At 37.4% G+C, this 288,358-nt stretch overlaps 1 protein-coding gene across 5 annotated transcripts; it reads right to left on the reverse strand.

Annotated features, from left to right (window-relative positions):
• Positions 1-59,172: 59,172 nt before the first annotated feature.
• Positions 59,173-185,542, reverse strand: col11a1.L (collagen type XI alpha 1 chain L homeolog). Of its 5 annotated transcripts, XM_041590578.1 has the most exons (68): positions 185,097-185,541; positions 168,322-168,489; positions 161,092-161,305; positions 156,486-156,648; positions 148,998-149,126; positions 145,045-145,161; positions 144,246-144,395; positions 143,949-144,035; positions 139,792-140,076; positions 138,466-138,528; positions 136,572-136,613; positions 136,206-136,268; positions 135,065-135,139; positions 133,660-133,743; positions 133,132-133,188; positions 128,441-128,494; positions 127,886-127,939; positions 126,562-126,615; positions 126,292-126,345; positions 125,382-125,435; positions 124,399-124,443; positions 124,131-124,184; positions 120,762-120,806; positions 119,504-119,557; positions 117,094-117,138; positions 116,405-116,458; positions 114,552-114,596; positions 114,162-114,215; positions 113,444-113,488; positions 110,610-110,663; positions 109,736-109,843; positions 109,596-109,649; positions 107,617-107,670; positions 106,558-106,602; positions 106,377-106,430; positions 106,023-106,067; positions 102,852-102,905; positions 102,532-102,585; positions 98,528-98,581; positions 98,203-98,310; positions 97,186-97,275; positions 95,578-95,631; positions 85,279-85,386; positions 84,474-84,581; positions 83,450-83,503; positions 82,529-82,582; positions 81,751-81,858; positions 78,860-78,913; positions 77,826-77,879; positions 77,682-77,735; positions 70,513-70,566; positions 69,798-69,905; positions 69,664-69,717; positions 69,016-69,069; positions 68,243-68,296; positions 66,662-66,715; positions 66,444-66,551; positions 65,985-66,038; positions 65,326-65,379; positions 64,562-64,669; positions 64,068-64,121; positions 63,565-63,600; positions 62,889-62,942; positions 62,290-62,536; positions 61,770-61,882; positions 61,093-61,161; positions 60,711-60,944; positions 59,173-59,412 (listed from the first exon to the last, which is right to left on the reverse strand). In XM_041590578.1, exons 1-68 carry the CDS (start codon positions 185,209-185,211, stop codon positions 59,266-59,268), a joined length of 5,601 nt encoding a protein of 1,866 aa, XP_041446512.1. In that variant the 5' UTR covers positions 185,212-185,541; the 3' UTR covers positions 59,173-59,265. The 5 variants fall into 5 exon arrangements, with proteins under 5 accessions (XP_041446512.1, XP_041446508.1, XP_041446509.1 ...); XM_041590574.1 differs by lacking the exon at positions 145,045-145,161; XM_041590575.1 differs by lacking the exon at positions 144,246-144,395 and having other exon boundaries at positions 185,097-185,539.
• Positions 185,543-288,358: the final 102,816 nt, after the last annotated feature.

Here is a 288,358-nt window from a genome sequence, read left to right on the forward strand (position 1 = left end):
TTAGTGACAGTTTAGATAGCAGGGTGATACAGTGGGTTTTTGCATTGTGACTCTACGGTCTGTACCTTGACTAGAGAACATAACGCATTAGGTAGGGACCATAATTATATGTTAAAGTGTTCTGTGATATCCTGCCACTATAGAAACTTTAAAGGGCATGTTAAGGCAAAAAATAAAATCCCATTTTTACTTTCTTTGATGAAAAAGAAACCCATTGCCAATATACTTTAATTAAAAAATGTGTATTGTTTTTTATAAGAAACCTGACTGTATGCAGTGAAATTCTCCCTTCATTTACTTCTGTGGATAGGAATTGTCAGATGGTCCCTAACTGCTGAGCAGGGAAACAATCATACTTATGAACAGCAGGGGGAGCCCTCGTCTTACTTCCCAGCCATGCAAAACTCAAGCAGCTTTGTTTATGACGATCCCTAAGCAGCCCAGACCACACTGAGCATGTGCACAGTCTTGGTCTTGCAAAGATGTTTAACAAAGTTACAAGATGGTGACCCCCTGTAGCCAACTTTGAAAGGATAAATTATTTGTTTGATTAGGCTTGTGGTGCAGTAAGTTCATGTTTATATTTAGTATACAAAATACAGCATTTCTAGCATTATTCTATTTTAGACTTATTCCATGCCCTTTAATGATAATAATAATAATTAGATAGACTCAAAATATATTGCATACAAACTTATACATACTGTATGAAGCAGTAGAGATTTCCCCATAATGGTTGGTTGCATAAGCAACCAACCGGTTTGCACCCATAATAACAAGGAACTATGAATGGCAATGACAGAAGGTTAAAAATAAAATGTATTTATGCCTAGAAACAATGCAAAGTGATGAGCAGATTAATGATAAAAAGGTGTTTTCTTTTACTTTTGATTGAAATAAAAATTCTTATGCAACCTTGCAAATGTATGCCCAAATTCTCTGATTTATTTAACATGGCAGTGTTTATTCTGTGATTAACGTTTGAGCTACTGCATATAGAAGGTGAACTCCCAATTAAAACAGTATAAGATATAAGGGATCATTTACAAATAAAAATACAGTTGCATTCCCTGCAAACATACCCCACTCATTAAAGGAACAGTAACACCAAAATATGAAAGTGTTTTAAAGTAATAAGAATATAATGCAGTGTTGTCCAGCACTGGTTAAACTGCTGTGATTGCTTCAGAAACACTAGTATTGTTTATATAATTAAGCTGCTGTGTAGCAATGGGGGCAGCCATTCAAAGGAGAAAAGGCTCAGGTTACACAGCAGATAGCAGATAAGAACATTTCTGTTATCCTATTATCCTGTGCCATATAGCCTTTTTTCAATTTCCGCCATTGTTACACAGCAGCTTGTTTATATGAACTATAGTAGTGTTTCTGAAGCAAACACAGTTTTACCAGTGCAGGGCAACATTACATGATATTTTCACTTTAAAACACTTTCATTTTTTGGTGTTACTGCGTCCAAAGACAATCCTTGCACTTCCATATAATTATGTTTAGTGCCAGAATGCCTCCGAAGGTGGCAATAGCACCAGGGTTCCCACATTGGCCTGAATTAATAGACACAGTACACTAATGCAGGGAGGTGTCATTGTGATGATGAGTGCTGGGAATGACAACATCCCAACAACAAAGAACTGAGGCCAATTCAAACTAAAGTGTAAACATAGTTGTGTACTTTTTAATGCATTGGCAGCTTTTGTGTTAGATGCATATCCTCCTCTTGGTAGCAATTAAGCTGCAACTATGGAAAAAAACACTTTGTGGGTTAAAGACATAGTGATCGTGTCTGTGTAGCAATGGATAAAAGATCCCTTTCATGTACAATGGTATGGATATACTGTGGTAAATTTGAAAAAGGTATTGTCAGAATACTTCCAAGTGCTTACATTTGAATCTCTGGGTCTTTGGGATTATATGAATTTACATGCCTGCAGTGACTGTATGTTATACAGTATATGGCATGCCAACTTTATGCCATACTGTTTTCACAGTTTTGGTTTATTAATAAATCTAGAGGAGGCACAGAAGTGAGGTAGCATTGTGGTTAGCATTGCTGTTTCACAAACTGGGGTGCTAGTTTCTACCTGCATACTACCTACTCATTGACACTCCTCCTTGATCACACCCACTCAAGATTATGAAACAAAGTTTCATTTCAGCAAAAAAAATGTTGCTTAGTATACTTTGTGGCAGCTGCTGTTAGCACTGTCACATTGCTGTCAACACATATATGGCACCCCTACAGCAGCATCGAGTAGTGGGTTGGAGCAAAACAGGGATGTTCTTAAACCTGTAACTACAGGAAGGGTTATATAAAGGAACCACGGTCCTGAAACTTGGTATGGATGGGAACCCCAGTTTAGCAATCCAGCACATTTACTTGGGTAAGTATTCCCGTTGAAAAACTTTTTAGAAGCAAATTCACTTGGCAGTCTCATAGCAGTGATAGGTGACATGTCTATATTTATGTTAGGAACCAATTGGAAAGCTTTATTCTGGAAGGAAACTTTTCTTTTGCCTACAAAATTGTCAAATCCTAAATAGGCAGTTTATAATTACAGACAACTCCACTACCAGAGTAGTTGCACTTGCCTTGCTTGGAAGGGCAAGCAGAGGTCAAATGTGGGGGTGTATTGCACCTCTGTTTAATTTTAATTGTCATCAGGGCTCTTTCATTGTGTTCCAAATGCTAAGATCCAAGAATGCATGTGAAGTACAAAATAAGCAGTATGCAGTTTTTTTAAAAAAGCAGCAGTGAAACACAACTGCAATAAAACCTAAATCTGAATGCAAATTGGTAGAATATACGGAAATTAATGTAGAGACCCTGACAGTTAGTTGTAGTAGCTGTAGTTTCCCCTATAGCTTGTGATCCTTAGTAAGCCCTGGGCAATTATTTCCCTTTCCAGGGTAAAACTGATGTCATAGCAATTCAGGATTTGCTCATTAGGTGGCAGTGTTTGAGAATATAAAAGAGAGAGCTACATGTGCTCAGTGCACTTTTTTTGGATCCCACCTGGAGGGGAGGTGGGTACAGGATTGGGTGTGGACATGGTGCCAGACTTATTAGGATTTATTTAGTTTACAGTGAATTTATGGTTATAGTATAAAGATAGGCTCAAGTTAGCTGAGCAGCTCTTTGCTCCAATAAAGAGGTTAGTGGGGTTAGGACCTTGTGGTGATCAAGCTGTTAGTGTAGGGACATGAGTGGGTGAGCTCAGGACAAAGCAGGATGACAAGGAGCAAGACTCCACTGTGAGGATAGCCTATATTGGGGATAGAATCATCAGAAGGTAGCATGTTACCTCAAGGGAGGATTGTGTTCTCAAGTGTGAAGTTAAACCCAAGCGCTTTCTCATGATCTAGAAGCTGTTCTCTGTTATGCTTAATATGCCATTTATGTGAATTACTACTGATATCACCAGAAGATAAACTGCCTGAGAGTTAAAAAAAAAAAAAAAAGTTTGAAGTTTGCTTGTTTGCAAGATATATCTGTGGTCCTGGTCATTCTGCCAAATCAGATGACAAATATTCAACATATAGGGGGTAATGTTATAAAATTTGCAGAGAACAAATTTGCAAATAAAAGTTGCATGTCGCAATGTAAAATTCTTCATTAGACTTTTAATGCATTGCAAATTTTAATTGTGTATTGTGAACTTTTAAGACACGCTTGAAAGTGGCGTAAAGTTTTGAAGCAAACGTAACTATTTTTTCATTAACACATTTTATTACATACACTGCGCAAAATAACTATCCCACTGTCGTGAAAGGCAACATTGTTCACTTTGGGACCATTTATTCCCATTGCAAACGAATTGCGAACGGATTTTGTTTTAGCGACCAATATTAAATTCCCCCTTTATCTTTTTCCCAACCATCTGACTGGTACCCACCAGAGTGTTTTATTTATTTGGTCCTGTAGAGCCTTGAATGGCATTTGACCTTGATTATCTTTCTGTTTGAACAGGTACTTTTGTGAATTTTTTAATTTAATAACTTTAATCAGAGATGGTCTACCATCAGCCCCTGAGATGGTGTTGAACTTCATCTACCAAACCCCTAGAAATGTTGGGAGTTACTAAATCCTCAAAGCAACACTTGAAACAATGAGCCCTATGAAATCCCTCTGTAATCGTTCATTTCCATGTCTATGCATGAATCTAGGCCCTTGCTGAACAAAACAAAACAAATCACCTGATGTTTCTTCTGTATATTCACATATAATATAGCTGACCTTTGAGGCTAGCATATTGTTTGTTAGCGGTTTGCATAGAGCAATTAAAATAAACTCACATGGGTAATATACACGGAACAGCTCAGAGGATTAAAGACTTTTATTGTTTACAGAAAGTGAGATTTAAAACCAGAGAGGAAGTATCTGTTCATCAGCTAAATATATTCATATTAGAATAAGGCAGCATGCAGCAGAAGTAATGCTTTTGTGAGCAAGTGATCACTTTTATGCATCAAATGTAAATGTTATAAATGTGAATACATAGCTATAGGGAAAGTAAATTGTTGGTGTGCCTGGAAAATGTCCTCTATATATTCATACTGCATGACACTGATAGTATTAGCCTGGCTGCAGCTGGGGCCAAATGAATCAGCTTGAGGGATGGAGATTAAAGATATTCTAAATATTTACAATTAGTGCCTATACAGTAGACCTCATTCCCGTAGAAGCTTTTTAAAGAGAAGGATTCAGTAATTGTAGAGTCACATTCATACACTGTGATAGAAAAGATGAGATACATGTACTGATGCAAGCTTGTCATCCTAATACAGATGCAATAAACTTTATTTTGGAATCACATGGTGCTCACATAACTCCATTCATTTCAAGGTGTGATAGTTATCTTTTTTAAATGGAGCAGCATGTGAGCCAAATATTGATATACAATATGGTATCCAATTTCTCATATCTTGCCACCATCAAACTATGCTTCTTGTCTTATGGCCAACCCACTCTACCCCACAGTGAAGATGAATTGCTATCTACAATGCCCTTTCCTCTCTTCAGAGGGTAGAGATTAATGCAACATTTTTATTGGTTTCACAATCTGTGAATTATGTGCATGAAAAACAAATTGACCAACCTAAATAAAATAGGAGGTGGGACGAAGGCAATGGCACCAAACACCACTATACGGAAGTTCAAGATCTGGCTTTGGAAACAAGTACATTTATTTAAAGGAGAAGTTTAACTAAAGATGTAGGCTAGAAATGTTGTATATTCTCTTGTTTTTTTTTTTTTCCTTTTCTTTATTTCTGTACAGTTAAGTTATGTGCTTGATGACTAATACCTGTAAGATCGGTTTGAACATGAGATATAAGGTCACAGAGAAAAGGGAAATGGGATTCGTTCTCATCTCATCTATAGTAACTAGATCGCACTGTGACTTTCTGTTATCTATTTTAGACAGTAGGCTGGGGTTCGGATTTGTATGAAACTTGAGGGTGCTAGCTTTGTACCCAACTTGCTGTTTATTGTATGAGGATGTCAATTGGAAATGTTATTCTATATTTCTTGAATGATTATTTTACTGTGAACCATCTTGTATCTTTTCAATAAAATATAAGTTACAAAAAAAAGAAATGTTGTATATTATGTTTTTGGCTTCTATACCAGCTCAAGGTAACCACAGACCTATAGCAGCTTATAATACACAAAAGCCGTGAATATCTTGTAAATTATATCCTTATAAATGGTGAGTAGTGATGTCATCAGTTATAAACGGTGAGTAGTGATGTAATTTCTGTCACATGACTCACTAAAATTTGTGTATTATAATTAATAAAGTACCCCCAGTTGTAAAATATGAGGATATTATAAGTTACCTTGGAGTTCCATGACCTGTATAAAAACACTCGGCCTTCGGCCTCGTGTTTTTATATGGTCATGAAACTCCTCGGTAACTGATAATATCCATATATTTTACAAGAGGGGGTACTTTATTCACTATATATTACAGTCCAACCTCATTTTCTGCTTGATAATGTGTGACAACCCCTGAGCTTAGCTTCTCATCAGCTGCTCAGAACCCACTGAGCAGGTGAGTGTCGCAGACACTTTCCAAGATGGTGACCCCCTGTGACAAGTTTGATGTCCTTGATCAGTGCTGCTATTGAGAAGCTGCAACTTTAAGCTGGTGCAATAAGTTCATACTTCCCAACTGTCCCGGTTTTCGCAGGATATTGACAACTCAACCCACAGTTCCAGGTTTGTTACTGAAATGTCCCGACTTTTTCTTGATCTCCTGCACTGAACAGCCAGAAAAAGATACAACATGTCTAACTTAATAGGCTTTTGGCAGAGAGTCCAGAATAGATAATTAGATACTTATGTAATAATTTAAGATAAGCAGGTCTCTTGGGTAAACTGTGATTAGCAGCTTAAAGGGCAATACACCTTCATTAGCAAAACTGTAATAACACATAAAAACCACAGAAATGTGTTCAAACTTTCAACACCTGTCAAATTTTGTAAAATGGACATGGTAATTAGAGGGCATGGCTACTAAAAAATGGGCATGGTCAAATATTTTTCTTTTTATCCTTTTTTCTATTTCCAAAATGTTGGGAGGTGTGTTAAAGTGCAGCATTTTTATTAAATGTAATTAAAAATGTATGCGCACCAATTGCTCCAAGAGTTGCATAACTGCAACTGTCATTTTCCTTGTACGTGACACCTTCTGTGACTATGAGAAATTGCTTGTTTAGGCCTGCATGTTTTAGTCAACCTTTTTCTCTAGATCTATCAATATACAGGTATAGGATCCATTACCCGGAAACCAATTATCCAGAAACTACAAATTATGGTAAGGTTGTCTCCCATAGGCTCATTTTATCCAAATAATCCAAATTTTTAAAAATGATTTCCTTTTTCTCTATAATAATAAAACAGTACCTTGTACTTGATCCCAACTAAGATTTAATTAATCCTTATTGGAAGCAAAACCAGACTAGTGGGTTTATTTAATGTTTATATGCTTTGATAGTAGACATCAGGTATGAAGATCCAAATTCCATTATCTGGAAAACCCCAGGTGCCAGGCATTCTGTATAACAGGTCCCATACCTGTACTTGTGCTCCCCTTTTGCAATTATACTTGAAGGTTTAAAGATGGCAAACATGGTTCACTAGCACTTTTGCTTTAGCTGACTTCGATCCACTATCCAATCTCCCATGATCTTTTCCTTTGCCGAATTGTGTCTTTGTGTTGGCTCTGAAAGCCATTTGGCGATTTCTCCAGATTTTGTTGCTGTATATGACTTCATAGACACTGCAGTCTTGTACTGGAATGATCATTGGTTGAGACCTTCTAAAAAATCCCCCAAGGGCTTTGTTTTGTCCAGATTAACATGTTTTTGGGTTAAAACTTTGTCAGAATTCAGAATGTACTTCGCCGCATTCACGTCCATAGCTGCCAACATTTGGAAATACAGATATGTGGCCTGTTACCCAGAATTCTTGGGACCTTAGGTTTTCTGGATAATGGATCTTTCTGTAATTTGGATTGTCATACCTTAATTCTACTAGAAAATCATGTAAGCATTAGTGATGGGCGAATACATTCGGCAGGCACAAATTTGCGGCGTATTCCCACGTTTCGGCACCGGCGAATAAATTCGCGAAACTGTTAGAAAATGGACTCCGGCATCGAAAAATGGACGCTGGCGCCAAATTTGACAATTTTTTTGCCGTTTCACGAATTTCGTGGGACAAATTCGCCCATCACTAGTAAGCATTACATAAACCCAATAGCCTGGTTTTGTGTCCAATAAGGATTAATTAAATCTTAGTTTGGATCAAGTACAAGGTACTGTTTTATTATTACAGAGTAAAATGAAATAACTTTTATAAATTCGGATTATTTTGGATAAAATGTATTTTGGAGACAGCCTTTCTGTAATTTTGATAACAGGTTTCCGGATAACGGATCCCATGCCTGTAATATCAAGGGCCAAATTGAAATTGGACTTGCACATCACGTTTACCATTTTCTTAAAAACTGCCTAATAAACTGTACAAAAAAAGTCGCATGGGTATGGTTATCTAAACTGTATTGCTTTTTAACCATTTCTATTTAAAAAGAGCTTAAAGACTGATCATAGCTGTCATTTCAATTGCATTTCAGTTATAGGAACATGGGATTACGTCTTTGAAATCAAAATTGATATTATTCCCAGAAAAATGGAAAATACTCTGTTTATCTATCTGTATGGTGCTGCACAATTTGTTTGATGTTCTATGAAGTTTGTGACCTTATTAAGAAAATCAGGTACATTTGAAGAGGAAAGTACTGCCTGAATAGTCACATTCACTTTATTGTAATAAAAGAGTCAGTATAAGACTGGATACTGCATAAGTCTCATGTGGACAATTTCTATATTAAAATGTTAACGCATTGAAATTGTTGTGCGCATACAGGTTTAATGAATCACATGGGAAAATTTATATGGAAAAAACAGGGAAGGATTAGCAAATCATACATAAATGTATGGTTGAGGTTTGTATGCCTTTCCAAGCAATTACAAACCAAGGGCAAACTGTAGCTCTGGCCTTACTTCTTAAATACCCAGGATAATTCTTGCAAAACTTTGGAACATGAGGTAATGCATCACTTCAGCCCACCTGTTACCACCAAAGTATAACGTGAAAAGAAACCTAGTACATCAAGACATAAAGAAAATGAATTATTTCAGATTTAACATAAAAATACTTTGGAAAATCCTTCACAGACACAAACAGCATGTTGATTCCTGGCTGGTACCCCTGGGTTAATGCAAACTGTAGAACAAATTATTATTATTATTATTATTAATAATAATAACATAAAACACCACCATATTCCACCACGTTGCATATTGGACACATAAAACACACACACTTGCCCACACCACAAATATAAATATATATACAGGTATAGGATCCCTTATCCGGAAACCCAATATCCAAAAAGCTCTGAATTACGGAATGGCTGTCTCCCATAGACTCCATTTTATCCAAATAATCCAAAATTTTAAAAATGATTTCCTTTTTCTCTGTAATAATAAAACAGTATCTTGTACTTGATCCCAACTAAGATATAATTATTCCTTATTGGAAGCAAAACCAGCCTATTGTTTAAATGAATTCCTAGTAGACTTAAGGCATGAAGACCCAAATTACGGAAAGATCCATTATCCGGAAAACTCCAGGTCCCGAGCATTCTGGATAACAGGTCCCATACCTGTATATATATATATATATATATATATATATGGTCTGATTTAGAGTGAACTGCAGAGCATACCACTGGTAGTTGCTTGGTGGCATAGAGGCTGGGATAAATCACAGGCCCCCAACACCTTATTAAGAAAAGTTCCTTCTGTTTATGATCCCTCAGTTACCTGTCATAAACCTTTGCATCCACTAGGATTATTAAGATTAAGGTGCCTGAAAACTGAGTTCCCAAAAATATACACTTTCTACCATTCCTCAACCAGAAAATAGGCTCTGGGCTTGGAAGAAGAGAGTGGGACCCATAATGCTATACTAGCTGAAAAACGTAAAAAAAAAAAAAAAAAAAATTAATAAATTCTAATAATAACCTGGAAAATGATGGTCATAACCCAAAAAGATAAAAACACAAATGTTTTACTCACAAATTAAGCACTCAAAAGACTGATAAGTCATCCAGAAGTTTGTGACGTTCTCCTCTATAACAAATTTTTTCTCTAAAAATTTGTGGTTTTTTATTTCAATTAAACTAGAAATTCATGATTTATAAAGTGTAAAAACCATGAAAAACTCTCATACAAAGCATTGCCACGTAAAAGCTATCAAGGGCCTATACAAGTCAGTGGGAGCTGTGCTTTTCCTATTTGTCCATTTTTAATAAATTGAGACTTTTCAGATTTTTTTCTTGCTCATAATTGCTTGAAAAACTTGAAGAGGTTGCCAAGATTTTTGTATCTCTCTTCGGATCCTTAAGCATTTCTTTTTCATCTTTGCTTTTTACATTCAGTTCTTATATTCCATGGCATTCATTGAAATTCGTTTATTTGTAGTATCAAAAACCTCTAAAACCACTAAAATGAGAATTTTGACAAATGGGCCTTGAAATGGTAAAATTCATTTGTTTCCAGTAGTGTTTCCATAGTCTTTGTACTTTGCAGTTTACCCCCAATGCAATGTGTGTAACTTATATTTTGTATCCAGAGGCACAACTCTTTGCTCTCCTCGAATAAAACACAAATTATTATTATTATTATAATTATTATTATCTTCAACTAGGAAGCATACAGGAGGAGTGGGAGGTTAGCGAGACATGTCTCCTTACACACCCCTAGGGGCACATTTACTATGGGTAGAAAATCGAGGGTTAATTAACCCTCGATATTCAACCATTGAAGTTAAATCCTTCGACTTCGAATATCGAAGTCGAAGGATTTACCGCAATTCATTCGATCGAACGATTCAAAGGATTTTAATCCATCGATCGAACGATTTTCCTTCAATCACAAACTGCTAGGAAAGCCTATGGGGTCCTTCCCCGTAGGCTAACATTGGTGCTCGGTAGGTTTTAGGTGGCGAAGTAGGTGGTCGAAGTTTTTTTTAACGAGACAGTACTATTGAATGGTCGATTTGAAGTCGAAGTAGCCAATTCGATGGTCGAAGTAGCCAAAAAAATACTTTGAAATTCGAAGTATTTTTCCTTCTAATCCTTCACTCGAACTAAGTAAATGTGCCCTCAAGTGTGTGAAGAATTCACATAGTTCCTAATATTTAATAATATTATATAACATATATGGGCAGATTCAATTTGATGAGAAAAAGTTCAAGATGAAAACGCTATTGAAATATATATTGGAAAAAACTGTAACTGAATTAGGAAAACATTTTTTTCTTCTCAAATTGAAACTCTTTCACATCATTTCCTTACACATTTTCTCACTGAATTAAATGTGGCCCATAATTTGATATCATAATATTACGTTCATAGCACTAGCAAAATGCAACAAATTATTAGATAACCAGTGCAACTTACCCCTTAATTTGTCCTATTTTTCAACCCTGCCTCTACTTTTTATAATTATCTTGCTTAAAGGAAGATATGATGCTTTAATTACCAGTAGTTCCTTTCAGTAAACACTAGGGCATTATTAGAAGAAAGGAGGGTCCATCTAAATATATGAAGTGAGAGCTGTAAAGTTGTGGAATTCTCTACCTGAATCAGTCGTACATTCAAATTGGTTCAAGAAAAGGTTGGTCCAATTTTCCCCCTATGAGGCAATATAAAGATACATAAGATTTTTTTTCCCTTCCTCCAGATCAACTAGCAGTTAGGCAGGTTATATAGACATAAAGGGGCCTATTTATTAAGGCTTGAACTTTTCTGGTCATGGATTGCCACCAAAAATATTTTTTGCATATCCTAATCAGCCTTCTGGTAAACATTTTAATGATGTTATAGCTATTTCTAAACGTAATTGTTATTGAAAGCAGTATCTCTCAGTTTATATTCTCTGCATTCCTGGTTTTTAATTAAAATTTTTAATTCATGTATATTGGAAAGTTGCTTAGAATGATATCTTCCTTCATAATACAAAAAACAGTTTTTGGGTTAAGATCTTCATTTTGACACGCTTCCATTTGAAGAAGAAGCAGCTAGAACTGTAAGAGAATATAAATCTGTTTTAGTAAAATAATACTGTAAAAACTCAAAAGTACACAGTGTTATAAATACAAAAAGTATTTTCATTGCTGCCATCATATTTTTCACTTCCTTCTTTATAAGTGAAAAACAGGGCAATAGGCTAGAGAGCCAATGGCTCTTTTAGCAAGTGAGCAAAATTCAGTCAAAATTCAGAATTGCTTAGGGGCAGATTTATCAAGGGTTGAAGTGAATTCGAGGGAATTTTCAAAGTAAAAAAATTCAAAGTAATTTTTTGGATACTTCGACCATCGAATAGGATACTACAATTTTCGATTTCAAATTTGATTCAAAGTAAAATAGTTTGAATATTCGACCATTCGATAATCAAATTACTATCTCTTTAAAAAAAACTTCGACTTAAATACTTTGCCAAATTAAACCTGCCAAAGTGCTATGTTAGCCTATGGGGACCTTCTAGAGCATTTTTCTAAGTTTTTGGAAGTTGAAGAAAAATTGTTAGATCGATGGATGAAATACTTTGAATCATTCGATTCGAAGGATTTCATTGTTCGATCGAACGATTTTACTTTGATTGCAAATGGCCAAATTCGATGTAAAAAAACTACGCCTTCGATATTCGAAGTCGAAGTATTCCAATTCGATGGTCGAATTTCGAAGCTTTTTCTACTTCGAAATTCGACCCTTGATAAATCTGCCCCTTAATGTGGTGGTTCACCTTTAATTTAACTTAATGGACAATTCGAAGCAACTTTTCATTTATTGTTCATTATTTATTTTTTATAGTTGTTGAATTATTTTCCTTCATCTTCTGACTCTTTCCAGCATTCAAATGGGGGTCACTGACCCCATCTAAAAATAGGCAAACTGGAGCTAAATAACTCAAAAAACACAAATAATAGAAAATATATACTAATTGCTAATTGTCTCAGAATATCACACTCTATATCATGCTAAAAGTTAACTCAAAGATAAATTACCACTTTAATACACATTTCCTTGCTTTCTTACCTAGTCTTAGCTGGTCAGTGACCCTAGCAATAATAGTAGTTGGGCTATCAGACTTGATCTGCATACTGTAGAATAACTAGTTAAGAAAAAAAAGTTCACAGCAGAAAACGTATACTGGATAGATGTTACAGTCTTGTTCTGAAGGAAAGTAACAAAAAACAGTGTTACAGCATTTTTAGGAGATAAATAACCAGTGTCATTTGTGAGAACATGGGTGTTCAGTAGCAGAACTGTAAGGTTCAATTAACTGTATACTGTATACTCGAAAGAGTGATTGGGAGAGCTGTTTATCCGAGATTTGACATATGAGCAGAACACTATGGTTGCAAATGTGACAGCTCAGCCTAATTGTAAGACCGGCTCCATATTTTCTGGGGGATGAGCAAACAAAGAATTTAGCAGCTGATCTTGACAGAGTTGCTGAATAGGTGTTTCACTTTCAATTTATAGCTGCAACAGCAGTTGCCCGGCCCCCTCATCAGTAATCACCCATTAGTATTTTCTGCAATATGTACAGTATATTTGGATTTATATGTTACTTTTTTTGCATGCTTGTGTTTCCCGAGACCAATCACTGTATGCAGTTTAGATAGTTATGAATACAGAATTATTACTCGGAAAAGAGTTTATATAGTTTGATTCCTGAATTGATTCTATCTCTGGTTTTCTTCAGTGTCACCCAATTAAATGTTCATTTTTACTGCTGATGTAAAAAAAAAATGCCATATCCATTCAGTTTATGGACTCTCTATGCAAGATGTAATATTATGGCATCCAAGGGATTACTGTATCCTCATGCTTTCCTTTGCACTGAATATCTCTGCATAATGCTCCTTTGTAAATCCTTATAGAAAACGTCATTGCTGGTGCACAAATCTCCTATCAGTGATGCAGTTCAGCAATCCTAGAGTGACCTACGATGAACTACCACCAAAGCCAAACAGGATAATAAGACAAGTTAAAAATGGAGAGTGTCATATATAGCTTTGACAGAAAAATATTTACAATGCAAAAAAATATAATTTGTGCAAATTATTTGCCATTGCGCATAGTTATAATATGTTTTGCAAAAATCTAGACTCTGACCACAAATGAAAAATGGGAGTTTCATAATTTGCTTTGTGTATGTAATAATAAAACATCACAAAAATGATTCAGTCTGAAAAATGCACAAATGTGCTGATACAATTTACATTGCAAACCACAAAATTTTATCTTTTTTTAATAACTCCATTTACATATTCTGTTTCATACTGCCCTTAATCATACTTATCACCTAAATATTTAAAATCATTTAAGATGTTAAAGACTCATAGGGGTTAAAAACCGCTCCCTTGTAAATGACATCATAAAGAAGGCTTGTTAAATAGACTGTAAAGTTGCTGTAGTCTATCGGCATTACAATTTATCACTGACCCCAGATTATGCTGAATCTACCTGATGCCAGATGGTTACATTTACTATATAAATTGACAGCCCAAGTTTGCTACATTTGTAGTATATTGGTGTCTATGGTCTCCGCACCGGTCGATGTGACACGAACATAATGATCATTGGGAATGAAAAAGAGCAAGGCTGCGGTAAAAAAGAAAAAATATAATTTCTAACCACACTGATTTCAGTAAATACAGCTAATACTGTGAGCAGCCACAAGCCTGGCTCTCCATATAATCCAGGATCATTGGTACCAGCCAACACCATAACTAAATAACGTAGAATGAGGCCAAGGTAAGTGGAAGATGAATTGCTGCACACCCTATCTTATAGGTATGCTATAAAAGCCCACTCCCTCCTCTGAGTTGCCATCAGTGAAGGGCCTCCTCCTTACTTACCATTGCCAGGGGTCAGGGCAGCTGCACGCAATGTAAATAAGGTAGTGATCTGCCTTGTAGATCTCAGCAACGATGAATGAGAGAAAATTTTTGAAGCATAAAAGCTTTTTTTTTTTTATATAGAAGATCACACATTAAGGGGCACATTTACTATGGGTCGAATATCGAGGGTTAATTAACCCTCGATATTCGACCAACAAAGTTAAATCCTTTGACTTCAAATATCGAATTTGAAGGATTTACCGCATTTCGGATCAAACGATTAAATCCATCGATCGAACGATTTTCCTTCGATCAGAAATTACTTAGAAAGCCTATGGGGACCTTCCCCATAGGCTAACATTGGTGCTCGGTAGGTTTTAGGTGGTGAAGTAGGTGGTCGAAGTTTTTTTTAAAGAGACAGTACTTAGACTATTGAATGGTTGAATATTCAAACGATTTTTAGTTCGAAACGTTTGATTCAAAGTCGTAGTCAAGGGTCGAAGTAGCCAATTCGATGGTCGAAGTAGCCAATTCGATGGTCGAAGTAGCCAAAAAAAACCTTCGAAGTATTTTTCATTCTATTCCTTCACTCGAGCTAAGTAAATGTGTCCCTAAAAGTTGCTTACATAATAGTGTGTGTAGTGAGAGGGGGGGTATGTGTTACATACAGTAAATCGTCCTTTGTTTCCAGGCACACTCCACACTCGGTTCTAAAACTATTATGAATTCATTCTTACTGACTGTAAATTAAATTAACTTTTGTTGTGATGGGCGAATCTGTGGCGTTTAACCGAAAATTTTGCAAAACGCATTGAAGTCAATGGGCGTCAAAATGATTTTGACGCGTGACAATTTGGACGCAAGCGTCAATTCTTATACGCATGACTATTTTGTCCCATTGACGCAATTTTGACGCAAGCGTCAATTTTTATATGCATGACTATTTTGTCCAAATTTGTTAAAGTCAATGGGCATCCGAATGATGTTGACATGCGACAATTTTATGCGTGCGACAATTCTCACATGCAAAAAATTTTCCCATCAGAGAATTTTCAGCGCAGTTTTGTATTTTATGCGCTGGCGGCGAAATGTGGAAATTCTCCGTGAATCCATGCCTGGCGAATTTATTCCCCCATCACTAGTCACAAACACATAATACATATCCAAGAAGAACCTCAATCCTCTATAGACTATATACAATAAACATCTAAACAATTCCATGGAACAGCAGAAATGCTATAAAGAAAGGAGAAGTAAAAGAAAAAAGCCAATCCACCCCACAGATATACAGTAGGCCATGACTCCATCTACCCAACTCAGATCCTATTACTGATAATTTATAAAGTATAATGTTTACCTTCACCTGTCCCATCAACTTCAACAAAAAGTTATAGTCTTCTACATTTACGTCTCATATCAAGACAAATTTGTTCCAGTACCTACATTTTAATCATTATTTATATAGCACTTACATATTCTGCAGTGCTCTACAGGGATTAGAGAGTTTACAGAGATGCTGTAACTCACATCAATGAAGCTTGCAGTCTAAGGTCCTCTTTATATTAACACTATAGTCAAGTTCATCGTGAGCTAATTAACCTACCTGTATTTTTTATTGGAGTTTTGGAGGAAACCACAGTGCCTGGAAGAAACTCTGCAAAGGAAGGATATGCAAACTCCTTGCTGATAGTATGTCAGCTGGAATAGAACCTCCGACCATTGCACCACAGTGCTGCCTCCATGAAGGTCACCATTATGTCTTTCCATAATGTGTTGTGGTACAGTTGACATTATCTTAATTTTCAGCATGATTTGTTGTGCTGCAATACTTTTCTGTTCATTGTCTTTTGTTTATTCGTGCCCACATATTTTTTTTACAAGTATATTGCAAGTGTAGGAGTATGTAGGAGAATTTCTAGGTATGGTGCTAGCTACTAGGACATGTAATCTGAAACAACAACATTCATACCTAACAGCTTTTGGTAGATTCTTAAAATGAGACAAATTGTAAGCCCCAGGGATTTAACAAGTATATAGGGTCTCCCAGGGATATAAGAGAGAACGAGATACACTTTTTTTTTTTAGTTTTCTATCCCTCCTACCTTTGTTTATTGTTTTTCTCTGTTGCTCACTCTGTCTCCCTGTACCACATCTCAAAGACTCAACTCTGTTCATTTCTCTTTAGTTCCTTTGTTCAAGCTTTCATGTCCCACTTTCTATCAACCTCTCCCCCTCCCCGTTGATCCTTACTTCTCCTGGAATCAGCATTATAGTCAGCATTTTAAGTTGAGACATTGATTTTTCACGGAACAATAGCATGGAGATTAGAAGACAGGAGATTGCTGCAAACTGTTGTGACTGCATATTACTTCAGTCTCTGCTCTTTGTACTGTGTTGTCTGTTTTTTCTTGAAAGAGCAATGTCTGTTTTCCACACCATGAAAGGAAAGCTGGGGTAGGCATGGAACTGGGGACAAAGACAGCAGGAGGCTCGGAACACAATGCAAATGACCAAATTAAACCCTGGGAGAGGATACTGCTCTGATATTATTTCTATTGTTCAGAAGCCAGTTTCTAAAAGAATGTGCATTGCTGTGCCCAGATAATAAGACTGAACATATTCACATTTCATGTGCAGATTGTGTTACTGCTTGCACATGCTGCCAGATTATAATATTAATGGATTGCCAATGTCCGTTAGACCTCTTCATTTGTGTAATTTGAGTCATTTGTGTTCTAAATCAAATTTTTTTTTGAATATTTTTGCCAAAAGATTAATATTTGGGCCACGATTAAAAAAATTCCTTCCATCAACAAGAAAAGAATATTATTTATAAGATGCACATTGACAAGATTCAACACTTAGACATATCTGCACCCAATGATCCTCAAGCCTCTTGGTCCATGATCCTCAAGTCTCTAAATAGGTTGCATGGTACACCAAAGAAAGTTAGTTTTTCAAGTATGGAAGGGGATGATCTGTCAGAAGGCTCTTTTGCTGGCTCCTCTCCTGTTTCTTCACAGGTGAATAGAACTGAAAAGGCTCAGAATTTTTTTTAGAAGTGGAAGACACCTTAGGAACAGAAAACAGAAAATGGACACACAGGAAGACAAACAGAACTTTATGGAAAACAAGGAAAAATATGGAAGAACAGGAAACACCAAGGAACCAGGACGGTTATGCACTGAGAAAGAAGACGCCAAGAAAGTACTGAACCTTTTGTCTAAAGGTTTGTCTCCACTACACATAAAAGTCTTAATTAATTAATTAATTTTGATATGTTTGAAACAATACTTGATGTTAAGCAATTTGTTAGAAAGATTGTACTTAAAAAATATTTCGCACATAGGGATAAGAATGATAATAACCTACAGATTACTGAGAGCAATTTATCCCAAAATATAGATGTTTCTAGATTTAAGAATCGCAGTGAATTCTATCCCACTCAATTGACAGATTTATATCAGGCCAAAGTAGATGAAGCCCTCTGGCAACTATCTTTGGAAGTTGATACAACACAAGGGTCCTCTAACTTGACAGGATTAGAATGGAAAGCACTAAAAGAAATACAGGAAGATAACTCCATAGTGATTAAGAATGCTGATAAGGGAGGACTAGTAGTAGTATTTAAAGACTTAAAGATGTATAAAGAGGAAGCACTCAGGCAATTAAATGATAAATAAGCATACTCACTATTAGAGAAAGATCCTATTAATTTGTTTTCCAGAGAACTAGTGACATTGGTTGACCTAGCATACACAAAAGGCTTGATATCTGATCTAATACAAGGTTTTCTTTTACCCAAATTTCCAGTGATACCAACTTTTTACAACTTGCCGAAAATACATAAAGCACAAATACCACCAATTGGCACACTGTTTATTTAGGGAGTAAGCTCATTAAATGAGCAGCTATCAGAATGGGTCGAGGAAAATTTACAACCACTAGTATTAAGACTTTATAGTTACTTGAGGGACACTACAGATGTACTAGTAAAACTAAAGAACTTCAATTGGCAGGAGGCTTATAGCTGGGCCACACTAGATGTGAACTCGCTTTATTCCTCAATTCCACACAACAAAGGTTTGGAAGCAATAAAATACAATTTAGATGAATATTGCTAATATACAGATGAACTTAAGGAGTTTCTTCTCTTGGCGATTAGATTTCTTTTGGAACATAATTACTGTCTATCTGACACACGGTACTATCTGCAGCGATGTGGGAAAGCAATGGGGGCAAAGTTCGCTCCTTCCTTCGCCAACCTTTACATGGTTGGTGGGAGGAAACCCCCATCACTGCAGATAAGAAAAAACATCTGAAATTATACGTCTGCTACATAGATGCCCTGCTGTGTATTTGGACAGGGAATGAAAAGGGATTTAGGGAACTTGTACAAAGGATTAACACCAACACCTTAAATTTATGATTTACGGATAATTTTTCACAGAAGGGAATTGAATTCCTGGATGTGAAACTCTCTGGAAAGCCCTGCAGTGGCAATACCCTACTACATGCCCATTCATGTCACCCGAGAAGTCAAATAGCGGGGATCCCAATCGGTCAGTACCTCCGCTTAAGAAGGAACTGCTCGACTTTGAATGCATTCAAAACTTTGTCGGATGACATGAATGACCGGTTCAAAGAGAGAGGCTATGGAAAGAACATTATCAAGAAAGCTTAGCACAAGGCAGCAAATGTAGATAGAGATACGCTGCTGGTTCCAAAACAAAAACAGTGATCAAAATATGAGAAAATATTTCTTACACGATATAGCAAACAGTATAGAAAGATTGTTAAAGTTGTAAAAAAATTTTTGTCTATTTTGTATGCAGACGGAGATTTCCTGGATGCATTAAGTCCGGGAGTGAGTGGGGTAGCGTGAAGAGCACATACCCTTGCTGACTTATTGTCCCCGAGTCTATACAAGGAGAAAAAGAAACATAGTGAGTTTTTGAAATATATATAGGATGTTATAGATGTGGCAGCAATCACTGCATAACGTGCAAATATCTAAAGATATCAAAAGACTTTAGTTCTTCAGTAAAACAATATATCAATTGCTGCAGTAAAGGAGTAATTTATCTAATTACATGCACCAAATGCAAGAAACAATATGTGGGCTGTACCACAAGATCACTCAAGGAGCGAACTAGGGAACACATTAACCAAACTAGTCAAACTAAATATAATAGAAAAACCAATGTCACTAGGCATTTCAGTGAATGCAATAACAGTGATCTAAAAATTTTCTCTATACAAGGGATTGAACAAATTAAGACTGGTATCCAAAGAGGTAATATCTTGACTAAACTGCACAGAAGAGAAGTATACTGGATTTTTTATTTGCAAACCAGGCTGCCATTAGGCTTACATTTTACCTTTGCTGTTACGTGCTATGTAAAATTTATTTACTATGTTTTCAGATTTTAGTAACTATACCTTGATACTATATATGTACCCTGCAATATGTATTAGATATTATACAAATATTAAGTGTTTCTATATGAATGAGCAAATGGCCCAGGCTCTAATTGATGTGATATACAACATATGTGTGAGACTGTGATTGGTTTTAAAAATGGGAGGGTCTATTAAAGATGGTATTTAAGTATTAGAAATTATATGACACATTACAGATTGCCTATGACTAAGTGCTAGGTAAGCATGAAATGCGTTAGGCCATGTGGGGACATTTTTTGATACTTTTTAACATGTATTAATAAACTTTATATATATATTTTTTTTTACTACAAATATGCATGCTCTTGGGATTTTTTTCAGGAATTTTGAGGCTATACCTCTGTTTGGTCACTAGAGAACCCTAGCATGCGACCAGAGATTTACTGGTCCCTATCTCCCAGCAATTTCAATATTCATGGATCTGATTGGACTACAAGTATGAAATGCTGTTAAGCCACTAATAAACACATATATACACCTTTTGTCAATATGAGCAAAATAAATAGGATATGTGTTGAAAATGTAGTCTAGCTATTATTTTAATTATAAAAATATTTTTTCTTTATTCTTGTTATTATATAGCTTTAAAAGATTTCACATTAATAGGAAAAGTACTTGAGATAACTACCTTGTCACAAATAAAAAGTCCTCTGTCTATAATCAAAATCTATAAGGATTTCCTCTCTGGATGAAGGAAGTAACAGAAAATGGAAACAGCTCTAGTTGAAGTAATGAGTGATACAAAGAGACAAAGGAGAGTGCTTAGTAATAAACTTCTCGGATCTTTATTTCCAGCATTTGGCATAGTAAATGCATACAGCTCCCAGAAACTTGGGACCCTGACCCTTCGATTATTATTCTTATCTGTTCTGCTTAACCTGCTGTCACCCGTGTTTGTTTTAATTGATACATACTGCTGGCTTTGTCTGCCTTGGATTATATTTGAATATTACTCTCATGTCAGTATACATTCGTTCAGCCAGTTCTGCTTATCTCTGATGGTCATTTATAAAGGTGGTGAAATTACATAAGATCCGGTAGTTTGACCTATTGGCTGGACAATTTAAATTGCATTCAGGTTAGCTTGCAATTGACAAAGTGAATGAGAAGACTGTAATTGCCAATACAGTATTTCAGGGCAAGCATTATTTAAGGGGTCCCTAAAAGCCTTCGTGAGAAAAAGCTTAACTGATCCAAATAAAGGGCAGTGTTTTATACTGTAATTTAAATAAACTGAATTGATTCTGTTGTTCTTACATTAAACACTGCCCCCCAGAAGGACACCAAAGTGCTTCTTTGTTCATATCTTTGATTGTGCAAATGAAATATATAGCGATGATATACAATTGAATCCACATAAGATTATCTCTACAGTGGCTCCTATACTTTTGCCATAAACATTATAATGCATTTTTCTGGGAAAGCAAATTTGGCTCATATATCGGAGGGTTTGGGGGCATAATGCTCTTGAACATACTGCCTGTTACAACCCTGTGGGCCATTTACAATTTTCAACACAGTTGAAGAAGTGTAATACTCTTTGCACATTAGTACACCATATCTGCTTTTTCTACTGGCCCTTAATGGACCTCACTGGTGTCCACTGGATAACAGTGAATCATGTCCTATTGTATTACAAAATCAATTTCAGGTGCCATGTCAGATCTGCATATTTAATATGTGTGAAATTTTTAAAGACAGACGCAGTAAAATATATTTGAGGTTTTACAAAGGCTTTATTATATTCAAAGTGGTTTGCAAATAATATAAAATGTGTCTGAGTCACATTGTTTCTTGTGTTTTCAGGGTCAGACAGCATATAGAGTAGTTTAGAACATAAATCAACTTGTAGAGGTGAAATAAGGATACTTTCAAATGTAAATAGTTTGTGCAATATTACAGCAAGCAGGTGACACCCATCCATGAGGTTGGCCTGTAGAGGAATTCCCCTTCATGAGCCTATATAAGGGGGTGGAGGAGCAGAGGACTTCCTCTTTGGTCTAGGAGCATCAAGCAGACAGGATTGAAGACCGTCATGTCCAGACCAGGTAAAAGGCTGTTTCCTTCAGGACTAGTGGCTAGTAGTGGGGTGTGAGCTTCCTTTAAGAGTGAGAGATAGAGAAGCTAGTCAGCAGGGACAGCCTGTTGTCCCAAGGAGGAGTGAGTATTTTGGGGTAGAGCCTCAGGTGAGTGTATGCCAGTAAAGGAATTGAGAGCTCAGGTGTAGGTTAGAGGGAACCTACAGGGGCTGTAGAGAGACTGCCTGGGAAGAAGCTTGAGCACTGTATTTGACACCACAGAGAAAGAGGGGGAAACTTTGATTAGGAAAGCTGGCCCCTGAACAACTAATGGCTCTCTGTCAGTGCACTTCCACATGACAGGGCTCCTGGAGGTTTTGTGTGAGGAACACTGTGATTGTGAAAGAATTGTAGAGAACCTTTGGGAGAAGTGTTCATTGTTTAACTGTCATCCTTGATTTGGCAATCAGTGCCCTGGCCTATAATCTGCCTCTACAAGAAGCTGATTTCAATAAAAGTCTGCCCTGATTCATCACACCACTGAATAGCATGTCTCCTTCTTGCAACAAAAAACATGTATCTGTTTATGAATGTAATAGATGTCTATCAGCCACCCCAGGCCTCAATGGTGTCCACTGTCCTATTGTATTACAGATGCAATTCCAAGTGCCATATCAGACGTGTATATTTAACATGTGCGAACTTTAAAACACAGTAAAATATATTTGAGGTTTTAAAGAGGCTGCAGGTAATGCTCTGTTATATTCTAATGTGGTTTGCATATAATGTAAAATGAGTCATACTGTTTTCAGGGTCATACAGCATATAGAGTAGGGTGATCAGTACAAGCCAGTGAATTGTGATACGTTCTCCTCTATTTCTGCACATAAAGGAACTATTCATAAAACATTTGTCACAATAAAGAAACCCATGGGGGATTAGAACTTTATCACCAAACTGCACTAAGCAAAAATGAACTTGTACTAGTTGTATGCAAATGACCTGATATGGAAGTCATTGTGTTTTCTGACTGCTGAAAGATGGAGCTTCTCATTATGAAGACTGTGGCTTGTGCTGTGCTCTCAGCCATCTAGTGCTTTTCTTTTGTTCCTTTCAGAAATAAAATGAGTTTACATCAGTTGCAGAAATAGGTCAAGTGTCCGTGTAGGATCATCAATGATATATTGCTGGTATTTTGCAAGGGGACAAAGTTGAAATATCGTTGCTTTGGTGGCAATTTTCTGCACCTGTCATTTGACACAATAGTGTAGCATTGATTGTCTATGAATGAATACAAACGGACTAAAATAACATAAAAGGTGTTACAGAGAGTCATGAAAGCGATAGGAAAAAGAAAGAGTCGTGCTTACACAATTATATATTATTTCTGATAACTACTTTACATTCCGCATTTCATGAAAATTGTAGCCAGATGAGTCAGTTGGATGTCTTTATGTGAAGGGGTTAATGCAACACTCACACAAGGCCTTTTTCTAAACTTCTAAATATAGTAGTTCATAGCAGGAATGGGACCTGTTATCCAGAATGTTCAGGACCTGGGGTTTTCCAGATAACAGATCTTCCTGTAATTTGGATCTTCATACCTTAAAGGGCATGTAAGGCAAAAAAATAAAATCCATTTTTACTTTCTTTAATGAAAAATAAATCTATCTCCAATATACTTTAATTAAAAAATGTGTACAGTTTTTATAAGAAACCTGACTGTATGCAGTGAAATTCTCCCTTCATTTACTGTAGTGGAGAGGAATTGTCAGGTGTTCCCTAACTGCTGAGCAGGGAAACAATCATACTTATGAACAGCAGGGGGAGCCCCCGACTTACTTCCCAGCCATGCAGAACTCAACCAGCTTTGTTTATGACGATCCCTAAGCAGCCCAGACCACACTGAGCATGTGCACAGTCTTGGTCTTGCAACGATGTTTGATTAGGCTTGTGGTGCAGTAAGTTCATGTTTATATTTAGTATACAAAATACAGCATTTCTAGCCATATTCTATTTTAGACTTTACATGGCCTTTAAGTCTACTAGAAAATCATATACATATTAAATAACCCCAATAGGCAGGTTTTGCTTCCAATAAGGATGAATTATATCTTAGTTTGGATCAAGTACAAGATACTTTGTTATTATTACAGAGAAAAAAGGGGAATCATTTTTAAAAATGTGGATTGTTTGGATAAAATGGAGTCTGTGGGAGACAGGCTTATCGTAATTCGGGGCTTTCTGGATAACGGGTTTCCGGATAACAGATCCCATACCTGTATTCTAAATGAAAAAAAAAATCCAGTAAAGAGAGTTCTGTAGAAGTTTCCAGTCTTACAGTATAGATATTATGTTTGCTGCATTGGATAGAAACAGCTTTTCTGTCATAGTGGGATATTTATTTTTTTACTGTGCATTCTCTCATGAGGCAGATGCTTGTGGAATAATAAAACCATTTTTGTTAGCAACACTGAAGGCTCCATGACAAACAGTATTTCAGATTTACAGACAAATGAAATCTTTAGTTGCTATTAATATTTTATAAGATATAACCGAGAGCTGGCTTTATTGAGAGCAGTGTGATACCATATTGCAAAAAAACCTGCTTTATTTAAGGATGCTCCTGGGTACTGGCTACACTATTGTTGATCCCTAAAGAAATGAGCAGGAGCTTTTCCTGCATTTTGTTTACTTTAATGAAATGTAATCAGATTTAATGATAAATATATGGACTATCAGCACAAACAGATAATATATACTGATATACAAATATTAGCACAAATTTCATTTTTTATTTTACAAGGTGTACAAACAGGTTTTCTGGAACTTTAGTCATAGAGAGTTTTCTAAAAAAATAAATAAATAAAAAAAATGTAACTAAACCCTTATGGGGCCCAGTGCAAAATTTGCATCACCTTCCTCCTTACCAATAATGCTATTTGTGGCACCCATCACTAACATTTACATACAAAGTAGCACTGCAGCTTCATGTTGTTGACCTATCTGGTGGGCCCCTGTAGTTCCACCACTGTTGCTCACCATGTTTGTCACTGTTTGCACTCACCAACCATGGCATTTGGTTGCAACCATCCTTGAAAATCTGGTTTCAAGTCCTATCAAATGTTGGATCACATATAATAATGGAAGTCTTCAGAGATCAAATTGAAGATGCCCTGGAGGAGCACACATGAGTTTGGGGCCATTTCCATAAGGCTCAATTAATTCACAAAAGTGCAATGCGCTAGGTGCAAAAATGCATGCAGGTTAACCACAATGCAACAGTGAAACATTGTTGCTTTTACGGCAATCATTCTATCCCAGAGTTTAATGTAACATAGTGCACTGCAATCTGCATGCAATCTACCACTGAGGAAGAAAATGATCATTCAGTTTGGTAAATCATGCACACATCGCAGCATCAGTTTTTCTATTGCAAATTTGTGCATGAATGCTTCCTCTTCCATGTTGCATCAATAACAGTTTTGGTGTGTGATTGACCAAGTGGAAGTCAGGCTTCCATGCATGAATGCTTAAAATGTGTCAAAGCACGATGAACCAGCATTTCAGAGCTTTTACACAACATGGCACGCTATTATGCACTTTCCTTTTCCATTCGTAGATTGAACCCTAGTAGCTGGGTAAATCTGAAGTTCAGCAAGATGGATGGGACTTCTACCCACTATTATTCACCAGTAGCAAACAGTCTCAGGAGTATTTTTTTTATTAAAAACCTGTTAAAATATGAAACATGGTTGACAAAGAATTTCTCTTTAGCTTTTGCTTGATTGGATATGCTTTATTGTGTCTCAAACAGCAATAAAATGCAATTAGGAGTAGAACACATTCATTACTACTTCCAATTAGGGTTCAGATTCTGTGTTAATATCTCATAGAAGCCTTCATATAAGGCACTCTTTCTAACACATTAGTAAAGCAACTCTCATTATCTCTTCCGTATCAGATATTTATGTGTACCCTAGTAACATTAATTAATATTAAACCCCTCTTACAGGATCATTATAACTAAGAGATGTATGTATAGGCAAGCCTATCATTAATGCCAAGGAAAACTTTCTAATTTCCCTTAGAAAAACAATGGGGGTAAGTGGCCTCATTACCATTTTATTAAACAATAGCTCTTTCCCTAAGTACATGATTTCAAGTAGATAAAAACAAGGATTTGTAACCATTTATTTTCAGCTTGATGAATCAGGTAATTGTAAACTTTTTTTGTATTAATATCTCATAAAGTATGTTCTCAGAGGCGATACCTCCAAGAAATAACTCAAGCACTGTTACCTTGATGAAACAAGAAATAAAAGTGACAACATTTTATGTTGTAGTATATCTAATTTTAGTAAAGAACACTCAAACCAGAGTAGACTGGGTCAAGTAGCGGCAGAATAAATGACCCTACCCCACTGTGGCCAAAACAGATGCAATGATACACACCTATTTCATACAGAGCATTAATAATGATAATAATAATAATAATAATGTGTTAAAAAAGTCCCAACTGCTTTTTCAGATGTATATATTATATATTAATATATATAATTTATATATTAAACTACCACTAAACCTCCCATGAAAAAAAATAATAATTGAACAGCTAAAATACCTGCTGTAGTTCAAAGGTTAATAGTTATGCTGCACCATCCACCAAATTACTTAGGATTCCTTCTCCTTCTGTAACCCACTCTGTCCCCTCCCTTGGGAATTTACTTTGTTTGTTGGCTATTGGGCATTCTCAGTTCTTCTAAGCTCCAGCAGCCAATGAAGAGATGGCATTGTTTGCTCCCATACAAACTACAAACGCTAGCAACCAGATTGCTGAAATTGCAAACTGAAATGCTGCTGAATAAAAAGCTACGCGACTGATACATAAAAACAACAGTTAATTAAAAATGAAAATCCATTGCAAATTGTCTCAGATTATCACTCTCTACACAGTACTAAAAGTTAATTTAAAGGTGAACAACCCCTTTAATATGAAGCTCTGGGAATACATTTATTGGAGTAAATGCAACTGCATGGTACACTGTTCAGTTTTCTATACCAAACTTTACGAAATATTACTTAAAGTCTAGTAAACATTAAATGCAATGTAAAATTGCTCTGTGTGCTTTTATAAATACTTTTGCCATTTACATTATTTTTATTTTTTTCCATTTCAGGACTATTGAAATTTTTATTCTGTCAATGTTATGAAATTTGTAACAACAGTCCCACCTGCTGGTCAGTTTCTGTAACTGTACAATTAAAGACCTTCAAAAGGAACACACAGAAGTATCTATAGTAATAAGCCAAATTAACTGGACTTGCTACAATTTTTTTTTCTCTTGAAGACATTTACATAATCATCCAACTATCTTTATAAAATATAAATACAGCAAGTCCAGTAGATTTAACTTATTACTATACAATGACCTGGATAAAGGAGAACCTTCACAAACAAAACAGAGAAGTATTCTGATGTTGCTCTGCTCAGGAGAGAGATCAGACACCTCAGTTGCCCTTTTCCATCTCCTTCCTGAGTAGAACAACATCAGAACACTTTTCTGTTTTCCTTCTAAAGGTATATGTCTCTGACTGTGGTACTCAATGTCTTTGAGTTTTTTTTTATGACAGATAAACCTGACCCACCAAAGTTATATCAAAAATTGCCATGCTTCTAAATGCGGGACCACTAGTATACTAACCTTTTCCATCCTAACTCTTAAGGGTTTTTTTTATGAAACTACATTTTTTTCCTTTTTGAGGTATTTTGGGCAAAAACTCAATTTTTTAGAGGAAAAAAACTATTTTTTATGATTTATTATACCACAGAGCTGCAAAAAATCTGAATCCGAAAATCCACCATCTCAAACCTGTCGAGGTCATGTAGAAGTCATTTTACAATGTGAAGGTATTGTGATCTAAGTTGGGTTTCGTCCGATAAGCTGAAAAAATTCAGGGTTTTTTCCCGACCTGACTTTGCTGTGTAATTTTATTGATAAATAAGATAAAATCATGGATGGGACTTTGGTCGAGCTTGGTTTAATAAAAATACGAGATAAATTTGATTTTTAGTAAATAACTCCTTAATCTGCCCATTAGAACTACGCATAAATAATTGTACTGAACAAGATATTGCAATAAAGGGGTCTATGTTTATTTTTTTATAAATGGAAAACTGGAAACAAGGTTACATTCATACATTTTCATCCCTCTTCCTGACATTTCCACAACAGAACATAACATGTGAATTGGCACTAGATCGTTTAGATCCCGGGTACAGGTATAGGATCCATATCCGGAAACCCATTATCCAGAAAGCTCAGAATTACAGGAAGGCCATCTCCTATAGACTCCATAATAATTCAATAATTCAAACTTTTAAAAACAACCCCATGTACTTGATCCAAACTAAGATAGAAATTAATCCTTATCACAAGCAAAACCAGCCTATTGGATTTATTTAATATTTACATGATTTTTAAGTAGACTTAAGATATGAAGATCCAAATTACAGAAATATCCCTTATGTGGAAAACCCCCAGGTCCGAAGCATTCTGAATAACAGGTCCCAGACATGTACATTACCCTACTGTTCTGGCTCTAGGTTATTCTGTTATCACTTTTTCTAGTAGATCCAGTGGTTTCAAATACTATTGCAGTCTCTGTCTGGCTTAGAGTGGAAGCAACATTTTTTCATCCTAAATACCCCTTATATTGTAATGAAAAAACTGTAAAAAAGTTGACGTTTTATAAATTAGCAGATATCAAACAACTGGTGATATTTTCCAACTTTATAAATAGTGTTTTTCCAGCTGACTATGCATATAAAATTAAATTGATTGCAAGGATTTATTGAAGTACTTCACTAATGCCTTAATCCAGGCACTTCATTGCCAATTGTATTCTTTCTTTAATTTACAGCTATCCGCATTTTGAACTTAAACCTTCATTTCTGTCAAACTTTTTCGCTCATAAAATGTATTATACAGAAGATGTTAATTTGCTGACTAAATGTGTTTGTTGCCTTGACTTCCTATGTGTGTTCTAGTGCTTGAATGCAACCCTAAGTACAGCAATTGTTTACTAAATATTGTCACAATGAAAAGAGACCTTTTCCCAGAAAAGTTACTACCCAATATATCTCTTCATAAATGTACCTATACTACCCTGTAATTGAATTCAACATAGAAAAATAGCAAAACTAAATATTAAAACACCATCAGTGTTCACTAAATAACAGCAATAACAGATGTAATTGTCCTACAAGGCAAAACCATTCAACTTCTCTCTTCCTTTAATAAAAATAGAAGGTCTGGTTTTAATGCAGCAGCATATTACAGGTATGTCTCTTGTTGATGGGAATGACAACTTGATTCATTTAGGTTAAGGATTGTCTGGATTTTAAAAGTAAGTACTTATCTATGCATTTTGGATTTAGTTATTTATTGTAATGGTATAGCAAGGTTACGCTATACAAGTAGAACTCATGGTATGGTTAAATGAGAACTAAAACCTAACTAAAGAAGTAGGGTAGAAATGTTGTACATTATAGTTTGGGCTTTCATACCAGCCCACGGCAACCACAGCCCTTTAGCAGTAAAGATCTGTGTCTCCAAAAATGCCCCTGTAGCTCCTCATCTTCTTTTCTGTTGATTCGCTGCACATGCTCTGTGTTGCTATCAGTTACTGAGCTTAGGGACTAATGCATAATATACTGAATATATAATATAAAAGTCATAGTAAGTAAAGATCTGTGCCTCCAAAGATGCCCCAGTAGTAGGGTTGCCACCTTTCCAGTTTGGGGAAAATGGGCAGGGGGCGGATGATATTGGGTAACATTCGGAAGGATGGAACTGAAGCTTGAGACTGGGATGTGGGGCCCCCCTGAGGTGGCAGATCTGGTGGTCCCCAAAGACCAAAGTCTGACGCTGGTAAAGGTATCCCTTTATAATGGCAGGGAAGAAGAAATAACTATTGCATAGCACATTTTTGTTGGTGTAGTGTTAGATAAATAAATAAAGGTCAGCATATACATAACAGTAACCCTTTCATCACTAACAAAGACAATCCCACTGTACAAATATTGCTGAAAGTATACAAAGCAACAGAGCCATTACTGGCTTCTGGCACCAGATTTAGATGTCAAAAGAAAGGGGAACAGCTAACAAAGAAAACAAAATTGAGCTGTCAGGTTCTTTTGTTTTACAGGAAAAAAAAAATCTGATAGATATTGATATATCCTTTGTATCAAGCCAAGCAGAAAGAAAACCATGCTTAACCTCTTCCCTGCTAAAGAGACACATGCCAAGAAGTGACCAACCCATTCCTGGCTCTAAGGAGCAGATCTAAAACTTTTTAATTAATTGCTTTTTGTGACAAAACCACAGAACTGTGACCTTTCTCCTTGGCAAACAGCATAGAAGAGGAATGATTCCAATGATTCTAGTTTTATGTTAAAGTGAGCAAATGGGACTAGAAGACAGAAAGTAGTGTGGTCAAGTGAAAAGACCATTCTTAGAGGGATATAATAAAGGAAGTAGGGGATGCCAGCTAACAGAGAAGGCAAATTCTTCTGAAAAGTAGAAGAATCAAGTAAAACACAGCAAGTAAAGCTAGAGCTACCTTATGTACAAGTATGTGAATCTCTGTATCTTTCATGTATGGACAAGCTACAGAACATACCTGCAAGTCTCTATAACAGGTAGCAGCAAAATGTATTTCAGGATTTTTATTGTCTAAATAACCATGTTGAGATCCCTTTTCCCAATAATCTCAAAGCCCCAATTGTCTCCAGCTCAGAACTGAACCTAGGATCCCAACGCTGCAAAGCAGCATAACTAACCATTGGGCTGCCAGGATGCCCTAACACTATTTAAGGGTCACTTGCAATATTACATTTTATAGTTTGATATTGGAAGGGACCCTGATTAGTTATCCGGCAACTCCAAAAAATTTTCATGTGGGGGTGCTTCTGTCTTATCCTGCTGGTCCCAAGCAGGCAAAGTCTACAAATAAACATAAAAGATAGGGCGCTCTCCCATCATGTAAAATTGTATCAGCACCTTTAATCAAAGAAATATATATTGCACTTACAATTCAGTTGAAATGGGCAGGGGGAGGAAATCAGTTATGACAGAAGTAATTCCCATTGGATAGATGTAACATCAGTCAAGTGGGAATCAAAGTAAATGACATCATGAAAGAAAACATCAGAGGTTTGTCTTACTTTACCCATAGGATGCAAAAACTGGAGAGAGGACCAACATATGTTGTAAAAGGCATCTAAGAGCCTACTCTATACAGCATTCCAACACCCTTAAGAAAGTCGGGACACGATGAAACGCGCTGGGAAGATTTCACAGATTTATTGGTGAACAATCAATTTCTGCTAAATTGTAAGTGCAATATATCTTTCTCTGATTTAAGGTGCTGATACAATTTTACACAATGGAAGCGTGCCCCTTCTTTTATGTTTATCACTGAAACTTGTGCTTTTATATGGTCATAGAACTCCTCATTAACTTATAATATCCACATATTTTACAATAGGGGGTTCTTTACTCACTATATAATAAACAATAATACTAGTGCTTCAAGTGCATCACAACAGCGCAATTTTGCTTACAGTGTATTGTGTGTTGTGTTTAAACAACAGGATCAATATTGTGGATTGCCGCACGTCCTTGCCTCTCCTATGTTCCCTGCTTGGTGGTGCAGAACCCTCTATACGGTCAGCACATGTCAATCACATGTATTGGATGTAGGAAAAGAGTCGCACAACACCAGTATTTTCGCAGGTGGGGAACTTGCCCCTTTTATAGCCACCTCATGTGCATCAACGTTTCGGGGGGGGGGGTTTCACCCTCCCTGAAAGGGGCAAGCTGCCCACCTGCGAAAATACTGGTGTTGTGCGACTCTTTTCCTACATCCAATACTTGTGTTTAAACAATACATCCCAAAATGTAATGCCTTACTACTGTATTAACAAAACACAGCTTCCAGCAGACAACCAAATTGTACATACATTTTTAAGTGCATTGCACATACAAAGTTTACTCAATTTCTAATAAATAAAACTGATTATCAGCGTGAAAATAATCATTAGCAAACATATTTGCAAAAATTGACCACTACTCAACTAACAAGATTTTTAAGTGCATTGTACCTATAATGTAAACAATTCATACTGCAAAGTGCCTTATTATTAATAATACGGGACACCTTACATGTTATTTATTTAAGAGAGGGGACAGGGGGTGGTCTCAAGTTGAAGGCTCAACCTGTCTTGTATTATACATCTATGATTGCTGACTAACTATACTTGTAATAAGGGGGAATATGTTAATTTAATTGTACACGCGTTTCATATCATAAGATACGTAGTCTTACGATACGCAACAGGATTGATGTTTTAATCAGTTGAAATAAAGTTATTTTTTATTCTACAAGTGGAGTCCGGAGTACTTGCAGAGATTTCTTCAATTTGCACAGACACCTCCTGTTACGGGTTTGGGGCGATGCACCCGGGCCACTAGGTTTATTTGGTGAGTGCATTTTGCCTTCGCTGCAGCTTTGCCTAAGAGTTGGATATTATACAAGCGTGGGACCTGGGGTTTTTTACGCCCAGTTCAAAAAGCTTACGGGGTGAGCACTTATATATGAGGGGCTTTATTGCTACATCGAATTGACACATACAATGTTATAGTTACAATTTTGATTTAGTAGCAACCTGTATTTATAATTCATAATTTCAGATTGAGCTGCATTCAATTCCTGGTGCTACTGTATAAAAGGTTATGCTGTCCATTTTTAATATTAATAATTATCCTTACCATTAGATGTGCAGATATTCTAAATATGTTTTATTCTGGACAGGGCAAAATTTGAGCAGGTAAAAGCACAGTTAAATTGAGCATCATAGAAAGGGAGTAAGACTCCAATGATCGTTCATACCTACTGGGAAATAGTATTCATTTTTAAATCCAATAGGCCTCCTTTTGTGCTAAAATTCTTCTGATATCTCCACCGATATCTCCACCTCTTTTTGATATCTTTACCTTTTCCAGTACCAGCCATTTTAACTGACTCAAATTGTGTCCCAGAGTGTGGAAGTGTCTAGAAACTGACTTGTCAGGGTTTAAAATTTCCTATATTACTTCTGTGCTCATTTATGTGATCTGTAACCTCTAGTAGTCTGCCCAATATATATGCAAGTCCACAGGGGCATTTTAGCATATATACACAACATGTTTGGAATCACAGGTGGTGTAGTCCTTTAGTTTAATCAATGTTCCCTTAGAAGGGTGACAGACCATGTTGACTCTTATGATAGAAGCACAACAGATACAATTGAAACATGCAAAGGTGCCTCTCTTGGGTTTGCCTAAAAACATATTGTTAGGCTGTCGGAAGGGCATAGGATGTTTCTAAAGAGCGTTCCCGGGTGTAGAAAAACAGGGAAGGGTTGTATTAAAAAGGAAGCCACAGTACGTATCTTGTTGTAGAGTTGGCCAATATTGCTTTTAGATCTGTTCAATGGAGCCATCTGAAAAGGGAATGCTGTGCATGGGAGGATGTGAGAGGATCCTCTGGATTAATGGTGATGTGTGTAACTTATTTCTATTGACAATGTTGGGCCTCCCATGCCCCAGTGTGTATACTGCTATCTACATGAGATGCTGCTTAATAAATTGTGCCTTGGTTCATTACATACCTTGGTGAGATGACTAATTCCTGCAACAAGGTCCTACCCAATTCCCTTTCCTGTGATGGGAGTCTACCAGTTATGGCAAGGGTCCCCAAGCTTTTACACGTGAGCCACATTGAAATGTTAACAATTTAGAGAGCAATTGCTCTAGGGTTCTCACAGTGGGTTGCATCAATAAGTGAACCAGACTTAAGCCCAGTGATTTGAAGGCAACTGTTTTGAACTGTGGAGATAAAAAATGCACCCAATTTACATGAAAAAAATCAAGTGGAATGGCATCTTTTTTAATGCATAGTGCACAATTATGGTGGACACAACACAGGGTGAGGTCACAATTATACTGTAATCATGGAATATACACTGTATTATGGGTAAAAACAGGGAGATTTGGATAGGAGTCTATTTACTCAAAGTAAACAAGAAATAAAACTTGAGTTACTGTAAATTTTAACTAGTTTTTATATTTATTGTAATTATTCTGAGATACTAGGTCCAAAAATATAATTTTACAATACATAACAGCTAAAACATTATCATCACTGGATTCAACAAGCTACAAAATAGTATTAACAGTTAAAGGCTCCTGTGTTTATCATCTAAACTAAAAACCTAATATTCATTTTATTACTTTTCAATTTACTTTGTTGTCATTTGAGATACACTTAAGGGGACAGATTCACTAAATGGCGAATTGTCCCCAGCAACCGCTTCACACACATATCACACCACTTGGCCAGGCGCAAATTCGCTACCACCACGCTAACTCACTAATATGCGAAGTTACGCCCTGGGCACTGGCGACTTTTTACATTCGTTTTATTATAAATGTTGGTGCAAATGCTTGAAGTTACCACTTTTTATTAAAAAATGTCCAGGGAACCTAAATAAAGACAAGAGAATTTATATAATGCCCTACACATGAGCCCACTGCAAAATGAATGTTCCATATGTTAGGAAATGTCTTGAGAAAACCGGCTACCCCAAAAAAAGTTAGAGTTAGGACTTTTGCAGGCAATCCTGCTTCAAAAAAGGAAAAGCCACCAGTGTTTTTGGAACTTTAATGCATTTTCGGCTCACAGGATATGATGTAAGTGACCGAAGATTAAGGAAGATCTAGCTTCTTTTTAGCACTTCGCTTAGTCTGAGGTGGCGAAGTCAAATCTGGCGAAAGAGGTAACGATCAGTAAAATCCGCACTTCACTGAATTTTGAGTAACGATCTTTCGCCAGAGCGAAAAGCCATCTGGTGATAGAGTGCGAACGAACATTAGTGACGGTCTCTTTCGCTAGCGAATTGGCGCCTGCTGGTGAATTGTCTCTATCGTTAACCACTTCGACCTTTAGTGAATATACCCCAAGGAGAGAAGATCATGGAATTTCTTGGGAAAAATAAAAGCGAAAGTGTCTAGTAAAATTAATTTATACAATACTTCATTGACTATTTGTGAGACCAGAGTTGTTCTTTACTAAGGTAAATTACACAAGATTACACAGTGGTTTTAGTAATAACACGGCAATATAAAGATAGAGGCACCAACATGTTTGGCATCATAGGATAGATTGTGGTGGCTTTCACATTTTCATAAACAGGTGTCTAAAGCCCTTAGTTTAAAATGTGTGTTGGTATAGTATGAAATGACTAGTTCCAATAATGTGTATTGATAATCCTGTTTGGACCCTACCTAAATTAGCTCTAGATAAGCTCCCACAATCCTATTGCTTTTTTTTTTTACTTAGGTAAAGACATTTTCCTGGGTGATCAACCAACGGTATATCAGTATGAAGGTAGCCATAAATAACACAGAATACAATGTGTGACAGCTGCAGTGTAAGGGATGAGGTAGCCCATAACTCTCTGGCAGTGTCATACAGGCCATAGAATTCAGAGCTCACTAGCAAAATGATTTATTATTGCCCTACAGAAATGATGTGCAGATGGACCTGCCCATATTTTGATGCTTTCTTGAAAGCAGCAGGAAAAATGATTATAGTGATTAATCATCATTAGAAGAGAACAAATTCAGGGAACGGGCAGTCATTCTATTATACACAGCGCTGTGTGCATCAGTATTATACGTAGTGCATTTGCCCTATAATGTAATCAGGACATGCTCCATAGCACAGGTCATCTAAAATGTGTTACCAAAAAAACCCAAAACATACTGTACATGGGATGAACAAAACACAAAATTCCAGGAAAAACAAGCCTTTCAGAGAAAATCACCCTATATATATGTCTTTTAAAGGGCATGTAAATGCAAAAAAAAATAAATCCTATTTTTACTCTCTTTAATGAAAGAGAAACCTATCTCCAATATACTTCAATTAAAAAATGTGTACCGTTTTTATAAGAAACCTGACTGTATGCAGTGAAATTCTCCCTTTATTTACTGCTGTGGATAGGAATTGTCAGATGGTCCCTAACTGCTGAGCAGAGAAGCAATCATACTTATGAACAGCAGGGGGAGCCCCCGCCTTACTTCCCAGCCATGCAGAACTCAAGCAACTTTGTTTATGAAGATCCCTAAGCAGCCCAGACCACACTGAGCATGTGCACAGTCTTGGTCTTGCAAAGATGTTTAATAAAGTTACAAGATGGTGACCCCCTGTAGCCAACTTTGAAAGCATAAATCATTTGTTTGATTAGGCTTGTGGTGCAGTAAGTTCATGTTTATATTTAGTATACAAAATACAGCATTTCTAGCCTTATTCTATTTTAGACTTTACATGCCCTTTAAATGACATTAGCACATAAATACAGCTAATTGGTTATTCCCTATAGAAACAAATGTTACAAAACAAGCAAATATCACAAAAGCAACAGGAAAAAAAGAAAGGGACATATATAAAATATAAACAAAAGGAAATGAAACTTCATTTATAATCTGGTAAAACAGCAGCAAATCCAATGATAATGTGCAACAACATTCAAACTGATGAAAAAATAAACAATGAATTGACCTCTTTTGGTTATTGGTGGTTTTGCTTTTAATTTTGTATGTTCAGTTTATGCACTGATTTACTGTACAGCACTGCGGAATATGTTGGTGCTTTATAAATACATGCTAATAAGAATAATAAGAATAGCAAGAACAACTTCCATATGTAAATGTTATATAAATGTCATTATTAGTCATTATTGTTCCTTGCAAAGGAGTCTATATGCATATCTCATATAGACTTGCAAACTCTTCTGCGTCATCCAACAGAGCATATTTAATAGTTTTCCCAAAATTCCCCATTTAACACTATTCAGCAAACAATATGGATGCTACAGTTGATATGGTGAGAACTAAAAAAAACACTATTAAACAATAATGGGGCACACAAGGTTAGATGAAAAACATACAACTTTCAATTACTTGGTGCTGCTTTAAAGTTATTGTTCAACTTTGAATTAACTTTTTATATGATGTAGAGATGATATTCTGAGACAATTGGCAATCGGTTTTAATTTTTTATTATTTGTGAATTTCAGTTATTTAGCTTTTTATTCAGAAGCACTCCAGTTTACAATTTCAGCAATATGGTTGCTAGCGTCAAATGTACCCTAGCAACCATGCATTGATTTGAATAGAAGGAGGAGTAGTAAAAAGTAGCAATGACAATACATTTGTAGCCTGACAGAGAATTTTTTTTAGATGGGGTCAGTGAACCCTATTTGCAAACTGGAAAGAAATTCAAAAGAAAAAGGCAAAAAATTCATAAACCACCAAAAGGAAAAATAAAAGCCAAATGAAAAGTTGCTTATAATTAGCCACTCTATAACATACTAAACGTTAACATAACTTACCTTTAAAGTAGAAGTAAAGCTAAACCAAATATGGGGGGGCACATTTTTAGGACACCCATCCCCCTGGGTTAGCCAAAATTTGAATTATTTTGCCCTCGACCAGTGCAACGCTCCTATTTAAGAAATGGTCGTTGATTTTTTCTGGCTCCACCATCCCTTTTTCCAGATATTGCATGCCTGAGCTGTGTGCATGCACAATACAATAATTCTAGCAAGTCCTATTGGAATTCAGAAACACTCACCTCGAGTCCACACAAGGAATACCATATAAAGAGGTGGTACACTCCCCAGCATGTACCCTGGGTCACTGCATTTTTTCATAGAAGAGAGGCATCAGCCTGGGGCAGACCTATAGTATTTTTGCTTAACAAACTGACACCTCCAATGATTGAAACTTACCTTGTTCTTTGAACAAATAAGCATCAAACAAGCAATAAAATAGTTATTAATATTCCCTAAATAAAGCACCAAACCATTTTATCAAGTTAGTAGAATGTAAGAGATGTGTTTTCAATTCCCAGAACAGCACTGGGCATTTCCCTTCCATCTGCATCACTGCATCACTTATACTGATTAGAAAAGCAAATCAAAGTCAATGAAATCTGCACGGCACTAACTTTGCAAATGAGATGCAAAACACATTGAAGAGAACAATTATACTCACACTATTTAAAGATAATTATGCTTAATATATTCTAATTATATCTCACCAAACCAACACCCCAAAAGAAAGGAGCCCAAATACTGTATTCTTCCTCAGTTTTTTTCACCTTAAATTAACTTGCATGTAGAATCTGAGATAAGAAAAAAGTGAGCACAGAAGTCCAAAACTACATGGCATGTTATAAAAGAGGCTTTAAAAGTGATGTTTCAATAGAAAAAAATACTCTCTTCTACCTTCAATATACTGTATACTCCGTTTAAATAGGACAATACCTTGTTGTCCCTTCCTGCTCCTGTTTGGCATTGCTTGCTACAGCCAAGTTTATTATCCCCAAATACCTCTCTGTCAAGATTTACCTTACTTATTCCCATTAAGGCTATAAACAGCCTATATGAATCCCAGATGCACAACCTTACATACAACATAGTCACCCATATTGGCAATTTTGTCAACATGCCTAAATACATTTTATTGATTGATTTCATCATCAGTCATAAATGGACTGATTAAATAAAAATGGGCCCAATACAGAGCCCAGAGGAATTTTACTAAGGCTACTATTCCAAGTAAAGAATAAATCAACGGTTAACTCAATCCTTTAACCAGATTTCTATCCATGTATGAACAGCATTCCCAAGACAAAGAGACCTTAATCTATACGGCACTGTATCAAAACTTTAGCAAAATTCATGTAGACCACATCTACTGCAACACCATTGTCCAAGGTTATACTTACCACAATATAAAAAGCAATAACTTTGGTATAACATGGTCTGTTGTTTACAACACGATGGTGATCACTACTTATAATAGCATGTTATCCCTTAACAAACATTCAGAAGAATGGATATCAAAGACATGGCTGAGTAATGCATTTTTAAACACTGGAATTATATCAACATGTCTCCAATCCATTGGTACCATATAAGATAAAAGGAAGTCTGAGAAAAGCCAGAGTCTTCTAGAGTATTTCTGAGTTGTAGTATTTTTTTTTATGTGCCTAAGAAAGGCAAGTAGCTTGAACGATAACTTTCTCTAAGATATGATTTGCTGACTCATTTAATATGGAATGCAAGCTGTTTATTTTTATCAAACAAAAATGCATTTATTTTCCTTTTGTTCTGGCAGTGATTTCCTTTAGAGCAGCATGTTAGAAAAGTGAGAACAAATAGCATATTAGATATCAGCACCAAGTTTAGTTTGTCTAACACTCTGTAAGAGAAAAAGAAGGCTTAAGGGTAAGGCCAGATGTGGCGTTTTTGCGTTGCGTTTTTAAAAAAGAACAGCCAGGCGTAAATACGCTACTGAAACCACACGCGACCGTCAACATGCGTTTTTCATGCATTTTTTTCATGTACGATTATTTTCCCAACATGCACTTCTCATTGTTCTCATTGAATTTGGAATTTGGTTTCAAACATGCAGATCCCATAGAGTCTATTGATCTGGTAGTTTCTTGACGTATTGGCGTTTCTGCTAAAAAACGCCAATACTGGCATCCTGTGGCGGATTTCAGCTTGCAAGCGCCCTGTGTGAATTGCCATAGTGCGTTTTCCATTAGTTTCAGTGGTAGTGCAGTTTATGCGTATTTACGCCTGGCTGTTCATTTTTAAAAACGCAACGTAAAAACGCCACGTCTGGCCTTGCCCTAACTATGTAACCTTCAGTTCTTTATCATGCAAACAAGATATAGTACTTTAAATAATGATATTCTAAACCAAAATAAAATATAAAGTATAAAGTAATATACAATACATGCCAAAACTCTCAAAATATAAAAAAGAGAAGATGTTACCCAGTGTGCAAAAAAAATTTTTTTCCACCAGCTAAACATGGATGTTCGTTGCAAATCTATACATGCAAAATGTTTTGCTCATCACTCCTTCTAACACATGTGTTATGCTCAGAGTTCCCTATATACAGCCTTGGGCCTTTATATGGTCACAGAACTCATCATTGACTTATATCTTTATAATTTACAGTAAGGGGTACATTATCACCTACAGTATAATACAAGAGTGGTACTCAGAGTTTCCAGTATAACACAGCCTGCAGCCTTGTGCCTTTATATGGGCACAGAACCCCTCAGTGAAATCTAATATCCTTATCATTTACAGCAGGGGGAACATCCTGCCTTATAATATATGCAGAGTTTCCTGTATAATTTTGACTGAAGCCTTGTACCTTTATATGGCCACAAAACCCACAAATGACTTCTTTCATCCTAGGTAAAACAGTTTTCTCATTGCAAAAAACATGTGGAAGGGAGCATTTTGACATTTTCTATGGGTGACAATAATTCTGCCATTTATTATGATCATTTGTCCACTGGAAGACACTGTTTCTGTAGAGTCTATGGATAAGATGTTCCTGACTGATTTAATTAGGAGGAAATAATGCAAGAATGTTATATGACCAGTTAAACAGAACAACTACTAAGCATTTACAACAAATCTCACTCTCTGCCACCATTCAGTTTGGGTCTCTGACCTAGAGATTTCAGTCACCTTGGGGGATTAGCCCCATGGTTTGAAGCCTCTGCTCTAGTCATGGAAATAGAAGTTAGGGTACGTGGGTACATTGAAGCAGCTGTTATGTGATTAGTACATCCTTTTGCCTTGTGTAGCTTTATTGCAGAGTATAATAAATTGAATACCTCAATACACAATTGTGCAAGGATACTTAGATGTTTCTGCTTTCTTATTTTCTTATTTTAGCAAAGCAGAAAAATTTAATTTTTGATCAAAGCCTCAAGTATTGCTTTCACTGCTTGGCTCTTGGGGGCATCTTTCTTAAAACATGGAGTTAGAATATACCGTACATCATCACTACACTAAGGGCAGTTTTGTCAAGGGTCGAATTTTGAGTTCATGGGAGTTATTTAAAACTCCCATGAACTCGAAATTTGACCAATTGCAATTTTATTAAAAAAAACCAACAAATTTTTGGAACTCGAATTGGAAATTTTTGAAACTCGAATTGAATTTGAATTGAATTCGATTAGAGTTTTTTCTCCGAAAAAAACTTGAATGTCAGGAAGGCTGCAAACAACTCCAAATTGATCCCAGGACGTCCTCCATAGGTTAAAACAGCTATTCGGCAGGTTTAAGGTGGCGAATAGTAAATTTCGAATTCTTAGGGACAGTGTATGATACATTTTGAAAATCAAATTCAAATTTAAAAAAAAAAACTCAGATCTAATTGAAAACAATTCCCTGGTCAAATTTGACAGTTTTGGCCATAAAAAAAGCTTGAAAATTTAAATTTTCAGTTCGACCCTTGGTAAATCTGTCCCTGAGTAAAATGTGCATATATCAAGCTGTATAATGAATATAAGGCTGTGTGTAAAAAGCTGTGAAACAATGGTCTAAATCTGAATAGCATCTAGATTTTTTTCTCTTAACGTTTTCCCATTTAATTTACTTTGAGTTAAATTACACAAATTTTTACTAAAAGTCCTTGTGACATTAAAAGGAGCAAGGCAAAATATACTGCTTATAATACATTAATTTACTTATGGTCGAATATCGAGGGTTAATTAACCCTCGATATTCGACTGTCGAAGTCGAAGGATTTACCGCAATTCGTTCGATCGAACGATTAAATCCTTTGAATCGTTCGATGCGAAGGATTTTAATCCATTGATCAAACGATTTTTGATTGACCCAAAAAAGATTGCAAAGCCTATGGGGACCTTCCCCATAGGCTAACATTGACTTCGGTAAGTTTTAGGTGGCGAACTAGGGGGTTGAAGTTTTTTTTTTAAAGAGACAGTACTTCGACTATCGAATGGTCAAATAGTCGATTTTTAGTTCGAATCGTTCGATTCGAAGTCGTAGTTGAAGGTCGAAGTAGCCCATTCGAATGTTGAAGTAGCCCATTCGATGGTCAAAGTAGCCAAAAAAAACATTCGAATTTCGAAGTTTTTTTTATTCTATTCCTTCACTCGAGCTAAGTAAATGGGCCCCTATGAGTCTATGGACGTTTTGTTGCCGTTGTTTTTTTGGAGGTAAATGTTTGCCAATGTCTAATTTTGCTGTAAATCCATACCTAGTGAAAAATGATGCTCATCACTATCTACCACTTGCATCTGAGACATTGATATATGGGTGTGTGTACGAGTGTATTTTGCACCTTCAGCTGAAAACAGAAAGCAACCTTGGCCTGTGATTTGGGTATTTGGGGTGAAAACACGTAGTGCACACACTTGAATTCCACCCAACAACTTTAAAAAAACTTACTTCCTAGCTGTTTCATAAAACTTTGCACAGTTCATTAGACTTTGTTTACTACAATAATGGTTTTCAAAAATGCTGATAAGAAACTAAAAAAATACTATGAATGCAAATGATTGCTCATTGTTCTTGATTCTTCATGTTAATACGCCTCATTTAGAAGTGGCCAAATAAAGAATTGGGTTATTGTCTGATTCCACAGATATTTGGTCATATACTTATAAGAAGGACATTAGTTAGACTCCATTTTATCCAAATAATCCAAATTTTTAAAAATGATTTCCTTTTTCTCTGTAGTAATAAAACAGTAGCTTGTACTTGATCCCAACTAAGATATAATTAATCCTTATTAGAAGCAAAACAAGCCTATTGGGTTTATTCAATGTTTAAATGACTTTCTAGTAGACTTAAGGCATGAAGACCCAAATTACAGAAAGATCGATTATCCGGAAAACCCCAGGTCCCAAGCATTCTGGATAACGAATTTGCGGGATTAAATTCGCAAAACGCCCGTGATAATTCGCCCGGAAAAAAAAATGGACACCGGCGTAAAAAACGGGCGCTGGCATCAAAAAACGGGCGCCGGCATCAAAAAAGGGGCGCAGGCGTCAAAAACGAGACACCAGCGCTGTTTCACAAATTTTTCGCGTGAAATTTGCGAATTTTTCAGCAAAGTGAAACGCCACAAATTCGCCCATCACTAGATACAGTATGTCAAAAAGTTTATCTGATCTGATACCAGATCTTTAAACATTGTAGTGCAGGCATATTTAGGTTCATGCAGGGTTTCAGCTTCACTAGAGTTGATTAAGATTACTTTTATTAGAAACATATTTCATGTACCAGTTAGGAACTGTGGATTCTAGTGGTTTACATAATGATCTGGCACTTTTTTTATCTTCAACTGTTTTTGCTCTCTATTTTTCATTTTCTTTCACCTTTATTCACAAGATATACCAACCATACATTGCTATAAATGTATAATGATTTGTGTGCATACTCCCTGTTCCCATGTTTATCTTGAAACATTTTTCTTTAAGAAAACTTATGTCATGCTATTTGTAGTTACTATTTGTAGTGGACTTAAATAAGTTTAATTGTTTTATGTAGATCAAGTAATCCATTAACTTGCTAAAGTAAATAAAAATGTATGCCAATTACATAAAGGAAAGCCCTGGAACTATAAGCATAGGGTCTGCATGACAAGGGAAGAAAATCACCACCAGTCAGATTACACTGGTTTATGTGTAGAGATGGGCAAAGATGTAGCTGTGATTGGGTGAGAAGCAATACGTTAAGGTAGAGGAAAGCTGGGCTGGGGTTGAGAAAGAGAGGGATGTGATGTCAAGGGAAGAAGCAGGTAGAAACCTCCCACCCTTCCCCTTTTTTTTGCATATTTTGAGAAACAAATGTCAGGAGTTTTTCTTCTTAATGTTTTCATATTATTTATTGATAACTGAATGTGGATATTTTCCTCAATGTGCTTTTATATTGTGGATTTTGTACCGTTCTACAGTATAAACATGAGATTCAGTATTGTATTCAATCATGTTAAATGAATGTCAAATGCTTGATACAGGGAATGTTTCTGATTGCCATTGGTGTCAGGAAGGATTTTGAGCAATAACTGGCACTGGCTTCAGGCTGGGTCTTCCTCTGGACCAAAACAGTGGATATATGATAATGTATTTTAAGTTTTATTTGTCACAGCAGTGGTAGAACCTTTCCAGTATTGCAAAGGAAATTATAGAAGAGGGAGAAAGGGGGTCCTCTTCTGTGACTGCACTGTGGGTTGATTGATACAGACGCTACTACTGCTTGTGCTAAGTGACAGCCTACTTGTATTTCCTATCAACGACACACTGCAGATTCTGGACCGGTAGCAGGAATGCTGAACTTGTCTCATGGTGGGAGATGCAGCTCCTGCTCATAGCAGAGTTTTGGGCCATCCTCTCAGTAGGTAGAGGCAGCCTAATACTCAGTGGTGGATATAATGACATAGTGCTGATCTCAAGTCTTCAGTGAGGAACAGCAGAACATAGTAGCAATCTCTTATGGAATTCTGGCTTTAGAATATTTCCTTGGGTTAGGTTGACAAGGTCTTATATGTTTATTTAAAATGTGAATAAATGCTGGGGCATTTTATCCCATTAAGGCTTGTAACAATATGTTTCAGTGGGATGGCTGAGGGTGAAGGGTCAATTGAGGAGTCCCCTTGTCATGTAAATAAAATGAGTAGAAGAGATGACCTCTTAGATGGACCATACCATACCATGAAAGGTTCTAGTTAAGATTGGTTTCTGATATATATCAACAAAATAAAAACAGACCTAAACATACACCTGCTCACTGTACTATAATTGTTATTTTTTTTCTTTATTACCAAAAAAATCATCCCTTTCCAGTTACAAGAAGCAGCTACTGAACACATGTGAAACATGTCACATTTACTTTTAATGTGTATAGCATTTAGAGGCCACCGTTTAAAATGTCAAACATTGGAGAGTCTTCACAGACTTAAAACCCCTGGATATTATTGGTAGAAATAAATTGTGAAAAGTACCCATTTAATCCAAGCAAGGTGCATACAATTAGTAACGGCCAATTTGTAGCCCGCATTAAAGAGGTGTCCACATTTTCTTTACATTGACATATTTACCCACAACAATATGGGACTTAGCCTCTAAATGCGAGGCTAAATAGAGGCTAAGTCCCATATTGGTATGGGTAAATACAGAAAAAAATTGTGTTTTCTGTAACTGCATCATGCAATTTATAAGCTGGGATTGCTGGTGTATAGTGTAAGTACATGATAACATAATGCAATGTCAGCACAACTTGGAAGTATGTCACCATTACAGAACACAGGATCATTTCCTTTTTAGGCTTTGTAAAAGAAATACCAAATTGCATTCCCAAGAGCTGAGCTCCATTCATGCCTCCATAAAGAATCATATTTACTTCAGAAGAATAAACTGTATTTTGCTTTCTGACCATGACCTCCATATTGCTGCAGCACTGTATGTATAGTATGAAGCATTATGTTATCGAGGGGCAGTAATGGACCTGGCATTGCTTAAAGTAGTAGCTAGAACTTCAAGGTGCAAATTAACTGGAAAATGTTATCATTTGAAATAATATTCGTTTATATTTTTTCTGCTGCCAGCGAGTAGCAGCTTGAGTCTGGTATATATATGCAGCTAGAGATTAACAATAATTCTTATTTGGATTCATTTCCTTCAAAGTATATAAGATGGCATCTCACCAGGCAGAGCTGTCATATCTCAAAAGGGAGCATTTTCTTCTGCTTTATTGAATCATGAAGGCCTTATGCACTGCATTTAATCACTGATTTGGAACATTCCAATGCATTTCAATTGACCATATGCAGTAAAGTTGCTTGGCTATGAGAGGCTCTTAAAAATATTAGTAAAAAGAAAATATAAAATATATTAGGGGTTATGCACTAAGTTTGCCCAGTTGCAGCAACCCATAGCAACCAATCAGCAGTTAGCCTTTACTGGTCTCTTATTGATTGCTCTGGGTTACTAGAAACAAAATAGTGCCTTTTATTACATATGGGGGATTGAGCTCAGTTACTATAGAAAGCACAAACGCCTGGTCACATTTCTGTTATTGACCATGAAATGTTCAGGGCAACCTTTGCACATTGTACCCATACAAGGCATTTGTTTTGCACTAATTAAACTGAACGCAATGTAGGTCCATGGACCACCTGTGGCATGCCAAGAAAGAGTGCAACCTATGTATCATTTACAAACAGTAATATCTTTTGCACCCAACTTGTAAAATGTTGGGTGCATAAGGTCCAGTTATGTAAGAATTCTTCCAAGTACAGTATAATGGAAGTATTGCTGATCTGGCATAATTTACTACAAACATATACATAAAATGCACATTCCCTGGCTCCACATTTCATTAGTAAATTCTATTGAAATGTGTACTTCTTTGCAAAGGATAACAGAGTTATAATTGAAAAACAAACAACATTTGCAAGATAAAGCCTCAGAATGGTTTTACAAAAAATGATAAAAATATAGGTAAACACCACAGTCTTTGGAAAAAAGAACAAATAACAGAATATAGCGCAATATAGAAAAAACTATCCCCAGTGAAACGCATCAGGCCTGACACCACTTATGGTCACAGCAGTTAGTGAATGCATATTTGGAAAACACACAAGAGAGTGTTCCGAGCAGAATTCAGCTCTTTGTATCCACAATCTGCACCATAACACTGGAAAAAGTGATTGTTTGATATGTTCTCAGTTGTGTGACTAATGTAAGTGCAATAAGTTTTAAAGCCTTTAAAATAAAGGCAAATTACACTATGGGCGCTGTCCCTGCTTTTTATTGTCTTTATAGAAAGAGATTAAAGATTCAACGTTTTATTGTTATATGTACAGAGTACTGCGTACACAGTACAGGTATGGGACCTGTAATCCAGAATGCTTGGGAACTGGGGCTTTCCGGATAAAGGATATTTCCGTAATTTGGATCTTCATACCTAAAGTCTACCAGACAATGATGTAAACATTAAATAAGCCCAATAGGCGGTTCTGTTTAAAATAAGGATTAATTCTATCTTAGTTTGGATCAAGTACAATGTACTGTTATATGTATTATTACAGTGAATTTTAAAATTTTAAAAATTTGGATTAGATGGATAGAATGGTGTCTATGGGAGACGCCCTTTCTGTAATTCTGAGCTTTCTGGATAACAGGTTTTTGGATAATGGATCCCAAACCTGTACCTGTACAATGAAATTCTTACTTGACAGACAAGACAACACGATAATATAATAAATTTACAATAAAGTTCTGCTTACTCTTGCTATATACAATAAAGTAACAAAAATAGTTCTTCTAAATACAGCAAAGATACAATAAGTACCCTGGAATTGATACTGAAATACTGTTTTGAAAACAGGAATCTTGTAAATTGCTAATCCCACCAGAGAGGGGAGAAGCCACATAATGAGTTTTAGGCGGGCATTTAGTAAAACTCAACTCTTTCTTACTCTAAGTAAAAAGAAATTGTCCCAAACCAGAATTCCCTTATTTTACCAATAATTCTGCTCGAAAAAGTCAGTGCTAAAAACCATTGTGCCTAAATTGTGTGTGAATTCGAATTGTGCAACTTTTTTGAACTGACACACTGAAAACTCGGCTTTATCAAATTGTAGTTGCAACAACTCGAATTTATCAAATTATCAAACTAAAACCAGCGCAGATCACAGTGTCAAGAAACATCTCAAGGGACATCAGCCATTGGCAACTACATGACCTTGACAGGTTTTTGCTAGAGTATTTTCGGATTCGGATTTTTAGCAGCTTTGCGGTATAATAAATCTCTGAAAATTTGTGTTTCTGTTCCTTTAAGAATTTGAGTTTTTCCCTTTAAAAACTTGACCAAAACAAAATTGAGGTTTAATAAATAGGCCCTTAATTGCTTGAAGAAAGAACCTTGGTTTAAAGGGGACCTATCACCCCAAAAAATATTCTAAATCCTATTTTATCATGTTAGCTAAGCAAAATTAATTTATTAATAATTAGTATTTGAATATTGTTTTATTCCATCTGGGAACTCATAATTATAGTAAGCAGGCAGTGGACACTTGTGGACACTGGTATTAAAGGGAAGCTGACACCAAAAAAACTTATTTTAAAAAAATGATTATTCATTTGAAGTTACCTATATGCCATGCTGACTGTTTTCTCCTTAAAGCTTTTTTTCACTAGTGAAAGTAATTGCCTGCCCCTAAGTCATAGAGGAGGGGCAGGCAATATTTTATTGACAGCTGAGATTTTTAAATGAGTTTACAACAACTATGAATGCTTTAATAAAAAAAAAAGAATTTGGATTTCATGTTTAATTTGAAAATGACTTTTATTATACAGCTTTTTATGTCTGGGTGACAGTTCCACATTTTACCTTATGAAGAAAGCACTATACGCACCTTGTTTAATTAAATTTTGTTTTTGGAAAACAAAGCACTTTAAGAAAAAAATTGTGCATAGACTTTTTATGGTTCAAGACACACATAGAATTGTGTTGCAACACCCTGGGGACTGTATAGAGCTAGATTCTGTTATTTGTTCGTTTTTCCATAGCCTGTGGCGCTCATCCATATTTTTATCTTGACTTTCTTTGCAAAGGAGATGACTTCCTCTTCGTTTGTAAAATCTTTTGTTGCCTTCCCTTTTTGCCTGGATACTTTATGTCTTCCAAATTTGGTACCTGGGTTATTTACACAATCTTTTCAGTTCTTGTCTGTAGCAACAATAGGTCCTTTATATAAGAAAGAAATCCATCTTTTTTTTTTAACTTTTGATGAATTCTCAGAAGTCACACATTTAATGAACTGTTTATATGGATAGTATTGTTCTGCATATGCTATTATACTAACTTGTTTCATTTTAAACCAATGCTTCCAATTCTTAATTGGGTGCCTTGGGTTATTAGGCTTTCTCCTAAACTGTCCACACATTACATTTTATTCAGGCCTTTTCTTTTAAACAGCTTTTAGACTAATATCAGGTGTAGAACCAGTGTAAGGAGTAATGAGGATGTGAAAAATTAGTGTGACTGTGTAAAAAGGGCTGTGTTAAGAGATATGGGGTAATATTTTTTTTTATTTGCTAATGTTACTCCCATTAGTGCTATAGTTTTCTGTAAATACAAGAAAAGTAGAAATTGAAACATACAGTCTGCCATGAATGAGCTATTATGAATGGTAAGCAGAAGAATATGAAAACACTATTATGTATTATTATACCATATTCTTTAATAGACATTTATTTAAACAATTCTGGCATTTTCCACAAAAAAAGCTCTTGATCAATTATTTTTCTTGATTTAGGTTATATAGTGTGTGGGGGTCATTTATAAAGCCTGTGCAGCGCATATTTATTTGCAAATGTTGTGTTTTTCCTGAATGTTGAAATATTGCACTGTGCCCTTTCAGTTTTTGCAAATTCACAATACGAAAAAATATTCACGAATGGCTCGCAAATGAGATGGGTGTTTTCGACTGTGCAAGGTCGTTGTGCGCAAAAATAGTATTGACAGTAATTTAAATATTTTCTCCACCACCAAAGTTCTGGCGTAACTCAAATGCAGAGTGTGTGCATAAATATTAACAATTTGCGATAATAGATAAGTTTTTTTTTTAAAAAAAAAAATTGAATTTGATTTTCAAGATTTATCATACGCTGGCCCTTTAAGAACTGGATTATTCGCCACCTAAAACCTGCTGAATTACTATTTAAGTCAATGGGAGAGGTCCAAGGATAATTTTTGAGTTGTTTGCAGCCTTCCTGACATTCAAGTTTTTTTAAGAGAGTTTTCGGGTCGATTCCATTCATCCGAGTTCAAAAAATTTGATTTTTTTAATAAATTTCGATTGGTTGATGCATGTGTGTGATACCAAAGCATTAGGAGATGCGACTTTTTATCGATTAGCTGTCAGGGCGATCTGCAACAGTGTATAAGGTGATTAGGAGACTAACAGGTAATGTAATAAAAGGCACACATTTTGCCCACGTCTTGTAACCCATACCAATATATTAGATTAGAAATAAATTCTACTTGCTGATTGGTTGCTACTAGTGATGGGCGAATTTATTCGCCAGGCGCAAATTCACAGCGAATTTGCGCAATTCACCGCCAGTGAATAAATTCGCGAAACGCCCGCGAAAATTCACAGCAAAATTTCGCCAGCATCAAAAAAAAAATTCCGAAAAAACGGTCGCCGTTTCGCGAATTTTTCGCCGTTTCGCGAATTTCGCACAAATTTGCCCATCACTAGTTGCTACCAAGTAACTAGTAACACATTTGTCACATTTTACTACCCAGTTAGTCTACCAGAAGTCAGTTTCCTTTATGCCAACATGCTTCCACCTACATACTGTAAATTTGTTACGGGACTGTATCAGCTTAGGTATCTTTAAATTTCATAATGTTACCATTGTACTTAAAGTTTTGAGCACATCATTATTTGCATTGTGCCATGTCAGGACTTCCACTCTGGTTCCACTTATGCTGTCTTTGTTGCTGTGCTCGCACAGAAAAGTGATGCTGATTGTACTTACTCCCTTCCCTGTAACTCCTCAATAACCCTGAAGGGTTTCAATGGTTTCCATTTTACTACCAACCCAGCTAAAGCAAAGACATGTCATGGATGAGTGGTGAAATGTTTTCAAACTGACTCAGAAAAGTCCAGTCACCTTATTGAACCAGTGATCCCCAACTAGTGACTTGTGAGCAACATATTGCTCTATGATCTCTTGGATGTTGCTCCCTGTGGCCTCAAAGCAGGCAGCCAGTAATTTTTTGATATATGGCTTGAAGGCAAATTTTGATTGCATAACAATCAGTTGTACTGCCAAATAGAGCCTCCTGTAGGCTGCCAGTCCACATTGGAGCTACTAATAGCCAATCACAGCCCTTATTTGGAACCCCCCAACTTTTTACATGCTTATGTAATGTGGCTCATGGGTAAAAAAAAAGTTGGGGACCCCTGACATTCTACAACTATCAACAATAAGAATAAAGGTTTTCTTGTGGGTACAGCAAATTGTCAATGGATTTTCACAGTAAAGGATCATTAGACCCTCATGGAACAGCATTCAAGGTATTCTGAAAAAAGTATGGTATACAAAAATAAATGTATTGTGGGCAGAGTATAAATGGCAAATCATCTTCTATTAGAAGCATTTACATAGTTACATAGTTAAATTGGGTTGAAAAAAGACAAAGTCCATCAAGTTGAACCCCTCCAAATGAAAACCCAGCATCCACACACACACCCTTCCCTACTTTTAATTAAATTCTATATACCCATACCTATACTAACTATAGAGCTTAGTATCACAATAGCCTTTGATATTCTGTCTGTCCAAAAAATAATCCAAGTCATTCCTAAAGGCATTAACTGAATCAGCCATCACAACATCACCCGGCAGTGCATTCCACAACCTCACTGTCCTGACTGTGAAGAACCCCCTACGTTGCTTCAAATGAAAGTTCTTTTCTTCTAGTCTAAAGGGGTGGCCTCTGGTACGGTGATCCACTTTATGGGTAAAAAGGTCCCCTGCTATTTGTCTATAATGTCCTCTAATGTACTTGTAAAGTGTAATCATGTCCCCTCGCAAGCGCCTTTTTTCCAGAGAAAACAACCCCAACCTTGACAATCTACCCTCATAATTTAAGTCTTCCGTCCCTCTAACCAATTTAGTTGCACGTCTCTGCACTCTCTCCAGCTCATTTATATCCCTCTTAAGGACTGGAGTCCAAAACTGAACTGCATACTCCAGATGAGGCCTTACCAGGGACCTATAAAGAGGCATAATTATGTTTTCATTCTTTGAGTTAATGCCCTATTTTATGCAAGACAGAACTTTATTTGCTTTAGTAGCCACAGAATGACTTTGCCCAGAATTAGACAATGTGTTATCTACAAAGACATGTAGTGTAGCCCGCTCGCACAACCCTGGCCTTCAGCAATTCGACGCCTGGTGCACGGTGTCGGAGGGGTCTGAACAAAAAAAGCGGAAGACACGAAGGGGGCAGAGGAGATCAGTGGCACTACCCGACGAACAAGCGCAGGGGCACGCGATATCATCGCAGATAATTATGCTGCATGATTCCCCTGCAGGGACAGAACCTATTTTCGCCTGTAGGGTAAGATTCAACCCTCCCGTTTGTAATCTTGTTTTTGTTACACTGTTGCATGATGCTTCAATTTACTGATATGACAAATACTTGGATATATTGTTGCGCTTAACAGGTTGTCTCTGATTCCGATATATCATTGCTTATATTATATTTTGTTTTGCAAATCTCTGGATTAACAGGACTGGAACAGTGCTGGACTTTATACATCTTTCAGGGAATTCCCTTTGTATCAATTTTTGCCTTTTATTAGGTATCTGGTTTTGTGAATACAAACCAGCATTTTTCTACCAATTTTTCTATGGAATTTTTTAAAACATTTTTTATAAAGATTTTTGCACTACTGGTATTACTATTTATATTGTGGACTTTTTATTATCTCAAATGTGATTTTACACGTGGAATTTCAAGGGTTAATTTTTGTGTTGCCAATTATGTATGTAAATGTGGGGATTGACCAATCAAATTGATTTGAGGGGTGTTAAATTGCTTGCACTTGCACATTTTTTCTATGCTTGACAAAGGGGTCTGTCCCCGAAACGTTGCACGTTTGCAGAATAAACACGCAAGGGTATAACCCTGCTGTTACTAGCCTTTGTGTGCCAGTGTCTTCTTGGACAATTTATCTACAAAGACCCCTAGATCCTTCTCATTTAAGAAAACTCCCAACACACTGCCATTTAGTGTATAACTTGCATTTATATTATTTTTGCCAAAGTGCATAACCTTGCATTTATCAACATTGAACCTCATTTTCCAGTTTGCTGCCCAGTTTTCCAATGTAGACAAATCACTCTGCAAAGTGGCAGCATCCTGCATGGAACCTATAGTTCTGCACAATTTAGTATCATCTGCAAAAATAGAAACAGTACTTTCAATGCCCACCTCCAAGTCATTAATAAATAAGTTGAAAAGCAAGGTACCTAGTACAGAGTCCTGCGGTACTCCACTAACAACACTGGTCCAATTAGAAAATGTTCCATTTACCACCACTCTTTGTAGTCTATCTTTTAGCCAGTTCTCTATCCAGGTACAAATATTATGTTCCAGGCCAACATTCCTTAATTTAACCAGTAACCTTTTGTGTGGCACTGTATCAAATGCTTTAGCATAGTCTAAGTAAATCACATCCACTGCCATCCCAGAATCGAGGTCTCTACTTACCTTCTCATAAAAAGAAATTAAGTTAGTCTGGCAAGATCTATTACGCATAAAACCATGCTGGCACAAGCTCATAGTATTATGATTTGCTATGAAGTCCAGCATCTTATCCTTTATTAGCCCTTTGAAAAGCTTTCCTACCACTGACGTCAGACTAACTGGCCTATAGTTTTGAGGCTGAGAACGGGATCTTTTTTGAATAGAGGCACCACATTAGCAATTCGCCAGTCTCTCGGCACTATGCCAGATCTCAACGAATCCTTAAAAATGAAGTAAAGAGGTTTGGCAATCACAGAGCTAAGCTCGCTAATTACCCTGGGATGAATACCATCTGGCCCTGGACCTTTGTTAATCTTAATATGTTCTAGTCTCTTTTGAATTTCTTCATGTGTGAACCATGCATCATTAGTTGTATTACTAGAATTGGTACTATTAAGAAGAAAACCTTCTTTTTGTTACCTTTTGCCCAGTCAAATTCTACACCCTCACCAGTGCCAGCTTTGGTTATTTCTTTAGCACATGGCTTTAATTCAGGCTTTACATACAAACACACTCCTCCACCCTTTTTAATCCCTCTGTCCCTCCTAAAAAGGGTGTAACCATTTAAATTCACAATCCAGTCACATGTTTCATCTTACCAGGTCTTAGTGATACCAATTATATCATAATTTTTAGAGCATGCAATTAATTCTAGTTCTCCCATTTTACCTGACAAACTCCATGCATTTGCCAGCATACAGCCTCGGTTACTACTTTTACTTTTGAAATTTGCATTACTTAGTGGAGAATTATATGTTGAGTTAGTATTATTCTGTTTTCCTTGTAACAGAGGGACCTCCTTAGCTGGTAAACTGTATGCCCCCTCACTCCTCCCCCACGACCCATTACTAACCCCACTGTCCCGTCTACCCTAGTTTCCCCATAATTCTTTATCTCACTCACCCCCCCTTGCCTAGTTTAAACACTCCTCCAACCTCTTAGTCATTCTTTCCCCTAGCACCGCGGACCCCCTTCCATTGAGGTGCAAACTGTCAAGACTGTATAGGTTGTACCCCAAGGAAAAATCAGCCCAGTGCTCTAGGAACCCAAACCCTTCCTTCCTACACCAAGACTTGAGCCACGCATTTAGCTCCCTAAACTCCCGCTGTTTTCCTAAACTTGCATGTGGCACGGGCAAAATTTCAGAAAAGATGACATTGGAAGACCTTTCCTTGATCTTAGAGCCTAGATCCCTGAAATCACTCTTTAAGGTCTTCCATCTACCATTTATTTTGTCATTAGTACCGATATGCACTAAGACAGCTGGGTCATGCCCAGCCCCACCCAATAATTTGTCTATCTGATCAACCACATGCCGAACCCTGGCACCAGGTAGACAGCAAACTGTTCGCTTGTAATGATCTGGACGACAAATTACCCTATCCATTTTCCTAATAATTGAGTCCCCTACTACCACAATCTGCTTAGGCCTGACTCTACTCTCCTCCCCACCACTACTAGAGAAACTGGTCTCCCGGCTGTTAGAGAGATCAGCCCCATCTAGAATTGCCAATCCAGAGTTCATACTCCCATCATCTTCACACAATCTGGCAAATTTGTTGCGATGTATAAGCTCCGGACCAGCCTCCATTTTCCTTTTGCCCACCTTAGATTTTCTAACTGTCACCCAGCTAGCTGCCTCAACATCCTGCTGCTGTTCTGTTCCCCCCAAACTATCTGACCCCGCTAGGTCCTGCTCAGTGAGCAAAAGACTCCTTTCAAGATTGTCAATCGACCGCAGTGTTGCAATTTGTTGCTCTAGTGCTCTAACTTGAGCCTCCAAAGTGGCAATTTGAAGAAAAATAATTTGTCCTTCAGAGTAGTGGACACTGTCATAAGCAGAAAGCATCTTTTATGCAAACCAAGGTCTTTAAAAAAAGTCTTTATCAAAAAAGAATCATCTGTCTATTACTTTATAGGGATGACTGATGCTTCCTGGTGTGATGATGACAACCCGCAGTTATTGAATAGAGTGTATACATTATTATTATAATGATAGTTTCTTGGAAAGTGATGTTTATGTAGCATCTAAACATGATTTCAATAAAAAAAATGACCATAACCAGAGATGATTGAAGTTGTGCAGAACAAATTAGGCAGACGGTTAGGTGCAAATATGATTTACCAAGAAGCAACTCATTACCAGTTCTTCCTGCTAGCTGTGACATTAGCAGTCCGTTTTCAGTGGTATTACTTTCTGGTCTGGAGTGCAAAGGATTACATACTTTCCCTGTAATTCATTTTAAAATGAAAAATGTACAGGCAAGCAAATCGCTTATTATAATGTTCTGCATTAAATTGAAGATTTATCAATCTCATTTATGTAATTCCACCATGACTGTTGATGCACAAGATCATGCATGAGAGTTGTTGAAAAGCATTTGCCACAGTGCATTAGTGGAACATTTCTATATTTGCACTGCCTGGACATGCTCTTCGTATGGAAGAAAGGGGGTTACATTTATAATAGGTCCAGCAGTTAGCCCTTCAACAATATATTATGCTCCAAGTTTCTAAAAGCAAACAAGTGTTGGATTCCTTTACAAGATATTAATCAGTCCTGAGAATCTCTGAATATATTTTAGTGGTGTGACCATGTTAGGGAGAGAATTAGTTAGAAAATGTATGTCACATTGGTCTGGATAACCGTAAATTACAAATTGAGAGTAGCAATGATGGCCGGTTCATTGGTGGGGATTCAGAAACAGGTTTGATGCCTTAAAGGGATACTGTCATGGGAAAACATGTTTTTTCCAAAAACGTATCAGTTAATAGTGCTGCTCCAGCAGACTTCTGCACTGAAATCCATGTCTCAAAAGAGCAAACAGAATTTTTTAAATTCTTTATTTTAATTTGAGCGAGATACAGGAAACCCAAAAGCAGAATACATCTGAAACATGAGGTGTTATCAAGTTATGCACTGCTTATTAAAAACACATAATTGTTCAATCATAGCATTTGCATTCTGAAGTTTCCTTATCCTGTATAAAGTGTTGGACAGTAAAATGATTTTGGGCAGATAGCATCAATAGCTTCTATATTCTAATAATGGGCAAATTCATGTTTAAATATGCTTATAATTTGTGATTTGCCAAGGGTCTCATTGGTGAAACTGTTTTAGTTTTGCATTTTTAGGTTATCATAGATAAGTATTCTGGGGATTTGGTATACCGTATCCAGTGGAACCACATTTGAGTTAGTTTCTCTTGTTGGTTTGGTTTGCTGATGTCTATCTTGTGTTGTTCGAATTGGTATATCTCATTTACTTTAAGTGCCCAGTCTCTTAGTGTAGGGATGATGATTGACTTTCAAAATAATGGTATCAGCGTCTTTGCCACTAGACATGGGGCTAGACATATTGTCAGTTTCCCAGCTGCCCCACAAGTCCCAGCTGTCATGTGAATTGTGCAAGCAATTTAGGATGGAACTACATTCTGGCAGGCTGTTATTTCTCCTACTTAATATAAGTGAATCAGTCTCAGTGGGACTTGGCTTTTACTATTAAGTGCTGCTCTTATATCTACCAGGGAGCTGTTATCTTGTGTTAGGGAGCTTCTATCTGGTTCCATTGTTCTTTTGTTTGGCTGCTGGGGGGGGGGGAAAGAGAGGGGGTGATATCATTCCAACTTGCAGTGCAGCAGTAAAGAGTGACTGAAGTTTATCAAAGCACAAGTCACATGACTGGGGGCAGCTTGGAAACTGACAATATATCTAGCCCCTTGTCAGAATTCAAAATTAAATATAACAATATCTGTTTGCTCTTTAGAAAAATGGATTCAGTGCAGAATTCTGCTGGAGCAGCACTATTAACAGATCCATTTTGAAAAAAACATGTTTTCCCATGACAGTATTCCTTTAAGTGCATGTATTCTTTTGAACATTATCCAAAGTCATTGTTTCATGGCCAGAAAGGAGTTTACTTGTCCCTTTGTGAAGTTGAATAAGCAGCTAGCCTTCTGCAGGTTTTGTTCATCTTTCTCTGGATAAATGCAGGGTTTTGGAACAGATAGGCTTGTTTCTTTCCATGCAGCTATGTTTCTTAGGAATGATTTGTCAGCTTCTATTTGGCACAAGAATACAACCACAAAGCTCTCACTGTTTAAAAATATTGCCTACTTCAAAATAGTTTCCATTGGAAATGCTACAATGCTGTTGGCAGCGCACTTTCAGTTTAGACATAAAACAAGTGGAATTCGAAGAAATAAAAATAACTTTGAACGTAAACAAGACTTGAATTTATTGATAACATTCTCATATCTTCTTTGTGGTGACGGTAACAAACTTTGGGGGGGGGGGAATGGAAAAGAAAACAAAAAAATCTATTGAAAAAGAAAAAGGAACGAGCTTTCAACAAAATAAAAATTAACTTTCCTTTTCCAGTAATTAAATGTCATGGGAAAAATGAGCTTGTGGGATATGAGACCAATTAATTTAACAGTTTATTTATGAAAGAGTAACACACAATTTTCAAGTCTTACATATATTATGAAAAATAATTACAAAAGAATTTTGTTTTTATTTTTAACATGAAAAAAAGTTATCTTTACTTTCAGCTTAAACCAAAATAGGGAGGAAAGACCAGAACAACTCTTGATGGATAATTAAAAAAATACTTGGGTGACAAATTAACCAAGGAATAGCAGCCCCTCTTAGGTTTCAATGCAACCCGGGTAGAATCACATGACCGAGATAAACTAAATTGTTACAAAGTGATTAAATTTGCATATACAGCCTAACTATATAAATACCAAATTTAATCTCTTTATTATAAGAAGGGCTGAGTCCTGCCCAATAATTCTTTGTGGTCTTTGGGCATTTAAGATTTTAATAAAGATGTAAATACTTACAAACAGCACCTAAGAACATTCCAAGAAATAACTGCTCTCACCTAGTTTAAAATATTCTCAAACACGGAACACAAACATAAAATTATGCTTTGAGTCCAGGTTTTTATAATAAGTGACTGAAGATGCATGAACCTCGATGACACAGAAATTTAAACTATTTGACCACTGACTTCACATAGAACCGACAAATATCTTATACAGAAATATTACTCTTAATACATTTTCCCCTGACCACAAATAATAATTAAAAAAGTTATTTTAGGTATATACATGCATGTCATGACATTCTGGAATGAGGTATTAGCACCATCAAATATTGCACCTAAAAGGTTTTTGATCTGCAAGATGCAGCATGAAAAATCCTGCAATTTAGATCATCTTGTTTGTTTTTTTTTTTTTGTTTTCCAGTTTGGCCACCTGAGGCTTTTATATATAATGACTGTAAAATATATATATTTATTTTGTTCTAGCAACAGCAAATAAGAGAGGTCTTCCACATCAATATATACAAAGGGATTTTTATTTTGTGTCTGAAAGAAGGGTTGGAGGTCCACTGGAATTATACATTATTTTGCACAGTAAACACGCTGTTTCTTTTCTACACAGTGGGGAACCTGTTATGCTTCATGGGTCTTTTAGAGGAAGGCTCAACCCAGAGTCACATGCAAGTTTTGGGAAAGGACATGCACGCCTTAAACTAGGTATGCAGAATAATTAAATGTATACAGCATTTGTTAAACCTATTCACGAGAGTTAATAGCACCTATGATGGACGAAGCTTGTTGTTTTTGGTATTTTCCAGCACCAAAAAAAAAATTTCCGTGGAAGGAGGACAATGCTATCCATACAGTACCATGTCTAAGTCCTTCATATTTTGGCATATACTTTCTGTTTAAGTCATGTGATTCTGCCCCAAATCTGGGCCGCAGGCAATTTCTAGGTAATTCGCACGCGCAGAAATTGCTCTTTAGTTATTTGTCTTTTCTTCCCCTGTGCACCATCCGAATTCAAAACTTGCATGTGGCGAACACGTCTCTGATGACATCCCAAGCCTGATGCTTTTTTTTTTTTTTTTAAGAAAACATTTTTTTACATATTTTAATTTTTTTTATTAAGCTGCTTGTCCACATTCCAGTCTCAACCTAAGAAGCAGACCGGTCCGACCTCAAATCCAAATTTCTGGTGCTGCTCCCCAAAGTCACTGATCATTACATCTGCAATGGGCAGCTGATCTATCTTCAGGGTGTTAATTTCCAGGACTGTTCGTGCATATCCTTTCTTCAGCTGTCAAAGATAAAACATGATCACTCTAATGTCAGGTATAAATATTTACCCTAAGAAATGGTTCTGTATATGACAATTCAAAAAATTATAAAAACACCTGTAATCATTTATGTTTTTCCCATTCTGTGGCTCTGCTTTTAGATACATTGAGCCTAATTCAATTCACTAAGAAACAGAAAAAACACCATTGTAATCTAAATTCAAACTTGAGTCAAGGATACCCAAGCATATTGCCACCTTATAACAACTATTTTATATTTTAATACAAGTTTTAACAGAGGCCCTGGCAAAGTGTTGGATACAATTCAAACAAAACTGGGATAAAACCAAATGTTATGTAATATTACAATGAATCTAATAGGTTTTCCTAAAAAATACAACACTTTGAGCAACAAATTAGGGATTCACATTACTTAACCCTGATGATATTTTGGTTTTATTTCAATAAGTTGGCTACATTAGTAAATTGAATTAACCCATAGCGACTGACCACTGATGCCATAGCCTGTATTTTTCTATGTATTCATTTTTTTGTGCATTTCATTTTATTTGGCTATTTGTGAGAATGTTATTTCTACATTAATACTACAAGAGTTGCAAATCAAAACTCTATTTTCAGTGCATTCCATGTCTCCATTAGATTAAGCTCTCCCCTTGGGTGAACACACGTATTCTTTTCTGTTGATGACATTACCTTTTCCTGTCTTTCTACCCTGCCTGGCTGGTTCATTTTCCATCTTTCACTCCATTACTCCTTCACATTATGTCAATAGAATATCTTGCTTGTACAAGAATGTTCCTTAGAATGGATATTATCATTGCTTTTGTGGATTCAGAGAATGTATTGATTGGTAAATACATTTGATCTTGGAAAGGCTTCCATAAGTCAAAACCATGGCAGTATCAATACAGAGATATCTAATTGCTTTATGTTTGCAGTAATATTTATTACTGATTCAGAACAAATTAAAACAAAAGTACATCAAAATCACAGCAAAAACAAAATAGTTTAGAAAACTCAAAGCCTAAATCCGTGTTTGTTTGGAAATAATGGTTCAGTTTAGGGATATCAATAAGGAAATAATATTTGTTTTAAGTGCAGTTTTTGAGAATAATAATAATAAACTGCTTTTTGTTACTACTCATTAGAACAAATTAACTTTAGGTAGCTTCACGTAGATCACCCTATAACTCTTTTTATGACTCTTCCTATTTATACAGGGAACTTCCTTCCATCTATTTTTTTCATTTTACATAACTGGTAGGTTACAAATATACTACCTATATACTGTACTTACCGCACAGCCATCATGCAAAGGTCTGATGTATGGGTTGTTATCATAGGAAATGTCCTCATCATTGGATCCAAGGAACCTTAGGGCTTTGTTGTAGTGCTTGGCCACATTGTCATGCCAAGCAACAGAGTGTTGACAAGTATAGGTGAAGTTTTGCCGGGCAGATTGACTGAGGAGTCTCAGGAAGGTCATTTGTACTTGGTTAATGGTGTTACCCTGAGTGTCCACATAAGACAGCTAAGGGAAAGGAGCAAAAAGGCAAATTTTAGTATCACTATTGCAAAATTCACCTTTTTCTGATTAATATTAATATAAGTGCATGACTAAAACACAAATATCTGATTAAGAAGGTAATATGCAGCCATGTCATTCTGATGTAACCTACCAGCTTTCCTCTCTTGAACTCACTGAACCATGAGCCAGGTTTTTCTTTAGGCCAGGATGATATCCTCACCTGTTACCACAATACAGAATTAAGGACTCATTTAAGAACATAAAGCACAAAATTGACTTCATTAAAATGCTATTCACAAAGCTCCTTCCATCTTTTCGCCCTCTATACATGTACCTGGCTGAAAAAAGGCAATTTAGCCCCGGAATTAATACCTTCCTAAAGGATATGCTACTTCCAAGGCCCTCTGCGTGTGCTGTATCTACACATATGCCATGCGCTAATGACTTACAGAATAATCATGCATTGGCTCACAATTTCTGGCAATGATTCAAATTTGGCTCACTGGAAATGGAACAATTTATGGCACACATTTAAATTTGTATTCACCTTGGAAAGTGCAAGATGCAATGCAAGAGTTCTGTACAAACACTCCTTCCCTTCCCCATTTGTTGTCACTATTTTGCCCTACAGATTAGCAGCAGCAGCACCATTATGCAGGGGTTGCTTTGAGATGACTAAATCCTTTTAAACACAGAGGCAGACTGGAGCAATACTTCTGCCAAACTATACAAACTATATAACAGTTAATTTACCTGCTTTTCTCTAAATATTGCCACTGATAAAACAAGTCATTTTTACTTTACACAGCCAAATGTGGCTCTACTCACTCCTTCTGATTTCTTGTCTGGATATATACAAGTCTCTCCTCCAGCTGTGAAATTGCAGTAAACTTTCAATGAATCACTGGAGCAGCCCTGGTTTGGATCAATCCAGTATTCACCTGAACAATAAAAAAAATGCATTCTTAAAAAACAAGTCCCACTATTTTGCATCATTATGTAGCACCCACACTCAACCTGAACTTCAAAACTATTCAGTGTAAATATAATTATTAAGCAGAACATTGGTGGGCATAGTAGGTCTATACATTGTGTCATTCATAGCCTGTTTTATTTTGTAGATTTAATAAACTTAACAACTCTCACATGGTTGTAAAGTGAAGTGAAGACATCCTACTGAAAAAGTGATTTAAATTCAAATATTAATTTATTATTTCAAAATTTGACCTAAACAATGGATTCAACTTTCATCATCACAGAGGTATGATATTAACATTCTTAATACTGGATTCATTTTACATGTTTTAATTCAAAGCCAACAATAATGAATTTTCAGTAAATGACCTACCATCGGTGAATTTTGGGTGACTAAGCTGCAGGTCTTTGCATGTCCTTGCTGGGTTGTCACGCTCTCCTGTGGGAAATTTCATGTTCTGAACTTGTTCTTTTAGTTTATCCACGGAATTAAATAGCTGGTTCTTTTCATCTTCGTACATGGTGTAGTCTCCAGCATCTGCCATCATATCATCTGAAGATCTTCGGGTCTTCCTTGGTGACTGGATAGGCAATGGTTGGATCACTTCCCCAGGAGGGCCCTAACATAAGATATACCATAAAGATTAAGCAAAAATGTATTATAAAACATTTTGGTACTAATACAACTCTAATATTATTATTAATAATAATAATTAAAAGTATTATTATTATATTAATAATTTCATAGAGCTGATATAACATAGCAGAGCAGAGCTTGATTATAGTCCATATCAGTCCCAGCCCAAGTGACTATATACTATCTTTATACCATGTTAGTTACACAAATTCCCAGAACTATATTGCCCCTCATACCAATATACATATTCTGTAGGGATGAGTCAATTTATCACAAATAGATACCAACATCTTCAATAATTACTGTCCTATACACATACTTGAAGAAATACTTACAGGTGGACCAGGAGGTCCAGGAAGACCACCATCTCCCTTCTGACCAGATGGACCCTGCAATGAAGAGAAACAAAGGTTGAGGGTATACTGCATTTAATTTAAACCGACATTTGTGGTGAGACAATGGAGAGCATGCTCATTAGAAAGTAACAATGATCAGTGTTAAAAAAGATACATATTCATTCTTAAGAAAATAAATTAAAGGGATTGCTAAATTCAGGGATATTGGTATAGTATACAGATTTTACATTATGCACAGTTTTGTAGGCTCAATGTCTGTCACCCCATATAGATGACTGTTTTTTAGGTGGAGTAAATAATACATCAGTTTGCTTCTGCATATACCACACCAATGCATTCCTAAGTAATGGTATCACATAGTTTGACACATGAAGCCACCTCTGCATCTAGAATTGATATAAAACTAACTATAGGAAAACCATACAGTTAGGGAGTACTGCCTAAAAAGAAATAATGAAGAATACGGTTGGAACTAATGAAAAAAATGGTCAGCAATAGCAAATGTAAGGTTAGTAAATAAATCACAGATAGAGACTTCTAATGAACTGCATGAATGGCCAGATATGGAATGTTACAAAGTAAATGGGGAGTAGATGGAAGAGAATCTACAGGGTTAGTAACATTAAGGGCAAGTCAAATGGTACAAGCTACTTACATTTGATCCCTTTGAACCCTTAGGACCTTGAGGACCCTAAAACCAAATCACAGTGGATGTTAACAAAATGCTTCACAAATTGGTTTATGCATGCATTGTCTGCCAGCAACTGTATGGGCATACCAACCCTGCCATGAAGTACACTGATGTTGGAAAGCAATATATTGTTAAATTATATAAAAAGGTGGAGAAAAACATTTTGTATTACTGCGGTGACACAGTGGCCCACAATAACTAAGCTATAATATGCCACAAATGTTTGTATTAATGTGTTCCTCAAATGTAGGAAATATACTGGAAAGTTCCTTTCTTCACATCTTTATCATGGTTCTCAAAAATGTCATATGTGTTTTCAAAAAAATTTCAGATAGAGAGTAAAAAAAAAAATCAGATAAAAAATAATATTTCTCTATTTCTGTGCCTGGGTTGGCCAAATTTGATTATGTTTACGTGTGAATTGCTCATTGCCTGGAATTCCAAATATAGTTTTTTACAATACTTACAGGTAAACCGGGGGATCCAGGTGGACCTGTGGGACCAGCCGGGCCTGTTATACCCTAAAAATGTAAAAGATACATGTTACGATAAATAGTTATTGTTTAAAATATTTACAAACTGGATTATTTAGATCAGTTGCATCAGCAGATACAGTAGATTCAAAGAAACTGGACAATTCCCTTTGGATTGGATTGTTGTAAACAATAGGCATATTAGGTCTGATTCAGTTTGCTAGAAAAATGTCACAGTAGTGTGTAGGGCAGGGATGTCTGATTAAAAGCTTATGGGCCAGATGTAACTCTTGAAAAGATTATGAACCCCATAATCTCTTTTGGTAACATCATGGTTTTATAGTAATATGCCTCTCTAAAATGTCATTTAGTTAATCAGCACACTATATGAAAACAGTTTGACATTACTACTGTAGGGAATTCTAGACCTGATTGGATATTCCATTTCTTATGAAACTAGCTAATTATTAGGATAGTGATGTACTTACGCCATCTCCTTTGGCTCCGTGAGAACCTTGTAAACCGGGAAGTCCTCTGTCACCCTTCTCACCCTGCTCTCCTGGTGGCCCAATCAGACCAATCAGACCTGGATGTCCCTAGGATTTGTTGTGGTAGAAAGATTAATTAATATTAAAGAATTCCAGTTCTAGGCATGATGTCATGTATGCAGTAGGTTCAACTTTAACTGAATACTGGAAATAGTGAATAGATCAACTGAACTATTTCCTGGAATCCACCCTGTTACTGTATATACTCCTTTTGGTAACCCTTCCTGTACCCTTCTTTGAAAGCTTCCTACTATTTCCTGGAGGAAATTGTCATTACTACATCTTTCAGCAATGCTCTGTTCGTTAGATGTGACTCATCATAACAAAATGAATAACCATATAACGTGTATGTCATCTTCTTATATCATCAAGTTCACATGAAAATCACTGAAATGCTTCTCCTACTGCTGTAAAAACTCTGATCTTGTAAAAACAAGATTCCTTATTGTTCCCCTGTAGGTACTGATACTGTTGCATATGTATTTGATACATAATTCCACATCTTAACCAATAAAGTTGCCCTGTGCAGTCTTTACTTTTTGCCCTTTAGTGTTATATTCTACCTCTGACTGATAGGCAGCAGGATTCCTCTTCTAGAACTATTCCCTGTGATTACAGGAAAACTGCTGTATAACACCTCCGTAAAACCACATCCTAATGATCCCTGGCTTTTGATGAACAAGTCTCTACAATGGTAGCCTTACCTTCTCACCCTTTGTACCGGGATCTCCTTTTAGACCTGGTAAACCGGGAGGACCCTAAATAAAAGAAAGACATTAATTGTTACTACAATTAGGGGGTTATTTATCAAAGTCCGAATTTATCTCAATATTTTCTGCTACAAACTCCGAACAAATGCTTAATTATTATTACAATTTCCCGAAAATTTGCTTTGTTGGAATAAAATCCAAATTTTCACAATTCAATTGATTTTTGTCCCGAAAAATTTGGGGTGTTGCATATCCAGCGCACATCAAAAAATCATTGGGACTTCTCCCATTGATTTATGTGCAACCTTGACAGGTCTGAGATGCCGAATTTTCTGATTCAGACTTTTCCATCCTATGGGTTTAATAAATTCCAAAAAATGTGTGATTTTTTAAAAGTCTTGATTTTTGCATTTGGAGTTTATTAAATAACCCCCTTAGACTCATCCAAATGCATTACCTGACAGTTAACATATAGCCTATTGTCTGTTTGAAAACTATAGCTTGGTTAATTGTACCACATGAATTTATTCATTAAGCTTACATTTTAAGTACAAACTTGACTTAGCATGATGTATATATGACCAGACCATTCAGGAAAACCAAAAAATCTCTTGATAGACAAGAAATACTGTAATACTGTCCATCTCACTTACCATTGGGCCTGGAGGTCCATCCTGCCCAGGGGCACCTGGAAGGCCTTGTTCTCCCTAATGTCAGAAATCAAATTTAGATGCAATCAAAAAAAAATGTAATTCAACAGTTATGGCATTTAAATGTATGGTTTATCGCTATCATTCTATCATTTTATATTCCATGTTTTTCTTATCTGAGATTGTGGTGCTGAACTAATAATTAAAAAGCCACGTGAAAGACCAGCTGTCTAACACACATTATCCTTTTTAGTTTAGTATGCTTTTTTGGTGAGGTCCTCATGTATCAGTTATCTGTTGTTTTTGTATGTAATCTATATGTTCAATGTATACCACTATTTATTCTACAGAGCAGTGGAATGTGTTGCACATAAATACCTAATAATAATAATAATATTGTAAGTACATGCAATCAGACTTAAAGTAAAAAAAAAAATGTTTTTTCTGGCTAAATATTCTTACCACAGGCCCAGGAATTCCTCTAAGTCCTTCAGGCCCTGGTTTCCCAGCAGGTCCCTGTGGTCCAACAGGACCAGTTTTGCCAGGTGCTCCTTCTGCTCCAGCCTCACCCTGGAATATGATAACAAAGGTTAGGCTTTCCATTTATCATTTTTATCCATTTAATTAGTGAATGAATGTAAGTGGTAGTAGGGTCAGCATCAAACATAACTGTTTCTCACCTTTGCACCTTTCTCTCCTTGTCTTCCTTCTGAACCAGAAGCACCAGGAGGTCCCTGTAAAAGAGAAGGCATTAGCCAGGATATCACTTACACACTTTATAACTGAAATGAATAAGAATAGCTAAAAAAAAAAATAGATTGATTTTACAAATGTTATGGACAAAGTCATACAAGATGCTTTGATGCCTATGTGGACATTGTGCTTCCCATGGGGAAAAAAACTTGATAATACCTTGGCATTGCATTGTAAATTATGTTACTCAATTCAGTAATCACACAAAAATACCTGCCAATCCAGTTATGTGAATTAAGTGGCATACCTTTAGCCATCTATATTTAGGGCAAAACTTTTTTGTAATATACTTTTAAGTTTTCTTATCTCCTCTCCATTTTAAACAATTATTAGTGGTTTAGGTAATAGCCGTTTATTAGCCTTTTTTCAAATGATGTTATCCCTTTAATAAAAGGCAAACATTGCACTTGAGTTAACCTTTTCAAGTATACACACATTTAGTAAATAAATATTAGTGTTATGTGATAAAAGTGTGCTACAGGTATAATCACTTATAACAACCAATCTGCAGGTATGTTATTGGTTGCTATGGTTTGCTTCACATGTGCAAGCTTCGAGACATTTATTGAGTATGGGGGATACATTTATATTGATATTTAAATTGGAGCTGAAAGGATAATCCCACATAGATAAAACACAGTTATACTGCCATTACCGAGATGCATTGTTCCAGCCATTGTTAATGCACATTCTGCTGTGCAAATGACGAGTGGACGTTGGCCTGATGCATCAATAAGCAATGGCTCTATCTTTGTCTATGTGGCAGCAATATACTATGTACAAGAGCAAGTTCAATGTGTTTAGCACAACAGTAATTCAATTCTTCATTTCAGAACAGACAGGTTTGTAAGTACAAATGGACATGCAATAAAAAGAGGCGCTTAATTACTCATGAACACCCATTGCTACTGCAATTAGAGAGGCAAGTAGTACATATATCAGAGTGTTTTCTCAATATATTCAATAAATCTGTAGTACATTATTTCATCTCAAATGTTTAAGAAATTTCTAACGTAGTAGGTTTACAAACCACATATGCATAACTGAACACCTAAAAAGTCTATATGCAGCCATGCATTCATAGTGATATTTAAATTGTCACCTATACAGGCAAAATGACAAATCTATACACAGTTATCTAAATATACATATGTACATGGTCTGTTGACTGCAGAACCCTCAAACTTGCCACCTTTCAGTGATGTGCCTGATTATTTCCTGTCTTTGTTCCCTAGTTCTTGCACAATACAAAGGTAAATCAATATCCTATTATACCATGCAATAATTATTCATCTCTACGCACTCCCACAGCAGCAGCTGCCTAAATCTTGCTCAAGTTGAGAGCTCTGTTTATTTTTTATTGACCCTTCCAATTCTTATTTCTATCACAGTTTATTTATGTAGATGTACAGAACTTTTGTCTTAACTCACTTTTCGAACACATAAAGGTGAAATCACAACATATTGTAAAAGAGATCCAGCACACACACACAAAAGACTGTACTCACTCTCTTTCCTGGAGGTCCTGGTGGTCCAGCTTCTCCTGAGGGACCAGGTGGACCCTACAACGACAAAAAAAATGATTAACTCCTATTTTTCTAACTGCACGTTTTTATAAATGGGTTAGAAAGGTGCTTTATACATGTTTCCCATATATAACTAGGGGGAATTTTGTTTTATACTGCAAATAAATACAATGTCAATCTAACAATAGCAGTTTTAACAAGTATTAGTTAATTAGCAATGTTAGCAAATTCCACTTTACTAAAAGGTGGCTAGATAGTTGGAATAACTAGTAGCAAATAGTTATGCATTATGTAGATAATGTTAGTGTCCTTCCCAGGATCTGCTGACCCGAGGCTCCATTCCGCTAAATATGCAGTGCTTATAAAAAAAGGGGTACAAGTGCTGGATGCTATTGGCTGTTGAAAGCTTAATGTTGATCCACAGAGCACTTTCACCTATGGTATTGTTGATGCAAGCTATGCAAGTACCTGGAAATACATTATTAATCTAGTACAAGATGTAGAGCGCAGAGCATTCAGGGCAAGGGAGCTTTGTACTTAACACACTCCGTAAGGAGGGGGCAATTCATATATTAGTCAAATGCTAGGGTGCCAATCAGCAACAAAAGTATATAAATTAAATAAAACATGCCCCTTACACATGCTATCAAATATTTAAAATAAATAATGTGACCTTCCTCAGGAAAAAACAAAAAAGACAACCAAAATTGCAAGTAAAATAAGAATAAAATGGTTTTGAAAAGTTTAATACTTACAGGCTGTCCTGATTCTCCATCTTCTCCTTTATCACCAGAAACACCATCTTGTCCCTTTTAAGAAAAAAAAGAAAAAGTACTTTTAACACATCTCTATATGCATAATTAAAGGACACTTCCATGTTATCTGTGAATGTTTTACAAGGTGCCTTTATGCTGGAACTGTATGATGTAAATAAATTAGCTTTTGCTAATCTAAGTCAAGAGCCTCAGCAAAATGAATGATCTATAAATACCTATGATTTATTTATGTACTTGGCTGTGTTTCTTGTAAACACTATGCATCATCTATGTTCTTTCTGCATTTATCCAGTTTGGATTCATTGCGTCTGAAATGCTTGAAAATTTGTCTTCCGTGGAGTAAAACAAAGAGGGAGATTTCTGTCTATCTGCCCACTCAGAAATGTCATAATTGCATAGGTGTGTGGAATATACACACATATGCTTAGCCCATGGCTTATGTCTCAATGGCAGAAGTGACATTGTAGGTTCAGAGGGGAGTGGAAGAATGTTAGCCCAATTCAAAGGCAATATAAGCATTTTATATTTAAATTTGTGAGATCATTGTTAAAAATGGATAAACCTAGCAAAAAAACCCTAAAAAAACACCCTTACAATGAGAAACGAAAGACAAAATATAGTACTTACACTTGGACCAGGTTCTCCAGGTGGACCAGGATCTCCTGGGAATCCAACGGGACCCTAAAAGTGAAATACCAGGTTAAAGGTTTCGAGAATGATAAGTAAAATATAAAACAAATTATTCTAAGTCTCGCACTTACAGGATTTCCTTTAGGACCATCATCTCCTGGAGGTCCCTTGGGACCAGCAGGCCCTGCAGAGCCTGGGGGTCCAGCCTCGCCTTTCTCTCCCCTTTCGCCTTTAGGACCCTGAGAAATATTAACCCACTGTTAGATGAGGCACTGTGTTAGGACAAAAAAATCTAAGGGGCAGTATTTTCCAGAGTAGGCTAAAACCGGACATTGTACATGGTGCCAAAATAATGGGCCTAGAAACCTGGCAAAGGTATGTATACAAGGAACATGTTATAATATTAGTAAATCCATCATGATGGCTGCAACTCATATATGTAGATTTGGTGTGCCTGCTGTCTTGGTGTTACTAATACAAATGGTATGAATAGGTAATCATTTTTCAATTAATTTCTCTTTATCTAAATTGTACTTATTTGCCCTTAACGGTTGGCTCCATTCAAACCAATATGTGAAATTTTACTAAGACTGGAAAGCGGTCAAAATCTATGTAAAGTGAAGTTTGGTTATAAAATGCTAATAACATTTTAATAAGCTCTGACACTAAAAAAAGTCATTCAAAGAATCTCCCTGAGTGATAATTATTCTTTCAGAGCTCCGTGGCACCAGTAAGTGTTTAATACATACTGCTTGGATATCTGTTCTTTTGAAATAGAAAATCCCTCCAACTGAACTAATTTTAAGAGAAAGCTACCATGTATTCTGATTTCATGCTGAAACTTACACCTATGCCAGCTTCTCCTGGGGGACCTGGGTTTCCAGCTTCTCCTGATTCACCCTATGAAGAAATTGTTAACAAAATTAGGTAATTAAGTAATTAACAAATGTTCATTATGTCAGTTGGTTTACAAAGACCAGTATTCCTGCAGTGGAAGCTTGTATGTTCCATGGAATGTCCACACAACTGAAACAACAAATCTCCTTGCTTTGGACATAAATGAGGACAATCCATAGCACTTTATATCAGAGAGTCGACACTCAACTAGAAATCTAATTTCAACAACAGATGGAGAACTACATGCTGGACATCTCCAGGGGCAGGAGTAGATTTTTATATTCTTTTATATAAGCTGAACATTCAGTCCCATTATGGAGTAGCATCTGGACATTTTTAGAGTCTCTTCTGCAGAAAATTGCGCTCACTTCTTTTATCTAATAATGATATACAGAATGGCAGTTTAGAAAGCACAAAGAAACATTCGCAGCATACAATGTTCATTACTAAACTTAATTTATTTTGACCATTTCTCCTGAAACATTTATATTCTCTTCTGGAAATTCTTCTTCTTAAAAAAACCTTCCTTTGGACTCTTAGTTCCTGGCTATTCCCTCATATGTGTACCATTTAAAATAACTGGATACGCAGATCTGTAATCCAGCCTTCAGTTGTTGTGCCACAAGGTAACTATAATGGGTACAAGGTCTGAGAGATGGGAGATTATATCACATCTTTATGTCTTTTAACCTTAGGCTACCGTAATAACTGAGCATAAATGATTTCTGCTTTACAAATGGCATTTGAGACACAGCAAAATATATTTTCAGTCAACAATTTTGTCTTTCAACAGTAGCATCCAACTTAAAGGGGTGGTTTGCCTTTAAGTTATCTTTTAGTATGTTATAGAATGGCTAATATTAAGCAACTTTTCAATTGGTCTTCGTTATTTATTTTTATAATGTTTGAATTATTTGACTTTTTCTTCTGACTCTTTTCAGCTCTCAAATGGGGCATCACTGACCTCATCTAAAAACAAACACTCTGTGAGCTACAAGTTTACTCTTATTGCTACTTTTTATTACTGATCTTTCTATTCAGACCTCTCCTATACTTATTCCAGTCTCTTATTCAAAACAATGCATGATTACTTGGGTAATTTGGACCCTAGCAACCAGATTGCTGAGATTGCAAACTGGAGAGCTGCTGAATAAAATACTAAATAACTCAAAACCACAAATAATAATAAAATTAAAACCACTTGCAAATTGGCTCAGAATATCACTCTCAATGCTTTAAAGGTGAAAAACCCTTTTAAGGCCAATGGACCACAAGACCTGAATTTCTAAGCATAGCCCTCAACCTGCCCAAGAGTTACATATATGTTTTGTAGGCTTTGATTGTTTTTGGACAGGTATGGGTAATAGCTCTGCATCATACAAATAAGGACAATGTTTATGTCTTCTCCAATGAATCCTTACATAAGGTAAGCCTCCACTATATACCAAAACAGAAATAAACTCCTGCATCCTCCTACAAAGTATAGGCCAACACTTAGACGCCAGATAAGCATTTAACTATAATTTGTCTAAAAGGGTTGAGAACAGATGAACATGTCTTGTGCAGTTATAAATAACATATAACTAGTATGTACTTCTTAGATCATATATAACATATTTAATGTTAACATCCCCTGCTATGCTGAGGCAGATGGTTTAGGTTCAGGCTTCCCCTTGTGTGTTTAGAGCTTTATAAATAAAAACTCACCAATGTTCTAATCATTCCTATGGGATTTTTAGAAGAGTATTTATCAAGGGGTGAAATTTAGAACTCACCATTTGATAATATGGTTCTAAAAATCCCATAGGAGTGAATAGAGCATGGGTGAATTTTTATTCATTAAACTCTAAACTCACGTTTTTATACATCTGCCCCATTGAGTATATGAAAGCCCCTTGACTTGATTATTGAGAATGCAAAATACCCTTGGACATGTTGACTGGTGGCTCTGACTCCTAGAATGTAAAGACTCTGGACTCCTACTGTTTTAAAGTCCTTTGGGTCTTGACCTTAAACGTCATAACCCTATTGCTCCCACCCAGGCCAATGTATGTCATGAAGCTCAATGACACATACACTTATAAGTGGAAAAAAACATGTAATTTAAAAGAACTAAGTGCTTGTTGCTGCTCTCTAAAAAAAACGGGCTCCCAATGAAGCGGTCAATGAAAAATAGATATAATACACTTTCCAGGTCCATTAGAATAGTAGGCACTGTGAAAAATGTAATACAAGAATTGACAATTTCTTGTAACACTACCAAAATCTTTTGACATAGGAACAGATGGGGCATTTAAAGTGTAGATGTTGCTCTGGACTGATAATGAATTCATTTAGAATCAGACAAAAGGTTTCAGCACCTGCTTTAAATTTACCATCCTGTGAAAAATTAACGTGTAGCACAGAGCTTCAAATAATTTGGGGACTGTTTTGAATAAATATTCTTATAAAATGTATTAAAAAGTGATAATTTGGGGAGTAAACATTTGTATCTGTTCTACAGGGAGACTTAGATTTAAAATCCTAAAGCACACATTAAGCCTCTCAGTATTATTTTTCTAGCTCAGTGAACTGATAAATGCATCCAGACATAAGTAAATTAATATTAAAATGTTACTAATTCTCTGCATTAAGTATGTCTGGTGACTTGAAGTTAGTTGGTTCTCAGCCTACCCAACAAGAAACGATATCCTTGATCTCCAAAAGCCAACAGTAGCCTCGGGTTAGCAATAGCATCACCACACTGTATTAAAGAGGCAAATTAGGGTCCGGCCATCTTATTCCCAGCTAAAACATAATTGAAAGCCCTGTTTTGGGTAAAGAAGCTCAACACAAATACATGTGCATTATTTTTTTTTGTGTCAAGCCAAAATCTTTTTATCTAAACTGAATTTAACACATAATAGCCTGGTAGCCAAAGTAACTAACTCAAGGCTAATATGTGTAGCTGTGTTGTAACTTGTAGCTTATGTTGTAGCTATGGTTTGAAAATCAAGGTAAGTATAGGTTGCTGCATGGTACAGGTATCTCCATATTTGAGCCCAATGCACGAGTATCAGGAGTTTAGCAACAGAGACCAGGACAAGGAGCTGTTGGGGCCTCTACAGCTTCAATGCGACCCAAGTCTGTCTTCCTAATGATAGACATGAGAATAGCACCCAAGCATCAAAAAACAGTGTTTTCCTGCTTTGGTGCTATTCTTGTGTCTACCACTGGCTGGGGCTAAGGAGCAATCATTCAGCAAAGCTATTAAGTGGCTGCTATTTGGATATCTGCCAATTGTTCTCTTGATAGCCTGCTAATGGGCTGCTAATAGGCTGGGGAGGGGAGTGATATCCCTCCAACTTGTAGCAGTGTAGCAGTAAAGAGTGACTGAAGTTTATCAGACAGTTGGGGGCAACTGGGAAATGGATATAATATCTAGCCCCATGTCAAATTTTAATATAAAAAATGTTTGCTCTTTTAAAAGCCATATTTAAAGTGCATAAATCTGCTGGATGCATTTGACAATAACATGTTTTCCCGTTAAGGGAATGGCCCTGAGAAGTGGTGTAAATACAGAGGGACAGATCCCGCAGCTGTGGTGGTCCCCCTTGGACCCTGTCACCACGCATATATGCAAATTTCCATTGTTGGGTCTGACACAAATGAGATTAAAAAAATTACAAAATCTCCTGCTCATCCCCAGTGCTTGAGAACCAATTCAGATGCAGTTTGGCAGCATACCATCCCTAAAATCCTGCTGCCCTAGGTCTGGGTTTTTGTGGCCTTTCTAGAAATCTTGGCCTGCTCATAAGACCATGAAAGGTTTGAAGGGCAAACAACTTTTTTTTTGTTGCCAGTACTATGGAACCACAAATGTACAACCCTGGGTTGTTACAGCACTGCCATATAACTATACTTTAATACCCCTGCTCCGTCTGTAGTGTGTGGAGGTATTTATGACATTATGTAACACAAAGCAGGTATTAGAAGAAGCTATACTATAGAAGTCATTTATGCAGCAAGGTAAACAAATGAAAAAGAGATATAGAACGATAAGTAGGTTTAAGATGTTACTATAAAAGGTTACATTAAATGGTTACATTATACCAGACAGTGTCACGTACAGACTGATCCAAAGAGATATAAAAGAAGAAATCAACTATGGGAAATAACATTGTATGGTTTGGCTTGCTGCAGTGAGATACGGAGAAATGTAACAAAATAAAAATGATGCAGAGACCCAATATAGTAAAATACACAAAGAGGCATGAATAATCAAATAAAGCTTATACTTAGAGGTCAGGATTATAGAGTTTACGCTCATAAAAAGAGAGATTAAAGAATGCAGCCTCATAAAAAAAAGTATTAAAGGCCGCATTCTCATAAAAACCAAAGAGAGTGCCCCACTGCCATAAAAAGAGCACTTCTCCCTAACAGCAAATAACTGTTGGATGTGAACAAGTCCATTATTATTATTATCAGCTGTTACAATGTCAATGCACCTTGGTTTTCAAAAACACAAATCCAGTCTCAAGATCAATACACACAGGGCTGAGAGGCTTTGCATGTCCAGTATAAACAGTATATCTTGATGCTGTTCATTATTACACCTATAAACAGGGCCACACTTCTTTAGTCTATCCTTTAGTCTCTCTGTAAAAGGCACCTGTTAATGCTTTAAACACGCACCCACATTGTAGCGGATTTTAATTTATTCTTTTTTACTTGCAGGTTTTATTATATTCTGAGATATAAATGTTCTTCTTCCAACTAACATTTTCACTGTAGCAAGCAACTCGTCTATGCTGGTTTCCTGCTGGCATTCCCATTCATGCCCTGTTAGACAAGGTAAAGTATATTGGTGACTCACAGCATGAGTGAGATGTTGGCGGCTGGCACACAATGTTAGGTTGAGGAACTCACAAATTAATAACTAAATATCAAACCAGTTGTAAAAAAAAATAATGGCAGTGGTTTGTTTTAAACAGAGCTATTAAACCACCACTACAGATTAGTGAGTTTTTATAATAATGGTACTTTTGCCCCGAGTATCACAAATTCATAAGAAATTAAGAGTGAATGACTTAAATTGAACTCTATAGGAAATGGAAATGCTTTATTTTGGATATATCCAGGTATGGGTTCTGATCTAGAAAGAAAGCTCTGAATTATGGGAAGGCCAACTCCCAAAGAGGCCATTTAATCAAATAAGTCAAATCTTTAAAAATGATTTCCCGTTTCTCTGTAATCATAAAACAGTACCTTGTACTTGATCCCAACGAATATATAATATTTTCCTTATTGGAGGCAAACAATCCTATTCGGTTTAATTCATGTTTACATGGTTTTTAATAAACTTAGGGGTAGATTTATTAAGGTTTGAATGGTAATTCAATTAAAATTTTCGAGTTGTATTTTTGGAGAAAAAACTTGATTCAAGTTCCGTCAAATTCTATTCGCATTTGATTCGAGTTTTCAGGTCGGTAATATTCGTTTGGATTTTAGACACTCTCGTTTTTTCTGAAATAAGATACTATTTGGGTTTTGAGATCATTCGCATTCATTCAAGGTAAAAAAAAATCTTTGATAAATAAGTATGGAGATCCAAATTATGGAAAGATCTCATATATATATATTTAAGATTTACACAAGATTTGTTGTCCATGATAAAGGTCCTAATATGGACCGTAACATTGGACACAAGTAGTATGTGAAATAAAAAGTTTTCGCGAATTTGATCGCAGCGAATTCTAAGCAAATTCGCCCATCACTAGTTGTTTTCTACTTTCCTCTTCCTTTTTGCATAATGCAAGGCCATTCAATATAAGAATAAAGGTTAAGCAAGTCAAGAATCAAATGGAATGGCAGTGCTTAGCATTTAAAGAAAAGATGCTAATTTCTCAATAACCTAGTTTGTGTTGGCAACTGAAATAAAAGGAAATGACATATGCTTCAGACCTCAAATTCCTTAGATATAAAAGACATAACGATTTCATCTCATGTTTGAATCTGCAGAACAAAATCTATAAAACAATTTCTATTTTGAGATGATAAGTCCAGAGTGTTGCTGTATGATAAGGCTGCACATCCTAAGAACACAGTTTTGTCCTGGAATGATTGAAGGCAGCTATTAATATATAATATGTCTGCATGCAAACACTTTAGACAGAATCTCTTTAATGCATGGAAACTCTGGAGAGATGGATAAAAGCACTGTAGACAGAATGTTCCCATAATGCAAGGGAAAAAAAGCAAAAAAGATTTATCTATTAATGCAGATGAATATTAATCCCATTAAATTAATAAAAGTTATTCAGTGCCATACTTCTGAGGTCTGTATTTTAGTTTTGATATTACTCTGAAACACTTTACACTTTAGCCCAGTGCTTACATTTCATTTAATTCTCAGACAGAGATGAGTGAATGAATGGCAAGTGAATTCCCATAAGGGAAAAACATATCATTCAGATCAATTCACATCTAAACAAGGAGGAAATCCCAATAAGGAGTAAACTAAGGATCAGTCAGCACACCATCTGACCCAATTCAAGATTTTGCTGTGTGATTTAAACTTGTTAAAACTTTTATTATTTTATTTTACTAAGACACAATAACCACAAAAACACTAATATAACTGTTAAAATTGTCACTTCTTAGGGACAGTGGAACTGGCTGATTATGAATAACCAGCTCCATAAACACATATACTCCACCTTTAATTAATTAGAAAATACAACCTCTAAGTAATTAAAAAACTATAAAAAATAAAAAGTGAAGGTCTACTAAAAAGTTTCTTAGAATTAGCCATTCTATAGCATGCTAAAAGCTAACCTAACGGTTAACCACCCCTTTAAAGCTATTAACACTGCAGCTTCAATGCACATTGCCATACATTAGTTAGTAATTGTTCTATGTAGTGTTTTTTCATAAACTTTAGTATCATTTAGATGGGTTACCTTAAGATATTACATATTATCAGTGACAGTATTTCTTTATTCTGCAAAATGCAGGAGTACATGGGACCCCCTCTGTGAGTGTCAAGTATGGTATGGCTTGTACCTTCCTCTGAAACTTTAATTTATTTTATGTTAACTGACTAATTGCGTGCAATGTAGAATCAAAAACCGACTTACCTTTTCACCAACTGGACCAACAGATCCAATGGATCCAGGAGGACCTTGAGGACCCTAAGCAAAAACAATACAAACAAAAGTTACATTATCAACAATCTCACTGGAATTAGAAGATAAAAATCTTAAAATCTTCAGTACACTTACATCAGCACCGTTAGGACCTTGAGGACCTCTAGGACCAGGGGGACCAGGTGGACCCTATAAAAAAGCAGATCATTAAAAAATAGTAAACACAAACTCAATTATATAGTAAATGCTTACATAAGATAATATGAAAAGGTTTAGATTTTTTTCTCTCATTTCCTTAAGCAATGCATAACAATATTTGAAATATGTGAGATATTTATGAAACAAAACACATGTAACGTAAGATTTTTATTATTCAAATTTGTTTTGAGTTTCAAGTATGTTTCAGCATTTCATAACCAGCTACTGTATATAGTTAAGTTATGTAGTAACATATTTGGGAAAAAGGGGTCTGTCATATAATATAGGGCCACAAACGTTCGTTGTGAACGTTCCCATACGTTCAACCTACGACCGGCCCAACGTACTTCCGTCAGAGGTCATGGATATTGTCGTGTACTTCCATCAGAGTTTTCATGGATATCGTCAGATCATCAATACACGCGGATCGGCAGCCGATAGAAATTTTCTAACCTGCCCGATCGACCGAACGACCGATGGGTATGGCACGACAAATGTCGGTGCACTCCACATACGGTCCGAAAGTCGTACGAGAGTCGTACGAATCCTCGATTCGTATGATCTTATGTTTGCGTCTATGGCCAGCTTTATACATAGGTTTACAAAACAGTGTCTATGTCATAAAACATAATGATTCATAACAATAGTCCAGTACAAGGAAAACAGGAAAGAGATTTCTATTTCTATAGATAATATTACCTATTAAAGTTGATTATGTACTCAAAAGCAAAAAGTTAAAGGTTTAACATCAAACATGAAGAGGCAGCTAATAAAAGGGGTGAGTTTATAATCTGATCTCTATAGTTCTTATTGTCCATAAGGGATATTTTACTGAAGGACAGCAGAATCATGAATAGTTCCTCTAGGATTAAAATGTATTTATTTATTACATAAATCCTATTTTTATGTTTGTGTACTAAATCGTATCCTATGAAGCAGATTAGAACATGGTATCCATGCAACTTGCTTACCATAGGACCAACATCTCCATTTTCACCCTTTTCGCCTGGGGGTCCAGGAAGACCCTGTAAAAAAAAGTCAAATAAATATTTTTAATGATGTATAACAGGTACCATACATTTTATATAATCGGTGTCTTTTTTTACTAAAACAAGGTTACAAGGACTTAAGGACCTATTATGTTTTAATGAATACACTGAGACTGGAAAAAGAAAAGGGACAGAGAGAAAGAAAGGGACAGAAAGAAAATACGAAACACAAAAAGAGAAATAGAATTTCCTGGGTTGATAGTGTTGATATACACAAGTTCTAGGGTTATGTCAATACATGGCTTAAGGTATTTTAATAATGAGTAATGTTAACAGTGGGGGGGTGTTTTTTGCTGTGTTGAGGAAATCCTTCAATGCATAGGACTTGGTGAGTAATCATTGAAGACGTTTCTCTACTCACCCGAGCAGTGAAACATCTTCAATGATTACTCAGCAAGTCCAGGTGTTTTTAGATTTACCTATACTAGATATACCATGACCTGGATGAATGAAAATCTTCATAGTCATATTTTAACTGATGCGTTTTGAAAAAAACATGTTTTCCCATGACAGTATCTCTTTAAGGGTGGCAAGTTTGTTACATGTGTCCAGATATGTATATTTTTTTCCACCCACCCATATACACTGACTAGATGGAAGGTAAATATTTCAACATTCCAAGACATATCAAAACCAGCAGATCACTAGGCAGAAAACCTCCTATACTGTATGCCATAAAATTACATACATGTATACATTATATCATACACCAAAATACTGGGGGTTGTTTACTAAAATCTGAATTTATCTCATAGTATCAATAAAAATAGCTGGACCAAACGCCCATACCTGATTTTAGCTTATTTAATAATATAAAAAACTTGATTGCTTATGACAAATGGTCTTTGCTTTCAGTTAATATTAAAATGCCCTTGATGAGACAATAATGAGAAAATAAATTCAGATTAGGTCGTAAAATTATACCATTCTTATTGTATAAACTTTATGTTACTTTTTTTCATGCTGAGATACAAATAGCAAGAGAGGGTATGTATGGAGATAAACACTTGTATCCTGTGACATTGGCTCCTATTGCTAATTTACACTATGGCTAAATACTTATCAATGCCTGGTTATTGTTCTGGTAAGAGATGTGAATGTCACATTGGCCTAAGGATGCTGGCGGCTATAAACAGATGATGTAAACTGTACACAGCACTTCTACAGAGAGGGATGTTAATAATTTATACCCTGCTGGGCTAGACTGATGGTATGAGAAGCTGCAACTGGCAATATGGAAAGGCACATAATTCATTCCCTTACTGCAGCTACTGGCACATTAATATGTACATAAATGTGTATCTGCATTATATGCAAAGCAATGTCTGTTCATCTGTATTGTGCATAAGTCTGTATCTAAGTCTGTGTGTTATGCCCAAAGAAGGAAGTGTATAGGTATTTTACACAAAGCATGGGGTCTTTGTATTATAAACAGACCAGGGATTGCTTTTATATAACACACAGAGCACTGAGTGTATTTTTTTATGCAGAGTTATATCTATATTAAACAAATATCAGTGGTTATATCTCATATATGTATATATATATTAAGCAGTGAGCACATCTGTATTATACATAAAGCAGTGGGAACACATGCAATATAGCAACTTTGTATGGAAGAAACACACCTGTACACCGGCAATTGCTTTTTCAGTCCATTTATTGCAAAAAAAAAAACAGCACAAGCTTTTGGGGAGTGCCCCCTTCCTCAGGTGCCCCCTAAGGGCTCCCCGAAAGCTTGTGCTGTTTTTTGCTGCAATAAATGAACTGAAAAGGCACTTGCCGGTGTACAGGTGTGCTTCTTCCATACAAAGTCGCTGAATAGGATTCTGCTTGGAGCAGCCAAGGAAGTGAATGCAACCTGGTGATTCAAGTTAGGGATATGCAGAAGAAATTAATTGTTTCTGGATTGAGATTAGCTTCAAACACATGCATTATACTCAGAGTAGGTGTCATATACAAAGTTGTTTCTAAATTCCTGCTGGCAGAAAAACATTTTTCTCCGGACCCTGTAATGTAGACTTGCCTGTGACAAGTGACTGAGAGACAAGATATTCTCTATGTATTCTGTCTCTGGTAACATCAATATCTTTCTGTACTGAGCAGAGAGTCACATGAATTAACCCTGCCAGCTGGCACCATGCTGATTACTAAGCTGATGACCCATTCATCAAGTCTGCCAGCCACACTGACTGAGGTTTGGCCAGAATGAAACCTGCAGATATGGGCTCTGCCATCTCTTATATGCTCATTTCATCTGCTAAGGTCACAGGGCGCCTCCTGTATTTCTGCGACGTCTTTATCTTAGGCCAGAAATGATGGAGGAATTAATCAAATATAAAATATGAACTGATAATATCCACATTCTGTGTTGTCGGCAGGGACTGCATTTATTCTCCATCATTTTATTCAACTTACTTCCCTTATCATTTATTCAAAATAATGACGTTACTACTAAATTAGGGATAAACAGCACAGTAAAAAAAAACAGTTTTATGCAAGAGATACTTAATGGGACATGTTTCAAGTAATAAAACGGGAACTGTGCTTCCATATAGAGAAATGGACATATAGGTAAACCGAATCAACAAAATAAAATACACAGCTATCACATTCATTCTTTATAAAATGGAACAAGAACTGAATAAATGTGAGGTTATATAAACCTAATAGGTCGGAATGTTGTCAATGAGTAGAATAGAGGTGAACAGAGGTGTAGAGTAGATTCTATACAATACATCAGCTATACTTTCTTCTAGTATCTCTTACTCTTTGTACAACACGCAGTATGAGATCAGTAAGGTATAGCTTACTTGAAGACCAATTGGGCCAGGAGGACCTGGGAATCCACGAGAACCTTCATCTCCCTTCTGTCCAAACATTCCCTGTTGGCCTCTAGGACCTGGCTCTCCATCAGAACCCTAGATGGAAAAATGTGGAAATTGATCACTTCAGTATATATTTCCTATGGCAGACCTGCAGTAGATATAAACATGGGTATGGCTTCAGATATGGGCAGGCAGATTGGCTGATTTTAAATATATTGCCCAATTGCTATGTATATATTGGTAGGGGGGTCAGATTCTACAGACCATCCTGCAATCCTGTTGGATCAAATATGATTTGTCCAGTCTGAAAGTTATCTACTGATTCTCTGTGTCATTGAACATTGTGTTTCAAAGTGTTAAAAATTGCTTTCTATAATGTTTTACAGTAATTAATGAAACCTAAAATAAGAGGTTTATCAAATATATTTAATTGTGCCTCCTTCAAGTTACATGATTATAGCTATCTGTTAAGGCATGGTGAATTTAAATCACCAATAACTGTTTAACAGGCTTGGCAGATAAAGGAAAAGGTATCACATGATTTTGCTTCTTTTCTTATCTCCTCTGCCAGCAAGTTATTTCACTGAAATGAAATACTTTATATTTGATGTTATTTCAACCTGAAACCCTTTAAAACATCTAATGTCACAAAATCTGACACAGAAGCTATTAACCCCTCATCTTAGCTTACAGGGTATGTCTGTGGGAATACAGGATCAGATAGTGACCCTACTCTCCACATTATTGATGTAACAGGACTTACCGCTGGACCTGGTGCTCCAACAGGACCTTGTAGACCTCCTGGTCCAGGAGGACCCTGTGATAAAGAGGAAATATACAAACTTTTATCACAGAGAAAAAACACAGTATACAACTGCAGGCTCAAGTGAATAATGAATTTCTGAAGGTAACCTATCACCCAAAAGGCTAAAAAAAATCTATTTTATTCACTTCAAAGCAATTCCCTGAAGTATCTATTGACACAATACAATGGCTCCTTCTGTTCACATTGCCTTTTAAACACTGTGTATTTTCATCTGGATCATAACTCCTTCAGCATTTAAACACTCTGTAGGCCAAGGCTCGACTTCCGCTTTCCATTTGCACATTATTAATTCCAACTAGAAAAAGTAGTGGTTGAAAATGAACAGTTAGATGCACTACATCCCAGTTTTATCCCACCCCCATTTGCTTTGGGTTGACCTTTGCTTTTATTTCATTCCTTCTCTGGCTTGCAAGGAATCTAAATGCTGCTTGTTTTTTATGGGTGATGCCATTTAGTGCCTATGTTATTCAACTCAAGGGTATCTGAATTGGTTCTGTCTTATAAAGTTTTACCAGATATGGGTGACATAGTGCAATACTTTTTACTGAACCAACACACAGTTTAAGAGTAATAAACTGCTTCGATCTTTGCATTTGTCATGATGAAGAACCCAGTGAGCTATTTTTTGGCTCAGTAACGATATTTATTTATACTGCCTATTATTCTATAAATTTCCATAGCTTGGGAAAAAGGACATAAGTCCATCAGGCTTAACTGTTTCTGGTGGCCATTAAAACCTTAAAAGAGTAAATACCTACATAAGTAAAGTAACATTTTATGTGCAAAATGGGTAAAAGTGGGGTATTGTTATTGATGTCAGCATTTTGAAGAAAACTGTAATGAAAAAGACATGCTCACCTGTTCTCCTTTGTCGCCCTTTCCTCCTTTCTGTCCTGGTTCTCCAATTTCTCCCTTTAAAAAAAAGAAGTGTCTTGATTTTAGAAGCTTTCCCAGAAATCTCTGTGAATGTCATATTTGCAAAGGAGTAAGAATTGCTTGCATTGATTGTTCTTTACACCCTGACAGCTTAATCCTGGCATTGATTAGCATGGTGCTTCTAGGGATTTGCAGCAAACTATCTCAGAGGCTTAAATAGACTCTCAGTGAGTATATGGCATGTGGGATTAGAAAGTACAAAGAAGGTTTACTATTGACCTGCTGCAGTATGGTATTTCTACTTCCTTTTTATGTCCAAGCATGCCATTTAGACACACTGCCCAGTGGGTTCTTTATTTAGAAAAGTTGATATATCTGAGTTAATATGTTACTACTGGGGGGATACAAATTCTACACTGTTGGCACAAACTGGGGAATTTAATAAAAGCCACAATTTTTCATCAGCTCCACTAAACCATTCTATTTATAAAATAGGTGGTAAGCAAATGGAACCTGCTGATTGGTGGCCATGAGTTAATATTATGTTTATATTTGCAGAACTCTGGTTGCTAACCAACAACAATGTTCATCTTTCAAAAGTCAGAGGTTTTAATGTAATAGAAAACCTACTAATAGAAAAAGTTTCTGCATTTATACTCATCTGTGCTATCTTCCCTTCAATGTTTGTGTAGCAAAGGTGTGCACTTTTCCATATCTTGTATAATAATTAAGCTGAGCATTCAATTTTCATACTACAGCAATCACCCAATAAAGGCAGGAGACAAATACTTCTACTTTTCCTGTGTGTACCTCCTGTTTTGCTAACATATTCTAAAATAAACTATGCTTACTACATCATACTAACTGATATTCATATAAATCATGCTTCCTGATATAATGAGACTGTTTTCTTCTATCATACTGTATCTTCTCATTACCTATACATACCAGATTAAAGTATATTGCCTGTCAAATAGATATATGAATGTTGCAGGACTGTACTCACCTTGTCACCATCTTCTCCAGGTTGCCCTTGGGGACCTGCAGGTCCAGGAAGTCCAACTGGGCCTTGTATTCCATCTCGTCCTGCTGGTCCTTGAGGTCCTTTCTCTCCCTGCATTGGCATAATATAATGTCTTTAAATTTATATCAAGTATATTGCATTGGCAGCATATTTTTTTTCTCAAAATATGGGGATTTCTTTTTTGCAGTAAACCAGTGGCATCATATTTTCCACATGTGTGTCTATTTCAGAGAGGCCTTTAAATAAACTGACCTGCAAATTAATAATCTGTGATTTTATTTGAGGAAACCAAACATGCATTTTTTAGAAAAATGTGGAATCTCGCAGTAGCCTGTCTTCACAAACGTGAGCTGGAAATATTCATAAATGTTTTGAATTCTGCGAGCCAAAATTTTGCCAAATCATGGCTATAATGTTGGTTTAAATGTATTTACTTTCACAAGGTTGCTTCATCTGTATGCGAATAGTGGAGACATGTACTGTAATGCAGCCTGGGAGCAGAGGTTTGGCTCAACAGGGGGGAGGATGATAGTATCAGTGTCGGTAGGCTATGATGAAATAACCAGGGAGTGAACAATTAATTTTTTCATTAAAAAAATTAATGGGCTGTCTGATTGAATGAGGGCCATGTGACTTGGTGGAACTGGTGCAATCACAGACTACGGTATATGCAGAATCCGCAGGGTCATTTGTTTCATTTAAGATATTTTAGGACAAAGGGTTCACAATAAGGTTTAGCCAGCCACCATCACAAAACACTAAAATAAATGATTAATGCATCACTCACTGGAGCCCCCTTCTCCCCTGCTGGTCCTGGTGGGCCTTGAGGTCCTGGTCTTCCTGGCAGACCAATTGGTCCAGCAGTGCCTGCAGCTCCTCTCTCACCTGGAGATCCCTATGATATGATAAAGCACAGACCCATCAGTAATAATATAAATGTATCGATACAGTACTGGAATGCTGAAAATCATGAGACATAACACATTATATTAGACTTTTATTTATTATAACCATTATTAATGCCATTAGTACCTAATGAGATTATTTAGGGCAAACTTCAACTTTTCTTTCATTAGGTAACGTATGCACATTTCACAGTTGCATGGAATGAAAACATTTTTTTTTTATATATTCTTTATTTAAGAAACAAGCATTATCATATACAGAAAAAGGAAAGAACAAAAATATTCACATAGCAAGTACATTGAATCCAATAATTTCTCATACAAAGTGTGTCAAAGAAATAGCGCACAATGAAATGAAGCAAAAGCATCAGATCAATTATAGAAACACATTATCTCAGTTACTAATCTAGGCGTCAACTAGATAGAATCAGTCTTGGTCTGTGAAACTGGAAGTATGACTTGCCTATGTAGTACTAATATTCACCTGGTAATTAATACAATAGTACCGAGATAGAAATAGCAATAACTAACCTCAATAGGATTCAGTTATACTCCAAGCCAGTGAAAAAATAATAATAAAAAAAAACAAAAAAAAAGGGAAAGGGGAAGAAGTCAAAGACAAGAGAAAAGAAGAGAAAAGTGAGGAAACAGTAGAAGAGGTGCTCAGCCAATTCCTAACCAAAACACATGTCTGTCATAATACCAAAAATGTATCTATGCAAGTACCAGCGAGGTTATAGTGGTAGTAGCCCCAGTCCGGGCGGGATTACATCGGAGGCATAGTCGCCATAAATGTTACCCAAGTGGACCATGTCCGCACATAACTATCCTGTCGACCTTGTGCAAAGCATAGGAGTTCCTCCATGCGCATGATTGAGCCCATTTCTGTATACCATTCTGCAATCGAAGGTGTGATTACCGATCGCCAATGACGAGGTATCACCGTTCTGGCCGCACTCAAACAATATCCTGTAAGAGATTTCTTATGTAGAGTCACAGGACCAGGCAGCATTGACAGAAGTCCAATAGCAGGGTCAAATGGGAGATCAACACCCTCCACCTTTTTAATAACCTGAAACACCATTTTCCAGAAAGGAACAAGTAAGTGGCATTGCCACCAGATGTGCAAAGGGGTGCCAACCGTCTCAGCACATCTCCAACAAAGCTCTGACACTGACGGGAAAATTTTATGTAAAACATTTGGGCATTTATACCATCTAGAGAGGATTTTGTAATTAGTTTCTTGCGTTCTGCAAGCAACTGAGAATTTATGTGTTAAAAGGAAACTTGTGTTCCATTGATCTCGAGTAAACTCTACCTGTAATTCACGTTCCCATTTTTTAGTAAATTTAGGTAGGTCTAGTCTGCCAACAGACTCTATAAGCTTGTAAAGCGTGGAGATAAGGTGTTTCAGTGGAACTTTTGCTAAACACAGTTCCTCAAATGGTGTAGGAGGTGTAGATCTCACTTTCTTATTTTGGGGGGAACACAGCCAGTGTTGAAGTTGGTTATATTTAAACTTAGCCAAAAGGATTCCGAGTTCCCTGAGCAAAGCTTAGAAAGCGGCAGTAAAGTATTTTTCTCCATTACATGGATACATGCAAAATGCTCAGTGCGCCCCCTCTCCAGAAAGCCTGCAGAGGCCATTCCTGGGGGAAAACCGGGGTTCCCCACAATTGGGGTAAGGGGACCTTCCCGGGAGATCAAATTTGGGTTCAAGCGCAGATAATGGTCAGCACAGGATAGTATATCTCTACAAATTTTTGGCAAAGCGGAGGAAGGAGGTCTAAGAATCGGGTATAACCACCAAAGTGCTTGCAGAGGTCTATCCACCAAAGATTGTTCAATTAGGATCCATTTCTTATTTTTAGAATTATGAAACCATTCTAAGATTCTACTTAATAAAGAGGCTTGTAGATAATCTTTCAAGTTAGGCAATCCTAAACCCCCCTGTGCTTTGGGCTTGGACAAAATAAGTTTGCTAATTCTAGGCTGTGAGCCGTTCCAAATAAAAGTACAGAAAGCAGATTGTAAAACATCAAAGAAACGTCGTGGGGGCGCTATCGGAATTGTTTGGAACTGATACAAAATTCGTGGGAGAACATTCATTTTTATCAAGCTAATGCGACCAAACCAAGATAGCGTGAGAGGTTGCCACCGCTTAAGATCCGATTGTATTTGCCCCAACAGAACCATATGATTCAGCATAGAGAGTTTAGAAAGATCTGACGGAATCTGAATCCCCAGATATTTGATGGATTCAGTTTTCCATTTAAAAGGGTAGTTAGACTGCAAGGATAACTGTGTTTGATGCGAGAGCGATACATTCAAGGCCTCAGACTTATCCAAATTTATCTTATAATTGCTAAAAAGACCAAATTCTCTAAATTCCTGCATTAAGGATGGAAGGGAAATATGTGGTCGGGTAACAAATGCTAAAAGGTCATCAGCATACAATGCCAGTTTATGATTAACCCCTTTGATGAGTACCCCTGAAATATTTGGATTTTCCCTAATCGCTATAGCTAAATGTTCCATAACCAAGGCATACAACAGGGGGGAAAGGGGGCACCCTTGTCGAGTCCCATTGTTTATCATTATAGGGTCCGAAAGTTGTCCATTGATTTTTAATCTCGCTTGTGGGTTAGTGTATAAAGCCATAATACGTTGTAAAGCATTTTGACCCAAGCCAATTTGAATCAGAGATTCCCGTAAGAAGGCCCAGCTGACCCTGTCAAACGCTTTTTCAGCATCCGTTGACAGGGCCAGCATAGGGATCCTATGACATGTGGCATGATCTATTAACGTAATAGCCTTCAGGGTATTATCCTTAGCCTCCCTAAAAGGGACAAAACCCACTTGATCCAGATCTATTAAATAAGGTAGATGTATTTTGAGTCTGTCGGCAAGAATTTTAGCGTAAATTTTAAGATCCACATTCAAAAGGGAAATCGGCCTGTAGCTAGTGCACGTTAATGGATCTTTACCTGGTTTTTGAATTAGGGAAATGTGAGCCTCAAGCATAGGGGAGGGTTTGCAGGGATTCGAGTCTAAGTTATTAAAAGCATGCAGCATTACATTCTCAACATCCGGTTGCAGAGATTTATAAAAGATGGCCGTATAGCCATCAGGCCCAGGAGCCTTACCCACCGGTATACCTTTTATAGAACTCCGTAGTTCGTCTATAGAAATAGGGAGTTCGAGGAGATCAATCTCCTCTTGAGAAAGTTTCGGTAAAGCAGTCTTTGCGATATAGCTTTGTAACCGGGGTAAGAACTTATCCTTAGCTTTGTCAGTGGGGCTATCAATATTGTAGAGTGTTGAGTAGTAATGTTGCATAACTTTCAGGATATCATGGTTTTTGTACACTATGGTGTCCTTATTTGTTTTAATAGCGGGAATAAAGGAAGAACCTTGGGTCAATCTAACAGCTCTAGCAAGTAGTTTCCCAGGTTTATTACTATGCTCATAATATCGACTTTTGCATTTTAACAACGCTGCTACCGATCTCCTATTAAGTTCCCCTTTTAATAATTCCCTCGTCACTGTAAGCTCAGACCAAGTATCCCCATCTCTGGTGTTTTTATGCCTCTGTTCAAGCGTGGCTATTTTCTGGAGTAAACCAGAGATACGCATAGAGTGAGCTTTCTTTAACCTAGCCCCATGCTTAATAAAAATACCCCGAAGGACAGCCTTTAACGCCTCCCATTTTATTACTGGATGTGAATCATCTAAATCATGCACTTCCTGAAAGCCTTTTATTTCCCGTTTAACTTCAGACAAACAGTCAGTATCTTTTAAAAGGGAGTCATTAAGTTTCCAGTTCCAATTTTTACGTTCAAGGCCAGGTAGGGTGATTTCTAAAAATATTGGGGCATGATCGGATAACAGCTGAAGCCCAATTTTACAGTCCCCTACCCATTGCAAGGCATAATGAGAAAGAAAAAGGTAATCGATACGGCTATAAGATTGGTGGACCTGAGAGAAATAAGTATAATCCCTATCCAATGGGTGAAAAATCCTCCAGACATCCATTAACTGATGATTATGAAAGAAATTCTTAATACGTTTTAAAACCTTATAAGACAAATGAGAATGACCCGAGGAAGAGTCGAGTTTGGGGTCTAAGGCCAAGTTCAAATCGCCACCAAAGACAGTTATACCTTCGGAAAAGCTTTCAAGCCGGGTCAGGACCAAATCCAAAAATTTATATTGATCTTGATTAGGAGCGTAACAATTAACTAAGGTGATTTTATGTCCCGAAAGTTGAATTTTAAGAAAAATATACCTTCCTAACGGGTCAATTAAGGAATCTATCAAGGAGTATGTCAAATTTTTATGGAATGTTATAGCAACTCCTTTACTTTTGGAGTCAGGATTATCACTACAATACCAGTCATGGTAGTACCTATTTTTAAAGGATGGTCTGTGACCCAGCTTGAAATGCGTCTCCTGAAAAAAGACAATCATGGCATTTTGTTTATGTAGACCTGTGAGAATTTGGGACCTCTTCATTGGCAGATTGAAACCACGGACATTGTAGGAGCATATTCTAGTGACCGCCATCATAGTGACTCCTGGACGGAATGCACAAAAAAGGAATGGCTGAGCAGCAGGAGAGAAAGAAGAAAAGTTAACATTAAGAGAAATGTCATTACAACTAAATATGAAAAACTCGAAATAACTCGAAACATAATGTCAGGTTTAACATTGTCGAACTCAATATCATGAGACGGGCATTCCTGCCGAATCATCTGATACCTATGGGGGGGCATAGGTTGGGTCTTAACCTTGCAATTGAACCTACTAAACAAGATCTCTCAAAACTCACATACTACTAACGAGCCAAAGCATAATTGACTAACTAAAATAAAAAAAACAGCAAAAGAAAATTTACACAACATAGCACCCAGGTGTTACCACCAACTGCGAGCCAAATCTGTATCACTCCATCAAGACACCAGAGAGATGTCAGGTATTTAGGGACCGTTTCTTGGTGGGGGTATTTTGTCCACTTCTCGGGGTCTGATTCCTGGAACGCATCTGGTTGCTATTTGTGCCACTTCTTTGTGGGTTCCCTTGAGGTGCCAGCCAATCCCAGGTCTCCCAATTCGGAACATCAATAGGTGGTAAGTCGAGAGCATGCAGGAAGGCTGGGATATCTCTGTAGAGTCTGATCGACACTGGTTTTCCATTTTTAATGACTGATAAGGCAAATGGGTAACCCCACTTGTATCGAATAGAGTGCTCTTTAAGTAAGTCCAAAATGGGCTTCAAAGCTCGTCGTTGACGCAGAGTGTTCCTGGAAATATCCTGAAAAAGCCTGAGTTTAGAACCAGCAAAGTCAATGTCCCCAATGTCTCTCGCCTTCAACATAATAGTTTCTTTGATCTTGAAAAAATGTACCCTGCAAATCACATCTCGTGGAATGTCCGAGGATGGGTCCCTGGGCCGCAGCTCTCTGTGTATCCGATCAATTATCAGAGGCTTCTCTGGGGGTTCCCCCAAGAGAGTATTAAATAGCTTTTTTACTGTGGTTATAAGATCTTGTGGAGCAACAGATTCAGATAAACCTTTAATTCGAATATTGTTTCTTCTGGAGCGGTTCTCCTGATCATCCAAAAGACTTTGTAAGTGCAAAAAGCGTGAGTCATGCTGAGCTAAAGTCTTTTCAATATGCGCAATATTCGTCGCATGCACAGTAACAGATTTCTCCAATTGAGTGTATTTCTCACCCATTTGTTGTAGTTCTGCATGCACCACATTAATTTCCGATTTCAAAGCAGTCTCAGTATTAGAAATAAGCGTTTCAATATCCCGTCTGGAAGGGAGAGACAGAATGTGCGCACGTAGCTCAACATCCCCCGAGGCGTTGAGGCCTAAACAGTCCGACTGCGCAGGTGGGTCAGAAGCCCCATCATGAGCAGATATAATGGGAGAAGTAGATCGCCGTATGAGATGGGGATCAAGGACATCAGCCACAGTAAAAAGCTCCTTACCGGATCGGGTGAGGCGGGGATCCGCTGGATGTGGTGGCGCAGGCGACAATTGCCAGTCAGCGCCGCATTCCCAATTGGGCGAGGCCGCATGCGGCGTCATAGCGACTGGAGTCGGGGAAGGAGGACCGGATAGTTGCCCGGAGATAGTTGGGGAGGTACATGGCTCAGCTTCTCCCGCAGTCCCCTGTGAAAGGCTGTGTGGGGAGCGGTCCGACGGGGAGGGCTTCCAAGATGGCGGATGTTCGCGCCCATCTTCTTGCACATCCGAGCAGGAGGCCGAGCGTCGCTGAAAAAACTTCGCTAAATGCGATTTTTGGGGCAGCTCCTGCTCCTCTGTACCTTTCCGACCCCTCTTAGACTTCCCCATGGGTGAATGGAACGAGAAGAAAGCTGCTGTAACGGCTGTAAAGTGGCTCTGTGTACGGAGCTCAGTAAAGCACGTCCTCACTCGGTCATGTCCAGACCACGCCCCCCGAATGAAAACATTTTTAATGAGTTAGCCCATGCCCATATCCACCCAGGCATACCCAGTTACTCTCCAGTCTGCCCCAAACCCCATTAGTGTTTAAGTATGTTGGTGAATTCAGGGCAGTTGAAAAGAATGCTTCCTACTAACTTCTATTAAAGTGTTTCCATGTTCACTTCTAAATTTCTCCTAACATACATATAATGTAAACTGGAAGCTTTTATACTGACTCTTTTATACAACCTAAGGTGTAAGGTATATGTCATTAATGCGGAACTCACAACGTACCAGTGGATATAAGTTAAAATTTGTTGCATCGCTGACATCCTTTTTCTTTGCTCTCATGATACAGGGCTGTAGCAACCCTTCATTAATTGATGATCTTTGAGATTCAGACTGCTGAAGTCAGGACTGAACAAAGATAAGGAACTGTGTGGCGCACAGGAAATACCAATTACAGTAAAGTATTCTCCTATGTGACTAGTTTGAAAATGCCCTGAAGCTTGATACACGTTACAACACTTCTTTTAAATGGAAGATTTCAGTTTTTTATATCACTGACCTTCCTTTTAGATATCTCATTATAGGACAAAAAAGCTAGAACAGACTTTGTAGCTGGGCTGCTTCTAACACTACTAGATAATGAGATTTTTTTTCATGTATGAATATGGATATTAGTTTAAAGGTCTATTCTGGACAACTATATATATGAGCAAGTCCTGCAGTGGACTGTGCTTGGGCGCAATATAGCAATATCGACAGAGAATAGTGGGAGCAACGATCATTGATTCAATGTATCAATCATGGAACCATGAATGTATGTAGAAATATGTTTGGTAAAGACAAATACAAGAGTCCTCTGCACTCAACCCATTATCAATATATTTAAGACAGAGACATTTTGTGCATACTGCTACTGAAAAATGCCTTACCCTTTAAACAAAACAGGGATTGTTTGTCCATATATTACAATATATTTAAGTTGGCCAACTACGTCAAAGTCATCCCATCTGTGGCCAGTCCTACGCTCAATTTTCATCTGATTCATTAAGAATTCTATAATAATAATATTATTAATAATAAATAAGCGTAAAAACCAGAGCGGATTTGATCGGAGTTTGTAGCTAGGGATGGGCGAATTTCCTCGCTTTTGTTTCACCATGGAAATTATTAAAATGATAGACTTGTATGGCATTGTGCGGAAAAAAAAATTACGCGCATGGCGAAAGATTTTACTGCGTGGCAAAAAATGTTGACGCCCATAGACTTAAATGGGCGTCGCGACATTTCGCCAGCGGCAAATTTTTGGAAAAGCAAGTGTGTCAAATTCGCCCATGCCTATTTATATAGAAAATATTGAGATAAATTCGGACTTATTTACATTACACTTACATAGAAATCAAAACCAGAGACTAGATTTCAACAATAAGACCAGAGGAGCTGGTCATGAACACAGCAATTCTTGCATTAGAATAAAGTGGATGAATGTATTTTCCTTGGCAATTGCCATGCGTTATTATTATATATTTAGAAAGCTTACAGCTGCCATGCTGTAGCGTTACAGTCAACAGACAAATGCACGTAGAGCTTACAATCTCCATATGTAATTTAAAAATAACACAGGCTGTACTAGTCTTCACAGGCATGGTCACTGCAAAACAGCAGGGAGCCCATGTGCAAACAGCAGGAGACTAGATATCTGGAAATAGACTCAGCAGCTTCCAGTTACACACTGGTGATTGATGTAAGAAAGAGAGACACATTGAATTTCATATCCTACTGGCACCTGCAGTTTGCAAATTTTCCCCATACAACAAAACTATTGAGGCTTACCCTATAATCTGGAACACATTCAATATGTATTGCCCTGGCATTTTTATGTGTGTGTGAGTTTAGCTATCTAGATGTGCTGTTCATTTTAAACAGTATTTTTCAGTGAGCACACCAAAAAGTTGTATCCATCTATGTAGAGTAGCACATGGGGAAGATTGTGGTCATAGGCATTTACTCTCATGAATCTCATGCAAATATGAAAGTCCAGAGGATGCAAAGTGCACAAAAGTCCTGTGTTTAAAAGAGAACCTAAACCTCAAATAAATACAGCTAGCAGTTCTGTACTTTATATACTAACTTTACTGTACCAGCTGTGAAGTTCAACAGCAGGTAGTAATAATAATAAAGGCCTACAAGGTGTCCACAGCAGTTTACTAGCTTGGACCTTGTTAGGTGATGCTTTGAGTGTCAATAACACTGCACATGCTCAGTATGATCTGACTGATGTTGAAGTGTTAAACTAAGAAGTTACTGGAAGTCATCAAAGCTTTAGTCAGTAAAGAATGTTCAATATAAAAGCTGATTATTACATTCTGATGCAGAATACTCTGATGTCTGAGTGTCATGTAATGTGAGTCTGAATTAATTACTAATCTAATCATATAAGGCTGATTAGTAATTAATTCTGATTGTTACTACAGAGCACCAGTACAATTAGCATCAGGATTTAATAACTTAATTTTTTTTTATGTATTGCATTAACCGTAGCTTTTTACAGGTGCCCAGGGGGGAACTGAGCATGTGCATGTCACTGACACTCTTAACAAAATCCAAGATGGTGAGCTCAGTGCACAATTGAAGGCCTGGATCATTACTGTTATAGAAATGCTAAACCATTAGGCTTTAGGAGTAACTTCAGTATATAAAATACAGCGTTTCTAGCCAAAGTAATTTTTAGGGTTTAGTTCTCCTATAAGCTTAGGCAAAAAGGTGTGGATCTAATTGGGATATCGTCAGACATACAGATCTTCACTGCAAAAAAGGTTCCCATGGGCTAGTAAAGAAGAACAAAACATAATCTGTAGAATCTCTAGCCTACGTCTAAATTAAGTTGTAGAACTCCTTTAATGTCTGCTCAGAGCAAATGTTACAAACTGGACTAACTTGCACCCATTAATATTGCTCTCAGAACCCCCCCATTGATTCTCAATCCATATTTTTTATATATATATATTATATATATATATATATATTTTGCATCCCTTAGCACTCCAGCGATTCCATGGGCAGAAGTGCAGTTATATACATATGTTTTTAGGTTTAATTTGGGATTCAGCCACCAAAAGCCAGGATTTTTTGCAAGATGCAAACTTGAATATGCAAATTAAGGTTTTCAAAAATATTTTTATTTTCATCTGTGACTTGCTACCTACTGCTGCTGTAACATAACAGTACCTTTTCCAGAGAGCAGCAACAAAAGTACAGGATGTTTGGTAATATTATGCACATCACATAACTCCATTTTATATTATTTATGGAGTTTTTGTATGATTGACAGCAGGAAGTAAAGACAAAACTGATAACAATGCTATTACATACAATGAAAATGTCTTATTTACTAGAGATTAGATTATTGACTACCTATTTTTAATTAACAGAAGGAAGCACAGGATCACTTCCATTTTTATGTAATACCTGAGTGTGAAGGTCATTAATATGGTTTTAAAGCACATGGGTGAGTATGCTGATCAGATTACCAACTACAGACTGGTTTTGCCTTTATTGGGGTTCATCAGTGCAGGGTTCTCTGATATTTTTGATATATCCCACTTGTATTCATTTTCAGCATTGATACAAAGCATTTCATTTTTCCCTATCCCTATGATAATCCAGATCACAGTGTTTATACAGTATGTGTAGTACAGACAACAATGGCTACTTACAAGTGGACCAGGTGGGCCTTGGGGTCCTTCTCCTCCCTTCAAACCTGCAGCACCCTAAAATGGAACAGAAAAAATCGCCACATTGAGATCCATTCAAAGCATTCACAAAAAAAAAAAATGTAGTCAAAAAGTAATATATCATATAACCTGCTACATAAAAGCTTGATTTAGTTCCTTAAAAAGCCAGAAATGTACAAACTAGGGGCTTAGCATAACATTGTGGTCATTTAACTAGGAGGGGGGCGAAAATAGTTAAAGCTAGGGGAGGGGCTGGGGATTGTATAATTTGAAAGAACCAATCAGTGCCAGGGGCAAGAGAAGAGAACTGAGTAGCAGCCTATAGGCAGTAGTTGTAAGAGCAGTAGTGTTCCCTTACCACTTTTTATTTCATATTATTATTTGTGGTTGTTTTGTTGGAATATTTGTGGTTGTAATGTTTGCCTGGTTGGTGTCATATTAATTGTTTTGGGCTGACAGCTAGGATATCATTTTGATTGGTCCTAAGAAACATTATAAAATTACCTTTCTTTGCTTGCCCAGCTTACCATTTTATTGTGGCTGCCAACATAGTAGATGGCCTACAGTGGTATAGGGCTATTTCAGCACATATGCCAGGGAAAGTTATGATGAAGTTTAACTTATGTTATTGATATTGTTTTCGCATTATTTATTTTTCTATCATTATTTATATATCTTATTATTTATTCGTTTTTGCATGTATTTTGCTAGTCTTACTAAATATATGACATTTCCATTCCCAATGCTGCATATCATTAGCAAATATTAATGCTAAGGAACACTGTTAGCCTAAACATAGCTTAAGTTGCAGGTTCCACAAGGGGCAGCGTTAATGGCCACTACTGATTCGCTACAAGTAAATTGTAAAAGTCAGACTTTCCCTACTCTGATCTTCACAAACATGATTGGACTTCCATGCTCCTTGCTGCTTGTGTATAACACCAATATGTTGATGCAATATGCTTCGATAAACTGTATGCAATTGCACACAAAGGGCAAAGTATAAGGTACAATGAAGCAACAAAGCCCCAAACACCTGCTTTGAGGAGGTAGTAGTCTTATCTTTGTCTGTTGCACCTACACACAACTGACTTGCACCTAGTGAATCGCATGCTAATGCCCCTATATGTGAATCAGTTCATTGGAAATGCTACCATTTGACCCATGTTGAAAGAAAAAACTGTGACACAAACTTGCGTGCATTTACTAATATAGGCGCAAATTGTGATCAAGCTGTTGTATTGGAAATCTGGTTTAAATGACTGTTTTATGGGTAACAAAACAGGCTGATTTGTGGCATTTCTGTGTCTAGCACTTAACACTTGTGTTTGTAAATAAGCCCACAGAATTTTTTTATGCAAAAGAAAAAAGCAGTTACTGGCTCTAAGCACTATTTTCACATTAACATATTGTACAAACACAAGCCAGTTTGTACCCCAAATCTTCACCCACTTACTAACTATAGCAACATTGTAAGTCTAGAAAAGCAATTTTCAATCTGTTAAACTGCAGTAATGATTGTAACCTGGTGCATGGTGTTTGATGAACCATATACTAATTTATTTTGTAGAATATAAAATATCGCCATACCGAAGCTCCAGGTAGACCTCTTTCGCCAGGGAAACCACGCAGACCTGGAGGACCAGTTTTTCCAGACACACCGGAAGGACCGGGATCTCCCTGTTTATAAGAAAAAAAGATTCATTAAAACTACTCGGATCTTGAAAGAAAGAAATTATTGCAGCTTCCCTACACTTTTAATATCAATATTTAGAGTAGTAACAGGGACTAGAGGTATTGTTCGTAGCAGCTACCACCTGGCTGAAAATAATCCTACTTGACCTCAAAAAAGCTTCTCTTTGGCTCAGTTACTTCTGATTCTATGAATATGATTATATGAATATGTGCATATGATATGAACTTTTTTTTACTTTGTATCAAATTACTTTAAACATTTCAATTTTCAAAATTCATATTTTAGCGTTGCAAGTTAGGTTGAAAATACACATATAAACATGGCCACACAAAAAATTATGAGTTTGTAATTTAACTCATAACTCATTTAATTTTTTACTGACATGATTTAAATTAGACTGGACCATTAATTGATATCCAGCAGGATATCCACCCACAGTGCCCTAAGATGTGTCCTTGTTATGGATATTGCCATTAAGGGCAATGACACACGGGGTGATTAGTTGACACATTTTAACAAACCTGATTGCGAGGGAAACTTTGGCGATCAGGGGGTTTTAAAACTTGCAGAGACTAATCACCCTGTGTGTCATTGCCCTGGGCACTTGGCAACATCTCTGTCTTTTTATGGAATTACAACACAAGAGAAGGACAATGGAGCCATTAGGGAAGCTTTTGGACAGATAACTAGAGATACAATGGCTGCATAGGCAAGGATAAACAGACAGAGCCTTTCAGGAAATAAAGTACAAGGGAAATTTTCTCTATTGCCATTAGACAAATAAATAGACAAAATAAAATGGCTTGAGCTCCCTCTCATAAAACAAAAATGTTATTGAGTAACATAAATTTTAGCCATCACTGTACAATCTATTTAATATAAACAGTGGCATTTCTCAAATATACACGCACCTTTGCACCCTCCTTCCCAGCTGATCCAGGTAAACCTTGCTCTCCAGGGGGTCCTGGTGGGCCAGGGTGTCCTCTCTCACCAATGGGACCAGTTTCTCCAGTGGGACCCTATGCAGAAAGCAAGGTTTAAAAATGAACAGGCAATTATAGATAACAGTCTTGAAAAATGTATGCAAATGGCAATTTGTCTGGAGGGGTAAAGATGTTTAAATAAGAAAATAGTAGAATAGATATGCTTTGTATGATGCAGAGATTGAGGCAGATGACTGAAGGCAAATGTGTTTAGAGGCAAACAAGTATAGGTGAACAAGTAGTAGACACTTACCTGAGGACCTACTACACCTCCAGGACCAGGAGGCCCAGTTTTTCCTTGGAAACCCTAAAAAAGTTAATATAAAATTAGTTTCCTAGTATGGATATATAGAACTAAATATTAATACATGTATAAAGCCTGAAGTGTTACAACTTGGTGGGCACTACAAAACTAGCAGTGACATTCCTCTCTAACTAACAAGACAATAATGCTGTTAGCAAACCTTTGTCTACATTTTAGATTTACTATTATCTTATACAATGGATGCCCAAACCTTTAGCTATTGGCGAACTACAAACCTGAGTATCCTTTAATATTGAATAAAAAATGACAATTGTAGTTCAGCAAATACTGAAGGGCTGCTGGTACAGCATTCAAGTTTAAATAGTTTGCTGTCTTAAAGTCCCCCTACCAGCAAAAAGGTTGACATTTAGGACATGCCTAATCTCCTCTACTTACCGTGTCTTTTACACAATTAAAGCACGCTCTAGCAAGCCGAAGCAGGTGTAGCTTGTGCCAAGCTGCATTAACTCTTTCAGCATGGAGCAAAGATGCAGCTCAGGATGAAAGCTAAAAAAGCATTTATTCTGCCTGGAAACAAGGGGTTATGATGGCAAGAGTGCAAACCATAACAAATGACATTAAGCTTTTTGTGAATAGGGAAAAGCTACTACAAAAGTGTTAGAAAGAAATTATACAAGTAAGTTAATAGCATACTGAGAGAATGAATGGCTTTTACTTCTTGCTAAGGGAGCTTGCCAGCTTTACACACAAGATACAGAATTTTAAGCAGAAATAGAAAATACATGGGTACAACTAACACATCACCTAGACCTATCAGATAATGCCTTCTGATCTGAAGTGAGATAATATCACTTAATGCTATATTATTTCATGTGCCTGCTTTACCATGGTATTAAGTGATATTATCTTGTGAGATAACATCAGCATTTGATAGATCTGGGCATGACTGTGCATTTACTGCTGTCATTCTGACCACTCTACTCACTGCAATTAATCTAACAACAGAGGAGAAAATGCCTGGTTAGCCTCACAGACAGACGGCTTGCAACAGAGAGCAAGAATCTGTATATTTTACTATAAAGTCACCTCTTCGTTGAGCATTTAAGTAGCCCAATTACTAGGATTGCATGCCTTCAGAGTATTATCACCTGAAAACCAATAGGAAAACATTCTATGGTGGAAATGCTTATTCCCTTCAATGGATGATGACACTGAGAAACAACAATTTTTTATATATTTATTTTTAAAACAAATAGACCCTTAATATATCAGGGCTTACTGAAGGCAGTTATAATGTATGTAAACAGCTCAAAATCTAGTTGCAGTTCCTTAGATGTTCATAGGCAGGGTAAGATTGGGCAGGCTGGAGAAAAAAACCTGGTGGGCCCCAACCCTCATGGGCTCCGCCAACCCAGACCCACTCCCCTCCTGACTCCCTGGCGCTCTTCCTTATCTCCCTCTGATTGCAGCCGGAATGAAAAAGAACATGGTATGCACAGAAGGGAGGGGGGCAGGAGCTTGTAGCTCTGATGCGTGGAAGACCCCAGAACTGAGGCGGGGGGCTCCAGAGGTAAGAGAGGCCCCTGAGGTGGCAGCCCTGGTGGGTCCTGGGCTCTCCAGTCTGAAGCTGTTGATAGGCCTAAATTTGTGAAAGTGTCAGGGCCTGCTGGGCAAACCATTTGTAATTAAGGGTTCCCTGCTGCACTAAAATCCTCCCGAGGAAACATCGGGGGACTTCGGAAAACTGAAGCAATTCGAGTGCCATCCCGCCGGCGGTTCTGGGACAAAAGTATCCCCACACTGAGCTAATCTAAAACTTGATTAGATATTGTTGTTATTATTATAACTAAATCAGTACTGGTAAAGCCAGGCTGCTCATTTGTTGCTATGGGTAATTAGACCAGAGCAAAAAGTTGCTCCTCCATGTGAGGCAAGAAGCAAAATAAGTAAAATTAAGCAGGGCAGGTGAATGCTTGAACCTATCTAAAATATATAATTCATTTTAAATAATAGTCTAAGAGTCTAAAGCTAAGATATTAAAAATATGTTTTGCTATTTAGTTCATCTATCTGTGGTTGAGTATGAAACTGGCTAACTCTTCTTAGATCAGCATTTTGAATGGCATATAAGACATTAAAGTGCAGAAAAGGGTAGAAGGGCTCATAAATACAACAATACAAAGTAATTGCATAGGTTGGTAAGAGCAGATCAATTAGCCTGTAATGATGCCGGAATAGATGTTTACTTTAAAGCAGCACAGGCAACATTGCCAATGTACATGAAGCTAAAGGTCAGAGCAAGGTTTTTGAAGCTACTGATCTTCAACACTGTTCAACTACAATTCTCAGCACACTTGTGTGCTGGCAGATGTAGTCAAAGCACAGGTTGAAGATCCATAGGTTAGTGGCATTCATATAAAACAGCAAACTTTTAACACTGGACTTCCCTATGGCAGGCGAAGAAACTGATTTAATAAAAAAATAAATAGAAAGTCTTAATTGCTGAGGTACGAAGGGGCATTTTATCAAAAGGTAAAACAGCGCATGTCCCAGGTTTCCCGAGATTGCCACTCTCTGTTCACTTATAAGGAATTTTTGGGGCATATTTATATAAGGGTGAAAGTTCAAGTTGATAAATATGCTGCTTAGTCAAAAGAACAGCTGGTGATTCTGTTTCACCTTCTGATAAATATACCCTTAAGGTACAGCACTTTGGAGAAGACTGTTTAACAAAGGAACAGATTCAGTTTGATGGAGATTTTAGGGTATATTTACATGCAAACATTCTCCTAACAAATGCGTCTGGCATAATTAGGCCATTGTGCGCAAAATATATTAAATCAATGATTGCAAAAATGTGTTCAAATGGCTCGTCGACCCGGCAAGGTCCCTTAACAACAGTAGTAAATTCACGGATCCGCACACACACCGTTCTCGGCAGTCGGGGATGTGGCCCGCGGGGCTTTGCACATATAGGTGTGTGTTACACTTGAGATTGTATCCTGATGAAGGGAGGTTAAAACCCCCCCAAATGTTGATTTTGTTGGTGGTATAATAATAAAAAGAGGGGCCACGTCCCTGACTGCAGAGAACAGTGTGTGTGCGGATCCGTGAATTTACTACTTTTGATAAGCATACCATATAGTCTCCACTTTCTACGAGATTAAGGGTGAGATAAATCTGCAACAAACTGAATCTGGCCCAATTTTATAGAGAATATCATTTCTTGAAGAACCTTTAAAAAGTAACATAAAATCTATTTGAAACATTATACAATCATCATGCTAAAGGAACTGTCCCTGAATAAGAATAAAAGTAGATGGCAGTACCATAGAATATTTTTCTCTTTATTCAGATAGACAATGAACAGATTAAGCTGGGCAAAGGTGCGCCATTGCCATGACCCATATCAACCAATCAGAAATTGATTTGCTATTCAACCTGCAGTAGATTGATCAAAGCTAAATGCTAACTGGTTACTATGGGAAAATGCATTTGGGCAGATTTACCCAGTCTTAAGATGAGTTCCTAATGTCCTCAAAGTATTCTGTGGATTCATTTATTTCATTATATGGATATCTCCTAAACTTTATTCACTGAAAGCATTATGTTGATATGGAGAGGGAACAACAATCCAACACACAGATACTGAGTTTATCGTTGATAATAAATTGTTGACAGAATACTTTACTGTAATTCTCAGTTGCAGCCAATGAGATCTGAACACACATATGAAAAGGTCAGAGTGAACATATCTGCTTGGCTGTTAGCATTCGACATATATAACCGGATAGCAGCCACGTGACTCCAGTTCCTCTGAGCTAGAATTGTCGCTGCTTGCCACAAACAATCTGACCAGGTACAAAAACACCACTGCCGTAATATTTGGAGGGTCTTCTCCTACCTGGGCAGGACTGTGGGTAGAAAGCAGCTCACAGAGGTAAGAACAGAAGTGAGGTGGCCGCCAAAAAGCAAATTGATCTGTCCACTTACTGTTTCTCCTCGCTGTCCGGGGTGGCCGGGCAATCCATCCTTTCCAGGAGGTCCCTGAAATAAAAAAGATGTAATTGAAACTCAAAAATCTATTATTATATATAAAATGTTACTGTAAATATAAATTCATATACAATGTGGTCGTTTGCAAATAAGATTCATATCCAGCATATCTCTGATGTATTTTTGCCTTAATGTAAAAAAGTTTGAATGCTTTGGAGCAAAGTTTAAATGGTTTACATTTATCAACATAGTTTATCTAGGCATAAAAAGGACCTTAAATGTTTCATAAAGGAATCTTAAAGAAAGAATGAACTTACAGGGGGGCCCTTCGGTCCTGGGAACCCAACTGGGCCCTGTGGTCCTTGAGGTCCCTGAAACACAAAGGAAATGAATCAATGGAAGAAATGCAGACAAGGAATCCTAAAAGGTACAACCAAAAAGCAACTGTATCAAACCTACAATAACTAAAGACATCTAAGACATTTGCAAATCGTTTTGGTCCAAGTTTGGTCCATATTGTTGTCAGTTTGTGACAGTCTGCAGTACCACTATTTAAACACTATAACTAGTCTTGTCCAACAGCCTTTTTTATAGTGTCCCCTAAAGCTGCTGTATTCTAAAGTGGGCAGGTGTTATTCTATCATATTGACAACTGTCTGGCATTTTAAATAGTGCTGCATATTAAAAAAACAAGTCTGTTAAACTGTGGACTGTAGAGGAACCGAGGTGATATAAATTTGGGATCTAGTATCTCAAATGCTTGGGACCTGCCCAATAAAAATGAAGAACTGATTGCTTCAGAAGGAATGTATGAAAAATGGTATTCGTGTGTTTCAGAGCTTTCTGGTAACAGGCATCCAAATAATAGATACTATGCCTGTACCTACAATGGATGTCTGCTGCCAACAAAAATATTGCTTAAAGGGGTGGTTCACCTTTGAGTTAACTTTTAGTATGATGTAGAGAATGATATTCTGAGACAATTTGCAATTGGTTTTCATTTTTTTTATTTAAAGTTTTTGAGTTATTTAGCTTTTTATTCAGCAACTCTCCAGTTTGAATTATACACAATCTGGTAGCTAGGGACCAAATTACCCTAGCAGCCATGCATTGATTTGAATAAGAGACTGTAATATGAATAGGAGAGGCTGAATAGAAAGATGAGAAAAGAAAATTAGCAATAACAATAAATTTGTAGCCTTACAGAGCATTTGCTTTTTAGATGGGGTCAGCCCATTTGAAAGCTGGAAAGTATCAGACGAAAAAGGCAAATAATTAATAAAACTATAAAAAATGAATAATGCAAACCAATGGAAAGGTTGCTTATAATTGGCCTTGCTATTTCATATTTAAAGTTTACTTAAAGGTGAACCACCCTTTTAAGATTAGTGATGGGCGAATTTATTTATCCAGGCGCGAATTTGTGCTTTTCACCACCAGCGCATAAATTTACAAATTTTAAATTTTTTGGACAATTTAACGGACGCCCATTGACTTTCATGTGCGTTAATTGTTGCCGGCATCAAAAATCACATTTCGCAAATTTTTCACAGGAAATTTGCGGATTTCGAGGCAAATCGAAACGGGAAAAATTCGCCCAACATAAAAGCAAACCAAAGATTTTAACCAGGTATCATATTGTATATCCTATTGCAACAGCATTTTTCTGTGTAATAGTCATACAAACGTATTACAACCCATTTTATTCAAAATAATAACGGAAATATTGTTTCAGAGCATGAGTTTATTTGACAGAATTGTCATGCCATAACATAATTAACATAAGGTATTAAATCTTGTAAATAAAAAAATTATATTAGAAGACCTAAAACACTAGCAGACACAACTGCTGTCTAACAGGCCAAAGGGCATCTTTGGATACTAGAGTACAAGGCATACGTTTGATTTCTGAGTCTGAAGGCTATAAGGACTAACAGTTTATTGAGTAAGTGATAATAGGAAAACCACTCAAGGAACAGAGGAATCTAAGGAAGTAATCGTGTCTCATCACAAGGGTAAGATAAATGCCTGCAATGTCTTTTGACATTTTCTTGTTTTAGAGAATCCCTTCTAAGGCTGTATATCTTTTAAATATATGCATGTGTGTATTTGCTTTACACTCCACAGGTGCTTTAAGATGATAACATGATAATATCTCCAACCGCTGTGCAGATTAACACTGGAATCCTGCAGGGAGTCATCGCTTCATAATGCATCACATTGAGCTATGCAGATAATTATAATAGTCTGCATTCTAATGGAGGCATTCTATTATAAAAGCTCAGATAATAGCTTCCATGACATAGGGAAGGTAAAGCTTTGAAAAACAATATATATACAAATGGGCAAAGCATGCAATCTTGATCTCGTTATATTTAATATACATAGTCTGGAGGAATTAAGGAAGAGTGGACATCCAATGTGATCTGCAGCAGAGATATTAGAAGCTTAAGATAAAAGGATTAAATGAAAATGCTAAAAAAAAAAAAATAATGTAACTAAGTTCTGAGAAACTGGTAACATAATGGCAAGTATAAAATGCGGTCTAAACTGTTCTTAAAAACCATCCATGATTTCTGTTTTAGCAAATGAGTTGGCCAGTCTACTAAAGCGATATGAAGGTCAGTACATAAACGGCGAGATGCCACTTAAATAGCAAAGTCAGCAAATGGACATTATTTCCAGTCCCCTGATTTCCTTGAATTTGAATCCATGCCATTCATCTCAATAGCAAGCTGCAGCATGCTCTCCCCATAGAACAGGATTTCTTGCATGAGCTGTTGTTTTAAATTGGATACACCTAACTGTAGCTAAAATGTCAAAACTGGAATACTGAAAGGGGCAGAACAAACACAAATTTTACTTTTACAAAAATAGTGAAAAAAAAAATCAAAATAAAGTAGGTAATAGCATTATATTAGAAGGACCCTTTTTCACAATCCTCTTTGGAGCAGAGATGTTCCACTATGGGAGAAAATTAATTAAACTATGACTGGCTCATTTAGGGAAATGCATCACCACTGTCCAGGAAAAAAAACTTCAAGGTCTTTTTTAAAAATCAACTAGACCATATGAATGGAGGCCATGGTCACTGGAGGGGGCTCTTTAGCTTTCCCTTTCTGTCAGAGAACCATTGTGGATCAATATTGTGTCCCAAGATTTGTTCTTCAACCATAGGTTGAAAACCATGGGTGGGGGGGTCACGAGAAAGACCTGTCAATGTAACTTCCATGAACCATTCTTTACTCAACAGACGAAAACATTATTATGGAGCAAAAGAAAACTTTTTGATAAAAAAACAGAAAAAAAACCTGCTATCAGTTCTACAGATATTACTGTGGTAACTGGATTTGCAGATAAACTTGTTAATAATAAAATTAGTCTCGGTGTACTGCATTTTGAGAGATTGTCACCTCACTGTTTTCTAAATTCCAACCAAAGAGTAAATACAGGACTTTTAATGTTTCTCATGACACAGCAAGACTTACTCTTTCACCAGGTGGGCCAGGTGGACCATCATTGCCTGCTGTGCCCTAAAATAAAAATGAAAAAAACTGTTAAAAGCATTGACAAAAAACAAAAACAAAATAACATAATATTTATCTTCTACAATATTCAAGTTAAATATGTAGTCCTATGCCAGTCCCTTTGCTAACACTGCAAAAGTCTTATAAATGCAGATATTACAGATGGCAGCTTGGGATTGATGGATATGCCACACAGTTAATAGCTTGAAGTACCATGAAATATGTATTATTCCACCGTACCTTATCATTATATCTCTATACTATGTGTGCTTTCTATTTTGAGTTGTAAGAACTAGCAATTTTGAAGATAATTACCTTAAGACCTGGTTTTCCTGTAGGACCTCTTGGACCTCTAGCACCACGTGGACCCTAGTAGAACAAGAAAAATAAGCATTCTATGAAACACAACTCTTCACAATATAATAACATGATAACAGGTTGCTGTTTGTAAAGGCCTATAACAGGAGAGATGAAGATGAATAAAGAAGAAACTCACCGTTGGACCTCGTTGTCCCCTTGGACCTGGTTTGCCAGCTACACCCTATAGAAGAGCAATAGTGCAGTAGGTAAAACATTTTGTGATTTTGGATTAAGTCAGAAACACAATAAAAGCCAATAAATACTGAACTGTACATCTAAACGTATTTACTTTATTTTAAAGTAAATATGGGTAATATGGGTAATGTTTATAAGCTACAGTATATGAAGAGGTATTATGGTTTAAATGACCACCTAACTCAATCATCAGATAAATATCAAATAACTTAAATGTGCCAAATATTGATGATGCTTAATTGGTGCTATTTCAACTTTATAAAAATGAATTAAGAGGTCTAACTAACATATGACAATGAATATCAATTGGCATTGGAACATCCTGCTTGGAGTTGAACCAGGGACCTGGTGTTTCTGTGCTGTCTGCATTGTCGCTGCTCTGTGCGCGCAGATAGCTGAGATCCTGGTTCTCTCCTATTGCTATCCTTGTAATTACAAGTAGGCATGACTTGTATCACCTGTTTCCAATTTGGCCCCCGATGATCAATGTAAGGGATTAGGCTGCCTATATAACCCCTGCTCTGCACTGACTCATTGCCCAACTTAGATCTATTCTGAGATAGTTCCATGTTGCGCTTGTGAACTGATTTACTGTTCCTGACCATTACCTGTCCTTGACCTGTGCTGATTTGCTGCCTGAACCGACCTTGCCAGATTACTGACTATGGCTGACCTGGCATCATACGAGTAGCAGAGGGCTCCTCTTGACTCAAAAGGCGGTTGTTATAGGCAGAAGTGTTATCCGAGCCGAGACCTTGGGGTTTGTTTTAAATTGATTGATAAAAAACTGATATATAGAAGGAGCACCACACATAGATGAAGCACCCCCATTGAAAACATTGAAATACAAAGACTGAGCATATCATCCTTGAACCAGTGGATGGAACTGTAACTATGTCATATTTTTCTTTTAAACACCCTGTGCTTGATTTGCTTTTCTATTCTGCTTCAATAATTATTAAAGGGATATATAGAAGAACGGTTCTTGAATTTATCATACCCGAGCTCCTTTTTCGCCGTTGGCTCCTGCAAATCCAAGGAAACCTGTAGAACCCTGACAAGATATAAATATATTTGGTATGAATATGCAAATTTATACAGTAGAGAGAATGGTACTGATAAAATGACCTCCATGCACCTAGAATACATGATTGTATCTGCAGAATTAATTTCTTACCAGAAACATGCGCGTCCGGAAAGCATAGAATAGATCAGAATAATTCATCAAACCAGCTGGAAGTCAATGCAGTTAATTAGCCTTTTATCTCAATCCTAACACCCAGGGAGACTTATTAGGGTTTTTTTGTTGCTTTCTGACACTTTGGGTGGCATTTTGTGTTTGTAAAAATAAGTAATATGCAGCAATGGCAAAATAGGTATACATATATATCTAAAGCTGGCCATAGACGCAAAGATCTGATCGTACAAATCAAGGATTCGTAAGATTTTCGGACTGTGTGTGGAGAGTCCCGACATTTTTCGTCTGGTAGAGATCAGTCGTTTGGTCGATCGGACAGGTTAAAAGATTTTTGTCGGCTGCGGGTAATATCTTTGCGTAAATTGCTGATCCTATGATTTTCAGAGGGAGAACGTCACTAGCTTTGTTGGACATAACTTCATATGATTGCTGTCAGGGGCAGAACATCGGCTGATCTGTTCTTTTATACTTTATTTGATCTGAATGGTTAGTGGCAGGTCGGGAGATGGGGTAGTCCGATCGTAAGTTGATTCGTACGATCAGATCTTTGCGTCTATGGCCAGCTTAAGATGCATGAAGTTTACACACGCCATTTAGGCCTGCCAATGATATACTTTTTGGAGAATCTGTTCTATGCAGTACTGAAGTCTAGGGCAGTTTGTACAGGATTTTCTCTTCTTGTGTGCAATGGTTTTCACTGGCTGCTCCATTTTACTCCCACACTGCAAAAACATCCAGGCAGGTTAATTGGCTTTTGATGAAAGTGACCCTAGTGTGTATGTATGCATGGCAGGGAACTGCATGCTAAAGTAGGGCAGGGACAGATATGAATAATGAACACTCTCTCTGTAAAGCAGAGAGTAATATGTATCCATTACATAAATAAACAGGAAAAATTAGAAGGGGAATTATTGAATTTCACATACACACAGTTTCGAAAGTACTTTCCTAATGAAACGGCAGAAATAGTTTTGGGCGGAAAGAATAAAAAAAATGTGTCACTTTTCGATAAGATAATTCTAAAAGAGCCTCACTGGAGCTATAGAAGTCTATCCAAGGCCTCTGTAGTACCAGATGTACATATCTGTTTGTCCGATAGCAACAGAAACACTTTGATCTCATAGAGTGGCAGAAAATCTCTTCAAACAAGTAGAGAACAAGACAGTGGAAACAAATCGATCTGACAGTCAGAGTAAAAATGAGGCAGATTTGCAGAGGGTCAGGTGGTTTTTCTAACTCACCGAGGACCTGACTGGTTAATTTATTGCTCTCAGTCAATAAGTATAGCTGAGATACATGACATTTCTCCACCTTGAGCATTTAGAACTATTAATCAAATGGACAAGGAGGAATTTCATAAGCTCTTTAATTCAGGAAAATGCTTCTGTGTTGTTTTTTTTTTTTACCTTATTTACAATTGACTAGACCTTGGCTGCTGTATGGTTATGTGTCTCCTGTCAGAATAGGGAGATGGGCTCACATTCACACACAGGAATGAGTAGAGACTGTGGGATTTTACTTTTGTGAGTTCTAAATTCACATTTTAATAAACCTGCCCCATACTTTACTCATGTTCACACTCACACGCACAATGTAATTTGTAGGTGGAAAGAGACCCATCATGTATCATAGATAAAGTAACCATCATCATAATTTTTAGGTCTAAAATAATTAATGCTCATATTTATTTGTTGTACCTTCTAGTACAACAAATAAACAGGAGTAACATAAGCTTTATGCAACTACAATTGATGTGAATGTTAAAAATGTCTGCCTTTTACCTTGGGACCCTGTCGACCTGGGTATCCTGGCAATCCTGGGACTCCAAGTTTACCCTGAAATACAGCAACAAACAAATTGTATAAGATCAGCATGCCATGGATTTAAATCGCATGGATTTGGAATGTTGGGTAGAACTAACCTTTTCACCAGCAAGACCAAGAGGACCAGATTCTCCTGATGGACCAGCTCTTCCTTTTGGACCTTCTGGGCCATCTTCCCCTCTAGGACCTAAAGGCCCAACTTCTCCCTGAAAGAAGAGTTCAGTTTCACATACAGAAAGCAGAGGAGATTTCCCTATTCAGACCTAAAGGCTCAACTTCTCCCTGAAAGAAGAGTTAAGTTTCACATACCGTAAATACTCGAGTATAAGCCGAGTTTTTCAGCCCCCAAAATATGCTGAAAAACGCTACCTCGGCTTATACTCGGGTCAAGCGCAAAAACGGTCGCCGGTGTCTAAGAATAGTTGCAGGTGTCTAAGAATAGTCGCCGGCATCCAAGAATAGTCACAGGCGTCCAAGAATAGTCGCAGGCGTCCAAGAATAGTCTCCAAGAATATACGCTGGCGTCAAAAAATGGTCGCCGGCATCTAAAAACCGAGACGCCGGCACCTCCAATGGGAGCAGAAACCCTCAATTTTTTGATTGAAACTTACCAGAAGCTGCTACATTTCTCACCTTCGGCTTATACTCGAGTCAATAAGCTTTCCCAGTTTTTGGAGGTAAAATTAGGTACCTCGGCTTATACTCGGGACGGCTTATACTCGAGTATATACGGTACAGAAAAAAAAAAATTCCCTACTCAGGAAGAAAACATACAACTGAGCTGGTATGAACTGATTTTATATCCATCTCTGATACAATGGCCTAAGCAATAGGAAGTCAATGCTCCAAAATAGGCTAGAAAACTGAAAGTGAATGCAATACTATTACAGGGTTTACTACAAATGAGTGAATGCCATAAAAGCAAGACGGTTTTCTACTGTCTATTTTTTTCTTGAAACCCATTGTACTCACTCTGTCTCCTTTAAGACCCATGTCACCCTTAAATCCTGGAAATCCATCTTCACCCTTAAAGAGAATGAAAACAAATTAGTCATCAGTATAGGCCTATAAACATTTGAACATGATCATATTGAGATTCTGTTTTCCTGTTTCCACAATTTTACCTGTTACTGTCTGCAGCAGTAACTGGTTTACACTTTACACTAGTGATGTGCATTTGCAACAACCATTTATATTTGTCTTCACTACAATAATCAAAACATTATTTCTTAGCATACATGCATTTGTAATTATGGCTGCAGGCTGCCATTTTGCTTGCCACAAGTAAGATAATCTGTACAAATGCCAAAAGTAGAAACATCGGTTAACATGATAGTGTTGGCCTATTGACATGATATCAGTATGACAGCTCCCACTGATATGTAAAAAAACGAATATATAGAGCGGGATTTTATGCACACAGTAAGGGGTGTTGGCTCTTAAACATTATACAAATGTTATTTATAATTAATGGATGATAAACACTGCTTATAAACATGTACATAGGGTATGTAGGCTCACAACATGTCTATTTTTTTATTTTAAAAAATGAACTATAAACATTAAAAAACACTAGCTTCTTCTAAGAAGAGAACCATGGCTTTTAAATGATAAAGAGTCAATATGCATGTGTGTGTTTTACCTATGTCCAGTAAATACTGCTTGTGTTTGACACTGTGGCATTTTTTTTAATAAAAAGAAAATCTATAATTGTAAATATAATTGGATTTTTACTACTGAGTTTCATATGTACCAAAGTGTGGTATTTTGTGTTAGGGAGTTGCTATATAGTTACATTCCCATTATTCTGTTGATGGGCTGCAGGGGGTGAAAGGGAGGCGGGGATATCACTCCAACTTGCAGCACAGCAGTAAAGAGTGACTGGAGTTTATCAGAGCACAAATCATATGACTGGGGGCACCTGGGAAACTGACAATATGTCTAGTCCAATGTCAGATTTCAAAATTAAATATAAAAAAATCTGTTTCCTATTTTGAAAAACAGATTTCAGCGCAGAAGTCTTCTGGAGCAGCACTATTAACTGATTTATTTAAAATAAAACATGTTTTCCTGTGACAAAATCCTTTTAACCAAATGAACCTTCCCAGTAAAATGGGAATCTACCAAAAGAGGCGATGTAACTCTTAACAATTAGAATTTAAAGTCACTTGTAAATGTAATTTCAATATATAGCAGTAACTCTCTTTCAATCCTCTCCCTGATTAGTGATGGGCGAATTTATTTGGCAGGCGCGAATTCCCACGATTCGCCGTTGGCGAATAAATGCGTGAAACTGCCACGAAAATTGCGGTTTTTTGGACGCCGGCGCAATTTCGGCAAAAACGAGACGCTGTTTCACCAATTTTTCGCCGTTTCGCGAATTTCGTCGGAAATTCGCTAATTTTTCAACGAAACGCCCCAAATTCGCCCATCACTATCCCTGATTACTGATACCACTGAAACATTGTTAATCCTTTATTGGCTGCTTCAGTCAAGACCCATTCCCACAATGCCTTGCATGTTCAGTGAGAAAACCTGAAGAAGAAGGAGACTAACCGAGAAATGTTCAAGGCATTGTGGGAATAGGAGTTGTGGAAATAGGAATCTTGGCAAGAGGACAGCTGAGTTCTGATAAACAATTACGATTATTATTTAATTTACAAATAAATTCAGAATAATAAATATTTTTGATTAGTGGCATGAAAAATATATATATTTTATTTTATGTAAAATAAACAGAGTTTCCCTATTTGAGTTTAAATAAACTTAAACAACACAAACTCCTCCTTATCTGTAAGAGTGAGAAACAGGCAGCAGGTGGAGGAAGGGAAGGATTTGTTTATACTAGGGATGTGCCAAACCTGGATTTAATATGGGATACCAATGAACCCTAATACTTTTTGCACAAATCGCATACACCCAAATTGTAAGTGTTAACCAAAGCAAATTCAAACACTCAAAATCATCCGAACTATACCACGAACAATGTAGGTTTCTATAAAAATATATTACTTTAAACAGCTCATATGTAAAACCCTGCTTCACCTAAATAAACCACTTTTATAAAAATATACTTTTTCAGTAGTATGAGCCGGTAAGTAATCCTAAACAGAAAATTTCCATTTTAAGTATCAAGGGCCGCCCCCTGGAATCAAGCGATTCACAGTGCACACAAACAAACAGATGCAGGGGGTGGGATGGGATGATATAAAGGCATAAACTGAACATGGCCCTTTAAGTAGAGAACTTTGGTCTTTAAGATCTTATAGGTTCTTTTCCCATTCACTATCATGATCTGTGTGGTAAAGAACTATCCAATGCTTGGTGTAGCTTTAAACTGCAATGCAGTGAAGAGAGGCTGATTTACACGATATGTATGGATAATCTAGCTATGGCATTATAAAACACATTCATGTTACAATTTCCAGGAAACTATAACTTCTGGTTTCTGAACAAGATGGAAAGTGGACCAAGAAGATATTAAATTTAATGCCCCTGGAAGTTAATTCCGCCTATCCAGCTTTTCAAATACATAAACCTGGATAGCCGGATCGACATCTATTTATTACATGTCATCATTGACATACTGACCCACTCCTGGTTGGGCCATGCAATTTATTGCTTCTTACCATTTTACATACCTGCCTTTAAAAAATAGAAGCAGATTATTATTTCACTGATCACATTGAATTAACTAACTTAAGGTTGCTAACATAAGAAAAATATATGGTTAATTATCTCTTTTGGACTGTATTGATAAAACCGAACATTCTAATTCATTTCCATAGTACTTGTGGTTTATATACCTTTTCTCCTTTGCCTCCTTTCAATCCTCGGACACCATCTGCTCCCTAATTTAAAAAAAAAAAACAAGCAAAAAAAAAAAAAAAATAAGGTAAGATGTTTGGGATCAATATAGACATAGTCCTTTGTAAACAGCAAAGTTTAACACCAGCTCTTAAGCAAGTGTCAATACTGGATACTTAACAAGTGTCAATACTGGGCTCTCTATAGATGAGATGAAAGAAATACTTGTCAAACTGAACAAGCTAAGAGATGAGTTTTCTTTTGTGATTCTGTCAGTGTTTAGTTTATTTTTGACTATATAATAACAGTATCAGCCCCGTTTGTACAACATTGCTATAAAAGAATTCTGTGTGGGTATATCTCTTATTTAACAAACACTATAAAGCCACACACACAAACAGACATCCTACCCAAACTGTACAATAATCTGCTTTGCCCCAAAAGCTAACAATTGGATTTATAGGCCTCTAGTGCAGCTACACCACAGTTAATTAGACAAAACAAACAAACAAAAAAACACTGGGGTGGTTCAGTTTGATGAGTGTCTTAAATAAATACTTATGGTGGAAGTCCACCAATCAAAACAAGGGGCCAATCTGTCAGATTTGTGCATTCTGTCCAACACAGTCAGTCAGTCAGGTACAATGGAAGCTGGACCCTGCGAAGCCAGCATTAGAAACTGAGTTGTTGTTAACCAGTAAAATTCAAGAAACTTACCTTAACACCTCTAGGTCCAGGGTAACCAATTGGGCCTTGGGGACCAGCAGGACCCTACAAAATATATATATATAATTTTTACAGTTGCTACTGGGAAATTGTAATTCAGAGAACATCTCTGATTTATAGTATTTTAAAGAGAATAATATAAAAAATATCAACCCCTGCAAACATAACAAAGACTAAAATTATTTAAGGTTATATATAGGAAATAAAATCAGATGTAACTACAACAAAAAAATATATAAATAATGTATGGACTAACTGTGAACCTATATCAGTTCTAAGGCACAGTGAGGCATAGAATCTCTGCAATATGGTGTATTAGGCTGTTATTTCAGAATTAACCCAGATCCCTTCCTTTATGAAATGGATAGAATTTATCCTTACCGCTGCTCCCTTCTCTCCTGTGGGGCCTTCTTTACCAGGATGTCCCTGAAAGAAAAGAGAAGCAAAAAGATTATTGAAAGTGCCATGTGGTATAGCCTTTCCTTTCAGTAATAATAATCCCTGACCTCCAAACCTTCAACAATCCTTGAGTTAAATACAACTAAATATACAGAACACATGAGGTTTTTATTAGGGGCTCTGAAAAGGTTTGCAAGGAAATATGGTGAGAATACTGCATTGGTCTTACGCTTATAGAAATGTACATACAGTGGGAATGAACTTTAATTACAAAATGATGATGATGGAAGTCATTTTTATGAAAGTCTTTATAAAAAAGCAGCGTTGCTTTGGCCTTTATTCTGTTGCATGTAAAGGGCAAATGGAAGTAGTTTGCTACTGAAATGGTTTCATTATGCACAGTGCTGAATATAATACATATTTAATCACAGTAGTACTGTTGTTCAGCATTAGACTTTCAAGACATACATTATAAGGCAGTTTTACAGCAATTACTCAATATTTGCGGGGAATTGGAAAAGTGGGCATTTATGGTAATTTTGGTAGTTATCTAATTATTCCTTCTATCTTTATAAATACATTTACTTTCCACCCCTTTGATTTGGTGAATTGTATTCATGGTCATAAACATATTCAAAGTAATTAGACAAGTGATATCACATCCAATCTAGTTCCCCAAACAATGTGAGTGCTGCAATGCAAACCAATTGCTAGGTTTTAAAGGACAAGGAAAGTTAAACTAAAGAAGTAGGCCAGAAATGTTGCACATTATGTTTTGGGCTTCTGTACCAGCCCAAGGCAATCACAGCCCTTTAGCAGTAAAGATCTGTGTCTCCTAAGATGCCCCAGTAGCTCCTCATCTTCTTTTCTGCTGATTCACTGAACATGCTCTGTGCTGCTGTCACTTACTGAGCTTAGAGACCCACTCACAATTTACAGTACACATAGAATATGAATGTCACAATATAAGGGTGATTAGTAAGTAATATGGATAATCACTCCATGGCAGCACAGAAACCAGTGCAACTAGCATCAGAATTTAATAATCAGCCCTGTAGCATCAGTTTATTTTAAAGGCCAACCTCATTTTCTGCTTGATAATTTGTGACGACCCCTAAGCTTAGCTTCTCAACAGCTGCTCAGAGCCCACTGAGCATGTGAGTGTCACAGACACTTTCCAAGATAGTGACTCCCTATGACAAGTGTGAAGTCTTGGATCATTGCTGCTATTAAGAAGCTGAAACTTTAGTCTGATGCAATAAGTTCAGTATATATAACATGCCAGTTTTAGCCATATTAATTGTTATGGTTTAGTTCTCTTTTAAGCTTTGATGATCATAGAGTACATACAAAGAACTGGGACGTTAAACATCATTTCTAGAAAGCCCCTTTTGATGAAAGTAGGGGTATAAAACACAAGGGACATACCAAAGAGTAGTAACATAATTTTATTTAAGGGCAGCACATTTAATTAGGGGCAAAAAGTATGCGTGAAGTTCCTGTATTGAGCCATAAAATAAAACAAACATGAATGATGTTTTGGTGAATTACTTAAAGGAACTGCCAATAATTCACTTAGTAGCAGTCACATAGGACTGACATAATTTCAAACTAGGATTTTCTGCTTTTGAGATTATGTTACCTGCTAAACCACAAAAGCAATTAGAGCAAATTAAAATACCTCAAACCAGGATATTGTATATGTATCACAGCTTCTGCATCACACGTGGGTACAAGGTATCTTGCCTGGGCCTCTAGTCCCAGACAATTCTGTGCTATATATAAAACAATGGTCTGTCCTTGTTCTCTAAATATATCTGAAAGGTTCCACTTACAGGTGGTCCGTCAGCTCCAGGTAATCCAGGCAAACCAGGCTTTCCGTGTGGACCCTGTGCACATAAAGACACATTTTAATAAATACTGTACATATATGAGATATAAATTATAAAAGATAACCTGGAACAACTATATTGTCACTTACAATTTTGCCACACTATGGGGTAATTTCATTAACATGCATAAGTTAATGCGTAAACTCATAACAGCAATTAGCTTCGATCAGTTTAGTGCAGTCTGACTAATGAAAAAAACCTGATTGGTATTTATTAGCACTGGTGTTCAGTTGTTCATTTACCCATATGTCTTTGCATCTATTCTCTATAACAGATTGGTCCAACCGAAAACCCACGGGCCATATTTATGGCCCAAGACCAAGAACCTTTAAAGAGGCTCCTCTCTTTATAATATCTGGTCCCCACAATAAAAATGCTAAATTCCACACTCCAGGGTTACATTTATACTTTGAGGCAAAGATTCTAAATCAGCAGTTTTCATTTTTTGTTAAAGCTACAAATCCCTGCAGCATCTGACAGCTGCTGGAGGATTCTGGGACTTGTAGTTCAGCAACAAACAGGAAGCCACAAGCTGAAGATCAAATCTTAATCTAAAAAGACATAAGCAATGCACAAAAAGGCATTATAACTGCAGTTTTTAGATCATAGTAAGAAAAAAACAGAGACATTACCTTCTCACCAGGTGGACCGATGGAGCCTTGTGGACCGGGGAGACCCTGGAAAGAAAGAAAATATTATATCCCAATCTCATTCATCACAGAATGTTAAGAACAGACTTGCAGTGTACGGTATAGCCGCACTCTCTCACATTCCTGAAGCCACACACTGCAGCCAGGAGCTGGACTTACAATCCCTTATTATTCTTTACACTAACATTTCAGAGCAGTTTGGGAAAGGGCTCAGGCACCTTGTAGAAAGCCAGCTTTATCTGATGGTGCTTCACTAGGGGACTGGCTGTGGTGTTTTGCAGAAATCAAGAAAAGAGCACTAATACATTAACTAATAATTCCTTTAAATCAATGAAAATGTAAAATCATCTAGCATTGTTAATAACTTAGGCCTAATGAAAAGAAAAGCCTGGCAAACTGTCTATATGAATTTGCATATTTAGGGGCACATTTACTAAGCTCGAGTGAAGGATTCGAATGAAAAAAACTTCGAATTTCGAAGTATTTTTTTGGGTACTTGGACCATCGAATAGGCTACTAAGACCTTCGACTTCGAAGTAAAAATCGTTCGACTATACGACCATTTGATAGTCGAAGTACTGTTTCTTTAAAAAAAACTTTGACTACATACTTCGGTAGTTTAAACCTACCGAGATACAATGTTAGCCTATGGGGACCTTCCCCATCACTTTTCTGGGGAAATTTGAGGGTGTTGAGGTGTTGACTTTGTTGGCCCTTACCACTTCCCTTGTTAGAGAGGCAGTTTTCTACTACTCATATAATTATACACTGCTATACTCTTCAGCTCTGCTTACAAATAAAGTGGCCCTCGTTGAATGTCACCAATTTAATTTAATCACCCCTTTATCTAATGGTGTAACCATAGTGGGAGGAGGTCCGACGGCAGGGTCCAGATCAAAATGGGGCCATTTATAGTCACACAAAAACATTTTTTGCTGAGGGGGGCTTGTGGTAATAAAGTCTGTCATTTGAGTATGACATTTAATTAAACATTAATTTACTAAATCAATATGGGTCATATTAATTAATATCTGCTTCTGGGTGCGCCTTAATGAGCTCTTATAAAAGCATTGCCAACAAAATGATAGCATCCAATGGATTAATAAACACAAATGACATAATAAAATAAATGTAGCAACCATGTAGTAGTCATACAAACAAAGGCTGCAGAGGAAAATGGATCCTCTTTGAAACACTGTGACTTAAGACTACTAAAACGATTTCAAAAATATTATGTCATCAATATGGATTGATGCTACCTTATTTCGGGCAGTAGTTGGGGTATTACATATTCTACTCTGAATTTTAAATCATATATCCAAGATCAGCATCATCAAGGGCAAATAAGGTCTTGAGCTGTATTAAAAGGGGCATAGAGTCAAGGGAGGAGGGGGTCATTCTTCCACTGTATAGAGCACTTGTAAGGCCCCATCTAGAATATGCCGTACAGTTTTGGTCTCCATCACTCAAACAGGACATTATTGTATTAGAGAGGGTACAGAGAAGGGCAACTAAGCTGGTAAAAGGTATGGAAAATCTTAGCTATGAGGAAAGACTGGCCAAATTGGGGATGTTCACACTGGAGAAGAGGCGCTTAAGGGGAGATATGATGACTATGCATAAATATATAAGGGGATCATATAACAATCTCTCTAATGCTTTATTTACCAGTAGGTCTTTCCAGCTGACACGAGGTCACCCATTCCGATTAGAAGAAAAGAGGTTTTGCCTAAATATTCGGGGTTTTTTACAGTGGGAGCTGTGAAGATGTGGAATTCTCTCCCTGAATCAGTTGTACAGGCTAATACATTAGATAGCTTTAAGAAGGGGTTGGATGGCTTTTTAGCAAGTAAGGGAATACAGGGTTATGGGAAATAGCTCATAGTCCAAGTTGATCCAGGGACTGGTCCGATTGCCATTTTGGAGTCAGGAAGGAATTTTTCCCCCATCTAAGGCAAATTGGAGAGGCTTCAGATGGGTTTTTTGCCTTCCTCTGGATCAACTGGCAGATAGGTAGTTAATAAAAAAAAAAAAAAAAAAAAAAAGGTTGAACTCGATGGACATGTGTCTTTTTTCAACTTTACTTACTATGTTACTATGTTACTATGTATGTATTAAGACATTACAGTTCACACAATTGGAAATAAATGTTGACGTGACATTGAACAGGAGAATTAGTGCTTTTATATTTACAGTCTTTTTAGTCTCACTGACCAAAAGGAAACCACCATGTCATCCAATTACCACCAACAACAACAACAGACTGAAGTCATTTCTCAAAAGTACAAAAGGGCAGCCACTTTAGTACAGGAAACCGTGATTTCCCATTAGATTGGCCTGCATATGTCAAGAAAAACAGTGACCTTAAAGAACAAATGCACAGGATACTTACTTGAGGGCCTGGAATTCCTTGTTGACCTGCAGGGCCAGGTTCTCCTTGAGGACCCTAAAACATATACATAGACAGACAGATTTGTACATTGTTTATATAGAAAATAATTGCATCTAATTGACCTGGAACATATAACATATAATAACATATTGTTAAATGATAAACTTAAGTCACACTTTTGATTTCAAGATCTATTCAGTATAAATGCTGACTGGGTGTATGATATTGACATTGAGAGAAAGTGAAAAGTGATTCTGCAACACTAGACAGGTTATTTTTCTACCTTGAATAAACTCACAACTCGAATATATGCTTATTAAAGAAAAAACTCAAATGTAAAAACATGAATCAGTGCAATCGCGGGAAAAACTTGAATACAGGTATAGGACCTGTTATACAGATTGCATGGGACCTGGGGTTTTCCAGATAATTAGTCTTTCCGTAATTTGGGTTTTCATGCCTTGAGTCTACTAGAGAATCATGTAAACATTAAATAAACTCAATAAGCTGGTTCTACTTCCAATAAGGATTAATTATATTTTAGTTTGGATCAAGTACATGCTACTTTTTTATTATTACAGAGAAAAAGGAAATAATTTAGAAAAAAATTGATTATTTGTATAAAATGGATTCTATGGGAAACGGCCTTTCCATAATTTGGAGCCTCCTGGATAACAGGTTTCCGGATAACGGGTTGCATTCCTGTACTGGAATTGATTAAGGTATCAGTGAAAAAATCTCGAATAGCTCAAATTGATTGAGTTTTCGAGTGCAAACCACTGAAAAAACCCCGGACATCATGACAGCTAAAAACATCTTCAAATGGTTCAAGGCACCTCTGCCATTGACTTCTACATGACCTCGACAGGTTTTAGCTTGAGTATTTTCAGATTCAAGCTTTCTCGAAAAACATTTCAGTTCAAACTTTTTTTTTTATCCTGAAAAATTCAAGTTTTAACTGAAACTACCCTCAAAAACTTGAATTTTTCGGGAAAAACAGAACTCAACTTTTGATAAATAACCCCCTAGATGTGCAATTCATAAGTAATGTGAAATGAGGAGCGAGAATCCACAAATGTACTGTATGAATCTAAACTAAAACTTAATTATATGATATTTGGCAAGACTGCATACAATAAGATAAAAGTACTGTACAAACAGTGCAACATGAGAGAGAGAGCATGAGCTTTATAATGGAATATTTAATTTGAGATTTAATTTATCATGAAACCATGTTAAAAAGGATCTGTAAACTAACCAAGTTTCCTTTGGGGCCTGGAGGTCCATCCACACCAGCAACGCCCTGAACAATGAAAAAGAACAAAATGTGCATTAGTTCATATATGCTTGATATATAGAATATTTGAATATAAGGCCATAATAAAAAGGAGCAGAGGCTGTGTGTCTCAGTGCCTAATAAAAATACTAATAAAGCACTTATGCAATGTAGTGAAATTAAATAATGTTAATTATGAATCAATTCCACAATAACAAAGGGAAAAACGCTACAACTGAAACATAAGTCAGTGTCTTCTACCAATACTGCAGGCCTTTTTGCATATATAGAAATAACAAGTGGATCTATTGATAATTTAACGAGATATAAACGGTGTCGGTATTATTTTATTAAAGTGAATTTACCATGTGCCATTTCTATAGACACATTCTCCTTTCATGACAACGTATTTTCATTTTATTATACACTTTGGCTGAATATGAATCAGCTTCTTAAGAGGTGGCTGCAAGTGTAGCCCAGAATCCTCTGGTTGAAGTTAAATATGTATGAACTTATTACACTGACTGGAACTACTTATGCTTCCCAGTGCTTAAAATGCTTTATTATGATCAGAGTGTAATTTAGGATGTCAGAGAATCCCAGACACAAATCAGTGCACTAAAACCCTCTCCTTCTTCATTATGTTCTATACTAGCAAGAGGCATGCAGGGTCCATACAATTGTTTATATTTTTGGAGATCTGTGTGACTTAATAATATTTTGAACCAATCATTAAACAGAAATCATACCTTCTGTTTTTACTTTGTGCATATGTAACTGAATACATAATTGTGTTCTACCCCCTACTCTCCTAAATTTGATGAAGGTGCTATGTATTCATCTGACAGATTTAGTCTTGCCATCAGTCGCCTGGTTAAAGCCTCCTTTACATCTACCATAGCACACTACTGGAAGTAAGAAGAGAATAAAAAATATTGATGATGTTTCAAAGTATTGATGATGTGCCAAAACCTAAAAAAAATATTTCTGAATTTGAGGACATGATCTCTAGGGTTAAAAAGTTTTCATAATGCTGCTGCCGCTCTGGAGATCGCCCTTTTTTGTTTTACACTATTTACCTTCCAGTGTTTCCTTTTAGGTGGCTCAGTCATGATTCCAGTACCTCAAAGACTGTGGAGTTTACCAGAAAGTGGGAAGGGTTTTACGGAATGTTTCCAGAGCCTGGGCATACTACTGGCATGGCCAGAGGAGATGGAGGTAGGCCTCAAATTCCCCGATCCTATATTAAGCAATGTTGTATAATACTTTTCAAAATCATAGGGCTGGCCTGAGAGGGAATTTATTATGAGAAAAAAGGAGACCACCTGGTATCCCACGCAGCCTCTCTTTGAGCAGCATGCAGAGTTGTCTTTTAACAGCTACTACAGGTTCACAGGTTAAAAAGACCAGATTTTGTTCACCCCTTTACTGGTGCATTGCAAACCGCTGACTCATACTGGAACGAGCCAATCAGAACAGTAATCTGTACGCGACAGCATCTCTGTGTTGGTGGCAGCTTCCAAAAAGTTACATTGAGGAGCTCACAAATAATCGAAACATGTAACCAACAGTACAAAAATGCACAAAGACTGTTTGTGAAACAGATTGTCCATCCACTACAGCTGAACTAATTTTGTATAAAATCAACTTAAAGGTTTCCTAACTTTTAGCAGAGACAATATCTGGTTTTATTGTTTCTTAGTTATAATTTGAATTCTGTATGGGGTTAAACACAGTGTTGGTAATTACATTTGTATTTTTATGATACTATTGATAAGAAACAGTGACATTGTTGTTGTGCAAATGAAGGAATCTGTGCTTGAGAAAGGTTATTATGGATTTCTTCCCTCCTCCCTTCAGTTTCCTTCTGTGAGAAAGTTTTCCTACCCCTTGAGAAAGGCTACTTTCAATTAATTTAGGGCTGCATTAGTTTGTGGCATTATTTGCTCTGGGTCTGGGTTCTAAAGAAACCCTACTTTCAGGTCCAGACATTAAAATTTGGACTGGCAGAGTCATCTTCCTATTTATCAAAGTTAAAATCCCAGAGCCTCATCCTCAGAGACAAGGACATAGAAAGGATGGACAAGTGTCAGATCTCTGGTCAGAAAAATAAAGCTTATACAGAAAAACCTAGTTTTTTAAGGTTAGGATTTCAGTGATGCCATCAGCATTAATGGCCATAAAATGAGTTTGCCTATAACTGTGTTTTTACCTTTATCTCAGGGTACCCAAGTCACTGAAATCATTTTGGTGACCAAAACATGATTTTAGAATTTGTAATGAACCCCATTGTATTCTTTTTTTGTTGCTATAAAAATTATTAAGATAGATCATAGAAAACCCAAATCTACACAGCATGGAGACCCATTTTTGGGTCTCCATCCCATGGGTTAAGAGTCTCTGCCCTGTATGCTTCTTGTACATCCTTCTGAAAAAGACTGGCTGATAGAAGACTGAATAGATGTGCATAGCTGACAATATCTGGTGGGCTGAATCACCAAGGTGGACCCAATCCCATGATAACAAGGCATCTCAAAAGCCAAATATATATATAAAATATTGGTTGAAGGGATGCACCACATCCATATGTTTTTTATTTAGCCAAATACCAAATACAATATACAAATGCCTATAAAATCTAAATACCTATAAATAAAATATAAAATCTAAATATCTATAAAAAAAGGCTGAACACTGGACCAAATCACAACCAAAACTGCATAGTCTTTGAGTAAAATTGCATCATGTGGACAAAAAATAGGAATGCACCAAATCCACTATTTTGGATTCAAACGAACCCCGAATCCTTCGAAAAAGATTCAGACGAACACTGAACCAAATCCTAATTTGCATATGCAAATTAGGGGTGGCAAGGGGAAAGCATTTTTTACTTCCTTGTTTTGTGACAAAAAGTCAAGCGCTTTCCGTCCCCACCTCTAATTTGCATATGCAAATTGGGATTCAGATTTGGTTCGGCCGGGCAGAATCATGGCCGAATCCCAAACCAAATCCTGGATTTGGTGCATCTCTAAAAAAAAATATAGCTTTCAGCTGTCCAGTCATAAGTATTAGGGTTGAATTTTGGTTTGGCTGAATCCTGCATCAAGAAGGGTAAATGACTGTAGTGCCTGTGGATTCTGCAGAATCCATGCAGCTGCCCTAGTAGGGTATTGGGATTTAGACAAGAAATATGTTCTGTTGCATGAATTAAATTAAAGATCTTAGTTCAGATTACTAAAGTTTATCATCAGATATTTTGACCAGTGTGCATGGAAAGATTTCAGTTCCTTGTGAGAAAATATTTACATAACATTATCTTCAAATAAATTAAAAAAGAAATACTATACTCACAGGCTGTCCAGTAGGTCCTGGTGATCCTCTTGGTCCTAATAATCCTCTTTCACCCTAGAAAAAAATTAATGATTACAGAATGTTTAAAATCTGAAGTAGTTTCTGTACCTAAACTCGTTGCTGCAGATTAACAGTCACCCTGGTACTGAGTGACAGCACTACGGTGTTGGGAAATGTTCTCTCTGATCAAATGTTATGAAATATAAATAGTAGGTAGTACTGCCACCCAAGAGAATGTGTAAAGCATAGCAGAAAATTGATCACTTACAGGTTCACCGGGAAGCCCTCTTGGTCCAACTTCTCCATCTTCTCCCTGTTATAAATAAAAAAATCTGTTTCTATGATTTTATCTAGACCAATGTGGTACATGTTTTTATTTTTCCATAAACCAACTGAGTCAACTGCAAGCTCATTTAGAACCCCAGACCTCCATTGATATATTTCTATAAGTCTTTACATTTTTACAGTTTCTCTTTTTGCAGGCATGAAACTTAATGAAGATCATCTGAAAAGCATGCCAGGTATATATGGAATGATGTCTTCTTTAACATCCCCTGCTTTCTGTTGGAACTTGCACCAGATAACCACAGGGCTGTACAGGGTTAATGATGCCCCACATTAGAGCAAAGTCTGACATGGATATAAATATTATAAATATAATTATTATGTCTGGTCCTATTAACGTGTTTTAAATTAATTGATGTACAATCAATATCCGGAAAATACTTCTATGTGGTATTATTTTGTGGGGATCACTGTTATATCTTTGAACTGACTTTGATCCCTGCAATCTGCAGGAATGTATGAGGATATGTATAATATAGATTGCCAATGTCTGCATTATTCTAAAAACTGAAGGCATCAATAAGGTCACAGAGGAGGCAGTAACTGATTCTTCAGCTGGAAAAGCTTCAGTATCAGTCAGTACTTATTATTATGGACATTTATGTTCTTTATATAGACAGAAAAACAGGCAGAAATAATCATAACTCTAGGCTGTATAAGTGTGAAAGTACAGGATATATATGGTGGTAACACTTATTTATACTTGCCCACGTGTAATCACCACGTGCCACCCATCTTGCACAGAACTAGGTGCACCCGCTTTATGTTTGACATATTTAGAACAAAGAAAACTTAATAGACAAATAGTAAGAAAGTGATGGGCAATATTGAACTGTGAAGACAGTAAAAGGGGTACAAAAAAGCTAGTCTTTCAAAAATGTTAAAATAGTAAGTCAGCATTCTTACCCTCTCTCCATCTTCACCAGGAGGTCCTGGTGGACCCTGAGGACCTTTGTCACCCTGAAAAGAGACATATACAACTCTTGACAACTATTTATGGGAGGGACATTCACAGCACTGGCCTTGGTGTTATATAAACAAATCCATCCAAGAGTCACTTGGATGATTTCTTAAATGAGCATAATATCAAAGGCTATTGTGATACTAAAATCTACAATTAGCATAGATATTGGCATATATAATTTATATATTTGAGTGTATATGTAGGTCTGTAAAGGTATGTGTATATATGTGCTCTATGGTTTGTTGGGAGAGGTTGAACTTTATGGACTTTGGTCTTTTTTCAAACCAATTTAACTATGTAACTAAGTAAATAGGGATAAAGCTAGATTGAAAGCATAGACTAATAAATATTTGCCATATTGACGTCTTGTATGAGCTATGAAACAAGTCCAATGTCACAAAACAAGTGTTCATTTATCAAGTGACAATGGATCTTTCAACATCAGTTGGCAGTTGGCCTCCATATATCTGTGAGTATGAAAAAATAATTTATGCAGCATAAATTCTATGTACAAAATTGAATGGGGCACCTGTGGTAATTCGTATTATGACATATTCAAGTATAATAAATATTTAATGTAATGTAAAATATATTCAGTTACTAACTTTATTTCCATATTGCTATGTGTGAATTATATCATATTATTAGTACACATATTTTATACTGAATTTGAGGACAGATATTGTGAAGTGCTGCTTAAATTGTCTTCAGTATAACTATATGGTTCAGAGCATCCTCTGGTGGCAAGATATAAGAACACAAGATCAAAAAAATGGTAACGGGTAATTTATTCTAGTGCAAAGTCTTCAGTAACAGGTACAAAATCTCTTCCAGCCAAAAGAGCAGACTCACCCTATGTCCCTTTTCACCGGGGAGACCTGGGAGACCATCAAAACCTCTGTCACCCTGCAAAATGAAAATATGGGGGTCAGCAATGACAAGACTTTGTCTGTTGATCATCCAGCCTTGATACTGGATCTCTAATCTGAATATACACAATTCTGCTAGTGATATTGTTTCTAGGAATTCTATACTGACACACACATATAACCCTGAGATGCCTTCAAAGAGCATTATTCACACAATACCCAATCAACTAACATTCAGATAATGAGAGAATACCTTGGATCCAGACTCTCCTGGCATTCCACGGGCTCCATCAGCTCCAGACCTTCCCTAAAATAAAAAAAACATGGTATCATGGACAAGAACAACTTTGCTTAAATATTTGTGGACGTTAAGCGTTATCTCCTGAATGAATTGTAAAGGAGATAGGTAGATTTCAAGTACAGGTATGGGATCCATGATCCAGAAACCTGTTATCCAGAAAGTTATGAATTACAGAATTTATGAATTACAGAATTTATGAATTTATCCAAATAATCCAATTTTTTAAAAATGATTTCCTTTTTGTTTATAATAATAAAACAGTAGCTTTTACATGGTCCAACCTAAGATATAATTAATCCTTATTAGAAGCAAAACAAGCCTATTGGGTTTATTTAATGTTTTAATGATTTTCCAGTGAACTTAAGGTATGAGGATCCATATTACAGAAAGATCCTTTATCCGGAAAGCCCCAGGTGCTGAGCATTCTGGAAAATATGTCCCATACCTGTACCCTTTTAATAAACAAATCTGTAATTTATCTATAGTAATAAGTCAAATAAACTAGACAGAAATTGTATTGAGAAAGCCAGTCGGATGCCTATCAAAACGTCTTCAAGGTAAAGCCCAGTTGATTTGACTTATACTATAGATATACCATAAGCTAGATGAATGAGAACCATCACAAACAATCTGTAATTTAGTCTAAGCCACCAAAGTCCATTGTGTTGTCAAACTCTCTAACTCAGACCCTCAAGTAAGATTTGTGTGGAAAATTAAAAAGGACATTGACAGCACTTTGCATTGTTGACATGGGATATTGCATTTCTGCATTTTTCACCCCAATTGGGTAAAATGATTAATAGCTTAAAAGGCCAGAAAATTAATGATAAATTTTTAACATGTTCAGCTCATGAAAGTAAAGGTGTGGGATCTGTTATCCAGAAACCCATTATCCAGAAAGTTCCAAATTACGGAAAGGCTGTCTCCCAGAGACCCCATTTTCTTCAAATAATCCTAATTTTTAAAGAATGATTTCCTTTTTCTCTGTAATAATAAAACAGTACCCTGTACTTGATCCAAACTAAGATTAGCCATTATTGGAAGCAAAACCAGCCTGTATGGTTTATTTAATGTTTTCATGATTTTCTAGTAGAATTAAGGTATGCAGATATGGAAAGAAAACTCCATGTTCCAAGCATTCTGGATAACAGGTCCCATACTTGTACTACATGGTGTGTGATGTTATACCATACAAAATCCTAAATAGGGCTGCCCTAGATTAGGGGCATTTGTGTATGTCGTCACATGCAAAGTCATCACAGCTCACAGAACCTACCCTTTTCCCGGATTTTCCCATGGGTCCAGATGATCCCTGAATTCCTCTAGGACCCTGCATAATACAAGAAGTATATGAGAATTTATGCTTCCCAAAACTGCAACTTGATTTAATTGATTCATTGCTGCTTCCTCCAGTCCCAAATATACTTAAAATGCACATAATATTGTTGACAATATGTAAATATGTTTTGGACAAAATAAATCTTTTTGTAGGAAAGAAACAAGCAAATAGCGCAAGGCTGAACTTCTTCTCTCTGGAAATATCACTGGCAGAGTTTCCTGCATTGTAGTTCTGGTCCAGTCTCATTATGTTAGAGTTATGGGAAGCAATCTAAATACAGTAACACAAATACACAGAGTTACCCAGAAGAGAAAACTCTCAGAGAGCTTTAAATACATTTATTGTATTTTGTATTTCTAGATTTTGCTGCAGGCAAGAATATTAACCACATCTTAAAGAAGACCTCAGGGAGGTATAGAAATGAAAGAAAAGAAACGGAAGCACATCTGGGATGAAAAAACGAATACAAACATAAATGTAAAGTTGCTGTACCTGAGGGCCTGGGTCTCCTGGGTCTCCTTTAATTCCTGGAGCTCCAGGTGATCCCTGCATAAAACAGAACACATTAATAACCTGGGAGGAAAACTATTTCTGGGCGGGAATGGAAAAAAAACATATAACATACAGTGAAATGATATTAGATGTACATTATAATGGCTCAGCAGAGGCAATGGCAATATTTGAATATGTCTGAGCCCTGTTTAATAAATTATCATGTTATTATCTATTCAAACTTAGTTGCATCTGCAATAATGTTGACACTTTAGTTGCTCGGGGATCCAGTTTCTCATTTCCAGTGCTAAAATTGAAATCAAATCTGTGCTAAAGCCTTAAAACTTGATATAATCTGTGTTTGTGTTACTAATGCAATATTTGATGAAGTTGCTGGACTTATACAGCCTCCTTGTGGTGACAGTGCAAAACAACTCACAAAGGGATGATGTATCACTAATGAAGCGCTCTGCCCAGTTAAAATACTGCAGTGATATTGCAACGTATAACCTTTAAACAGGATGGCCGCTCGAAACTTATTTTTGATAATGAAATGTTCTGATTTACATTCATTAAAAGTTTTTAGTGCTTTAAATGTATTTGCAGCTGTGATTGCTATTGAAAGTATTTCTTTTTCTTCTCTGGTTACAACATTGTTGCCTATAACAATGCAGAAGGCAGGTCAGGTCGGTTAATTCGCCGGTTTCTGCTACCAAAGCATGTTATTTAGGGAGTCAAGGTACATGATTATTATCGTTGTGGTTAGAGACTTTTTTTATATGATTCCAAAGGCATGAAGACATGTGAACGTTAGCGACCATGTTTGCGGCTTTTTTGACTGATTAAGATCTCAGCTACTTCCTCGCAAAGTTTGCGACCAAACTGTTTTTGTGAACGTTCGCAGTGTATGTAATAAAATTACGCAATTGCAAATGGTTTTTTTGTGACAACATTTTTAACAAAACTTCTGAGCAGGTGTTAAAAGATTCACAATGCAATAAAAGCCTATATTATATTGCAACAGTCGAATTTGTATTCACAAAGTTTTGCTCTTTGTGAATTTTATTACATTTCCCCCTATGGGTCTTAAAATTGCTCCTCTGTACCTACCTACCTACTCCTGTTGGAGATGTAGGTCTGAGTTCTGCACCAGAATCCTGAACATGAACACACAGCACTGTCAGGCACAAAGGGGCCCTGTATTTCTTCATTCATAGACAGCCAGTAAGGACAGGGTACCCCACCAATCTACATTACCAAGTGTTCAAAAGTTTGTGCGCCTAGAAAGACGAGTAAGCAAGAGGTGTTCCGATACTCCCTTCCTTTTCCCTTTGTATTCTGGGAGTGCAAGCAGTTGTTGCAAGGTGCAATAGAGGTTCTATTCTTCTAAGTAGCTTTTATAATTGTGACTCTGGTCAGCATAACACTGTGTTCAAAATAATCAAATAAATAAAAAAAAAGGGACCTGGAATACTATTTATAAGCAAGATTTAAGAGAGCCTCTTATTTAGAAATGCCTCTAAATTGGGTTCAGTAAATGATTGCATCTCTGTACATTGCGCACATACGTATCAATGGCTGATCAATGATCATCCCATCACAATGATCCCGCCAGCAAGTTAATAGTGAAGCATTAGGAGCTCCACCTGCTGGTCAATCTATTGTCTGACCTAGAAATCAAAAGCCCCAAAGCATATGTTGGCATTCTCATAGATGAGCTCCTTAGTCTGCCACCCTTAAACAGAAAGTTTCATCACTAAGAATGTAAATCTAACACACATTAAAGGAAAACTATACCCCCCAAACAATGTAGGTCTCTATAAAAAGATATTGCATAAAACAGCTCATGTGTAAAACCCTGCTTCATGTAAGTAAACCATTTTCATAATAATATACTTTTCTAGTAGTATGTGCCATTGGGTAATCATAAATAGAAAATTGCCATTTTAAAAAATAAGGGCCGCCCCCTGGGATCGTAGGATTCACTGTACTGTATGTTAGGTCACATGAGCCAATTAACAGACAGAGTTGTGTCTTTTGCTTCCACACTTCTTCCTGTTACAGTTAGAGTTGTAGTATTTCTGGTCAGGTGATCTCTTCCTGTTACAGTTAGAATTGAAGTATTTCTGGTCAGGTGATCTCTGAGACAGCACACAGACCATCACGAAATGGTGGCTCAAGGCAAGAGATGTAAAAAGGCAATATTTACTTAAATATATATTCCAGTTTGGTAACATTCTTTAATATGCCACTTAAAATTATATGAACTATCTGTTGCTTAAGTGTTCATTTTGGGGGTATAGTTTTCCTTTAAAGTGCTCCTAACATACAACCATTTTTAATCCCTGGTCTGAACCAGAAGACAAACCTGTTATTACAGTTTGCTATCAGTATGCTGAGGAAACCTAAAGGCAATTTTTGTCTTATCTGATGAAACCTCCCAGAATAACACTGAAGGCTAAAATATTATTTAAAGAAACCTTATTGCACAGCTGATAATTAATTTTTTTGAACCTTTAAAGGAGAACTAAAGCTTAACTAAAGATGTAGATAGAAATATTGTACAGTATGTTTTGGGCTTCTGTACCAGCCCAGGGCAACCACAACCTTAGCAGTAAAGATCTGTGTCTCCAAAGATGCCCCTGTAGCTCCCCATCTTCTTTTCTGCTGATTCACTGCACATGCTCTGTGTTGCTGTCACTTACTGAACTTAGGGACCCACTCACAATATACAGTACACATAGAATAGAAATGTCACAATATAAGGCTGATTAGTAATTAATACAAATAATTACTACATGGCAGCTCAGAAACCAGCGCAACTAGTATCAGAATTTAATAATCAGCCCTGTAGCATCCGCTTATATTACAGACAAACCTCATTTTCTGCTTGATAATTAGTGATGACCCCTAAGCTTAGCTTCTCAACAGCTGTCAGAGCCCACTGAGCATGTGAGTGTCACAGACACTTTCCAATATGGTGACCCCCTGTGACAAGTTTGAAGTCCTGGATCATTGCTGCTATTGACAAGCTGAAACTTTAGGCTGGTGCAATTAGTTTAGTATATAAAAGATGGCATTTTTAGGGTTTAGTTCTCCTTTAAGATAAGTCTATTTAGGACTGACATAAAAGAACTCTCGTTTCTGCCCTTTAAGTTGTGCTCTACTCCTAAACATATGTGACCCAATGCAATCATGTGGATCTCAGTGCATATGTCAATGACCGAGTGAATTGCAATCCTATATAGAATGATATAATCCCTTCATTGCCAGCATCTGATCTCTAAGTAATTCTATAAATCAGTTCTATCATAATCCTTGGTGACAAGGCCCTGTCCATCAATGGGAGCACATAAGAGAACAAATCGTTTACTGCAGCAATGTTCTCAAAGCATCGCCTGCAGAACATTTATATTTCCCCTAAATAATGGCTTGCGCTGAATGGTTTATCCTTTATCCTATTTTATTAAATAATCCTATGTAAATATGCTGCACGTACTTCTGTTTATAAATACAATTTCAGCTCTGTTTTATAATAGCACTTGTTTCCATTGCAAACCTAATGAGAGTGTTTTATTACTGCACAGATTCCTACTTTAATAGTCTGTGTCTCGTATACTTAATTACAGAGAAAGCCCAATCATAAAGTGGCAAAAATCTAAACTGTCCACACGTGTCCTCTTTAATGGATCATGAAATGATGTTAGACGTATTCAATTTGAGCTGATGAAATGTGTTTTTGCAGCCTGCATTTTGCAGAATTGATATTAACCCTTCCTAACTTCATATCACTAGGAGGATTATTCAAATTTTTTTATAGGGTTGTGTGAGCATTAATATGCTTAATAGGTTTACTCAGCATCCTAAAGCGTGTATCCCTGCTTCAGAAATTAAATTACAACACTATTTGGGTGACTTTAACTTCATGAATATATAATGGGTTTTTTTAATTACATTTTATTGCACATTTCCCTATTCTTGTTGCATTTAATAATTTCTTTTTTAAACTGAAACTGAACGCATCAGTAATAGCAGTAATACATTAAAAAAAAACATGTTTTATATGAATTATACTAGTTATTTTTCTATTTAAACCAGACAAATGCAAATTTCAATATTCTGTCTGATTTCTACTTGTTACTTCGGTTAAATTTAGGGGATTATTTAATAAAATCAGAATTTATCTCATATCTTTTGAAAAAAAACCCCACAACCAAACTCCCATGCCCAATTTTAGCTTATATATATTAATAAAAAAAAGCTAGATATAGATAAATAGATAAAATCGAGCAAAAACATGAATCACTCAATTTCTTTTCCAGAATTGCATAAATCTTTCAGGCTTTTTTCCTGAATCGCTAGATTTTTTTTAGAGTTTTCACCCGAAATCCCAGAAAAAGTCGGATTTTCTGGCAAAAACCTCCGATTTGCGATAGGGGCCTCTCCCATTGACTTATACAGGACCTTGACAGGTCTGAGATAATGGATTCTCATTTTCAGGCCTTTTGCAGCATCAGGGTTTAAAAAATCTCGAAAAATTTGAGTTTTTTTTCCACTATAAATTTTAGTTTTCTAGTGAAAAACATGAAAAAGTTTTTACCATTTGGACTTTAATAAATAAACCCCTTGATGTTTTAGTTAAAAGTTTCAAGTCCATAAATTGTGATCAAATTGTGATAAATGCTACATACCACTGGGCCAGATCTTCCAGTAAGTCCCATCGGGCCTGCAGGCCCACGCATGGCAATCTGAAAGGTAAAGACATTATAGTTAATGCTTGGTTTGAAACAATAATACATGATTTTTCACCTGATAAATGCAAATAGCAACTGTCCTTTATATGGCCATTAGGTAAGTGGACAGGTTTTTGGCCAGCACAAGGGGCATGGTTGGGCATAACTGTATGTGGCTTGGCATATCTGGGGTGTGGTCTTATATGTACAGCACTATACAGTTCAGTGGAACTTCCAACCTCTCTGTTTTGCTTGTCTAAAATGTGTTTGTTGGAATTTATGAAACTATCCATTTAAAAAAAATAGATTATATAAATATAAAGATATAAACATTAACAAAATACAAAACAAACCAGTTCAACATCTGAGAAAAGCAAAACATCCAAAACAAATATATAAACAAGACCAAAAGGTATGTTGATGCCATAGTAGGAATGTCATCCATGTTTTCTTTATGACCTAAGGTATACATCTTCTGTCACCTACCCGAGCTTGCTGAAGAATAGCCTGAGCCTGTGCTTCTTGGGCTGAGATTGTTGGTCCTTTTTCTCCATCGCCTCCATATCGGAACTACAAAAAAAAGATAAAGATAAGTTAAGATAAGTAAAAAGCTACTGCTCCCTGTGGCTCCCTTCTATATACTTCAGCATTAATCCTACATGATTAAAGGGATACTGTCATGGGGAAAAAAAATTTTTTCAAAATGAATCAGTTAATAGTGCTGCTCCAGCAGAATGCTGCACTGAAATCCATTTCTCAAAAGAGCAAACAGATTTTTTTTATATTCAATTTTGAAATCTGACATGGGGCTAGACATATTGTCAATTTCCCAGCTGCCCCAAGTCATGTGACTTGTGCTCTGATAAACTTCAATCACCCTTTACTGCTGTACTGCAAGTTGGAGTGATATCACCCCCCACCCTTTTCTCCCCAGCAGCCAAACAAAGGAACAATGGGAAAGTAACCAGATAACAGCTCCCTAACACAAGATAACAGCTGCCTGGTAGATATAAGAACAACACTCAATAGTAAAAACCCATGTCCCACTGAGACACATTCAGTTACATTGAGAAGGAAAAACAGCAGCCTGCCAGAAAGCATTTCTCTCCTAAAGTGCAGGCACAAGTCACATGACCAGGGGCAGCTTGGAAATTGACAATATGTCTAGCCCCATGTCAGATTTCAAAATTAAATTGCTCTTTTGAGAAATGGATTTCAGTGCAGAATTCTGCTGGAGTAGCACTATTAACCGATTCGTTTTGAAAAAAACGTGTTTTCCGATGACAGGATCCCTTTAAGCTTTCTATTAGATTTAACAAAGAAATTGGTCCTGTGTGCTGGATTACATACAGAGAGGCTAAACTGCATCAGTGCAGTTGCCAATAATAAACAATCATCAATTAGTTTTGTTCAGTCTACTAACATGAATGCAAAAATCTCATTGGAGAGCAAATCCATTGGTGCAATTAAGCAACTATGTTAGTAAATCAGTCAAATCTTCTAATATTAGGTTAATTAATTAATTAATTAATTAATTATAGCTTGGTTGGAATCAAGTACAAGCTACTGTTTTATTATTACAGAGAAAAAGGAAATAATGTTGAAAATTTTGGATTATTTGATTATAATGGAGTCTATGGGAGACAGCTTTGCCGTAATTCGGAGCTTTCTGGATAATGGGTTTCCAGGAAAATGCCTGTATATAATATATATTATTTCCATCAGAATATTAAATATATATTAAATAAAAATATAAAATATATATATCTTGCCCCCCGACAGAGGCCATTAGCTTGCTTTGAGAGAAACCAGAAAGACGGCTTTGTGCCCTCTGTTGGCACAAAAAAATTACCCTTAACAATATATATTTCAGATATATTAACTAATTTACCGGTAACATCAGCATAGTGCCTGGAGGCCCTGGTAACCCATCAGCACCTGGTAATCCGGATCGACCAGGTGGACCCTGAAAAAGTAAAAAAAAAAACAAGATATGCATAAACAGTGTCTGGGAGGAATAGGTGTGAGCATAAGCTTATGATGCATACTGTATACTGCTTTCTCACCAAGATTTTCCTATGGAAATTGTGAATATGAAAAGGAAGGGATTTTTGGGGCTTTCCATTATGATAAAGAGAAATCTCAGTCACTATGGTGCACTAAAACACAAGGGGTCATTTACTATTAGAAAGCCAGCGTTTAAAGTGCAAACAACAGTTACAATGTGCACCCTATCTTGGCACAGCTGGTCTCTGTGCTCTATATTTACTATTTCATTGATGTATTCATAAGGATTGGGCAATGGGAGGCATGAAGCAAATCCCCTTCCTGTTCCTTACCCAACCCCTAACTTGTGCATCATTTAGAAGCTCACATTAGGGAGCAACAGAGGACCCAAGACACAATGGGGCCCTGTCCTTAGCACCTTCTCTATGGCTAGCTGCATTTCTTGATGCTGCACTGAGTACGCTATGTTGGATTACTAATATGCTGAACAGTAAACAGCAAAATCATTTCCCTGAGCAGAAGTACTTTGTGGACTCTGCGTGGGCTCTTTCACTCCTTATTGCTCTTTGCACCTCTGTCTGGGGGAAAATAAATGTCACCCTATACCATAAAAAATTTACCCTTCCCTGCTTTTAGGCAGTAAATACACACTGCTGCATGTTGGTGGTGATAACCATTAATAATACGGTAAGTGATCTATGATGATGCTTCCCGGGGTATGTAATAAAAGGTGCAAAGATCCTACAGCCTAGTCACCTATATCAACCAATCAGCAGATAGCATTTCTGAGGCACCAGTTGAAAAAAAAAATCTTTTTGTTTGCTATTCTGGTCTTTGAACAACAAGATATGTCTCATTAAATTAAATGTGTCCCAAAAAATGTGAAAAAGAAATGAAGAGAGAGAGAGAGAACATCTAAAGCGAGAGGCATTTTAACACATAAAAGAGAAAGCAGTGTTAAAATAATTGTAAAAATACTAATATATATATACAATATATATGTGTTCAGCATGTAATGTACTCACTCTCTCACCAGGATCTCCAGGAGTACCAGAAGGTCCTTGCAAACCAGGTGGACCAGTAAGACCCTAAACAGAAAGAAAATGATTTGTCATACACAAAAGGGCATAGGGCCTCTTTTAAAGTAAACAGGGTAGACAGAACAACAGCAGATATGAGCCACATGGGACTACCTAGACATGTAACCAGCCTTTTGGAAGTTTGAGTCATAAGAGAAAGACAGAGTAATTGTTATCACCAGGGAGAAAATGTAGGACATGTCTTCCCTGTAAATACTGTGATGATTAAAAATATACATAAACAGTAACTGTAGAAGCATTAGGATTTAAGTCAGAATCACATGATCAACAAAAAGGTGATGAAATACTTACAGCAGGTCCTTCCAGTCCAGGGGGGCCTTCAATTAGCATTCCCTAAAAAAAAATAAAAAAAAAAATATTCAATTAACAGTGGAATTTCCCAAGGGACATTACTTGTGTTAATGCTGATTTACAGACCTGCAATAATCTAATTTGTGTTTTAATTTTTTACCACTTTCTAATATTTTTAATAATAATTAACCAATCTTAATAAGGAGAACAATGTTAGTAAATAGGGAACATATATAAAACACAGAATAATCCTAATAAGAAGAACAATGTTAGCCAATAGTGAAAATATATAAAACATTGAAAATAAATATATAAACTAGGTTTCTAGGTTGTGCACTGGAGTGTATTTTCGCTGTACTATTTATTACACTTTATCTTTAACTTCAAACTCTTCCCCCCATATGTAATTAAAGGCACCAAGTTTGCCCAGGAACAGTACCCCAAAGCAGCCAATAAGATGTTTGCTATTAGACAGGTGACCAGAATATATTACTTACTGATTGGCTGCTATGGGTTACTGCACCTGGGCAAATTTGGTGTCCTTTAATACATAACCCCCTTACACTTTGTCACAATGGAATGAAGCCTCTTTTAATGCCTGAATTAAAAGGGTTGTTCACCTTTAAACTAGTATGTTATAGAATGGCTAATTCTAAGCAACTTTTTGATCGGCATTCATTTTTTTCTTTTTTATAGGTTTTCAATTGCGGGTCACTGACCCTGTCTAAAAAATTTGAATGTACTCAAAACTAGAAAAAAGAAAAAAACTAGAATGTATAAAATTAGAATGGTTGTTACTGACCCGAAAACTTCAATCAAATTCTAATGAAACTTGATTCCTTAAGAGGGATATAAATGAGCTGGAGAGAGTGCAGAGACATGCAACTAAATTGGTTAGAGGGATGGAAGACTTAAATTATGAGGGTAGACTGTCAAGGTTGGGGTTGTTTTCTCTGGAAAAAAGGCGCTTGCGAGGGGTCATGATTACACTTTACAAGTACATTAGAGGACATTATAGACAAATGGCAGGGGACCTTTTTACCCATAAAGTGGATCACCGTACCAGAGGCCACCCCTTTAGACTAGAAGAAAAGAACTTTCATTTGAAGCAACGTAGGGGGTTCTTCACAGTCAGGACAGTGAGGTTGTGGAATGCACTGCCGGGTGATGTTGTGATGGCTGATTCAGTTAATACCTTTAAGAATGGCTTGGATGATTTTTTGGACAGACAGAATATCAAAGGCTATTGTGATACTAAGCTCTATAGTTAGTATAGGTATGGGTATATAGAATTTAATTAAAAGTAGGGAGGGGTGTGTGTATGGATGCTGGGTTTTCATTTGGAGGGGTTGAACTTGATGGACTTTGTCTTCTTTCAACTCAATTTAACTATGTAACTATGATTCGAGCTTTTCTCAGAACAAAACTTAAATGACAGGAAGGCTATTAACATCTTCAAATGGGTCAATGGGTTTTAAGTGGCGGATATTTTAAATAGAACTGTTTCCATAGTCGAGGTGTGATAAATCTCACATTCTAGTTGGTGCTTTTAAAATAGAATTTGTGAGTTTTGACACCATTTTTTTTTTATAAAATTTGAATTTGAATTTACCATTTGAACTTTAATAAATCTGCCCCTAATAGTTGATGCAATGTTTTATTACTTGTCTTTCTATTCAGGCCTCCTATTCATATTCCAGTGTCTCATATGAATCAATGCATGGTTGCTAGGGTAATATGGACCCTAGCGACCAGATTGCTGAAATTGGAAGTTAGAGAGCAGCTGAATATTAAGCTAAGTAACTGAAAAACCACACATTGAACCCAACTGCAAACAGTAACAAAGTTAGCTTTAGTTTTTTTAATCTGTAAAACACCTTATAGTTTTACTTACCGGTTCAATTACTGCTGGTTCCCCTTTTTCGCCTTTCTCGCCATACCCACCATAATTGGTCACCTGCAAGATCACAACGCTAGTTAAAACACAAGACTATCTGCAAGAATGAACCCTCTTTTCCTTGCAAAGATTTAAATCCAGGACTTCATAGACAGGTGAGGTACAGTTGGTTTATTTTAAAGTTACTCTTTATTTGAAATAATTACTGGCTAGAAATGATTGGTTGCAATGTCTATCTGCCAGAACAAAAGAGCAATTATTTCATTAGATAAGGCTATAGAAAATGATAGATTGCTTGCAAGTAATTATAGATCTGAAGAAAGCAATTACAGTTTTGTATTCATTGTTATGTTTATCTCTAATTATACTAACAATACAAATAATAAATAATGGATGCCTATTATACTGTTTATAAACAGTCATATACCAACTAAATATGATCTTTACCCTACATAAACATAAATATTACAAACACCAGATGCATACGGCGTGAGACTGGCTGTAATATTGTTTGCAATTAGGAATTAAACACATAATGCTAATGTCTATTGAGGAAAGGGAACGTGCCCCTCACATATATATCCCCATAATGCACAGGCAGCTAATCACAACAGGTTACCTTGCGCCTGGTTATCTTTAGCTTTAACAGATGCTGACCTGTAGCATAAAATATGTTGCTTTAATGTAAATGCCGCATACAGCTCGAAGACCTGAACTAAATGCCTGACATAAACTGTCAATTATTATAGGTAGTGGTGTGACATTCCCTCACATGTATTTTCCTATTTATAAAGTAGAGGCAGCAAGTCATTTTGTCACCTCATTGCAATGTATCCAGTGTTAATATTCAATTTAGTTAAGAATTGATCAGTTATATGCAATTAATATGGATAGTGATGAGCAAATCTTTTCCCCAGTCATGGATTTGCAGAGAAATTCTGCATTTCGTCATCTTCGTATTTGCTGCGAAACTGAGGTGACAATTCACCACAAAAACTTTGCCGCAACAAAAAACACCTATTGAATTTAATGCATTTGGAGAGAGAAAAAAAGTTGTGTGCATAAAAAAATTGTCAGGCGTCAAAAAAAATTGTCACCTATTGGCCTCAATGAGTTTCCATATTCACTAATCACTAAATATGGACTAAAATAAAAAATGTTATTTTCAGTAATTGTAGATGCTCTTGAAACATCCACCACTTATTTACTATTTGAGAGCTAGATGAGAAATATTTATATATACTTTTGTTTAATTCAAAACCATGAGAACTATGTGCTACAAAAGCTAATCAGAATCTCAGTGCTTTCACAACACAAACTTACGCTGGTTTCAGAGATATCAGTTTCAGCAGGTACACCAGGGCCGACCTCTTGTGTGGTAGGGTTGGGGAGCTTCTCTTCATACTCCTTATAGTCATAAATATCATATTCTCCTAAACCTCCTCCTACTACTGGCTCAGACTCTGTGGGGCTAACAGTTTTCACCCCATACTCTGTTTCCTCAACCAGCTTTTTCTCTGAGTCATAGTCCTCTCCTGTTATGTACTCTTCCACAAATGGGTCCTCCACAATGGATTCCTCCACAAAGGACTCCTCCTCTGGTTTTTGCTTTCCACGCAGACATGAGAAGTAGGGGGAATACACAGGTTATGGTTAGTCAAAGCTGTTAGAAGCATTTAAGCGATAAAGCATTGGCAATATGCTTATTTATTTTTCTTTCATCTTAGGAAGGCAACGCAAGCTAGCTTAATCAGTTTTATAAATATATAAGCTTGCAAAGGAGCAGTACTGGAAATAAAAATTTACTTTTGGGGAGAGGAAATCGCTGAATATACAATGAATAATTTTATCATTTTCATTTTGTTTATAATGAAGTCAGTTAGAACATGTTTAGTTTAAGGCTTATGTCAAACTGGGAGATTAGTAGTTGCAATGATAGATGGCTAGAAACACTCCACGTTTGTTTCAATTATATTGTCTGGGGCTGTTAATGTATGTTCCAGTGGAAAATAAAGAAACCTATTTCTTACCAGCGACAAGTAGCAGCTACTAATCTTCCTATGGTTCTTCACACAAAATATTTACACCTTCATCAGATTAAACCAGTACTGCTGCTTTTAAAGCAAGGTCTAAACATCCTTTAAACTGGTTCTCATTGAATTGTGAGACTCCGTAGCCAAAATGAGGTTTAGAGAACATCATCAACTAAAAGCAATTAAAGCAATCAGCATTATTTTCTTCCGTTTTCAGTAAAATAAAGATGTATTGTTTAAATGTGCATTCTCTTTTGCCTTTTTAATGACAAAACAGTGGCCTATGTGTATTTCCCCAACTGTGCCAACTGCAATGCTGTTATATGATAATCAGGCAATAGCTATAGTAATTTAGAAAAACATCACAGTGGCTTTTAAGGAAGGACTGCTTCAAAGCTTTCTCATTTGGATTAATATAAAATAATGTGTGAGAAAATGCACTTTATAACAACAATCTTTTTTTCTGTATAAAACAATGAAAATGGCTTACGCAATTTTACAAGTCGATTATTGACCTTGGAATAGATATATTTGTTAATGATGCTAAAGTACACATTGCAGAATATGACCATGATAGTAAAGAGCATAAGTTGCTATCCCTGTCCTTTCTGTAAAAAGGATGGAAAAAGCTGACTGTATATAACATAGGTGGATCCCACTGCTAAACATTATAATATGCACAGCCATGTCAAGCCTCCACCTATTGCTACTAAACTGTTAAGGCAAAAATACACCAGATAACTTTTGGTTTCCCAGGCAGTTGGTCAGTGAATGCTTGCACAATGTCTGATATAGAAATTCACATATACAATCAAATTCCACTTGCTTGGCCGATGGCCTGAACAAGTGTATCTGAACACAAGTACTAGAGCTCATACATGCTATGACAAAACTGCCCAAACTACCTCCTGAGATGACCATAGATGTAACATTATTTAGTCTGTAAGATCAGTAGAGGCCAATATGTTTTATCTACAAACTAGGGTTGCCCCATGGCTGGTCTTGGAACATTTTACTGAGCAGTGGTGATGGCCTTTTTTAAATCATGACCTTAGAGTTCTTATTCTAAATGCAATTTATATAATTATACTATGGTCCCTTCAGAGCAAGACATGTGTTATGCACCAGATGTACTGAAAAGTTTTTTTAATGTTCTAAATGAGTTTATTTTGTCACTCAAACAAACCTTTCCATTTCATTTACAGCTGTCATGTCAACAGCACTGTGTTGAGACAGCTGTCTGTCTGTCTGCATTTTGTATGACACTGTCTGTTCATACTGTAACAGAAATGGGCCTTCAAAAATAACTAATGGCTACCTAATAGCTACCTAATAGGTCTATACCTAAACCTGTATTTTAGCATCAGTTCTCCATTCCAAAACTCACCTTGTAAATCAAATATAAAATTGCAAGCAATTGAAATACATTTTAAAAATTAACGTTTTTATGTTTAAAAGAAACCTTGCAACCTTAATTTCAAATAGCATAGCAAAAAGGGATCAGTAAATGCAAAACAACATCTACAGACGTGTCGGGTTTTCAAAAGAGGTAGAAATTCTCACTGTATGGTTATTAATCGAGACAAGAATTCTCACCCCCTCTTGGAAGCCTTCACACCTGGATGCAGAAGCTATAGCAATAACTATGCCACTATGCATACATCCATGAACTGTAACCTCTTGCAATTTACAGTGCATGATCTTTTGTATTTTTTATACAAGATGTATACTTTAAGAGAGCATTGATGTAAGAAAATAAAGTATTATGACTTTGGTATAGAGGCGTTTTATAGGCAGATGAAGAAGCTATGATATGCAACTCACTGAATATGCTTCCAGTCTTGGAAGATCTTACAAGATCTTTAAATCAAAAGATCTAATTGCTCATGATTACTGCTGTTTTAAAGCAACTTGTTCTTCAATGGTAAGGAGATAATTGAGCCATGCCTGTATAGCTAATGCCGTTGTTGAACTGTGTAATTTACAGAGAAAATTTGATGATTGATGAATAATATCAACATCAATTCATATTTCTCATTATTAGTAAACCTTGTGTCTTCCCTTATGTGCATTACTTTTTTAAATGTTGTGTATGCAAATTTTTGAAACCCAGATTTTTTTTAAGCTACCGTGGAGGTTACAGATGCAGCAGACTTCACTGCGATACCTACTGCTTGTGGCACAAGGTGGGGCTATGTATGCTAGATGCTCAAACATGTATAGTCTACTGGTATGTCCTCAACAGTAATGTTATTTTCTTTACCAAATAACTTCTTAATAAAAATCCAATAAAGATTGGAAGAAAACAATCTTTCCGTTATAGTTTCAGTACCATTACAAAATGCATGTGCTCACAAGACATGAGGGTTGGAGACTTTTAACTTTTAACAGTGGGGTCTATGAAGAACAGTCGAACAATAACCTCATCAACTCCTTAATATGCTCCTCATCCAATTGATTTTCAACCCTGCTACATTTATATCTGGTTGGTTTTCAGCCATATATCGTTCATGCAGGCATTTCTAAAACTTCCTTGCACATTAATTTGATTAAATTGAGACTTTTACTGTTTACTGGCCCAACTGAATAAGCTGAGTGAGAGACTTTCTCTTTTTACCAACTGGATAATTGCAAAAGCATTTACTTGCCATCCCACTTTATGTAGTCAGTTTTAGTGCGATTCGCCGCCAGCGAATAAATTCGCGAAACGCCCGCGAAAATTCGCGGAAAAAATTTGCCGGCGAATAAAAACGGACGCCGGTGTCAAAAACGGACGCCAGTGTCAAAAACGGGCGCCGGCGTCAAAAACGAGACGCCGGCGCAGTTTCGCAAATTTTTCACCGTTTTGCGAATTTCGCACATTTTTCGGCGAGGCAAAACGCCGCAAATTCGCCCATCACTAGTCAGTTTTTAAAACTGGACAAATACTTTGGTTTTCTGTTTGTGGTATCATCAAACTGTAATCATGGGTCTGAATTAACTAGGCATATTATGCCTGGAGTCCTCCAGCTGTTCTTGATCATCAGGTTTGCAGATCAACAGCAGCTGGAAGGATGTAAAATAAGCTAATTGCATGATGAATAGACAAATTTATATTTTACATGGGAAATAAGCACCGTGTATACATAGTGCATCCCTCAAACCTATTTGAATCTGCCTATTGAATCATCTATAGATTTTTGACAGACTCAAAAACATTACATTGATCTGGTAATGACATGGTGTCTCCCAATCTAATGTATAATTTCAAACACATACAGTATATGAGTAAACAAAAACATGTGTTATATTTTATATTTATAAATAAGGAAAACAAAAATTAGATCATTTTTCATTATGATTATAACATTCTGTAGTAAAAAAAGGATTTTTACTAAATGGCAAAGCTTTATGCCTACTCTGAATATTCCATTAATATTAATGCATGTTGACCGTTGTTCCTTATACCTCATTGTGTCCTGTAGTAAGAGCAGGAGTATCTGTCTGATAACCATAGTCTCCTTCACTGTATTGATTGTAGTCAACCACATTGGCCTAAGAGGAGAAAAAACATTTTGTGTTAAATAAAGAAACCATGTTGTGTACAAATTGTGAGAATAAAATCAGGCGTCGAGAAATAGTCAGGTTATGGTATTAGCCAGAGGTTTTGAAGGTATCTAGTGAGGTTAGGGCGTTTTATTTCTCATGATCAGAGATCTTCTGGGCTGGCCCTACTGAAGATCTTGATATCTTTTCTACCTTTACCCCTATTCTTTTTCTTGCTGACGCCTGGTAATCGGTCTTGCCCTTCTTCTTCTTAGCTGCAAATGAGTTTTTGGGCGTAACCTTTTGGGGTTTGTCCTTTGATTTAGGGGGTACTGGCTTCTTCTTCGTTTTGGAACTGGCTTTCTTCCTCTGCAAAAATGTGGTGAAACACGGAATGGAAACCATAAATGAATGAAAGAAGGGAGGAGGTGAGCAAGGAGGATAAAGGGCAAGCTCCACCCTTTCTTTGAGGCCATATTTTCTATCCAGTGCTATGTGTAGCACCCTGAAAATAACTGAATGGGGAAGATGAATTAGCTGCATAGCGCTACTTAGAAAATATGGGTTATAGTTTTAGCACGTTTCAGCAATCCAAATGAAATCTAAAATAACCTTACTGAGATATTTGTGTTTCTTAGGAAGTTCCACAAGAAGTGCCTTTTGCATATTCAGTTATATATAATGTAACAGGAGAGGAACATTATTTGTTCTCTGTTGGTGGTTTGTTTTTTTTGTGAATGCAAAATTTTTTTTCTTAAATAGTGTGATCCCTCCCATTTCATGCTAATAAAACTGACATCACAACAATAACTCCTTAAGGAGACAACAAAGATATTTCAATAATTTTATGCAGATTTCACACTGTATCTTCACTGTTTAACTGGGCAAAGCAGAGGATCTTGCTTGTTAATACTTTGTCTTCCAGACTCTGGGGAGGTACAATGGCTAGGAGTAAATGACCAGAAACACACAAACACACAAACAGACACATGACATATATAACACAGAGTTACTATACCTCTGTCTGAGCTATGAGTTCTTCAGTTAGTGAGGGTGCCTCTGTTACAAGCTCAGTCTCCTTGTAATCTGGGTCCCCATACTCATAGTCATACTCGATTAGCTCTTCAGGTGCATACTACATTGCAAAAGGGAAAGGTTTTAGGCAAGGCTGTGTTAGTAAGCAAATTTGTCCTTAAAGGACATCCGTTATTGGCTGTGTTACAGAAGAATATCCATCAGCAACTGTGCACTCTCTTACATTATCCTTAATTAGACATAAATGAAAGGATGATGCAGAGCCCATCACAGAATGGAGCACTTTAGGTATTAAAGCCATGATGGTAAGCACTTGATCTCAAAACCAAAAGTGTTACCTCATGAGTATAAAGATTGAAATGTAATGCTCTCAGCAGAAGTATCACAGATATAAGTTATGCCTCATTGACTTTAAGCAAATACATGGTATGTTTTGTATCTTCTTTTTAATAAGTTAGTATTAAGCTCACACATTACAGTGTTTCATTGGGTTTAGGGATCAAGGGATCAATGAAATTACAGCATTAGAATCGGTTACAGTGTGGTTCGCCTCTGTGTTTGGCTAAGATCCAAAAAGGCTTGAAGTGAATCATAGAGGAGATTTACCATTCCTTTTAAGGAGTAGCCTGTTTGTATTCAGTAAACGGGCACTGTGCAAAGGAAAAGAAGAACTGGTTAACGGGGTGTATGTTTTTTAAAAGCCAGGATTAGGAAGCTTAGTCCCCTTGTTTTGTGACATCCACCCTTTGTATTGAATGACAAAATGGATTGAATTGTCTATCACAATTTTCATGCTCTGGTTTCCTAACGTGTAACCTTTTCATTTAAAATATTATGTAATAGGAAAATGGAAAAAAACATGGGATTGTTGACATTAGCTACTTTGATGAGTTGACAGTCAGACTGAGCTGCAGGTCTGATCAAATAAATTCATTTTATCTTTATGCAGTTGTAAATTAAGAGATATATTTATAAAGGTGTGTAATTGCAGGTTTTATGTGCCATGCATTATGGAAATAATGCATTACAATATTGTCTGTGTATAAAGGTGTGTTTTTTTTCACAAGACTAATGACAAATATGGAAATAAATTTGGCGCCATAATGATGGTGTAAAAAATGGCACTGAATATTGACCAAATATTCACTTATGGGGTTATGGAGATAAGTTGGATAAGATATTCATGTTACAATCATAGTGGCTAATGTGAACAAGGCCTAAATCGACAGATGGTGAAACAAATCAGAAATTAAACAGTAATTTATCTACATAGTTAGCAAACCAGAAAAGGCAGTGTTTGGCATTATGCTTACTAGAGCATTAGGTGTCCAATACAATATTTACACACCACTCAACACATATAAACCCTTGGCAGGGTTTCCCACCACAAATCTCACTGAATGTCTTTATGTGGCCCAGTGATGTAAATTTACTAGGTACTCGGTGAATTACAGATCTCTTTATTGCCTCAGTAAACATCAAGCAGTATATCACTGTTTAGACTGGGTTCCTGGGCACACACTCACGGAAAGATCCTTAGTATGACAAAGGGCCAGTTTTACAAGGATTCATAGTATGAATATACAAGTATATGTACATATTATGCACATACAGTATACATACAAACAGGGAGCAGAGTGTCATGTGTTAATATTGCATTAAAAAGCATTTTGGAAAGCAAAGATCTTTTGGATTTTATTCACACAGCTTGCTTATCTGTTATGGGTCAGTTCTGAGCCCTACTTCTAATTTTCTTTTGATCGTTAATCTTTCAAGAGACAAAGCCATAAAGTTGGGGAAAGGATGAGAAAATCCTTTCAGAGAGGGTCCATCGATCTTTGGTTTAACCTTCCTACGCTAGAGGGACCAATAATTCATAGCTCTGAGCGTCTTCTCTTTCCCACGACAACAAACAGCTTAGAGTAAAGCTCTAGAATAATAAATACATGTCTACAGTAGCACACATACAGCAATGATGGTCACACGACTCCCAGCAGTCCCTGAAAGCCAAGCCTTCAATTTTTCTTTAAGGATGCTGGGAGTCACAGTATAGCAATGCACACTTTAGAGCATCACATACAGTGCTCCTGAGCCTTGATATGATCCAAATCAAATACATGCAATCCAGTGCTACCTTAAATAATAGTTAAATAGTTGCTTGACTTATGTACATTCTTTACGGCAGAAACTCTAATATTCAGAGTCAAACTAATACATTTATAGTCAAGACAAACACATATACAGGTTAACATTAATATCTGAATATCTGAATAAAGTCTCAGACTCCCCTACTAATTAAACTAATGCAGTGACTGGTTACAGTTTTGTTCCTTGTTCTATCATTCCAAAACTGCCTGCGCTGTTTTGGTGCTCAGATGGAAGGAACATTACAACATTATATTATTATTATAAAGATTAATACACAAGCCTAGCCAACATATATGCAGGAAATGTGTTTCTTTTGTTATGGATACAAGTCTTGCTATTCACCAATGAAGAATTCAGAAGCCAGCTGAAAGAGCATTTACATACAAAATATGTAAATACTTCCATGGTTTAGCAAATAATACAAACCCTCAGGGCGTTAAAAAGTCCTGCCAAAAACCGCATATAATCATAGAAGATCTAAAATATGCCCTTTCGCTACACAATCCAGATGTTCATTATCATTTTTTGCATATTCAAGAGTGAGCGCACTGACTTTGCACCCTCCTGGAATGAACCGGAAGCCTGCCTTTAAATCTTCTGCACAAGTTTAAATGATCATCTTTTCTGGGCTGAATGGTTTCAAAAGTGCTAGGAGCTGCAAATCATAGCAGTGTGGAGATTTAGTCTGGAAAATGCATCAGAGGTGAAGTATTTTTTTTAATATATATTTTTCCTTATGCCTCGGAATGTTTCCACAATGATCTCAGCACTCCTATTTTCCACATGAAGCAGTGTTATCATGTTACACAGTAGCTCTGAAGGATGCTTGTATCAATGGATTGTACATTCAGAAGCCAAGGTCTCCAGAGAGCTCTCCCATGGCAAGAACACATGGTTTTTATTTGGAACAGAGTACAGTGTCAGACTCACAGCAGACATGGGTCTTGTGGTTAAAACAACAAGTCCTTCTTCCCTTCACTAAATTTTTTATACTATTACCTGAGGCCAGGAATTTTTTCAAATTCAAACTAATCCTCCTCTTACAAGAAGTATTGACCACAGATATATGCTGCAGAGAACGTCTCTTATGTGTTTTATATATGTATCTGATATTTCAACAAAAGCGGCTCGTTGCATTGTATATGAAAACTGTGCCCTGTTACACTCATTCCTTGGAGTAGGAGCTAAAAATGGGGGAGGAATTCAACTTGACTAAGGGATCACACTCTACACACATGACATGTCCCCACCTTCCTTCTGTTACAAAACACTCATCTGCACTGCCAGCTTTACATTGTTGGACCTAGAAGACCTTTGATATCCCTTACCTCTTTGTGTCCATGATTGAAAATGTTATAAATAGTGTGTGGGTTGCTTTTAGCAGGGTTTTAAAAGCCCTGTAAATCTACATTTTTCTATGGCCATTACCGTATATACAGTATGTACATTACTTGTTGTTATTACCCTTGATCTTCAATTTTGGCAATAGCTGTAATGATAAATCATTTTATTTTCAAACTTAAGGGGTTAGATCCCTCCCTACTTGGCGGAAGGTAGAGAGCCCTCTATAGCTCACCATCTAAGCTACTTCATACCATACTTTCACACAACACAATTAATGCAACATTAGAAACAGTTCCATATAAATGCAGGGGGAAAAAACACAGAGGGACATTGAATATGTTCAGTAAATGAATTAATGACACCACTCAAGCCTAATTAAATGCCTTGATAATATAAGCCACCAGTATATACTGAATCCATCAGAATGATCTACTGTGTGCTCACCTCATCCACCTGTGGTTCTTGGGCTTGCGGTAGGTTGGGGACTGGAGAGTCACAGTCCGGCATGAAATATTCACAGTAGTCATATGCAGCTTTGGGGTCATCACTAATTAATAGCTGCTGGATGTCACCCTAGATAAAACAATAAAGAAAGAAAATGTTACTAATGTCCTATGTTAAAAAGGTTACAATAACTAGTGTCTCAACATATTAAAATGAATCTGTTCTTAGATTTTCAGATTTCCTAGTGCCTCTTTATTTCATTGTTTTTCTTCCATTATCTCTATTCGACCTCTTTGTGATCCATATGTCCGTGTTTAATCTAGCACTTGAACAAAAAGGCATTGCGCTAGAGTTTCGATGTCAACATTACCTAACAGATTTCCTGAGTCAATGAAACACAAACCAGAAGGGCTTCAAATATAAAATGACAAAATGACAAAGCTCCAGGAAACTCGAGAATTTCAGTTAACATCACAGAGCAAAATGAGTCTCCAGATTCTCAATGTCAACAACATTTAGCAAAGGCAACTGCCAAAATCTCTAGGCAAGACTCACAGTGCGCAGTGAGCCCCACTGTCAACCACAACACATAGCATAATGAAAATGTAGAGCCTCCACTGATAGCAAAAGGAACATGCAATGTACAAACTAACATCATATTATAAAAGGAGCATGTAGACAACTTAGCTAAAATCCCGCAGAACTGCAAATGTATTTATCTTCAACTGTCATGTTACACAGTAGAGTACAGTAGAGTAGGTTTTATCTCCAGTGAATGTCTATTGGCCAAACGGCTGTTGTTGCGGCATGGTATTGCAATTGTACACACATGGAACGACAAATGCGGAAGGGTAAGATAATTATTTCAGAAAGATAGTTTTCTACTGCAGTATTGTGTAAAACCTGCCAGTGCTATATACTGTAAATAAATGATGATATACAGCACAAGAACTCACAGGATTAAACACTGCAGGGAACAAAGTTTCAATACTATTCTGAACAGAGACTTCAGAGCTTCCATTTATCCCTACAAACAGGTCAACTGCAACTTATTTTAGTACTGCCATGCCAATATGTATAACTTAGAGTTGACAAGTTACAGAGAAATATACATTAATACTATATGATTATATGGAAAACCTGTAGTCCAGAAAGCTTCTAGAACTGGAAAAACTATGCACCAAATTGTATTGTTTACATTACTAATTCTTTTTTTTTTTTTGCCTTATTAGCTTACAGAAGAGGTCATTTATGACCCCTGAGGCAGCATGCAAAGTGCAAAAAATAAATTTTTCGACAAGTAAATTATGGAGCAGCAGAGGATGCTGACACTGTGAACCTTAGGCAGGATTTTTAACCGTTGCCACTCAAGTTTAAGATGCAATATATAGTTTAGTGACCTATTGTACGCCACCTGTTTAAAGCATCTAATCAGTTGCTATGGGTTACTAGACTTGTCTAAGAACGTGTGCCTTTTACATTACCCTATTTACGTATAAATATACTAGGAAGGTATGATGCTCACAGTTATATATGCTATACCCTTACACTGACAGGGAAATCTAAAGAGAAAGGCTCCTCTATTATATCTGCACTTTTAGTATGTCCTATTCTTAGCAACTTTTTAACAGGTCTTCATTTTTCATAGTGTTTGAATTATTTGACTTCTCCTTTTGTTTATTTTCAGCTTTCAAATAGGGTTCACTGACCCCGGTAGCCAAAAAAGCTATTACTGTGTGAGCTTACACTGTTATTATTACTTTTTATTACTCTTTTTTCTAAGCAAGCCTCTCCTATTCATCTTCCTGGCACTTGTTGCTAGGGTAGGACCCTAGCAAATGGATAGCTGATAAATTTCCAAGTTGAAGAGCTGCTGGACAAAAAACACATAATTAAAAAACCCCAAAAATTTTAAAATGACGACCAACTAAAATTTGCCTCAGAATATCATTGTACATTAGACTAAAAGTAAATTTAAAGGTGAACTAACCATTAAATGCTATAAAGCCACAGATCAACACAGTTAGGGGCAGATTCACTAACTTCGAGTGAAGGATTCGAATGAAAAAAATTCGAATCTCGAAGTATTTTTTGGGTACTTCGACCATCGAATTGGTTAAATTCGTTTGAATTCGAACGAAATCGAACGAATCGAAGTAAAAATCGTTCGACTATTCGACCATTCGATAGTCTAAGTACTTTCCCTTTAAAAAAAACTTTGACCCCCTACTTCGGCAGATAAAACCTACCGAAGTCAACGTTAGCCTATGGGGAAGGTCCCCATAGGTTTGCTAACCTTTTTTTGATCGAAGGATTTTCCTTCGATCGTTGGATTAAAATCGTTCGAATCGTTCGATTCGAAGGATTTAATCGTTCGATCGAACGAAAAATCCTTCGATCGATCGCAGGATTAGCGCTAAATCCTTCGACTTCGATATTCGAAGTCGAAGGATTTCAATTCGAGGGTCGAATTTCGAAGTATTTTTAACTTCGAAATTCGACCCTTAATGAATCTGCCCCTTAAACTTGTTAGTTAGTCCTAGACAGGCCTGAAAGCATTCAGACATATACATTATGGTCCTGTGGGCTTCCCTTCTTTAAATTCAGCTTGTGCATAGTGTTCTTTCCTTACTTCTGCCCTGTTGCACTGAGTGGATTAAACCTCATCAGAAAGGAATGTTACAGGACACAAATGCAGGAAAAAAACTCGTCTGAGACCTGTAAATTTCATCTCTGGGAAACTCATTACTTGTCCCTGCTTTCTTCAGCCCAGAGCTTGAGTGCCCATCTGTGCCAGAAATGAGACATTCAAAAAGTTATTCCTGAAATTAACCCTGTCTGAATAGCACAAACTTTCTACCAGAAACTAAATTAACCCAACCCTTTATGCACTGAGACACTGGCCTTCAAGCTGCCCCACATTTTAATGATATATGAGAATGATGGGTAATTTTTTTAATGATGCTTTTAGATCCAATTACCCCACTCTAAGCAAGATTTTGTACAATAAGTTCATTAATTGAAGTGAAGCCCCTAAAAAAGGGGTTAAGATTAATAGGAATAAATACAATTATTTTTACTTTAAAACATGACTCACCATTGCATATTTAGGGTTTGGCCTTCAGTTTTGCCTCCCCCATTTACTTGCTAAAGGCTTCACTTAAAAGAGCAAAGTCATAATCCATACCTCCCAACACTTTGGAAATAAAAAGAGGGACACAAAAAGTTGAAGTGTAGCACAATGCAAATTTTTTGACCATGCCCATTTTTGTGACCACACCCCCTAATTAACATGTTAATTTAACAAAATTTGTCAGGTTATGAAAGTTTGAACATATTTCTGTGTTTTTTCAATTATTACAGTTTGCTAATGAAGGTGAATTGCCCTTTAAGCTGTCAGTCTAACTTCTCCCAAGAGACCTGTTTATCTATATTGCTAAAATTACTTATTTGCTTATCTCAAAATTGTTACAAAAGTACCTTAGTTGCATCTTAAGTTGCACCTGGCTCGCTGTCAAAAGCCAATTAAGTTAGAACTTTGTATCTTTTTCTGGCTGTTCAGTGCAGAAAAAGTCGGAACTTTTCACTACAAATGTGGGACTGCCGGTTGAGCTGTAAAAAGTGGACTGTCCCGCTGAAAATGGGACAGTTGGGAGGTATGATAATCTACTTCCTGTTCTTACAGGCAAGGTCAAAGCAAATCAAGTCGAGTGAGAAGCCCTCTGTATAAACAATTTCCTTCAACAAGCTATGTCACTTGTCAAGCAGTGAGATAAGGAGAAATTCATTATACAGAAGACTTGTCAATGGACTGCTGATTTGTTGATTGTGCTTGATGGAATCAGGAAGTAGAATATGATATTACTTTCAAATGCAGAAGAACCTTGCCCCTGTCCTTCTTCCCAGGCCCGGTCATTCTTGCTTTGGGTGCAGACACAGAATGTACAAGATAGGCTGTATCATACATGCGGGTCTGAGCAACAGCCCAGTGTTGCACTTAATGGCTGGCACTACAGAGTGGGATGCCCTAACACATACCAATCGTTGTGGCTGCACACTCTGTGGTCTTTTAAGAAGAATCGCTTATTCTTGAGATGTAGGTTAAAAAAAACTTATTTTATTAGCACATCATGATACACTGGTAAAAAAAAAAGTTTATTATCAGTGTATCATGATATGCTAATAAAAGAAGTTTTTTTACCTACATCTCAAGAATATGCGATTCTTCTTAAAAGACCATGGAGTGCGCCGCTACAACGATTGGTGTGAGTGGTGGATACGTTCTTCTTAGTGACGGACTCAAGGCGGCTGCACCTGGGTCACAACACCGACTGGGTAAGAACTCTAAATAAACGTTGTTCATACTTCACATATGTGGGGAGATTTAACAGCTCCATAACAGAAGTGCTAAGTCCGGGGCTGGGTGCACCCGGGCCATGATGTACTAATGGTGAGCGGGATAATAAGAGTTGGCCTAACGGATGTGGTATTAACTTGGGAACCCCAGTAAAGCGTTGGATATATTTTCTCTAAAACATAGCCTTCCAGCTTTTGTAAAATACAACAGCCTCATTTAAATGAAAAAAAAAAGAATGCAGGTAATCGGTTAACCACTGCATAGCTAGACATACATCCAATGGTTGAAAGGGCTCATGTACAACAAAACATACAAATCAGCTATGATAAAGCAACTTAGCCTTGTGATAAAACAAAAGCTGTCATTGTGCTGAAACAAGCAGCATTAAGTGTGTATTTATCATTTCAAGCTGTCTTTGAAGAAAAATTGTCAGACTGTTTGTACAACAAATTGTGCTGGCCTCCTACACAGTGCGTGTATGAAATGAGTCCCATCTGGAAGCTGATCTGAATTCCAGAGCTTCGCTACAATCAACCGTGTTCACATGGGTCCTCATAAATCTCAATAATAAACACCCAACTCAAGGAATTTGGGTGCCAGATTGCAGCAATGTTATAGAGTAACATACAGATGTCTGAGAGGCTTCCTCTAAATCCAGCACAAAGAGAGATGCCATGGTTGCTTGGTTTGCTGAACTCAATTACTTTCTGTGACTTATTGTGGGGCCACAAGTACTTAGCAGGCGTTCTTTATGTTACTTGTCAAAGTCATTGGCTTCTGTAAAAGGAAGAGGTTTCCATGCCTCACAGTGTGAAAATCAAATGTGTTCCACATTGTGTTTTGTAATATAAAGGTAAAAGTCAGTATATAAGGTGACAAACTTCCATTGGAGTTTTAAACCTACTGTATAAGAGCATGTAAGCCCTAATAAACAAGGTTTATGAGACAATAGGTGCAAATACAGTGTAAATGGATAATTTGACAAAAAGACTTTTCTTACAGCAGTTCAGATAAACAGCACATTTTGTAGTAGATTAAAAAACGAGGAGCAGGCAGGCTCAAATAGCTTTGGTGAATACTAAGATTTCCGTTTTCAGGCCACCAATCTCTATGGTGGAGTTAAAAGGACTTTTTTTTTATCCCGGTATGAATATCTGCAAATGTTACATACTGCATACCTACATAAGTCATTCCAAACATGAAGTTGAGATATTTCTTGAAAAGTTTATGAATGATAAAAGAAGGTGTTTTCCAGTTTTAGTGATGTTTGTCAACTATAATTTACATACTAACGTGTTTTGATGAGCTGGCATATAACAATATATCAAAGCATGTTTAGGTTTGTTTTTCTTTCGTTTTTTTAAATGAGTCAATTCTTCACAAGTGATTTGACTGCTTTGTGTTATTCAGAAAATGGTTTTCATGAAACATCTGAAGTAAGCATTTTAAGTAGTGGTGAGCAAATTTCTTTTGCAATTTTTGCAACAAAAATGATGCCCACAGACTTCAACGGGTGAAAAAAATTGTTGTGTGTCACAAAAAAATTTGACATGCCAAATCGGGCCACAAAAAAATTGACACCCATAGAATTTAATGCATTTTGGCAAATGTTCACCATTTCACAAATTTGTGAAACGGGTCAGATTTGCAGATCACTAATTTTAAAAGTAATCATTATGTTTCAGTTTCATTATGGGATTTTGCAGTGGTATATATAATAAGAAAGAAAAAAAAGGCTTTTTAATGTAGAGATATGCAATATTCAGGGGTATAGTTTATCATTAAAATTTAAAATGAAGACATATTTATTTACAGAAAGTACCGTAAATATTGTAGATCTAATAATGTGGAAATATTTATGAGATATTCAAAATGAGTGTGGAAAAAGGCCAACAAATAACAGAAAACTAAGGTCACAGAAAAATGGGAAAAAAAAAAAACAACTGTGGTGAATGTTGGTTGCAGTATATAAAATATTATCAAATCCACTAAACATCTGTACAACTGTATGTGATAAACTACTTGGCCAGAAATGGATTTAATTCCCCTTTAATTAAGTTTTAGTATGTTATAGAATGGGTAATTCTAAACACTTTTCAACTGGTTTTCATTATTTTTTTTTTTATATAGTTTTGTCATCATTTGCCTTTTTCTTCTGATTCCTTCCAGCTTTCAAACAGGGGTCACTGACCCCATCTAAAAACAAATACACTGTAAGGCTTCAAATATATAATTATGGCTTCTCTTTATGACGTATCTTTCTATTCAGGTACTCTCCTGTTTATATTCCAACCTTTTATTTAAATCAATGCATGGCTGCTAGGGCAATTTGGAAACTACCAAAATTTGAAAACAGGAGAGCTGCTGAATAAATAGCTAAAAAACCCAAAAGCTACAAATAATAAAAAAAAAAAATTGCATCTCAGAATATCATTCTCTACATCACAGTAAAAGTTAACTCAAAGGTGATAAACCCCTTTAATACAGTTGAAGAAGATAGACACAAACTTCTGGTTAATTATGGCAGGGACAACTGGCCTTCTCCATGGCCTGGCTCTCAGCTATCAGGATGTGGAAACAGGAATGGGAAAATGAATCATACTAAGGCAAATGGAAGTAGTAGCGATGGGCGAATTTCTGCGCAAAATGTGAATTTTGATGCCCGCTGCAATTTTGACGCTCATGAAAATTTTGTCCTATTTTGCACCTATTTTGTCCAAATGCATTTGGTGTCCGAATAATTTTGATGTGCAACAGTTTTAATGCGCACGACTATTCTGATATGTGTCCAATTTTTTTTAAACCAATTTATTCGCTGTCTGCACAACCCCGGAAATCCGCCTACCCTTCACTACCCTTAACCAAAATGTCCACACAAGCAGAGGTCACTACACTGTTCTTACTTTATCAGCCTTTTTTTGCCAAGAGAAGCTCTTGGCACACTAAAATAAAGCATTGTTTCTGAATATGGTTTGGATAAGGTTTTACTCAAACAATAGCAATAAGGACTGTCTCAATCAGATATGTAAGTGAACCACAGTGATTGATTCTTGTTGATTTGTGTAAGGTTTTAATGTACCATACTTTTAGATCAGATTGGACAAGAATCTGGAAGTTTAACCATTTCCTACCTCAAACACTTCCTCATCTGATATGCGGGATCCAAACAAAACCTTTCCATTGGTGTACAGCACAGGATTGTCGCTCCTTGGGAGGGGTAATGTGGTTTTCTTCTTGCAGTCTACGATAATTGTAACCTTCTTCTTTTCCACGCTGATAGCAACACGGTGCCACCTGTATAATCAGGCATAGGCAGTGTCAACAAAGGGGACATTTTAGAGCAGAAAGCTTACAAAAGTTAGCTGTAGATATAACCAGAGTCTGTTTTCATAGGATTAAAAGAAATTTGCATACTGCACACAAGTTAGAATATGCTTAAGACAGCATGGTAGCATGAGTATGTGTTATATCTCTTTTGCTCTCTTTCAGTCTTTCATTCCCTTCTTTACAATTACTTATTCTTTGAATCCTTGAATAATATATTTGCACAATACATATGCTTTAAATGAATATTCAGCAGCTAAAATACCTGTTATTTTATCTTCATAGCTGGCCCATATTAACAGTACAGTCCCCGAGCAATCACAATAAAAAAGACCAGGACTTGTGCATTCAAGGAAAAATAAAAGATTGCTTAAACATATTAAGCTAAATAGTACAATATGTATTTTTTTTAATAGAATAAAAGAAATCTGTTTTCAGTTAAGTAAATAAATGGCAACCATGTGGTTTTAAAAAAGATCTCAAACTTCTGTACAAATAGCTAAAGGCCTTGAATGAGGCAACATTTTCACTTTTCCCCATTCTTCACAATCTCATTGTTTATGAATTACCAACTATTAAATACTCCCAGCCCTGGTAGATTATCATGCAATACCAACATTTTTTAAACACGGAGCTTAGTTTGGAGTGTCAAGTGGAAAAGGGGAGATAGGAAATACATGTTTTTTTAATTGCTGAGATAAAGAATGTGCATTACTTCTACAGTCATTAACAAGAATGGGTGGAAACACTATGGGGTTATTTTTTAGCACAAGTGCAGGGTGCAAAGTGCAGAAAGTCAGAAGTTAATTTATGCCACTTCAGTTTTAGGGAAAAGTAAAAACAAAAAAAAAAATAGAAAAAAAAGCAGCTGGCAAATTTATTATTTGTGGTGTAGTATTTAAAAAACATTATTTCATTATTTCAATTGCCCTTTCAAGTTCAAATCTGCAATGACACTGCACTTCGGAAGGTTTACTAATATATCATTCTTCAAATCAAGTATAAAATACAACACAAATAAAACAAAAACATATATTTATGATTTTAATCAAAGTGATGGCTTCACAACCAATTAGTCTGTAGCTGTGACCAGGGAATGCTTATAAGCCTTGCCTGACTCCCACATATTTTATTATATGGAACACAGCTCTGTATACTCTGATATAGTCATTAGTTATAGGTCATTCAAAATCTGTCATGTGAAACTTTGCAGGTGCAGCTACCACTATGAAAATACTACTGTAGTTTCAGTCCTCAATTTCAAGGACTTCGAAGGAAGATAAAAGTTCTTCCTTCTTCAGCCAAAATGCTCAATATTGCCCCTCATTTTCTTCAATAGAAATCACCTGGACTGATATTTGAGGAAATAGTTACTCATCAGTCTGCTGAGCTGAAAACACCCTGAATCCTGCCCATGTGCCATTACCCAGATACAACATAGGTACCAAAATGACAAACATCACAAGAAAAGATGAAAGCAAAATAATAATTCACTTTCTATGAGGGATCTTTGCAAAACTATGATAAATGTAATTTGGCCAAAGTCACTTCTGGACCATGTGTTTATCTACATATACATATTATAAATGAACCATGGACTGGTTATTATGTCCTTTACTTAAGAATTGGCTGTCCCTCTGTGTCTCCTTCGCCATTCCAGTGAAATGATAGATATTAAACAATTTCTTCCCTTAATATGCAAAAAGTGCTTTCAAAAATAGGTTATTAATTGAAATGTTTACTACGGAATAGGGTAAGCTTAAATAAATATATCTGCTTTCACAGGGATTCCTAAAAGCCCACATCCTCCTCTGTGTAATACAATAAATTATAGATTAAAAGGGATTTTTATTAACGTATATCATCAATGTTTACTCATTCATGAAATCATCAGTTTAAAACTGATAATATATTGAAAAGGAAAAACATTATAATTCGTTCTTGGGTAATTATATATCAAGTTCTGTGTGTAGAGCTATGTCCCCTTTAAAACTATTGGCATAACTCCAATATATATGGCAGTTTAAAATTTAGTACTCAAGTATCTCTAGTATCCAGAGGATGTTCTGTATGGTTTTAACAAGGCTACCCAGAAGGCAAATAGGATAATGGTGGGTCAGAACTTTACACCTGAGTATATGTTGATGCAGAGACCTGATTTAATGGCTGGTTTAATGGTTCCCAAGACAGCCAAGATTTTCTGCGTGTTTTTCCCCAAGACCTTGCTCACCTATTATAGCACCTATTATAACACAAGGACCTCAATCGTTTGAAAAAGGTCTAACAACAATAATTAGAGATGCCATGTGATCCGTGAAGTTAAGTTTAAATGAGTTTCTGTCGCATCTCTAGGGAACCAGTAAGATATAAACTTGTTTGCTGTTCCCTAATTTGTTTTTTATAGTCCAGGCTCACTGCTGCTGGACAAAACTCCATTACCATTGCCACAAAACATTTTAGTCTTAGCACAGGACAGCAGACAAACAGAATCTTGAAGTAGAGATTCAAGCGAGTTGGAAAACAAAGATGAGCACAGAAGCAGCACAAGGGTGGGAAATCAGCTGAAAATTGTAGTGGCTGAGGTCCAAGCACAGGAACATATTTGTTTTTGTAAAGGTTTTCTTAGAAAGTTTGCAGACACTTTGTTCTGCAAAAGGAATAACCATCTTGCTAATTTAAAGTGTGCCTAGAATGGTCAGCAACAGGAGTCATTTTGGAAATAAGCAGATCTAGAGATATTGCCAGTATCCATTTTGGTAAAGGACAGTTTCTAAACAAAAAAAAAATACAAAATGAATAAAGCCATGAATAAAGAAAATGAAGACTGCCTGGGAAATGTTAAGGATAGTTTGAAAATAAATTAGATTTTAAGAGGTGAACAAGAATGCAGATTTATTTTCAGTTGTGGTATTGCTCATGCCATTGGGAAATCAAGAAAACAATACTTGTGAGGGGGGCATAAAGACTGTAATCAAAGGGTTATATAGGAAAATGTAATTGTTAGATATAATTCATAAACGTAATTTTTCTCTAATCATTTGCCAATATTTTTTTAGCTGTATAGCTGCCTGTTATAGATTTTACTATCCAGAAAAAAATGTACCCTTTATTATATGCATAGCTTCCTGCTGCTTTCAGAAGTCCGTAAGAATTTGGAATCTCTTGTTTTTATTCCTTGGCACTCGCAACACCTTGAATAAAATCAAAATAATGTGACCAACCCTACAAGTAGCAAACTGGGGTTACTAGTTTTTGCATTAAAGTGAAATCTGAACAGGTTCCTGGCACCAACATGACAGCAGCTTCTGATCAAAAAAGCAAGCAAAGTCAAGGAAGATTATGTTGGTGAATAGAAGGAAGAACACATTCGTCCAAACAGATGTTTACCATTAAGAATATATTTCCTGGCATTTTTCTTTCTTTGACAAAACCCATTCAAAGCCAAAGAAGCCACTGGTGTATATAAAGCTTTGATGTGAATTCTACTCTATTGCTCAAATCAAAATAAAATATAAAAAAGGTTGCGTTTCAAATAGGCACTCTTAAAAGAAAACTATACCCCCAAAATGAATACTTAAGCAACAGATATATATCATATATTAGTGGCATTTTAAAGAATTTTACAGAAATCCGAATAGATGTTTAAGTAAATATTGCCCCTTTCCACCTTCTACCTTGAGCCAACAATCTATGATATTTTCTGTGCTCCCTCAGAGATCACCTGACCAGAAATAAGGCAGTGGGAAGCAAAAGACAGAACTTTGTCTATTAATCACTCATGTGACCTAACACATACGGTTTGTTTGTGTGCACTGTGAATTGTAGGATCCCAGGGGGCAGCTCTTGCTTTTAAAATGGACATTTTCTATTTAGGATTACACAACTGCACATAGTACTACAATATTATAGTATTATGAAAATGGTTTATTTACATGAAGTATGGTTTTACCTACATTGTTCGGGGGAATAGTTTTCCTATTTCTTCAGATAGGCAACCCCTTAAGTAGACTGAAGTAAAGTATGATCTAGAATAGACTATGTGAAATGCTTTGAATTATTGATCTAGTGTGCCAGAGGTCTTCCTATGATGATACTTTGGCCATTTTCAGAATATCTGAGCAATTACCCCACAAATTATTGTTGTGTAGGCACACCTGTAGATTATGAGGAAATCATGAAGTTACAGACCAGTCAAATTTAGTGCACACAAAAAATGGGTTACTTGTTTATACGGTTTTCTCATTCTGATTTGTCAGAAAAAACTGTGAAATTCCTTAGAGACAGAGGGAAACTGACAAACACATACACATTGTACTCACATTTACAAATAATTTCCATTAATTGACAATACAGACCCAAAAAGACACATTCCAGTTATAGAAGAAATACAAGTTATCCCAATGAACTACTTACTTGCCATCTGCAACGTTAACAGAGCTAAAAATGGGATACTCCTCATGGGTAGGTTTTCCTAGATGATCTTTATATACGAAGATAGGGGACCTTCCAATCTCCACTCCAAGCTGCTCTACATCTTTTTCATCATAGATGGAAAGGAGGAATGACTGCAGACCCTTCTTTGGCTTGACTGTCAGCAGGACTGAGAAATCTTTTGGGAATGCTCCGCCTAAAAAAGGAAGAAGCTTAAATTGTCAGATGCCAATGATATTGCCTTCACATACTGGACTCCCAATGAATACATTTGTAAATTTGGAGCACAATCAGGTATGTATTACAAGGGGGCAACTCAGAATTTCAACAGTGAGTTCAGTAAACAGCAGAACTGAGGACTCGATAAGAATTAGATTATACATGAGAAACCTTATACAGAGAACTTCACTGAACAGAACAGGGGATAAAGAAGAGCCATGCCTTTCAACAAATAGAGTGTAAACTAAAAAATTTACTTCTGCTTTATAATGGTTCAAATGTCAAAAGTGGCCTTTTGAGAAAAGTCACTTTGTATTCAATTGAAGTGACCCCGGAGTGAAAACTGGGCTTAACTACCTTGTGCGTCAGAGTCACATTCATTTAACACGCCTGAATAATTTGATACAACCACTAGTGACACGACCAGTAGCTTGATTTAAGATTTTAATTAGTCTTTTAAATACCAAATTAGGCCCAGGTTTTCTTTTCTATGCCTGAAAGGTAAGAATGTCGTTTATGTTTTTATTTTAGCACTGAAACGAACCCTCACATGTGAGTAGAGAACTTTGAAGTAAAACATGACTTATTTGGAAAAATTACAACAGGGTGTTATATACAAATGTATGTTTTCCGGATAATGGATATTTCTGGGATTTGGATCTCCACTAGAAAATCATGTACACATTAAACAAACCCAATAGTCTGGTATTGCTTCCTATAAGGATTCATTATATATTTGTCTGGTCAAATACAAAGCACTTTATTACATAGAAAAAGGAAATCATTTTTAAAAAATTTCATTATTTGGATACAGTTGAGTCTATCGGAGACGCCCTTTTCCGTAATTTGGAGCTTTCTGAATAATGGGTTTCCTAATAATGGATCCCATACCTTATTAATTAGTAATAATGAATAGTCAACTAGGATGTCTTTTTCTCCCTCTATATAACCATTATTAGTTTTAATGGGTGGGGACCTCCTTGCTTTAGCACCTAGGGGCCAAAGTTGCATTTTAGTGATGGACAAAAAGTGCCTTTACCCTGGACTTCCAAATAAAGAGGGCCCATTGCAGGAATACAGAGTTAAAGGGGTAATTCCATTGAAGTTAACTTTTAGCAACTTTACAATTGGTCTTTATTATTTTTTTTTATAGTTTTTTAATTATTTGCCTTTTTCTTCTGACTCTTTCCAGCTTTCAAATTGGTGTCACTGACTCTATCTAAAAATAGATGCTCTGTAAGTTACAAATGTACTGTTATTGTTACTTTTTATTACTCATCTTTATATTCAGCCCCTCTCCTATTCATATTCCAGACTCTTGTTCAAATCAATGCATGATTTTTAGGGTAATTTGGATCCTAGCAACCAGATTGCTGAAATTGCAAAACTGGAGAGCTAAAAAACGAAATAACTTAAAGACCATGAGATGAAGTAGGAGCGTTATGGTGTATTTTAGTTTTGCAGTTGCGTACAAAAGAGATTCCATTTGTTATCAGGTTGCAAAGGTTGTTATACAAGAGCAAGCAGCATATACGCAGTGCACATATTTACATTACCTTATAGTATGATTTAATGGTATTTTGGTATTATAGTATGATTTAATGGTATTTAATTAATTAATTTTTTATTTTTTGTGGTTTTTGAATTTAGCTTTTTGTTCAGGAGCTCTCCAGTTATGTATTTCACCAACTATTTGGTTGCTAGTGTCCAATTTACCCAAGCAACCAGGTTATTTAAATGAGAGAAAGGAATACTGTATGAATAGGAGAGGACCTGAACTGAAAAATAAGTGATTAAAAGTAAAAATAACAACATTGTACTCTTACAGAGCAATAATCTTTTGGCAGCCAACATCAGTTATCTCCATTTGAAAACTGGAAAGAGGCAGAAGAGGATGGCAAATAATTCAGAAACCATAAGAAATAAAAAATGAAGATTCTAAGAATGGGTCATTCTATAACATACTAAAAGTTAACTGAAAGGTGAACTACCCCTTAAAAAATGGTACAATTGAAACTTTTGTGTGCATTACTTACATAATATTCAAAAGGAACACAGCCCACCAGTCAAGAGTGAAGGTGTATAGCAAAAGACAGGCTATTTCCAGAAATGTGCCTTTAACTGGAATACGTACAGGATTTCATTCTCAGACTGCGGACAGTACCAGACAAAATAAATTTCAGTTGCCTAGATGAATTGCCAGTAAGTGTTGCAGAACAGAAATACTACAGGCATGGGGGTCAAGGGAAGAAATGCTGTCTTCAGTTTGCCTTTATTTTATAATCTATTTTGCCCAACACATTTATTAAAGGGAAAGTTAACCTGTGTGTCTAAAAATATCATACTTCAAGGTGTGCAAATGACAGTAATGGCAGTTCTATATCAATCAGGTGCTACAAGTCAAACATTTCATTATGGCAGTGCTTATGTTATGCTTGCCGGTGTATGTAGGCTATAAGAGCTATGGCTTCCATTTTATCTGGGTTCCAGGTTCATTTAATCCAGTTTATAATGATTTTTAACTTTTCACCAATTGTATTTTGAAACTGGTACCTATTCTTAAAGTATCTCTTGCTAAAAGTATATGAACCATTCTTCTTATTTATTTAATTAATATTTATTGACTCTATTACTCTTTTAATGGCTCTTAAATCAGCTAGGGCTTATGCTATTAAAAAAGTTGAGTCCAGCTGAGAGCATCTGTAGCACAAAAAGAGAATATTATATTGCTTTAGTAAAACTATTTTAAGTACAAGATCTGACTGAAGTTCACAAGGCATCTTAAACATAGCCAGATGATATGTTATACAACAAGGGGTCCCTGCATAAGAGTAAAGCATTCTGTTACATTTAGTTCAGAGAACTGGGACATTTAGGGTCAAGTTTAACCTAGTAACCAGGTTATAGTTTGAAAGGGAGATTAGAATATAAATAGGAGAGGGCTTGAATAGAAATATACAGTAGGGGGCAAATTTACTTAAGGTCGAATATTGAGGGTTAATTTCAAAGTCGAAGGTCGAAGTCGAAAGGTCGAAGTAGCCCATTCGATGGTCGAAGTAGCCAAAAAAAACATTCGTAATTCAACGTTTTTTTCTTGTATTCCTTCACTCGAGCTAAGTAAATGGGCCCCTAGGTAATAAAAAGTATCTATAACAATAAAATTGTAGCCTCACTCAATAGTTTTTTTTTTGGCTGCAGGGGTCAGGGACCCCATTTGAAAGCTGGAAAGAGGCAACAGAAGATTAAAAATTTTAAAAAAAACCTATAACAAAAAATGAAGACCAATAGCAAAGTTATTAAGAATAGGACATTTTGACGTTTTTCTACCTTCTAGTATTCACTTGTACTGAGTAGCAAGAACACTGGGACATGGAAAAGAATAACCACAAGGCAAACATTTTATGATTACTAGATGTTTGAGGTTTGTACAAAGACATGTCAGTACACATCTGCCTAATAAACTTCCATACTTCTTACTTCAAAGGGAACCAAAAGGGAGCAAAGAATCTACCCAAAGTGAACAAATCTTGTATAGACTGTGCTGTACTTCAGAGCTATAACTAGCTATGACTACTGAACATTAGCTACTGGTGAACAAGTTCTTACAAGAATCACCCTCGGATCTGCCCTCAAAAGCCAAGGCATGAAAAACTCAAGAACAATTCCTCCAACCAAGAAGGAATATTTACTAGGCTTGAGTGATATTGCACATTTTATTAAGATTTTCATATCACCTGCAATCTTGTAAGATGAAATGTAGAGTATACATTTGTTGAAACCATAGGGCTCTTTAATAAATGGAATGGGTCAAGCAGTAAGTAGAATGTACACAAAATTAAGCACATATTTGAAATCATGTTTGCTCCTTGCAAGTGCCCAGCTTCCTTTGATAAATTGTATACATCTGCATGGACACAAGGGAACCTTGGAATTACCAGCAGTCTGAACTTGGAGGCAATTCTAGAGTTCACACAACACAATTGGCTTGCTTCATGTGAATGAAGACATTCATGCACAGTAAAAAACCTTATGTTACTACTTTGCATCCATATTGGTGCATTGTGGAAAACTTTCACTGGATGCTGTTTAGCTGTCTAGCTAAAAAAATTACTTGCAGGTACAAAACAAGTAAATGACCACCATGGCTTTTTCCATCTAAATTTTGCACTTTATAAATTGCACTCATAAATGAGCTTTTAAAACACAAAAAAGGGAATTAGTTTAAGTCTCATTTTAAACTGCCCCTGCCACAGAAGTGTGCCTCTTCGTGATCATTTACATGCTACTTGCTGCAGGGGCAGTGCCGCAATCTGCACCTTGCGACACATAAAAAAATCTAGCAAAACGTGTAGAATGCAGCATCAAGGGCCAGCCTTGTCCTTACTGCCTGCTAATCTCTGCCACTCCTAAAAAACAATGCAGATTCATTGGAATTATTAGAGGTGGCAGACAAATTTCAGTCTGAAAACTTTCTCTTGATTGTTTTGGGCCTAAATCCGCCTGTCACCAGTTGCTATTGATGTCAAAGGGAGGCAGCCTAGCAGTGATGATTGGGGCACCATGGCAATAGTGATGGTGATTTTGGCATGAAGCTTCACAGACAATACCTCCCCAATAGGGATGGGCGAATTTCACCCGTTTCGTCAAAAATTTGCCGCCAACGAAATGTCGCAGACGCCAATTAAAGTCTATGGGCGTCAAAAATATTTTGTCGCGCAGCGAAATTGTTTTGACGCACGTCTTTTTTTTTTACGCATGCCGCCATACAAGTCTATAGGCGTAATTTTTTTCGGCGAAACTAGGCGAAAAAATTTGCCCATCCCTACTCCCCAAACAATCAACCAGCACCAAAACCAGTAACGTATACATATACCGAGAAACAACAAATTGTAAGTAAGTAAACAGTATTTAAATATTTGTTTTTCTTTCAACTGATATGTAGGGGGTTATTTACTAAACTCCGTATGCAAAAGTCACGAAAAATCTGACTTTTTTAAAAAAAAAAAAAAAACACACATTTTTCAGAATGTATTAAACCCTGAGGATGGAAAAGTCAGATTCTGAAAATCCGGCATCTTAGACCTGTCGAGGTTGCATATGAGTTAATGGGAGAATCCCAAAGATTTTTGATGTGCGCAGGGTTTCGTGCAATACCCCAAAGTTTTTCTGAGTTTTCGGGGGAAAATTCTGAAACAATCATGATATTCGTGAAAAACGGATGAAAAATGTCCAAAAACCTTGAAAATCAGATTTTTTTTCGACAAAGCAAAATTTCAGGAAAATTCAATAATAAATAAGCGTAAAAAACCGGAGTGAATTTTATCAGAGTTTGTAGCAGAAAATATTGAGATAAATTCGGACTTTGAAAAATAACCCCTGTAATGTTACATTTTTGTTTGATGTCCCCCCCCCAAGGGGGCAGCATCTGTTGTTGCTCACAGTTTGTTTTTGTTTATTTTATTAACATCTGAACTTCTGTACAAATAATTAATTCATATATTAAAATTAACTAGTGCTCACTGTGCAAATGTAACAACAGGAAGCCTTAAGTTATTCACATTTACTGTGAAATTGTTTCATAAACGGAAATGAATTATCAAAATGAAACTAATCTTATCTAGAAATTCTACATGTATAAAATCAAAATAGGTTTATTTGTTTTTCTGGGCAAACTACTCAAAGGCGACTTTGTTCTTTTTCAGGGGTTAGGGAATTCAATCACGCTGGGTGGTCTTGCAGAGTATAAAACAGTATAGAATGTAAAGGAGCAACAGAGAATTGCAAGTATGCATTCATATGAAAGGATATACTCGTGGACCTTAAAACACAAACCCTAATTTAGTCTGTGCTTGCTTCTACAGTTTGAACAATTGGCTTCTCTGTGCAAAGTGGCAATACTGATACATTTTAATCACCACCAAAAAAACTGATGAGAGAAACTGTAGGGGGTAATGTAATCAATGGTCTAAAGTTTGCTACTTGTCTAGCAATGCATAGCAAGTAGCTATGTAGGTAGTATTTACTGTTTACTGCTATCTCATCTGATTGGTTGCTACTAGATGCGCAAACTTTAGACTAATTACATTACCAAGGTTTTCCATTGACAAATCACTGCCTATATTGTAAATTCCTCTTCAATACACCAAATGGTTAAGGCCGATTGGAATACCTAATCAAAATCAAAAACAGCAAATTGTATTTAACTGTACCAGATGAATTCATGGGTTTAATTTTTTTAAGAAGACAGACGGGGGAATATAATTAAAGTCTCAAAGAGCAAAACAATTCGCACCAATAAGAATAAAAATCCACAGCTCGCAATTAGTGATGGGCGAATTTCTCCAGTTTTGGTTTGATGAAAAAGTTGCGGAAAAATCATGAACGATTCATAAAAAAATAAAAAATCTCAAAAATCGGACATTTTTACAAAAAAGCTTGGAAATTGGAAATTGACGACGGTGAATTTTCACTGGGATTCGCAAATTTATTCGCCGGCGGTGAGACGTGGAAATTCACCGCAAATTTGTGCCAGGTGAATTTATTCACCCATCACTACTCGCAATGTAATATTGTTCCTTAAATTGCATTGCGAATTGTAATTGCGCACTCTTAAGAAGTGCTTGAAGGTGTCATAATCTTTTGGAGCAAACATAATGACTTTTTCAGTAAGAAGTTTTATTGCATTGACTGCACATTGGCGCAAATTATAAAATTTGCAAATGGTCTTCCACTGTCGGAGGTGGTCGCTACTAAACAGTTTCCGTGCTCGCAAAAGCTATTTGTTCGTGTAAAGGCATAACTTTTCACCTTGCGAATAGTTTTTCCGTTATACTTTTATTACATTTCCCCGTTAGAGTATTATGTTCCAAATGACAGAAAAGCCTGTATGCAGAAATGCCACTTTCCAAACTTTCTGGATAATAGAACTCATACTTGTTCTATTATGGTAGTTCACGGTATATGGGTACATACAAGTATAACAATGTAACTTACCTGGAAATAATTGCTTTGTTGGGACACTAAGCTTGGCATTTTTCTGAACTCTAAATGCTGTATCTGATCCTCTGGCTGTCCTTCTGTTTGTGCAAAATCCTGCTGTGTTAGATACGCCTTGTGGTAAACTGTGAAATTCTAATTTTCTGAGTACATCAACAGGTCCAGCTGAAAATAAAGGAAAAAACAAATGTTATATTGCAAGGCTTACCAAACCACCAATAAAATGTAATGAAATTGGCCTTGAGATCTGTTTAAGTATAATCTTTATTGCAGGAATTAAACATGTGATTTATATCTTTTATTACTCAGCTAAATTCCTTTATTACATGTTAATAACCCTCCTCTATCCCATTCCCATCAACTAAGTTCCACCTACTGAATGACATTTTGTTTCCAACCCTCCTGTAATCTCTCCCCTTTCCTCCAAGCATCTCTAGTATCTTGGCTTAATTTTGCATCCCTTCACCATGACACCATTCTGCACCAATTCACTTATTTTGCCATTATTCTGAACTATGTTCACCTCTATTCCTCTTAGTAATTGGTCAATTATCTGGGACACTATAGACGAGCATTGCCATTCTAAATTCAGTCATACATTGCTTTATTTTTACTTGTTACCCTTTACTCATTATCCCTAATTACTAGACCATAAAGCCATAAATGTCTCACGAAAATGTGAACCTTATAAGTGTAGAATGTTAAAATGTTCTGCTCATCTAAGAGATTCCCCAGATAAGATTTAATGAGACTCCTTAAATGTCTCGAAGTTCGAGGGTGAAGGACAGCTCAACTAATAAGCAGCCTGTCAGTAAGAATTACTGTTACTGTCAGTTACCATTAAAAAGAAACAGAGCTGGGTGTGACCATTTATACAATGCATTTTCTATTATAATATCCTTATAGTAATGGTTATAGTGCTATGTTATTCTTCATATAAAAGCAAAAGTAGTGTGTCTCTGTAGGTTCCAATATTTCAGGAAAAATTTGCAGGGACACCAGCTGCTGTTTGGCAAACTGAGAGACACATTTATCAAGGGTTGGATTTCAAATTTATGTGAGTTTTTTAAAACTCCTTTAAATTGAAATGTACTAGAAATTCAACTGGGAGGGGGTTATTCATAAAAAAAAACTTGAAAACTCGAATCAAAGTCAAACTGAATTAGACTAAACTTGATTCAAGTTTTTTCTATGAAAAAAAATGGAATGTCAGGAAAGCTACTAAAATGTCCAAATTGGTCCCTGGACCTCTCCCATTGACTTAAGTTGGCCAATGACACATAGATCAAATGATGATTTTCGGACCGTGTATGGAGAGTCCCGACATTTTTTGTCCTACTGAGATCGGTTGATCAGCCAGGTTAAAAGATTTCTGTTGGCTGCCGATCTCTGCATGTATTGGCGATCTGACGATTTTCAGTTTCAGCTTTGTCAGACATAACTTTCGTACCATTACTGTCAGGGGCAGAACATTGTCTGATCTGTTCTTTTACTACTTTATTTGCTCTGAATGGTTAGTGGCAAATCGGGAGATGGGGGAAGTCGAGGATTCGAACAATTGGATCTTTGCATCTATGGCCAGTTTTAAGGTGGCCATAGATGCAAAGATCTGCTCGTTTGGCGATGTTGCCAAACGAGCGGATCTTTCCCCGATATGCCATTAACAGGCATGGCTATATCGGGGGTAATCTGATTGTTCGGCCGTATGGGCGAACAATCAGATTACGATGTGCCATGGGCTCCAGCGGGATCGGTCGGGTCAAAATCAAACCTGACCGATCGACCAAACGACCGATCTCCACTTGGAGACGAAAGACACAAACGATCCGAAAATCGTACGAATCCTCGATTCTTTCGATCGGATCTGTGTGTCTATGGCCATCACATGAACTCGGCAGGTTTTAGGCAGGAAATTGTCAAATTTGAGTTCTTAAAGGGCCAGAGTATGATAAATCGCAAAATCTGAATTTGAATTAAAACTCAAATCAAGTTTGGATAAGTTGAGAGTTTTAACCATAAACAGAAATTAAAAATTCGAATTTGAATTTTCAATTCGACCCTTAATAAATCTGCCCCTTAGTGTGGATATTGTGCTACAACTCTATTAAATAACATTTTGAGATTTACATTTAAAAATAAACTATTTCCTGAACAGTAAATCTCTCCCACTAATATGAAAAAAATATATAACCTATTTAAAATTAATAAATAATTTAATGAGTCAAAATTGGTAAACATATTTTCTATACAAGATTGGCCATAGTAAGCAGAGTATGTATCAAGATAGCCTATATATGAGTCTTCAGTAAGTGCTTTAGTAAAGATTGTAAACTTGGTTTATGTCAGGGAATCCCATTCAGTTTGAGACCAACCAAATGTTCAAAGCCAAAACTAAATGTTAACAACACAATTATAACTAGACATTTACCATTTAAATGTTAGATGATGACAATATTTTGTAATGTATATGAAATGCAAAGCCACACTTTCCTAATGGATTAAGTCTATGTAGAATAAATCCAACAACATAATACTCTTTATATGTGTACTCTACTTTTATTCTGAAAAACCATGACATATATTGGGAACCATTTCTTTCTCCTAAAGGTTTAGACAATGAAGCCAAGAAAGACACAGATAATATAAAAATAACTAACAATGTAAATATATTGCCATAATATGATTTAACGTATAAAACCTAGCTCATAGGGGTAGATGGCTCATTAGAATTCACAGATTAGCCAGACGATGATGAACAGTAGTTTGTTACAACAAGAATCAACATATGAAATGCCGGAAATACAAAATTTTGTACAACCTTCCCTAGTGGTCCCAACAGATAACACCTGTCCAAATTTTAATAGCTGAATTTTCTTCATAAACAAATCCTATCATTTAACATTACAGGGTAGTATTTTAGACTACACTACAAGAGAGGGGAAAAAAGGATCGCATTCCTGAATATAAAGGTGTAATACTGTAAATAGTCTTACAACACTTAAATATGATTATGGAAATCATGTTGTAAAATGAGAAGGCACTGTAGTGGAAAATCAGCTGCTTATTTTTCCACAGCTGGAAAGAAAACACCATTTAAAAATAAATAAGGTTTACAAATTACATTCATGGTATTACTTCTTTAGAAGGTAAATTTCCCTCATTCAGATCAAATCATCCGAATAGGATATTACGTTAAGAGAATGTTTTGATGATGTGAGACTAAATTGTTTCTCAGAGCAAAAATCAGTTATTTGTCTCATCTCATTACAACACCGGAGTATCATCAAGGCACATGTTTTTGTATTACGATTCGGGAAACATTTCCAACTGTCTAGTGAGCTGTTAAACCTCTTTGCTAAATACCTTTTAGTACTGCTACTGTGCTTTGTTAGCCCTATGGGAGAACCCAAGTTTGACAGCAGTTGCAAGCCTATAGTTTTGTAATTTTTCACTGAAGCACCAGCAATTTTTATTTTTTATAATGCCTTTTAAGAAGGGCAAGGTGAAAAAATCTTGAAACACTTTTTTAATGTGGGTTTTATAGCTGAACGCAAGGGTTACTCTAAAAATAACTTAATAATTTATTAATCGGTTTGCCTTCTTAATTTCTTAAATCAGCACCAAGGTCAGTCATGCTAGTCAACACCAACCGACAACAGTCCTGAGGTTCCAAACATACAATAAGATTATATTGATCTAAGGAACAACTCCCTCTGCTTGCAGGACTTGCTCTGACTGAACTCAGCACTTTCAGATGAAGAATATTAAATGCACTGTTTATATTAAAATATTTTTTTGTAAATTGAAGTCCCCTTTTTATTGTTTCATTTTGGAAATCCCTGTCCAACATGTTGGAGCAATACCACTAATGAATGATGCCAATGATCATGAGACACTTTTCTTTCTCTTTCTTTTTTTAAAACTGGCACCAGTACCAGTACCAAAAACAATTTTAAAAATGCCCTGTGACCAAAAAGTTCTAAGGACAGGAAAACATCCCAGAGGCCAATCACCTACTGGAACAAAGCATAATACTGAGGATAACATTACCCATGTCTCAGATCAAAGTGGTGAAATACCATCTACTGTTAAAAAGTGGGTCCTTCATACAAAAAAGAGGCATGAACACAACAAAAAAAAACAATTCTTAATAAACAAAAGTCCAATTAAATTAGACATATAAATGAAAAAATAAATGGATGCTTTTTTATGAATTTCTCTTTTATGGTAGTCGATCATTAAGAAAAAAGTTCATCTTCTGATTCAATTAATGTTCCTGCTCTTTCTGAGTCTTTCTGCATAAGTAAAGTAGTATATAGGTGAGCAGTGGTCATGTTGAGGTGAGAATCACCTCAATGAGATAAAAAAAAGTAGAAGGCAAAGGAGAGCAATTTTGAGAATTTTAGTACAGTCTATAAATGTGCAAAATTCCTAAGCACAATAAATGACAATGGCGAATGTTAGAGGCAATTCCAGATAAGTGTTCTTGGTATCCCACTACCAAACCTCCCTGGTTCACAGGGAAATACAGTATATGTGCTTGACTGATACACTGCAGAATATTACCCATTTATATTAATCCAAGTTCAGTTTATCTTCAAACAAAAGCTTTGCTTGTTTGTAACATATAATGCCTTGTTTCTTGGAGGAAGAAGACTGCTGTGAAGCGTTTGATGTGCTGGGTGAGCAGTAAGGGGTTAGGAGTCGCAAAATGCATTTCTGTCATCTTCCAGAGTTCATGCACAATAAATTAGTCGAGTGTGAGGCACTTCTAAGAACAGACAGGTTTATATGTGCAGAGAATAATATTATTTGATGGTGCAGCTCTGGAAACCAAACATATTCAGTATCTCTAAAACAGACACTCATCATTCTTGGGTAAACTATCAGGTACAGTACCAGTTCCTAATGATTGCCCAGATGTCAGTGGACCCTCAATTATTTGGTCATCTAAACCACTACTGTGGCCTCTGCTTTTTCTGTATGAGAGACAGAAGGACTAATGGAGAAAAAGCAAGAGATTTGACAGTTGACTATGTTTAGTTTAGAGAACACAAATCACAAATTCACACAGACATAAACGTGCTCATATAAGCTGCTGACTCAACATGTAGTCAAAAACTTAATGGCTTGTATAAAGAGCTAAGTGACAGGCCTGCCTGGCAGATTTCTAGCAATAAATTCTGTCTGAGGAGCACATCTATGTGCCAATGTGTGGGCATCACTGTATAATCCGATCATTTGCTCAGGGCCTTGTGGGTGGCCAAATGGAGCCCAGATCTATTTGGTGCCTCTGGATCTGGCTGTGCATGGCCAGTTTTAATAATTTCACTTGGTTCCATAAGCCAACATCTGATTTTCCATATAAAGAAAGCATTATATGAAATTAAATTGTCTAGTTAGATAAACTACTCTTGCAAGTATTTTTCCCAGTTGGTTAGGACTCAGAACTGGCATCCGGTCAGGTAACAACGTTTGTATGTGTCTCATGAATCTAATTTTATAATGCATCAGGATTATAATGGTTGGCCTTGACATGAAACCATTTCCTTATGTTCATAATATAATATATGTGCTACTTTTCACATAATTTTGCAAGCTATTTTCCCCATAAGTATTCCTGCCTCATTCTACTTGTTTCCTCCTAAATAATAGTTAGGAAGGCTGATTTTAAAAATGTCTTCCAGACAGCCTATTAATACATACACAATGTCACATTGTAGATCTTCATCTCAAACTAGAGATTGGGAACATTACATTTATATCAGTGAACGTGACAACGTGGTCTAACTTAACAACCTGGCTTTTAGCAATCACTTCTCTATGTATTCCTTCAACGATTGATCTGCCCATCATCGTTTTTCATTTTTATGAAGGATTGTTATGCCTGAAGGTAAATGAGGTGGATATTTTCAGGACAGAAGAAGTTGCTGCAACATGCTGGTCTGTCCCAATAAATTATCTCTGACAGATGTAGAAACACAGCCATTAATCTGAACCATGAAGGTGCTCCCATGTGTAGGTCTTTCTAGTGATTTATATGCACACAGTGGATTCCTTTTTCTAAGCATGTTCTGAAACCATCTTTTATTGCTGGATCTTGGAGATGCATTATCACAGCAAACAGAAGCCCCATTGTTGCCATTCTATTATTCTGGATACACTGCTACTGAATGTCGAAAACGATTGTGCTTTCCAGGTGATTTGTGTTTCCAAATGTTATTTGTAGCATCTCACAAAGCAGCCTTTTGTGTTTTTTTTATTAGCATACACATATTAGAGTTATTGGTCCAACTCTTAACAAGTTGGTACATTATATAGTAAATGTGAATCTACTCTTAATCTAGGGGGCAGATTTATCAAGGGTCGAATTTCGAGGGTTAAAAAACCCTCAAATTCGACCCTCAAAGTAAAATCCTTCGAATTCGAATATTTTAGCACAAAAGGTTCGATCAAACGATCGAATAAAAATCTTTCGATTGAATGATAGAATCGTTTTTTAATCAAACTATTTTAAGCGATCGAACAAATGATTTTTATTCGATCATAAAAAGTACCCAAAACCTACTATGTACCCATAGGCTAACATTCAATTAGGTAGCTTTTATTTGGCGAAATATTGAGTCGAAGGAATTTTTAAAGAGACAGTACTTCGATTATCAAATGGTCGAACGATTTTTACTTCGAATCGTTCTAATCATTCGATTCGATTGAATTTGACCAATTCGATGGTCAAAGTACCCAAAAAATTACTTAGAAATTTGAATATTTTTGGATTCGAACTATTCACTCGAGCTTAGTAAATCTGCCCCTAAGTCTAACGTTGTCAGTAAAGAATCACTTTTGACCCTGACAAATGCATTTCAAACTGGGGTACTACACCAGGTACAGGTGAAGCAAATGAGTAATGATTTAGGAAATCATTAATCAAATAAATCAGTATGCAGACTATAGATTGAATAGTAACTTATTTTAAATGACAGCAATGGAAAATGTGATGTAATAAAGCAGCAGGTAAAGCAAGCAAGGTAGGAAGGTTGTAATTGATGCAAATCTAATGTATTTTTAGCCAAGGCCAGACCCCCACCACCCCTGAACAATGAACTGGCAAATCAGCATTTTTTTATACCAAGCTGCTAAACTAATGGGGGTGTAGAATGAAGAGGTAAGGTGCAGTATACAAAGTTAGGAAATATAATGAAATAGAGGTAGAAGTGAGGAAATATAACATTCACTCATACGCCATACATTAAAGGGCATGTAAAGTCTAAAATAGAATAAGGCTAGAAATGCTGTATTTTGTATACTAAATATGAACATGAACTTACTGCACCACAAGCCTAATCAAACAAATAATTTATGGTTTCAAAGTTGGCTACAGGGGGTCACCATCGTGTAACTTTGTTAAACATTTTGCAAGACCAAGACTGTGCACATGCTCAGTGTGGTCTGGGCATCTTAGGGATCGTCATAAACAAAGCTGCTTGAGTTCTGCATGGCTGGGAAGTAAGGTGGGGGCTCCCCCTGCTGTTCATAAGTATGATTGTTTCCCTGCTCAGCAGTTAGGGACCATATGACAATTCCTATCCACAGCAGTAAATGAAGGGAGGATTTCACTGCATACAGTCAGGTTTCTTATAAAAACGGTACACATTTTTTAATTATATTAAGTATATTGGAGATAGGTTTCTTTTTTACCAAAGAAAGTAAAAATGGTATTTTATTTTTTTGCCTTTACATGCCCTTTAATGAAGAGATTAATGAGAGAAGTCATGGCAGCAATTATTATCAACACAGGCATCTTGAAAGTAAAGTAGATATTAGTCACGCTTTGAGTTTTATGACAATATAAAAACATAATCTCCATTGGCCCTACGCATTTCGTGCCCCCCTGGGAAATTAATGAATTTAGAATGAATTTTACATTTTTAACTTTATTTTTGGTGGCCCTTGTGGAGTGCCAAATACTCAGCTTTTTGTACTTTGTTGGTTTATCCTCTCCCTAAGCTGAGGGTCTGAGTCTGGACGACCTGTTCCATATGGTGAGTGATCAACATATATTGTGTCCTATGTCCCCCTTTTACGGCAGTTTAATAATATAAAAGCATAACTCATATATAAGTGCAGTGGAAGCAACAACAACACCTATAAGAGTTGGTGTATTCCTTGTCTTATATCCTTGTAACTTCTAAACAGAAGCATGCCACAATATATTTGTTATTTACAACTATTGTTTCAGGATGCTAGAGATTGCAGTTCAGCAACAGCTAGACAACTATAGTTTATACAACGCTGTTATACACCCATTAATTTTTGTTATGGCAAATTATCCCTTATATTATACAGTACATCAAGTGGTGTCACAACTGTGGTATAACAATGTAATAAAAGAAGACCATACAGGAAATAATTTGCCTCTATTGTATAGTTGCAATTCACCATTGAGTACCATGAACAGTTGTCAACAGCAAAAGCAACCTGTGGAGCTGAGAATGCCCACACATAAGTCATTATACCATTCATGACTTGCCTTAGTGGATAATAAAAACTCTGTTCTCTTAAGGTAGTCATATGTGGGTTGATAATGTCATAAATATATACATAGCCACCTTTACATTTTTACTCAACTTGGGCAAACTACCCGACCATTCGTAACAGCATGAACTTAAAGAGAGCCACAGAGGTGCGTTTTCTCTTCATTTACATTTCAGTTTTCCTGACCAGCCAATTAAATATTTCTCTTGGGGTCGAAAATCCTCAATCCAACAAGATTGCAGGATTATCGGTAGGAAGTTCAAAAAAACCGCCCTACCAGAGCTAAACCTGTACGGCCATCTTTAGTGCTATATGTAATAAACACCTCACTGAACCACTATTCATTGTAAGAGCAGAAATCAGAAACAATTGACACATTCCCACCTGGGCAGTAACCTATAACAACCAATCAGTGATCAGCTTTTTTCAGACAGCTGTGGGAGGAAAAATGAAAGGAAACATTTTATTGGTATCCATTGGTTACTGCCCAAGGGCAAATTTGCCCAGTGTTTTTGAATGAGCGGTTAGATGTGTGTGGGTGGAAGCTCAGGTTGCAGGTGTTGATCCAGGCTTGTCTAGGCCTCTGTAGATCTTTAACACAGATTGTGTATTCTGTATTTAGACTATAAATTAAGCCCTTGAATGTACAATATACTGAAAATGTATTTATTTTTCAAACCTGGCCCTAATAACTGTGGACAGGCAAGTAGTATATGTCAGTCATTTGCTGACAGATGCAAGAAGTAACTTTCAATGGGGATTGGACAGACAGCAGACAAGCTGAATAACTCCACTGCTTCAACTGTGGCTGATACAGTTGCCAATCTGACAATCTTCCTCTACTGGTACATGAATAGGAAAATGTTGCTGTTAATTTGTCACAGTCTCAGTTGAATCTCACAAATCAGTTCTAGTAACCCATAGCAACCAATCAGTGATTAGCTTTCTTTCAGTTAGCTGCAGGTTGAACACTGAAAGCAATCATCTGATTGTTGCCATGGGTTACTACCCAGGAGCAAATTTGCCCAATGTTTATAAATGAGTTCCAATTGTGTTATAATATTATGGGTGAATTCAAGGTATCTGTATAAGCTGTTAAATGACTTGCATTTGCTGAATTACTTTCTATAGACAGTTATTGAACAGAACATATTGTAATCAGAAATAGATGGTGCTGTTTTTATAGTTGTTAAAGAAAAATGTATAAGAAACGTAATATGATAACTCCTACTTAAACGGGTCAGTACTGTCTGGTCCTTAGGCCAATATGTTATTGTCTATACAATGAAAAAACCGTTAGGACAGAGTGGGTGTTTGTGTTCTTATATATTGTTATCCTAAGACAGTGTCTATTTTATTTATTTGATTGACCCTTTAGCATTTGATGGGGCCTGTTACTACTAAGATGTAAACTTCCATCCCTCAAAGAGATACTGACACCTGAAATGTATTCTTTTTTTTACATCTATCATAACATTGTGTTGTAAGTTTGCCATAAAAGTATTTGCCCAATGCTTTTACATTACCTGTCTGATGCCTTATGTTCCTGTATGAGGGGGCTGCCATATTTGTGCAGCAGGAGTCCATTAGCAATAGAATCTCTAACTGACAGGTCGGGAAAGGACAGTCAGGTTGGCAAAACAGTCAGGTTTAGGAAATACAAGTAACAATTACTTACAAAAGCAGCTCTATCAGCAAAAAACAGTCAAATTTTAATGTAAATTGAAGAATATTTTTCAGTGTCAGTATCACTTTAAGATCTGAATTATTGGTCTGACAATAAACTACTGAATGTAAGACAATGGGCCAGTGTTACCAAGATAAAGACATGTTGGATGAATTAGCCGATTGGTGTGATCCATAATATGCAAGATTATTTATACCACTCCAGTGCTAAAAAAGGTCTTCTTGCTGAATCAGTTGGGAATGTCTATATTTTCTTTCTCTTAGATTTCATAGATCACTGTTTTCCCATGTAATGCCTAGACACAGCAAATGGACAGACATATGGGGAGGTGACTGAGAAGAGTTTTTCTTTCTACAGTGGGCATAATATGTCCTGTGGTACCTTTAAGATGCAATAGATACTGCATATAGTAATACTTTATGAAGCCCTAACTTGCTAGCAGCACAGCACAGGAAGCGGAATAAGGATGGACGTTGCACTAAACAGAGAAATACTGACACACAGGAACATATGGCCCTGCAGTTTGATTTAGTAGCCTTCCTGTCAATGCCAATAAAAATGTTTTATTAGACCCAAAGGTGTCATTAGAAATAACTGGGTGCCACAGCAAAATGATTTTAGGTCTCAGCAAAACTTGAACACATAAACACACAAACATAAAGTAAAATTCCACATCAGTCAAGGCACATCTTGCCCCCCAGCAACCACAAGGTCTGCTTGTATTTGTCTCTATATTTGTACCTATATATCAGTGTCTGTTCTGTTTTTTTAACTTGAGGACAGATGTCTCTCTGCATTCTCCATTTCCTTTTTCACAGGACAGCATGGGATCCAGAACTTGTCCAAATTCTAGCACACTTCTATTCTATTCAGCCAAACTGAATCCAAACCCAAACCCTAAAATTCATGTGACTTTAAAGCACTGGGCAACTGAATGCAAACATTTTTGATTCACATATAATGTAATTTTTTTGGTTTTTCTCATGTAAATATGCAAATTATGGGTTGGATTCGGTTCAGAATACTAGCCAAATCTTTTATGAAGGATTAGGTAGTTTTAAAACTGGTGAAGTAAAACTGGGTGAAGAGTTTCACCACCAAAAACAAACAGGCCTTGGCTGTAAATGTCAGAACTGTTTCTTCACACTGGGTGACCAGGATTCAGGGGCCAAATCTGTTTCAAGTGGGAGGTCACTCTGAAAATACTTTACAGTTGGCCACAAGAAAAACATTCTGCAAAGGTCACCACAACTCAAACTATCATTGCAAACATTTTGTGAAATCTGCAGTGGGCTGCAATATTTCTCAGCAGCTTGCAGGCTGCTTAAAACATTGATATATTTACAATGAAGTCTTCATTAAAGTGTCAGTTTTTATGAATAGTTTTTTTTTTTCAGGGGGGGAGGAATAGAGGTAAAAAAAAAGTTTTCTGCTTTTGGAGCAGGCATGAGGAATGCTCAATCTGCAGGGCTGAATCAATGGGTCTCACTGAGAATTCAGCTCAAAGGGACATTCTGAAAATCCACATAGCTTTCATACTTCTGTGTCAGTTACAAGTCAGAGGTGCAAGGAACCTTAAACACGCCCCTCAGCCATGAAAGGGGAGACAGGGAAAGGAGAGAGAGAAAGACTCAAGGCCTGTTCACGCTGTTTTCTTAGCAAACCCTCAGTGTCTGTTCCTTCAGACAGAACCATTTCACCTCCTGATCCTTGGGACTCAACACAAACTCTCTACCACCAACCAAATATTTCTCATCTCTTGAAAGGTTTATTTAATCATTTTGTTTCATTCTGGGCTGATTCATACCTAAACAAAGTATCAATTCTCTGCTTTTTTTGTAACATTTTTAACATTTTTAGTGCCCTTTTATTCTGAAAGTAGATCTCTAGCATTTTTATACATAATTATATGGAAATTTCCTTTAGCTTAGCTTGCAGCACTCCATGGTTCGCCCTATTGTATCTCCCAGCATTCCCCCCACAGCTGTTGGCTTTCAGGGGTTGCTGGGAGTTGTAGGTTTCTTGCTCAAGCACTACAGGTTGGACATGCCAGTAGCAGCCATGAGAGTTCTTTACAAAAGAAACCACTGAAATCTGGCTCTACAGCTTTTGGCTTCCAGAGTTTGAGTATCCCAATTTTGGAATAGATCCCAATGTAACTGCCATCAAGGCATTGTTTATCAAGACCAGTGACATAGGCAGAAAAAAAAATCTGTAAAACTTTAAATAGCCTAAACTGTCAGTAATAACCCTAGTGAAGAAGGCTACTTATCCTAACAGTATGTACAGACCAGCTGTGTTGGCCATTACTTTATTAAACTATAATAAAATAGAAATTGCTTGAGATTTTATTTTGTATCAGTTAAGTCCTAGATGTACACACAAAATGAATCAATTGGGATTTGTATTTCAGTCTTTCAGCATGCTCCTTCATGGTTAGGAGAAGAAGACTTTGATCCTTAAAGTTCTTAAAATCTCTTCTCTATTTAACATTCTTTAGCACTCAAAACAGAAGTTTTTTTTTTTTCTTCACTATGCTAGTCTCATCTGAGCTAGATTATTTTCTGCTTGCCACCACATGTCTGGGATCCTAAGGGGCCTTTTGTGGAAGCCGGCCTACAGAATATCAGTGCTTTAGAGTTGAGTTACACCCAGAAGTCTGGGAACGTGTTGCTTTGCAGCTCTGTAACACTGCTTTGTAGTTTGAACAAAATAGGACTTTATTCCTCTCTGAGGATAGAAAAATATATAGTAGGAATTATATGAAGCAAATCCTACTGTCCCACTATCATACACTAGCCAGAACTGCTCAGTACTTGAAGAAAGGCCTTTAAGATGCAACAGTGAATAGTATGCACTCTGGAATGGGAAAAGAGTAATATATATTACTTACACACTAATAGTACTTAACACCTCTTTCCTAAATGGTACAACAGGGTCACAAAGTACCTTGATAATGTATAAACCAATAAAGCAATCTATAAGCTTAATGAGTGCTAAACAAATTTTCTCTTTAAGTAATGTACCTGGTAGATAGGGAGCATTTTACATTACTTTTCCCCTCTACAGTGATTTCTGTTCAATAAAATTATTGCCTAAGTTGGTATTTCTCTAACAAGCTGCTTTAATGATAGAGGCTGCGGTCTCTTTACGACCGTGCCTGGACTATAAAGTCCCAACATGCAATTACCAACTCCACATCCTACTGAACATTTCTAAAAAAGAGCAGACAAAGCAAATAACAGATTAGATTTCTTAGAGAGGAAAATAAGGATATTGGATATCATGGAAAACGTAAGATTTCTTTGCATATCAACAGAGAGAGAAAGAGAGAGAGAGAAAATAACAGTATGCATGTGTGTTGATTGTGTGATTAAGGACTGAAAATTTCACTTTAGGCTATGGGCTATTCTAATAGGGCCATCAGTGAAAGTCCCATTTCTAATAAGGCTTCATACAACTAATCTGTCCTGTCTGTAATAAATTGAGAGGATTTTTATTTTAGATTCTGTTGCATAAAGAATCCTCAGTTCAACTTTGCCAGTAAAGTACTTGGAGAATGTGTGAAATCAGAAGAAGGCAGGATACAGGCCGTCTGCACATTAGAGTAGTGCTAAAGAGAGCCTTAGGGACACAGTACCTCATTATATCTAAAGCTGCACATAGAAGCTTACTATATGCCTTGGCCCCACTGTAACACAGTTTGCCAGATTCAGTAATATGTAAAATAACTGCCAGACACACTACCGTATGCCTGCCACATGCTCCACTATAACAGGCAACTGAATATGCTGTGCAAAATACTTTCTATCTTGAGGCTCAATATTGTAAAGTTTTCCAGATGCCCAGATGGAGAGTGACCAAAGCACAGACCCACCCAAATGCTCTTTGGACTACTATGTCCCTGCTATAGCTCAGTGATACAGTCTAGCACAAGTCTAAATATAATACTACTAATCCTCCATCTGGTTATCCAGATGCTTTAATCAGAAGGCCAAGTCTCTCACTGGTGTACAAAGTCCACCTTCTTGTGTGCAAATACTGCAGTCTGCCAAGTACCCCGCTACAAAAAAAAAAAAGCAGGCCTAGTCACGTGACTAATCAAGTCAATACCCCCTTGCTGCACACAGCCAGCTTTTCTTAGGGCACGAATGCACTGTCTGCCCCGCTACAGGACAAAGATGGCCTTGTCATGTCTTTCTTATGTGATCTAACACCCTAATACTGCTTTATTCCAGGTAAATCTTATACGGTATCCAGATATTCTACAAGTTGACACGGTCTGATTCTCTATTTTTCTTTATAACACAATGCACCGCTTCCCTAGCACCTTATGCTCGCCTTGTGCCCCTAAAAACCAACTAAATTCCCCACTACTGAGAGTATTCTGTGTTCTCATGTCCTACTAAAGGACAGTCTGTTAAATATGCCATTACTGAACAAAGCCTGCATTCTCATGTGCCTCTGACCTGAGTTTCTCATATACCGCACACTACTGCTCAAAGAAAGCGCTCACTATAGCAGCCTGATGAATACCCTACCTGTCTGTCATTCTGTGTTCATGAATATACTCTACAAAGCTTGGCAAACATCATGTTGTGGATCCTGAGTAATGCTACATATGCCAATTACCACTGAACTTCCAGTGGCAGCTCCCTGCTATTGAACATCCAGGATTATGCTAAATTCCACGTAACTGTACATAGCCTTCTGCACACACAGGACCTCCCCAGTGTACACAGCTGGCCAAATAACTCATAACAAATACAGAGCCAGACAGAATCGCAGCAATGAGAGATGCAGCCAAAAAGTCCATTACTGCAAAAAAAAAAAAAAAAAAAAGTTCATATAGGATATCCGACCCTTGCACTGAACAAATGACCCCGTGGTGAACAAAGCTTTCAGGATACACAGTATAAACCGCATACCCCATAAGGTAAGGATTTTTAATGAGATTATACAGTAGTATTCATGATCCAAGATCTCCAGATTGCCCAGCACTGTGAACAGGTAAATTGCCCAGTACACTTTATTCAGTTATGGATTGCAGTATACACAACCTGCCATGTATCCTGACCTAAAATATCAAAGAATTACTTTTATATACAGTGATTAAAACCCAGAGATATGCCAATGCTTCCCAGCGTCTACTGGATACAGTGCCCTATTGATTTACCTAGCCTGACAGCTACCCTGTTGCTACCCACAAACTTGTGGATACAGTCTCCTATTCATGCAGTGAGCCAATCAGGTTCCCCACTACTGCCCTGTGATTTTTTGGACACAGTGCCCTATTCATGTAGTGAGCCTTCCACCTAATGCCCAGAGATCCCAGGATACGGAAATGAATTAATAGCATTCCAGCTAAATGCATACGGCATAGACATTTTAAGGTAAATATACCTTATGAAGTCAAGGCAAAGCTACGAATCCTTACTGGGTTACTAAATCACAAGGTTACACCTTGGCTCTCAGAAGGTTCTAAGTTCTTAGAGATGGACCTACTGCTCCTGGATAAGGAAGGCTGAAAAGATGTATTTGCTGCGTTATTACTATCCATAGATCTATTGGACACACTTGATCCATAAAGTCAGACATATTTGGATTTAAGAGAAAAATCAGAAGCTTGATATTGATGGAAGCAATTGAGTGCACCCAGGGAACCCATCCAGCTAATGGCACATGGCTATAAAATCAGGAGTGTACCAATAGATAATTGCTGGGGGGTGGGGTGTCTAAGGGGGTCCGGAAGGCACAGACTAACTTTTATGTTTATGGAAAAAAAAGTATGTAGGTGGAGCCCTAAATAATTATGCTGTAATTTACAGCACAGATGTAAGTGTATTTAGTACACTAGCCTAATATTCCCAAAGCCATTGCCAAAGTGAATCATACCCTGCCTGCTGTTGCACTTGTTCTCTTCCCCAGGATGCGACTCCCCTTTTTGCTTTAGAACTAATCCCCCCCTGCCCCAGGCTGAACAGTGAGGTGGAAGGGTCCGTGTGTCTGGGAGCCTCCCCTCGATCGGACGTGTCTGAATGTGACATCCCATGGGAGGGGGCGGAATTCCGAGCACAGAGGGATCATTAGAGAGGAAGAAATTCCACCCTTCTAGCCCTGTCCATAGACACCTAACGGACCACAGGTTTCAGGAGGCAGCCCTCGTGCTCTGCTCCCACCTCCCTAATGAATAACAGCGCGGAGATGTTTCAGTGTAGCCTCCCAGCTGGAAGCGCTAGTCGTGCCCTTGTGTAGCGATTGTACCGGCAGCCAGTCACTGAAGCCCTCACACCCCGCGCTTCTATTCGCCTATAACAAGCCCTTGTAGCCCTTTCTCTTACATTACAGGGTGTAATTGGGAGGAGGGGGGACAGGAGAGCCCACGAGCAGTCAAAGCTCCTCTAAACTCGCTAACTTTCCAAATGAATGAAACCCTCCAATGAGACTTGCGCGAAGCTGTTTTTTTTTTCTGTAGAACTTTGCCCTGGACTATACCATGCGCCGGGTTTGGGGGGAACCTCTAAATACCACCTCCTTTTTGTAATCTTACCTCCTCTGACCTCTGCAGCTTGAAAAAGGAAAGTCAAAGTGATGAGAACTAAGGAGCTGAGGGATAAATCCCACAACCTCCTTTTCGTTTTCCACCTTGTGCTCCACCTCTCCATGTCCAACTCCACAGACTGGGGATCCCCAGGTGATAAGGAACCTCGGGATTGAAATGAACAGCACCAGCTCCTTGCGAGAGTCCACGGTCACTACACAGCCATAAGGAGGAACAAACCCAATGTGTGGCTGGGGAATGGGGGGGATTAGGGTCTTTTCTTCTTCTTCTTTGCCCAGCTGAGAGGAGTCCTTCCCCAGTCCCCTGCCTACAGACTGAAGAAGGTTTAAGGGCTTTAATCAAAATGCAAAGCTCCCTTTCTCCTCCTAAAGTCCCACCGTCAGAGGGCTGGCCTAAGACCCCACTCCTGGCTCCTCTAGCCTTCACTTGCCAGCAAATGGTATTCACTTTCCAAAAACCCAGGACCCTCCCCAAAGAAAAGAATCCTCAGGTTGGTCCGCCTTCCCATCCCACCCTCCCAAAATAGAGGGGCAGCTATATTTGTTCAGCGGTTTTTATCATGGGAGGAATGGGGAGAGAGTGACAGCTCCAAGTAGCGGCCAGTTGCTCTGCACAATGGCACCTTCTGTGTCGCACTCGCAACCTGTCCTGTGCTGCTGCCGCTAGCGACTCATAACTCTCTCTCTCTGCTTCTCTGCGCTGCGCTTGCACTGCTGCCGCTCTCATACACTCTCTCTACTCACACACTGGTGTTTATTGGGGTTATACAATGATCTGCCATATGCCAAACATCTGCTGTCTGACTGTCACCTGGCTCCTGAGATAAAATAACTGGTGTTATAGTATGTATATATAATATATAGTCGTATAGACAGTATATAGCAAAAAAGGGAAACTTGCACAACTGATTTTGAAACCAGTAGCAGGGGTGCAACGAGGATGTGACCACATTAGTCGCACAGACATACAAGAGAATAAAAATATAACCCGAAAAAATAGAATAGGAAACAATGTGTCTTTTTGTCACATTCACTTTTTTATGTTCTTTAAATGGTCGCAACTGCCTTGTTTCCCTGCATCACTGATACTAATACAGACAAAGTCAATTCACAGTCATAGCAAGACTAATACTCCACCCTGTGTAGACAGTGCAATGGCAGCTACAATTACCAATTAGTAATACAGAATAGCGCTGGGCAAATTTGTCCCGTTTCGTTCCCCACGAATTTCACTAATTACCCTCGAAATTCGTGAAACTGGCAAAAAATTAGCGACAATTTTCGCCAGCGAATTTTCACGCCAAATTCGTGAATTTATTAGTCGCCGGCGAAACTGGCAAATCTGCCGCAAATTCGCACCTGGCGAATAAATTCGCCCATCGCTAATACAGACATCTATCCTACAATATAAAGCAAATTAGGGTTTAGTTTTCCCCTCAAAGCTTGTTGGTAACTTAAGGGTCAGGGCACTGGCAGATTCTGGGAGATTAGTCGACAAATCTTCTCTTCTTTGGGGCGACTAATAATCGAAGTTGCCTCATGAGGAAACTTCGGGCGACTTCGGAGTGCCATTACATTTTAGCCTGCGGGTTCGGGAGATTAGTCGCCCCCGAAGAAGAGGAGATTTATCGAACGGGCGACTAATTTCCACGAATCGGCCTGTGTGCCCTGACCCTAAATGGTATATAAATTTAACTCAAAAAAATCACATTGTGCCTAAACAGACACTTGCAATTCTAAGCAACGGTTTGCAATGAGTTTACAGTTATTTGTAAATATAACTACTACTGAAAGCAGCATTTGTTTATTCCTGCCCTGGTGGTTGTAACTTTTGAAACAGTGTAGCAGAAGCCAACTGATCAAAAGAACTTGTGAGGATATGTGTGAAGCCGACTTCTGCTACTTTGTTTCAAGAGACAGAAGCAGCAGTGCAGAAAGGGACAGGCAAATACTGCTTTCAGTTGCAATTATAACTAACTTTAAAGTCACTGAACAGTTGTTAAATATTGGAAAGTAGGTTAGATTTTTTTTTTTCAATCAGCAACATCTTATTTTTAGGTTTACATCCCCTTTTACTGGGGCAGTTTAAGATAGTTGTACATACTATTTGCATAATACACAAGAGACATTAATATCCTGTAAATTATATCCTTATAAAAGGTGTCATCGGATATAATCGGATCTTAATAATTTCGGATGTCACTTCTGTCACATGACTCACTAAAACTTGTGTATTATAATAAATAAAATAATAAATAAAGTAACCCCTGTTGCAAAATATGAGGATATTAAAAGTTACCTCATAGTTTTCATGCTTTTATATGGTCATGGAACGCCTCAGTAACTTATAATATCTTTATATTTTACAATAGGGCGTACTTTAGTCGCTATATATTCTTGCTTCTTGAAGTTGTGGTATTGCTCTGACAAAACCTTTCCAGACAGCCAGCAGCTTATTGGTTCATGTGTGGGTCTTCCCTGTCTGATGGATATATGGCAAAAAAAAAAAAAAAAAAAAAAAAAAAATATATATATATATATATATATATATATATATATATATATATATATATATATATATATATATATATATATAGACAAATACAAGATTCCTCTGCACTCAACCCATTATCAATATATTTAAGACAGCGACATTTTGTGCATACTGCTACTGAAAAATGCCTTACCCTTTAAACAAAACAGGGATTGTTTGTCCATATATTGCAATATATTTAAGCTGGCCAACTACGTCAAAGTCATCCCATATCTGGCCAGTCCTATGCTCAATTTTCATCTGATTCATTAAGAATTCTATGGTTTAATTATACATTTTATAAAAGGGACGAATACGTTTTACCTGCAACTTACTAGCTGCTTTCAAAGTAAAACTCCCAAACTGAGCATAGGACTGGCCAGATATGGGATGACTTTGACGTAGTTGGCCAGCTTAAATATATTGCAATATATGGACAAACAATCCCTGTTTTGTTTAAAGGGTAAGGCATTTTTCAGTAGCAGTATGCACAAAATGTCGCTGTCTTAAATATATTGATAATGGGTTGAGTGCAGAGGAATTTTGTATTTGTCTATATGTTTTTTGTGGTCACACCCTCATTGCACCCCCGCCTAATGATTTTAAAAACTAGTGGTGAGCACAACTTTCCCCTGTTTGTTATATATATATATATATATATATATATATATATATATATATATATATATATATATATATATATATATATATATATATATATATATATATATATATATATATATATATATATATTGGGTAGGTTTGAAAATGCAATTAGCCAAGCATCACATTTGTTTGTTGATGCAGTTCCCGTCCAAATGGAACCCTGTAGGCCTGCAGATGGATGGTTTTAAAATCTTTACAATTCAGGTGTATAGGAACGCCAGCCCATACACCAGGGATTCTTCACCTATGGATCTGGTCCTAATATAGGTTTTGCTTGGTTCTCCTTTTATATGGTGAAATAGCTTCCTATTTTAGAATTAATTTGGGTCCCCTGACTTTAAAAACCATAGCTGCTGCTCTGGGGGATAACAATATCTGACATTGTGTTATAGCCAGTTACTGCTTTGCACTCTGTTTAAACTGACAACTAGATTAAAGGGGTGATACAGTATGCACCCAAAAAGGCCAGAAAGGGAAATGTGGAAACATGGACAAAGTTTGCTAAAGTGTTAGTAAATCACCAGAGAATAAGGCTCTTTACTGGTTCATTGTTTGAAAACAACTAATACGTCTTTTGAATACAACTGATTGGTCGCTATGGGTTACTAGACCTAGAACAGATTCTGTGCCTGCTATTGAGACACGATAATGTAATCAATTAAAAATTCTGAAATGTTTCTGAAATAATCCGGTTACTCTTCAGTATTCACCTCTCATCATTTGTCTCTTCCAGCAGCTTTGTTGGAGTCAGTTATTTTGAAGGACAGTTCATTTAATACAAAAGCATACACCAATGTATTTGACCTGACTGTTATTAATTTGCCCCCTGCATGCAGGGGTGTATTTATATTAAGGCCTGTGCCTAGGGTGGCAGGTTTTGGGGGGTGGCCCTCGGGTGCTTATAAATTTATTTAAAAAAAAAATCGCCCAGCCTCTTCTGCGGATTTCCATAGGAAATCCGGTGAAAGCGCTGGGGGGGAGGGGTATGGGGACGGACTGGTTAGTGGAAATGATGTCACACACACGTGTCATCACTTCTGCAATGTCGCACGACGCACTGACATCACACGCGTTATGTAGGGGGGCGTGTTTAGGTCAGGTGCCTAGGGCAGCATCAGACCTAAATACAGTCCTGCCGGCATGAGGAGATAGCTAATAGGGGGAACGATACGGAATTTTTAACTGTTCATATTAGAAAGTTCCCTGTTTCCATGAGATAAAGTTCATATTACATATTCACTTGTGAGACAGTTTCCCATTAAGGAATATATCTCACTATGGGAAATCTGGAATTACTGCCATATTCAGGGTGGGTAAGCTCCAGGTTTCCCCTCAGAAACCCCAGCTCCCAAGAATTCTGGATAATAGATCCTATACCTGATGCATTATTTCCGTGATTGTGATGCATGGCTTTATTTCAAGCACAAAAACTGAGCTTTGTAAATATGCCATATTTTACAACCTTTTTTACATCTTTTGTGGCCTAAAATATTTTACATACCTTTATAAATATGCCCCAAAGAATGTCTGAATGACCCGCAGCATGCTTCAGCTTTGGTCTGTCAGCACAGGTGCAACTCCTTAGTTGGATTAAATAGAATATACCCAACATTTCCATGAAAAAAAGAAAGATGGGATTATTTTTTTATTATCTACTTTGTAGGAAAATCTACTTTAGGCTCATATTGCCAGTACATGGAATGTGTTCATCTCTGGCAACCAAGGCATTTTATCATTGCTTCAAAACAGAGATCACATTATATGAACAAACAGATTGCAGAAATAAACAGAAGGATTAGAAGATCATGTTCCCAATATCATCCAATCTAAATTTGTAAACGTTGCACTTTTTAAGGGATGCAATATCACATGAATAGTTGTAGTTAAATAATAGTTTAGAGGAAAAAAATGCAAGTATAAAAACATCAGTTTTGAAAGTAAGTTTGCTTTAGCGGGTTTGTAGCATATGATAACTTTTTTTTGTAATTAAAGGGGTTGTTGACCTTTAAATTACCTTTTAGTATGAGACAGAGTGTGATATTCTGAGACAACTTGCAATTGGTTTTAATTTTTTATGTGTGGTTTTTGAGTTATTTAGCTTTTTATTCAGCTGCTCTCCAGTTTGCAATTTTTGCCAATCTGATTGCTAGGCTCCAAATTACCCTAGCAACCATGCACCGATTTGAATAAGAGACAGGAATGTGAATAGGAGACTGCCTGAATAGATGAGCAATAAAAAGCAGCAATAACAATAAACTTGTAGCCTTACAGGGCATTTGTTTTTTATATGGGGTCAGAAATTTGGATACTGTGCACCATTTTGGAGGAAATAGCATTTTTTTACTGGGTATTCACTTCTTACATCTATGCAGTAATGCAGTATTTATAGCATGAAATCTATCATTTGTTGTCAGACGCTAAAGCATGTCAGATTATCTCTGCCTGTGTGTGACCTACTAAAGTTACTTCTGCAACAACCTCTCCTGCCCCACAGACCACCTAGGAGATAGGCAGCCTGGACAACTGTGAGTTCTGGGAGAAGCAGTGCACCATTACTTGTCTCTTAATTCCTTCGCTCTATTGCATTTTGCATACATGAAATATTTGATAACAATCAGGTTGTATTTGGCATTATTAAACAGGCTTGTGATGGGAGAGTTGGACTGGATAAAAGAAATGCCCATGCAAATATGCCCGTAGGTAGTGACAAGCCCAATATGCAGGCAGTGATTATTTCTGTTAGGAAGCAAGAAGCTTCATATTCTTAAAAATAAGCAAATCCGAAGATGATACAAAGATGTTCTGTCTAGACAGACACATGGCATTATGTATAAATGGTTGAAGAAGTAAGAATAATGGCATAATATTGTTGCTATTATACTTCTAGGTATAAGTTCGAGTATAAGGAGCCTATTTATTAAATTCTAGATGTGGTTTTTTTTTTTTCTGTGATTTTATTTCACAAAATCTCACCAGAATCTCAAAAATTAATACAGCTACCATTTATTGTTGCTCTAGAATATGGTTTGGTAGGATACTGATTTCATCCTGTAGGGTTAGAGTAATATTGAGCCGTTTTCACACTGTGGGTGTTCATTGCCAGCACTGTTGTTCAAAGTGGACATTGTAATAACAGGTGCAAAATTTGCTCCAGTACTAGAAACTTATAAAAAACAGTTGGATATTGGCTTTGGAACAGTTCTGTTATTGCACCCCCACAAGTCACTCTTTTTTGCACTTCCTTTTTGGTTCAAGCCCCTTTCTTCTGAGATCCAGCATTGCACTGTACAAGAAAAGTTGTATACAATGCTTACATATCTATGTTGTGTATGCATTTTCCAACCTTCACCATGATCCAACATTTGCTGTGACTGCCCCACCCCAAGAATGGTACACAAAAACGAAACAAACACAAATTTATAGTTTAAGAAAAAGCTTTCCTTAAAATATGTGAGAAAAATTGTTGTTCTATTTAATTGTTGTGCTGAATATTCTTTGGACTCTAATAATATGCCTGAATGAGATTGGATATCTAAAAAAAAAAAATTGATTCGTAAAAATAAATAACAGTCAATATTCTGTTGATTGCATTTATTCATTGAAGTTCTCTGTGGTGGATAATATGATGTTTCAATGATGTTGGATTAGCCTTCTGGAGTGGAAAACTGTCTATATTTCAAGCCAATACATATTAAATCAAATTAGACCAAAACACAGCAAATGTGTATTCATCATCACCATAGTTTTTACACCTATATAGTGAAGGTAACTGTTTGGAGTAAGTATGTGTTTGCTTTTTACTATAAACTAGTGTTTTGCCATGGTGCATAGCTTCGTTCAGCAGGACCATTTATCTGTTTTTGACTTTACATTACAAGGTGTTGTTGGATTAGGAACACTGTTCTTCTGCTCTGCTGGAATACACTAAAGTATTCTGTGCATGTTAGCTGACATATTGTCAACCTTGACACCATGATTTGTTACATCATAGGGATGATATCATAAATGGATTTAAAAAAGTAGAAAACATTTTAATGTGTTGATGACATGAAAGCCTCTGGGCCTAAATTCTGTGCATAAGTGCAGGTCCAGAGGAGGAAGGCAGCAGGGGACCTGGGTGCTCATCCTGCATCCACAGATTGCACAAGTGTAGTTAGGAATGTACCTTTACTGAACTTGGTCAACAAAGAGATGCCCAGTGAGTGCTCCTCAAATCTAATTGCTGAGAAGCTTGCCTACTTACCATGACATTGCAGAACCACTAAGGGGCAGATTCACTAAAGTGTGAAGTGGCTGATGCTACCGATAATTTGCCAGAAATCCCATCCACGGGAACATCGCTAATTCACAAACAGGCATAGAGGATAATTTGCTAGCGATAGAGACCATTGCTAGCGTTCATTCACACCCTATCACCAGGTGACTTTTCACGTCGTTACTCAGCAAAATCACTAAGATGCAAGCAGTGACGGAACTAGGTGGGGGCGGGCCCTGGTGTGGGCCGTGCAGCCGGGCCCCGCCCCCACCCTCATCCGCGCGGCGCTGCAGCCGACTCCAGCCAGCATGACTGCCGCGGGGCCCTGCGGGGGTGCGGGCCTTGGCCCAATTGCACCCCCTGCTCCCCCCGGTAGTTATGCCACTGGATGCAAGAGTTTACTTCGCCACCTCAGACCAGGCGAACTGATAAAACTAATTTGTCTTATGTCAGTGATGTCATATCCTGGATGCCGGAAATGCATTAAAGTTGTAAAAAACACTTTTGACTTTTTTTTTTAAAGCGGGATTGCCTTCAAAAGTTTGAACTATTAAAGATTTATGTGTGAACATTTGTTTTGTAACTAATTTGAGGGGCATGCAACCAGTATCGTAACTAGAGGGGGCGGGCCCTGGCGCGGGACGTGCAGCCGGCCCCCCACCCCTCCGTTGAAGTCCCTGAGGGGGTGCGGGCCCTGGCCCAAACGCACCTCCTGCTCCCCCGGTAGTTACGCCAGTGCATGCAACATTTGTGTAAGAGTGGGCTCATGTCTAGGGCATAATGTCTTTTTTACATGTGTTTGAAAAAGTGTCCACTTCAAGCATTTGCACCAACATTACTAATAAAGGCTCCCTATGACTTTCAAGTACCCGCCCTATTCAAATTAACTTAAGCGTAAGAGTTCTAGCAAAGTTTCGCTAGGCAGAAATGAATGCTAGCGAAAATTTGCTGTGAAATGCTTTTTCAGCCGAAGTAACGCTAGGGAAAAGTCGCCAGCGTTCGGCTGCTGAGATGCAACTTCGCATTTTAGTGCATTATTGTAGTGCTAACAAATTTGCGCTTGTTGAAGTGGCACGGAGTGTGGCAAAGCGGTCAATGACAAAAATTTGCCCTTTAGTGAATTTGCCCCTAAGAGAGCCGGCACTGACCTGCTGATAAAAGTCTCCAGTGTGAATGGCCATGTGGTATCAGAGAGAAGAGTGAGGAGCTTGGAGATGCGTGCTTTATATAAAAAAAATCAAGCAACCGTACATAGTTCATGTTGTAAATATGTCCAACTAGAGACTTCTGCCATGTGTTTTGGCCTATAGAGATTAATGTTGTGACCTATTTGGCATCTGTGATACCCACATTTATACTTTTTGCCATTTGTTTGCTCCATTAAAGAACATTTGAAGCACTTTAAGAACTATCTGCTCTAAGTGGAAAAATATGTTTCTTTTTCTTTACTTTTAAGTAAAATGGCAAACTGAACAAATGAACATGCATGAATAGCAGATTTACAGTTTGTGCAGCAAGTTAATTCATACACAATTTTAGAATCCAAAATGAGCTTGGTGTAATGTTCCTTTAAAGCTCTGTAGGACTCCTAGCTAGTATTTGAATGTGTCCATTGTGTTTTACTGATCTTGTGTTTATTTTACAGAATGAAAGAATGCAATTCCTTAAAAGCACACTGACCATAAAGGCCAGTGAGATACTCAATATGGAGCACAAGGCATTCTAGGATATTTGATGAAGGCTTCTTATTCAGTAGCTAAAACAACCTCTTTATAATAAAACACCAATGCAGCTGGATGTACGTAGGCTGGGAGTTTGTAGAGCCTCTGCAGAAGGTAAGATGGTACCCACCCTTTATGAACATCTAATTACATTCATCAGTGGGCTGCGCTGTTTGAAGTAAACCTGTAATCACGACATGTCTCTAATTACTGCAATAGCCATTCATTCTTGGCAGTAGCAGAGCCAGAAAGGCTAATAAAAAATCTACTGATTTTATTGTCAGAACTGTGTGAAATTGTAATGGAACAGTCAAAAACAGAAACAAGCTGTTGTTTGTACAGTAGTGTCCACGTATGCGACAGCATGTATGGCATTTAGACTTCATATGTTTTGAGGGTAGTTATTTTTATTGGATAACTTATCTGCTGGGACATTAGGCAAATAAGCATATTTAAAAGCCATCAAAGAATCACATAACAACTGTATATATGGGGACAGTTCTTTCTCAGGGAAATTACAGTGATAAAATGCTGTGGGTGCTCTATCCTGTATTTTGGGGCCAGAGGGAATAAGAGAACTGTAACTTGTCTCGCCAACATGGGCTGCTTCTTTTTTGCCATTGACAAAGTGGGTGAGTGCCAGTAATTTGTAGGCAAACTGAATTGGCAGCACTTAATAAACAATACCTCCTGTACTATGCGCTCATGCCTGGTGGTGGCCTACTACTGGAACTAAGCAGAGGGCACCTTGGAGCTTGACTGCATATGATACATAGAATTGGCATAATCAATTTTGGAAAAACAGTAATAAATAAAAGTGGAAAGCTTTTGGGAAAGATCTTTATTTCGGAAAACAACTCAACTGAAAAAAGTATTTGGAAGGTGAACAAACGCTTTAACGGTAATACAGTCACCACCATCTAATCACAGAGGTGACAAAACCTATTTATTTATTTGGCTGAAACTAACAGAAATGTAAAAGTGTGATGCAGTCACAATGGTATCATGATTCTCATTGAGGTAGGTGTTAATTTTTCGATTTACATGACTGAAGTGTGAATTGTTGTGAAACCGCTGGGGTAAGGATGCTGACAGACCCCTTCCTCTTTCAGGGATGGTTGCTGCAGTTTGCCATTATTGGCCTCCTTCACACTTCTTTTAGTCTGCTTTTTTGGTCCAAAATGTGCACGTTGATGAGGAGCATCTCTTTGCCTTTATATGCAGACAGACTACAGAGTCTTGTCCTAAACAGTTAGCCCTTCTATGTTGTGTCATACTTTTAATCTCCCCAATGTATAGGTCTGTGCACTCTTCTCTGTATTGGAACACTGGACAGAGACAACATTACTTTTCTTGTGCTTTAGCATTGGGTCTTTTGGGTGAACCAGTTGCTTTCTTAGAATATTGCTTGGTTTGAAAAAAAAAATATATGGAATGACTATTTGTTATTGGGAAATGATTTTTAATTAGAGTTGTGCTGCAATATTACCAATATTTCACAATGATAACTTGCCCATTCCAGATTTACTGTATGTGCATGAACCATAAGGAGAGCACTGAATATACTGTAGCAATATTATGTTGCAGTGGTGTAATCACAGAAGAAGCTGACATTACAGCTGTGGGGGGCCTGAGTCTGCTTACTCTGTAGGGGGGCCTGTGGGTGACCTGGGGTGCACACAATATTGCGGGTCACTTGCAATTTTGTTTTGCATGACATTTGACCCATGCGCGCAGGTCTACTGTGATTCTGCCTGGGGGTGGGGGGGACCAGGAACATAAATTTGCTAGAGGGGTCAGGCCACCATAGTTATGCCAATAGTTCTAGCTGTTGTGGGCACTTTAACTAAATTACCCTGGTCTATGTATTTTTTTTTCTTTTTAATAAAAGGATAGAAATGAGAGTTATTAGGAGGTCTAAAACATCAGCATTCTCAGTGATTTAGGATTTAATTCTTCTTACCGCGAATGCTGAGCTGAATTTTTATATTCATCTCTCTGTGGATCTTCTCTATTGGATGCCTTACACCAAGTGGCTTCACCTTCTTGTTTGCGTTGCGTTTCTTGCAATATTTTTGCCATATCTTTAAAAATCAGGATTCCCTAAATGAAACATTGAAGCATACACGCTTTTATAGCCTTTATATCACTCTCTTTTATGATCCTACTCATTAGGATCACGACAGTATATTATTCACTTGCATGTCTTGATGTCTACAAACAACATTTAATTTCTTGAATCAAGAAACGTTGCTGCATTTTATGAGTACTGCTGCTGTACTTAGCCTATCAACTGTTTCTGACTAGCGCTAATAACTATGGCTTCCGTTACAGTGCACAGTGCTGTCCTCATCAAATGTTTTACTCATTGCAGTGCTGTAGAAGGGCTTGGCACTTTATCAATGGATAATATAATAACTATAACAACAATGATGTTAATAATACACGTTCTTAAGTCATCTGGAAAAGAGACACTGTCCAGTTACTCCAGACACTAGAGTATATATTGTGGTATATAATGAAGTAATATTCTCTTTAATGCAAGAAATATCTTGTTTGATTGTTTTACGCTTTACATAAAAGGAAACATTTAATTGTGTGAATGGTACAGTCATGGACACAATGGCCAGGACTCCGGGGGAACAAAGCCAACTCTGCCACTTCTATTTAAGCAGAATTGTAAAAGCCAGTTATGTTTCCCAAGCAGTAGACCATCAGCTGCTGTAACTGACATGCCTCAGGGCCTTACACTCCAACATATTAACTGACATATATATATATATATATATCTAATAGACATATAAGCCAGAATTTAGGCTTTTGAGCCTCTGAATGCTGCAGCAGGGGGTGAGACTTAATGACAAGATGTAGGAGATGGATGAAATTTAAACTCATTCCAGAAGGTTAAGCTACACATAAAAGAACTCAGGTTATAAATCTGCTTCCAACATATGAAGCAGCTAAATAACTACATTTGAATGCCTACTAGCCATTTAAAAGTCACTCTTGGATTGATCTCCTTGTTCCTGACCCTTGGTTGCTTTTAGGCTCAGTCTTGTGATTGTCATTTGCCTGAATTCACACCCTATTTTTGGTTTCCTTACTGTTAATTGCCTACATTTTCTACAACTTTGAGTCCAAGGTTCAATTTTAATTTACAGCCTGCCTGTGATTATTGGGCTCTAAATCCCATGAGGAAAGGATGACCTGTAACATGTGTTCCTAAAAGAGGAAGCTTTCACCCACTCTAGGAAATTGCTTTTCCTTGTATTAGGCCTTTAGCTGAAAGAGAATGTAAAACTGCTGTTCTCTTCAAAAGAGAGGTTGAATTATGATCCAAGACCAACTAGACAGTGGACTCACTTGTTTCGGCTTCTTATCGAATTGAAGAGTTATCTCCCTGAAGATATTCTTTCAGCACTCCCTAGTCTTTCTATTGCTGCATTATGTTTGGTTTTGTGACTACAAGCTTGTCCCTTTTTCTGCCTCTTACTTTTTCCTTTGGCACTGTTTATTTATTTATTCATCCTGCTTTGCATCATGATTAGTGAATCTGTCCAGTTTTCCTAAAAATTTGAAAAACTGCAGGAAAATCTGCAAAATGGCTAAACATTTGAGAAACACATTAAAGTATATGGGTAATATTTTTTTGCTTCAACTTTTTTTATAGCAAAATTTATTAGTCTATGGGCGTCTTTTTTTTACTGAGGCAATTTCAATCTATTCGGGGGAATGTAATAAAAGTCAGTAACGGAAAAACTATTTACAATGCGAAGTTATGCCTTTACGCAAACAAATTTTGGTTTGTGCGAATTTAATATAGCTTTAGCGAACCTGGAAACTGTTTAGCGACCACTTCCAACGGTGGAAGACCGTTTGCAAATCTTATAGTTTGCGCCAATGCACAGTCAATGTAATAAAACTTCTTACTGAAAAAGTCGTTATGTTTGCTCCAAAAGATTACAACACCTTCAAGCACTTCTTATGAGTGCAAATTAAAATTTGCAATGCAATATTAGTTTAAGGAACATTATTACAATTCGAGATGTGGATTTTTATTCTTTTTTGGTGCAAATTGTTTTGCTCTTTGCGACTTTTATTACATTCCCCCGTATGGGTGTTTTTTCGTGGCACATTGTTTCTGCTTTGGGGCTACTTTACTTTCAAGTCTTGTTGACTGTATTGAGTGAATCTGCCATGTTTTGTTTTGTGTCAGAAGAATTCACAAACCAGTGTCAAAATATGCTGAATTGCTTTGGAGTCAATGGCAAGGCAAAATCACACACATGTTTCACTTACTATGCTGCTACATACATGCCCTACATTGTTAAAGCACCTCCCATCCACTATGCTACAACTATTTCAATAAAAAAAGGCTCCCATGTTGCCAGTTTCTTAAAAACATGATTTTGGACATTACCTTTGGTGGATCAGTAATAGTATCTACTGCTACACTCAGTAACTATATTGCTGTTTAACCAAAAAGTGTCATCTATAGTTTATATATTATTGGCTTACTAACAAATGTACAACTAATAAGCGCAGGAGCAAAAGCAGACATAATCTTCCACCAAGAATTGCCATTAAAATATGTTGATTGTGATATCAGCCAATGTAAACACCTAACCAACCATAAACAGTATATATATATATATATATATATATATATATATATATATATATATATATATATATATATATATGTATAGTTCTCCAATGAGCCTCCGCACTCCAATAATAGGATAAGGATAAGGAGGGGTGCACGCGATAAGGAGGGGTGCACGGTAATTTTTGAATACACCAATAGTTGGTGAAAAAATTAGATTTTTATTATTACATAGCATCTATTTCCATTTTAAAAATAAATACTACGATACTCTGTAATAATAAAAATCTAATTTTTTCACCAAAGGGAGTGTTGGTTTGGAAACTATTGGTGTATGCAAAAATTACCCTGCACCCCTCCTTATCCTATATTGCTGGTTTGGAAACTATTGGTATATATATATATATATATATATATATATATATATATATATATATATATATATATATATATATATATATATATATATATATATATATATATATATATATATATATATATATATATATATATATATATATATATAAAATCAACTGTGCATCGGCATCTTAACTTGCATAAAGTGGGTCCAGGATCAAAAATTGAATGTATGCCAGTAGAAGGGTCCTAATGCTGTATCCATTGGAATGCACAGTGAATGCATGTTTGGGTGCACATAAAATGTGTACAAAGCCACAAGAAAGTGCCGCACTCAGGCTCAATTAGTAACTGATTTTAATAAACAAAAGAAGTTTCAACATTTCAATCACAAACCTGAAGGTCCCTGAGGAGGATCATGATGATGTGATATATTTCCTCAATTGGTTACTACTCCAAGTATTAGCCTTAGGCATGTGCAATGAAATGGTTTGGATGAAGCTCCAAAGGCAGAAGAACATATGCTGATCCACATGGTTTGGCTTGGATAGTTAACTCTGAATGCACTTGCTGTCAGCTGCTTCTGGTATCCATCATATAAAAGTAGAGAACTGCTGCAGGAAATCTCAGGTTGCCCAAGAATAGGATATTGCTGCATGGCAAATATCTCATGAGACTAGCGTTCATTCACTTGCAGACGAGCCCCAGTCTGCCCTGTAGCTTTATTTTTCCCTCCCTTACATGGATTTCCACTGATGTTCACTGAAGAACTTTATTTAACCTGTTTTTAAGGTGTGAGAGACAGGCATCACCCTGGCCTGCTTTGGAGTAAAATCACTGCATGTACTGTTTACTGATTAATAATTACATTTGAGGTTACATCAAAGAATGACATTTTAAAACGTATCAACCATACAGATTAATATAGTTCAATGCAATGAATATCAAAGCCCTCGTCAGTTAGTAACACAACACTGCAATTCATAATTCTATTATTGATATTGTCGAACTGTTTGTAAATATTATGGTAATCTATTCATATATCCTGGCAGAACATGTGTTCCAAGTAATAGATTTGAATTTTAGCTTTTTTACATATATGAATGGAGCCTTTATGCTGAGCGTTCTAGATGGTGAATTAATGTTGAGAAGTTTGAGCAGATGAGAAAAAAGGCCTTCTGTGTGATCATTTGAAGAGTCCTCTACATGTCTGATTGCAGGTTTAAAGGAAACACAAAGGTTTCACTGTCAAAATTCTTTTCAAAATAGCTTCATTGTAACAGCAGGGTTGGTTAAGTGTGAGACCCAGGTCAGTGTACGTGTACATTTTTGTGCAGTGCTTCTCCCACTTTATCAAATAAATGCTTTAATGAATCAGGTGCTAAACATGGTTACATTTAAAAACAATAGTCCTACATATGCCGAGAGAGATGGACATTGCACCAGTGCAGTAACCCTTAGCAACCAATAGAACGGTCTTGTGCAGTTTGAATATTAACAAAAGCATCTGATGCTATGGTTTAATGCACTGGTGCAAAGTTACACCTATGTTAGTAAATTAGGAACTGTTGTATTTACTGTTTGTTGCACAACATGATGCACAAAGGTTGATTAAAATAGGAATTGACGTTTTATTTTTTATTCAGCCGATTTTTTTTATAACATGCTTAAATAAAATGAATACAGAATTTCTGTGAATTTACAACACCGATATCTGCCCCAAAGCTATACGTCTAACCATATATACTTAATCTGCCTTAATTTGTGATAATCCTTTCTAAATTACATCTGTCTCTATTGCTCAGTGTCTCTATTGCTCAGTGTCTCTATTGCTCAGTGTCTCTATTGCTCCATTGATAGTTTAACAATCCATTTTTCTGTTCTCATGAGGTACCAGCTCTACTCTTTCCTGCATAGCTGGCTTGCTTTACTCAGTGATTAATTGGATAATTTAGCAATAGGCACTGATATTCTCTATGCTTTGGCTATATATTCAGCACTATCTTGGGGAAGGCACTACTTCCAGGGGTAAGGAACTAATTCTTACATTTCTTAGGATCTAATATTTCGCAAATGCTAATAAATAGTAGCGAAACACCAATTTAGACAAGGCACAGGACTAGGGTCAATAAGCACAAACCAAGCTGGAAAAAATAAAAATCTAATCTAATGCACCTTAATTTATAATAATTTTTCCCCTCCTAAAAATGGAGGCTTTTGACATCTTTAATAACTTCCTTATTCCCCCATAATAATTATCTTGGTATACTTATTTGTTTGATTAAGTAATCAGATTATATAGTTTCCAATACATCTCACTGCTGATACCACTTTAATTTCATTTCTCATCTTCAATCACTTTAATTTTGCCTATAAGCCATTTTTACTTCAATTTCCCAGCACTACCTTAATTTTTCCAAGACAGAAATGGTCCTCTCTCCCACCCCCATTATTCAAAACATACATAAATGTCACTAAATGACAACTGTAACTCTCATTATCTTTTTTTCTTCTTTCAATACTTACAATGGCTTCTGATACCATTTCAATTAAAATTTAAACTGGCAGTGATATTAGATGCTCACAACTCCGCAACTGTGAAGCATCTACTCCTCAACACCTCACATTACATAGCCAAATTTAAGGCTTTAGTAGAGCTGCACCTCTTTTCCGAAATGCTATTCCCACTCCATCAAAGTTTACCCTTATCTAGCTAAGCCTTCTTTTGCCAACTATACTTAATGCCTTAATTTCCCAACTTTCCTTATGGACCCCATCTAGGTTAGGCTAGACCTTGTCCTGCTGAGAAACAGGCAGAGCACCGGTTACATTTGACCCTCTCTCCACAGGATGGGCCTTTGCTACATAAAAGGGTGAAGGAATGTTTTTATGTAACTATATCTCACTTGTGCTGTGTGACTAAACAAAAGAATTGGACACCAGAAAGTTCTTGAACAAAACAAACAGCAACAGGCTTTATTCTCTTAAAGCACAAATCAGGGTTTGGATACTCTCACAATCCTCCGAGGTCTATGTCAGATACATGGCAGCATGTTACAGCCAGAACCTTGTGACACCCTTGTGGAGATAGCCTACCACACTGGATAGATGCACCCTCAGGATCTCTGTACTGTGATCTGGATCCTCATGCAGGGGATCAGGAAACTCACTAAACCTAAATCCCTATCAGGCTGTGATCCCTACACTACAGCCAGTATTGCCCCCTTACTATCCCTAATTGGAGCCAGGCTGCTCTTGCTCAATACTTCTATCTGCCTCACTTCCCTAGAAAATGCTGTTACAGAGAACTACCCTGTCCTGACTTCAGCTCATTCACAGGGTCCCTGTATCCCCGACTTCACCAAGGCATTCCATTTACTAGGGCCTAAGCTCCAGGCTCCCATTACCAACCACTCCCTCCTGGAGTGGTAGGGGAAAGAGAAAGCCCAATGCTCTGCCTAGTATTATACTGGTGTGGCAGAACGTGTCATCAGCCTCTGGGCCAATGATACACTGTACACATTATGCTGATAAGCAAAAGTAATTACATTGCCTTTTGCCCAGGAACCAGAGTACAAGGAAGTATAGGCATTTAAAGCCATAGGGGATTGTTAGCCTTATGGGTCACTACATACAAAAGCCCTAGACGCAAGTGCTAGGACAATAAGGGGGATTGATATTGTGCCTCATAGTGCTCATTCCCCCAGCACTTGGAGCATTGCTGTGGTTTTCAAATTGAGATGGATTACTTGCACTTTTTACCCTGTCCCACCATGTTTAAATTACCTCTCCTGTGTCTAACATTACCTTTTTCTTTTAACCAAAGCTTCAAATGTGCAGGACCCTCTTTATCCCCTTCATCTGTCAGTATTTGTGTGCGTTTGTATCTGTTGTATTTCAGAAAATTGATTAAAAACAAAGAATCATTTTATATTTCAATCTCAGTATCATGCTAAACAATGCAATTTATGCTTTAGAATAAAGTACAAAACTTGTCTATATTTCATCTTTTTTATACACAGATACAATGAATTACATAGGGATTGTCACATAGTAACAGTAGTCAGAAACAATTCTTTTAATGCAGAATTACTGTTTGACAGGGCAGGAATTATTAGATATGCAGTTATTTTTATAAATATGTTTTCAACATGTAACAATCATTACTATTCCTCAATCCAACATTTTTCCATTGTGTATACTTATTTCATGCTGTCACCAACTAATTTTAAAAGTCTCAAGTTCCAGCATTAGTCAGTAATTGTACAAGCTGCCAAACAGAAACAAATGTCAAATTAAAGGTGCAAACTAATATGCGGTTTATGGCCCTAATCAAGACAAAAAAATGGCCTCACTTATTGTCTGTTCATCCTTTTCTAAATGTGTTTAAAAAGAGAGCTTTGTTAGGTTACATTTCAGCATAAAGTTATATTTTATTAAAATTTGTAGTAGTAGTATTAGTATATCAGTAGTAGTCGTATATTCATTTAGTAGTATATCACTAAGGACAAATTTCGCAGACAGCAAAGGCCAAGAATATTGGACAGCACTAAGCAATTTTTCAAATCTTAAACTACTTTATAAACCATTTTTTTTTTGGTATCAAATAACTAACAATGAAACCCATAGCTACAAATAACTACAATAAAAGCAGAATAGCAGTGTGAGTTTAACCAACCAAATAAATACATATACGTATAGGTAAGTATATTCATATATTTATCATTCAGAATTAGTTATTCAGAATAGCCCACATGGCTATTCTGTTTTCATTGTAATATCAAACAATCCAATCAAATTATAATCATCAGCAAATGGCAAAATGTTAACCTATCAGGAATAGTGATGGGTGAATTTTTCGCGTTTCACTTCGCTGAAAAATTTGTTAATTTCCTGTGAAATTCGCAAAACAGCAAAAAGTTTGAGAAACATGAATTTTGAAGCCACCAACAATTCCGACGCGCATTGAAGTCAATGGGCGGGTGTCGAAATTGTTGCTGGCATTGGAATTGTTGTTGGCGTAAAAAAAAAACCTGCAGCGAATTTTCACAGCAATTTCTCGCATTTATTATTTGCCGGCGGCAAAACGCGGAAATTTGCCTTGAATTCAAGCCTGCCGAATCAATTCGCCCATCACTAATCAGGAAGAAACCTTTGAGAGGAACTGAAGTATTCTACCACAAACTTTTCACTCTCTGTAGGGAATGGGATTTATTTTTCTGGAAAAAAGGCAGTTTTTTTTCTTTTTCCTCTTCCAGAATTGCTGTAGTTATTTGATACAAATGTGCTCTGTCAGAAAGCAGATTCAAAAATACTCAGGAAGATTTAGCTAAAGAAGAGTGGCAGTGATTGCAAACTGTGAATTCTAGCACTGGAATGTTAGTTTACAAGTGAGTGTTTGTGGAATACCAGGAGGGCTACTGTTTAAGCAGATAGGGGTGGGCAATGTCTAACTGAAATACTCTGTTTTATGTTTATTTAATGGAGTAGGCTACTGTTTAAGCATTCTAAAGAGTAGTGAGGAAGTATTAGAAAAATATATTTTTACCGAGGACTTGCAATGGCTAATTAAAATACTGCAGCCAATGGTTGTTAAATGGAATATATTTTTGCAAAGTTAAATTTAATATGTGATAGTTCAGTGAAAGCAATAAATAGCACATATATTTTGGACTATAACCAAGTTCTTTATGTAAGAAAATATAATCTTTAAAAGCTATTAAAGCTTATTTTTTATGTCTAATAGAATTATTTTAGCTATTATTCTGTTGTTTTCCTGAATTTCTGCAAATGTGTAACTTCTGTAAATATGTAACTTGCATAAGATTATATTATTCTTCATTTAGTGACAACCTTATCCCAAAATCTTCCAACAGTGTGATAATTCTCATCCAAGGAGTAGGAAGGGCGGCTGACTTTGCATGCAAGAGGGCGTGGTCTGCTATGATTGGCAGAAATATATTTTTTTTGTCCATTGAAAAAAAATCTTCACATAAGGGTGGAGAGTGTTAAACTTTTATGTATCTACCCTTAATCCAGAAAGTTCCGAACTATGGAAAAGCTATCTACCATAGACTCCATTTTATCCAAATAGTCCAATTTTTTTAAAAAATTATTTCCTGTTTCTCTGTAATATTAAAACAGTACCTTGCACTTAATCCTGGCTTAGATATAATGGATCCTTATAAGAACAAAATCAGCCTGTTGGGTTTATTTAATGTTTAATTGATTTTCTAGTAGACAAGGTATAAAGATCCAAATTACAGAAAAATCCATTATAGGGAAAACCTCAGGGCCCTATCATTCTGTATAACAGGGCCCTATTCCTCTATTGTCTATATATATTTGAGGGATTTAGTTATGAAACATTTGATAGAAAGGATAGCTTCACACACAGATGATACAGATGTGGACCTGTTCATAAATAGACCTACCAAAAAGCAAACTATGAATTTCAGATTTTGGACAATTACGCGTTTGTTTGGGCATGAAGCTGGTAAGTGAACCTTAAATTGGTGATGTTGCGAGGGGGTTTATTACTAGACTACACCACTTTGTAACGCTTACAGTGCCAAGGAGAAGTGCATTAGACAAATATCACTACTGATGCCATGACATATTATTATTTTAAGTTTTCCACACAGTACATGTTCCTTATGATACATATTCTCATGTCTATTTGGTAAGCCGTGTATTTTTTTATCTGTGTTTATATTACCAGCCTCTTGTGTATGATAATTCACAAATTGTGGGTTTAATTATTCACTTTTGGGACATTTACTGTCAAAGTCACTTAATTCACTATTTTGTGAGGAACACTCTGTCTGAGACAAAGAGACAGTTTTAATTAGAGTTTATTTTATTGTTATGCTAAACTCTTCTATTAATGTGAAAATAAAGATTAATTGATTAATTTTTCTTTTGCCTCAAGCATATTTTTTCAATTATCATACAATGAACTCTCTCACTACTCATGGGCTGAAACTAGCAGTAGCAATGGCTGTTTTATATCTAGGTTTTAAATTTATGCTTTCTTAACTTTGTATCTAGCAATATTCCTGCTTCTTTGGAAGTTACCATTTGAAGAAGAAATAGTGACAATATTTTGTTCTCAAGTCAGTTTCTCTTGTTTAAATCCTGACTTGATCTAGCTTGCCTTTTTCCTGCTTGTTTATTACTGTCATGTTTTTGGAGCCAGACCTATATAATGCCAACTTTCTGTTCCTGCCTTGTCCATTTGTGTTTTATCTTCTAAAAATGACCTTCATAGTACTTCAACAGCCATGGCCTCTTCCCTGGGACCTTAATGCTTCTAAACCAACCTAGTACTGACCCATTTCACTCCTATTAGAATCAGCTAATAAACATTTGGCCCTCTTGTTCCTCAATGGGAGAGAGGCTCCTCCAAACCTGCATGTTATTGGCAGATAAGTATACTTATACTGGAATCCTAATGCTCTGCTTGTTTTGGGTTAATGATAGTATCAGGGTTGGTGACAATTGCAATATTATAGAAAAGAACCATTGGATGTTTTTTAAATACTAACAAGGTGCATCTGATATTAAAGTTAAATTTTGGCAGATATTTTTCAAAACCTTTGATTGGATGATTAGAGGTTCAACATCAATAAAAATTTGGATTAGTGGGAGAGTTTATATGCCGAGAACTTCCCACACCAATCAGTTGAACTGAAGAAGCTGCTCGGATGAGTAGGGAAACGTCTTCAATGATTACTTAGCAAGTCCAGTTGTTTTAGAATGACTTATACTAGATAATGTTTTGGGATGCGGATGTCCATAATGTATAATGAAATGTTGGATACAATGAAATGAGATAATTCAGTGTTGTCTTGTAATTTCTCTTTGTCCAAATGATTATCCAGCACCTCATAAGAAGAAATCAAAAGCAGTTTGTTCACAGTTGATTCATATGTTAGAAATATTAATGCACAGCACTAGACTTATGGTATGGGATCTGATATCTGGAACTGTGTTATTCAGAAAGCTCTGAATTACACGATGGCCATCTCCCATAGACTTTTCGAGTTTTTTTTTTAAAAAAAAAACTAAAATATTTTGAAATGTATTTTACGCCAACCCTGGAAATAGCTTGAATCTGAAAATACACCACTTTAAACCTGTCGAGGTCATGGAGTTAATGGCAGAGGTCTCTTGAACAATTTGAACAGCTTGATGTTCAAAATTTTTTTGTAGGGTTTTCCCCGAAAATGATTTGAGTTTTTTTTTTCGCTGAAAACTCTATCAATTCGAGTTTTTGAGTTGCAGGCCTTGAACTTGCAGAATCGGGTTTTCGCATTCGAGTTTTTTCTTAAATAAGATACCATTCGAGTTTCAAGTTCATTCGAGTTAAAAAAAAACACTCAACCTTTTGATAAATAACCCTCTTAGGGGCATAATTATCAATGGTCAAATTTTGAATTTAAAAAGCTTCGAATTTCAAATTCAAAAAGACCAACTGAAATTAAGTCGAAGTTTTTTTTTGGTCGAGTAGGTCCCATAGCAAATAAAACAGCAATTCGGCAGGTTTTATATGGCAAATGGTCAAAGTCGAATTTTTAACAGTACATTTCGATATTCAAATTTTCAAGCCCACATACTCACAATTGAATGCTCTGCCAGGTACTGAAAAATATATTCTTAGCATTGCCTAAAACAATAAATTCCAAGTTTTAAATGCACAACAGTGTTTTTACTAGAGTCTGCTTTACCAGCCCGAAGGGGGTAAACAAATAAAATAATAATTTATTACTGATCTTGTAAAAAAAGTTGTGTAAAAGACTTAAAGAATATATTAACCCACAATAACAAGACTACAGTGCAATTATTTACATATCACTTCAATCAAATTATTTACTTGTTACTCTTTTTATGGTAGGAAAAAGGCTTGCATCCAAATGAAAAACGAATGCTTCAGAAAATGAAAAATATATCTAATGCAGTAACTGAATTTAGAAAGTTCCACAAGAGCAATTTCACATCCTCATTTTCAAATGTGAAAAAGACATGAAAAAAATATTTCATTTTCCTTTCATAATCCTTTACATATCTGCCACATTATACATGTAAATTGTACAGATCTGTAATAGCTGGGCTAATAAAGGCATGGAATCGCTTATCTTGAAACCCTTTATCCAGAAACATCTGAATTACAGAATGGCCATCTCCCATAGTTTTTTTTTTTTAAAAAAAAAAGATGTCTAGTCAATAGCTTAGAACTGGTATAATAAAGAATATTTGACTGCTACGGGTTATTTGATTGGTGAACCTTTGTCCCTTTTACATTATCCCAGATATGGGAGGACTTTGACGTCGTTGGCCAACTTAAATATATTGCAATATATGGACAGACAATCCCAGTTTTGTTTAAAGGGTAAAGCATTTTTTAGTAGCAGTATGCACAAAATGTCTCTGTCTTAAATATATTGATAATGGGTTGAGTGCAGAGGACTCTTGTATTTGTCTATATGTATTTTGTGGTCACACCCTCATTGCACCCCCGCCTAATGGTTATAGGAATTAGTGGTGAGCACAACTTTACCTTGTTCCTTTTACGTTAACTGACAGTTTAATCCAGCTTGTGCCTTAGTTCTTTGAAAAGCATCCTTGAAATTTATTAGCGAGATAGTTTGTTTGATTAGTACGCAGCAGGCTTACTATGATGTGATATCCCTTGTGAACTTTTTCTGTAGGCTAATGTGCCATACATTGGTTTCTCAACCCTATTTGTGCAAAGAAAGTAATTCAATATGCCTATGTTTGTACACATTTCAACTGTGCATTTTGGGGTTGATGGGAATTGTCATTAATGGAATGAATCATGGGTACCAAAACTATATGATTCCCTCCAGACTAATAGGTAGCATGGATGAACAGAGCAGAATGAAGGTTTGAAATCCTAAATATGATTTTTTAAGCATTGGTTACAAAGTCACAAGCATTTGAAATGTACAGATTTCATTCACAAAAAAAAGTTTTCAAATTATTTTTTAAAATAAATTCTTGATTATCGAGCTAGACCTGTGACTTAAGGCCTTCACGTTTGGAAGCTATTTTTCCATGAGCTTGTGAATGCAAGGTTTCATTTTCCTCCAACACTGCACATTCCATTAGTCTTGTTTAGTCTGTTCAAACCTCATTGTAAATCAATTTCTTGCTTAGTGCAGTCGCTGAAAAAAGAGAACAGAGTGATCATGATGACCAAAGAGAAAAGGAAACAAGACTGATTGCAAAACCTTCGGAAATGTATTCCTACTTCTAAAATTCTTTTCTGCCTCCACTGGACAGAACAAGTATGCACATGTATTATATCTGGCATGAGGTCAGACTGTATATATACTGAATGTGTATATATATATATATATATATATATATATATATATATATATATATATATATATATATATATATATGGATCTTCACACCTTAAGTCTACTTGAAAATCATGTAAACATTAAATAAATCCAATAGGATAATTTATATCTTAGTTGGGATCGAGTACAAGCTACAGTTTTATTAATACAGAAAAAAAAGAAAATATATATATATAACCAGCAAAGAGGGTCTGCTCACAGGTCTTATATAAATCTAAAAAGGCCTTTCTCAAAGTGTCCGGTAGTTGGTAAAACTGCACTTTAATACAGGCATTGGCGGGAAACTAGACAAATTGGAACTGTTGTGGCAACATCATCACAGAAACGTAACATGGTTTCAGTATCACTCATTCATACAAGCAAACCTAAAAACTGCAAAGCACATGTACAACTAAAAGTTATAAGTCATCTCATTTAAAGCAATATATCCCTTATACAGATAAAACCACAATATTGTGTAACAATGTTGCAACTTATTAGTAATATTGTATCTACAGTACATAACTATGCAGCATATCATTAAACATTTTTTCTAAAAACATCCTAAAATTGAGTTAGAATAATAGGCCTAAACTAAGAGTCATTCATTGTTTATGCTAAATACTTTATCAAATATTTAATAAATAATACCACTCTCTAAGCGGGTTAATGGTTCCTACGTTTGTTCACCTCATTTGAATATCCAGTCAGCGCCCTGCCTCTACAAATTGGATATATTGTGTTGGCTTAACCCACATCAATAAGCTCTTTATCACCATCTAGCTGTAACCCATAAATTGTAAGTGTATTTATTTAATCCCATGGGCGTGTGTGTCAAACCCATCTAGTACATATACCTGGGGCCATAGGCAACAGTATGTAGAGATCTTAACTATGTGAGACTAATAGGGATGGGTGAATTGTTTCGCCTTGTTTCGCCTCAAAAATGACGCCCATAGACTTGTATGGCGCAGTGCGTCAAAAAGAACAGACGCGCTTCAAAACAGTTTCGACGCACAACAAAAATTTTTATTACCTATAGACTTTAATGGGCGTCAGCGGCATTCCGCCGGCTGCAAATTTTTGGCAAAACTAAATGATTCAAATTCGCCAATCCCTAGAGTGGCACATTTACCTAGGGTCGAATATCGAGGGTTAATTAACCCTCGATATTCGACCTTTAAAGTAAAATCCTTCAACTTCGAATATCGAAGTCGAAGGATTTACCGCTATTCCTATGATCGAAAGATCGAAGGAACAATCGTTCGATCAAATAATTAAATCCTTCGAATCAAACGATCAAAGGAATAATTGTTCGATCGAACGATTAAATCCTTCGCATCAAACGATTCGAAGGATTTTAATCCATCGATCGAAGGATATTCCTTCGAGCAGGAAATTGTTAGGAAGCCTATGGGGACCTTCCCCATCATCTAACATTGGCCTCGGTAGGTTTTAGGTGGTGAACTAGGGGGTCGAATAAATTTTTAAAGAGACAGTACTTTGACTATCGAAAGGTCATAGTCGAAGGTCGAAGTAGCCCATTCGATGGTCGAAGTAGCCATATTCGACCATTCGAAATTCAAACTATTTTTCCTCTATTCCTTCAGGTCAATATACCATTCACCTTTATTCGTGAGTGCTGTCTACCTTGTGGATTATTTATATATATTATGTAGTTAGTTGGAAAATTGCTATATACACGTAGTTTGTTGAAATCATCAGTTTGCTATATTCCAAAACAAGTTCTACTATAGTTACATTTAACAAAATACCTGTACTTATATATCTTGCAGCAAAATGTACAGTATTTGAATTATGTACTGCTTGGAAATGTAAGTTACTGTCCAGAATGAAATTCTTCACTACAAGAATATTAAATACAAGTTATAATTGTATGCAAATAATATGAAATGTGATAAAAGGAGCATCCTAAATCATAAGTCAACTGTCTTTCTTCTTACTATAATGCCTAGGCTCTTTCTTCCAGTGCTACAAGAATGCTGTAATATATCTTAACCTCTTGTATTGGTTATTGGTTGTTTATGATTAAAATATACACTCATTAAGGGGCAGATTTATCAAAGGTCGAGGTGAATTTTGAGCTATTTTTTTGTACTTCGACTAGGGAATAGTCCAAATTTGATTTGAATTTGAAAAAAAAAATGCAAAACTTTGAATATCGAAATTTTTCATGTACTGTCTCTTTAAATTCAACTTCGACCATCTAAAACCTGCTGAATTGCTGTTTTAGCCTATGGGGAACCTCCTAGCCTAGAACCTTTTTGGAGTCACTTGGTGGACTTTGAAAAATCAACATTTCGATCGAATGCGCTATTCCTTCGATTCGTAGCATTTGAATTTGGCCGAATACTGACCCATTTGATTGAAAACAGACCTATTTGACCGAAAAAAAAAACCCTTTAACTTAATTTCGGTTGGTCCACCAATTGACTCAAATAGGTTCTAGGAGGTCCCCCATAGACTAAAAACAGCAATTCAGCAGATTTTATATGGCAAATGATTGGTCAAATTTTTAAAGAGACAGTACATGATAAATTTCGATATTCAAATGTTCGAATTTTTTTTCAAATTCAAATCGAATTTGGAATATTCCCTAGCCGAGGTACACAAAAATAGCTAGAAATTCAATTTTTTTTTAATTCGAAAATTCACTTTGACCTTTGATAAATCTGCCCCTTACTGTTGGCACCAACCCTTTAAATATTTAGGCAAGCTGCTCTTTTGTAGGTTGGCCAGTTAATTATTTTGTAAAGGTTTAATCCGACAGATATGGGGTACCACATTGTACACCTTTCTATACATACAACCTCCAGGCAGAGATATCAAAAAAATATCTGGACAGATTACAAAACAAAAATCCACTCTTCAAATTCTTCAAACTGCATTTTTTCATTGTGGTGGTTTCCTCAGCTCAAAAAAAGTGTTTTGTATTAGTTGATTATAATTATTAATGATAATTATTTTTATTATTTTCCTTTAGAAAGGTTTATAAATTGTGTCTAAGATTCAAATTCTTGGTTCCAAAAATATGGCTTTAGAAGGAACACTGTATTAGCCTTAGAGCAAGTGCCTGAAATTGCCAAATAATTGGATCTTTCTCTGATAGGCCCACCTTAAGATGAGCAATATTGGGCTGATCCCAGCAAATGGTAAATGCAGGCGGTTGCTGGGTGAGAACTGCAACAACAGGCTCATGCTGTCCTCAGCGTTGCAAGATTTTTAAGCCTGCACAATCTATCAGAATGATTTTTGCCCAGATATCAGGCAGGCAGGCCTGTTGGAGGGCCCCATACATGGGTCAATAAGAAGCTGAATCAGTCAAGAAGAACTAAATAAGCAGCTCTTTTTGGCCCATGTGTGGTCATCTTTACAATATCACTGGAACTCAAACAATCTTGGGGCCAAAAAAACATCTTGAAGGACTTGAAACTGGCCAATTAGCCTCCATAAAGGCAGTCCTATTAGGGGTCATCTCTGTGTCCAAATATGAAAAGCAGTCCCTTTTTCATTATTATTTACTTTATAATGCACTAGAAACTAAGAAACTAAGGCAAAAGATAAGAAATCTCTTATTCTTGAAGCATAGTGGCTACAGGAATAATTGCAGAAGTCACACATAAGGTTTGGGTTTGTATAATGCCAAACACATGGTGCTTGAGTGAGAACAGGGTGAGATCCATGCAAGCCAAGCCTCCTCCTGTATTGTGCATTCAATTCTGTGATACTGTACTAAGCCACAGGCAAATAAGCCTTTTTTTCTTTGAGCCTCTGCACAATAACATACCCAACCTCCCTCTGAGTAACCTCTATTTCATCACTTCTTGACTAATGAAATGCAGACAGGCATGTTACTTCCAAAAATTTGTCACATGCCATAAATAAAATGTGGCATATTGATATACATGTAACGGATCAGTAACCTAGAGCAACCAATCAGATATTTCCTTGGCTTTCTAGATTTACTGATCAAAGTGCTGATAGGTTGCCATACGTTACTACAGCATTTATGAGTAGTAAATGAGCTCTTTTGTACTACTCCTTAAGCTCTATAAATACATTTTTTAAGTGCTATAATTAGTTTTTCATTTGAAGTACCAAAAATACATTTCCAATACCTTTCCACTGGTTCACAGGATTTAAAATCATACATTTACACATTTTTTTCAAGGCAAAATAATAACATTTCACGGGCAGCACAGTCTCACATTGGTTAGAGCTCATACATTGTAGCATTGGGGACCTCGGCTAATTCCGGGTGGAGTTTGTTTACTGATAAAACTTACCACATTGTGTGTGATTGAGAGAGAAAGTCCTTAGATTGTAAACTCCACTGAGCCAGAGACTTTGTGAATGCTGTACCATCTATGTAAAGCTGCATATGTTAGTGTCATATAATAGAGAAGACTTGCAACATATGTTTTTACATTTGGCAGTTTGTATTTCTCATTGCCCGTTATAGGATCTTTATCCACAAATTTCCTGGTGCTCTTGTGCAGTAAAGCTTCTGTTTCCTGATACCTGTTGTGACCCCAGCCTGTTCTTTGACGATTCTGACTTCTGTATCTGGACCCCTGCCTGGTAACCGACTCTTCTATATGCGTATCCCTCCTGGTTTGAGCCTTGCCTGTCTGACTCCGCTTGTACTCTGCCTGCCCCGACCCGGCCTAATTTGACTACGCTTTCTGCATACGCCTTGTACTGTGACCTTCTGCCCAAAAGACTTTTGCTTTACCGTCGTGCCCCTTTGCTCATCCAGAACCCTTAGCTTGGCACCTCTCTTATTAAGACCTGGCAGCATCCAATTAGCCGAGGGCTCCTCCCGAGGTGAAAGCGGCTGTTAAAGGCAGAAGTAAGAGCCGCGAACAGGGTGCTTAGCATTGGTTCTGGATTTAGGGTGCCGACCGTGACTAATTGACTGTCTTCATACTTACAAAGGAGAATTGCCTGAGAGGGACAATTTTCCTGAGAGTTGAGAAACTCAGAGGTTAACTATCCAGCTGGATCATAAACATTTTAATTCATTAAAACTGAGGCCAGTCAAAGCATTTTCATAAGGTGTTAACACACTGCCTCTGCAAGTGTCCTCGTTTCAACTTTCGGAAAACATTGAGAACTGTAACACTTGACTGCATGATGACACTTGGAGATTGCCATGAGCTCTTTCTGGAACTACGCATACATCCATAGAAGGTGACCAAGTCAATATTGTGTGTCCTTGACTGGCTTGTAGAGATAATATAAAATACCTATTGCATAGTATGGTTTACCCTGCACAAATAAATAATAAATACAATTAATAAATGTAATGGTTCCCCTCTGAATTGGCTGGAGAGATACAACTAATCAGTTAAAACCACAGTTTTAACTGATTAGATTAACCAAATAGCAAATATGGCTCACTATATGTGGTTAGAGGTGTGGAAACGCCTCCATCTTAAACTTTAAAAAGTGATTGCTCAACTGATGACTTTTCTGTTTTTAACAGCATGACCCCACTTGGCACAAATATATCCTGGGAAGACTTGCAAGACCCCGAAATCAAAGACATTCTTTGAACACCTCTGTGCACATCCCCATGACAGGGGGCAAATCTCTCTAATCTACGCCAACCTCTGGTCATATGCCATTCCTGATATAAACAAATATATGGTGCATTGGGAAAGGAGACTTCTATGGAAGGAAATATTCACTCTCTTAAGCGCCCTGTTAAACAAACCTATTGAACCAGATCCCTGGCTAGCCCTGCTTACTTTCAACTCTGACTCCCTCTCCAAGAAGGAATTTAAGCTGTGTTCACAAATTTGTTTAGCTACACAATGTACCATTGCTCATAAATGGAAAGAAGGCACCCCTACAATATCGGAAGTCAGAAGGTGGGTGTCATACACCATATGTGATACACCATAAAATGGACAGCTATAACTCCATCTGGACCCCATGGTTAAACTGGTGTGAAGCCCAAACCCCCGTGAATTCGACAGAAATAGTAAAACGTGAAGTATTGTATATTGATATCAATGATGTAATAATTGTCTAGAAACGATAACTTTGGTGACTGTGGTAACTTTTATTAGTGCCCTGTACTAACTTGTAGATTCAAATTAGGGACAGTTATACCCCCCTTTTTTACCCTCTTCTCCCTATACTTTTCCTTTCATCTCCTTTTGACTTCTTCTATTTAATTTCTATATAATATTACAGTCTGTTTCCCAACAGTTGACACATTCTGATGACCTACATGCCTGTGTATGCTATCATTTGAATATACAGCTGTATTACATAACCTGCAATAATAACAGACAGTCAAAAGGTTAAATAAAACGTTTAAAAAAAAAACATATCTACTATTGCTATTAGGGCTATACATTTCTTTTTTGACAGGGCAAGGCTTGCTGTTTGATGCAATGTACAGTTGTTCTCTCTCCATCTTACTCAGAGGGAAACCATTCCATTCTAGGAGCTATATGGAATAATTCATCTTTGTGCAGGACAAGTGTATACCAGTACTATGCAATAGGTATTCAACGAAAAATTTGAACAAATAAAATTGAAAATAAAGACTCGTACAATATTAAAGAAAAGGAATAAATGTAACAAAGAATATGTAATCAAATATCTACTATGTTTATAAAAAATCAGTCCCTTCTTATATGTCATCCAAATGCTTTTGACAATCCAATACCATCCCTTTTTGTGTCAAAAATGTTGATACAATGGGATAAAATTAATTGGGCTGAAAAAAAAAAATTTAATTTCAGGTTTCCTCTAAGGTTTGGACCACAGAGTTTCACAAAATAAACCATCAGAACGTTTTCACATTTTTTTCAAATTTCAAAAATGTTCAAATTGAATTAAATGTCATACAATTCCTGTAATTGTTTGTGTGGATCAATCTGATGGCAAGTTTCCATCTTTAGAAATATCTTTGTGTGGATAAAAATATTGCTTCTGAATGCTGTTTTCTTTTGTCACCTATTCCTAGACTTCTATGCTATGTTTCAGAAGAGCCACAGATGTGTCTCACAGAGCCATTCATATGATATGACATAGCTGGACATGCAACAGCTTGCCCTCAAAGTAAAAGGCACTTGCAGAATTAAGAAGGAATGGAAAGTATAGGGGAAATGTGAAATGCAAGACAAGGCTTGTGCTTCCTGAATACTGCACTAGTGCACTGAGACTTAATACTTGCAAAGGAGTCTACCTTCATAGATCAATGCTGCTCACACCATCAGCCACAACTGCTCTCTTTACATAAAACTTTAAATCCTCTACTTTTCAACAAAGCAAATGCTTAACCCAACGTCATGTCTGCAATTTATTCCAGGAAAAGAAATTATCACCAGAGAAATTTCCATCAAAGCGTATGCACATGTTGTAAATTCCTGAGGCACACTGGATTCATGAAGAGCTTGCTAAAGCCTTGTACAACTGTATTTGAAACGTGGAGACCTCATGGGACCAAACTGATATAAATAAATATGCATTAAATAGGATACTAGTGTACATTTAGTATTGAGAGTATTGTTATTATTCATAGATTTTAATGTATTTCATTTTTTTCTTGTGCCTTTTTAGTTTAAAAGTTACACTTGTTACTAGGAGCTATAACATTTCAGGTAAGACAAAATAAATAAAAATAGTCAAAGGAGACCAATTGCAAACTAACAGTGAAAGAATTGCCTGGCAGTCTGTGCAATATGCTAACAAAACAATGAAGACTTTGGAAACATTTCTGGCAAAATGTTCGTTTTGGTGATACAGTTTCATTTTGTAATTTCATTTTTGTTTCCAGTGCTGTCATTTTTCTGGCAATAGTTATACTTTTCCATCTCCTATTTATTCTACTGAACATCTGGCGTTGCACCTGCTGTCTGAAATAAAAAACATTCAAATTCACATTAGTAAAATATATTAAAACCATGAGAATGTTTAACCCCCTCTAGACATTGGCACACGACAGGGCAGATTTATTTGACATTGGGGCAAATTTACTAAAGGGCGAAGTGACTAACACGGAAGAAATTCGCCAGTGTGACGTAACTTCGGTACTTCGCCAATTTTACTACGCAAATTCACTAAGATGCGGATTTTACTGAATGTTACCTCTTGCGCTAGACTTGCCTTCGCCACCTCAAGTCCCAAAAAATGCTGCCATCTTTTCCTTTTTGCAGGGTGATAGGCTGCAAAAGATCATAAAAAATGTTTTGGGGTAACCAGCTTCCCCCTACATTTCCTAACATATGGCACCTAAACTATATACTGGGCTCATGTGTAGGGCAATATAACACCTCTATTTTATTTTATTAAGTATCCCTGGGCTTGTGTAGTGTAATGTATTTGCTGCAGCATATACGTCCATTGTACTTTAACTTCCCACTGTATTCAAATTAGCCAACACTAGCTGGCTAGCTTCGTTTTGTTAGGCACAGTATTGCTAGCGCAACTTCGCCAGTGTTCGGCGCCCTGGACGCAACTTCAGATTTTAGTGAAATGGCATAGTCCTGGCGAATCTACAACTGGCGAAGTGTTGCGCTGTGAGCAAAGCCGTCGCTGGCAAATTTTTAAAAGGTTAGTGAATTTGCCCCATTGTGTTTTTCCATTATTTGAGAAACAAATATGACCACAAATATACTTGAGTTTATTTTTTGAAAACACTAGTAATCAAAATTTATTTAGGAAAAAAATTAAGAAATTGGCATAAAAAAAAAAATAGAAAGTAAAGTAAAGTAAAGTAAAATTTACTGACTATAAAAGTAAATGGGAATAGTATATAAAGATGTCAAGCTTGTTTCAAGATGTCAAGTAGTTTGTATCAGGCTAAACAATGTGCTCATCCCTACTCACTGTTACTTATCCACAATAGCGCTTCCAATTCCTAAAATTCAATTAGGTAAGTTTCTCCATACACACACACATTAAAGGAAAACTATACCCAGAATAATGTAGGTCTCTATAAAAAGATGTTGCATTAAACAGCTCATATATAAAACCCTGCTTCATGGAAATGAACAGTTTTCAAAAAAATACACTTTTTTAGTAGTATTTGCTATAGGTTAAACCTAAATAGAAAATTGCCATTTTAAGAACTAAGGGCTGCCCCCTGGGAGCATACGATTCATGGTGCACACAAACAAACCGAAGGTACATATACATTAGGTCACATGAGCCAATTAATGGACAAAGTAGTGTCTTTCACTACCACACTTCTTCCTGTTACAGTTAGAGCTGCAGTATTTCTGGTCAGGTGATCTCTGAGGCAGCAGACATCACAAAATGGTTGTTCAAGGTATGTGATGTAAAAGTGCAATATTTACTGATATCTATATTCCAGCTGGGTAATATTCTTCACTAGGTCATTTAATATGATATAAACTTTTTGTTGCTTAAGTATGGATTTTGGGGGTAAAGTTTTCCTTTAAAGTGACTGCAACGCTTGGTCATTTTCAGTATTTACATAGCACTACTTGTCTATGCAGCACTCTACAATGAAACAATACATTAATAGAAGAGCTAACAATAGAACAACATATAAGAATTAGTGATGGGAGAATAAATTCGCCAGGCGCAAATTCACGGCGAATTTCCACGTTCATACTGGTGAATGAATTTGCGAAACTCCCGCGTAAATGCGCCGGCGTCGAAAAAATTTGGACGCGCGTTGGAAAAGTCGATTGTGTCAAAACATGCGCGTCAACATTATTCGGATGCCCATTGACTTTACCGTCAGTGTTCAAAATTGACGTCGGTTTACTAACATTGGAGATAAATATTTCCAGAGATTTCCGGTGATGTTGCCTACAGCAACCAGTAAGATCTTTGCTTTTGTTTTCTAACATGTAGGTGACTGTTTAAATCTAATTGCTGTTTGTTTGCCATGGACAACATCTACAACATGCTCCCAAGAGTACCCTGCCCCAAAAAGCATAGAATCCAAGTGCTTTTCATCAGAACTCTATCCCCCATTATAATTGTATGATAGTTGAATCTGGCAGTTCTAAGCGGGATAAGTCCTTAAGCCAAGCAAACAATCAAATGAGGACAGAAGAATTACCCTAGTGTTTTTGAAGGATGTGGAATTCAGCCAGTTTATTTCCACTGATTTCTTCCCTCATATTTACAGTGATGGAATAAAGTGATAGTTTTATAACTTTTTACAAATTCCCTCTGATCCAGCAATAATGGAAAGCTTAGCCAATTATATTGCTGAATGGAATTGTTGACTACTGTATCTTGTTTTGTAGTTTATATATTAAATTTTCTGCCTATTAGAAGTATTATGGGATCCCTTATCAGGAAACCTGTTATCCAGAAAGCTCCAAATTACAGGAAGGCCATCTGTCATGTAGTCCATTTTAAGCAAATAATTCTAATAAAACAGTACCTATAAGGCACCTATTATCCAGAATGCCTGGGGGGACCTGTGGTTTTCCAGATAGTGTGTCTTTCCATAATTTGGATCTTCATACCTTAAGTCTACTATAAAATCAACAGTCTGGTTTCGTTTACAATAAGGATTAATTATATCTTAGTTTTGATCAAGTACAAGGTACTGTTTTATTATGAAAGAGAAAAAGGAAATCATTTAAAAAAAAATGGATTATTTGGATAAAACTGAGTCTATGGGAGTCTGTAATTCGGAGCCTGCTGGATAACGGGTTTCCGGATAACGGGTTTACGGTTTACGGGTTTCCGGATAACGGATTCCATACCTGTACTTGAGCTTAGCAAAGCTGCATGAATCCATATTTAATGTTTAAATGGTGTTTTGCCTGTAGTGATGTAAGTTATCTAAATTACTGAAACATCCCTTATTTGAAAAAAAACCCAGTTTCCAAACATTACAGATAATAGATCCTATTATTGTGCTGGAATTTTAAATGGCATCTGAGAAAATAGTCTGGTTTGAAAGTGGTCTGATCTGATTCAGTCCATGAAATCAGTTTGAGAAAAACTGTGGTGTGAATGCCACTTAGTAATTGCATTCTCTAAAGGAATTGCATTTGTTTACCATTAATTGCACAGTTACACAAAACATAAAGGAGAAATAATATTAACAGAATTGTTTTATTTGGTTAGAACCACCACAAACTAATTTTTAGATGTGTTCAACTAACATTGTAATGTAATAGTGGCCACTATACTGTATATCTGCCTAAGTCCTTGTACCTCACAATAACTTATTCTCGCAATGAGGTTAAAATAGTGACAAGAAGGTCATGGAGCCCTATCTGTTGACACAATCTCTATTCACTTATTCACTCTGCTAATTGTGTGTTTTCACTACCATATTACCCAAACAGATTTCACACAGTTAACTAGAGAGCCTTTCACTGCCTTATTATCCAATAGGTATGTAGCAGGAAAGTTCCAAACAACAAGGACAATAGCACATTCCAAGTGATCATTGTGGCATTGTTTTATATGTGAAAGTGACCTAAATGTTTAGAAAAGTGAAAAGCCTTGTTTACTCCTCGGTGGAGTCAAACAGTCAGAAAGTTCAAGCGTTGAAATGCTAATGGATTTTCCCGTTTACATATGAAGACTCTAATGAAGGTGACAATATTGGCCATTTTTATGACCTTGGTTGGATGGGAAATAAAATGCTTTCAGCCATATATTAAGAGAAGACAAAAGAAATCCTCCAGACTATTCTCACCTAGAGATAATTTATTGAAGAGAGAATGTCAATAAAACAAGGCTATTGAAATAGAGCAATCTCCTTAAGGAATAAAGGAATTGCTTTATTAGATATTATTGTACCATCCAGTATTAATGCACAATTGGTGAGATTATTAGTAAAATCAAACGATGTGGAGGTGAAGGGAAAGGGCACAAAGAATGATTCAGAAGACATTATTCCCTTCATTCTGTTTAACACTTTTAAATATTTGTTGCTTTAAATCCCTAAAAAGACACAAAGGAAAGGGCTATCAATATGTAAAGTTTATGGGTATCGTTAGTGATGGCATCTCTACCATATGTATAACTGGAAATATGCAGGGATCACTATATCCTTACTCCTATTTGTCTTGCAGAACAGGTAACATTTGCTTCATTTGTCCCATATATTGTAACTGTCTAGTTTAATTTTGCTCTGTCAGTCTTGGAGCAGGGCTGGCTGAATTATTTAGTAACAGAACAGAACATCATTTGATCCAGCAGTATTTTCCTTCGCTTGACATTACTTCCAGATGTAGTTTGTCTGATCTATAGTCTAGAAACATGAGCAGAAGGCTCATTTCTCTCATTGTTATTGCTGAAGGGCCTTCACTTTTTAAAAGTAAAATGTGGCATTACTGCATTTTGTGTCTAAGATATTAACGGGCAAATTTACTTAAGGTCGAATATCGAGGGTTCTGTCATGTGACAGAAATGACATCAGAACTCACCGTTTATAACTGATGACATCAGAACTCACCGTTTATAAGGATATAATTTACAAGATATTCATGGCTTTTGTGTATTATAAGGATATAATACACAAAAGCCATGAATAGCCTGTAAATGATATCCTTATAAACGGTGAGTTCTGATGTCATCAATTATAAACGGTGAGTTCTGATGTCATTTCTATCACATGACTCACTGAAACCTGTGTATTATAATAAATAAAGTACCCAGGCCCGGATTTGTGGAAAGGCCACCTAGGCCCGGGATTTTAGGGGGGCAGCATGCTGCCCAACCACACCCACATTGGTTAAAAACACAGGGGATGCGCTGGAGATACAATAATTTTTTTATTTTCCCGTGCGCCAATCTCCATTGCTCCGGTCCCCCTGGAGGGGACAGGGTTGACAAACGGCAGTGGACCTAGGGGCGCCCACTATGTAAATCCAGCCCTGAAAGTACCCCCAGTTGCAAAATATGAGGATATTAGAAGTTACCTCGGAGTTCCATGACCTGTATAAAAACACTCGGCCTTCGGCCACTTGTTTTTATATGGTCATGAAACTCCTCTGTAACTTATAATATCCTTATTATTTTAAAAGAGGGAGTACTTTATTCACTATATCATTTACAGGATATTCATGGATCTTGTGTATTACAAGATGCTAATGCGGTGTGCTGCATCTTTATAGCTGTAGTTCATCAGTCCGAGCTTAGCACAATTACTTTTGGTGTAAAGTGGCAGTGAAACAGAAGTGGCACTTTTGTGCAATAATGCGAGAGGAAATGGTGTGAATAAACACAGTTTGCAAAAGTAAAGGCTCTGCATTTATCACATTTTCATTTTACAAAATGGCTGATGCGGTGGTAAATATGATTTATTTCACCTTATAATAAATATGCCTCATGGGCTGTCACTGAAATCAGCCACTGTGACTATGGGATGGTTCAGGAACCCTTATGCATAAGGCACAGTGGGGCTCATTTATCAACACAGGGCAAATTTGCCCATGGGCAGTTACCTATAGCAACCAATCGGTGATTAGCTTTTTAAAGCCAGCTGCAAGTAGAACAATGAATGCAGCAATTTGATTGGTTGCCATGGGTTACTGCCCATGGGCAAATTTGCCCAGTGTTGATAAATGACCCCCGTGAATCTAGCATAATCCTTTCATAGGCATTTACTGTATACAAATGAAAACATAATTCATGATGTAGAAACATAAACACTGATATTATATTAATTCAAATCTGTCCCTTAAAGAATTGCATTAAAAATAAGGAGACTACAATACTGAAATACATAAACATCATGTCCATATGTATTGTACCCTAATACAGAAAATCTTTATTGAACGTTGCCATCCCCCCAATTTGCCTAGACCAAGACAAAATCTACAGATAACCCAACTTTGTGGTGGTTCTAACCATTTTTACACAGCACACCTCAGAATATTTTGTGGATAACAAGAGACATCTGGGAAGCATGGAATGAAATTACAGGATGTTTTATACTGTAACTACATAGAGGCAAGATAACAATTGTCCTTTAATAATGAGCACAATGAAATGGCTGATCCATGTGTAACACTTTTTACTTTTTAAGTTCATTTTGAAATGATACATTTTATTCTCTTTCCAACAGAAATAAGGACTTTAAAAAACAATTAGCACATTGCTTACAAATATCTGGCTAATGGAAAGTAAATTCCTAAGAGAACAGGTGGAGAGGCGCACTGACAGAGGAACAATAAATCCCCTGTAGTAACAACTCCTCTGTTTGTTCAGCTGGAGGGCACTTCTAGACCACATTTACACCAGCCAGGGACTGTTTACTCCCCCAAAAATGCATCAGAATCAGCTGTAAAGCAACAAATACAAAACGTATCAACTCAGTTTTCTAAAAATGAGCCAGTTTTCCTGTTTATGGTCTTTATGAGCTTGGAATGATCCATTCCATATAGCATTGGTGCGCTTGTTTGTTGAATCAGACTTTAAGGGCTATTCCACACGGGGAGATAGCCACGCGTTTGCGGTCGCGGCGTCAAAGCGCCGCGCCAGTCGCCGCGACCGGCGCAGGCGACAGTTTTGTATGGGCGCCTATGTAAAAACGCCTGTGCTAACCACACGAGGCGATGCGCTTTTCAACAGTCGCCTGAAAATGCCTGGCGAGGCATTTTCAGGCGACTGTTGAAAAAGCGCATCGCCTCGTGTGGTTAGCACAGGCGTTTTTACATAGGCGCCCATACAAAACTGTCGCCTGCGCCGGTTGCGGCGTCTGGCGCGGCGCTTTGTCGCCGCGACCGCAAACGCGTGGCTATCTCCCCGTGTGGACTAGCCCTTAAGGGCAGTGCTATGTACAGTGTTTGTTTGGCTCTTGTTTGTGCTATAGATATTTAACATCTGAAGCTGGCCAATACTTCCATTTGCCAGAATAGAATTTACATGTTGTTTATGCTCATCAAATGAACTTCATCTGCCTTTCTACATTCCAATTTATTCTAGAATAGTCTTTTTTTTAAAGAAAAATTCAAAAATGAATGTCATGTGCCAATATCTGCTTTTAAAAGAGGATCTTTGGTTGTAGTTGTGTGCTGGGAGTTGTATTTCAAAAACATTTGAAGGACTGCAGCTCTGGTAATGCATACCTCCCAACTGTCCCAATTTTGACAGCTCAGCCTGCAGTCCCGGGTTTCTTACTGAAATGTCCCGATTTTCTCTTAGATCTCCTGCACTGACGACAGAAAAAGATACACAGGGGCAAATTTATTAAAGGGTGAATTTTTGCCTTGGAAGGCTTCACCATACGTTGCACAACACAACAATCGAAAATGTGTATTTATTAAAATGCAAAGCTTCGTCTCGGCAGATGAATGCTGGCAAAGTTTTTCGTCAGCGAAAATTCATCAACATGGACATTTCTAAGAAAATTTTCGTTAGCGTTACTTTGTTACTAGTAAAACGTTTTTTGTACACTTACGTCAATTTAAATAGGGTGGGTGCATACGGGCCATATATATGTCTTTATTAGTGATGTTGATGAAATTGCTGGAAGTTAAGGCTACTTATTATTAAAAATGTGGCATGACCTTCAAATGGTTAAAAAATTTTTTTTAAAAAAAAACATATGTAACAACTTTTAAACCCAGAGTTCTGTCTTTTTTATGACTTTTTTGGAATTAAGGATATGATGTCACTGACATAATAATGTTGAGGATGTAGCTTCATCCTATCGATTAGCCAGGTATAACCTGGCGAAACAGACTCTGGCGAAAAAGGTAACTGATTGGAAACTTAGCACTTTGATAAATTTGCAGAGTAATGATCAGCCTGTGCAAAAATTCTCCTGGCGAAACAGCACAAAACAAAACTGAGCATTTTCGCTAGCTAATTGTCCTTTTCACCTGTTAGTAATTGGCAATGTCCCTGTGAATTGTCTTTTAGGCAAATGTTCGCTACAAAAGCCCACTTTGCCCTTAAGTAAATCTGACCCATTGTTTCTAAAATTTAATTAAAATAAGTGCCTTTTTTGCAAAGAGCCAATAACAGTCAGAAACTGCACTTAGATACTTTTGTAACAATTTAAGATAAGCAAAGAAACAATTGTAACTATTTAAGAAAAGCAGGTCTCTTGGGAGAACTGAGACTAGCAGCTTAAAGGGTAGTTCACTTTCATTAGCAAAACTGTAATAACACATAAAACATTACACAAAAACTCCCAGAAATGTGTTCAAACTTTCATAACATGCAAATTTTGTAACATGGTAATTAGGGGGTGTGGCCATAACAAGGGCGTGGTACATTTTTGTCCCCCATTTTTCCAATGCTGGGAGGTATGGCAATGATTATATTAACTGTTCCCAATGACATTTTGCTCTAATGTCAGCATTTTGCCCTACTATACCCAATTACCACTACTATTCCTATCAGGCTTAAAAAAAACCCATTCAGTGCAGAATTTAAAGAAGAAAACAATCATAAAGAAGAGATTCTGAAATGTAGTAGCATTGATATCCCTGCACTTAGTATCTATCAAGCAGGGATTAAGTACAGGGCTCCCTTGTGCTCATGAGCAACTGGAACTTACTTGTACTGTAACATTGGTAGATGCAAGTATAAAGTGTATGGCATGCTAATAGTAACACTTTTGTGCTGTTTAGCACTCTCACCAATGGAATAATAAATGAATCTTTTCGAGAAGGGACAATTTGCACTTCAATGCTATTGCTCAAATTATCACGGTGTACAGTAAAGAAATGCTAGAAAAATAACTATTGCTAACTAACAATACAAATGAGGACCGTTTTATACATTTTTTATTTAAATGGTACAGAACCAGAGAAACCACTGGAGTGGAGAATGATACCCCAATACACTGACACTTAAAAGTTCAGTGTTAAAATAAAAACTGGGTAAAAAGATAGTATGTGCAAAATAAAAATTGTTTCTAATATAGTTAGTTAGACAAAAATGTAATGTATAAAGGCTGTAGTGACTGGATGTATAACATAATAGCCAGAACACTACTTCCTGCTTTTCAGCTCTCTAACTCTGAGTTAGTCATCGATTTGAAGGGGGGCCACATGAGATTGATCCTCAGCATGCAGCTTAGATTCAAAAGCAATAGTTATGACCCATCTGGCCCCACTCAAGTCTCTGATTGGTTACTGACTGGTAACCAATCAGTGGAAACCAAAAGGGCTGAAAAGCAGGAAGTAGTGTTCTGGCTATTATGTTACACATCCAGTCACTCCAGCCTTTACACATTACATTTTTGGCTAACTAACTATATTAGAAACATTTTTTATTTTGCACAACCTATCTGTTTACCCAGTTTTTATTTTTATACTGAACAATTCCTTTAAAGGAGGAGTAAACTGTAACAATTAATATGGCTAGAAATGCTATATTTTATATACTGAACTTATTGCACCTGCTTAAAGGTTCAGCTTCTCTATAAAAGTATTGATCCAGGCTTTCAAATTTGTCACAGGAGCTCACCATCTTGGATTTTGTAAGATGTGTCAGTGACACACACATGCTCAGTGTGCTCTGAGCAGGTGTGAAGCAAAATTTGAGGATTGTTGCAAATTATGAAGCAGAAAGTGGGTTGTTCCTTTCACAAAAGCTGATCCTACAGGGCTAATTGATGCTAATTGTGCTGGTTTCAGAGCTGCAGTGTAATAAGAATCTGTATTATTTACTAATCATCCTTATCTATATATAGACAGTATTAGTGATGGGTGAAACGCCGGCGTCAAAAAAATTTCGGAAAGAAAAAGGACGCCTGCTTGGAAAAACTTCATTTTCGCCGGAAATTCGCAAATTGTTTTGGCGAAGCGAAACGGCGCAAATTCGCCCATCACTAGACAGTATATGGGAAGCTACAGGAGCAAATTTGGAGATACTGCTAAAGGGATATGGTTGCCTTTCTTTCTTTCTTTCTTTCTTTCTTTCTTTCTTTCTTTCTTTCTTTCTTTCTTTCTTTCTTTCTTTCTTTCTTTCTTTCTTTCTTTCTTTCTTCCTTTCTTTCTTTCTTTCTTTCTTTCTTTCTTTCTTCTATCTTGTATTTGTGCCTCCTTTCTGCTCACCTTTCCTTCTCTCTTCCCATAATGCATTTTTAAGGAGGGAATGTAAAAATAAACCAGCCTCCATTTGCACTGTTGAAAGGACAATATTGAAACAGAAGGAGGACCGCAGAATACTATTGCTAATTAAATATAATGGAAATATAAAAACAGGTGAGCTGTGTATTGCACATTGATTAACCCCACCCTTTTACATTATAATAACTAGGTTTCCAGGCCACCACTCTATGTCAAGGTAAATCCAAATGGTGGTTGTGACTATCTACTCATGGCAATATATTTAATAGACTGGCATCTCCCAGTTTGGCTGCATTCTAATTCTCAATAATGGTGTAAATTGTGGCATTTTGGGGTATAAATGATCAACTACCTTTATAAATACCGCAACTAGTTATTTTTCATAGATGGTATCAGGGATTGACATCCCAGGTATAACATCAAACATAAAGAGATATGCGCTGTTTTATTTATATGCCAGTTATGATGGTTTTTACACTGTGCATACAAGAGAGTGAGTCCTGTATCTTTGATGGCTGGAAATCATGAAAATTAGAATAAGAATTGTGTTGTACTGGAGGGGCGTGGCTAGCGCTCAAGGAAGATGGCCGCATAAGTGTGAGCTCCGAGTGATATCATCCCACTGACCACTCTCGCAAGCGATAACATGGGGAAATCGCAAGGAAACAAGCCTATTAAAGAAGGAAGCAAGACTCCAAAGCACTCCGGTCACCAAAAAGAAATCCCAGCGATGTTCGGTAAGCCCGGGAGAGACGCGCCGCACACAAAGATGGCGCCCACGAGGCCCGATCAGAGGGAAAGTAAAGGAGTTGCAGACTATCATACACAAGACTCATCGGATGCGGATAGCGATGCGGACAGCTCAGTTGATATGCAAACTTACCTGCGACAGCTCCCATCGAAGAAAGATATCAAAGACATGCTGCACTCCGCCATGACCGAAATACGCAGTGACCTCCAAGGCCTCAAACAGGATATGGAGAGCGTCGGCAACAGGACGGACACGCTAGAAAGAAATCAAACAAAGCTTGTAAGTAACCAGAAACAGCAGAACGAAGTATTGCATAAACAAACCCAAGAAATAGCGGAATTACGTAGACATGTGGAGGATTTACAGAATAGAAGTCATAGGAATAATATCAGAATAAGGGGTATACCAGAGACTGTACAGAAGGAAGATATCATGCCAGCCCTTACGCAGTTATTCAATGGCATTTTGGATCGTGACCAGAACGCAACAATTGCAATAGACAGGGCCCACAGAGTGTTCAAGTCAAGGAACGCTCCTCCTGAGGCCTCCAGGGACATTTTATGCTGCATCAACAGCTTCCCGCTGAAGGAAGAAATACTGGCTAAAACACGGGCCGGGAAAAAGCTGACATATGAGGGACACCCCATTCTATTCCTACAAGATCTATCGCTTTCCACACTATTAAAAAGAAAGCAGTTAAAGCCTCTGACTGACCAACTTAAAGAGAAAGGAATACAATTCCGTTGGGGCTTCCCCTTCAGTTTATCGGCTAATAAAGATGGAATACAGGCCTACATAAGGTACCCAGAGGATACAAGGGACTTTATACAGAAATTTCAACTTGAGGAAGTACAGATTCCAGGATGGCTGGAACCATTCAACGATCAGTCAGGCACCTACCAGGAGTTGGATAACACCTGGAGAGACATTCCACAGTTGCAAAGAACCCCCAAGACACCAAGACATAAGATGAGCAAAATGCTAACACCCAACAAGAAAATGCCGAACAATGACTGGTCGGAGACATGAATATGCCGATGTTGGTGTAAGTTAAAAACATCACTGATCTTAAGGAGATTGAAACATGCCTATGCTCACATGTTATTTCCTTTTCTTTTCTCTTTATTGATGGGTTAATGTGTTATTGCTTGCAATTTACCAACTGTTTTGCTGTTTACTATTTACTGTTTTATATGAGAATTGATTGAAACGGGGGAAAAGAGAAGTGATTTCTTACCCCCCAGAAATGTTATCACCATTGTTATATTGTGGTTATGAAAGGTCAGTGGGATGCACTACAGTAAACACTTCACTTTACTGCTAAATTCCAGACAACCCACCCCCCCTAGTGGTTGACACACCTAGTCTCATCTAGGTGGATTAGACCCAATACAAAGGAACACATTCACTTCTGTTTTGTGTTCACTTCTTCTTGTTTTTCTTTTCACAAAATGTTACAAATGTTTATCAGGAATTACTCCCCAGTTCAGAATCTACTTTTCTATCTTTTCTTCCCCCCTCCCCGACAAGGAAGCAGACTTCAGGAGATATATAGCCCAATCTCATCTAAAGATGGGTCGCAACATACAAATCAAACTATGGTCACAGAACGTTAACGGATTAAACAACCCACGTAAGAGAGCTCAAAATATCAATAACTGCCACAGACAGGGTGCAAAAATTTTATTTATACAAGAAACGCATATTAAAAGCTCACATGCTGCAATAATCAAAAATAAATGGTTCCCACATGTGTTTTTAAGTACGAACCCTGAAAAAAAAGTCAAAGGCACAGGTATACTACTACATAAAGATCTGCCCATTAAAGTTTTGGATTCCAAATCGGACAAGGAAGGGCATTATACAATGTTGAAAGCACAAATCTATAACACATGCATGACTTTATGTTCAGTATATTTACCAAATGTCAATCAGGCCAAATATGCAAAAGAAGTAATATCCCAACTTCAGGAATTCGCTGAAGGGATCATCATACTTGGAGGGGACCTCAATGTAGCTCTCAATCCTCTAATAGACTGTTCATCCGGGAAATCCGCCATTGCCTATAAGACGTTGAAAAAAATTAAAACCTATTTAGGACAATTACACATGATAGATATATGGAGAACGCACAATCCCACGACAAGAGACTATACCTTCTATTCAGCTGCAAAAAACATTTACTCAAGAATAGATAATATACTAATTAATCAGAGATGGTTACACCTCATAAAACATGTTCAAATTGACGCTATGATTTTTTCGGATCATGCCCCCTGCATTGTTGGAATAGAAATACCAAATACATTGAAAGAAACCTACAGCTGGAAGTTTAATGAGAGGTTATTATTAAGGAAACAACATAGAGATAACATAGCTAATTTTATTCAAGAATCCATCCAAAACAATAACTTACCGGAGACGGACCCCTCAATCTTGTGGGAAACCATAAAAGTAGTAACTAGAGGGAATCTCATAGCCTTGGTGCGCTAAAGTTAAAAAAGAAAGAGAAGGAAAAATTAAACAATTAATAACTGAGATAAAAACATTGGAAAATAAACATAAAGAATCACTACTGAAAGATGTACAGGAAGAATTAGATTATAAGAGAATCTCGTTAAAACAACTTTTAAACACTTATACGGAACAAGCTTACCTGAGATGTAAAAAAGACTATTATGAATGGGGCAACAAACCTTCCAAACTACTAACCAAAAAGATAAAAGAGCAAAAAAACAGGACTTACATAAACCAGATGAAAGACTCTAAACAACAAATTCATTGTACCTATCCGAAAATAGCCAACTGTTTTCAGGAATTTTACCATGCCTTATACAATTTGGATTCAGAGCTACAAAAAGAAGAGAAAACAAAGAGAATTGAGTCTTACTTACAACACTTATGTTTACCCAAAATTACCGAAACGGTTAAAAAACAGTTGGAACAACCATTTACTCTGGCAGAGCTAAACACAGTCATTACAGGGGCCCCAGCCAACAAAAGCCCAGGCCCAGATGGATTTAGTGCAGGCTTCTACAAGGAATTTTACCAGCAATTATCAACAGTATTGCTAAAACATTTTAATAGCATTTCGGCAACCAAACATTTTCCCAAACAAGCACAAGAAGCCCAAATAACTGTTCTTCTTAAACCAGGGAAAGATCCGGCTATATGCAGCAGCTATAGGCCCATATCTTTAATAAACCTGGACCAAAAATTCTACGCTAAAATATTGGCTAACAGACTCCAACTGATTATACCCACTCTTATCCACCCTGATCAAGCGGGTTTCGTGAAAGGCAGGGAAGGTAAGGACAACTCGACCAAACTCATAAACATCCTTCATCATGCAATTCAACACCAGAGACCAACACTCCTCTTAACAACTGATGCTGAAAAAGCCTTTGACAGGGTGGATTGGAATTTTTTGGAATTGACATTAACGAAATTTGGTTTTGGCCCTAAATGTGTGGCGCAAATAATGGCTCTCTATCAAGCTCCGCATGCAAGAATAAAAGTCAACGGCATCCTCTCTCAGCACTTTGATATCACTAACGGAACCCGACAGGGGTGCCCCCTATCTCCAATTCTCTTCATATTGACTATGGAAACTTTTATAACATCCATCAGACAAAATAAAGATGTAACCGGATTGAAAATGGGTATCCAGGAACACAAAGCTGCAGCGTTTGCGGATGATCTATTATTAATAATCTCACAGCCGGAACTATCTCTACCAAACATCATTCTAGAATTCAAGAAATTCAGTGAAGTATCTAACTTTAAAATAAATTATTCCAAATCAGACATTCTAAATATTAATATACCACAGAACCAAACAGAAATATTAAAGAGAAAATTTCCTTTTAAATGGGCTACAAAATCAATTCAGTACCTGGGAATCAACATCCCATCACACCCAAACAAACTGTACGAAATGAATCATCTACCGCTAATATCCGAAATACAGACTCTACTCACCAAATGGAAAACACAATCCTTATCCTGGTTTGGGAAAATTAATATACTAAAAATGATGATTATGCCAAAAATCTTATACTTACTACAAATGATTCCAATAAAACTCCCCAAACAATTTTTTTTAAAAATTAACTCTCTTTTCTCACAATTCATATGGGCTATGAAAAGGCCTAGACTTAAACTATCTATTCTTATGACAACAAAACCTAAAGGAGGACTCTCTATACCAAATGTTGAAAATTACTATTTTGCCACTCACCTCCAGAGAATCTGGACTTGGAAACGAGAAGGATCTTTTAAGCTGTGGAAAGAAATAGAGCAGAATGAGATGCAAATTAATATAAGCAACATCATGAATATACATTATGACAATATACCAATTTCACTCAAAACACATCCCACTATAGGAGCAACGTTGGCAGTTTGGCATGGTTTACAGAAGAAACATGATATCTCTCCATATCCGTCTCCAGAGACTGAGCTATTAAACAACCCGGACTTTCCACCGAGTTGTGATAGAGGCCAAATTGATAGGTGGGCCTGCATACAGGGTAAACCTACTAAACTCAAACAATTTATTAAACGAGGACGAATTATTCCATTAAATAAAATCCAATCTAGATGGGGATGCCACCCCAGGGACCAGTGGAACTATCGTCAAATCTATCATTATTTAAGCTCGTTAGATCCCAAGAACATCACCAGACCATTGTCAGACTGGGAGGTGTTGTTGAATCAACCCGTAATTACCCACCCTATAGCTAAATTTTATAAGAAACTATCAGAGGAAGATAAAACTAGTAACCAGAAAACCAAAGAGAAATGGGAACGAGAACTGAACATTAAAATTGGGAGGAAAACGTGGGAAACTATAATGCTGACAGCACATACAGGATCGAGAACGACAAAAACACAAGAAGCCAACTACAAACTGCTCAGTAGATGGTATAGAACACCAGTATTCTTAAACAAAATTTACGACAATGTTTCAGAGAAGTGTTGGAGATGCCACCTTGAACTAGGATCATATAGCCACCTCTGGTACAAGTGTGCTAAACTCTCTACATACTGGAAGGAAGTATTCAAAATAATAGAAACCCTAAGACCAGGAAACTTATCAGAATTGTATAGAAACAGTAATCCTTACCGTCAATAAACATACTGAAGAAGTAATAAAAGATAAATTGATACTACAGATCATACAAGCAGCCAGAAACCAAATCCCAAGAAAATGGAAAATAGCAGAGCCACCAAGTAAAATAGATTGGATTAGAGCCCTGGAAGAAGTTAAAACAATGGAAGAACTTATAACTTTAAAACAAGGAACAATGAAACGTTTTGAAAAATTATGGGAGCCATGGAATGAATACAGACGTGGAAACCATACAAGCCAAAGACAGGTGGAATAATGATACTCTAAGACTGGAAGAAACAATAGAAACCAAAAGAAACCGAACTACAAGAATTCATTAAATACAAGACTACTTACCTTTACTCTTACGTATCGAGTAGTCTCGAACTGGAACAATCTTGCTGGAAATAAAAGAAAAGAAGATTTAATCTGCTTCCCCCCTCTCTCTCTCTTGTCCCTCTATCACCCACCCCTCTTCTATCTGTTCATCTCCCACCCCCTCTATAAAATAAAATACGATAACTTAGTACTAAACAAAGGTAGATCCTATGTATTAAAGTGATCCTAATGATAATAGTTGGGACTTAGTTATACTATGTGTGGAAATGTACTATGTTATTGTATATATATATCTGAAAAACATAACTGTATTTTATTACTCGTTCCCCTTCCCTTTTTCCTTCTGTACCCTTCAATTTTCTTTGAAATTGAAAATAAAGACTTACTAAAAAAAAAAAAAGAATTGTGTTGTACTGGATACTCTTACCTCTCTGATACTTACAAAACAGTGACAAATACTAGAGAGGAGGTGTCTGGAAAATAATTTTCCTTATAACATAGAAGCTATGCAGTTTGACAGATTTTGTAATGTGAGTTGGTATCTGTGACAAGAGAGTGAGAATAAATTAAGCCTTAGCTTCCTCTTCCTCTCTGTAGTAACCACCAGGCATAATGCTGGGTAAGAAGTGGTACAGAGAGAATCTTGGTACCCTTTTTGGAATCATGAAATCCTGAGTATAAGAACACTGAAGTTAAAAGTAACACCAATACCTCAAATGAGGCAGTGCTTCAGTGTATCCCCAGAACTGCTCTAGAGGTTTCTGCATACTTGCTATTTTAGTTACATGCAATTCAGGCTAATTGAACACGTAACCTTATTTGCATGTAACTGAGATGCTTGTTAGATTGCAAATACAGTATATTTCTGAGAACTATTGTTTAGCATCTGTTCTTGTAGCAGTAATGATACTATTTAATGCACTTGAGTATGGTGGTAACTCAAGTGCAGATCAGCGGCATTTTACACAACTTGGATGTGCTACAGATAACTCTTGTACAGAGACAATCAAAATTTAAAATTTATTAAGGGATAAAACCATGAAAACCACTAAGACAAAACCTCACAGGTAAAAGTTGTCTAGGTCCTATAGAAATCAAAGGGAGCTTTTTGGACCACTCTAAATCAATTTGGACTTTTAGAGGTTTTCATATTTTGTTTTTCTCTTGGACTCGTCAGAAAAACTTACATTTCTAGAGGGTTTCGAGATAATTGGATTTTTTAATGCAGAGTTCAGCGTAATTTTCTATTGGTACTTTTATTCAGATTTTTTAAATAAATCTCATTACATTCGTAGTTTTGGAGTTTGTGAGTTTGGTCATGGTTTCAAAAACCACTAAAAACACAGAAATGAGATTGCTGATAAATAGGACCCTCGGTATGGACATAAAAATATATCACAAATGTCTAATGAAATGTCGTGCTATTGCTTTACTAAAAACATATACTCCAGCCTTCATCATTCATTATTCCTGTAAACGACGCAAGGAGAAGGACACCCATCAGTGATGTAGCTTTATTCCACATCCCACAATGAGTAGAGAAATGTTTAAATATAGCCCATGATCCGCACTGATCTTACTGAAAGTTGGACCCCTATTTGGAAAGCTGCAGAAATTGCTAATTGGATATATTGTAAATGCTGCACATAGTCATCACTTCTACGAGAGATGTGTGTTAATTATGCATTCAGGCTTCTGGAACAGGCTATGTTGTAATTATTTTTGTCATCCCTTCTCTTTCCTGTTTATATTTCCAGCTTAACCTGAATGATGATTTGAAACCCTAGCTTCTACTTGGCAGTAAAAGGTATTTTATATAGGCATGCAACCACCCTGTTTCCCACTGCACTTGCAAAGTTTTTTTACGTCTGCCAGCAAGACGCGCAAGTGCCATTTACACTCAAATATTTTATTTTTATGTTTAGGAACAGCGAGTCATTCACTGACAATTCCAAAGAATTGTCAAGAAACATAAACCTTGGAAAATAAAAAAGATGACAGAGTGGTCTGCAGGAACAGAGGAAACTCAAAACCATGGAACAAAAAAAAATTGTGCATACACATAAAAGTATTGCATGATATAGGTAGTGTGCAATTTAAGGTTATGGTGGAACAATACATTTACATTGAAAACAGTTAAATTCTTAGCTACTTAAAGGACAAGCAAAGGCTATTTTACTGGGGAGGGGGGTGATTGCTTTGTATTTTCCCAGGCAAGTGTTCCTTTTTATTTAAATTACCTTTTTCCGAGTATCCCTAGGACTGTCTGATACTTGCAAGTGGGGACATGGCCAAGGCATGCCTGGGAGGTATAATGGTGGTGTGGCAGTCTATCTTTTTTTCTGAGCTTGTGCAGTTTTTTCGGGGGAAAAACATTAAAGTGGACCTGTCACCTACACATAAAAAAGCTGTATAATCAAAGTCCTTTCCAAATTAAATATGGGACACAAAGTATTTTTTCATTAAAACATCCATTCATCCATCATTAAACCCCCCACTGGCCAGTAATCTTTTTTCAGTAAAGGTGGCAATCCTAGCTATGCCTGAGACATAGAGGTGGAGGAGTCAATTACTTTCACTTTCCATTCAGCAATTCCTACATCATTGCACTTCTCACATTGCCCCTTCCCTCCTCAGGCTCTGTAATTGTGTAGGGCACTGGGCATGGGCATTAGGTCCTCCATTCTGGAGCATACACAAGATTTTTGGGTGATACACAATTTGTCTTAATAACAGTGTCCACAAAATGGCTCCTGCCTGTGTGCTGTGATTGTGTAATTCCAAGACTGAAGGAAGTAAAAATGTAAATAATAAATATAGTGTAAGTAAAGTTTATTTTGCTCAACTAACATGATAGAAAAGAATTTGGAAATATTTCTTAGGGTGACAGGTCCCCTTTAAATGATTTCACTTGGGCGGTTCATTTGTTATATTGCCTTTCCTTGGCCTTTAAAAACAGACAATGTTGATGTATAGATACGTATGTATATGTAGGCCAACACAAGAGTATCAGAATAAGGATTCATATTGACATTAATCTGTATTGTTCTTTCACAGAGATTAGGTTTACCAGCGGGTCGGCTGGGTCCAGGCCTACCTCGCACCCCTATTTTCAGGTGGCGAGCTCTCCCTGCCTGTCACCTTGCACTGCTGGCTTCTGACTTCCTTTTTTATAGACACACGCCTGCTCGCCCCTCCCCTTTTGTGACATCATTGGCGGGGCGGACACGGGTCTATAAAAGGAACCCAGAAGTCAGACAAGGGTGGGCGGGTTAGGTTTCGGGTTTGGGTCGGATTTTAGCCAACGCGAACATAACTAGTAGGCCCATCTTTAAGGACCTGATGCGGGATCTGCCTCCTGACACTCCCTAACTTATGCATCTAAATGACAAACAAGTTATTATACTGGTGCCTTAGTTCAACTGCCCCTTTTGTCTCAAATGCTGCTCAATTTAAGGGCAGACCTCTGTGCTTCTTCAAACAGCCCATGCGAAGTGCAAATAAAATGCAGCCTTTTCTTGCACACTGTGTGGAGCATTGTAAATGCAATTACTACTTCTGAGCTTTTGCTCCATTTTTCTGTTTGCTGTTAGCTACTAAAAAAATTACTAACATTGGAGATAAATATCATTTCTGGAGAAGTTGCCCATGGCAACCAATCAGCAAAACAGTCACCTGTAAGTTAGAAAACAAAAGCAAAGATCTGATTGGTTGCTATGGGCAACATCTCCAGAAACCTCTCCAGATGTTTATCTTGATTGTTAGTAAATATGCCAGTTTGCTGATTGATATAATGCCATTTAATTGCAGACTCATATAAATACATACATAAACATACAAAAATGGGCACTAATGTACTAATATAGCTAGTCAAACCTTAGTGCAGCTATCGGTAATAATGGCATCAATCATAATATAATTAGCAATATGTAGCAATTTTTATGAGGGGCTTGGGTACGAGGGGTTGAATATATAACTGTACCGCTGTTTGTGTTTATATCTTGTAAAGCACAGCATACATTTGTGGTGCTATACACATAAATACAGGACCATACAAAAAGAGTGGACTGCAGGACTGCACGCTAGTTGGTTAACAGATGATTACGTGTACAGAATCTGGCAAGCTCATTATAATGATGTCCAGATGGAAAGCATTCCTCTGAATAAAACCAAGTTTTCATAGCCTCTGTGGGCAATGGGAGACTTAAAGAGGGTAATTGTGCATGGGGCTCATATTCTGCTTTATTGTTGAGCTACATTTTTTCCACAGATACTTCCTTCATAATGTATATACCTTATCCAAACCCTCTGCAGATCTGTTCTGAAAACTCTACTCTTACCCTGATCCATGCTTGACCATGTTCATTATATTTTTACATTCCAAAAAAATAAAAATAGTTTAATTGTCCTATGAAAATACAATAATTTTTATATTTGCATTTTTCATTTTTTAAATAAATTTCAGGATGTGACTTTGCTATCTGTTTATTCAGATTTAAGGTTAATAATGAATCCTCTGCTCTGACCAAATGGAACCTTGCCACTGATGAAAAGAAAAACATACAGACGTTGTCTTAAACTATATCGGATTTGTAAATTCCCTTCTATTTTAACTATACTTTCCGCTAATCCGGATTTTCCCCCGGGACAACGTAAAGCTTTCCATAAAGATTGGAATTCTTATTCTCTAATTAGAGTTAAAGATTTTTTTAGCCCTGTGGGGAAAAAACTGTATACGTATGACGAACTTCAATCGAGATGTAACTGGGGCCTAGATAAAACGATGGCCTATCTGCAAGTTAAACATTACATAACGACGCTACTTGGGCAGACACCAAACCTTCAGTTGACCCCATTTGAGAGGGTGTTAGGGGGGGATTTCCCCTGTAAAGGTCTCATCTCTCAATTATACGGATTAATGAATATGCTGCCGGAGGACCCTTTTCCCAAACATTCTTATATGCGGTACTGGGAATCTGAATGGGATAGGGAACTGTCCCTGAATCAATGGGGTAAAATTTGGGAGAATGCACGTAAAATAGTAGTTTGCACTCAACAAAAAGAGAGTGTATACAAGACTATGATGAAGTGGTATCTTACACCTGACAGACTCTCCAGAATCTATCCACAATCCAGTCCTATGTGCTGGAGAGATTGTCAATTTAGGGGCACACTTCACCATATTATGTGGACTTGCCCGAAACTGTCTGACTTTTGGGTGGCGGTTTCCGGGTTAATATCCTCGGTCATGAGAACTCCCATTACTATTGAGATGCCCAATTTATTGTTAGCACTCCCAGTTCCGAAATTGTCGAATGCGGTCCAAAAATGGATCAACCAAGTAGCCACTGTAGCACGGTTGGCTATTACTTCCAAATGGAAATCGCCAACGGTCCCTACGATTCAGGAGGTCATCTCCAGACTCGATATAAATAGGAAGTTCGAGGAAATGACAGCTCGAATAACCGATACCCTGCAACAACACAATGATGTCTGGGGGAACTGGGAGTACTACAAAACCACAATAGCTGATGTGACCTAGTTTCCCCGCTCTTGGTTTTTTCCACTGGGCATGGTTATTCCATTACTGGTCTCCATATTTTATTTTATTTTATTTTATTTTGTTTTGTTTCCTTTCCTTTTCTCTTCTTTTTTCTTTTTCCTTTGATCTCTTTATGGTTCTTTCCTATCTTTTCTCTCATTACTGTTACAGTATTGTGATAATAGTCTCCGGCTGTATTGTTTTAATAACTGCTGTGACTGTTGTACGAAGACAAGCAACATAATGTATCGATTACTTTACTTGTACTGTACTGAGGAAAACAATAAAAATTTTAAGTTACAAAAAAAAAAAAAAAAGAAAAACATACTGTATTCCTTGTACCCCACCAGAGCCAACAGAGACAAGAACTTCTGAAATTGTAAATAAGCTGGAGAGAGTGCAGAGACGTGCAACTAAATTGGTTAGAGGGACGGAAGACTTAAATTATGAGGGTAGACTGTCAAGGTTGGGGTTGTTTTCTCTGGAAAAAAGGCGCTTGCGTGGGGACATGATTACACTTTACAAGTACATTAGAGGACATTATAGACAAATAGCAGGGGACCTTTTTACCCATAAAGTGGATCACTGTACCAGAGGCCTCCCCTTTAGACTAGAAGAAAAGAACTTTCATTTGAAGCAACGTAGAGGGTTCTTCACAGTCAGGACAGTGAGGTTGTGGAATGCACTGCCGGGTGATGTTGTGATGGCTGATTCAGTTAATGCCTTTAAGAATGGCTTGGATGATTTTTTGGACAGACATAATATCAAAGGCTATTGTGATACTAAGCTCTATAGTTAGTATAGATATGGGTATATAGAATTTAATTAAAAGTAGAGAGGGGTGTATGTATGGATGCTGGGTTTTCATTTGGAGGGGTTGAACTTGATGGACTTTGTCTTTTTTCAACCCAATTTAACTATGTAACTATGTAACTATGTAATATGTATGTTTTTGCTAGGCCTTCAATTGGAACAAGTTTGATTGCAAAATGTGCAGAGCACCTTGGTTTCTTTCAACTGTGACAGCTGTATGCTTGGGCTGTGCATAGGATATGATATTCTACAGAAATTCCTAGATAACCAATAATGAGAATATATTTTTTCTGTTGACTTATTATAACAACATGGTGGGGTCTTTGTAGATGCATTTTCATATAACAATTGGGGGCCTTGCACTTGAGGCTCCAATAGCAATAATAAAAACAAGGCCTATCATACTATGATGCACAGGCAACATTATGGGGCTTATTTATCAAGCTCTAAATATCCGGGGAAAAAACCTACAAATTTTTTGAGATTTATGATTTATGAGATGGCCTAAAAACTCAGAATCCGAAACCCGGCATCTAAAAGCTCTTGAGGTCCTGTATAAGTCAATGGGGAAGGTCCCAGTGTCTGTGCTGATGTCAGGCCTGGACTGGGAGTCAAAATAGGCCCTGCCATTCCAAGTACACAGAGGCCCAAACAGCCCCCTACCAGCCCAAATAGCCCCCTACCAGCCCACTATATGGTAACTTTCTATGGAACCATACTACAGCCCCTCTGGCATTTGCCAGAACCCACAGATTGCCAGTCCAGGTCTGGCTGATGTCTGTACCAATATCCGATGATTTCAGGGTTTTCAGGGAAAGCTCCGAAGTTTTCCCGACCCTATTTTTTATGAGATTTTTTTCTTCATAAACAAGGTCCATTCGGGAATTCGGAGTTAATCAGAGTTGGATATTCGAAATACTGACATAAATTCGGACCTTGATAAATAACCCCCTATGAAATAGGTTAAAATCTATTTTTTTTTTTAGTTTTTCAGTTTTGTCCCTGCCCACATGTATGTATATATATATAGTGAATAATGTACCTCATTTTGTAAAATATAAGGCTATTATAAGTCACTGAGCAGTGCCATGTCATTTAAAAGCACAAGGCATTTATTAGGACTTCTAATATGTTCATAAATTACACGTGCAGCTATATAGTTTAGTGAGTCGTGACAGAAATGGCATCACTGAGCACTGATTATAACTGATGACATCACTAAACACCGTTTATAAGAATATAATTAGAGGATATTCATGGTTCTATATATGTTTAACTTTATTATGGATAACAGTATAAAAACTCTATGGTTTTTCCTTTTATTTCTTCTATTGCCTACAACTTCAGCTATTTTCTTACAGAAATGCAGTGGTTTGGAGTTCGAGCTATAAGCATATTACAAAGATGCCCTTAGACTTGTGCAGCTGTTCTAAGTGCTAATGACTGTCGGTCATTCATCTATCAAGTTGAAGGCTTATGGCAGGCATTCCTTTTGGAAAAGTGATTGTATTTTATAACCCTTATCAGGAATTTAAGGGAAATAAATTGGACAAGCAAGCTGTCAATGGAAACCAGGAATATAAAAATGAACATCTTTGTTACTTGGAGCAGAGTCAAGACATAAATCATTCTAATGGATTTACTGATGCTCAAATACAAGATGTGTCCTTTCGATGTCCAGATTTCTATCTGCATGATAACCCACAAGTTGTAATATTGCCACTCCTGCTGCCTGTTCAGGGTTTGTGCAGTATATAATCTCACATGGTACAGTCAGGAATAGAGGAGAAACAGATGTGTGAGAATGTCAGTCGCTTCCAAGAAAATGCAGTCAGAATTTCCCTTTTCCATACAATCTACAGAAATATTTCAGGTGAATAAAAGAGGTTTCAATAAAAGGCAATCAGGAATAGTTAAAGCGACTGCGAGTGCATGCTTATATGAAAGAATGCACTTTTATAGCCGATAGTGACAAAAAAGGGAATTGGTTCCAGATGTCAACATAGAAGTCTACCGGGATATACATTCCTTTGAGCTGTTTGCATTAATATCAATAACCCCTGTTTTCCTTTGCACGTAGGTAAATACGTTTGTCCCAAGAGCATGTATAGGAAAGAGGAACACTTGCAAAATTCTCTTTGCTTTGGGAAGAATTTGTGCATGAAAGGAACTTACTCCTCCACTCTATTCCTCCTCCTCCTTCTCCTTAGCTTCATATTGATCAACCAGCTGTGCAAACACAAGTGATACTACAGAGCTGCCTCTTACTCTCTAACTTCTCATTACTGTATACTGCACCAAGAAAGGCACAAATTGTTCAGTAGACTAACCAGCAACTAGATTTTAAACATGTGCTACAGGTACAACAGGGGCATGTGTTTCCCTGGGGCATTTCAAATGCTTAAGTAAATCTAACTAGCAGTGAATGTTTCAATAAATTATGCTGCTTGCCCTGGCATTTTCTGGTTACATTAGAACTAAGTTGGCCAATACAGAATGTAGAAAAAATATTAGCACTACTGCAACATGCACAAAGCTGCAATTACCTGGTAACTACTTCCCGAATCTTGATTGAATAAAGTACAGGGTCCCAATGGTATAACTTGTAACTTACACATTGTTGCTGCAAAAGGGAAAGGTATGTTGTCACCGCTCTCATTCTGGCCCAATAGGCTGGCTTTGATTCCAATAAGGATTAATTATATCTTCGTTTTGATCAAGTACAGTTTAATATTACAGGAAAAAGGAAATAGTTTATAAAAATCTGGATTTTTTGGGAGAAAAAATAGAATCTATGTGAGATGACCTTCCCGTAATTCAGAATGATCTGAGGAAAGGGTTTATATATATATATATATATATATATATATATATATATATATATATATATATATATATATATATATATATATATATATATATATATATATATATATATATATATATATATATATATATATATATATACATACACATACATACACACACCATTTTAAGGAACTGGGTGCTTCCTCAGTGCACTCGTTCGTATATCTCAAAGTAAGTAGGAGCACTAAACAATCATAATTTTATTTTAAAAACAGGTCAACATTACACACACACACACACACACACACACACACACACACAAAGTAATATTGACCGGTAATAAGACCTGTGAGTGCGGACTTCTTCTACAAGGGATTGAATGTGATTGGCTGGCCTAGGCAAGCAGGTGATTTACACAGACTGTATATGGAGCATTGGATGTATATACAGTATATGTTGTATGGCGAACAATCCCAGACAGATACATTGAACAACCAGAATATGTAGAGTACACAAAGGATGTTTTCACTTTTCCTGTGTTCCCTCTCAGCCCATAGTCATCTTCATATTGTAGGGGGGAGTTTAGGAAACACATGCACACTATGTACTTAAAATAAAGAAAATAATAATACAATGCATCTGTTGGAGAAAACATGTTTTCATGTTCAAGACAAGCTCTTTTTACAATGTGCTGTATATTGCTCCTCTAATGTAAAAACAGAACAAAAAAAACCTTGGATTATTGGACAAAACCCAGCGCAGATCACAATAACTTAAAATTGTAAAAAAAAAGCCTTTGACTTCTACATGACCTCAGTAGGTTTGAGATGGCAGATTTTCAGATTCAGACTTTTAGCAGCTTCAGGGTATAAAGGGGTTATTTACTAAACGCCAAATGCAAAAATGTGATTTTTTTTTTTTATAAAATCAAACTTTTGAAAAGTCAGAATCGGAAAATCCGGCATCTCAGACATGTCGAGGTTGCATATACAGTAAGTCAATGGGAGAAGTCCCAATGATTTTTTTACGTGCGCTGGGTTTCGTGCAATACCCTGAAGTTTTCTGAGTTTTTGGGTGAAAATTCCGAAAAAATCGTAAAAGTCTGAAATGAAAACCAATTGCAAATTGTCTCAGAATATCACTCTCTACGCCATACTAAAAGTTAACTCATGACATGTTTATTGTGTATAGTTTCTTATATAAAATATGTCCAAAATATAGGCATCAAACAGAACAAGAAATGTAAGTGGGTGAAGCTGAAATAACAGAAGGAGAGGGGAATTATTGTTATTTCCACTTTACCAACACTAAGTTGAGTAAAGTTTACTTCCCGGGTCCTGTTCCTTTTCCAGAGGCCGAATCAATGCAATGTATTTTGGGAAGTGGTATAATGGAAAAGGGGTTGTGCTGAACAGGAGACCATTAAAGAATGGAAAAACCCTGTCAGGCCTTGAACTCTGATAAATTCAACAAATGTTAACTTGGTTGTCTTGGAAGAAGTATCAGGCTACTGTTTAACTGCAATAAACCCTTGCAGCCAATGCTGCAGTCTAAACGTATACCCTGGTCTTTTGCCCAGAAACAGACATCAGCTAAATCATTTGGCAAGTTGCACAAATCTACAAATTTTTGTGGCTCAACTCTGGTGAAACTTTCTGCATACACGGGGCAAGAAAACATTGCCTTTGTTTTGTGAAAAGCAGTAATCATGCAGAGATTTTTGTCATATTGTCTCGGGTAACTTAGTAGTGGCCTAAACTGTCCCTGGTGGCTTAACAATGTGGCCATGACATCATGTCAGAATAAGATGGTAGTGATTTATCAAGCTGTGATAATTTGACTGGACGTCATTCTACTTCTTTGGCAGGGCCCATTGACCAGCGTCAGGTCCGGACTGAGAATTAAAATAGGCCCTGGCATTTCAGGTACACAGAGACTGAATCAGCCTACACAGAGACCCAAACAGCCCCCACCAGCCCACTAAATACTGACTTTCTATGGCACCTTATAGCAGCCCCTCTGGCATTTGCCAGAACCCACAGATTGCCAGTCCGGGCCTGACCAGCGTGCCTGGACATTTTGATTGCTAATAACTTCTCACTTGGGCATGGCATTTACATGAGGATGTTTGCTGTATTTCACAGTTTTTTATGAGATTTATTATACACCGAAGTTGTAAATAGCTTGAATTTGAAATTAATCCAGCTAAAACCTGTCAAGGTCATGTAGAAGTCAATGGCAGAGGTCCCTTGAACCATTTGAAGATTTTAATAGCCTTCATGAGGTTCGGGTTTTTATCGGTGGGTTTCTCTCGAAAACTCAATTAATTCAAGCAATTTGAGTTTTTTTCCGAGGAAAACTTGATTAATTAGAGTTTTTTTCACTGGTTCAAAGTTTTTCTTAAATTAGTCCATTTGAGGTATAAAAAACCTCACAAGCCTCTAAAAAACATCAATTAAACTTACTAGGATTATTTTGCCCATACCAAAGATTAACTATATATTAGTCGGGATCGAGTAGAAGATTCTGTTTATTATTACAGATAAAAAGGAAATACTTTTTTCACATTAAAAATGTGAATTATTTGATTGAAATTGAGTATATGAGAGATGGCCTTAACATATTTCAGAGCTTTCTAGATAACAGATTTCCAGATAATGGATCCTATACACAAGTGATCAATTGTACCATTGCATTATATCTGAGCAGTGTTGAATGCACTGTGCATCAACCTCAGCAGCCTGCAACTGTCATTTCATACCATTATAGTTTGACACCTAACTTTCCTCAGTCAGAAAAACCATAAATGGCCTGTGCTGTGTGTAAATTTTGCCTTGGAACAATCCATATTGTGCAATGGGGTGTAAACTATTTTCCTGTTGTAAACTTCACTCTCTGTAAGTTGTTTCACTGATTTTATACTTGCTGCAATTTACTGCAATGTTTCCTCAGTTTACTGAAAGCAACATAATAGTTTCTCAGTGAATTTTATTGTACCTTCACCTTTTCAAGAGAAAATGAAAAATTGAATTTTACTGCGCAATTTAGTTTTTATAGACAGCCTATTATTTTCAGGCCTATGTATTTTCTGGCACTCGCAATATAAACACTGTTGCAAAATATTTGCTAACTACTTTTCTACAGTTGAATCCTTCTGAATCATGTTAAACCCACATTTTATGTTTCTGTCTTAATGGCTCAGAAAAATGTTTCTATGCTAATGTCTCACAAAACTGAGGGGAAAGTTAAGTATGTGTTATAAAGAGATTCCAGTTGATCTATTAACTCTGCACCTCCCAGTAGCCTGGATCCTGGTACATGTATGGGATTCATTATCCAAAAAGCCCTCCCATAGGCTCCATTTTAATCAAATAATCCAAAATACATTTTCTTTATTCTGTTATAATAAAACAGTACCTATGTGATCTCAACTAAGATATAATGAATCCTTCTTGGAGGCAAAACAATACTGTTACATTAATGTCTAAATGTTTTTTTAGTAGACAACTATTAAATACAAGTGCATTTAATTGTTAAAAACAACTGTCAACAAAATCTGTAAAATCTCAAACATCTACTTGCTTGATTGCTTGAGATAACCCCCCATTGACTTCTACATTATAGCAATAGATTTTATATTCATTTACTTGTATTTTTTGCAGTCTTTTTATTTGCTGAATCACAAATTCAAATTAGAAAGTGTTTATTGGCCACAATTTTCTCAAACACACTCTAAAACTATAATAAATGTGCCCCTTAGAAGGTATCATTTGTGTCTGCAAGTGCAATGCGCAAAGTCCAATTTAATTCCCAAGCACTATGGTTTTCCCCATAATTGCAGCATCTTTTTCCCAGAATTCCAGAAAGATATCACTCACCAGGTGAAGTTGCACCTGATGCAATTGCAGCAATGCATCAAAATGAAAATCAGGCGCAATTATGCCAAAAGATCCAAGTCTTATTGGTGACATTACCAGTGTTTGGCATGAGAGTGACTTGTGTGCCAGATTGTTTAGATGCAAGTGTGCTGTGCCGATTAAAGCAGGTGTCTACCACCTGTTACAAAAGTAGCAATAATTCTAGGGTTCTCCTGTGTAAATTGCGAAATGGAATTAAGTCAATGCGAGAAATGGTAAACTTTGCGTTATCGCCATATCCAATTTTTACTACCATTTTTTTCAGAAACGGATGTCATTGCTCTTTTTTTCACAGATCATGCTATAACTTAACATGCAAAATTCTACCTCCGTCTAAAATTGCATTGATATAACATATGTCAAGTTTACAACCTTTTAATTTTTTAGTGCAGAAAATAACTTCTGGTTACCCTTCAAAAGTCAATGCTGCCTAAGATTTCTAGGACCATCTTCTATTGGCTCATCCCAACCAATCAAAGGATATTACTTCAACATCACAACCAGACATAGCAACGCTATAAAAAAGAGTTGCTGGAAGATTCATGGGACTGCCTTTGCCCTCTATGCTACAGGTGCTTGTGTGCTCCATCTCCTCTATTCCAGGTACCTTTGGTCTTGCAAAATGTACCCCCATACCAGCCGAAAACTACCTTCTCCAGCCTTCGAAGGGGGATATTTTTCTTTGACTGCCTTTACCCTCCATGCTGCAGGTGCTTGTGTGCTATTCCAGGTATGTTTTGCCATACATGGGGCTTTTCACATTGTCCCACAAGTTTCACCTTAAGGTTGTGCCTTTCTTTGAATACCATCGTGATTACATCTGTCAACACTACCTATGACAGGGATTCAGTATAGGATGGCACCTGCTCGGCACCTTGCACAGGAATTTGTAATCTGTAGCAACATGTAGAACTCAGCCTGCACAACCCGTTGCCCCAGGTACAAGGGCCACTGTTTTCTACCAATTAGTGCTCTTGCTCTTGTATCCAGGGCAATAACAAATAAACCATTAAATCTCAATAATTTACACTTTAAATATGTAGAGTACCCAGCCTGTGTAATTATCCATTCCACTATAGCAGCACGGGCTACCGTGTAGACATCCCTGGAATTTTGCCTGAGCAAGCAAAGGACCTGCATTGATCGGTTACAGACAAAACAGGCATGTGGATTCCAGAAACTAATTTTTATGTTAGGGAGAAAGTTGTTAAATATTTTTGCTTATGGCTGTTGGAAGTATATAAATAGGGTGTCATCTGGCCTGTCAAACATACAGTATTATGGCACACCAGGAAAATGAATAAAACAATAACAAGTTTGGTGCCAAAAAAAGGATACATTTTTCCTACATCAATAGAAAATTCATTTAGAAAAATAGCACATCCTTCATGCAAACAATTGCTGGGGGGGGGGTTAACAAATAGTCTTGCCTCCTGCCACTTAAAAATGCTTTTGAACAGAACTAGCTAAACTGTTGCAGAGTAGAGATATGGATGACAAATGCTTGACGTGCTCCAAGATCAGGAACGAGGGCAGTTAGAGCCATCCTTTCATGAGCCGTTCAAAGACCAGAATGCCAACAAATTCAACTGAAAAGCACACTGGTTGACTGTAACTGTGTTAGAACTTTATCGAAAGGGCTACAACTCTTATGAAGTATTCAACTTGCAGAGTGAGTTCATTTTAAAATGGAATCATCATTAAAAGTTGCTTTATTATCATTTAAATGGATATTTGACACTATCCGTTGAAAGGCTTAATATTCACATATTGGGCCAGATACAATTCAGTGAGAAAAAGTTATTTCATGGTTTAGCACGTGACAACTCATGGACAAGATTCAATTTGAAAATAAACGTTTCTTCTAATTCAGTTCCACTTTTTTCCATAGACTTCAATAGGGTTTTCACATGACAAACCGCAAGATAAGTTTTGAATCTCGTCTAGGAGTTTTCGCATGATAAACCTTTTTCTCACTGATTTGAATCTGGCCCATTGTTTTTGTAAACCAGGGATGCTCTATTTATTTGTATATGCGTTTTCACATGATAAATCTTTTCTCAATGAACTGAATCTGTGTATCTATCTTAATTTACAAAATTGCCCAGTAGCAGTAACCCAAAGCAACCAATCAGCAGGTAGAATTTATCGGTCACATGTTTAAAAGCAAGCATCTTATTGGTTGCTATGGGTTACTGCCCTTGTGCAAACGTAGTTACTTTTATTACATATGGGGGAATAGAAGATGGCCCTCAAGTTATTTTGAGCTTTCTGGGTAACAGGTTTCCGGATAACAAATCCCATACCTGTATATAGTCTCATATTTTGTTATCCCATGGAACTTCAGATAAATATTAATAATGAAATGGAAAAAAAAACAAGTTAATGTCTCATGAGAAGTTATTTCATCTTACTTGTGTATTGTGCATTGTCTCATTAATCTGAAGGTGGTTCTAGAACATTTCCTGTTTTAGAAACTGAATTTATCAAGCTGAATCATAAGTGAGTCAATACAGTGCTTAATGTCTTTTACTGCCTTTGCTAATAGTCAGCTGTTTCACATTGTTTCCTCAAGGTCCTGACACGCTGAGCACATCAGGATGAAACTCATAACAGTCTGGCCATTCAGTGTTAGAGATAGGAAAACATGTGAAGGGAAGTTCTATTTCCAAAACTACTGACCAGTCACAATAAACTTTCTCATAGAGTATTTTTTTCTACTTCTGTAGATATAACCTGTATGTTTATTAAATGTAAAAAATAAAACATGTTAAATAAAAAGCAATGAAACATAATATTTTCTGCTACCTTTGATTGGTTAGTTATCCTGTGATTTTCACTTTAAAAATATGAATATGCTTAGAAATAAACAAGCAATATGCAGTGAGTTTAGCCAAGAAGCCTGTGACCAATTCTAACCCAATCCAATGCATGCATTTATATGCTATTATCTCTGGCTTTTAGCGATGAACCATAGCAATATGGCTGAGCTGGACCTTATGAGATACATTTGGAACAAGATAGTATTAACAGAAGTTGAACTGATTAGTCAAAAACAGTGACAGTTGCAAAACCCAATTAACATACAAGAACATAAAGGATTTAGAAAGGAGGAGAAAAACAAAAGCATACCAACATGCTGTATGTTATAGAATGGCCAGTTCTTAGCAACTTTTCAAATGGTATTCATTATTTATTTATTATAGTTTTTTAAATTTTTTGCCTACTTCGTCTGACTCCTTCCAGCTTTCAAATGGGGTCACTGACCCCATTTAAAAACAAATGTTCTGCAAGGCTACAAATTTATGGTTATTACTACTTTTAATTACTCATATTTCTATTCAGGCACTCCCTTATTCATATTCCAGTCTCTTACTCAAATTAATGCATGTTTGATGGGGTGATTTGAATCTGAATATGACTCTACATCTACATAATACTAAAAGTTAACTCAAAGGAGAACAATCCCTTTGAAGGGGGTATAAAGTAAAAAAAAAATCCCATTTTTACTTTCTTTAATGAAAAAGAAATCTATGTCCAATATACTTTAATTATTTAATTGATTAAATAATGTGTAGCAGCAGAAGGTCCCTAGCTGCTCTGCAAGGAAACGATCCTACTTTCAAATGGCAGATGGGAGCCCCCCTTACTTCCCAGAACTCAAGCAACTTTCTTTGTTTCCCCGGTGACTGTGTAGAGATTCATATCTGCAGGCCCAGTGCAGTCTGCATTTTCTGATTATTAATCAGTCTTGTCATGTCAGCTTCTATGGCAGATATTATTTCACTTTTGCTGTTTTGATAATTCATGACGATCCCTAAGCTTAACCTCCCAACAGAAGCCCAAACCACACTGAGTATGTGCATGGTCTTGCTCTTGAAAAGATGTTACAAGATGATGACCCCCTTTGAAAAACTTTGAAAGCATAAAACATTTGTTTCATTTGGCTTGTGGTACAGTTAGTTCATGATTATGTTTAGTATACAAAATACAGCATTTCTAGCCTTATTCAATTTTAGACTTTAGTTCCCCTTTAAGAGCATCAGCAGATGGAGTGAGGATGGCTCAGGGAAATATTCTAGTTTATGTAGCAAAGGAATTTGGAGACACCCCTGGAATCAAAAGTATGCATACAAAAACAGATTGAACTCAGGAATGACCATATCCAGTGAATCCTGACAGCAATAGTAAGGGTAGAAAAGCAAGTATTTGGAAGGTCATTATGATGATGATTATGATAATAGGCAAAGTTTTCCACCTTTGTCAGCAAAAATGGGGCCTACTGCTGTCAAGAACACAGGGTATCATTAATAATAACTATTTTCAGTACAACATTAATGTTTGTTTCCATAAATCTTAATGACGACAAATAAACTGGCTAAACAAAGGTAGGGACCACCCATGAGAAGTGTTTCTCCCCTGGGAAGTCATACTGAGGAAATACATCCCACTGACTGATGTCAGTGATATTGTGAGCTTAGTTAACCCAAATGATCTATACAGTTCTAGCCATATGGTAAACAGCTGTTCCTTCAATATTTGGCCTTCTTTAGTGTGCATCCAAAACTGTAACATATTTGGCTTCTCATTTCAGTACAAACTTGCCTAATATGCATCTTGTGCCCAAGATCAACTGCAACAATGCCAACTCCTTCAGTATATGTGCTGGACTTTTGCTCCTATACTGGTTGACAAAAATAAGCATTTTGTTCTTGAAACCGCACAATTAACTTTTTATAAGTGTTTATAATTAGTGTCTAGACTGTTCGCCCGCGAACTAATTCGTGCGAACATCGACTGTTCGCGTCCGCCGAATGTTCGCGAACGTCGCGCGACATTTGCCAATTTGGGTTCGCCTTAGCTGGCGCTTATTTTTGACCTCTCACCCCAGACCAGCAGATACATGGCAGCCAATCAGGAAGCTCTCCCTCCTGGACCACCCCCGCACCCACTGGACCACTCCCCTTCCATATATAAACTGAAGCCCTGCAGCGTTTTTTCATTCTGCCTGTGTGTGCTTGGAAGAGCTAGTGTAGGGAGAGAGCTGTTTAGTGATTTGAGGGACAGTTGATAGTAACTTTGCTGGCTAGTAATCTACTTGATACTGCTCTGTATTGTAGGGACAGAACTCTGCAGGGATTAGAGGGAAAGTTAGGTAGCTTTGCTGGCTAGTAATCTACCTTCTACTGCAATGCTCTGTATGTAGCTGCTGTGGGCACTGCTTCTGATCTCTCATCTGCTGACTGCTGTAATAACCCAATAGTCCTTGTAAGGACTGCTTTTATTTTCTTTTTTGTTTTTTTACTTTGCTACTATAAGAGCCCAGTGCTATTAGTCTAGCTGTGTTGGGGAGTGGGACTGGTGTGCTGCTCCTCCTAGTAGTTCACCACTACCAGCACCAACCAGAGTCAAAATTGTTACAAAGTATCTTATTTGCACCTGTTAGCTGTTCTGAGCTCTCTGTCAAAAGCTAATTAAGTTAGAAACTGTTTTTTTTCTGGCTGTTCAGTTCAGAGAAAAGAGGGACTGGTGTGCTGCTCCTCCTAGTAGTTCACCACCACCAGCACCAACCAGAGTCAAAATTGTTACAAAGTATCTTATTTGCACCTGTTAGCTCTTCTGAGCTCTCTGCCAAAAGCTAATTAAGTTAGAAACTGTTTTTTTTCTGGCTGTTCAGTGCAGAGAAAAGAGGGACTTTCCAGTACAAAAGAGGGACAGGGGGTTGAGTGGTCAAAAGAGGGACAGTTGGGAGGTATGCAAGTGCCACCTAGCTGTGTGAGCTTTTTCACATTCTGTCTAAATAACAATAATAATTCCGTGTCCGTAAACATCACCTGAGTGATGTTTTTACAGCAGCAATAATATATTCCGTATCCACTACTGTATACGTTGCCCTTGCAGGCATTGTTTGCCCAGTCTTTAACCAAGTGCCACCTAGCTGTGTGAGCTTTTTCACATTCCGTGTCCAGAAACATCACCTGAGTGACGTAGTGTGATTTCTGCCCTTTACAGCACAAAACGCAGCGCTGTATCAACAATGTATTTTTCAGATACATTTTTGCCCTTGATCCCCCTCTGGCATGCCACTGTCCAGGTCGTTGCACCCTTTAAACAACTTTAAAATAATTTTTCTGGCCAGAAATGTCTTTTCTAGCTTTTAAAATTCGCCTTCCCATTGAAGTCTATGGGGTTCGCGACGTTCGCGAACCGTTTGCATTTTTGACGCAAGTTCGCGAATATGTTCGCGAACATTTTTTCCGCCGTTCGCTACATCCCTATTAGTGTCCCGTTCAAAAACACATTTCCCCTAATATACTTTTTTATGTATTTAAGAGTCTACTACTCTTAGTTCTTGTCTGACATCTTATTTTTGGTTGGATGGCAGGTTTTATTGTTTTCTTTGTCAAGAATATGCAAGCTTTCTCTGAAGATCAGTGGTCTATATTGTCCTATCCTAGTGTTATGGAAGTCCTACATCTGGTTGCAACCTGGCATTTACACAAACACACATGTACAGTATATATTCCAAGATTAATTCCAACACATGTACAGTAAGAAAGCCATTTGAATGTTTCTAATAAGGGAAAAATTATTTAATAATTCTCAGTGTTCTCAGTTCTTATAATTCTCATAATTCACATAATTCTCAGTGTTTGACTTTGTGTTGAATTTTGCTGCAAGAAAAGTGTGTGTCAGGCTTTACAGGGCTGGGACATTGTGTTTGCATAATGAAGTACATTATATATTTATTAGTGCTATATAAATATAAAAATATCAATGTAAAGTTTTTCTCCTCTGCACCAAGACACGTGGTATAATCAAGGTATATCAAACTTGACTTTTAATTGATTATACAGTATACTGTATAATGATTATTACAATAATGCTCCATGTATGTTTGTTCATTGCAGATAGCTGTAGAGGAAATCGCACACCCACGACACCCGTCCAATATGGTAGTACCTGGTGCCCGGTGATGGAGGAATCGGCAAACCTCTCAAGTAGACTTGACAAAGGGGCGTGACCCCGAAACGTTGCACCTGCACTGCATTAAAAAATTGCAAGGGCTCGCCCTGCAGCTTCAAATCCTGTGTGCCGGTGTGCTTTTTCGTATGTTCATTGCAGATCACATCAACCTGTAATTGTATTGGACATGTACATGATTTTATGTGTTTTTAATGTGATTATGTGATTTTTGTGTTGTCAATTAATTTTGTTTTTTGTGTCACGATTTGAAGCACCAAATAAAATACATTTGTGAGGTCCACAACCCAACATATACAGCTCAGCTATTAACAATATAACTTCTATTTTTTTTACCTAAAACAATATCATTCCAGTATCTGATTTATGACAACCCCTGTAACATCCCGTTATTCCTTTTATACTTTATCTAAATGGCCTGAAATAGCGCAGAGATCTAGACCCTTTGGTGCGCCTGAACTGCAATAAACAACAATTTTATGGAGTTGTTGCCTGCACGTTATTAAATCTTGTTCCTCAATCTGAATATCAGCAATTACAGGATTTTTATACTCACCATTAAATCTGTTTCTCTGTAGTCGAAAGGGGGATACAGGGAAAGATGGGGTTAAGCTCCATCCTCCAGAGGCAGGACACTTGAATATTAAATTAAGGGGACGTGCCAGAGCAGGCTTAACCCCCCCCCCCACACTATACACCACATACAGTATGTTCCAAAGTTGCTAAGGAAACTTTATAACATTATAACAATAACTGGCAGAACTGGTAACCAGGGGAGTATTCATTATCAACCAAACAGCCAAGGTTGACAGCTCACCGACGGGCGGGAAGCAGTGTCCTCCTTTCAACTTCCGAGAAATAGATTTAACGGTGAGTATAAAAATCCGGTTTTCTCTGCCGTCTCAAGGGGGACACAGGGGACCTACCAAAGCAGTCCCAAAACAGCAGGGTGGGAGCAAGCCTAGAATGATGTTGTTAATTTATTTTAGCACTAATTGAAACACCTTTCATCCGAGGGAAGCCTCTGCCAATCAAAATGTGTCAACGGTGTAGCTTTTGGTAAACATATGAACGAAAGACTAGGTAGTCGCCTTGCAAATCTGCTCTAAGGAAGAAGAGTTACGCCATGCCCAGGAGGCCCCCACCGATCTGGTGGAGTGAGTCTGAATTACTTCCGGCAGTGCTCTTCCCTTTGCCGAATAGGTCTCCTTGATCCATCGAGCAATGGTCGTCTTTGAGGCTGCCTGACCTCTACGTGGACCAGAGGGGAGAGTGAACAGCGACTGTGATTTTCTGAATGGCTTAGACCAGGGCTGTCCAACTGGTGGCCTGCGGGCTGACCCCCCTTCTGTGGCCCCCCACATGCTGTGTCTGCTTACCATATGTAAGATTTAAAAGGTATCACTACAGAGATTAACTGGCCCCTGCATTGTTTAAACCTCAAATTCAGACTGTAATCCCCTGTATTGTTCACACCTGTGATCCCCCTGTATTGTTCACACTTGTGACACCTATTTTGTTTATATCCTAAAGCCCTGTACAGTTCACACCTGAGACCCACACTGAAACTGCCCACATTGTTCACCGTTCACACTTTATACAAACTGCTAATGGGGCACCAGCACTGTCTCCTGCTCTGTTCTGCCTTCCCTCGATGTGTGTGCCATTCTCTGCTTGCCCAATGCTGCTTGTGTGTGCCATTCTCTCCTTGCCCAGTGCTGCTTGTGTGTGCCATTCTCTCCTTGCCCAGTGCTGCTTGTGTGTGCCATTCTCTGCTTGTCCAGTGCTGCTTGTGTGTGCCATTCTCTACTTGCCCAATACTGCGTGTGTGTGGCATTCTCTGCTTGCCCAGTGCTGCTTGTGTGTGCCATTCTCTGCTTGCCCAGTGCTGCTTGTGTGTGCCATTCTCTGCTTTCCCTACACTACATGTACTACACTAAGCCTGTTAGAGGTTTGTTCTTGGGGTTTGTTAGCATTTGGAAATTGTTGTTAAGGGTCCCTAAGGTCTTTAATTGTGTGTTGGGGGGTTGCTGTATTATCCACAGGGGAGGATGAGGCATATGGATTTAAGGGTATGTTTTAACATGACTTCAGTTTTTCACATATGAGTGATGAGGGATTTCCCTGCAGTGAGCCCCAATCATTTGGTTTGTTGGTGTGCTACCACCGTTAATGTGGATATGATCTTAAAAGTTCTTGTGGTAATATGGGTGTGGTTTACAGTGGGTGTGGTGTAAAAGGGGGGGTGGCCAACACTGACTTCCATTATCGGCCCTCCACCACATATGCCAGTAAAATTTTGGCCCTCTGTACCACAGAAGTTGGACAGCACTGGAATAGACCGTTCTTACGTTCCAGACACAGAGAAGGCACTCTTGGTTCATGTGGAATGATGAAATTACTTTGGGTAGAAAGGTTGGAGCCATGAGTAGTACGGCTATATCTTTATGAAAGTTTAGAAATGGCGGGTCACAGGAAAGAGCGTTGAGTTCAGACACTCTCCTAATGGATGAAATCGCCATGAGGAATACTACTTTCCATGTAATCCACGTATAGGAAATCAAGCTCATCGGAGGAGGATCGAGCAGTGCCTCCAGCACTAGGTTGAGATCCCATCCTGCCACTGGTGGATGGAATGGAGGTGATATATGAGCTACTCCCTGCGTATTGCATCCTCATTTGCCCCTACCCCTACGGCTAGCGGGTCTCTGTAGCGAGCAAAGAATCTTAGCGCTTTGTGATTGAGTCTTGATGCCATTATGTCTATGCTTGGCCGTCCCGAGCTTCTTATGAGTTGTTCGAAGGCCTCTGGGTGCACTTCCCATCTGCCTTTGTGTTGGACACTCCCGGAATATGTATGGCCGATAGCTTCACTGAGTTGAGTTCTGCCCAGTGCAGAATCTGCCTGGCTTCCGCCAGCACCAATTGGCTTTGTGTTCCACCCTGGTGGTTTATGTACACCACTGTGGTAACGTTGTCACTCTGTATGCGTACAGGTTGTTCCTGAAGAAGTTGTGTCCACTGATAGAGTGCTAACTTTACTGCACTCTGTTTGAGAATGTTTATCGGTAGTCTGGATTCCTCTGGAGACCAGTGACCTTGTGCTGATCAATTGTCCCATGTAGCCCCCCCTGCCTTGTAGACTGGCATCCATGGCTATCACCTTCCAATCCGGAGTTGCCAGGACTGTCCTATGGCCAGGTTGTGGGAGTGCCTCCTGTGTTAATGATCTCCCTTTCCAAGTTGATAGAATGTTGGCTTGAAAAGGGCGCAGATGGATCTGTGCAAATGGGACTGCCTCTATGGCAGATACCATCGTTCCTAGAACCTGCATTGCCCTGTGTACTGTTGTGGTTTGGTTGGATAGAAGAGATTGAACCTGACTCTTGATTCTCTTGATTCTGGGAGTCCCAGCAGCGATGCCAGGGATTGAGAAAGTTGAACCACCCAGAGGGGGTAGTTCTGCTGATGACCCCAGGTCTTGGGAATTGTCTTGGGGTGAATTTTTCTTACGGGTCTGGGTGACCTCCAGAAGCGGAAACTACCCCTGCCCCCATTGTGCAGGATCTGCAAAGTCTTTATAGCTCCCCGGTAACTTATTCTGGCACCTAGTACAGGCAAGGTACTTCACCTGTGCTGTCGAAGGAGCCCTCCCTCTGCCCTGGTGAACAGCCCCCCTGTCCTACCTTCTGCCATGGTAGTGTAAGGGTAACGGGTTGTTGCCGAGTCTCTAGTCTGCCGGTGCAGAGAGTTTCCTTAGTGCCTGCAGTGCTGCCTAGAACCGAAAGACTCAAAATGGCTGCTGGAGCGCATGAGTTCCAGTTAGTGCGAATGTGTCAATAGTACACACCTGAAAAGCCTTGAAAAGCAGTGTGACCGCCTTTGGAACACAGAGTGCATTCCATTCGGCGCATGCTTGACTTGGATGGCAAGCCGGCTCCTTCCCTCTCCCTGAGCCTACCCATCTGCTGCCCGCCGCAATGCGTTACTATCTTAAGCACGTCTAGGTCTGGGTGCCAAGCTAAGAACCAGGGGGGAGAGGGCATTGCGAAGACTATGTTGGGTGCTCAGGAGCAGAAGTGGGAGGATGGAATCGGCAGCATGAGAGCCCCCCAGGTAAGAGACCAACAGGTATATGTGCCACTTATCCCTCACACCGGCCATACCGTCTGCCCTAGTTCCTTCAATGCAGGAATTTGTCTGGGTGGTCAGTATAGCCAGGATGGCTAGGAATTGACCCTGGTTGCATTCTCCTCATAGAGGGCTAACCATTTTAAAACAGGTAGCCCTGCTTTAGGTCTCACCCCTGTTGTCAGCCTCTGGCTGAACGAAAAATCCATCCTTGTGGTGGGTGTCCATCCTCCTAACATATGTTAATTTAGGTTTATACAATTAACAGCTAGATCTGTGCAACTTTGGTGTGTGTGATGTCCCTTATAGTGCAGAAGATCATAGAATCTACTTTTCTGGTATAAATGTACTATAGTTATGACTTGGTTTAAGCCATTGGGATAAATACATAGCAACATGTAATGCATAAGATGAAAGGATTGACCAGCTCAAAAAAGACATAACTTCTTGTACTCCCACACGTGCTGTCAAGAAATCAAGGAGGTGGGACAAGTACAAATTGAAAGTTATCTTTAATTTCACTATTTTGGACTGTATAGATTAACATTTTTATTGGCTCTATACAAACATTATCTAAAGAACAGACATATGCTATAGCTGAAAGGTTGTCTTGTACCAAAACTTAGTCATCTCCTAGCTTCAAGAATGAAGATACAAGAATAGTAATCTGCCAAAAATAATAAATCCTCTCTCAATCCACAATTAATAGCTACATGTTATCAGTCACATATATAGTACCAAGAAAATCCAAGAAAATCTCAGCCGTGCTGAAAAAAAAAATATTTAATAATATGTTAAAAATATTTATGAAGAGAGAATAATACAACAATTAAACACACACTGTGTTTTAATTAGTGTCCACTGAATAAATACCATGTGTTTAACAAGCCATTGAATTTTAAAATGAAGTTTAGTCCCAAAGTAAGTATAACATAACACAGGATTTGGCCATAATTACAGTTCAAGTCTCTTCCAAGATCATGCTATAATTTCTCATATGCAGATAATACCTTTAGCAGACTCTTATGGCACAGAAAGCAAAATGTCTAAAAATATTTTCAAACATAATAAGTTTGGTATTCCATAAATGATATGGTATCTAGAATATAAGACCAACAAGGCTTTTTATATACCAAAAGGAACACTGTGTAGATCATAGGGACCACATCAAGCAGTGACACTTATGGACCATTTTAGAACTGGGAATGGAGGTTCTCCCAAGATGTTATCCTAGTTCTGTAACTTTATTTGGAATATCAAGTGATACATGAGATTATGTGGATGAAGTAGAGTAACTACATTAACTACATTATGAGGCACCAGAAGCACTGCTTCTCCTCCATGACAATTCTTCTATCAAATTTCTTATTTTTATTCTCATAATTATTATAGACCTTGACCACGTTCATCTTATTCACAACCCCAGTGTTGTCATTGTCACTTTCATAGATGGTTCTATTATGTTCCAGTTCATATTTTTCTATAGTATCATTAATAACATTTGCTTAAAATGTAGCTTAAGTTACTCAGGACATCCTATTCTTATACATACTACCCATTCGCCAGCTTCCCCATATTCAGTTTCATTACATCCCTTTCCTTATACCCATGCCTCCCTCCTTAATCTAAAATGAGAAAAGATGGTATTAAAAGCACTAACAAAGAACTCTAAAGAACTGAAATAGTTTGGCAAAATTAAATGCAGTAGTTTTAAAGGGGACAGGCACCTGCACAAATAGAAGGCTTATACGTTCCACACTCCGCCACACCAATTTTCCCATTGAAATGAACAGTGAGCAATGTGAACTGTTTGCACTAAATGCACCATTAATACCGTTTATAACGTTTTATAAATTAAGTTGGAGAAATTACAAGAAGGCCATCTTCCATAGACTCCATTTTAATCAAGTCAACATTTTAATTTTTTTTCTCTGTAACAATAAAACTGTACCATTGATCCTAATTAAAAGGAACAGTATCACCATAAGACAAAAGTGTTTTAAAGTAATGAAGAGATCATGTAGTGTTGTCCTGCACTGGTAAAACTGATCTGTTTGCTTCAGAAACACTACTATAGTTCATATAAACAAGCTGCTGTGTAGCAATGGGGGAAATTGAAAAAAGACTATATGGCACAGGTTAAATTGTGGATAACAGATAACATTATGTTGTACAGAGCTTATCTGCTTATCTGTGCCATTCTCCTTTGAATGGCTGCCCCCATGACTAAACAGTAGCTTATTTATATAAACAATAGTAGTGTTTCTAAAGTAATCACAGCAGTTTTACCAGTGCAGGGCAACACTGCATTATATTTTTTTTTTGTAACTTAGATTTTTATTGGTTTTACAAAAGTCACATGAAACATTGTAACATTACACTTCTGTAGAGCAGCATATACAATGGATACAGATAAAGGTACAGACAAGCAAATAACTGAAACCAGGAGAGAAACCCAGTTCACCACAGCAGTCGTCAGAATGAATAGATGTGTGTTAAGTCAAAATAGAACCCACTGCATTATATTTTTATTACTTTTAACACTATTTTTGTTATATGCTACTGTTCATATAATATTTAATTCATCCCCTTTGAAGGCAAAACAATCTTATTTGATTTATGTGATTTCTTAAGGTATGGAGATCGAATTTACAGAAATACTCCTTATCCAGAAAACCCCAGGTCCTGAACATTCTGGATAACAGGTCATATACCTATATTTACAGTTGTGACCAATACAAATGCTGGAACCCACTTCCATACTGAGCAAAGATGCATAACCATTCAAAGCAAGAAAACTGGACTTGGGTGTTAGACTACCTGCATATTATATATAAATATACCGTCCAGCCTATTTGGAAGCTTTTTTTTTAATAATTTAGCACCAATAATTGTAAGAAATACTTTTAAGTTCATTCATTTTTGATACAGACAGGCCAACTTTTTATGTGATACATATCGCATATAGGAAATAGCAAATTGAAAAACTATCCTTTTTTATGCTTAAATGAATTCAACTCATATTTTTTAATAAATGGACCACTTAAAGTCTGCACTTTCCTGGTGTAGAGACTGGTAGCCACCTCAGTACCTGAAGAGTAGGAGTCCGAACCAGCACATAACCTGTCCACTGTCCTAGAGAGTGTCCATTACTTTATTAGTAACAATATTAGTTAGGAAAAGAGCTTGAAAATTAGGGTGCATTAAGATAAGAAATACAATGGTATGGTAGGTTCTGTCAACAGTTAGGTCCCTCCTGGAAGACCCAAAGGGAATTTGTGGAGCGGTATTTTCCTCAAGCATCAGCTTGAAAGGGATTAATGTCAAATCACATGGTAAGTCTAGCTCTCCATTAGACTATCTAATATAAGTAATTCTAAAACAACTGGACTTGCTGAGTAATCATTGCAGATGTTTCACTACTCATCCGAGCAGCTTCTTCAGTTCAACTGACTTGTGTGGGAAGTCCTCTGCATATAAACTCTTCCACTAATCCAATCACATTGGCACATTGTAACTCTTCAGAGAGGTGACATCTGAAACTATCAGGGATGTGGAGCACTGCGAAATATGCTAGTGCTATATAAATAAATGTTAATAATAATAATGTTAATAATTCTGTATAGTTACTGTAATAGGATTACCAATGTATCATGAAACACCTAGAAACAGGTGTTACTTGTGAGAGTTGCATGAATGGATGTGTGAAGTGTAGGGATGTAGCGAACGTCGGAAAAAAAGTTCGCGAACATATTCGCGAACTTGCGCAAAAACGCGAGCGGTTCGCGAACGGTTCGCGAACCCCATAGACTTCAATGGGAAGGCGAACTTTAACATCTAGAAAAGACATTTCTGGCCAGAAAAATGATTTTAAAGTTGTTTAAAGGGTGCAACGACCTGGACAGTGGCATGCCAGAGGGGGATCAAGGGCAAAAATGTATCTGAAAAATCTGCCTGTGTGTGCTTGGAAGAGATAGTGTAGGGGGAGAGCTGTTAGTGATTTCAGGGACAGATGATAGTAAGTTTGCTGGCTAGTAATCTGCTTGATACTGCTCTGTATTGGAGGGACAGAAGTCTGCAGGGATTTGAGGGACATTTTAGCTTAGGTAGCTTTGCTGGCTAGTAATCTACTGTTCTCTTTAAACAACTGCCATACGTTGACCTTGTAGGCATTGTTTGCCCAGTTTTTTTGGACGCAGCCACTGAAGCACAGTTGCCAGAAAAAATATGCCATATAAATGCTGAAAATAGTCATTTTTCGCCATACGTTGACCTTGTAGACATTGTTTGCCCAGTTTTTTTGGACGCAGCCACTGAAGCACAGTTGCCAGAAAATTATGCCATATAAATGCTGAAAATATAAATTTTTTTGGTTGCAGCCACTGAAGCACAGAGGCCAGAAAAATTATGCCATATAAATGCAGAAAATATGCATTTTTTTGGTCGCAGCCACTGAAGCACAGTTGACAGAAAAATTATGCCATATAAATGCTGAAAATATAAACTTTTTTGGTTGCAGCCACTGAAGCACAGAGGCCAGAAAAATTATGCCATATAAATGCAGAAAACATGCATTTTTTTGGTCGCAGCCACTGAAGCACAGTTGACAGAAAAATTATGCCATATAAATGCTGAAAATATAAATTTTTTTGGTTGCAGCCACTGAAGCACAGAGGCCAGAAAAATTATGCCATATAAATGCAGAAAATATGCATTTTTTTGGTCGCAGCCACTGAAGCACAGTTGCCAGAAAAAATATGCCATATAAATGCTGAAAATAGTCATTTTTTGCCATATACGTTGAGTCAACGTATGGCAAAAAATGACTATTTTCAGCATTTATATGGCATATTTTTTCTGGCCTCTGTGCTTCAGTGGCTGCGGCCAAAAAAACTGGGCAAACAATGCCTACAAGGTCAACGTCGTTGACCTTGTAGGCATTGTTTGCCCAGTTTTTTTGGCCGCAGCCACTGAAGCACAGAGGCCAGAAAAAATATGCCATATAAATGCTGAAAATAGTCATTTTTTTGGTCGCAGCCACTGAAGCACAGTTGCCAGAAAAATTATGCCATATAAATGCTGAAAATATAAATTTTTTTGGTTGCAGCCACTGAAGCACAGAGGCCAGAAAAATTATGCCATATAAATGCAGAAAATATGCATTTGTTTTTGGTTGCAGCCACTGAAGCACAGAGGCCAGAAAAATTATGCCATATAAATGCAGAAAATATGCATTTTTTTGGATGCAGCCACTGAAGCACAGTTGCCAAAAGAAAAAATAGGGCCATATAAATGCTGAAAATAGTCATTTTTTGCCATAAGCGTTGACCTTGTAGACATTGTTTGCCCAGTTTTTTTGGTTGGCAGCCACTGAAGCACAGAGGCCAGAAAAAATTAAACCAGTAGGGTTTGCACCCTAGTTTGTAACGGTGGCGGAGGGAGGAGGAGGACGCTAAAGGACAGCTGTGTGTGGAGTCATGAGGCTTGAAGAGAAGGACAGCTGCATAGAAGTCAGAACAAGTCTTCCGGCGTGCAGTAACCCTCCGAGATCCACCCCTCATTCATTTTAATAAAGGTCAGGTAATCGACACTTTTGTGACCTAGGCGAGTTCTCTTCTCAGTTACAATCCCTCCTGCTGCACTGAAGGTCCTTTCTGAGAGCACACTTGAGGCTGGGCAAGACAAGAGGTTCATGGCAAATTGTGACAGCTCTGGCCACAGATCAAGCCTGCGCACCCAGTAGTCCAGGGGTTCATCGCTCCTCAGAGTGTCGATATCTGCAGTTAATGCCAGGTAGTCCGCTACCTGCCGGTCGAGGCGTTCTTTGAGGGTGGATCCAGAAGGGTTGTGGCGCTGCCTTGGACAGAAAAACATTTGCATGTCTGACGTTACAGACTGGCCAAAGGGCTTTGTCCTTGCAGGTGTGCTCGTGGCAGGATTACTGGCACCTCTGCCCCTGGAATGTTGATGAGTTCCTGAAGTGACATCACCCTTAAAAGCATTGTACAACATGTTTTGCAGGCTGGTTTGTAAATGCCGCATCTTTTCGGACTTGTGGTATGTTGGTAACATTTCTGACACTTTATGCTTGTACCGAGGGTCTAGTAGCGTTGCGACCCAGTACAGGTCCTTCTCCTTAAGCCTCTTGATACGGGGGTCCTTCAACAGGCATGACAGCATGAAAGACCCCATTCTCACAAGGTTGGATGCAGAGCTATCCATCTCCGCTTCCTCATTATCAAGGACTGCATCATCCACGGTCTCCTCCCCCCAGCCACGTACAAGACCAGGGGTCCCCAAAAGGTCACCACTAGCCCCCTGGGAAGCCTGCTCCTGTTGGTCCTCCTCCTCCTCCTCCACAAAGCCACCTTCCTCCTCTGAACCACTTCTGGCACCTCTCCCTGCGTTGCAGCAGGTGCCTGGGTTCGTTCTGGTGATTCCGACCAGAAATCGTGCGCTTCCAGCTCCTCGTCACGCTGGTCTACAGCCTCATCTGTCACTCGTCGCACGGCACGCTCCAGGAAGAAAGCGAAGGGTATTAGGTCGCTGATGGTGCCTTCGGTGCGACTGACCATATTTGTCACCTCTTCAAAAGGTCGCATGAGCCTGCAGGCATCGCGCATAAGCACCCAGTAACGGGGGAAAAAAATCCCCAGCTGTGCAGATCCAGTCCTACCACCCAGTTCAAAAAGGTACTCGTTGACGGCCCTTTGTTGTTGCAGCAGACGTTCCAACATAAGGAGCGTTGAATTCCAGCGAGTCTGGCTGTCAGAAATCAAACGCCTGACTGGCATGTTGTAGCGCTGCTGAATGTCAGCAAGGCGTGCCATGGCTGTGTAGGAACGTCTGAAATGGGCCGACACCTTTCTGGACTGGGTGAGAACGTCCTGGAATCCTGGGTACTTGGAGACAAAACGTTGGACTATTAAATTTAACACATGTGCCATGCAGGGCACATGTGTTAAATTGCCTAGTCTCAACGCTGCCAACAGATTGCTTCCATTGTCACACACCACTTTTCCGATCTGCAGTTGGTGTGGGGTCAGCCACCGATCGGCCTGTGACTGCAGAGATGACAGGAGTACAGATCCGGTATGGTTTTTGCTTTCCAGGCACGTCATCCCCAAGACAGCGTGACAACGGCGTACCTGGCACGTCGAATAGCCTAGGGGGAGCTGGGGGTGCACAGGTGTGGAGGAGGAGAAGGAGGACCCAGCAGCAGAGTAAGAAGAAGAAGAAGACGAGGTAGAGAGCGATGGAGGAGTAGAGGTGGTGGCAGAACCGCGTGCAATCCGTGGCGGTGACACCAACTCCACTGTTGTTGTTGAGCTACCCATTCCCTGCTTCCCAGCCATTACCAAGTTCACCCAGTGGGCAGTGTAGGTGACATACCTGCCCTGACCATGCTTGGAGGACCATGCGTCAGTAGTCATATGGACCTTTGGCCCAACACTAAGTGACAGAGATGCGGTAACTTGGCTCTGCACATGTTGGTACAGGTGTGGTATTCCCTTTTTAGAAAAAAAATTGCGGCTGGGTACCTTCCACTGCGGTGTCCCAATTGCTACAAATTTGCGGAAGGCCTCAGAGTCCACCAGCTGGTATGGTAAAAGCTGGCGGGCTAAGAGTGCAGACAAGCCAGCTGTCAGACGCCGGGCAAGGGGGTGACAGTCAGACATTGGCTTCTTACGCTCAAACATGGCCTTCACAGAAACTTGGCTGGTGGCAGATGACTGGGAATGGGAACAGGTGGTCAAGGTGGAAGGCGGAGTGGAGGGTGGTTCAGACGGGTCAAGGAGAGCAGAGGTAGAGCAGTAAGATGCTGGACCAGAAGAAGTGTGGCTTTTAGTTTGCCTGTTGCCTTTGAGGTGTTGCTCCCAAAGTGCTTTGTGCTTGCCGCTCATGTGCCTTCGCATAGAAGTTGTACCTATGTGGCTGTTGGGCTTACCAAGGCTCAGTTTCTGACTGCACTCATTGCAAATTACAATGCTTTTGTCAGAGGCACACACATTAAAAAAATCCCACACTGCTGACTTTTTGGAAGTGTGCGATCTGGCGGTAACAGTAGAAGTTGGCGGAGTTGGCGGTATTGGCGGCAATGGCGGGTGCGTTGGCCGGCTGAACACAGGTGCCGATACATGTTGTTGCCCTGCTGATCCCTGCGGGCTGTCCTCCCTGCTTCTTCTAAGTCTTATTCTCCTACTGCCTCTCTGACTCTCCGTCTCTCCATCTGAACTACCCTCCTCTTGCTCTCTTCTACTAGGCACCCACAAAACATCAATCTCCTCATCATCATTCTCCTCAGATGCATCAATTTCTTCTGACACATCACAGAAGGAAGCAGCAGCGGGGACCTCCTCCTCATCACTCATTATGTCCATCTCTATCGTGTTCTCTGCCAGAATTAAATCTGGTGTAAGGTCCTCATCTCCTTCATCTTCTTCTGGCAATAATGGTTGCGCATTACTCAGTTCAAGAAACTCATTGGAAAATAACTCCTCTGACCCCAGTGAAGAAGGGGCACCGGTGGTGGAGGAAGTGTTACGTGGGGTGGCCATAGCAGTGGAGGATGAGGAGGATGTTGTGGTAAAGTTAGAAACGGTAGAGGATGGGGTGTGCTGTGTAAGCCAGTCAACTACCTCTTCAGCATTTTGGGAGTTCAGGGTCATTGGCTTTTTAAAACTGGGCAATTTGCTAGGGCCACAGGATTGCATAGCAGCACGGCCCCTAGCACGGCCTCTGCGTGGCGGCCTGCCTTTGCCTGGCATTATTTTTAAAAAAACAACAACAACAACAAAAACTCAGTTGGTTTTTCTGGAAACGATAATACACACAGCTAGATGGCGGGTTGAAGAAAACACTGTGCAAATAATGCCTACAAAGTCAACGTATACACTACTACAGCGGTGGATACGGATTACGTAAAATATATGAATGCTGCTTGAAAAAAAGTAACTCAAGTGGTTTTTCTAGAGACGATAATATTATCAATATTTAGACAAAATGTGAACAAGGTCACACAGCTCGATGGCGGGTTGAAGAAAACAGTGTGCAAATAATGCCTACAAGGCCAACGTATACACTACTACAGCGGTGGATACGGATTACGTAAAATATATGAATGCTGCTTGAAAAAAGTGACTCCGGTGTTTTTTCTGGAGACGGTAATATTATGGATATTTAGACAGAATGGGAACAAGGTCACACAGCTCGATGGCGGGTTGAAGAAAACAGTGTGCAAATAATGCCTACAAGGTCAACGTATACACTACTACAGCGGTGGATACGGATTACGTAAAATATATGAATGCTGCTTGAAAAAAAGTAACTCAAGTGGTTTTTCTAGAGACGATAATATTATCAATATTTAGACAAAATGTGAACAAGCTCACACAGCTCGATGGCGGGTTGAAGAAAACACTGTGCAAATAATGCCTACAAAGTCAACGTATACACTACTACAGCGGTGGATACGGATTACGTAAAATATATGAATGCTGCTTGAAAAAAAGTAACTCAAGTGGTTTTTCTAGAGACGATAATATTATCAATATTTAGACAAAATGTGAACAAGGTCACACAGCTCGATGGCGGGTTGAAGAAAACAGTGTGCAAATAATGCCTACAAGGCCAACGTATACACTACTACAGCGGTGGATACGGATTACGTAAAATATATGAATGCTGCTTGAAAAAAGTGACTCCGGTGTTTTTTCTGGAGACGGTAATATTATGGATATTTAGACAGAATGGGAACAAGGTCACACAGCTCGATGGCGGGTTGAAGAAAACAGTGTGCAAATAATGCCTACAAGGTCAACGTATACACTACTACAGCGGTGGATACGGATTACGTAAAATATATGAATGCTGCTTGAAAAAAAGTAACTCAAGTGGTTTTTCTAGAGACGATAATATTATCAATATTTAGACAAAATGTGAACAAGCTCACACAGCTCGATGGCGGGTTGAAGAAAACACTGTGCAAATAATGCCTACAAGGCCAACGTATACACTACTACAGCGGTGGATACGGATTACGTAAAATATATGAATGCTGCTTGAAAAAAGTGACTCCGGTGTTTTTTCTGGAGACGGTAATATTATGGATATTTAGACAGAATGGGAACAAGGTCACACAGCTCGATGGCGGGTTGAAAAAAACAGTGTGCAAATAATGCCTACAAGGCCAACGTATACACTACTACAGCGGTGGATACGGATTACGTAAAATATATGAATGCTGCTTGAAAAAAGTGACTCCGGTGTTTTTTCTGGAGACGGTAATATTATGGATATTTAGACAGAATGGGAACAAGGTCACAAAGCTCGATGGCGGGTTGAAGAAAACAGTGTGCAAATAATGCCTACAAGGCCAACGTATACACTACTACAGCGGTGGATACGGATTACGTAAAATATATGAATGCTGCTTGAAAAAAGTGACTCCGGTGTTTTTTCTGGAGACGGTAATATTATGGATATTTAGACAGAATGGGAACAAGGTCACACAGCTCGATGGCGGGTTGAAGAAAACAGTGTGCAAATAATGCCTACAAGGCCAACGTATACACTACTACAGCGGTGGATACGGATTACGTAAAATATATTATGGCTGCTTGAAAAAAGTGACTCCGGTGTTTTTTCTGGAGACGGTAATATTATGGATATTTAGACAGAATGTGAACAAGGTCACACAGCTCGATGGCGGGTTGAAGAAAACAGTGTGCAAATAATGCCTACAAAGTCAACGTATACACTACTACAGCGGTGGATACGGATTACGTAAAATATATGAATGCTGCTTGAAAAAAAGTAACTCAAGTGGTTTTTCTAGAGACGATAATATTATCAATATTTAGACAAAATGTGAACAAGGTCACACAGCTCGATGGCGGGTTGAAGAAAACAGTGTGCAAATAATGCCTACAAGGCCAACGTATACACTACTACAGCGGTGGATACGGATTACGTAAAATATATGAATGCTGCTTGAAAAAAGTGACTCCGGTGTTTTTTCTGGAGACGGTAATATTATGGATATTTAGACAGAATGGGAACAAGGTCACACAGCTCGATGGCGGGTTGAAGAAAACAGTGTGCAAATAATGCCTACAAGGTCAACGTATACACTACTACAGCGGTGGATACGGATTACGTAAAATATATGAATGCTGCTTGAAAAAAAGTAACTCAAGTGGTTTTTCTAGAGACGATAATATTATCAATATTTAGACAAAATGTGAACAAGCTCACACAGCTCGATGGCGGGTTGAAGAAAACACTGTGCAAATAATGCCTACAAGGCCAACGTATACACTACTACAGCGGTGGATACGGATTACGTAAAATATATGAATGCTGCTTGAAAAAAGTGACTCCGGTGTTTTTTCTGGAGACGGTAATATTATGGATATTTAGACAGAATGGGAACAAGGTCACACAGCTCGATGGCGGGTTGAAAAAAACAGTGTGCAAATAATGCCTACAAGGCCAACGTATACACTACTACAGCGGTGGATACGGATTACGTAAAATATATGAATGCTGCTTGAAAAAAGTGACTCCGGTGTTTTTTCTGGAGACGGTAATATTATGGATATTTAGACAGAATGGGAACAAGGTCACAAAGCTCGATGGCGGGTTGAAGAAAACAGTGTGCAAATAATGCCTACAAGGCCAACGTATACACTACTACAGCGGTGGATACGGATTACGTAAAATATATGAATGCTGCTTGAAAAAAGTGACTCCGGTGTTTTTTCTGGAGACGGTAATATTATGGATATTTAGACAGAATGGGAACAAGGTCACACAGCTCGATGGCGGGTTGAAGAAAACAGTGTGCAAATAATGCCTACAAGGCCAACGTATACACTACTACAGCGGTGGATACGGATTACGTAAAATATATTATGGCTGCTTGAAAAAAGTGACTCCGGTGTTTTTTCTGGAGACGGTAATATTATGGATATTTAGACAGAATGTGAACAAGGTCACACAGCTCGATGGCGGGTTGAAGAAAACAGTGTGCAAATAATGCCTACAGGGCAAATAATGCCTAAAAGGTCAACTTATACACTACTACAGCGGTAGTAAAATAAAAAAAAGTAAAATAAAAAAAAAATGAATATTAAAAAAAAAAATTAAAGTTGGTGCTGCTGAACTACTAGGAGCAGCAGATTAGCACACCAGTCCCACTCCCCAACACTGCTAGACTAATAGCACTGGGCTCTTATAGTAGTAGTAGTAGTAGTAGTAGTAAAACAACAAAAAAATAAATAAAAGCAGTCCTTACAAGGACTACTGTTATTGCAGCAGTCAGCAGATGAGATCAGAAGCAGGACAGCTGCCCACTGCAGCTACATACAGAGCACTGCAGTAGAAGGTAGATTACTAGCCAGCAAAGCTACCTAAGCTTAAATGTCCCTCAAACCCCTGCAGACTTCTGTCCCTCCAATAACAGAGCAGTATCAAAACGATTACTAGCCAGCAAACTTTCAACTGTCCCTGAAATCACTAACAGGCAGCAGCTCTCTCCCTACACTATCTCTTCAGCACACACAGGCAGAGTGAAAAAACGCTGCAGGGCTTCGGTTTTTATAGGGAAGGGGAGTGGTCCAGGGGAGAGCTTCCTGATTGGCTGCCATGTACCTGCTGGTCTGGGGTGAGAGGGCAAAAAAAAGCGCCAACAATGGCGAACCCAAAATGGCGAACGTCGCGCGACGTTCGCGAACTTCCGGCGAGCGCGAACACCCGATGTTCGCGCGAACAAGTTCGCCGGCGAACAGTTCGCGACATCTCTAGTGAAGTGTTCTCAAACTGCCGGGGTACAGATGTTAAAACAGCATTGTATGTCACAGACATGTGGTGTTGAAGGCCTCTGTTCAGAGATGGTTTCTCCACCTTGATATGAATTGCCTCTTCCATGCCTCGTTCAAACCAGCGGTCTTCTTTATCCAAGATTTGGACATTACAGTCTTTAAAGGAGTGTCCCTTGTCTTTTAGGTGTAGAAAGACTGCCGAGTCTTGCCCTGTAGAGTTTGCCCTCCTATGCTGAGCCATTCACATGTCTCAGTGTGTTGCTTGGTTTGAAAAACACAGGGATGTGGTGTTTGTTGAAAATCCTCCTGAGTTTCTTCAACAATCCAGCTACATAAGGGATGACTATGTTCTGCCTACTGTGAGTTTCAGATGTCACCTCTCTGAAGAGTTACAATTACCATTGTGATCAGATTAGTGGAAGAGTTTATATGCCGAGAATTTCCCACACCAGTCAGTTGAACTGAAGAAGCTGCTCGGATGAGTAGTGAAACGTCTTCAATAATTGCTCAGCAAGTCCAGTTGTTTTAGATTTACATTAGACATTTTTCTGTTGTGTCTGTTTGCCATGAATATTGTAATTTTGAAACCTAAAATTCCACACTTTCTCCTGCTTACCTAACACAACATAATGAAGTCACAAGCTTTTCTGTTCCAGAAACAGATTTGTCATTTAAGGATTATCCCCAATGGATAATATAATGTAGTTATGGAAAAAAGTTTTACCTTACTGCTTACTAGTTCTTGGCAATTTTTATTCTTGCTATTAATTTCCCCCTACCCTTTTACTCTAAAGGCCATATACAGGGCTATAACAGCTGAGAACTCAGTCCATCCAGGCAGAGTAGGCAGCTAATTTGCCAGTTTATGAGGCCCTCAGGAGGACCTTTCTGAATGATATCTGTCAACCAGATGTCTATCTTGTAGGCTTGAGGAATGCATTGATGCATTATTACAGGGATGGGTTTCTATTGGTCCACAGTATGACCAATAGAAACTGATGTATATTCATCTTAATTTTTTTCAGGCAAATTAGAGAATTATTTTCTTTTATTATTCTGGGTAAACTTCTTTGCAATGATTCAACTTCTTTATGTATTTTTTGTAGACAGGTTCTCAAAAAACAATGTGTGATCTAACCAATGTTTTGTACATGGGCACAATTACATAATTGAATCCTATGATGAACACATGATGAACACATGAGTTTAAATTAATCTTTGTGGAAGTTCTTTTCAAATGATTACCTGCTTCTAAATATATGGAGAATCAGCATCCATATGCGTATAAATCAGTTACTTTAACAATATGGCAGAGATATTGATCAGACAACAATCTTCAATGAAAAAATCTTTATATAAATCGAAACACTGGAATTCCAAAAGCATGATCTCTTTTGAAGCAGCAAAGTGTTTCAGAACTCTGAAATGTTCCATCCACATGCAAGAATAACAAAGAACAAAAGCTGAGTCAAAATAGCCTCTTTTTATTATGATACAATAATTTCTTGGAACATTCCGCTTTGAGTCCATCACACTTATTCATTCTGAAAGGTGACTGAATCTCCCCTCTTTGTTTTTGTATTATTACTATGTTGAATAGATCTCAGAGTAGCAGACCCTGGAGTATCTCCAAAATATGTATTAATTCTGGGATTGCTTCAGCTATTCATTTTTAGTCAGTTCACTTTGCCAGCATCTATGGTGAATATTGTAAAAGTAACTAATCAGCATCAGATGCTCAAATTTATCACTGAATTATCTTTGCCCAGCTATATTACCAATGAAGCAAATAGCAAATGAGAATTTCAGAAGCAGACATCATGTTAACAAGATGTTTATAATTACTTCAGAGAATTATGATAAGCAGGAGAATGTGATAATGAACATCCAACTCAGTAGTCAAGACTGTTCACTGCCACAGCAGACAGACTAATCCTATAATGAGTATTGTGCCATGTAAGGTTCTATCCCATGAAGCAGTTAACCAGTATTTTTCGAGTTTGGTTCCAACCTGTGTTGGGAAAGGAAGGCTTGATTAAAGCCACAAATGTAATTAAAACTGTAAAATGATACTAAGGGGTCCATTTACTAACAATCAAATTTAGTTTTTTTTCCACAAATTTCTAAGAACTCGTGGTTTTCCTATTTATTTAAAAAAGCTTTAAATATTCAAGATTTAGCAAGTGTAAAAACCACCAAAACAAAACTTTGCCAGGTGAAAGTTGTGCATCCTGTGGAAGTCAATGGGAGCTGCGGTGATCTTATTGACCATTTTAAATCAATTTGGAATTTTAAAAGTATTCAGATTTTTTTTTCACTGGGAATTGTCCAAACTTTTTTTTTAGTGCATTATTTTCTGTTCATAAGCTTTTATTCAGAGCTTTCCATAAGTTCCATGACGTTCGTAGTTTTAGAGTTTGAGAGTTTAGTCGTGGTTTCGAAAACTTCTAATACCACTAAAATCCAACCTTTGATAAATAGGCCTCCACATGTATAGTTCTCTTGGTGTCTTTTTTTTTTCCGTATTGATAGCACATTAAATAATTGTATAGATAAGTTAATGCAAACTAGATACTTTAATTAAAGAGCCTGGGGCAAATGTCCACTTATATTTAGATACACACACAACTGCATAATCAACCAGTAGTGGGTAGTTATACTTTTGGGTTCTTTGGAATCCTTATTAGTAGGATATTGGGTCATGTGTTAACCAAGGGATGGGCATGGGCCTAGTCTGTAGCAGATTATTACCAACGGTTTGAAGAACATAGGACAAGATATAAATGACTAGCAAAACCTGTCTGCTTAGAAATATTTGTATAAATTACTCTTTTTTTATAACCCTTAAGAAAATGCAAGCTATAGACTCTACTACAAGTAGAAATAGAATCCACAAAATGACATGCGTAAAGCCTAAAACCACAAGGAATAAACAAATGCACTACTCCACTCCGGGAATTAAATTCATGAGGGTTTACAAATCAAAGTAATGTGGATTGGCTTGTGGTTTTAATTAGTGATAAAACTGCAATGACAGTCTGTGTGTACTGCATCTAATTAGAGTTTAGCTTCTGTAGTTGTAGAGGGGAAATGTAATGCAAACCAATTTTTTTGCATCTAATAAGAAAAATAACATTACTTCCTAGTGTTGACATGGTCTATTTAAGACACTTCTTAGCTGCTTTATTTGATATTGTTCTAGGCCTGACCTGAATAAATCATGCTTCTTGATATTTTTTTGTATATAGAGTAGTCAGGGTCCCCCCAGCTGGGAAGTTGATGTCCCTCTAGGTATAGGTGGAGTTTGAGTCTCCTGAACTTTTCATTCAGGGGATTGCTAGTGTTAGGTAGTGAAATTAGCTATTCTGTAAATAAGTTAGTAGCGTTGAGAAGAGAACAAGTTGATCCACTAGGTCCCTGTTATATTCCCAATGTTCTTAATCTTCTTGTTAATAATTACCTTATTAAGTTTTTTTTTTTTTAAAAAAACTTGAAACTCCTGTGTCCCTCTATTGCCTTCTATTGCCTTCTAGTATCAGACCATACTCCTACTCCTTGACTTATGAACACAGCAACAAGGGAGGGAGATCCCAGTATAGGTTTCCCTATATAGTTCCAGTATAGGTTTCTTTAAATAAATTGGACTTTCAAAGCCAAAGGCCAGGTCCCTAAGCAATTTTAACTGTGAGCCACATTCAAATTTAAGCAAGCTAAAAATTTCTAGGGGTGACAATTATGAGCTGTGATTGGCTATAGGGAGCCCCTACGTGGACTGGTAGCCTACAGGAGGCTCTGTTTGGCAGTACACATGGACTGGTACCCTACACAATGTTCAATTTGGCAGTACAAGTGATTTATATGAAACCAATTTTGCCCCCAAGTCAGGAATTTAAAAATAAGCACCTGCTTTAAGGCAAGTTAGAGCAACATCCAAAGGGTTGGTGAGCAATATATTGCTCACAAGACACTTGTTGGGAATCACTGCTATAGGTGTAACTGCAAAGGATGCAAGTCCTTGGGTGAGGACCCCAATGCTACCTTTAAGTCCTAAGGTCATTCTCCAGCTGCATGACCAAGGGCTGTGCCATAATTAGAGTCACCCTTGCCATAAAAACCTGTTCCTTGCCCTAGGTACGCAGCAGCATGTGAGGGAGGCAACTACCCAGTATGGGTTTCCCCTAAGTTATAGCTGTAATTGTGACCATCCTAGGCTTATGTCGAGCTTTGCTGATCTGCAAGGGAAACATTTTCTTTGAGGTTTAGATTGCAAATTGTGAAAATATTTTAAGACATTACAGAGTAGAAAAATCTGCTGTCACTCACCCCAAATTACATGCTTTGGAACAGAACCCTGCGAAAGCCAAGTGAATGCGGACTGGATATTAATATAGAATTGAAGATGATTAATTTTCTTACTTCCTGAAATGTTAAAAGCACATCTGAAAAAAAAGAACCTATTCATATAAATGCAGTCAGTATTTGCAAAAGTTATTTTTATGTGCAGAGCACTTATTTATAGAATTAAATTGCTTTTCTTATAACTTTGCAAACAGTCATGTGACCATTACTTTTGCTAAGTCTAGTTTATAATAAAGGGCTATACTATATATTATTATATTCCTCCCTTTTGAGTTTATTCCTTTGTACATTTAAATGAAGTATAAAATCTAAATAAACAAACCTACCTCAGCAATTACTGCCTTCACTCCATACCCATTAATACATTTTCATTTGTAGACATCCAGATCTGATAAAAAGTTTAACAAAAAATAAATTGTTCGATGGTACTTAGGCAAGATTAGAGATGTGTCCTTCTCTTGTTAGGGATAAAATCTTATAATGGGTTATATAGATAACCCCATTTTCTCTAAAACATATTGATTCTATTACAAAATAGGAGTATTGATATAAAATCCCCCCAAAAAAATGTGCCCTACAGTTTACTTGTAAAGTCAGCCTGCCTTAAGGGTCAAAGAAAGGACTAAATGGAACAAATGTAAAGATTAATCGCACATCAGGCTGAGCATTTTTAAACAGGAGAGGGGTACACATTGTATGGATAAGGGCTTTCTCAGTTTGAAGCAAATGTAGTATTAGCCTGTGCGATAAAGGAGAGTTTTCTCTTGAGGGCAGTGGCCTATGGGGAGATTTGTTGTGTGACATTATTTATGCATGACTGCTAGCGGCAAATCTTATGAAAATGTGTTTCCATTGGAAATAACTGAAATTGCTGGCAGTAAAACCAACATATTGAGACGTCTCCTGAAGTTGCCTATGGAGGAAACTTTGGGCAACTTTACGATATGTTGGTTTTACTGGCAGCGATTTTAGTTATTTCCAATGGAGCCACATTTTCAGCACACTTGTTGCTCGCAGTTGCACAAAAATTAAATCTCCCTGTCGTCCACTGCACTAACATCAAGATGAAATGGCAGGAGAGGTCTGTATGGAAAACATCAGTATTTGTTATTTTACTTAAAAAATTTAACCCAATATCAGCTCATCACAGGACAAGTAAACCATATATGTTTGAAGGTGCCTTTGCCTGAATTACATCTCCAACACATCTTGGAGGAAAAGTTTGTGCTATTTCTCAGGAACAGAATACCATCTTGTAGTGGCATGTTTCCTCTGCCATTTGAGACACTTTGGCTGAGAACACACAACAGGGGCCAGTTATGTTTAAGAATGCAGCACGCAAAGTGCAAAAAAGGCAATAATCTGTGCTTTTTTTGCACTTTGTGCACTGCCATTTTTTACACTGTGATGCCTGGCAATGTCGTACAAATTATTCCTTCAGTTATTACACCACATAATAAATCTCACCCCTATTGTAAATCAGTGTCAGGACTGCTGGAAGCACCCGACGGTGCTGCTTATCTACCCGGCGGTCGCAATGAAAATCCAAGATGGCAGCGCCCATGCAGAACACATGGGTGCGACGTCGCTGCATGATGACCTCATCACTGGTGCCGGGATTTTGTAATAAAAGGGCACCCTGGACACTGAAACCCTGCCCAACTATAGGTCTTCAATCCTGTGAGTACCTGGGTGTATTATTGTCTGTCTGATTCCTGATTTTGTTTCCTGCTGTGATCCTGACTCTGATCCTTATCTGCCTGCCTGTTTGAACTCTTGCCTGGACTTTAACTAAAGATTGTACCTGATTTCTATTTGTACTGCATCCAATAGGCCCCCTGACAGTCAGGGAGCAGAGACCCCAAAAAGAAAATGACCCAAATGCTACGTTGAAAAAGGTTTTGTCAAATAGGACCTATACAGATCTTTTTGGCTGAAGTTCAACACAATATGTGGAGTGGGAATCCAATACTTCCAAATAATAAAAAACACTATACCTAGACTGCAGTATGTTTATGTAGCATCATGCTTGGTTGATTTTCATCAACTGGGACTGAGCATCTTGTCTAAATAGAAAGAAAATTTGAACATACAGAGAAATACTGCAAAGAACCACTTTGCTAAAACATTTATTCTTGGGCAAAGGTTAGGGGCCGATTCACAAAGGGTCGAATATCGAGGGTTAATTAACCCTCGATTTTCGACTGGGAATTAAAATCCTTCGACTTCCAATATCGAAGTCGAAGGATTTTAGCGCAAATAGTGCAATCGAACGATTCAAAGGATTTTAATCCAACGATCGAAGGAATATCCTTCGATCAAAAAAACTTAGGAAAGCCTATGGGGACCTTCCCCATAGGCTAACATTGAGTTCGGTAGCTTTTAGATGGTGAACTAGGGGGTCGAAGTTTTTTCTTAAAGAGACAGTACTTCGACTATCGAATGGTCGAACGATTTTTAATTTGAATAGTTCGATTCGAAGTCGTAGTCGAAGGTCGTAGAAGCCCATTCGATGGTCGAAGTAGCCCAAAAAACACTTCGAAATTCGAAGTTTTTTTACTTCGAATCCTTCACTCAAAGTTAGTGAATCGGCCCCTTAATCTTTGAGCAGGACTGTGATCCCAAGCACAAAGTCATAGTAATACTGAGTGGCTCAAGATTAAAACCCTGAATGCAAAAATCCTGAAAAACTAGTGATTTTTATTTTTTATATAAAATCTGACTTTTAAAAAATCATGAATTTTTCGGGATTAATTAAACCCAGAGGATGGAAAAGTCAGAATCAGAAAATCCAGCATCTCAGACCTGTCGAGGTTGCATAACAGTCAATGGGAGAAGTCCCAATGATTTTTTCATGTGTGCTGGGTTTCATGCAATAGACCAACGCTTTTGGGCAAAAAAGCATAAGAAATCTGAGTTTTCAGGTGAAAATATTTGAAATTCAGATTTTTTTCCTGCAAAGCAAATTTTCGGTAAAATGTAATGATAAATAAGCGTACAAAACCCGAGCAGATTTGAGTTTGTAGCAGAAAATATTTAGATAAAATCGGACTTTGATAAATAACCCCCTTAGTGTAGGGATCAAACAATTGTATAAGTTTATTCCACTATTTTTTTTGTTCCTAAGAATTGTTTCCTCTAGAATAATATGACTTTGATTTTCAGTGCTTTGAAAGAACAATATCCTCAGTGTAGGATTTGTTTTAAAGGACATTAAGGCAATTTGTTGAAGGTCTGAATACTTTTCAAGACATATATAGATATATTGCAAACTCCTGACTTCTGTGCTTGTTTTGAATGTCCATTTGTTCCTAAGGGGTTGGAATAACACTCAGACAGTAAGAAAACACAGTACTGCAAATGGCAGTAAAATGTCTGGAGCTTATCCAGGGAAGGAGTCAAGAGTCAGAAAAAGTGAATAAATCACTATAAGCATTCAAATAGGAAGATATGTCCATCCACCACTAGTGATGGGCGAATTTGCGCCGTTTCGCTTCGCTGAAAAATTCGCGAATTTCGCGCGAAACGGTTTTTGACGGCGGCGCCCGTTTTTTCGACGCCGGCGTCCGTTTTTTCGAAAAAAACTTTTTGACGCCGGCGAATTTTTTTCGCGAATTTTCACAGGCGTTTTGCGAATTTATTCGCTGGCGCGAATCGCGCAAATTTGCTGCGAATTCGCGCCTGGCGAATAAATTCGCCCATCACTATCCACCACTTGCATTTTGGACCAAGTAAAGTAAGTAAAATTAGAAACCCAAATAACAGAGGGGAGGTAAAACTGCTAGGACTGCTGTATCAGGAATGTCAACAAAAAGCTCTTCATATGCTGTATTACAGATTACATATATATACATCTCCTAAATGGAAAATATATCAAGACATTTAATTCTTCTTATAGTTTTCCATAATCAGAAATTTTAAAGATAAGATATGTAAAGTACTTTCATACTCAAAAGAGTAAGTAGTAATGACAACCGCAATCATTACTGAAATACAGAAATAATAATGGCAGTTTCTTTCTGGTAACAAAACATTTTGAAAAAACAATATTGTTTTCTGTTGATGTATGAAGCCCTTTCTCAAAAAAAGACATTTTTTCAGGTGCCAGATATGCTTACTTTTGGTTCCACCGTTGATGTTCCAGAATTTTCCAGTTCATATTTTAAAAATGTTTTGGAAGCAATAAAATGCCAAAAATGAAGCAAACTGTTAAACTTTTTAGACTGCTTCACAATATTGTAATAAAAATGATGATAAAAAGGTGTTTTGTGGCCAAATTAGATTTAACAAAGAGATAAAATAAAAATACAGCTTAAACTAAAAACCTCTAGAAAGAAAACTGAAGTCATAACTTTTATAATCTCCATGGAAAATGGCCCTTGGCAATCCATTCTGTATAAATAATAAATATGCAGAGAATGCATTTTTTACATGATACGTTACAAAAAGCTAAATGAAAATAAGTACAAATGATTTGTTATAAGAGAGGAAATAGTAAGGTGAGGTTTATTGACAAGTGCATCATTTCCATTTGAAGGAGATTTCTACTTGTATCTATTTCATTATTGGCAATAAGTATTATAAGTATATCTGACAAAAAAAACTGGCACTGCAGAATGTACTGCCCCATCAGTAGCTGAATTTTCCATACAGAAACCAAGGAAAAAGCATATTTGTGCCCTCAGAAGAACACTGGAAATAAAAGAATTTCAACTTTTACAACACATTCTGTACATTTTATTCAACCAAGATTATATTATTCTACATATAAGCAGAACCATATGTGATTTCTGAACTTTAAACCTACTGCTTCAGATGAAGTTGGAAAAAAATCGAAGATTCTTAGAAATACCTCTTTGTGGATCTCTGAGGGACTCTGCATGCTTTTTACACATCAAATGCTCCATATTTACGGTACATATTGGTCTAGGGGTTCATTTATCAAGAAGGTGCTACATATAGATATGAGTAAAATGCTTCAAGTCTGTTTGGGTGGAGCATCTGTTTTGGTATTTTAGTTAGTTTCAAGATGTTAGACAACATCAAAACACACCAAAACTTTGTCAGCTCTGCACTAGCAAACTTAGTGACAAACCACAGAAATTCATAGAATGGCTCAACTTTTTTCTAATGTATATACAGAATTTGCAATCACTGGGGGTAACGTAATATGCCCCTGACTACCGGCTGCTGCATACTAGTTGAATCATGGGAATTTTAAGGTAAGTATTGATACATTCTGTTAGTCATAAACAGCAGGATAATAATCATTTCTTAATAAGATAAACATACTGTACATCAGACTATTTAAACTAATTATGTAAATATTAACATAAGGCAGTAATTAACATAAGTGGAAACAGAGAGAGAAGAAAAGTATCTGCTATATAATAAATGGAAGAGTCTTATGATTTATTGTAAATTTGAATAGGGCAGATTCATATAGGTCAAATATTAGAGATGTTGGTGCAAATGCTTGCAGTGGCCACTTCAAGCATTTCAAGGAAGCAAAATAAAAGCAAAAAAGATCCTCTAATGCCCTAGACATGAGCCCACCCTAAAACAAATGTGGCATGCCCCTCAAATGGTAAAAATAATGTTAAATTAAAAAATGTTTAATAGACAATCCCGCTTTAAAATATGAAAAAGTCAGCCTTTTTTAAAATTATGACTTTTTGGCATACAGGATATGATGTCAGTGAGATAAGATTGAGGTGGATGTAGCTTCATCATATCAGTGGTAACCTATGACTAAGTGGCATATTTATCAAGGGTTGAATTTCGAATTGAAAAAACTTTGAAATTTGAATTCAAAAAGACCAAACGAAGTTGAAGTTTTTTTTTGGTCGAATAGGTCAGATTTCAATCAAATAGGTCCGTATTCCGCCAAATTCGAATCGTACGAATTTAATTAATAGCACATTCGATCGAATTTGATTCATAGTTTTTCTAAAAAACCTTTGATTTTTTAAAGTCCTCTAATTGACTCCAAATAGGTTCTAGGAGGTCCCCCATAGGCTAAAACAGCAAATTTGAATCGAATTTGGACTATTCCCTAGTTGAAGTACAAAAAAAATAGCTCGAAATTCGAATTTTTTGAATTCCAAAATTCACCACGACCTTTGATAAATCTGCCCCTGAGTGATAAAACAAAATACCAAATTCTACTGTCTGGATAGGATTGCCTTTATTTGAGTGCCTGCTCTACTAAATCCTGGTTATTTTATCAGTTCACCAGGTCTAATCTGGTGAAGGAAACTCTGGCGAAAAAGGTAACGTTCTGTAAAATTTGCACTCTAGTAAATTTGCGAAGTAACTATCATTTGTCTGAGCGAAAATGTGCATGGTGAAAGGGCGCAAAACTGTGCTAGCGACAGTCTCTTTTGTTAGTGAATTGTCGATGTTCCTGCTGATGGCATTTCTAGCGAATTTTCGCTAGCGACGGCCACTTCACCCTTTAGTAAATCTGCCACATAGAATGGATGAGTTGTTAAATGAGGAAGCACACATTTAAACAATTTATAATTAAAAACAAAATATATTAAAAACGTTGTAAACAAAAAGTTATATGCAATCTGAGTGAAGGTTTCTAATAATGACAGTTTCCTTTTAAAGTGAGATAATGAGATCAGAATGGATCTGAAGATCATATATGGGAAGGGAACTATCACATTAAAAAAAAACACTGTCTGGTTTAAAGATTTTTGGAGTCTCAGCAATAAAGCTGAGCGTACCAGTGAGTTGGCAGTATTGATTTACATAAATGGGATTACAGGCCAGATTGTGAACACATGAACATTTATGTTTGCATTCCTAGTCCTGCCCCACTTCATTTCTCCATTCCAAGAAATGTCTGTATAGACAGAGAAAGAATCAGTGTGCAGCATTAACCACATAATATGCTGTACATTTAGAAAATGATATAAACATGCAAGCTAAAGACAGATTATCTAGAAAAAAATATATATTGTCAGTTAAAGGAAAAATTATGGAGCTGGTGACTCACAGACTATTCCCTCCGGGCAATGTATGTGTACGGAAACTCATGTTACAAATGAAGAAATCCTACATAGACTTAGAATCAAGTAGATGGCTTTAAACAGGCAAATTAACCTATAGAAATTGTATATATGTGACCCAGTGAGGGCATCTTCCCCTCTTAAAGAACCAGTAACATTGAAAAGGGTCTTTTTGTATCCATTTAAATGCTGCAAAGCCACAGAAGCAGCTATTCAAGTTGGTTGCAGGACACAAAAACACATAGCAAATTACACATAGGCTACAAAAGATCATAACTATAGGATAAAAACCTCACTCGTATAGAGAGAGTAAGACATTTTTTGACAAGAAATTGTTTAATTTTAGGTGGTAAATGAACCTTTAAAACCCGATAGGTAAAAAAAAAAAAACACTATTTGGCATAATTGGTCTTTGAAAAAAAGTTTAGTGAATTATTCATTATCTAGAGACTAGTGTAACCCCAAGTGAGACAGTATGGATGGAGTGTGGCAAGGAACAGCTAGCAACTATGAAGGTCCACAGCTCAAGTGAAGTCTCTAAGCCTGTAGTATAGTTGTTCAGTTTGAGATCTGAACACCTAGGCACATGTCCAAAACTTCTAGGGGTCTTTAGACTAAATAATCATTATGGTTTTATGAATCAGCTTCCCTGGTTATGATTTATTACCCATGATTTGTTCGGGAAAAAATATATCTGGTGTAATCTTTGTGGTGCTGTGTGCCTATAGATAAAAAGGGCTTTTGGCGTCAAGCTGGCCATACACGTATCCACTTGTTTAGTGAGGGTGCCAAATAAGCAGATCTTTTACCAATATGCCCACCTTGATATAAGCAATACTGGACTGATCCCAAGTCGAAGGGCCAAATGAATGGATCACAATGCAGTACAAGCAGGCCATCAGGATGAAGAACACACCATTGGGGGAGGGGGGTATGAGTCAGGGAGGCCCATCGCAGGGCCCCTTACATGGGCCAATAAGCTGCCAGCTCAGTCTGTTAGCAGATTTAACAGCCGGTGTATGATCACCATTAGTTGACCTTTACAAAGATGTGCAGGAATATCTAGATATAAAATACACTATCTAGTAATGATAACTGTAAACCAACTGAGAATGTTTCATCACTCATCCAAAATATTCTTTTTTCAATAAATGAAACCCTGGTTGGGCATGTGATCTTTTTTTTATTTAGTAAAATTCAAGATCAGTTTTTTAGCAATTCAAGTAAATGGAAATAAAAATGTGATTTTAAATGTAAACAGACTTACACCAAAGAGCTCCTCTCCTCGGGCCGCATTTATCCTGAACTTTGGCTATTGGCTCCAGAAGGTCCTCCTTGGAAGCCAATACCACAGAGGGCACTTATGGGGCAAAACAAAGCTCAAAAGCGGGCCTCCCTGGCAGCTAACAGGTTGGAAAAAAGTTTGCCTGCAAAGACAAGCAAAATAGCACTGACTCCTCGGTGAGTTCTCCTCCCTCACCTTCCCCACAACCAGCACACTGCAAGACATTCTGCAAGAGATATGAGCATCTAAAGACTCATGTGCTCCCCTAAACAGTACCAAGACCGATGAGATTAAGCTTGATCACTCCATAATAAAGCAAGACTTGCAGAAGTGGAGAGATTGAACAACAGAGGTGGAGAGGAGTGTAAGCAACCTGGAGGGCTTTTTCCTAAGCGGGTGCAAGAACTCCAATGGCATGCAAACAGCAATACTGCAAAGGCAGACGACCTGGAGAACCGCCTCTGTCGCAATAATCTCCGGTTCATGGGGTTCCCAGAAAAAGTGGAAGGGACAAGCCGGAGCAGTTTGTGGAAACGTGGCTATCAGAGTTGTTCGGCTGCACTAACCTTTCCCAGACATTCGCCGTAGAGGGAGCCCACCGGATCGCAACCAGGCTGATGCCACCAGGAGCACCACAGAGACCCCTCATCACCAGGCTGCTCCATGGTACCAGTCGGCGTCCAATTCCATCTAAGCAGACTATTCAGCTGAAGTTCAAAAGCAGCGCGCTAAGTTCATGGAGGTAAAGAAACGCATTAAGGCAATGCTGTACCCTGCCCGTCTGTGTGTAACAGCCAGACAAGTACCTGGCTGCACGCAAACAACATCCCACCACTATAATGACCCTAGCAGCTCCATTACCCAACCAGCGACAGGCAAGTAACTGCTTTCCCACCCAACAGTGGACCTGGGGTCCAAATGCATTACTTCCACTCTAGTAATAATCATACGGTTAGCACTTCCAGCAGCACCAACTGCTCAACCTTGCTAGCCCCTACCCAAGCAACTGAGTGCTTCATCTCCAAATTACCCATGGCCTGGGTGAGAGGAAGCAATTGCCCACCCTACTTTTACTACCCGTTCACACTCCCAAGCGGACCAGTTTAAAGTGCCACAACCGCACTGACTGTTATAGTTTATTTGGGGATGAATTATAACCCTAGTTGGGGGTGGGGTGGAAGGGGAGGGGGCACGACAGGGAACCTGTTAAGATGTATGTTAATACTTAAAAATTGTTGGCACGAAATGCTGTTAAAAACTTTAGTTTTACTGGTTACATGGCAAAGAGCTATCAAAGTGGTAAGAAAAATGAAGTATGACAATGCATGTAACACTAACTACTTAACAGTGAAATGTCGCTACACCTAACAAGTTGGAACGTGAGGGGGCTTAACTGCCCTATTAAACGCAGACTGCTAATGGACTTCCTAAAAACCCATAACATATTTATAGCATTTTTTCCCCCTCATCTAATGGCACTAAGGAGGTCGTGGGTGGGCTGGGCTTATCATGCCCCTCACTCTACGCACTCCTCTGGAGTCTCCATCTTGATTGGCATAACGGTCCCCTTTAGGTTTAGCAGCCTGACAATAGGGGAAGGTACCTGTTCTTGCACTGCTTTATCTATGCTTGTGAGGTTCTGTTTGTCAACATCTATATACCTCCCCCTTTTGAAGCAGAAGTTGTAAATATTCTTACTGATCAACTGACCCTATGCCCACATGCGCTGGTTATAACTGCTGGGGACTTTAATGAGGTGCTTGTGCCTGCCTTGTATAGGCAAATCAGACACCCAACCAAACCCCCTCCAAAATCTACGCAGCTGGCCAGGCTGATGTCCTCTCTGTCCCTCATGGACCCTTGGAGAACAGCCAACCTGAACACAAGCCAATTTTCCTATTTCACCACCTCCCACTCAGCACTCTCGAGGATAGACATGGCATTCACTAATGCAGCCGTGGTACCCTATATCAAAGCTGCCTCATATCTCCCTAGGGGGATATTTGACCATGCCCCGCTGCGCTTACAAATAAACTTCCCCTACAAGGTGGCACGGTCCCGACCCTCTATCAATCCAATCTGGCTAAACATCCTGGATAATAGTGAGTCAGTGGAAAACAACATTAAAGACTTTATGTTGCTTAATCTCAATGCCAACTGCATCCTTATCTTTTGGAACTCCTGATATCAACCCCACACCAGAAGCCCTCAAAATTTTAAAAGAGGCCGAAGAAAAATACTTGCAGTACCTTAGGCAAAAGGCACAGACTAAACATAACTTCTCCAAAGTCAATATCTTTGAACATGGGAAAGGCCTGGTCGACTGCTGGCCCACTTAGCCAAGGTGTATACTTCCACCCCTCTATCCCAGCCCTGAAATATACCCAGGGTATTCTCCATACTGAACGAGGTTAGGGGGATGCTGCTTGAGTTCTATAAGGACCTCTATGCCTCCAAATTGCAAGCAACTGAGCACAATATTACGCAATTCCTTGCCCCACTGAGGCTCCCTGCACTTTTGCAGAAACTCATGGAGGCTGATCTTACTAGCATAGAGCAGATAAGGTTACCATCCCAGTACACATCATATGATAGCAGAGGCACAAAATGTATGTACCCATGCATTCAATGTTTATTTCATGATGTATGATCCTATGCATGCTTGTGTATTTTTCAATAAAACCTATTTAAGCAAAACAGAGTTACAGGTCATTAAAGGTACTTGCTGCATTTTGCCACAAAAAACGCCCATAGACGATAATGTATAGAAAAAAAAAAATCAAATGGAAAAAACACCCATCGAGTTTGGGCCAAGCTCGCACACTCCTTTCCGGGTCACGGGCGGGTTGAGCTCTTCTTACTGCTCTCCCTGCCCACAGCCTTCCAAATGCCAGCTTCCCACTTCGGGGTTGAGTTTTTATACATGCGCCTCTCATCCCGCCCCTTTTGGGATGTCATCGGTGGGGCGGGTCTATAAAAGAGACCCAGAAGTCGGCACAAGCGAGCGCAGGTGGTGGAGTGCGAGATTACAGGTGGGTGCGGGTCAGGAAAAGCCTGACTCGAACATCGCTACTAGCCAGTATGTCTGTCCCATTTTCTTTCCTAAGTTGTGTGTGTCTGCTTATTTATTCTTTGAATAAATTAAGCTACTGTTTTCTCAAGGGGGTGGTTACTCCAGGGCTCCTAAGTCGTAAGTGCTGAAAGTTACTACAAACATTTTCAGAGTAATTGTGTCCAATTAGCGGATTAGTAGGGGTTTTTTACGTATGGTCCCCAATTCCTTTAATGCAACACCCCCTTATGGTCAAACATATTTTTAAATTATGGGACAAAAAAAGCTATATTGTGGGTAAAAAAAACCAAAAAACGTCAAATTGCATCCACAATTGCACTTGCACTTGCAAACGTCAAATTGCACACTGAAATTGTGGTCATAAATGGCCTTTTTTACCTTGGATAATAATATAATTAGTAATTGTATTCCAAGTGTTTTAGAGTTCTTATCTATTCCATAACTATACTTCACACTGAGCACCATACTCTATGTAAATACACTATAGAGTATCAGAGTCAGGAAAAAACACTGTCCACTGTTATTCACTGTTATTTAACGGTTAGTCATGCCTAAATGTCTAAACTGCAGCAAAGTGTTGTGTCAGAACCATATAACTATTCAGTGCATATATAATATGCACTGATTTCTCAATTTAGTATCTGCTCATTTTGGCAGTGGTTCCGTCACAGCTCACAGAGCTATAAGCAAGAAATAAGAAACATTATACACAGAATGGGTCCAGTAGTTCTTTTTTGTTGTATTAAGATAAATTCAATGAGTTTCACTTCTCTTTTGGACATCATACGGGACTGTTTCGAAAACCCTAAACTGTTATTATTATTATGTTAAAGGGATCCTGTAATCGGAAAACATGTTTTTTTTTTCAAAACACATCAGTTAATAGTGCTACTCCAGCAGAATTTTGCACTGGAATCCATTTCTCAAAAAAGCAAACAGATTTTTTTTATATTCAATTTTGAAATTTCCCAGCTGCCCCCAGTCATGTGACTTGTACCTGCACTTTAGGAGAGAAATGCTTTCTGGCAGGCTGCTGTTTTTTCTTCTCAATGTAACTGAATGTGTCTCAGTGAGACATGGGTTTTTACTACTGAGTGCTATTCTTAGATCTACCAGGCAGCTGTTATCTTAGGGAGCTGTTATCTGGTTACCTTCCCATTGTTCTTTTGTTTGGCTGCTGGGGGGAAAAAGGGAGGGGGTGATATCAGTCTAACTTGCAGTACAGCAGTAAAGAGTGATTGAAGTTTATCAGAGCACAAGTCACATGACTTGGGGCAGCTGGGAAATTAACAAAATTTCTAGCCCCATGTCAGATTTCAAAATTGAATAAAAAAAATCTGTTTGCTCTTTTGAGAAATGGATTTCAGTGCTGAATTCTGCTGGAGCTGCACTATTAACTGATTAATTTTGAATTTTTTTTCCCATGACAGTATCCCTTTAAGACAATTTTATATTTTCAGTTGCTGTATTTTTCCAGATGCAGACGCAAATATGAAGATCATTTTCTCTGTGTTCAAATGCTATAAATGTTAGTTTCTTTTTAGGAGTGTTACATTAATCAGAAGCAGATGGAAAATATGTCAGCTATTTTGGCACAATACCATTGTGTATTTTGATGCTTTTTGATGCAAATGGCAGATGCATTTAACTAAAGAGCTGAAGGTATAGTGTGCCTAGAAAGCAAGTCTATTCAGAATGAAACAGGTCCCCTCTACACACACACACACACACAAACACACACAAACACACACACACTGTTCCTACT

Source organism: Xenopus laevis, chromosome 4L (genome assembly GCF_017654675.1).
Source record: "Xenopus laevis strain J_2021 chromosome 4L, Xenopus_laevis_v10.1, whole genome shotgun sequence".
In the NCBI taxonomy this organism is placed as follows: Eukaryota; Metazoa; Chordata; class Amphibia; order Anura; family Pipidae; genus Xenopus; species Xenopus laevis.

Coding starts and splice junctions, on each gene's coding strand:
- col11a1.L (XM_041590578.1), bottom strand. CDS start 185,211: ATGGAGAGGTGGAGCACAAGGTGGAAAACGAAAAGGAGGTTGTGGGAT. Junction 156,649..161,091: donor GTTAACGTTGCAGATGGCAA/GTAAGTAGTTCA, acceptor CTGATTATACAG/GTGGCACCGTGTTGCTATCA. Junction 61,883..62,289: donor TCACCCAAAATTCACCGATG/GTAGGTCATTTA, acceptor TTTATTGTTCAG/GTGAATACTGGATTGATCCA.